Here is a 288,358-nt window from a genome sequence, read left to right as displayed (position 1 = left end):
ATCCCATCTTCTTGGCTGCAACACCTAATTAAACCTTTCTGTGTTGGCAATACTCGTTGTCTCAGTGATTGGCTTTCTATGCAGTGAGCAGCAGGACCTAGACTGAACCCCTAGTGTTTCAGTAACAATACTCTATTGTGTATCCTCTGGGCTGGGTAGCTAGAATATACTGAGGACTGAGACACTGCCTGTGGTCCAGGGAGCTCACAGCCTAGTGGGGAAACACTCTTGAAGACAGATCATTAAGTGCTAAAGTAGAGAAAGAAATCAAGTGCCAAGAGAGCACACGGGGAGCAAACAATTCAGTTGCGGGTAGCATGGGAAGACTCCACACGGGAGGTGATTTTTTTTTTTTTTTTTGAGATGGAGTCTCGCTCTGTCACCCGGGCTGGAATGCAGTGGTGCGATCTCGGCTCACTGCAACCTCCACTTCCCGGGTTCAAACAATTCTCCTGCCTCAGCCTCCTGAGTAGCTGGGATTACAGGCACACACCACCACGGCCGACTAATTTTTATATTTTTAGTAGAAATGAGGTTTCACCATGTTGGTCAGGCTGGTCTCAAACTCCTGACCTCATAATCCACCTGCCTCAACCTCCCAATGTGCTGGGGTTACAGGCGTGAGCCACTGCGCGCAGCCGTGGCGGAGACTTTTAAAGTGGTCTTGGCATAAGGAGTGAAATAATAGACATTATAGACTTGGAAGTGTGGGTATGTGGGAGGGTGGTGATGGATGAGAAATTACCTAATGGGTACAATGTACATTTCGGTCATGGTTACACAAAAAGCCCAGACTTCACCACTACACCATACATCTGTGTAACAAAACTGTACTTATACTTCGTACATCTACAAAACTAGAAAATAAAAACAAAATAAAAGTGATCTTGAAATATAGGTAATAGTTGCCAGGTTTAGGAGGGCAAAAGACATTCTGAGAAAAAGGAACAACTGCCAGGCACGGTGGCTCATGCCTGTAATCCCAGCACTTTGGGAGACCAAGGCAGATGGATCATTGAGCCCAGGAGTTCAAGACCAGCCTGGGCAACAAGTGAGACCCTGTCTCTACAAAAAAATAAACAAAATTAGCTGGGTGTGGTGGTGTGTGTCTGTAGTCCCAGGTACTCAGGAGGCTGAGGCAGGAGGATCACTCGAGCCTGGAAGACAGAGACTGCAGTGAGCCATGGTCGTGCCACTGCACTCTAGCCTGGATGACAGAGTGAGACTCTGTCTCGAAAAAAACAGAGAGAGAAAGAAAAAGAGTGGAACTTTATTTTCAGAAGTTGTTCCTAGCAGGACGGAGAAGAATGCACATTCAGGCTGTGCTCCTGCTCTCCTCACTTGGCCTGTACGCTCGTTCCTCAGCCTCAGCACAAGGGATGGACTTTCAAATTAAATCTCCTCACAACTATTTCACAGTCTCATTTGTCTTTCCTGTCCTGGATTTGGGAATTGTGGTTGCAGTAAGCAGAGGTAGGAAATCTCTGGATGGTCAGTTGACTTAAGGCATCATTCTCAAAAGGAAAGAAAAAGCCTCCTTCTATCATGAGATCCTGAGTGACTCCAGTTTTTCCTTGCTTATTTCTAAAGTAAGAGGTTCTTCTCACTAGAGAAGGCATCAGAGGCCACCATCTGCCTCCATAGGACCTTGCTAATCCAGCCACTCCACACTCCTCCCCTCTGTTGTGTTAGCTGAAGCTCTGAGCTTCAAAGACCCCTGGAAAAAAGTTCTGTGGCATAGCTAGGGAACTCGCTAGAGGGAATCTCACATGAACCTGAGAATGCAGCGTAAGTTTCCACCAGTGGAAACAGAGGAGGTATCTTTTGTCCTATTTTTCTTCCTCACTGCCATTTTATCATCCACTCTTATATCTGCAATGACCTCCTACAAAGCCCTGAGGATAAGACTAACTACCAGAATGAATGTGTAGTAGCACCATATATTTAATAATTCTGGTTAGGTTATTCTTTTAAATCAAGGCCAACATTATATATGCTTCTAAATTGCTCCTTTGAACTGCAGTCATCCTGGTTTAAGTGGCCTGGAGGGAATACATTAAGCTGACTTGCATCGTCAACAAAAATACAACACTTAGATATACATCAAATTTAAGAGACTCTGACCTATGAGAGTATTGATTCATCTCCTATATTTTGTATCTCTCTTTGCCCTTGGGGTTCCCTCGTGTCAGTCTTGAGAGTTTTTCAGCACTTTCAACAGACCCGTTAATGCTCCACAGCTTCTGTGGGTCACCTCGCCTAGGCTTCTTTCCTCTCTAGGCCAGAGGTTTATCAAGCTGGATGTACAATAAAATCACCTGTTTTTGTTTTGTTTGTTTTGTTTTTATTTCAATGCCCAGGCTCCACTCCAGGCCAAATGAATCAGAATCTTTAGAACTGGGGGCAGAGTGTTGATACTTTTTAAAAGCTCCCAGAAAATTCTATTGTGTAGCCAGGATTGACAATCACAGCTCTTGATAGTTTAAAAAAAAAAAATTGCAGAAACTGTAGAACCCTTTGTTCAAGTGCACTCTTACATAGAAACCCAAAGTGCAAAAGAAATTAGACCAGAGTTTCTTTGGTTGGTGAAGTGTGAGTGTGGAAGGAATTGTACATCCATGGTGGACTCCATAGGACCTACAGGGCTTGGGGGAGCACTGTCTAAAAACAAATGTTCCATCTCCGTTCCATCAACATGTTCCTTGTCCGAAAGCCACTCCTTTAAGCTAGAGATTGACAATTTTTTCTTGTAAAGGGACATTAAGAAAATATTTTAGGCTTTGCATCTCTGTTGCAACTGCTCAACATCACTACTGTTGAGCATGAAAGCATCTACAGATAATTCAACGATGAATGTGCATGGCTGTGTTCCAATAAAACTTTATTCACATAAAACAGCCTGTGGGCTAGATTTGACCTGCCAGCAATCATTGCTTACCAACTCCTGCTTGAAAACACTACATTCTTCTAAATAAATTATAGTTAATCTTACAAACTAAATATATTCATGTTTTATTCCCACCCAAGTTACATCTGTGCATTTTAACTGGAGCTCTCTGATGACAGCCCATAACACCAAGAATTTGTTTTCTTGGATTGCTTTTAGGCAGGACCAATTCAGGGGAGTAATTATTTGGTGGGAAGGGGAGACCTATGAAATGGGCTGACCTGGAATGGTAGTAACTCAATCTATAGTGTCTTCTGAATTGGAATTTAAAGAGAGTAGAACAGAAAACCCTCCAACCATCTGGAAGTCCCCAGCAGAAGGGCGATGATGTTGGGAAATGGCAGCTATACTCATGTTGACCCCTTTGTCAGGTAATCATTTTATCATGCTGGGGCAAAAAATGTGTTGGTCAGGCACAGTGGCTCATGCCTGTAATCCCAGCACTTTGGGAGGCCAAAGTGGGCAGATCACATGAGGCCAGGAGTTCGAGACCAGCCTGGCCAACATGACAAAACCCCATCTCTACAAAAAATACAAAAATTAGCCGGGTGTGGTGGCACACGTCTGTAATCCCAGCTACTCGGGAGACTGAAGCAGGAGAACCGCTTGAACCTGGGAGGTGGAGGTTGCAGTGAGCCAAGATAGCAGTGAGCTGAGATGATGCCACTGCACTCCAGCCTGGGTGACAGAGCAAGAAAAAAAAATGCCTTGCCAAAGTCTGTCCTGTTAGCTTGTGAGAGCTCAGGATTTGTGTTCAGACTTCTTCTAGCTGAAGATCACTTCTGGTTCAGCTAAGAACAAAAGCTGAGCAGCGGCGCTCCTGGCTGGCTGCAGGTGCTTCCATTGTAGAATCCATGTAAATGGGCTTTTCAAAATTGGAGATTTGTTTTTGCCTCTCCACAGTTTCAAAGGTGCATTTACCTTTGTGCCGCCCAGCTCAGGCTTGGGTTTCTCCTGGGCCACATTCAGGATTGATTGTGTTCCTCCGCTGAAGGAATAGCTCTCTCTCCCCTGGACATGTTGCTTCCCAGATGCCATAGCTCATTTATTGGAGAGCATTTTTAAAACCACATTCTTTTTACTGCTTCCAGTTTCAAATCCACTTGACACTCAATTTTCTTTCTCACTCAAGAAATGCTTTGTTTTTTTTTTTTTTTTACCTATGGCCCCCTCTAAGTCAGGAATGAAGATAAATGTTGAATCTTGTTAAAGATATGAATGCTGAAGTACTTGGGGAGAAATGTACTGACATTTGCAATTTACTTTGAAATGCAACCAAGAAACTAAGATCAATTGATGGATGAATAGAAGGATAGATGGATCTGTGATAAAATAAGTAGGGTAAAATGTTGATACAATCTATGTGGTAGGTATATGGATGTTTGTTGTAAAATTCGTTCACCTTTGCTATATATTTGGTATATTCATTACAAAATGTTGAAAAAAAGTTGGAATATGAAGAAAAAAATAGTTTTTTCATCCAAATTATATCAGTGCTTGATTCAAGACCTGTGAGCATGGACCAGCAGGTAAGAACCACTCTGCCTGGAGTACTAATTATGAGTGACATTACTACCAGGAAGCCTGTTTAGATTCAATTTTTTTTTTTTTTTTTTTTTTTTTTTTGAGACAGAGTCTCGCTCGTCACCCAGGCTGGAGTGCAATGGCATGATCTCGGCTCACTGCAACCTCTACTCCTAGGATCAAGCAATTTTCCTGTCTCAGCCTCCCAAGTAGCTGAGACTTCAGGATTCAAATTTTTATTCTGTCATTATGGCCATGAAATCCTGTTAAACATCAAGTATTAAATGAAGTGTTCTAAAGCCAACATGATTTATTCTTTTTTTTCTTTTTTCCCCCACTTTAGATCTCAAGTGTCCAAAACTAGACTTATCGTAATAATCCTCGGATACCCTCTCATCAATGGCCCATGCATGGATCACTTCTTTTTATTTACTATTTGGTCATTTATATTAATCATCTGCAAACCCACACCTAAAACAAAAGCCACCACCTTGACAGCCTACATCCAACCACGTGGTCTCCTTGGCATCTTCCTCCCTCATCCTGACATCTCTGGTCATTATTCCCATGTTTTATATATAAGTGTGTGTAGGAATATAGATGTTCTTTCCATATGTATGTAGTCCTTTAAAAGTATATATTCTTAGTTGTTTTTTAAAAAATGTATATTTAGCTGGGTGCAGTGGTTCATGTCTATAATACCAACACTTTGGGAGGCTGAGATGGGCAGGTTGCTTGAGCTCAGGAGTTCTAGACTAGCCTAGGCAACATGGTGAAACCCTATCTCTACAAAAAAACAAGAAGATTAGACAGGCGTAGTGGTGCACGCCCGTAGTCCCAGCTACTCAGGGGCTTAGGTGGGAGGACCACTTGAGCCCCACAGGTCAAGGCTGCAGTGAGCTGAGATTGTGCCTCTGCACTCCAATCTGGGTAAAAGAGTAAGACCCTGTCTCAAAAAAGAAAAAAAAGATATTTTATTCTGATGTGTATTTTTTTCACTTAATAGTATATTGAAGAAATTTATCCATACCGTTGCAAAATTGCTGTGGTTCATTTGTCTACTATATAATATTCAATTAGGTGAATTCACCATTTATTTATCATCCTCAGTGACAGGCATTTGTATCCAGGTTTTAGTATTATGGATGCTCTCATACCTATACCCTAAGTATATGGGCAAGAATTTATCTTAGATCTATATCTAGGAGTGGAATTGCTAGGTATTAGGGTATATCAAGGTTCAATATTAGAAGAAAATGCCAAACTGTTTTCCAACATGGTTGCACCACTTCTACTTCGTCCAGTAATTGTCCCTATTGTTGGGCAGCATCCAATCCAGTGGAACATAAGATAAGCTAATGAAATGATTTAATATTACCGATACATAAATAGGGTGAATAATGAAGTGGAAGCTTCAAGATATGCCTCTTAGGGATGAGAGGACTGTCTACCCCTCAGTTGATATTCATTGGTATTCTGTCTACATAGATGTTTCTATTTCTCTCCTATATGTGCTTCTCTTGGGTTCCTCTCCATCTTAGAGGCTGTGGGAATGTTTTACCCTTTTATTCATTGGCAAAACTAAAAGCTCCTCCCAAAACAATTATTTTCTTCCGGGAAAAAAAAAAAAAAAAAAAAAAAGCGTTAGCCTTTTCCACACCTCTTCCAAAGAGTTGTTTGTCCTCCTCTCTCTCTGTCAATTTTCTTCCATCCAATGAGTAGCCTTGTGGGTGGAGGTCAGACGTGCCAAATTAATTTACTTTGTTATTTTGCATCCAGATATCTCACCTGGGCCTCTGGGTCTGCTAAAAAACACTACCTTCAGGAAGCAAACTGGTGTGATTCATTTTCTAGTTCATCCAAGTACAGCCAGGCTGTTGCTTTCCCATTCATGTCCTGTCTGTCTCATATCTGCATGGTCTGTTTTCATATCTGAAAACAGATGGTCTCAAGCAGCACTGCTGATAGGCCTGTGACCCTTCTTCACCCCCCAGGAACTTTTGCACATTTTTTCTGTGTATCTGTTCACCAAGGCAGGGGAGAAACCTGCCACCTCTGCTGCAGGTGTGAGGGTCACCTTAGGTTTCCTGACAGCCCTGTATTCAGTAAGCTGCTCCCGGCTGCCAGCCCATCTCCTCACCCAGGCAGCCTCATCAGATAGCAAGTTTCATTATGTGCGGTCCACTGGGGACTCTCCTAAAAGCAATACATTCTTTTCACTGTGCTAGCCTCTGACTATTAAAGCATTTTAGTCCTGTTTCTCCTTTAACCTCCCATGAACCAAATATTCACTCTGACAAAATGCTATTCATTACAAAGTTAAGATGACTTTGACTCTGTTTCCCTTGCATATAATGCAATGAAGATGCTTTGTCCTGGATTCATCTATAGCCTGATGGTATTATGGATAAAAACATGCCAAGGCGGCAGTCTTTTTTCCCAAAATGGATTGAAATTACTTATACCTAGCTATGCCTTGCTTAGATAAAGAGCAGCTGGGAAAATAAAATGGCTTTCTGCTTATTTTTAATATCCTAACCAATATATATTGCTTAAGAGACAATGATCGGGGGAAAAAAATAAGATAGAAAAATGAAACATCACTGGAATGTAAAAAAAAAAAAATCAGTCTTTTTTACTCTGCTTTTATCCACAGATATTTTTCCATACCCTTTTTTTTCCATGCTGAGAGTTAGGAAATAGGGGAGCTTGGGGGAGTTATGGAACATCTCCAGGGCGGGGCACTTAGAAAGATCTTGCTGGTTGATTCATTTAAACATAAATTATAGCTATATTTGATTTACTCTCTAAGTCAGTTGCCAGTCCAAATCCAGCCTCTGACACATACCAGTACTGGGGAAATAGATCAACCTCTTGAGGACTCATTCCTCATCTACAAAATGGGAAAAATAGCACCTCCCTCATAGGTTTATGAGTAATAAGTGAAATAACACATGAAAATCCAGCCCAGCTCTTAACCTACAGTGAGAAAAAAATAAGTATGTATTTCCTTTTCCTGGTCCTCCTTCCCATGTAGGGAGTTAAAGAGATAAGCAGGAGAGAAGAATAAGAAGCTAGATTGTCATGAGTCTCAGAAAGAAGCCTTCATCATACCTATTTGACTCTAGAGATGTGATCTCTCTTCTGCCTAAGCTGAAAGAATCATCTGGAATAACCACAGAAAATTGGAGCACTGTCTTAGATGTAGATATGCTGTTGCAGATGTTCCAGATAAAAAAATGGAAGAGGGGGCTGGGCAAGGTGGCTCATGCCTGTAATCCAAGCTCTTTGGGAGGCTGAGGCGGCCGGATAACGAGGTCAAGAGATCAAGACTATCCTGGCCAACATGGTGAAACCCCGTCTCTACTAAAAATATAAAAATTAGCTGGGCGTGGTGGTGCATGCCTGTAGTCCCAGCTACTCGGGGGGCTGAGGCAGGAGAATCACTTGAACCCAGGAGGCAGAGGTTGCAGTGAGCCGAGATTGCACCACTGCACTCCAGCCTGGGCGACAGAGTGAGACTCTACCTCAAAAAAAAAAAAAAGGAAGAGGAATTTCTTTCTGGTCAGAAGATGGGGGATAGCCACATGTCCGACTTGTTCTGGTCTTCAGTGTAACTGATCACTCTGCCCTCTTTGGGTGTCCTGGATTTTGTAGCTGTGTTTTCATATCAACTTTACTTCTGGTTTTATCTTAACCCTTCCCTTCACTTCTCTTCTACTTTACCCACCATTCTTCTTCTTCTTACATATTTTCTACATTGCTTTATGCTATGTACCTCACAAGCCAACTTGAACCCTACTCTAATTACTTTTTTGATTAATTAAAACCTGCCTCTCCTGATTTTCTTCTCGTGGCTCTGCATGAGGCCTTCCCCTTGCATGTTTAACGGGTTCCCCTGAAGTTTGTCAGTTGATGCAGCTAAAGCCCTGCCACGGGGAACAAAGGGAGGATCTGTTGTTTCCCCAGCCATGGCCAGCCCCATCCCAGAACAGGGAGAAACCTGGGCTGAACATTCCAGAATAACACTAGGAAAAGCCCCATATATGGTACGAAAATAAAAGCAAAGTCATCTTCTTGCTTGTTTGTCCCATAAGAGACTTTATAAGTAATTGTTTTTCTAGAAATATTCCCATTCACTCTTTTTTAAGTAGAGTAATTTTAAAATATCTGATATTGTTAACCCTAGGGAGTTCCTTGAAGAGTGTGTGGAATCCATCAAGATCCTAAAACTATCTCTTTTTTTTTTTGAGACAGATCTCGCTCTGTCGTGCCCAGGCTGGAGTGCAGTGGCGCCATCTCGGCTCATTGCAACCTCTGCCTCCCGGGTTCAAGCGATTCTCCTGCCTCCGTCTCTCAGGTAGCAGGGATTACAGGTCACCACGCCCAGCTATTTTTTTGTATATTTAGTAGAGACAGGGTTTCACCATATTGGTCAGGCTGTTCTCGACGTCCCGATCTCAGGTGAACCATTCATCTCAGCCTCCCAAAGTGCTGGGATAACAGGTGTGAGCCACGGCGCTCCACCTAAAACCATCTTTTAATACCTTCCTAGGCTCTGGGATTACTTTTGAAGGACACCATTAGAATACTATGACTCAAGGCTAAAAACAGGTGAATAAGGACAACAGAAAATTTTCCACTTAAAGTTGTATATTTGTGCCTCAATATGTTCAGATAGCTCATCAATTATTAACCAACTAGGAAAACTTCCAAGTACTGCATCAAAACATACAACACCAGAAGGCATTCACCCAAACAGGTTCTATTTATTGAATGCTGTTTACTATCTCTTGGCAGCTTTGTCTTTTTAGATGATGTTTAGAAGCCTCCCTAATGTATACACTGTCAACTGAGGAGATCTTTGTTTGAATTTTTCAAATAAAAAGCTGGCAGAAACCCAAAGGCAAGTACGCTAACTTCAGATTCTTAGAGAGATAAAAGTAGGCCATTCATCTGCAAATCCACCTTGGTTGAGTGCCTTCAATTTGCTGAATTGGTTTAGGAATACAGTTTAGTGGTAATGATTAGACCTGTCATGCCATGGTACAATACCATAAAAGTCGGAGCCTAAAATGTGAGTGTGAACAGAAAAACGGGTATTCCTAGAGAAGACAACTCACGGTATTTCAGATGTGAGTTGGTGGTATTCATTCTTGGCAGCATTGGAAATTTTGTTTTATCTTAAAATCTTTTAACTGTTTTGTTATTCTAAAAGGTAAAAGGAGTTGAAATAGGGGAGTTTTTTTTTTTTTTGGTTGTTTGTTTTTTGTAATGGAGTCTCCGTCTGTTGCCCAGGCTGGAGTGCAGTGGCATGATCTCTGCTCACTGCAAGCTCTGCCTGCCAGGTTCATGCCATTCTCCTGCCTCAGGCTCCTGAGTAGCTGGGACTACAGGTGCCCGACACCACTCCCGGCTAATATTTTTGTGTTTTTAGTAGAGACGGGGTTTCACCATGTTAGCCAGGATGGTCTCGATCTCCTGACCTCGTGATCTGCCCGCCTCGGCCTCCCAAAGTGCTGGGGTTACAGGCGTGAGCCACCGTGCCCAGCCAAAATAGGGGAGATTTTATTCGGTGTGTCTTTTTTTCCCACCATATGCAAATATAAAGTCCTGGCTTTCAAAAACGTACACAGCTGAGTAACATTTTGGGTGTAAAATTGTGAACTTATTAGGTCTGCTCGTTGATTTCCTTTTGAGATGAGCATTTTTTTGAAGGCTTACTTTCAAAGGAATAAAGAATGAGACGAGAGAATGAAGAAAAGAGGTACTTGGTGGAAAAACAGATCCATCACAGTCTCATGAGTGATTGGCCGTGGCTCTGAATTTGCAATCATCTTAGAAATGGCCACAAAGTTTGGTGTGTGAAAGATGTTAAAGCAAAGCAACCACCCCAGTGAATTATGTGGGCCCCTGCATAGGACACAGGAATCAACGGGCGTGTGCATTTACAACGAGGCTGCTGCGGTGGCTGTTTCCACCAAAGCCACTGAGAAGGCCAAATCTCTACTCCTATCTCAGGCCAGAGGCAGGTAGACAAGGCTGGGCATCCTATGCGCAGGTAGGGAAGGGAAGGATAGCAGATTCTCACTGAGGGTATCCACCAGCAGCTTTTGCGTTCTCTCACCATCAACTCCCCTCCCAACCACAGAGGAGGCTCATGTGGTACTCCTGGGTCACTGGATGCCACATTGCACAGGTTAACAGTGCTAGCCAAGCAATTAAATGGCTTTTCTATGTTTATCCTCATTTCCTAGAGAGATAAATGAAAGCGCAGAGAGATTAAAGAACTTGCCTAAATCCACCTGAAGCAACACAATGGCCAGGAATTTACTAAAACCCATCTATTTCAGATTCCAGTTCCATAGTTAATCATTCAACAGGGCTGTTGCTAAAGGGAGCAGGACATGTGTACCTTAGAATGTATAATCGCATAATTCAGGAATCAATAAAGCCCACACAATTTTTATCCTAACATAGAGGCATATAGGGAAAATATTTCTAGTTAACTTTTTGTGTGTGTGTGATACGAGGTCTCACTCTGTTGCCCAGGCTGGAGTGCAGGAGTGCAGTCACGGTTCACTGCAGCCTCAAACTCCTCAGGCTTAGATGGTCCTCCCACCTCAGCTCCATGAGTAGTTGGGGCTACAGGCGTGTGCCAACATGCCTGGCTAAATATTTTTTTTTTTAACTTCTTGTAGAGACAAGGTCTCACTATGTTACCCAGGCTAGTCTCGAACTCTTAGGCTCAAGTGATCCTCCTGCCTCAGCCTCCCAAAGTGCTGGGATTATAGGAGTGAGCCCCCGTGCCCGGTTTCCAGTTTTCTTTCTCTTTCTTTCTTTTTTTTTTTTTGAGACAGAATCTCACTCTGTTGCCCAGGCTGGAGTGCGGTAGCATGATCTCGGCTCACTGCAACATCTGCCTCCCGGGTTCAAGCGATTCTGCTGCCTCAGCCTCCCAAGTAGCTGAGACTACTGGCGCCTGCCACCATGCCTGGCTTATTTTTGGTTTTTGAGTAGAGATGGGGTTTTGCCAAGTTGGCCAGGCTGGTCTCGAACTCCTGACCTCAGGTGATCCACCTGCCTTGGCCTCCCAAAGTGTTGGGATTACAGATGTGAGCCACTGTGCCCAGCTTCCAGTTTTCTTAAGGGAAAAAAAAATACATGAAAGCCTCTTAAACTATTTAAAAGAAAGATATTGGCCGGGTGCGGTAGCTCATGCCTGTAATCCCAGCACTTTGGGAGGCCAAGGTGGGCGAAACACGAGGTCAGATATTTGAGACCAGCCTGGCCAACATAGTGAAGCCCTGTCTCTACTAAAAATACAAAAAATTAGCCGGGAGTGGTGGCGCACTCCTGTAATCCCAGCTACTCAGGAGGCTGAGGCAGGAGAATCACTTGAATCCAGGAGGCGGAGCTTGCAGTGAGCCGAGATCTCACGACTGCACTCCAGCCCAGACGACAGTGTGAGATTCTGTCTCAAAAAAAAAAAAAAAAAAGGTATTTCACAAATTCAGAGTATTATTGTTGTTTGATTACAATATTTTGTTACCTGCATTTCTAAGAAATATCATACTACTTAACCTCTAAGTACATAAAAGAAGCACAGAATCTTGGCTCTGTTTAGAACAATTGAGGAATTAGGGCTATATCTTCCTTTGGTGACGATTCATAAGGAACTCACCATATCTCTGCTACATCACCTAGCCATTGTAATGTCCTTGATTAATAGCAACGCTATCTCTAATACAAATGGAAAAATAGATGTAAATAATTGTGACAGGGTCATCCCCCTTTCCTACCTTATTTCTCATTCTATGAGAGCAATGCCATTTTTCCCTGAACAGCAGACCTAAGAAAGAGTTTCATTTTTCTTTTATGCTTCCCCAGAGGAGCAAATATCACAAGAAACAGAGTTACATCAACCAAAAGCAATTTATATACCTAAACTATTCAGAAGTGCTCAGACTGCAGAACCATTATTAGTATTCGATTGTACATTTTGTTCCTAACAAGCACTCCTCGGTCCTACAAAAGATAATAATTGTTGTTCTTCTTCACCTACTTTAAATTAATCTGTCCTTGGGGAGGTCACAGGACTGCCGGGTTAGCAGCTCTGGAATCTAGCCTCATAATTGTACTAAAGTATGGCCTTACAAGCTTCCCTTAGCAGTCACTTTTTAAAAAATAAAAACAAAAAGTAAAAACCCTGATTCTCTTCAAATCCTGTTAGAAATTAGGCAGTGAGGCCAGGTGCAGTGGCTCACGTCTGTAATCCCAGCACTTTGGGAGGTTGAGGTGGGTGGATCACGAGGTCAAGAGATCGAGACCATCCTGGCCAACATGGTGAAACTCCATCTCTACTAAAAATACAAAAATTAGCCTGGCGTGGTGGCAGGGTGCCTGTATTCACAGCTACATGGGAGGCTGAGGCAGGAGAATTGCTTGAACTCAGGAGGTGGAGGTTGCAGTGAGTCGAGATCATGCCACTGCACTCCAGCCTGGCGACTGAGACTCCGTCTCCAAAAAAAAAAGAAAAGAAAAAAGAAATTGGGCACTAGAAGTTGATTTCTGAATTACACATGTAAGGAGACAGAGCCTTCTGTTCTTTGGTTGGGATTAACAGATATTTACAGAGCCTTATGATGTGCCATTATTCTGAGTATCTGGGACTACAGGCATGCGCCACCACAGCCAGCTAATTTTTGTATTTTTAGTAGAGACAGGGGTTCACCATGTTGGCCAGGCTGGTCTCGAACTCCTGACCTCAGGTGATCCACCCGCCTTGGCCTCCCAAAGTGCTGGGATTACAGGCATGAGCCACTGTACCCAGCCTGCTTACTATATTTTTTAATATTTACAACAAACTACTGATATGGATTATATCTTGCTCAATTAACAGAGTAGAATTTGAAGTTCACCTGGTAACGAGTGGAGCCAGATTTCACAGTGATAGCTCAATAGCTCAGAACACATCCTTTCCATGATTTCATGCAACTCTTAGGGGAGTGATCACTGTGTCCTCTCCTCTCTGCTAAAACCTTGCTCTGGTGGGAGCACGCGGATGGGTCTAGGTGGTAAAGCTGCTTTGGGGTCCAGGCAGTAAGAACTATATTTATGCATGGGTGCAGGGATCCACATATGTGATTAAGCTCTTCAAGCTTTGACCCAACAGGTCAAATCCAAGAAATTACAGAATAAAGTACTTCCCTCTGGGACCTTGTGCAAACTAAACCCTGGAAAAATATTCATGGTTACAACCAAAGCCTATTACAGAGTCCAGAAACAATTACAGGATGTGCTGAACAGAAAGAATAGCCATTCATTGAGTCAGTCTGTGCTCATAGCATAGAGACAAGAGCTGAGTGAAGCTGAGAGGAAGCTGAATTAGTCAAAATTCAGAACAGAGAGACCCAAGCTGGTTGGAGCCAGTGGGCAGCTGCTGTGGTCAGTGGCCAGGAAGCAGTCACTTTTTGAAGCGATAGCTTTAAATCCTGGCCTTATTCGACCTTATTTTAAATGCATTTCATCCTAGGAGGCTGAGAAGCTGCATGGGTCCTTCCAAGGATCCGACCAATATCTGGTGATTCTGGAGAAAGCTGTGAAGGAAGTCTGACTGTTAGTTTAAACCTTTGTGTTGCCACAGTCAAGCACAGTGCTGAGATCAGAGGGGCTTGATAAATATTTGTTGAAGACAGGAAGGAAAGCAAGGAGAAAATGGGCCAGATTTAAACATCTGAAACATGTCTAGAATCCAGAATTATGTGTCAGGAAGAGACAGAAAAAGCCACAGCCGAGCGCCCAGCTGTGGAATGGAAGTTGTCAGAAAAGGGCTTATGACTAGGGACCCATTCACCAGAAGATCTGGATTGACGGACTCTTCCGTCATGAAGAAAGGCTGAGATGCAAGATGAAAAATCCAGTTCTTGGAAGCACAGGAGGAACAAGGAATACATCCTGCCTCCGTGGAACTGGAGAAGTAATTAGGACCTTAATCACCCAGACACAGGAAGATGGAGAGACCAGCGTCCTGGGATGCAGAAGCATTGAGGTCAGCAGGATGAATAATCCAAAATTCTGACTAGGATGTTCCCCTAATTAGGGTCATTATTCATCATAAAATCAAGTGGCACCTGCAGGAGGGCTTCTATGCTCTTCATAGAGAATGCCAAGGTCTGGCAAAACCAGAAACCCAAAAGCTTATTGCACATCTTCCTAGTGGCTGGTTACCAGTTTATTAATCCTAACCCCCGGATAGCTGAGCAGATACGGCAAGTTCTTTTTGGTCTGGTAAAAGACCTACCTCTCCCTTTCAGTTTGTTTTTGTTTTTTGAGACGGAGTTTCACTCTTGTTGCCCAGGCTGGAGTGCAATGGTGTGATCTCGGCTCACCGCAACCTCTGCTTCCCAGGTTCAAGCAATTCTCCTGCCTCAGCCTTCCCGAGTAGCTGGGATTACAGGCTACCATGCCTGGCTAATTTTGTATTTTTAGTAGAGATAGGGTTTCTCCATGTTGTTCAGGCTGGTCTCGAACTCCGGACCTCAGGTGATCCGCCCACCTTGGCCTCCCAGTGTGCTGGGATTACAGGCGTGAGCCACTGCGCCCGGCCCCTTTAAGTTTTTTAAAGAGAGAAAGCAAAAAGCACCTTAGGCGAGCCATCGCCTGGCAAAGTAAGATGGGGGAGTAGATTTTCTCTAAGCACAGTTCTTTAGGACAGTGTGATGGACGGGAGCAGAATGCCCTTGAAGGGAGAGGCATGGTGTTTCACCTCAGCTCCCAATCAACCCAGTCCCTGGCACACACTCCTGATCCCAGGGTGGGGTTGTTTGTCCCTTCCTCGTTTCTTCTGCATTTCCCATCTCAGCATATTTAGTACATTATTTTTACAATCACCTGATTATTTTATCTTTATGTCTGATTAGCTTCTTTTTGTGTTTTTTTGAGACAGAGTCTCCCTCTGTTGCCCAGGCTGGAGTGCCGTGTCATGATCTCGGCTCACTGCAACCTCCGCCTCCCGGGTTCAAGCCATTCTCCTGCCTCAGCCTCCCGAGTAGCTGGGATTATAGGCACCCGCCACCATGCCCGGCTAATTTATGTATTTTTAGTAGAGACAGGATTTCACCATGTTGGCCAGCCTGGTCACGAACTCCCGACCTCTGGTGATCCACCTGACTTAGCCTCCCAAAGTGCTTGGTATTACAGGCAAAAGCCACTGTGCCCGACTCTGATTAGACTATTAACTCCAAGAGAATAGGTACCACATCTACTTTTCTTTATCATCTTTGTGTCACCAGAACCCAGGCCTGTGCCTGGCATGCTCAGTAAATAACAGTTGGATGAATGAATATCAGGAACTGGGCAACATGGCAAGACCCCTATCTCTACAAAAAAAATAAAAATAAAAATAAATTAGCCGGGCGTGGTAGTGTGCACGTGAGGGCCCAGCCACTTGGAAGGCTGAGGCGGGAGGATTGCTTGAGCTCAGGAGTTCGAGGCTGCAGTGAGCTATGATTGAGCCATTGCACTCCAGCCTGGGCAACAGAGCAAGACCCTGTGTCAAAAATAAGTAGATAAAAGAATTATCTCCAATCTCAACTATAGGGAAGAAAAAGAAAATTTTACAGGCAAGAGACACAGGATAGTGTTGCTTTCACTTTTCTCTTGAGAAGGCTTTTGGGAGCTGCAGTGTAGCAGCATAAAATCTCTCTCCACAGAGCTTGGAGCTGGAAGTCCAAAATTACAAGAAAATAATGGATTACAAGATGTGTGCTAAAACTTAACAGTAATTTCTAGGTCAGTTGCAAATGATTACCGTTAATAATTACAAGCTTTTATTGAGGCTTTTCTATTTTCAGAGTGCTTTACAATCATTAATTTGTTATTCCTTACAACATCCCTATGAGGTAGACCATCATCGTTACTGCATTACAGATGCACTAGGGATGTCAATTTGGATTTAATTGACCCAGGAATGTGGCTATACTTAGTAGTTCATTTGCCCCTCTGCTTTCTGGTCTTAAAAATCTATTGATGCTGCCTAGAGGGTGAGAATGCTAAAGTGCGATTTAGAAAGAAACATTGCAGACAACCGAGAGCATTACAGAGGCAGAGTAGGTACTAAATTTCTAAAACGTAAGAGGTACCAGAGAGAAGCCTCAGTGTATTCTAGAAGCACATGCATTAGCGTCTGACCATTTTCTAAAACATGTGCCTCCCGTCCCCTCCCCTCCTCTCCCCTTCCCTTCCCTTCCTTTCCTTTTTTTGAGATGGGGTCTTGCTCTGTCACCCACGTTGGAGTGCAGTGGTGCAATCTAGGATCACTGCAACCTCCATCTCCCAGGTTCAAGTGATTCTCCTGCCTCAGCCTCCCGAGTATCTGGGACTACAGGCATGTGCCACCACAGCCAGCTAATTTTTGTATTTTTAGTAGAGATGGGGTTTCACCATGTCGGCCAGGCTGGTCTCAAACTCCTGACCTCAAATGATCCTCCTGCCTTGGCCTCCCAAAGTGCTGAGATTACAGGCATGAATTGACATGCCCGGTCCGGTGGAGCCTTATTAACAGGCATTGAAATTGTCCTTGTTATAAATTTAATTGTAGGCCAGGCGCGGTGGCTCATGCCTGTAATCCCAGCACTTTGGGAGGCTGAGGCGGGCTAATCACGAGGTCAGGAGATCGAGACCACCCTGGCTAACATTGTGGAACCCTGTCTCTACTAAAAATACAAAAAAAAATTAGCCGGGTATAGTGGTGGGCACCTGTAGTCCTAGCTACTCAGGAGGCTGAGGCAGGGGAATGGCATGAACCCGGGAGGCGGAGGTTGCAGTGAGCCGAGATCACACCACTGCACTCCAGCCTGGGTGACAGAGCAAGACTCGGTCTCAAAAAAAAAAAAAAAAAAAAAAAAGAAGAAGCTGAATTGTATCTCCCCAAAAAGATGTGTTGGAATCCTAACCCCCAGTACCTCAGAATGTGACCTAATATGGAAATAGGGTATTTGCTGATATAATCAAGTTAAAATGAAATCATTAGGGTAGGCCCTAATCCAATATGCTAATGTCCTTATAAAAAGAGGAATTTTGGCCAGGTGCAGTGGGTCACTCCTGTCATTCCAGCACTTTGGGAGGCCGAGGCGGGCTAATCACTGGAGGCCAGGAGTTCGAGACCTGCCTGGCCAACATAGTGAAACCCTGTCTCTACTAAAAATACAAAAACAAAAACAAAATAGCTGAGCGTGGTGTCATGCACCTGTAATCCCAGCTACTCCGGAGGCTGAGGTGAGAGAGTCACTTGAACTCAGGAGGCAGAGGCTGTAGTGAGCCAAGATCATGCGACTGCACTCCAGCCTGGACAACCAAGCAAGACTCTGCCTCAACAACAACAACAACAACAACAACAACAACAAAAAAAAAAAAAAAAAGGAGAAAATTTGAACACCAAGACAGACATGCAAAGAAGAAACATGGATGTATGAAGACAGAAGATTCAGGTGATGCATGTTCTAGCCAGCGGACTCCACATATTCACAGCCAACTATGAGAAGCTACAAAAAGGGAAGGAAGGAACATTCCCTTATAGGATTCAGGGAGAGTATGGCTCTGCTGCTGCCTTAACTTCGGACTTCTAGCCTCCAGAACTGTGATGCAATACATTTTTGTTTTTCTTTTTTTTGGGGGGGTGGGGTAGAGGAGGGGGACAGAGCATCGCTCTGTGGCCAAGGCTGGAGTGCAGTGACGCGATCTCAGCTCACTGCAACCTCCGTCTGGTGGATTCAAGCAATTCTCCTGCCTCAGCCTCCCAAGTAGCTGGGATTACAGTTGTGTGCCGCCATGCCCAGCTAATTTTTGTATTTTTAGTAGAGGTGGGGTTTTGCCATGTTGGCCAGGCTGGTCACAATCTCCTGACCTCAAGTGATCCCCCTCCTCGGCCTCCCAAAGTGCTGGGATTACAGATGTGAGCCACCACACCCAGCCACATTTCTGTTTTTCTAAGCCACCTAGTTTATGGTACTTTGTTATAGCAGCCCTGGGAAACTAATACAGTACTCCTAATAGATTAATCTCAAAAGGAGATCAAAAGTGGCATTGTCCAAGGCCACTACCACGGTGCTCAGTTATCCTTGGTGCTAAGTCACTTCCTACCATATAATAACTCGTGTGTGTAAAAGTTGATCCTCAGCAATCAGACCCTTGGGCAATGTTTTGAATTGTTACATGCTTAATTACAATTATGGCCACAGCTCTACACTATAGGGGCTTCCCCCTAAAAAAATGAGATTTTCATATTAACAGTCTATATCCCTAGTTTATTAAGGGGACCTCATTTGAAAATACTTGCTTTTGGTCACACAAAGACCAATGGGAAAAAAAAGGTGAATGGAATGATACAACCTATCACCACTATAAAGAAAGTATTTTCATTGCAGGTCTTACTGGTATCCATGTCAAGTGGTTTTTAAAACCACAACAAATTAAATTCAAATAACAGAAGAAAAGAAAATATAAAGAGGAAAGATTAATAAAATAGAAAATATACAATAAAGATAATCAGCAAAGTCAAAGATTGTTTGAAGACATTCCGAAGTGATTTTAGCACAACTGGTAAGAAAAAGACAGAGAAGACCGAAATTGCAAATATTGGAAAAGATACATGACTGTAGATTAGATAGATATTAAAAAGTTATTAGGAAGACGTTATGAACAACTTTAGGTCAACAAATTTGACAACTTAGACAAAATGTACACATTCACAGAAAAATACAAGTCAGAGTCAGGCACAGTGGCTCACGCCTGTAATCTCAGCACTTTGGGAGGCTGAGCAGGGGCGGATCACCTGAGGTCAGGAGTTCAAGACCAGCCTGATCAACATGGTGAAACCCCATCTCTACTAAAAATGCAAAAATTAGCCGGGCATGATAGTGGGCACCTGTAATCCCAGCTACTCTGGATGCTGAGGCAGGAGGATCACTTGAACCCGGGAGACGGAGGTTGCAGTGAGCCAAGATCATGCCACTGCGCTCCTGCCTAGGCAACAGAACAGAGCAAGACTCCATCTCAAAAAAAAAAAAAGAAAGAAAAGAAAAATACAATTTGATAAACTGTCAGAAAAACAAGTTAAAAATTTTCAATCATATATATGTTAAATAAATGGAATGTGTAATTTAAAGTTCTCTCAGAAAGAAACTACCAGAGCTAGATGGCTTCACACCAGTGAATTCATTGAAACTACACTCTTAACAAACTCTTCATAGGATATAAAAGCAGAAATGCTTCCCAGCTTGTTTTATGAGGCCAGCATAGCCTTACAGCCCAAACCCAGAAATGATATTACAATAAAGGAAAATTTTAGTACAATATCTCTCAGGAGCACAGATGCTAAAATCCTAAACAATATGTTATCCAACGCCAATAAAACAATGAAGCATGTTTACAAAGATTAAAAAGGTCTAAATAAAAGAATAGGCCAGGTGCGGTGGCTCACGCCTGTAATCCCAGCACTTTGGAAGGCCGAGGTAGATGGATCACGAGGTCAGGAGATCGAGACCATCCTGGCTAACACAGTGAAACCCCATCTCTACTAAAGATACAAAAAATTAGCCGGGCATGGTAGTGGGTGCCTGTGATCCCAGCTACTCGGGAGGCTAAGACAGGAGAATGGCGTGAACCTGGGAGGTGGAGCTTGCAGTGGGCAGGGACCGCGCACCACTGCACTCCAGCCTGGGCTACAGAGCGAGACTCTGTCTAAAAAAAAAAAAAAGGAATAAACTATGTGTACCAATTTCAAAAATTTGACATTATAAAAATGTAAATTCTCCTACAAATAGATGTGTAGTTTAAATGAAATGCCAATCAAAATCTCAGACAGTTTATTTTTGTGAAAATTTGACAAACTGATTCTAAAGTTTATATTAAATGCAAAGAATATGGAATAGTCAAGCTAACCTTGAAGAACAAAGCTGGAGGACTTAACACTACTCAATATCAAGACTTGCTATAAAACTATAATAATTAAGGTATTGTGGCATTGGCACAAGGATGAATAGATTGATGGTACAAAATACAGAATCCAGAAATAGACCCACAACAAATGGAGATACTTGATTTATGACAACAGTAACACTGCAGTGAATGGGGGAAATAATGGATTTTTAAAATTAATTGGGACATTTGGATATTCATATGGGAAAACCATATTATGAGTTCTATGTCACATCATGTAAAAATGTTAGTTCTATATGACTTCAGACTAAATGTAAAAGGTAAAACAGTAATTTTTCTAAGATGGGAGAATATTTTCCTAATCGTGGGGCAAGGACTTTTCTCAACAGGACACAAAAGGCTTCAGAAAAACTAGACATACTGAATTTCATTAAAATTAGGCCAGGCGTGGTGGCTCACGCCTGTAATCCCAGCACTTTGGGAGGCTGAAGCGGGCGGATCACAAGGTCAGGAGATCGAGACCATCCTGGCTAACACAGTGAAACCCTGTGTCTACTAAAAATACAAAAAATTAGCCGGGCGTGGTGGCAGGCGCCTCTGGTCTCAGCTACTCGGGAGGCTGAGGCAGGAGAATGGTGTGAACCTGGAGGCAGAGTTTGCAGTGAGCCGAGATCGCACCACTGCACTCCAGCCTGGGCGACAGAGTGAGACTCCATCTCAAAAAAAAAAAAAAAAAAAAATTAAGAACTTGTGCCCATCAATAAACATTGAGAGAGAAAAGGCAAGACACAGGATGGAAGAAATATACATGTGCGCGTGTGTGTATATATGAAATGTCTTATATATAGGACATGTACATAACTCCTGGGGGAAAAATTGGCTAAGGACATGAATAAGCCCTTCACAAAAGAAAAACATCAAAATGAACAATAAATATGTTAAAAAGGTGTTGTAAATCAATAGTCACCAAGGAACAGAAATTAAAACCATATTGAACTGTCACTCCACATCCACCAAAATGGCTAATATGAAATACTCCTACACTACCAAGTGTTAGTGAGGATTGTTTGTTTTGTTTTGTTTTCAGACAGTCTCATCATCACGCAGGTGGCTGGAGTGCAGTGACACGATCTTGGCTCACTACAACCACTGCCCTCCGGGTTCAAGTGATTCTCCTGCCTCAGCCTTCCAATCAGGTGGGATTACAGGAGTGCTCCACCACGCCCAGCTAATTTTTTTGTATTTTTTAGTAGTGACGGGGTTTTGCCATGTTGGTCAGGCTGGTCTTGAACCCCTAACGTCAGATGATCCGCCCCCATCGGCCTCCCAAAGTGCTGGGATTACAGGCATGAGCCACCGCACCCGGCCAAGTGTTGGTGAGGATGTGAAGGAAATGGAATAGTCATTAATTTTGCTGCTGGGAATGTAATGGGCATAACCACTTAGAAACTGTTCTGCAGCATCTGCCGAAGTGAAAAAGATGCACACGCTGTGACCCAGCAGTTTTACTCCTCGGTATATATCCAACAGTAACGCATACATTCATTTACCAAAACACATAGAAGAATATTTATAGCAGCATTACGCAAAACCACGGAAACAATTCAAAGCCCAACAAAATAAAACAGATTAAAAAAGGAATACAATACAGCAATAAGAATAAACCAACTATTGTTACACACACTAACACAGATAAACATCACAAACATAATGTTTAGCAAAAGAGGCCAGATGCAAGAGTATATGCTGTGCGACAGATTCCATCCATCCATCTATTCATTCATTCATTCAGAGACAGGGTCTCACTATGTGGCCCAGGTTGGTCTTGAACTTCCTTGGCTCAAGCGATCCTCCTATCTCAGCCTCCAGGAGTAGCTGGGACTATAGGCAGGGGCCACTGCATTCAGCTGATTTAATTTATGCAAAGTTCAAAAACAGGAAAACACATCATTAGTGGTGGAAGTCAGGGGAGCAAGGAGTAGGTGGAAGGGAGTATGAAGATATTTATGGGGTGCTGGTAATTGTTCATTCTTTTCTTTTTTTTTTTTTGAGGCAGAGTCTTGCTCTGTCGCCCAGGCTGGAGTGCAGTGGCGCGATCTCGGTTCACTGCAAGCTCCACCTCCCGGGTTCGTGCCATTCTCCTGCCTCAGCCTTCCAAGTAGCTGGGACTACAGGCGCCCGCCAGCACGCCTGGCTAATTTTTTTTTGTATTTTTGGTAGAGATGGGGTTTCACCGTGTTAGCCAGGATGGTCTCAATCTCCTGACCTTGTGATCCGCCTGCCTCGGCCTCCCAAAGTGTTGGGATTACAGGTGGTAATTGTTCATTCTTAATCAGGGTATGATTTACCCAGGTATGTTCATTTCGAAAATTCAGCTATATATCTATGGTTTGTGTGCTTTTTTGTGTGTATATTTCAATAAAAATTTACTTGAAAAGAATGTGTTACATCCGGATATGCATTTATAAAGCCCACATAACTTTAGAATCTGATGGATTCTTAGATTTGGGACAAAAAGGGAATGACGGACTTTCCCTTGATTGGGAAGTGGCTAGAAATGTGGCTGGGAGGAAAAATGGAGGCCACGCTGTGAAGTTCTTTCAATACAGTGCCAAGGCCTTGAGAATGAGTTCAGCAGACCACAGAGAGTTGGTGGGGATGAAGTGAGGCAATATGACTAGACCCATGTTTATGGAAAAATTCTTACAGTGATATGTGAAATAAACTGAAAAAAGGTGGAAGGGAAGATGCAGGGATGCTAGGTTAGACACTGTCAAATAATGAGAAAAGAAATGAAGGTCATGTGTTTTCCCCAAGCCCATCCAAGCCTGCCCCTTTATCTAGACCTGTGGAATAAACAAGTACAGATTCTGCAAACACTGGCAATTCCTGGAAACTTTCCCTCTTTCCATCCCAGGAGCATCTTCCTTGCTGATGACTTGCAGAAGTGGAGCAAGCCCTGGAGGGACTGCTGTCAAAGAATCTTCATCCTGACAAGTACTTGGGTGCCAGTTCTTACCGGACTTCGTGTCTCAGGACACATTCACGCATGGAATTTCTGGTGAAATTCAAAGTTATGCTATCTAATAAAATATCACAGGACAGAAACTGCATAGCAGCACAGATCTAAGGACTCCAAAGTTGGATCAACATTTTTTGACACTAACTTCTTTACTTGAGTAATGCAGTCTGATGTTAAGATGGACTAGAGGCTGGGCACAGTGGCTCACACCTGTAATCCCAACACTTTGGGAGGCTGAGGCAGGAGGATCACTTGAGGCCATGAGTTGAAGACCAGCTTGGGCAACGCAGCAAGACCTTCTCTAAACAAACAATAAAAACAATTAGCCAGGCGTGGTGGCATGCATCTGTAATCCCAGCTACTTGGGAGGCTGAGGTGGGAGGATCACTGGAGTCCAAAAGTTTGAGGCTACAGTGAGTTATGATGGCGCTACTGCACTCCAGTCTGGGTGATAGAACCAGACCCTGTCTCAAAAAAATCCAAAAACACAAAAAAGCAAAAGATAAACTGGAAATACTCGTGGTAACAAGGAAAACAGTATAGGGAATAACTTCAGCTTGTTTGTGAATTTGTTACTGGGGCAGCCCTGATGAATTAACTGGAAAAGTTATTTTCCTTACTGTTTTTCTTTAGTCACTTTATTTGTAGGCATAGTTACTTAAAGAAACTAGATGCCCCGGCATGGCACCAGAACTTCTTGACCCCGATGAGATACCAGAGGGAGATAAGACCCTGCAAACCGGAGCAACAGGAAAAGGTGCCCCAAGTTGCCTTCAATGCTAAAATTCTCTCCCCCAAAAGAAAATCTCCACTCTTTTGTGTATATGTGTTGTATGAAGACATATGTCTGAATACAGCCTGTATGTCTGCAGTCCTGCCCGGCACTTGCAAACATTCCTCTCTCACCCTGCTCCTAGTCCTTAAAAAAAACCCATGCCTTCTATAGTTCAGCGAAAAGGAGCACTGAGAGCCAGCGCCTCCCTCCTTTGTTCCCTGGCCAGTGAATAAAACCTGATTGACTTTTCTGCTAGGAAGTTCTTCCTTTGCCACCAATACAAAGTGGGAAAAGAACTTGGTTTACGGGCAACAGTTTTATATGTAATAATAATGCTCCTCCAGCCCTCTGGACACAAGAAATTCACTCTGGTTTATAGACAAGGCATACATGCACAAGAATCCAGCAAAGAGATAAGAAAATCTCCTCCCTCCTTTTCTTTCCCTCTTTCTGAGGTTTATAGAAAGTATATGAGATGGGAGTGAGGGCTAAACTCTGACTTTTTTATCTTGCCTAAATTCCTGTCTAAGGGGTCTGGGGAGTCCTGCCCTACAAATCATAAATTCTCATCAGATGGGTTTTCTTTAACCCTATATATCATGACTTACTTTCCAACCTGACTCTGGCATAATGTTATGAGACAAGGAAGAAAATCAAAATATTTTACCCCAAAACATATTTCGTTGCCATATTTTGAAATGTCCCTGCAAAGCTGTTCTTTGCGAGGAGGTGGGGAGGAGGGGACAGAATTTGCATCTGTAAATTATTTATTTATTTATTTATTATTTTATTTTATTTTATTTTGAGACAGAGTCTCGCTCTGTCGCCAAGCTGGAGTGCAGTGGTGCGATCTTGGCTCACTGCAACCCCCACCTCCTGGGTTCAAGAAATTCTTCTGCCTCAGCCTCCCGAGTAGCTGGGACTACAGGCATGCACCACCAGGCCCAGCTAATTTTTGTATTTTTAGTAGAGATGGGGTTTCACCATGTTGGCCAGGATGGTCTCGATCTCTTGACCTCATGATCCACCAGCCTTGGCCTCCCAAAGTGCTGGGATTACAGGTGTGAGCCACGGTACCCGGCCAATAATTTATTAACATAGCTAGATCTTTTTCTTCCAGACCCTCCCAATCCTAAAGAGATAACTAAGATATGAATAGGAAACATTTGTCATGTATTGTCTCTGAGGGCAGCCACTATAAGACTTCAAAAGAACTTTGGTCTCCACAATCTTTATCTTAAACTGAACATCCCCTTTCTATCAATCCCAGGTCTTTAGACAAACTCAACCAATTGTCAACCAGAAAATGTTTAAATTCACCTATAGCCTGAAAGCCCCACCACCCTCCACCCCCGCTTTGAGTTGTCCTGCCTTTCTGGACCAAACCACAAACCAATGTATTTCTTACATGTATTTGATGGATGTCTCGTACCTCTTCAAAACATATAAAACCAAGCTGCGCCCTGACCACCTTGGGCACATGTTCTCAGGATCTCCCTAAGGGCTGGGTCACGGGCCATGGACACTCATATTTGGCTCAGAATAAATCTCTTAAAATATTTTCCAGAGTTTGGCTCTTCATCGACAGGAATATACAGAGAAAGGAGTTAATGCAGCAGGCCTATACTGTTGTCCTGGGAAAGACTTGCTTGCAAGGGTGGCCCTTGACGGACATCTGGGAATTTAGATTTCAGGAGTGTTCCTGAAACCGCCGTTGAAAAATTATAACAGTGAGAAAACTATGACTGTGAAAGAGATCTGATCTAACCAAACCCTATCTTGCCTTTAACCTCCAAACTGCCCTTAGTCATTTTTGGGCTTGGGCCAAACTAACTTTGGGAGAAATTTAATTTGTTGTTTAAATGATTATAGCCCTTCCCCAGAAAGAAACCACTTTTGTAAAGCTAATGGAAGACCACCAGTTTAGGAGGATGAGAGGAGCCTGAATTCTGCTAAGGTGTAGACACACAGCAATGGTCACCCATTATTCCAGGGGTCACAAGATTTGCAACTTCCCCAATTACTCCTGCAGATATCACAATTTTAGAACCTGAGATTGGCCTTTTGAGATGGGCTTTCAGATTTGTAAATTTCTGACAACCGATGACTCTACCGCGACCACCAATCTGTCCTGTGGGCCCCGTGCAGAAGCGGACTTAGTGTGCAAAGGACCCTTTTCCACACCCCTATGATTGTATCCCACCAAGCAGCTGCACCCATCCCCTTGCTTGCCAAACAGTCCTTGAGAAAACCTATCCTCTGAATTTTCCAGGAGGCTGATTTGAGTAATAATAAAACTCCAGTCTCTCACTCAGCTGGCTCTGCATGAATTAAACTCTTTCTTTACTGCAATTCCCCCGTCTTGATAAATTAGCTCCGTCTGGGCAGTGGGGAAAATGAACCCACTGGGCATTTACGTTCCCACTCTTAACTGGTTAGAGTGACTTACTGTGTCGAGACTGTTTGTACAAATAATATGGTTTATATTTCAGGGTCCTCCAGAGAAGCAGAATCACTAGGGGGTGTGTGTGTGTGTATTTTAAGGAACTGGCTCACGTGATTATAGAGCTGGCAAGTCCAAAACCTACAGGCGGGTCACCAGGGTGGAGACCCAGGCAGAGTCAATGCTGCAGTTCAAGTCCATAGGCTGTCTACTGGCCAAATTCCTTCTTGCTCAAGGAAGGTCAGTCTTTTTTTTTTTTTTTTTTGAGACAGAGTTTCACTCTGTCGCCCAGGCTGGAGTGCAGTGGCACGATCTCGGCTCACTGCAAGCTCTCCTCCCGGGTTCACACCATTCTCCTGCCTCAGCCTCCCGAGTAGCTGGGACTATGGGTGCCCGCCACCACACCTGGTTAATTTTTTGTATTTTTAGTAGAGACGGGGTTTCACCGTGTTAGCCAAGATAGTCTCGATCTCCTGACCTCGTGATCCGCCCACCTCGGCCTCCCAAAGTGCTGGGATTACAGGCGTGAGCCACTGCGCCTGGCCTGCTGAAGGTCAGTTTTTGTTCTAGCTGAGCCGTCAACTGATCTTGGAATCTTGGAAGCTTGCACGTAGTTTCCCCTAGACTTCATCACATGTGTCTTTTCTCTTTGCTGATTTGGTTTGTATCCCTTTGCTGTAATAAATCACAGTTGTATGACTAGATATGGAGTCCTGCAAGCCCCACTAGTGATTCTTCAAACCTGGGGGTAGTCCTGGGGACCCCAACACACGATATTACAAGGGCCCATCTTATTCCCTTCATCCACTGAAACATATTGAAAGGTGTAACATAAGCAAATCACATACTGTATCAAAAGCATGTTATAATGAATAACATAAGAGTAGCGCAGAGGAGCTACTGATTATATAGTACTTTGGCAACATGAAGGGTCACCTAAAGACTAAGTAATAATCATAAGGCAAATTATACTTTTCAATTAATTTCAAAGGACTTTTCAGCAGATTTTCACAAAAATGAACTTAATTTTGTATGTCCAGCAAGAACTTTTGTAAACCTTTTAAATATACCTAGAATATTTTTAGTGATAAAGATAAGTGCAGAGATCCATTAACTGAAGGGAAAAATGTTTGGGAACTATTGAATAAAATTTCAAACCTAATAGGTTTTGAAATCAGTATTAGAATTATAAGGAAATATTTCATATATAATGCTCTCTGGGTTTTGTTTAATAGTCATACCAATTAACTTCTCAATTTCAATAAAAATGTAGGAAATTCACCTCTGTTCAGTACTTGACAAATAAATCATGGTAATTACATATTCACATGGCCTATAATAACTCTTCTAACTCAGCCTAGTAAGCCAGTGTTTTTTTTTTGTTTGTTTTTTGTTTTTGAGACGGAGTCTCACTCTGTTGGCCAGGCTGGGGTGCAATGGCACGATCTTGGCTCGCTGCAAACTCTACCTCCCAGGTTCAAGTGATTCTCCTGCCTCTGCCTCCTGAGTAGCTGGGATTACAGGCACGTGCCACCACGCCTGGCTAATTTTTGTATTTTTAGTAGAGACAGGGTGTCACCATGTTGGTCAGGCTGGTCTCAAACTCCTGACCTCGTGATCCACCCACCTCGGCCTCCCAAAGTGCTGGGATTACAGGCGTGAGCCACCACACCCGACACAAGTGTTCTTTAAGATAATTATTCTATTCTAAAAATCACGTGTATAAAATGACTACTGCAGGTCAGGAGTTCTGAAGCTCTACGATGACATGGAAACAGGAGTTTCCTAAACCTTCAGTTCAGTGTTAGCATCCTGCCAGGTCCAGCTTTGGTGAGATGTGTGTTCCCAGGGCACTAACACATATTTATCTGTTTCCCTTTGTATTAGTCTCTTTTCACGCTGCTAATAAAGACATGTTTGAGACTGGTTAATTCATCAAGGAAAGGGGTTTAAGTGACTGAGAGTTCCACATAGCTGGGGAGGCCTCACAATCATGGTGGAAGGCAAATGAGGAGCAAAGTCACGTCTTACATGGTGGCAGGTAAGAGAGCACGTGCAGGGGAATTCTCATTTATAAAGCCAACAGATCTCATAAGACTTATTCACTACCATGAGAACAGTATGGGGGAACCGCCGCCATGATTCAATTAGCTCCACCTGGTCCCAACCCTTGATATGTGGGGATTATTACAATTATTACAATGTGAGATTTAGGTAGGGACACAGCAAACCATATCACCCATGATACTTGGTCATAAATAATCATAGTAGGAAAAGAGTCTTTGAAGCTGATTCAGTAATATCTGAATAGCCCTGGCAATCTAGAAGCCAAATGTCCTTAGGAAAGTAAAATAGGAAATAAGTAGGAAGAACCCAGACTTTCAAGTTGGACAAACTGAAGACGGTGGGCTGTAAAGGAGATTTATGGGGAAATCATAAGCTACCTTTGTGTGGGGCACTTTGAGAAGCATTGTAGTATGTTCTTGATAAATTGATGCTATTAATATCATTCTTTTTGTTTTAGATGTAGTGTCGCTCTGTCACCCAGGCTGGAGTGCAGTGGTGTGATCTCAGCTCACTGCAAGCTCCACCTCCCGGGTTCACGCCATTCTCCTGCCTCAGCCTCCTGAGTAGCTGGGACTACAGGCGCCTGCCACCACGCCCAGCTAATTTTTTTTGTATTTTTAGTAGAGACAAGGTTTCACCATTTTAGCCAGGATGGTCTCGATCTGCTGACTTTGTGATCTGCCCACCCTGGCCTTCCAAAGTGCTGGGATTACAGGCATGAGCCACGGCGCCCAACAAATATTGTTCTTATTATATTATTGCAGTGTACCTCTGAAAGGTGTTCTTTTAGTAAACTCTTACTTTCTGATTATTTATACCTGCTTTGAATTCATATGAACAATAAGCACCTGACTATTCTCAAAATCTATCAAGAACCACTAGGCTCCTATCTTAATCTGTGTCTCTGTCACTTTAGAGCTCCCCCTTCCTCTAATAATGGTCCCCCTTGGTAGGTGTTTTCTTCAGGTCTCCTCTAACTCTTGAAGTCTGAATAGTGATGATTATAAGCTCTCCAGTGTTAATCAAGGCTTACAATATTAAGCCAGCCAAATCTATAAAATCTTGGTGTAATTAAAGTTAAGCACCTCTTTTTGTGCTTCAAAAAAGCCATAATGATGCTCTTGCTCTTTAGAAAGTGTTGGCTGAAGTCTATAGATTTTCAATGAGTTAAAATTTCCCAAGATTTGTTTCTCAGAGGGCCAAAAGAAAGACGATAAAAAGGATTTGAGAGTACTGCATTGGCAAGAATTGTAAAGATAATTACTCACATTAGTCACCTTTTATCCATTTTCTTTCCCTGTGTTTTTCTTAAAAAAAAAAAAAAAAAGTGAAAGGGAATCCAATACAACACTCTGTGATAACGGAACAGATCCCTTCATGAACTAAGTACACTTGAGATACAAATCCAAATGGCACTCTCTAGCTGCCAGCTGATGTTCAAATATTCAGTTCAAGTTAGGAACTGAGATGACCCTATATATAGATACCTATCAGGAGTATTCGTTAGACCTTCATCTTCAGTGTCCTTGGGTTGGTTTGGAGCTCTCTCAAGGGAGTTTATGGTATGATTTTGAGCACTCTGCTTACAGACCGCAATGAGCTATGCTGCATCCTGTCTGCTTCCAGTAGCACACGGGCTTGGGCAAGCAGACAGCAACTCCACCAGTATTTGCAATGCCATGAATACCATTCACCATTTAGAATGAGGTCTGGGTAATCAATGACAGTACTTCATGAATACACACTGCATCTTACTGGCTGATTAGTTTTTATGAGATGTCTCTGATGTTTTCAGTGTTGTACAAAATAACAGAACTACTGTTGCTGAAGATGTGATTCCACGAAGCCTTCAGTATAGTAGACTTGGTGTGTATTTGCAAACCTCGACATGTGAGGACCCCTAGCAAGGGGTTATATTCAAAATATGTAATAACCTGTGTGGCCTGGCCACAAATCAGTCAAGAAGTCAGCCGCCAACTGACAGGTATCCTCTCTTCTACTTTTTAGCTGGACATCAAGCTCTGCTTGTGTTGGATTCAGTGTTATATGACCTCTACCATAGACTGATTACAAGCCCCAGCACCCAAATGAGGAGACTAAGTCATCTTGAGGTCTTACATACAGAGGTAGAGACAGAATAGTACCTACAGGTGCAAGGAGTGTAAAAAATTATCTTTGGCCGGGCACAGTGGCTCACGCCTGTAATCCCAGCACCTTGGGAGGCGGAGGCAGGCGGATCATGAAGTCAGGAGGTCAAGACCAGCCTGGCCAACATGGTGAAACCCCACCTCTACTAAAAATACAAAAATTAGCCGGGCATGGTGGCGGGTGCCTGTAATGCCAGCTACTTGGGAAGCTGAGGCAGGAGAATTGCTTGAACCCAGAAGGCAGAGATTGCAGTGAGCTGAGATCGTGCCACTGCACTCCAGCCTGGGCAACAGAGCATGACTCCGTCTCAAAAAAAAAAAAAAAATTATCTTTATGGTCCCTTATTGAACTCTGAATTTTTGAAAGGATAGAATCTCTTGCCAGAGGAAAAAAGTTCCACTGTAGCAACTCTCTACAATTGTGATCACATGTACTTTAACTTAGCATATATTTTGGCAAAACACTTTGAAGAAAGGGATCAAATTCTGCCGCTAGAAAGAGAACCCATTTTGGCCGGGTGTGGTGGCTCACACCTGTATTCCCAGCACTTTGGGAGGCTGAGGTGGGCGGATCACGAGGTCAGGAGATCAAGATCGTCCTGGCTAACACAGTGAAACTCTGTCTCTACTAAAAATACAAAATAGCCAGGCATGGTGGTGGGTGCCTGTAGTCCCAGCTACTTGGGAGGATGAGGCAGAAAAATGGTGTGAACCCGGGAGGCAGAGCTTGCAGTGAGCTGAGATCACACCACTGCACTCCAGCCTGGGTGACAGTGCGAGACTCCATCTCAAAAAAAAAAGAAAGAGAACCCATTTTTCATAATGCAGTAGTTTAGGCCAGTCTGATAAGTTCCGGTATACCAGAAGACACAGCCATGCTGGTGTCACATGAAATTAGGTTACATATGTACATATTTTCTTTTCTTTTCTTTGTTTTTTTTTTTGGTTTTTTTTTGAGGTGGAGTCTCGCTCTGTTGCCCAGGCTGGAGTGCAGTGGTGTGATCTCAGCTTTCTGCAAACTCTGCCTCCCGGGTTCACACCATTCTCCTGCCTCAGCCTTCTAAGTAGCTGGGACTACAGGTGCCTGCCACCCACGCACGGCTAATTTTTTGTATTTTTAGCAGAGACGAGGTTACACCGTGTTAGCCAGGATGGTCTGGATCTCCTGACCTCGTGATCTGCCTGCCTTGGCCTCCCAAAGTGCTGGGATTACAGGTGTGAGCCACCGTGCCCGGCCACACATGTACATATTTTCTTCCTGAGCACTGAGCCAGACACAGGAACTCTGAGGGATGGAGAGCACAGCAGGAAAGTGGAGATGGAACCAATTCTTTCCTGTCTTTATGCAGCAATAGCTAACCTCTCCTTTGTGATACCTGTAATTATTCCTACTCAAAGTTACCTTTGCATATATAGCATGTAAAGTTTGAGTTTTAGGGAGGCGCAGTGGGAAACATAGGATGGGAGAAGTCAGCCTCTGGAAATAATGAGTAGTGACATATACTGGAACATTATTCAGTACCACACTTACCTAGAAAATGTGAAAGAGCCTAGAGTATAAGCAAGGTGGTGGAGGTTGTGGTAATAGAGAAATCCATTGTGTAAAAGATCCAGCTCCTACCATCTCAGGAATAAAAGGATGATAAGATTAAATATCCCTTCCCCAATTGTAGGGATTCAAATATATAATAGAAATAATATTTGAGGACCTTTTCTTATTTATTAAAAAGATAAACAGGTCGGGTGCAGTAGCTCACACCTGTAATCCCAGCACTTTAGGAAGACGAGGCAGAAGGATCACTTGAGGTCAGGAGTTTGAGACCAGCCTTGGAAATATAGTGAGCCTTTATATCTTAAAAAAAAAAAAAAAAAAAAAAGAAGAAGAAAAAAAGAAAAAGAAAAAAATGGTGGTGTGCAGCTGAGCGACTTGGGAGGCAGAGGCAGGAGGATCACTTGAGCCTAGGAGTTCAAGGCTGCACAGTGAGCAATGATTATGCCACTGCTCTCCATGGTGATACCATGTCTCTAAAAAATAAAATAAATAAACAATGTTATCTTCTGGAGTATAATATTTTAAGAATAGTCTTGTTTTATAGTATACATGAACAGGATAATAAAATCATAGAGAAATGGAACTTGTTGGAAAGTTAAAACTGCCCTCTCACCAGCTTGAGCCTGCTTTAGAAACTGGTAGTAGAAGAAGGAGCATATGGTCACTAATTCCTGCCCTGAGTTCTTCCTCTTCCTCACCTAGCCTGGGGAATGTGAGGGTTAATTTTATATGTCAGCTTGACTGGACTAAGGGAGCCCCAGATAGCTGATACAAGATTATTTCTGGATGTGTCTGTGAGAGTGTTTCCAGAAGAGATTAGCATTTAAATCCATGGACTCAGTAAAGATCACCCTCGCCATTGCAGGCAGGCATCATGCAATTAGTTGAGGGCTGGAATAGAACAAAAAGAGGAAGGGCAAATTCACTCTCTCTGCTTGTGTTGGGACATCCATCTTCTGCCCAAAACCATTGGCACTCCTGGTTCTCAGACTTTCAGTCTCAGACTAGGAACACCATTGCCAACCCTCTCCACATCCCCCCACCCCTCCCCAATTCTCAGGCCTTTGGACTTGGACTGAATTACACCACCAGCTTTCTTTGTTCTCCAGTATGCAGATGGCAGATCTAGGAGCTTATTGGTCTCCATAACCATGTAAGCCAATTCCTATAATAAATTGCTATCTATCTATCTATCTATCTATCTATCTATCTATCTATCTATCTATCTATCCATCCATCCATCTATGTGTGTATCTATGTATCTGTGTATCTATCTATGTATCTATCTGTCCATCTATCTATCCATCCATCCATGTATCTATCTATCTATCTATCTATCTATCTATCTATCTATCTGTCTATCCATCCATCCATCCCTGTATCTCTTCTTCTATCCATCTATGTATGTATGTATGGATGAATGTATCTATGTATCTATCTATCTATCTATCTATCTATATCTATCTATCCATCCATATATCTACCCATCTATCCATTCATCCATCTGTGTATCTATCCATCTACGCATCCATCTATTCATCCATCCATCCATTCATCCATCTATGTATCTATCCATCTACCCATCCGTCTATCCATCCATCCATCCATCCATCCATCCATCCATCCATCCATCCATCCATCCATGTATCTATCCATCTGTCCATGTATGTATGTATGTATCTATCTATCTGTCTCCTGTTGGATCTGTTAACTCTAGAGAACCTAGACTAATACCACAGTCATAGATTCTGATGTCCCCAAAATTAATGCAGGGAAGGGAGGAGTTGTGAAGGACAGAAAAATATTACTTTTTTGTGCCCTCTTAGCACGATAGATGTTTTAAAAACTCTAGGTAGGATGGATGATCGAAACTGACTTCATTTGGGGGTGCCTTGTGGTCTCTTCAGAGACCCAGCTTACTATACTGACCTCCATTCCCTGTGATTTTCTTCTGACTGCTTGCTTGCATGGTCTCCCACAGTCTCTAGTAATCTGTTGGTCCACCCTCTGAGGCAATGCTTTTGAGCAGATTGCAAAATAGCTCCAGATTAACTCTCTTCATCCCTCAGGCCAGCTTCTGCCTCATGAAAACTGTTTGCACAACCTTAACCCACACCCAGCTCCCCATCCCAGTGCAGCCCAGTGTGTATTTTTCTGTTCTGCTACCTCAAGTGAACAATCAAAGTGTCTCACCCTAAATGTCTCAGGTGCACGTCAGAAATCAGTCCACTTGTTTGCAGCAAACTCCAGGGTTCACACATAAGGCCCTCTGAATGGCCTATTTGAAGAGAGAAGTGGGGACCACTATTCCCCACTCTCATGAGGGTCCGTATTCCCAACCCACTGATAACACTCTCCAAAGAAATTTCTTCTTGACTCTACATCTTAAATTATTTTATATCTCTGAAGTGGGTGGTGGGCTAGTTTATAGCCCTTTCTTTCTTTCTTTCTTTTTTTTTTAAAGAGACAGGGTCTCGTTGTGTTACCTAGAGTGCAGTGGTGCTATCATAGCTCACTGCAGCCTTGGCCTCGTGGGGTCAAGTGATCCTCCAACCTCAGCCTTCCAAGTATCTGGAACTATAGACATGAGCCATCAGGCCCGGCTAATTTTTTATAGTCCCTTCCTTTGCAAATTGTGGATGGATGGTATAGTAATTTGATTTGTGTGGCACACTTGTTATCTGTTGTCTTGTTTACTCAGTCAAAACCAAGACTGAAAGTCACATGTTAACATCCTGTTGTTCTTAGCATTTACCTGAATAGAAACAAGACACCAAAAACAGATTATTAAAATCTAACAAGATGGACTCTTCAAATGCAAGTTTAATGCTCATTTGTACCACTTCCCACCCTCCCTCCCTCTCCCACTGTCTAAGTCAGTTTGGGCTGCTACAACAAAAATATAGACTGGGTGGCTGCAATAACAAACATTTATTTTTTCACAGTCTGGAAGCTAGGAGGTCCAAGATCAAGGCACTGGCAGATTCAGTGTCTGGTAAGAATCTGCTTTCTGGCTTTCTTGTTATATACTCACACTGGCAAGGGCTGTGAGGTGGAGGATAGAGAGAGAGAGAAGGAAGAAAGGAGGGAGAGCTCTAATTTTTCTTCTTATAAGGACATTAATTTCAACATAAGGGCTCCATTCTTTTGACCTAATTACCCTCTGACAAAGACCCCATCTTTAAATATCGTCACTTTGGGATTAGAATTTTTTTTTTTTTAGGTAGTGTCTCACTCTGACACCCAGACTGGAGTGCAGTGGTGTGATCTCAGCCTACTCTAACCCCTGCCTCCCGGGCTCAAGCTATCCTCCCACATCAGCCTCCTGAGTAGCTGGGACGACAGGCACGCACCTCTGCACCCAGCTAATTTTTCTTTTTTCTTTTTCTTTTTCCTTTTTTTTTTTTTTTTTTTTTTGAGATAGAATCTCGCTGTGTCACCCAGGCTGGAGTGCAGTGGTGTGATCTCGGCTCACTGCAAACTCCGCCTCCCGGGTTCACGCCATTCTCCTGCCTCAGCCTCCCAAGTAGCTGGGACTACAGGCGCCCACCACCACGCCCAGCTAAGTTTTTTGTATTTTCAGTAGAGACAGGGTTTCACCATGTTAGCCAGAATGGTCTTGATCTCCTGCCCTTGTGATCCGCCCGCCTCGGCCTCCCAAAGTGCTGGGATTTCAGGCATGAGCCACCACATGCGGCCCCAGCTAATTTTTCTATTTTTTGTAGGGAAGGGGTTTCGCTATGCTGCCTAGGTTGGTCTTGAACTCATGGGCTTAAGCAATCTACCTGCAGGCCTAGGATTTCCACATATAAATTTTGAGGAGAGACAAACGTTCAGTCCGTAGTACCCACTCTTTTATATAATATACTAAAAAAAAAGACTTAAAAATTAAGCTTATCTTTTGAATTACTATAAAAAAATAAGGTTCTGAAGTTCATCCAGAAACACAAAATAAACTAAAATGCTTACACAGGTACACTTAGGTGACAAAGATATAATGAAAAACGAGGAAATAATTGTCATATAAAAGTCAGGGTAGTGGTTACCATAGGAGAAGAAGAAAAAGAAGCCACAGCAGGGATTCTGGGGTGATGAGAATGCTTTCTTTATTTAGATGATGCTTAGGTGTTTAATAATAATCTGTTAAAATGTACACTGGTGTTTTGTGCAATTTCTCTGTGTATGCTGTATTTCATAATTTAAAATGTATTAATTGTTCAATTATTACCAAAAATTGCAATGGACTGGGCTGGAGGAGGGGATAACAGAGTGAAAGCACAGAGATGAGGTTGAAAATTATTTCACTAGTCCACATACATGAGGTTGGTGACTTGAACTAGATCAGTGGTGGAAGAAATGGTAAAACAGGCTAAGATTCATGCTATATTTACAGGATTGAGTTTCTAGGACTTTCTGGTGGCTTAGCTGTGGATGTGGTGGAATGGAAGATGTTAATAAATAAAATAGAGATATTAGGGGAGACACTCAGGGTCCTGGACTTACCAAATGCATGAAGGAATGGCTCCATTTACTAAGATGGAGGAGACTAGGATGAAAGCAGATTTTGAGAGAAAGAATAATTTGGTTATAGGTATGTTAGATGTAACATGCTTCTAGACACTGAAGTAGAGAAGTTGAGCAGGTAGTTGGAGACATATTCCATGGATTAAGGAATAAGTCCAGGTTGAAATAATCTTTTGGACCAAAGACAATTTCTTTAATTTTCTAGAATATGAATTCAATATATCTTTTACCTTTTGTTTCTATTACCAATCCTATGGTTTACAGTTGGAATTCCTCTTACTGGCCTTCAGGAATATCATTTTCTCTTGCACTATCTCATCTCTATAAATAATGTAAATGTGACTGGAAATCCCATGTCAATTTACCCTTAGCACATGGATTGGTCTGCTTGAGCTACAAAATGCCAGACTGAGTGGCTTAAACAACAAATTTATTTTTTCACAATTCTGAAGGCTCAGAGTCTAAGGATGCCCGTATGGTTAGGTTCTGATGAGGGTGTTTGGCTTCCAGAAGGATGCCTTTCTGTTGGGTGCTCACATGGCAAAGAGAGAGGAAAACTCTCTGGTGTCTCATCCTATAAGGGCACTGCTATAGTATAGATATTTGTCCCCTCCTAACCTCATGTTAAAATCTGAGCCTCAGTATTGGAGGTGGGACCCAGTGTGAGAGGTGTGGATCGTGGAGGCAGATCTCTTATGAATGGTTTTGTGCTGTCCTAGTGGTAATGAGTGAGTTCCCACTCTGTTAGTCCCCACCAAAACTGAGTTTTTGTTTTTGTTTTGAGAATGAGTTTCACTCTTGTTACCCAGGCTGGAGTGCAGTGGCATGATCTCAGGTCACTGCAACCTCCGCCTCCCGGGTTCAAGAGATTCTCCTGCCTCAGCTTCCCAAGTAGCTGGGATTGCAGGCACCTGCCACCATAACCAGCTAATTTTTGTATTTTTAGTAGAGACGGGGTTTCACCATGTTGGCCAGGCTGGTCTCGAACTTCTGATCTCAGGTGATCTGCCCGCCTTGGCCTCCCAAAGTGCTGGGATTACAGGCGTGAGCCACCGTGCCCAGCCTAAAAAGCTGGTTGTTAAAAAAAAACCCGGCACCTTCTCCCTCTCTCTTGCTTCCAGTCTGGTCACGTAGTCTCTGACATACGAGCTCCCCTTCACCTTCCACCATAAATGGAAGCAGCCTGAAACCCTGACCAGAAACAAATGCTGGTGCCATGCTTCTTGTACAGCCTGCAGAATCATGAGCCAAATAAACCTCTTTTCTTCATAAATACCCCAGCTCCAGGTATTCCTTTATAGCAATGCAAATGGACTAAGACAGACCCTAATCCTGTAATGAGAGCCCCATCCTGTAATGAGAGCCCCACCCTTGTGACCTGATCTATACCTAATTACCTCCCAAAGGCCCCATCTCCAAATACCATCACATTGAGGGGTAGGGCTTCAACACAGGAATTTTAGGAGACACAATTCGGTTTACAGCGGCACAGTTCATTGTCTCTTCTGCTATATCAATTCTCCCTATTAGGTTTTATTGAGGTTTGGGCTTTCAGATTTAATATGGTTTTTCTGCATGGCTGAATTTCCTTTTTACAATCATTGTTTCTTCCTTTTTTCCTTTTTAAGACCAAGGGCATGAATACAGGGGATCACTACACAGGCAATCAACTACAATCTTCTAGGTAGTTGTACTAACAGTATAGTTGTCATTTTGTAATGTGTAATTTTTTTCTTTTTTTTTTTTGAGACAGAGTCTCGCTCTGTCGCCCAGGCTGGAGTGCAGTGGCGCAATCTCGGCTCACTGTAAGCTCCACCTCTCAGGTGCATGCCATTCTCCTGCCTCAGCCTCCCGAGTAGCTGGGACTACAGGCACCCTCCCCCATGCCTGGCTAATTTTTTGTATTTTTAGTAGAGACGGGGTTTCACCATATTAGCCAGGATGGTCTCGATCTCCTGACCTCGTGATCTGCCTGCCTTGGCCTCCCAAAGTGCTGGGATTGTTACAGGCGTGAGCCACCGTGCCTGGCCGTAATGTGTATTTTTTTTTTTTTTATTATTAGTGGAGGCATAAAAAAGGAAGCTAACATTAATTGAAGGCTTATCATGTACCAATCTCTGTGCTTTGCATTTTATATCCATTAATTTATCGATTCTTTAACAGAAACCTAGCAATTATTGTACACATTGGCAGTTGGGGAAACTGAGCCTCAGATAATTTGCCAAAGTCACACAGTACATGGTTAGAAGAATCAAGATGCAAACAAAAACATGACAGCAAAGCCTGTTCTTTCTACTATCCCTTGTCACCATATGGTAAAAGAGGAAGGACAATATGTTAGATTTACGTTCTTTTATTTTTATTTTTATTTTTTTTGAGACAGAGTCTCACTCAATCACCCAGACTGGAGCGCAATGGCACAATCTCGGCTCACTGCAAACTCCACCTCCTGGGTTCAAATGATTCTTCTGCCTCAGCCTTCCAAGTAGCTGGGACTACAGGCGTGTGTCACCATGCCCAGCTAATTTTTGTATTTTTAGTAGAGACAGAGTTTTGCCATGTTGGCCAGGCTGGTCTCGAACTTCTGACCTCAAGTGATGTGCCCACCTTGGCCTCCCAAAGTGCTGGGATTACAGGCATTAGCCACTGTGCCCAGCCCGCTTTTGTAAGTGTTTTTCCATGTGTTGACATAATCTTCATATTTGTTGTTTTAATAGAACTGCATGATTCTATCAAATTAATGTCTTAATTTGAATAATCAATCTCTAATTGCTTATGTTTGATTTCTTTTTATTTGTTTATTCACAGGCAGAGTCTCACTCTGCTACCCAGGCAGGAGTGCAGTGGTGTGATCATAGCTCACTACAGCCTTAAACTCCTGGGCTCAAGCGATCCTCCCACCCTAGCCTCCTGAGTAGCTGGAACTACAGGTGCGTATCACCATGTACAGCTAATTTTTAAATTTTGCTTTGTACAGTGGGATCTCACTATGTGCCCAGGCTGGTCTTGAACTCCTGGATTCAAGCGATCCTCCCACCTCAGCCTTCCAAAGTGCTGGGATGACAAGCGTGAGCCACCACATTCTGTCCGTGTTATATATTGCTTCCAGTTTTTCACTCTTATAAATAATTCTAATATAAAAATACCTGGTTTTTATTCTCACAAATTATTTCTTCAGGGTAGATTCTCTGTGGTTTTCTGCCATAGAGGAATATGATTTAATAATCTTTTTCCTTGTGAGAGCTTATGCTCTGAAAAACAAAAGGAGATAACTCCTACTTTTAAGGATTCTCTAAGTTAATTTTTTCCTCACCCTTCTTTGTCAAGCATTCTAAGGAACTTGCTAGATGTGTAAGCATTACAATAAGTTAGTATATATGTATTATTTATTTACAAAACTATATGGTGCTCTTCTAATATGAACTAAACTGATACAAATAACCTTTACATTTTACCACAAAAAATTAACAACCATTTAAAAATGTCTTTGTTTTTTGTAATAGCTTTTTCGGGATATACCATATTGACTTAAAGTGTTCAAGTCAATGATTTTGAGTATATTCACAGAGTTGTGTAAGCCACCACCATCAATTTTAGAACATATGCTTATTTCAGAGAACTGGCTTATGTGATCATGGAGAATGGCAAGTCTGAAATCTATGAGTAGGCTGCAGCCAATAACTGGAAAACTCGTGGGCAGGAGCTGAAAATGCAGTTTTCAGTCAACATTTCTTTTTCTTGAGGGAAACCTCAGTTTTACTCTTAAGCCTCTTCTACTGATTGGATGAGGTCCACCCACATTATTGGAAAAATCTCCTTTACTTAAAGTTAGCTGATTGTAGATGTTTAAAATAGCTACAAAATACCTTCACAGCAACACTAAATTATTATTTGATTGAATAACTGAGTGCTATAGCCTAGCCAAGTTGACACATAAAACCAAGCACTACAGTCCACCCCCATCAGCGTGGCACCCAAACACATCTCCTTAAACCATATTTAATTTCCAGATAAAGACAATAAGAAAGTTATATTTCTGCCCAACATGATGCAATTATACTATGTACAACCATAAATGTGCAACCTTTTCTGCAGAATAGAATGCAACATCCCTGGATCACTCAGTTCATTCTTCTCCTTGACATCCTGCAACTTAAATACTATGACATAAGGTTCATTATTATGAATACATCTTATGTTAGCTGATAAGGTGATAAGAGAGGGAAGAAAGCAAAGAAGAATATATATATATATAATATGCATTCCTAACAAAGTAGGAAGAAGTACTCATAACATTTACAGTCCTAATTTCTGCGACTGGTCAAGAGTTGGAGCTGGTATTTACAACTACTTCTTTTCATTCCCCATTCCCTATTTCCATTGGCCACAGCAGACACCTCAGCTGATCATAGTTTTTTGCTTGGTGTGGTGACCAAATTTTCACTTCTGAAAGGCCTGAATTGGGCTGTTGTAGTTTTATTTTTTTTTCATTGACTTTAATAACAGGGCAGAATAATACTAAAAGAATCCCTAAGGGATCTACAGGGGTCCCCTGCATTCCAGATTTTCTCTTCCTTACCTCCATTTTGTAGTAGCAGCCCAAATTCTCCTTGGTAATTAGGATCAATGATCCCTGCCAGTATACTAACTCCCTTCTTTACCTGTTAATTCAGATGCATGAGGAGCCCAAAGTGGCTGGGTGGCAGTCTTAACTCCCAGCTTAGTGGAATAATTAATGTGTCTCCTGGTGGAAGCATTCCTTACTTTGGAACTACAACCTCTTAAACTAGCAGAATCTAAGATCACAGGGACAGGAGGCAAAAATTTTGTTAGTGAATCAGTAGGGTTAATAGTGAGTTGTGCCATTCCCACTTCCACCCTTTGATTCCTGAACCTGTGAATCCTGGCTATGGGAGAAAAAACACCATATGCTAAATGCTGAATTAGAGCATATACATCCTCTTGGAGAATCTTGCCTCTGCCCTGCAAAGTATTACCACTGACTCAGTTAGAGACTCAGTGATCTGAATCTCTTCAAAAGGCCATTCCACTGTTCCATCAAGACACCTGTTTCAGGATAATGGGGACATGGTAAGATCAGTGAATCCTATGGCAGTTGGCCTGTTTTCATACTTAATTTGCTGTGAAATGAGTTACTTAATCAGAAGCAATGCTTCTTACAACGCTTATACCATGACAGTAGCTAAGGCAGTCTATAAGTCTACAGATGGCAGTTTTGGCAGAAGCACTGTATACAGAAAAGGCAAACACATATCCAGAATAAGTGTCTACTGCAATAAGAATAAAACACCATCTATTACATGATGCAAATTGTCAATATAATCAGCCTGTTTCCAGGTAACTGGCTGATCACCCCAGAAAGTGGTGCCATACTGGGGACTTAGTTTTTATATCTGATGCTGGCAGATTGAGCACTCAGCAGTGATTATAGCCAGGTCGGTTTGGTGAGTGGAAGTCCATACATAACCTTCATCCTTGCCATTATGGCCATTTTATGCGTGAGTCCATTAGGTAATAACAGGAGTAGCTGGGGGAAAAGGCTGGCTGGCATTCACAGAACGGGTCATCCTGTCCACTTGGTTATTAAAATCCTCCTCTGCTGAGCCCATCTTTTGGTGAGCATTCACGTGGCGCACGAATGTCTTCTGGTTTTTTTGCCTATCCAGAGAAGCCTATTGTATTAGTTTGTTTTCATACTGCTGTAAAGAACTGCTGGAGACTGGGTAATTTATATAGGAAAGAGGTTTAATTGACTCACAGTTCAGCATGGCTGGGCAACTTTAGGAAATTTACCATCATGGCAGAAGGTGAAGAGGAAGCAAGGCACCTTCTTCACAAGGTGGCAGGAAGGAGAAGTGCCAAGTGAAGAGGGGAAGAGCTCCTTATAAAACCAGCAGCTCTCATGATAACTCACTATAATGAGAACAGCATAGGGGAAACCATCCCCATGATTCAATTACCTCCATTTAGTCTCTCCCTGGACATGTGGGGATTATGGGGATTATAATTCAACATGAGATTTGGGTGGGGACATGAAACCTTACCATATCACTGTCTACATGCCAGAGTTCTGGCTGGGCATGGTGGTTCCAACCTTCAATCACAGTACTTTGGGAGGCTGAGGCAGGCAGATTGTTTGAGGTCGGGAGTTTGAGACCAGCCTGACCAACATGGTGAAACCACCCCTCGACTACAAATACAAAATTTAGCCAGGCATGGTGGAGCATGCCTGTAGTCCCAGCTACTCCAGAGGCTGAGGTGGGAGAATTACTTGAACTTGGGAGGCAGAGGTGGCAGTGAGCCGAGATTGTGCAACTGCACTCCAACCTGGGTGACAGAGGGAGACTCCATCTCAAAAAAAAAAAAAAGAATATAGCAGGCTTCATTGTCATTAATTTTTCAATTAGTTCCTTCTAAGGCTCTAACTATTCAGCCAAACCATTGGTCTCAGCTCATGAATTGGTATGTAACTACACAATTGCCCATTTCTCCTTGCAAGTTAAATGAACAACCAGCTTTACTGTCTGAAGGTCAGCCCTCTGGGAGGATATCCCTTCACCATTGGCCTTCAGGGCTGTCCCAGAGAGAGGCTGGCGGCGGTCCATTTTCAGATAGTGCCTGCATATCCTGAAGAAACATCTATAAACCGGACTCAAATGTTCTCCTCCTCAACTGATTTTAGGGAGCACCCCATGATGCCAAAAATTTGGGCTGGGAGAGACAAAATAATGTAGGAAAAGTGAGAGCTATGGGCACTTGGGCCATTTCCTCATTTAACTTACTTGTGCCCTCAGGGCCTGTTGAGCCTGATCTCGTAACTGTCACTTCCATTTGATGATGGAGTATTGCTGTGGATGCACAAGTTCATGGCTTGGTGGGTCAGACAATACTCAGCTCATGATGGGCAGTGCAGGTCTCATGGTAACTTGGTGATCATGGGTAGGTGTTCAGTCTCTAGTACTGAAAGCCTAATAGCAAGCAAATTTCTCAAAAGGAGAGTAGTTATCCACAGAGGATGGCAGGGCTTTGCTCCAAAATCCCAAGCAGCTGCGCTGTGATTCACCCAGAGGGGCCTGCCAAAGATGCAAACAGCATCCCGCTCTGCCACTGACACCTCAAGCAACATTATATCTGCTGGATCACACAGCCCATGTGGCAGAGCACCTTGCAGGACAGCCTGCATCTGTTACAGAGCCGTCTCTTGCTCTGGACTGAAAACTAGCAGCTTTTGGGGGTTACTCAGTAAATAGGCTGGAGTCACACATTCTATTGAGGAATATGTTGCCCCCCAAATCCTCAGAGTTTCACTAAGAGGGTCCGACTTTTTTTGAGTTGAAGAAAGGGACATATGCAACTTTTCCTTCATGTTATAAGAGATATCTTGACATGCTCCACACCCCTGGACCCCTAGAAACTTCACTGGGGTAGAAGTCTCCACACTTTTGTTGGATTCACTTCTCACCCTCTATCATTATGTAAATGTTTTACCAATGACTCTAGCATAGTTGCTACTTCTTGCTCACTAGATCTAATCGGCATAATGTCATCATCAATGTAATGGACCAGTGTGATGTCTTGTGGAAGAAAAAGGTGGTCAGAGTCCTAGCGGATTAAATTATCCACAGGGACAGCATTGACCCTATTACAGCTCTCTGACTGGATATGGTATTTTATCATCTGCTTTGTCTTTCCATGTGCTAAACCAACCCAAATTTCCCTCTAGGACAGGCATCTCTCTCCTCTTCATATAAGGCAAGCCATGGCAACTCATTGTAGTAGTCTGAATAGTGGGCCCTTGAATATGTCCACATCCTCACCCCTGAAACCCACAAATGCTACCTTATATGGCAAAAGGGACTTTGTAGATGTGATTAAGGATTTTGAGATGGGACATTATCCTGGATTATCTGGGTGGGTCCAATGTCACCATCATTTTTGGAGACAGGGTCTCACTCTGTCGCCCAGGCTGGAGTGCAGCTGTGTGATCTTGGCTCACTGCAGCATCTACTTCCCCAGGCTCAGGTGATCCTCCCACCTCAGCCTCCCAAGTAGCTGGAACTGCAGGGGTGCACCACCATGCCTGGCTAATTTTTGTATTTTTCAGGACACGGGGTTTTGCCATGTTGCCCAGGCTGGTCTCAAACTCCTGGGCTCAAGTGATGCTCTCACCTTGGCCTCTCACAGTGCTGGGATTACAGGCATGAGCCCACTGTGCCTGACCACAGTGGTCCTTTTAAGAGTGCAGTAGGGGTAGTCAGGGTCAAACAGAAGATGATGGGATGGAAGCAGAGTTGAGCGATGTGCTTTTAGGACGTAGGAAAAGGTCACAAGCCAAAGACTACAGGCAGCCACTGGAAGCTGAAAAAGTCAAGGAAACAGATTCTCCTCTCAAAGCTCCCAGAAGAAAATTCTGCCCAAAGTCCTCATAAGATGCCAACATTGTCGATGCCTTGACTTTAGCCCAGTGAAACTGATTCCAAACTTCTGCCCCAGAACTGTAGGAGAATACATTTGTATTATACTGTTTCAAGGCACTAAGTCTGTGGTCATTTGTTATAGCAGCTATAGGGAACTAGTATACCCAGCCTCTTAACTGAGTAAAGCCAGAAAGATGTACATGAACAAAAGGAATGATGGAGAATAATTGCCCTCTGGTAATACCAAGTGGCAGAAACTATGCCACTTCAGTCTATTGTCCTGTATAATAGGCTGGTGGCTTCATATCACCTGATTTTCCAAAGAAGCCATGTATTAGTTTTCTTTTGCTGCTGTAACAAATTATCACAAACATAGTAACTTAACACAAATATATTTTACAGCTCCACAGTCATAAATCTGGCGTGGGTACCACTGGGCTGAAATCAAGGTGTTAGCAGGATTGAGTTATTTTCTGGAGGCTCTAGGGAAGAATCTGTTTCCTTTTTTTTGCAACTTCCAGAGACTGCTCACATTCCTTGGCTTGTGGCTTCTTCCATCACCTTCAAAGCCAGCACTGGCTGGTTGAGTCTTCACATGGTATTACTCTCAACCTCCTTTTCTGTCTCCTTTTTGTACCTATAAGGATGCTGATGAATGCATTAGGCCCACCCACATAATCCAGGAAAGTCTCCCTGTTCTAAAGTCAGTTGATTAGCAACCTTAAATTCATCTTCAATGTTCATCCCACTTAGCCACATAAAGTAATATATCTGCAGCTTCCAGAGATTAGGACTTGAGTATCTTTGAGGTGCCATTATTCTGCCCACCTTAAATGTGGATTTAAAAATAAATTGTGGATTGCTGTATTATCTGTAGTCTTTGATATTTTTAGGTTTTCTGCTTTTTCTCTCATGTTGTTGGCCCTCTCGCATGCGTGATGATTCAAGGTTGTAAATTCATCTTCTGTGGGATGTTCCTTCTGCAAACATCCTGGACCACACGGACTTCAGGAATTATGGCTGTGTTGGTTTCTCTTGAGGCGGTCTTGGCAGCTGTGGTGGTTTTCCACACAACAGAGATGGTTTCTCAGCACTGTAGGGCAGGATCTGTTTGAGAGAAACCTGCCTACCTCAGGCTGAGGTGCCTTCCTTTGTAGTTTCTACCTCTCCTAAATCCTGATCACAGCCAGAAGGGACTATTTGCATTTCCCTTAATATAGGAGGCTCTTTTCATTTCTAAGCTTATCAGACCTTCCTTTAAGACACTGTAAAGCAAAAGCAGCAGCATGCATGGGAAGCCAAATAACAACAGTACTGAGTAAAAGGAGACCTGCTTGTTGTTGGGCAGACAAGACTAGTGTCTCTTAGGCAACCTTTATACAAAGTATATCCCATCCCTGTTCTTGATAACAATAAAAGCTCACACTTAACATTCCATGTATCACATGCCAGAAACTGTTTAATACACTTGGCATATATTAACTTACTCATTTCTCAGAACAACTATTAATGTCTCTAGTTCGTGTCTCTATTTGCAGGTGAGTTTACAAAGAGGTTGTATTAGTTCATTCTCACACTGCTATAAGGACATACCAGAGACTGGGTAATGTATAAAGGAAAGAGGTTTAATTGACTCACCGTTCCACAGGGCTGGGGAGGCCTCAGGAAACTCACAATCATGGCAGAAGGGGAAGCAAACATGTCCTTCTTCACATGGTGGCAGGAAGGAGAAATGCAGAGCAAAATGGGGAAAAGCCCCTTATAAAACCATCAGATCTCATGAGAACGCACTCATTATCATGAGAACAGCATGAGGGTAACCACCACCTTGACTAAATTACCTTCTACCAGGTCCCTCCCATGACATGTGGGGACTAGGGAACTGTAATTCAAGATGAGATTTGAGTGGAGACACAGCCAAACCATACCAGAGGTTAAATGACTTATCCTGGATTGTACAGTGTTTTATTCTGAGCAACTCGGCATCAAAAGACCTAGGTTCACGATATGGAGGAATAGGTAATACCAAGAGAAATCACACACATACACCACTTAAACAGCTTTCACTCATTTCCTTCTTTCAACAAGCCAAGTAACAACAGCAAGCAAGTAAAAGGAGATAGTGGGTGGAAGGCACATACCACGTGTTTGGTGATTGATTAATGCCTCTCACTGCCTTGGCTGCCACTCATTCTCAGCTAGTAGTTCTGATGGTCTCTGCTGGCAGAGGTCTTTGCCCCAGTCTTTGCTGTTGGTTGGAGTCACCTCACGGTCAGTATGTGGTAGTCACGTCCCCTCAAGCAGTGGCAGGAATCCACATTCATCATGGCTTGGTGGGTGTTCCCATGTTCTAATTGGGGAGGGTGAGCCCTCTGGGTGCCTTGCAGTCTCTTGGTTTGCAGTTGGAGCAGCTCTATTCTGGTTAGCTATATCCATCTGCATAAGCCATTACATCATTATATATGCATTGCTGGCTAGTTATACCCTTCCATATCCATGCATTTCAGGACTTTCTGAGCCTTTTCTAAACATGTTTATGACTTTGGGGGAGGGCAGGTGTTTATCTCTTTTGAGTGATATAGTCATATGCAAATCTATAATGGGGTATACATGTATGATGTTAATTACTTTTGGAAAAAAAAGCTTACAAGGAAAGGAACATTTTTGGTGGGAAAACTTGTTTATCTTCTTTTTTTAAAGCACGGCAAATAGATTTTTATTTATTCCTGTTAAAATGTATGATGTAATATCCTTTAATCATACGAAGCATATGAAGCTAGTTAGTGACAAAGCTAGGATTCATATCCAAGCAGTCTGTATGGGGAATCCACACCCTTAACCACCTCTCTGCCCGGAACTAACTCTCTGCCTGGAACTAACACTTCACATTAAACCGACTACCCATAAGTGTACAGACCATAGCCAGAAAAAATCCAAGTTATCTCAGTACAGGCTACAGATGTCTTTGGAGCAGCAGCCAGAAGACCCTGGTATGTAAGAACTATCTTATAAAGCTACTAAAACGTTAATGGGAGAGTTGCTAAGAAACTGATACAGAGGATATCTTTAAATTACTGTAATTTTGCTGTCTTGTAATAAGTTGTTTTGCCTTTTTTTGTGTGTGTGAAGCTTTTTCTGATACAATGTTGTTAGTACGATTGCAGCTGTTGGCATCGGTGCCCATCTGTGGTTTTGTAAAAAAATAATCACCTGGGTTTCTGGATGGAACTTCAACTAAGAGAACGCAACACTTTTATAGAGAAATCTGGGCCCTTGGCACCATAGACATTTCTGACATAAAAATAACTTATTATGTTTCGGTAAGACCAAAGTGAGGAAATGACACTGCCTCAGCCAAACCACAGCTCTGGCTTGTGCTCGTGGATTTGCGGAGGAGGCATTGCAGAGGGGATCGAAGAATAACTAGACTTAGTAGAAATACTACCAGAATACCAAATATGGTGGGAGATCAATGGGAAGTATATGGATGGAATGACACACCAATTCTAGTTGAAATATGGAACTTGTGCAAGTTCATGATTGTGTAATTTTCAGAGTGTCCATGCGACCCCCATAGGGTAAGAAAGCAAACATCAGAACACAGCCCAAAAGATTGGTGTCCTTTGAGTCGGTGGCTTTCCTTTGTGTCAACAGTATAGCCTAAGAGAGTGCTATGTGCTCCCATTTTTGTAGTACTTGGGTATACTCTGTGTGTGTGTGTGTGTGTGTGTAGACAGGGTCTCACTTTGTTGCCCAGGCTGATCTTTGATCTTGATTTTCTGGGATCAAGCAATCTCCTACCTCAGCTTCCCAAAATGCTGGGATTATAAGTGTGAGCCACTGTACTCAGCCAGGATATTGTTTTTGTGAAAACACTTATGAAAATAAGATACTACACAACTGTGATCAACAATAGTTTAGAGATAGAGTTTATAAAGAATCTCGAATTATCAGATAAGGAAATAATTAAACCTAATGTTTCTTTGCTTTAGATTCCCATTGTGTGCAAAATGATGGATATTTATTCCCAGCCCTTATCTTTGTCACAAAGGAAGTTGTGAGGGGAAAGCTATCAATAGCGGCTGTGAGTTCATGTTAACACTTTATGCGTGCCATGTAAGAGAACGGATCTAACATTCAAAGAGTGCTCATAAAACACCTAGGCTTTTAATCCTCATGACAGTGCTAAACGAAGGTCAAAATTTTAGGCTGAGAGAGCTCAAGCATACCTATCAAGATTAGCCAAATAGTAATCATCAGAGATGTGACTTTCAAGCCCAGGTTTGTTTGACCCCGACCTTTGCTCTTTCCACTATGATATAGTGCATTCCTCCTGGAATTGTGTTTAGCCACAGAAGATTAGGTAATAGCATGTGTCCTTTCAGGTTTGGAGCTCAACATTAGTTAGTATAAACCCAAACTTCATAAATACTTAATGTTAAGTACTTTTCCTACTTTCTGCTGGAGGGGAAGAAAGCAATTTCCAGTTGATTGAATGCATTTCCAGACATCGTTTTGCAGTACAGTTTCAGGCAATTTAGTTTTTTGTTTTTTGTTTTTTTCTGAGACAGAGTGTTGCTCTGCCACCCAGGCTGGAGTGCAGTGGCACAATCTCGGCTCACTGCAACCTCTGCCTCCTGGGTTCAAGCCGTTCTCCTGCCTCGGCCTCCGTAGTAGCTGGGATTACTGGCGCGCACCACCACGCCCAACTAATTTTTGTATTTTTAGTAGAGATGGGGTTTCATCATGTTGGCCAGGCTGCTCTGGAACTCCTGACCTCGTGATCCGCCCACCTCGGCCTCCCAAAGTGCTGGGATTACAGGCGTGAGCTGGGCCTGGCCGGCAATTTAGTTTTTAAAAATCTCTGTCCAGCAGAGACTTCCTTATTTTATTGTTATTATTATTTTTTGTACTGATAGACACAACAGATGCATTTTGAATAACTCTGAACATCACTACTTTCTATGAGTAACTGGCCATTGGGAGACCAGATGAGATATTTCTTATGCCTCCCATTCCAGGAGGCCATTATTTAGGAGACACATGGTGTGTTCTGGACATCTAACACATCATGTTGGACCACCCCCACTTCTCAATGGTTCTCTGCTCTACATGAAGAAGTTAAGATTAAAAAACAGAAGCATGAAGAAGAATGTTGTGGACTGATTTTAGTTGCACTGATGTGAGTTTTCCTATCCAGCTACACTTTTTGTCAGGTGTCTACTGTGAACAATGGCACATTTCATCATACAGCTGGATAATGTTAAGAATTATAATCTGTAACCCCAGATTAGATGAAAATAAATGCCACTCATAATACTAATTATGTTCCTGACCTTATTGTATTTACTTACTAACTCCAACTAAACTCACTTATTTACTTAAATGGGAATATTAACATCACATAAATCATATTTAACAATGAACACATGAAACAATTTATCACCTGGTTTAATATTCTGCTTGACTCATCTAAATCTTGTTTCTCTTAGGTTATAGAATTTCCATCTGTGTCCACTCTGTTGGAATAATGCTGTTTGTGTATACTTCTACAATGTCTCCTTTACTATTGAACAGTAGGTATGAAATGGAGTCCTCAATGGGATTATCTCATTCATGGATACATCTTTTGATAGCAGAAAAACAAAACTATACATAGGGTAGTGGAAAGACAGAAAAAGCAGTTGCTGAAAAATAGCACCTGATGGTGAGTAATGAACAGCAATCAGGTTTTTGTTTTGTTTTGTTGCTGTTTTTGTGACAGGGTCTCCGCCCTCTGTCACTCAGGCTGGAGTGCAGTGGTGTGACCTCGGCTCACTGCAACCTCTGCCTCCCGGGCTCAAGTGATCCTCCCAACACAGACTCCTGAGTAGCTGGGACTACAGGCGTGTGCCACTTTGCCCAGCTAATCTGGGTATTTTTTGTAGAGATGGAGTTTCGCCGTGATGGCCAGGCTGGTCTTGAACTCCTGGGCTCAAGTGGTCCGTCGGCCTCGGCCTCCCAAAATGCTAGGATTACAGGCATGAGCCACCGTGACCAGCCTAGCAATCAGGTTTTTATCTGGGGTGTGAGAGAGGCTAAGCTAAACCAGAATTCAAAAGAAAGGAATATATTCATAATTAGTTAAACTTAGGGTGAAAAATAAAATTTCAGAGATAGCAGAATAGGAAAAAAAAATCATAATTTTAATAATTCACACTTATTGCACTATTGTTATTTCAATTTTACAGAGAAAAACAAGCATAGAGTGATGAAATAGCTAGTTCATATATACACAACAAATGGCAGAGCTGGAATGCCAATCCTAGCAATCTGAACCAGCATTTAAAAACGAGGAATTAAAGCACATAGGGTGAGAAAAATTATAGGGAAGGGACAAGAGCTAAGGGGACACCTGGAAAAGAAATACTATAATTTAAAAAATTACCAACGGGCTAATTATAGTTGTGTTTTACTGGCAGAGCGCTTTGTCTGTTAGCTCTTTTAATCCCGCTAATAATTCTGTGAGGTTGGTACTCTTAAATTCCATTTTTCAGACAAGGACGCTTAATAGATGATAATGGACACATTCCCTGCTTGCTCTGAGCTGCATCTCAACAGCTGGCTCTGGAGCAAGCAAAGGGAGACTAAGGGAAACAGACCGGAGCAGGGCAAGGAAAACCGACTGAAAGTGAGAAATGCAGGAAATGTTTCCCATCTAGGCAGAAGCTGGTTCCAGCATTCAAATCTCTCCAGCCGGCCCGCCACCACGTCACAAAGCCCGCCTCTCAGTGACAAAGCCCCGCCCCGTTCCTTTGGCTGTTCTCTGAGCTCCCAATACTTCCCTCCTTCTCTTTGGCCCCTCCTACCCCGCCTAGCATCATTTCCTGTGCGCTGGATGCTGATTGGTCCGACGGTCGGAAGTGAGGGCGGGCGGTGGGGGCCGTTGCCGCAGTGACAGTGCTAGGGGAGTCCGAAGATGGCGGCGTCGCGTCGCTCTCAGCATCATCACCACCATCATCAACAACAGCTCCAGCCCGCCCCAGGGGCTTCAGCGCCGCCGCCGCCACCTCCTCCCCCACTCAGCCCTGGCCTGGCCCCGGGGACCACCCCAGCCTCTCCCACGGCCAGCGGCCTGGCCCCCTTCGCCTCCCCGCGGCACGGCCTAGCGCTGCCGGAGGGGGATGGCAGTCGGGATCCGCCCGACAGGCCCCGATCCCCGGACCCAGTTGACGGTACTAGCTGTTGCAGTACCACCAGCACAATCTGTACCGTCACCGCCGCTCCCGTGGTCCCAGCGGTTTCTACTTCATCTGCCGTTGGGGTCGCTCCCAACCCAGCCGGCAGTGGCAGTAACAATTCACCGTCGTCCTCTTCTTCCCCGACTTCTTCCTCATCTTCCTCTCCATCCTCCCCTGGATCGAGCTTGGCGGAGAGCCCCGAGGCGGCCGGAGTTAGCAGCACAGCACCACTGGGGCCTGGGGCAGCAGGACCTGGGACAGGGGTCCCAGCAGTGAGCGGGGCCCTTCGGGAACTGCTGGAGGCCTGTCGCAATGGGGACGTGTCCCGGGTAAAGAGGCTGGTGGACGCGGCAAACGTAAATGCAAAGGACATGGCCGGCCGGAAGTCTTCTCCCCTGCACTTCGCTGCAGGTCAGAGACTTTTGAATTGTTTATTAAGGGTTTTGGGTTTGGGTGCAGGGTCCGGTTAGGATAAGAAAACAGGTTATTGTGATGGGACAAAGTAGGGGCGTGGTTGTGGTTCTTCAGCACCTCACCAGAAGACTAGAGGTTCCTTTCTTTTGGTGGTACCTGGGTGATGGGGGCGTGGTTGGGGGGGATAAGTGAATCCAAGGAATTCTTCAGTGGTTGCACAGTACTCATTACAAAACTCACTGTAGTTGGTAGTCTCTGCATATGGATATATTTACACTTTAGTTTTTGGTGTGCAGGAATAAAGTTAGATTTGGACAGCTTTAGAGTAGTTTTGTCGTTTGTGTGCTAGTTTATTTTGTTTTTACAAAGGTATGTCCCTTGAGGACAGTCCAGACCAAAAGAGGTTTAATACAACCCAACACATGTGTGAGGATCTGTCGTAGCCTTAGTAACCCAATGAAAGACATAAATGAAGTTTTTGAAAGTTTCCCTTCTTCCAAAGGAGTTTGCAGTCTAGACGGGAAGACCAAAATATACCAGTGTGAAACAACTGGAGAAGAATATTTGGATGCATTATATGATGATGGAAGAAATATAGGCTTTGATGTTGTGGCCACTATTATTTGTTGTCTAGCAGACCGTTTACCTTGTGTCAGTTGCCTCAGTTTTCTCATGGGCAGAAATCATAAAATGAGGTTGTGCGAGCATTTGGTGAGAAGTATCTGGCACAAAGTTCTCCCTCAAAAAGTGTGAATTTCTTAAGCTCTGGACCCCACACTTGTCTTTTTTTTTTTTTTTTTGCAAGTAGTTGATGATTTTCTCTCAAAGACACCTAATAATATGTTTATAAAATAAAGAGAACTGTAAAATAAAAACAAAGGACCATAATCTCACTGCCTGGATACCTATTGTTGATATTTTAAAAATATAGGTAATAATGTTTTATACATTAGAAACATTATATTGGAAATACATATATTGTACATTATACAATTCAAATAGGACAGAAAAATACAAAATGAAAGGCATCACACACAAACATCAAAGATAACACACCAAAGATAACTTCTGTTTTCTCCTATATTTCTAATATATATATATCACTTCTTCAGTTTGTTCTGTTAATAGTAAAACATGTGTTGACCCACTGTAGTATTTATTTTTACCACACTTGGGAGTTCCCAATTTTTGGGAGAAGTAGTAATGGGGAGGGGCTTATATGCAAGAGAGTAGCTTTCACATGTTTTTTATTGTAGCCCATACTTAGAAATACATTTTACATTGTCACATATGCAACTAAATCAAAAGTTTCTGGAAACAATACTTTCCCTTAATACATGTGTTGTCTTCTGATATTTTATATTTTATTCTGTTTCATTTTGAGCAAATGCTGCTTGTGATCCATTAATGGGTCATGACCAGTGGTATGAGAAACACTTAAAGGAAATCATTATTAGGTCACTGGATTCATTCTTGATTTACAGACACTACTTACTAAGAATGCAGTGAATTGAATCAGAAACAGACTTTTGTCTATTTGTTTGCTCAAGGGTCTTGCTTGTTTTAGATGAAATAGCATTTCTTTTTCCTTAGGCTAAATGAAAGGCCTAAGTCTGATTTTATAAATCAACAGAGGTGTCTACTTTTGCATACTTTATTCCAAGTTTGACTATTTTAACAAATTGTTTCACAAATCATGTCATTTCTCACCATCCCACTTTATGAGTAATCGCCAATAAATGATAGTTATATTTATGTGTATTGATGTATTTAGGATAAGTCACACAAAATAGTGCTAGTTTCTCAAATCACGTGTCTTCTATTTGCCACAATAGTTACTTGTTATTCTGTTTCAGAGTTTTATGTATATCCAGATAAGCTAGAAGATAAACAAACAGTACTGTAATTATGTTGTAGTTATGAGAACCTAACCTTGAATTGGCTTTTTAAGAAAGTTTTTAGCTCAGTTGTGGAAAACACAGTAATAAAATTCTCGATGATATGAAAACATAATATCCTGTAGTCAGTTTGCCACACTTCCATGATTGAATTCATAACATTAAAGTTTTATTAAACTTTAGTCTTCTTTATCATGTATAGGCTGAGAAATGAAAAAAATCAGTTGACTGGTTATTATGATAGTAATTGAATTGTCATGGAATAGCTGTTTTAAAGATGAGAAATTGGTACAATCCCTTGAATGAAAAAATTTAAAAATTACAGTTTATTTGTTCCAGAAATATTTTAGTGTGCTTAGATGATTGGGTGTTAAATACTGACACAATTGTGTAATGGCAAGCAGCCCTTAACCCTAATGGAGCTTACAGTCTAGTGGGGAAGCATAAACAACAACAACAACAAAAACCTATAAAGTATCTAGTGTCTAATCTAGAGTGATAGGAAACGTATATTATACTGTCTGTCCCAGTACGTAATAAGCTCTTATCCTTGTTTTAGAGCAGTTAAGGAAGTCTTTGTAGGTAGATTTTTTTAAAGCAGGAATTAAAAGGGTGAGCCCAAGCTAGCCAAGCAAAGGTTGGAAGGAATGATGTTAACTAATGCTTTTATTTCTATTTAAAAATGAGTTTACAGTTCTATAGAATGAAATGAAACAATTTTTTTTTCTTTCCAACTTTTAGGTTCAGGGATTACATGTGCAGGTTTGTTACATGGGTAAATTGCGAGTCTTGGGGGCTTTAGTGTACAGATTATTTCATCACCTAGGCAATGAGCATAGTACCAGATAGGTAGTTTTTTGATTTTCAGCCTCCCCCCATCCCTACCCTCCACCCTCAAGTAAGCCCCAGTGTGTATTCTTCCCTTGTCTGTGTCCATGTGTACTCAAGGTTTAGCTCCCACTTACTTAAGTGAGAACGTGTGGTATTTGGAAATCATTTTTAAAGATCTCAGATGTGGTATGAAACCATATTTAAATCCTTATCACTTTATTTATATTACCTTAAGAATAATCATATCCTTTCCAGCAGTAAAATTAGGAATCCTTTGTATCCTATCTTGGATTGTGATAATTTGTTTAGAATATGGTTTAGAGACTGTGTTAATAATGGAATCATGCTATCTGCAGTTAAGACAAAATCTTGTTTCCATTGTTGATACAGGTTCTCAAAATACTATTTTTGATGCTTTCATAAGATGGCTTTGTAAAGATGAGCCATTCTTTTATTGTTGACTAGAATTTATATGAGACTTTTTCTTCTACAGATGTGGTCCTTGACCCTGGTTTTCTATTGTTTAAAGTATAGCAGTCAAAAGAGTTTTATAAATAGTACCAATTTAGAGTGATACCTCCTTAGTGTGGTTTCTAGTAGTGACATATTTTTGTTAAAGGACCCATATATTCTGAAGAGGTCTCTTTTTATAGAAAAGTTTAAATGAAGTCTTTTTTTTTTTTTTTTTTTTTGTAAGGCCTTAGTAAAACATTAAATTCTGAGATTTTATAGTATTTACATGAAATTGAAGAAATCTTGAAATGGGCTTCCTGTTAGTTAACATATACGACTTGGATTATGATAGGTAATGTGAGGTATTTTAAAATAAAAACCAGTTTTCTTTTTTTTTTTTTTTTTTAATGGTATCTACTACAATACATATTTAACAGTACAGAGATTTTTCAACTCATTCCTGACTCTTCTCTGGATTTTTCAGCATGGCCTTACTTGTCTTTTTTTTTTTTTTTTTTTTTTTCATTTCTCGCCTTTGTACAAATGTCGTTCCTGTTAATAATAGAAGTCACCATGTACTCTAAATTGTTGCCTATCAGTGGGTAATAAAATGAGTCAGAATGCTTCAGTCTTGGAGTGGGAATTATCTTACACTTTTCGTTGCCTGACAAGATCCTTGATATTACTTGTGAGCAAATGCCCTGTCTGAGGATTTCAGAAGGGTCTAATTTGGTAATAGAAGAAAGGGACCTAGTTTCATAAATATCTTCCCAGACTTAAAATTATTGATTATAAACTGGATTACCTTTTACTTAGTGTTTTCTTAAAACCTTACACTTTTCTGAAGGTACCTCTTTAAAAAAAAAAGTTTACAGAGAACTTTTAGTTAGAAAGATGTGCAAAGTGTCTCTTTCTTTTACCTCAATGATACTACTCTTTGGAAGCAAATGATTTAAAGAACAAATTAGCTATTTATAAGATGATATGTAAATTTATTGCTAATAGCAAAAAGTTTGTAACAAGCCAACTGTTCAACAATAGAGAAATGCTTACATAAATTATACTGTACAATTTCTATTACATGTGTATTCCTACATATATGTTCTTTTATCTGTCAATCATCTTTTTATTAAAGCATGTCAGTGTAAATGGTAGGCATCTGTGCAGCTTCTCCAAATGTGCTAATATGCATATCATTATCTAAGTTCAGTATTTGTGTAAAGATTTATCTTTTAGTATGAAATCTGTGCAAATCTTATGTGTACATTCACTGAGTTTTGACAAATGCAGATACCTGTGTAACTCAAATTATGACTTTCCTTATAGAAACTTCAGAAAGTTCCCTCATACCCCTTATCTCAATCTTGTCACTACCCCTTTTCCCTCAGGCAACCACCGTTCTGATGTTTTTTCCACTATTAGAATAAGAGTTGCCTGTTTTAGAATTTCATATAAATGCAGTCATACAATATGTACTCTTTAAGACTTATTTTGGTCAGCATGTTTTTGATTTTGTAACATGTATCAGTAGTTCCTTTTTACTGCTGAGTAGATTTCATTATATGAATATGCTGCAGTTTGTGTATCCCTTCAATTGATAGACCCTTAAGCTGATTCCTGTTTTGTCTATTATGAATAAAGCTGCAATGAACATTCTTATAAAATCCTTTTTGTGGACACGGAATTTCTTTCTTTTGGGCAAATACCTAGTATTAGAATCTCTGGGTCTTAGGGTAGGTAAATGTCTGGTTTTATAAGAAACTGCCAATACCTTTCCCCAAAGTATATGTACCATTTTACATTCCCATCAACAGTTTTTGGTGGTTGCTGTTTGATTTTGCTCTTGTTACCCAGGCTGGCATATAATGGTGCGATCTTGGCTCACTGCAACAACCTCTGCCTCCTCGGTTCAAGCGATTCTCCTGCCTCAGCCTCCTGAGTAGCTGGGATTACAGGCGCCCACCACCACGCCCAGCTAATTTTTGTATTTTTAGTAGAGATGGGGTTTTTCACCATGTTGACCAGGCTGGTCACGAACTCCTGACCTCAGGTGTTCCATCCACCTCAGTCTCCCAAAGTGCTGGGATTACAGGCGTGAGCCACCACGCCTGGCCTTATATATCTTTTATGAAGTTTTGTCCTTTTTTTTTTTTTTCTACTGGCCATACTTCAGTTTTATTGGGTTATCTTTCATTATTAAGTTTAAGAGTACTTTATATATTCTGCATACTAGTGCTTTGTAGGATAAATGTGCTAATATTTTCTCCCAGGCTATGAATTACTGATTAATTTTCTTAATGAGAGTCATTTGAATAGAAGTTTTAAATTTAATTTATATATTTATTTTATGGTTATTGCTTTCTCTGACTTATCACCTGGATAAGAACTTTTATCTGGCCCCAAGTCATAGAAGTTCTCATACATATCCTATGAAAATCTTTATGATTTTAGCTACATTTTATCAGATGTGATTATATCCACTTCAGTATTCTTATGCTGTGTGTGGTATTTTTCTATTCATTTACTTTCAATCAATCTGCCTTTATATTTAAAGCGTGTCTATTGTAGACAGTATATATCTGAGTGTTGCTTTTTAAGACATTCTGACAATCTGTGTCTTTTAATCTACCTCATTAACTAATATTGATACTTCCAATTCAAACTCAGAACTATAGGGTTTTTACTTACCTCTTCTATGTTGCATCTGGCCATCATTTCTTCCATACCTAAACTTTTGGTTCTCAAAGATCTGCTAAGAGCTGTTAGTGTTGAAGGTCTGATGAGAATGGGAGTTTCCTTCCCTTAGCCTGTTTTTTTTTTTTTTTTCCTAGATGGGCAAAGGATTTTTTTTTCTCTTCCATTAAAGACCAGATATTCTACTACAGTATGTCTTGGTGTTCGTTTCTCTAGATAGATTTTCTCAGGTATGTGGTATGGCTTTTCTTTACATAGTTTCAGATCTTTTATTTCAGAAAAGTTTCTCGAATTATGCTTTTTATTATTTGTTCTTTTCTTTTTATGTATATCGAAACTTTGCCTCTTCTAAATTTGTCACTTGCTCCATTTCTTTAATAAGATATATGTAAAATTTACCATTTTAACCATTTTAAGTGTACAATTTCGTGGCATTAAGTTCATTCGCCATGTTATGCAGCCATCACCATTGTCCATTTCCAGAACATTTTTTGTCATCTTAAATAAGCTCTTGTACCCATTAAACTATAACTGTCTATCTGCCCCCCAACCCCTGATAACTGTCACTTTCTTTTGAATCCTATTAAAAAATATATATCTTCATTTTTTTATTAACTTTTTTTCTCCTTTCGTCTTCTATTTTTCTTAAGGCAGGAGTTGGAAACTTTCTGTAAATGGCAGATAGTAAATATTTTAGGCTTTGTAGCTATATGGTCCCTCTCATAGCTACTCAGTTTTGCTTTTATACTGTGAAAGTATCCATACACTATATGTAAATGAATGAGTGTGATTGTGTTCCAGTAAAATTTTATTTATGAGAATAGGTGATGGGCCCGATTTGGTGTATGGGTTGTAGTTTGCTGACCTCTGTTATAAGGCATTATCTGTGGCATTTTTTCCATTTTGTGTTCTTTCTTGTGTAGTCTTTTCTTCTTGAAATTATTTTTTCTTTTATTTTGAATTATTTTCTGAACTCTTTCCTTTTATTTCTAACTCAGGCATATGCTATACTTTCATATCTTCTATCATTCTCGTATTCTCTTTTAGCTAGTGTTAAAATAATTGATTATAATTTTGTCTGTTTTGTGGGCATTTTTTTCTGTTAGGTATTAATTGTCTGCGGGGATGTTATTCTCCAAATTCTTCTTGTAAGAATTTTGTACATATTTGACCTCAGTTTCTTTCATTGCTCATTTTTACAGAAATTAATTACTAAATAATTTCAAGGATAAAAATAAAGGTCTGAGATAGTTAAGGTAATCCCCCTTGTCCCTTTTTCTTGTGCTGGACATGCAGCTCTGGCCTAGAATAGATCAAGTCTCAGTAAGGTCTGCAGGATCATCTTTTACAGTAGTAGCATTTAAATTATGAAACATCATCATTTTATACCGCCGTTTATATAACCTATGAGACATTTTCTCAGGAACCTTAACCAGAGACATTGTGCTAAGGGCATTTTATAGATAAAGTCTCTTCCTGATAATCTATTTAGTCTTTTTGGTAAGTGTAGTCCAGTCACCTGTAAAGCATTCCCTAGCCCATCAATGAATTGAATAGGTCACAGGCCAGGTGTTGTTTCCTGACATGAAGTGATTCTTTGACAGGTAAGAGGCCAGAGAAATACATTGGGAGGATAGGAGGCATATCATCAAAGGTCGAGTTGTGAGCATAAATATGTTAAAAAAAAATCTCAAGCTTAGAATCCAGAAGAAAAGTAATCAAGGAATGTGAATAATTCTGAGAAAATAAATTTTATTGTAATGTTAGGTTTGGTTTTGGAAAGGAATAAACATGAGCTGTGTGATGACATGAGGGAGAAAATACTATAGTAGTTTAGTCTTTAATATTTTTAACAGCCTCCTTTTGTGTCATAGACAAAGAATCTTTGGGTAGCTTACTATAAAATATTGCAGTAGATAAAATTGAAGGGGCAGTTGCTTCTTACATTTTTATTTTTCCCCATGTCATTGTCCTTGAAGCTACTTTGGCTTATGTTTATTCTTCTGATAGCTAAGTTTTGGTGTAGCCCTGCTCTTGAGGCACCTAATACCATGCATCATTAATAGATACTTATCGTAAGAATTGAGTAGGATTAGTTAAGATAAGATGGGTTGGAGTCTGAGGGCTAGGTGAAGCCTCCCCTTACGGGGCTTAATAAAACCAATGAAACATACACGAGAAAGAAACATTCAGAAATGGACTTTCAGTTTCTTGGTGAATAAAAAGCATTATATCTTCAAGAAAAAATGAGTAGGGTGGGTTTCCTAGGGATTTCTACTAAAGCCTAGGAGCTCAGGATAACTCCGGGGCTCATTAAAAAAAAAAAAAATCACTTTGCTTTCGAGTAATTGAAGAAAGTTTTAGGTGTTTTGTTTTTGTGTGCCCGTTGCTTTTCTTTTAAGGCTTCATCAGATGTCTGAGTTTGCTTTCCCCAGAGTGAGTTACTGAGTTCTTTTCTCGAAACTTGTTTTGCCAGTTTGTTCAGGTATCTATTTATAGAATTAAAGCAGCGTGAGCGTAAACTTTTTTTTTTAAGCTGTTTTTTGGAGTATGTCAGCTCCCCATTCAATTTAGCCAAGTTATTTATTTTTTTATTGATTTTGGTTTTGGAAAAGGGAAAATAACGTGATGTAAAATTTTTTCTCTATCCTTTTTGCCTTTTCAGTATAACAAACTAAACTGCTGGTAGGTGGCAGATGTTTGGACTTGTATATTTTTTCTTCTGTGGTAGATTTTCTTCTAAAGTGAAGAAGCATTTGGTAGTTAGCAGATGATTTCCGTGAACTACAAGTCCAAACTGAACAAAATTTGTTTTGAATTTACTGATTGACTCAAAAAACCTTAAAGCTATAGTCTCTGTGTCATTAGTTCAAAAATAAACTAAGCCAGCCGGGCGCGGTGACTCATGCCTGTAATCCCAGCACTTTGGGAGGCCAAGGAGGGCGGATCGTTAAGGTCAGGAGTTCGAGGCCATCCTGGCTAGCACGGTGAAACCCCATCTCTACTAAAAATACACACACAAAAAATTAGCCCAGCGTGGTGGCAGGCACCTGTTGTCCCAGCTACTCGGGAGGCTGAGGCAGGAGAATGGTGTGAACCCAAGGAGGCAGAGCTTGCAGTGAGCCGAGATCATGCCACTGCACTCCAGCCTGGGTGACAGAGCAAGACTCCGTCTCAAAAAAAATAAATAAAAATAAAAATAAAGTAAACTCCCTGATGCCTTGTTAAAGTGTGTGTATACACACTTTTTTTGTGTCTACATGTATATAACATTATATATGTCAAATTATATGTTGACATATATATTATATACATAATAAGTAGACATTGAAAAGTTCTGATGCCCTCATTCTGATAATATTCATCAACCATAGAAACCATTTTGACATTCTCATCAGTCCTGTTAATAAGATGTGCAGGTCTCCTCTTCCAAATGCTTGGGTTATTCTCATGTTGACTGTGGAAATTTGGTATTTTCAAAAGAAATGACATAGAATTACATTTAGTTAATACATCTTAGCTATTTTTTTCTAATGTCTTGAGGTGCCAACTTATGTTTTTCTGCTTTGCGGGAAACTGTTCTTTTTTGGAAAAAGAAAACTTTTTGGATAAATTTTTGAAACTTTGAACAAGCTATCAAAAGTTGTCTGCCTCCTCCTTCTCCCCAGCCCCAAAATACACAAACTTAACAACAGAAAAATATAACTGTTATCCTATGTTAATTTATGAAAGCAGATAAATATGGGGTATATAATAAGAGAATTTCATTATTTAATTCAATGAATTGCTTGTTTTAGTGCTCTGTAAGTATTTGAACAAGTAAACTTTTTGAGTTAACACTTCTGATTTCTGATCTTCTGACATTCTTAAGTACATAAATAATAATCCTCGTATATTAGCCCAGTCTTTTGTCATCAGAGTCCAAGGTCACATAGCTAGCTTTTAAGTAATGGTGCCAGATTTAAACCCAATCTGGTTGTCCTAAAATCCTTTGGTCTGTGCTACTCAAAGCGAAAGTTGGTAGCAATGAGAAATAAAATCTGTATTTTGTGTCATTTTGTAATTTGACGATTCTTATTGCTTTCTCAAGTTGGTTTTCTGGTAATAAAAGTAACTTTACAAATTTTGGAAAGTACAGTAAAAAGTCATGCATCATCTTCCTACCCCAAGGCAGCTACTAGTGATTTTGACATATTCCCTCCAGTCCTTCTCTTAGGCATTTAAAGTAAAACTTTTTTGTAAGTATGGTATTGGAACATTTGCAGTTACTAGAATGTTGGGACTGTCTGGTCTTTTGTTTAATTGATTGTTTTTATAAACATAAAAAGTGTGATTGGAAGTAATCTTTGAAGAACCTCATAACTAAATGGAAGAAGGAAGGATATTTTAGCAACTACTTTCTTTTTTTTTTTTTGAGACGGAGTCTCGCTCTGTCGCCCAGGCTGGAGTGCAGTGGCGCGATCTTGGCTCACTGCAAGCTCTGCCTCCTGGGTTCACACCATTCTCCTGCCTGAGCCTCCCGAGTAGCTGGGACTACAGGCGCCCGCCACCACGCCTGGCTAATTTTTTTTTGTATTTTTAGTAGAGATGGGGTTTCACCATGTTAGCCAGAATGGTCTCGTTCTCCTGATCTTGTGATCTGCCCGCCTTGGCCTCCCAAAGTGCTGGGATTACAGGTGTGAGCCACTGCACCCGGCCAGCAACGACTTTCTTTAAAAGACTACTTAGAGTTGTTAGAAAATCTTGTAGATAAATTTTGCTGTATGTTTTGACTCATGGAAGAAGAAGTTAAAAATTTTTTGAACAGTAGATGAAACATATTGGAGTCACAACAGTTTGAAAGTATGTAATGCCACTGAACTCTACATTTAAAAATGGTTATGATGGTAAATTTTATATTAAGTATATTTTACCACATTTAAGTGAAAAAAAATGGGGGTATCATAGTGGACATTTTAGTCTTTCTATTGTCCTGGAGAGTTTCTTAATATTACCAACATGAAATATGGAAAATAGTATATTTAATAGACTGAATCTCAGCAATTATGTTGAGGACACTCTTTTCATCTTATCTGTTGATTCACATTTTTTGAGAGTGACTGTAGACCTTCTCTGTCAGTATGAAACTCAGCAGTAATGAAGTGTTTATGGAAATTCAAGCAAGCTGCGTGCAACTTGTTTAATTAACAGTCACTGGGGCAATTCCATGGTGTATTTTCTCCCCCTGGTTTGTTTCTCAGCGATCTGGCTTGAGCGCTAAGGTTTTTGAGTGGTTCAGTAACAGCTCGAGAAATATGAGCAAGATTATGAGAATGGAATATTTCCTGCCCTTAAGAAAGCTTATAGTAAAAATGCAGTGTTTCTCAAACTTTTTGGTCTCAGTGCTCTTTTACACTCTTAAAAATAATTGAAATAATTTTTGTTTATGTGAGTTATGTCTGTGGAGACTTACCATATTAAAAATTTAAAACGAATATAATACTAGAAATTTTAAAAATAAAATGATAAACTCCATTATATGTAAATATGTGTAAACAACATTCTTAATGAAAAGAAGCTATTTTCTAAAGCAAATAATGAGAAGAGGCATTATTTTACACTTTGCAAGTCACTTTAATGTCTGACTTAATAGGAAATAGCTAATTCTCATCTGCTTCTACCTGCCAATTGTGGTATATTGTTTGGGTTAAAGTATGTGAAGAAAATCCTGCTTCAAACAGAAAATGTTGTTGGAAAAGGAAGAAATATTTTAATAGCGTTGTCAGATAATTTTGCCTTTTTTCTCTTTGATTCTACACCCACACTTGATAAGTAGTAGTTTCCTAAGGGTTAGTTGCAATGTAGAATCTGAAGCCAAATCAGTGAATTTTTTTTACACCTCTGCTATGTTAGAATCCATTGTTAGAATCCAGAAATGGGTATACCTGTACTTGTTTTGATCATTTAGAAAATATTGGTTCTTGAAGCTATGCAGGTATTCCAAATGTTGACACATTTTACTTTGTAATAAAAATAATAAGCATAATTGTTAATATTGCCACTAATCTCATCAGAAAAGTATTTTAGAATTGGGAAACTGTTAAGCTTATAGCAACAGTTGCAAGTGTTACAGAATTCTAATATTTCTTTGAAAGCTCAGATTTTATCATTGGGAGCAAATACCATTTGGTTTCCTAAAAGATTCTAATAATTCCTGTCATCACACCCTGGACAACATCAGCTATTACCATAGTTTCTTAGTGTGGACATAGCTCCATAGCACACACAGATCATGAGTGTACTGGGAGTTGAATTTTTACAAAGTGAATACACCTGGGTAACTAGCGCTCTGCTCAAGAATCAGAACATCATCTGCAATCCATAAGCTCCTGTCCTATGTCTTTTGAGTCATTACCCCTCTAACACTCATAGATTTTGTTGAACTTCTGATAAATGATACTATATAGTCAGTACTATTTTGTGGGAGATTCATCTGTCTTATATAGTTGTAGTTTGTTCATTTTCATTGTTTATATAATTCTATTGTGGGAATATACCACTACTTACCCATTCTACTGTTGAGTATTTGGGTGGTTTTTATGTGTGTTCTATTATGAATAGTGCTGCTATGAACATTTTTGTACATGTCTCTAAACGTCAACATTGAAAACATTTTAGTTGTTTGATAAAACCAATGCTTAGTTAATTTGCATTTCTTAGGTCACTGTTTTACTTTTAAAAGACAATTGGCATTTATCGTTTGGCATTATATCTCTTCCTATTCTTTTTTTCTTTTGCCTTTTGGTGTCTTTGTTATCTGTGCTTTGTTAAAGTAATTGCGAATATTTTCCTGGCTTGTTTTAAAATTTTATCTGTAAGCTTTTGAAATCTATTGCCTTAAAAAGTGTTTTTTTAAATCTATAAACTTTTCAAATCTATTGCCTTAAATTTTTTTTGTTTGTTTTGTTCTATTGCTTCTCCTATCCTGAGATCATTGCAACTGTCCACTTAATTTTGTTATGGTTTCATTTTGACATTTTACACCTTAATCTATTTTAAATTAATTTTGCTATATATTAAGAGGTAAATATTTTAAAAATTGTTCTTTTCTAAGCAGATGCCAGGTTTTTTTTGAACCATTTATTGAATAATAAATACAGGCCAGGTGTGATGGCTCACTTGTAATCCCAGCACTTTGGGAGTCCAAGGTGGGAGGATTACTTGAGCCCAGGAGTTTGAGACCAGCCTGGGCAATAAAGTGAGATCCCCGTCTCTACAAAAAAATTTAAAAAGCTAGCCGGATGTTGTGCTGTACCCCTACTGACGGTAATGGGGATAGCACCAGGTTTAAGAGGCCAAAAAAGAGACCCTGAGCCAATGAATGAAACATAATGTCCTGGGGGCTAAAATACAGGGGAGAGATTCCAGTGGCAGTGGGCTGGGCAGAACCACCAGTCCCTTGCTGGCGTGGTGGACAGAATTACCACATGGCCCAGTGGCATTAGGATGGGTAGAATAACCAACTGCTTGCAAAAAGCATGCAGTTAATACAGCATTTTCACTTGACAGCCACCCCCAACAACCTCCACCTGGCAGCCTTTAACCCAAAACAAAGGGCCTCAATCCTCTGTATGGCCCATGTTCCATTTCACAGGATGGGCTTGGGGCTCAGATGTCCCTCGTAGATAAGGAATGGATCTCCAGGTTGGCCACTCTTGTATTCCCTAGCTCGGAACTGTGACCACACATTCAGGTGCATCTGCCATACAGGGTCATTCTCAGGGTATGCTCAGGCTAAGTCGTTGCTGTCAGATGTGTCTACCATATACCCAGTGTGGTGGCACGCCTGTAGCCCCAGCTACTAGGGAGGCTGAGGTGGGAGGATCACTTGAGCACCGGAAGTCAAGGTTGCAGTGAGCTCTGATCATGCCACTGCCCTCCAGCCTGGGCAACAGAGCAAGACCCTGTCTCTTAAATAAAAAAATAAATAAAAATCAACCATTAAAAATGGAGGTAGATTTTCTTTTTTAAAAATTATATTCGGGGCATTTTGCTGCGTTTTCATTTGATGTCTAGTTACTGTGATTCATTCATTGTACTATGTTTAACATTTTCCTCCCTACTGTGGCCTTAAGAGTAATTTCTACAACAAATTCTATGTTGAATTTAAGGAAGCTAGACCAAAAACTATCAGCAGAATTTCGAGAATCCTTGTAGCCTTTTTTCCCTTTTGGCTGCCAAGATTGATGTATATATAGGTACCTATCTACATTTAGCAGTTTTCTTAAGCTGTATCTAAGTTCACATAGCAGAAATTTTAATTCTGTCACTTTGGTAATCGTCTTAGTCTTCACACTGACATACTTAAAATAAAGGAATTGTAGTTTGGACATACTGTGTTTGTTTTGAGGGATGATCTGCTTATCTTCATGATTTCTGTGGCAGAAAGTTGATTCCATGTTTTTTTCTTTTTTTGAGATGGAGTCTCACTCTGTCGCACAGGCTGGAGTGCAGTGGTGCAATCTTGGCTCACTGCAAGCTCTGCCTCCCGGGTTCACGCCATTCTCCTGCCTCAACCTCCTGAGTAGCTGAGACTACAGGCGCCCACCACCACGCCTGGCTATTTTTTTATATTTGTAGTAGAGACGGGGTTTCACCATGTTAGCTGGGATGGCCTCGATCTCCTGACCTTGTGATCCAAAAGTGCTGGGCCTCGGCCTCCCAAAGTGCTGGGATCACAGACGTGAGCCACCGTGCCCGGCGATTCCATGTTGTTGCCACTTTTAGTTTCTATTTCTTTCTCTCTGTTTGAACCATTCTGAACTTTTTTAGGCACTTGAATATAAAGAGTTTCTCACCTCTTGATTTACTGTGCCTTACTCTCTTTGGAACATTTATCCCTATCCTTTTGTCTGGTAAATTGCTTATTCCTTAGATCTTAGCTCAAAATATCACTTTATTAGGGAAGGTCTCTATCCCAAACTTGGTTAAGTTTTCTTTGTAACCCTATATTGTAATTATTTGTTAGGGTGATTATTAGTCAGTGTTAAGTCTTGAGAGAGGACAGATTTGTACTGAGTTAATTCGTGATGTATAGACACATGCTCACACACATACTACTGAATTCGTTTTTTGTCATGAGTATTTTCAACCAGGATCTTTCTGTGTTCACCTTAGAGATTTTGCATATCTGAGATTAATTTCATTTTTACATGGAAATAAAGTTAGCTATATATGAAATTAAGTATCAAAGTGTCTTTTCTCATAGTTAAGGTTGACTTCAGTCAACTGATTGTTTGTTTTTTTGTATTTAGCTGATTTGTTTTCTTTCTGAGAGACTATGGCCTTTGTTGTTGTTAGACTTTGCTACAAAGTGTCCATGCTGTTTGGCACTCCATGAATATATTAATCTGAACTTTTACTTCTTCCTTTAATTATTTAGAAGTCTTGTCATTATTTCTACAATATGTCCTCTCTTCCCATCCTCTATCTTTCTTATGTTTTCTCTCATTCTTTTCTGTTTCATGTCACAAGTCTTTCCCTAATTCCTAGTTTCGGGACTATCACTATAGCAGATACATTTTCTCCATGAAATATAGTAAAACAGAAAACTTTAAAGAACTTTAGAAGATAGACCTGTACGAGAAAGTGAGTAGAATCAGAAAGTCATGTTGAGATGGGGCTGCTGTGCTATATACCCCTCTATAATTTTGAGGCTGCCTCCTGCACATCAGCCAAGATACAGATGTCATTCAGATTTTTAATAGCAACATTGTGAATTCCTGTGTTTAGTGGACCTTTAGAGATACTCAAAAGTGTCTGGAACCACTAGTGTTAAACTAGTGAATGGCAAGTCTGTTGGCCGGGAAAAACCTTTTTTTTTAAACTCGTAGGTATTGCATAAATGTGTCATAGCTGAATTTTGTTTCATTGAAAGCAATATTTTCATTGTTAAGAATTTTTGTTTTGCTTTTTATTTTGGATGAAAGTGGATTGATAATACTTAAGATAGGGAAAGTAATATTTATGTTATATATGTATATATATAGCAAGCCATTCTCATATTTTAGATTCCAGTTTTTCCTAATGTTTCTAAAGATAATGATGAACAAGTCACATTTGTCACCAAGTGCCTTTTTATCTTTCCCAACTCAGCTTCTCTGATTTCCTTTATGTCACATATTAAAAGAAAAACCTTAGTCAAATTAATTTTAACAGTTTAATTGAGCAAAGAATGCTTCGTGAATCAAGCAGCCTCCGAGCCAGAATAGGTTCAGAGTAATTCCAGGGCTGCCACATGGTCAGATAACAATTATGGGTAGAAAAAGGAAGTGATGTACAGAAGACAAAAGTAAGGTATAGAAAGAGTTTGATTGGTTACAGCTTGTTGTTTGCCTTACTTGAACACAGTTTGAACATTTGGCTGCCTTTAGCTGAATCTTTGTGATTGGTACAAGAGTAGGTTACATTCAGTTTACATATCCAGTTAGATGTATGTATGAAGAAACCTTTAGGCCTAACCTTAAATATGTAAGGAGGCAACTTGAGGCTAAATTAAATTTAACACATAGATATATATGAGAGAGTTCCATGAGTTATTTTCCTAGACAACCCCAAACTTAGTATACAGTTACTTTATCTTTTGGGTGTAATGGGATCTTTTTACACTTAAAAAGCGTGGGAGATGTAATATAAATGTTCTCATTTGGTATATAAGTGTAGGTTAAAAAATTAATAGTTCAAGTGATGTACAGTGGTTGTAGTTTTGCTGACAGTCTAATTAGGGGGAAAATGACTTTAAGATGTGATTTTGCTGCCATAGATAAAAACATCAGTTTAAAATACTCCAAACACCTTAGATTTTTCTCTTTTATTAAATTTCAGAAGTCATAGTTGTCAGTTATATGATTTAATATTGGCCATCGTTGTTGCATGGAAGCTTTAATTTTAGGTGGGTTTACAATGCTGAACATAAGTGAATGGGGAATAGATACCGGTGACCTTAAATTTGATATTGAAATATTTTTGAAAGGCCTTAAACCACTCTTTGCTATTAGAATAAGGAAAATTGTTAAGTATATTGGGGTTAGGCTATGTGTTAGGAATTTGGGTTTCTTCACTGCCAGCACACCACATAGTACATTTTTAAATTGCTTTGAATATGTAATATAATGTCATTGTTTCTCATGAACTGTTTGGGGAAAGAATGTGCTGAAATTTACACATTATATTACTTGATATAGTCGTTGCGGAAAAGCAGTTCATTGGGGTACACTTCTTGTACCTGCTTTGCCTGACCCTTCCTCAACTGGCGCCTCTAAAAATAGAGTTGCTTAAGCTAGATACCTGAGAGCCAGTCATCTTTGCTTTAAAACCTATCCATTTTTCTCTTCTTTGACCCAGCTTTACTTTCACTGTTTTTTTCCAACCCACTATCAGTTCTTGCCCAGACTACTGCAGAATGTTTCGACTAGTCCCTCTGATTTTGCTCTTCACTTGTCTATTTTTCACATAGCTAACACATGATCCTTTTAAGATTTAGATAGAATCAAGTAATTTCCCTAATAAATGGCTTCCTACATACTTACAATGAAATCCAATCTTCTTACCCTTGACTTACAAAGTTGTGACAAATACTGTTGGTTATGTACCCCAAATTTATTTTCTTCGAATTCTTCACTGACAGATCTTAGATTTCATTCAAGGCAGTAGTGTGTCTGGCTATGAAAGACTTGATTTTTTAGCCTTTTTTGTTTTTTTGGTAGCTGGACAGATGACACATTTTTGGCCAATGAACTATGTATGAAAGTATCTGGAGATGCCATTTCTTCCTTAATAATAAAAAAGTCCAGAGAGAAAACTCCCCTGCGCCCCCCTCCACCCTTTACTCACTCTCCCTTCTTGTCTGAGAACCTAGATATGAGGCTTAGAGATACAGCAGTCTTGTGACTGTGAGGTAAGAAGCAAGTGGAGATGCTAAGAATGTCAGAGTGGAAAGATTCTAAGGAGCTCCTAATACCGTTGATAAACTGCTATGTGTGCCTAGATTGCCTTTGTCTTGACAAATTGTGTGAGACAAGTGAATCTCTCCATTTTCTTTTTATTTTCTTTTGAGACAGAGTCTCGCTCTGTTGCCCAGGCTGGAGTGTAGTGGCGTGATCTCGGCTCACTGCAAGCTCCGCCTCCCGGGTTCAGACCATTCTCCTGCCTCAGCCTCCCGAGTAGCTGTGACTACAGGCACCCGCCACCATGCCTGGCTAATTTTTTGTATTTTTAGTAGAGACGGGTTTCACCATGTTAGCCAGGATGGTCTCGATTTCCTGACCTCGTGATCCGCCCGCTTCGGCCTCCCAAAGTGCTGGAATTACAGGTGTGAGCCACCACGCCCGGCCGATAATTTTTTAAGAGGAACAAGGTGGGTCAACTCTACCCTAGTAGATATCTAGACTTATTTTAAAGTTATACTAACAAATAGACAAACTGACCAACCAAAAAGAAAAGATAAGGAAAAATAAAAATAAAAATCTTAACTCACACCATAGTTACAAGTTAATTAAATATCTAAATGTGAAAGAATTATAATCTAGAAGAAAATGTAGGAACAGTACAGAAATAGGAAAGGTTTCCTTAAATTTTATATATAAAGCACAATCCATGTAGGAAAAGATAATGTTCAGAATATGTAAAGAACGCCTGCAGAATCATAAGAAAAAGACAAATAGCCCGAAAGAAAATGGCCAAGACAATGAACTGACAAGAGTTGAAATGTGAATGCTTAGTAAACATAGGAACAGATGCTTATATCAATTTGCATGGATTTAACTATGAGTATTTTAAAACTTTAACTGACTTAAAGCCTAAGGACATTTATTTTCCTGCTTGATAAGAAGTGTAGAGGTAGGACATTCAAGAGTTGTTTTCAGTTTTGTGAACGTAGTAAGGGTTCTATGCCAGCATTTAAAAAAATAATTCTCTTGAATTTTCTAACTATTGGGAGGAAGGGGGAGAGGAGAAAGGGCACTCTTCCTCCCACACCTTCTGTAGAAGGTGTAGAAGAGAGAAAAATATTTCCAGAAGCTTCTAGATTTTCCCATCTGTCCTCATTGCCAGTCACTGGCAGAGCAGAATGAAATTACCTGATTGGCTTAATTAGGATTACTTCTCTGGACTGGGGAAGGGATGGCTTTCTCTTAGTATATTATTTCCTGCCAATTCCCGAGCAAAACTGAGTCTGAGCAAAATTGAGTCTTTCTGTTGGCCAGTGTATTAGTCCATTCTCACACTGCTATAAAGAACTACCTAAGATGGTAATTTATGAATAAAAGAGTTTTAATTGACTCATAGTTCTGCAGGCTGTACAGGAAACATGGGTGGGAGGAGGCCTCAGGATATTTACAATCATGGCAGAAGGCAAAGGGGAAGCAACCATGGTGGGGCAGGAGAGAAACAGCAGAAAGAGGGAGTTGCCACCACCCCCCTCTTTTTTTTTTTTTTTTTTTGAGATGGAGTCTCGCTCTGTTGCCCAGGCTGGAGTGCAGTGGGGCGATCTCGGCTCACTGCAAGCTCCACCTCCCGATTACCACGTACTTTTAAACCTCCAGATGTCATGAGAGTTCACTCATGTGACAGCACTAGGGGGATGGTGCTAAACTATTAGAAACCACCCCCATGACCCAATCACTTCCCACCAGGCCCCTCCTTCAACACATGGGGATTCCAGTTCAACATGAGATTTGGGGGGGGACACAGAGCCAAACCATATCAGCCAGAAGAATGGATTATGGTTATCAACCTTCCACTAATATAGATTGAACCATATGATGTTGACAATAATAATGTGAATATATGAAATATATTCTAATCACATAAAATATGAAATACATAATATATAAATAATAACATGAAATGTATAAAATATAAATATAGAAACACAAGTGTTTAAAAACACACATTGAAAAGTATATAATATGCATGATATAACAAACATTGAATTTATGTAATAGTACCTCTGGGGAAGCAAAGAGGGGACTAGGATTGAGGGTAAGAGTTCAACTGTATTCATATGTTTAGTTTTCAACAGTAAAAAAGCAAATATCTGAACTGAAAAAAGTAAATAACAATGCATTTTTTTTTTTTTTTTTTACCTCTTTGTTTGTAAAGCTTACAAATGTGCACGGAATGGCCACAAGGATTTTGGTTGAAAATGAAAATTGATAGAGGGCAATTGGCAACATGCGAAGTTTTAAATGTATACCCTTTGATTTAGTACTACTACTTTGAGGCATTTATCTTAAAGGAATAGGACAAATGTACAAGGAAATTTATTTTGACTTTTTTTTTAGTAATGGTAAAAATGTTTTTATAATGGCTGTGTTAGTCCATTCTTGCATTGCTATAAAGAACTACCTGAGCCTGGGTAATTTATAAAGAAAAGAGGTTTAATTGACTCACGGTTTTGTAGGCTGTACAGGAAGCATGGCTGGGGAGGCCCCAGGAAATTCACAGTCGTGGCGGGAGGTGAAGGGGAAGCAGGCATGTCTTATATGGCCAGGGAAGGAGGAAGAGGAGAGCAGGAGGAGGTGCTACACACTTTTAAACAACCAGCTCTTGTGAGAACTCACTATTACGAGAACAGCAAGAGGGAAATCTGCCTCCATGATCCAGTCACCTACCACCAGGCCCCTCTTCTAACACTGGGGATCATAATTTGACGTGAGATTTGGGTGGGGCCACAAATCCAAACCAAATTTTTCGGTCCCTGGCTCCTCCCAAATCTCATGTCCTTCTCACTTTTCAAAATACAATCATGCCTTCCCAATAGTCCCCAGTAGTCTCAACTCATTCTAGCATTAACTCAAAAGTCCACAGTTCAAAGCAAAGCAAGTCCCTTCTGCCTGTAAAATCAAAGCCAGTTAGTTAGTTCCAAGATACAATGGGCGTACAGGCATTGGCTAAATACTCACATTCCAAAAGGGAGAAATCAACCAAAACAAAGGGCCTGCAGGCTCCATGGACTTCGGAAACCCGGCAGGGCAGTTGTTCAATCTTAAAGTTCCAAAATAATCTCCCTTGACTCCATGTCTCACATCCAGGCCACACCAATGCAAGGGGTGGGCTCCGAAGGCCTTGGGCAGCTCCACCCCTGTGGCTTTGCAGGACTCAGCTCCCAAGGCTGCTCTCAAGGGCTGGTGCTGATTAGGGAAATGGAAGTTTGCACTCAGGCTTTATTCAGATCCGTAGAGAAGGAGAATAATTCAACCTTCCTGGGTCAGGACAGCACGTATGGCCCAGTGGAAGAGTAGGGCAGTGATGGTAGGGGGAAGGAAGTTGAAGTTAGAGAATTAAAGAAAACATAACATCCGTAAAGTTCTGCAGGTATTTAAAAAACAAAACCAAGAACCCTGGTAAGATGCTGACAATTTACTTGAGCATGTACCCTATGCTTTTACTGATTTAGTTACTAATACAAAATTGATCTTTTCACCTAAAATTATCAGCTTAATTTTTAAGGATATTTTCTATGGAAACCTCATTCTGACTTTATGATACATATCTGTGGAAATGTATGCTTTACTTTGGAGACTTTTTCTTAGAGCCTGCTTTTCTGGAATGAATGAATTTCTATAGATAGCATGGAAGACATATCTTGAGATAAATTTCTTTTTTCCCCTTACTCTTTTCCACATGGTTTTTATTTGTTTAACATATGCCCAAAATGGAGGAAGATGTGACTCTTTTACTGTCTTTTATTTTTATTTAAGATGCCATTTTCTAACAATATTACCCAGTAATAGTAGAGGTAGTGATACCTAGTTAATAAAACCTAATACAATTTAAAGTGGGAAAGAATCATTAGTTAAGATTCTAGCTTGTGAATATAAAAATGCAAATATTTGCGGTTTCCTTTTATAACCCATTGCAATTTAGTATGTAATTTTACCACTATACTAAAATTAGTTTAAAATTACCAATGGCCATTTTTTTCTTCTCCGTTGATCTCATTAAATCCTCATGGTACTGGACTTTGCATAATGTTGTTGTTCCTTGACTTCCACGATGTTGTACTTTCTTAGTATTTCTTACCTTTCTAAGTGTTTGCCTCATCCTTAGACTGCTTGAGACTCTTTCTGACTCCCCCTAGACCCCCATTTTTGTCTGAAAACTGTGATACTTCTTATAAAATTCTGGTTTTATATTCCCAAGTGCTTGTATTCCCACTCATTTGCCATATTGTTTCCTCAAACTCAGTGAATCCAAGCTTGAATTGTTCCAGTTCACCACCCATCTCATATAGTTTGGCCACTAGCCCCAAGAATAGATATTTTGGCATCATCTTTAGTTCTTCCTTTTCAAAATTCCCTTTGACCAAGCATTCACCACGTATTTCTCATACCCATACATTCATCCCCAATTTCCCTAATACAATGCTGTGTGTTGTGATTTGTCTTAAATTCGGTTATCAGCAGTATTTATTTATTTATTTTTATTTTATTTTATTTTATTTTATTGAGGAGTCTCACACTATTGCCCAGGCTGGAGTGCAGTGGCGTGGTCTCGGCTCACTGCCACCTCTGCTTCCCAGGTTCAAGCGATTCTCGTGCCTCAGCCTCCGAAGTAGCTGGGATTACAGGCGCCTGCCACCACGCCTGGCTAATTTTTGTATTTTTATTAGAGACGGGGTGTCACCATGTTGGCCCAGCTGGTCTTGAACTCCTGATCTCAGGTGACCCGCCCACCTCGGCCTCACACAGTGCTGTGAGGGTGTGAGCCACTGCGCCCAGCCTATCAGCAGTATTTAAATAACCTTTGTTACTATGAATGTACAGATGAGTTTCTATATACAGTTTTGTGTTGTGAAGCATGAGGGGAAAGTGAGTTCCTGGACAAGTCTTATCATATTTATTTTGTGTTTCTAGCACTGTTGCACAGCACATCTTAAGTGTTTAGAAAATGTTTTTTTGAATGAACAGCCCAAAGACTAAAGGAAGAGCTTCCTTAGTTCTAAATTCTGTGAAATGAGTCAGTTTGAATGAAGCTAATGTTTCTTTTGTTTTACACCATTTACTATAGAGTGCAGTACTTCAGTTGTTCATACTTGTTGATATTGTTACAGAAATTCTAATGGTTCTTTTTACAAAATCGAATATATATACAAGACTTTTTTTGTTTCTTTTTAGGTTTTGGAAGGAAGGATGTTGTAGAACATTTACTACAGATGGGTGCTAATGTCCACGCTCGTGATGATGGAGGTCTCATCCCGCTTCATAATGCCTGTTCTTTTGGCCATGCTGAGGTTGTGAGTCTGTTATTGTGCCAAGGAGCTGATCCAAATGCCAGGGATAACTGGAACTATACGCCTCTGCATGAAGCTGCTATTAAAGGGAAAATCGATGTGTGCATTGGTAAGTAGCATTTGATGATATCTAAATTTTAAATAAAGGTTTATTCTTACTTTTTTTGTGGTACAAATAGTGTTTCCTCAGAATAGGTAAGGAAGGGTTTATTGCTTCTTCTAGAAGCAGTTCTTTTCCATCAAAAGGTAAACAGAGAAATGGTAATCTAAAGTTACTTAGGGGAAGATTCACAATATTAACTTTCCAAATGCAGTCAAATGCCTACTGATGTGGAACTCAATTTTAATGGATTACTATTGTCAAATTTAGTTAATTTACAGTCTCTTTTAAAGACTGGACATTTTCTGTCCTACCATCAACAAGAGCCATTATAAAGTACAAATTCTACTGAGTTGGATGACATTTGAACCCTTGAGGTTGATTCAAGGAAACTCATTTAGTTCAGTAGTACCCCCCTTATATAGGGTTTTGAGTGTTTTGAATACAGTAGTTCAGAACTTAATCGTTTCAACATGTGCCATAGTCTAGAGAGAAAGCAATTTCAAACAAATTGGACTTTTCAATCATTTTAGATATCTAGATGAAACGAGGCTGTATTCAATCAGCATTTTGTTCTCTCATATATATTCACATTTTGCTTTGCTGTATACAGTTTTTTATTTTGAAATCTAAAAAGCTCCTAGAGGGCAAGCATAATTTCTTTTGAGTGTATCATCTGTTTCTTGATACTTGAGATGGTGGATGTTTGTTTAGCCATGGCAGGTTGATTTACATAATTGTCTTCCCAGATGTCATCCACTTCGGCATAATCAGTTTTTTAATGATGCAACTAAAATATACATGTCATTTCAAAAGATATAGTGGTGGTGCTTAATAATGATTAAGATTCCTCCTCATAGCCATCTATTGCAGCTTCTAATATATTTTTCAATATTCCTCAAATTATTGCAATGCCTGACATAAAACTACTTTTTAAAAAATCCCGTTTTCCGTCATTATCCTTTGCTACTTGAGCATCCACTAACATGACCTTTGGATATCCTGTCCTTTCAGGTTTTTGACATCTTCCAGTTTCAATTGACTCTCCCATTTCCTCCTAAGTCTCTCACTAACATAGCCACATCCTGGACCAAGTCATTACATAAAACTACCTTGAGAAGCTTCAACTTATAACATCCTCTCTCTGACTACAAAGCCTCTTATGTTACTTGCTTTTGTAAATGATAGCTATTATTGAGCTTGGAATGTATTTCCTACGTGGTCTTCTAGACTTTCATCTTCTCTGCTGTCACTGCTTCTTGCTTCACCTTGTTGTCACAGCCACTGGATTTTTCTCAGTCATTAGTCAGAATTTTATACTGTTCTCACTTTCTTAAAATATTATCCTTTCCAGGCTTCAGTCTTCTGTTTTCCTGCCTCTACCTCTGAAGTTTTCATTTTATCAGTCCTTTGAATATCTTATTGAAATTAGTATTTCTCTCCTCCTCCTCTTAATACCTCTTTCAAAAATCCATAATGTAAATGCTCTTTTTATCTAGCTTCTATTGAAATAAAGGACTAGATATGGGGCTTGAATTTTTAATGAGTGGATCCCTGCAGCACTCTACTTCCTCAATTCGCCGTAGGCTTTGGCACATATTGTCTTCATTCTGTTTAAGTTCTTGTGCCTTATAAAAGTTGAGGGAAGGGGAAGGGCACCTTTGAAACTATACTCAAAATATAAATGAGGATGTAGTTGCTATTAAAGTATGTATCATAGTTATTATGGGAGTCAAAATTGGTTGTAAACCCCGGTATACTTAATTAGCTTTCAGAAACCTCTTAGGAGGTTTATTCTGAGGTTCATTGAAACCTGTAATAGCTTATATATCTTACTTTCTGGATTTGAATATGGTTAAGGAATTCTGAAGTTTTTCTCTGTAAGGCAGAGTTCTACTTTGGGATAGCTGGATAAAAAAAATTGGAAATCTTGTTTTTGTGTTTTTTTTTTTGTTTTTTTTCCTTTTGCTGGAGTCTAGTAGTTTTTGAGAGATTAGTATACAAAATTGATTTTTAAAAGGTTTTTGCCTAGATGATGAAATACTGTCCTGATTTTTATAAAGATTAATCATATCTCTATATGTGGGGTAGAATAGCAAATACATTTGATATTTTTAAAAAGCTAGAGCCCAGCCAAGCCACATTACCACCAGCTTACGGGAGACATCAGGGCAGGTTGCTGTAGAGCACATGCTCCGGGCTTATGCCCTGACCCCACCAGCTTCCAGCTGTGTGAGGCCATGGGCCACTTTCTTGGCCTCTGTCTTTCCTTACATGTAAAATGGGAATACTGTTCTTCACAGTGTTCCTGAGAGGATAAGCTAGTACATATAAAATATTTAGAAGAGTACCAGGTACAGTGCACATTCAGTGAATATTAATTGCCATTATTACTTACTATTATTATTGTTGGTGCTAAAATCTCAGCCTGAATTATGCTGCTGTGTGGTACAGAATTCCCATTTCCTCTGTTTGTCCTTTATTGACATTTCTTAAAAATGTCCATTTAGGGCCAGGTGCAGTGGCTCACGTCTGTAATCCCAGCACTTTGGGAGGCTGAGATGGGCAGAGCACGAGGTCAGGAGATCGAGACCATCCTGGCTAACACGGTGAAACCCCGTCTCTACTAAAAATACAAAAAAATTAGCTGGGTGTGGTGGTGGGTGCCTGTTGTCCCAGCTACTCAGGAGGCTGAGGCAGGAGAATGGCGTGAACCCGGCAGGTGGAGCTTGAAGTGAGCTGAGATGGCGCCACTGCACTCCAGCCTGGGCGACAGAGCGAGACTCTGTCTCACAAAAAAAAAAAAAAAAAAAAGTCCACTTAGAAATCTTGAACCCATGTGTTTCTTTCATAGATGCTATTTACCATCAAAAAGAAGAAAATTCAAACTGAGATTATTTTAAAAATCAACTTGAAATGCTTGTATAATTAAACAAACTACTTAAGACTGTGGTCTTGGGAATGTTGATGACAGTTTTTATACTGTAATGTTGAATTGAATTTACTTCAGAAATCAACACATTTTCTGCCTTTAGAACTTACTCATTTATCTTTGCTTCTCTCTACCCCTCAAATATAGTCTCCAAAACCACTAAATAGCTTTTCTGAATATATGCTATATGATTTTTTTTTTCCTTTTTTGAGACTGAGTCTTGCTCTGTCACCAGGCTGGAGTGTAGTGGTGTGACCTCTGCTCACTGCAAACTCTGCCTCCTGGGTTCAAGTGATTCTCCTGCCTCAGCCTCCCAAGTAGCTGGGACTACAGGCGCATGCCACCACGCCCAGCTAATTTTTGTATTTTTATTAGAGACAGGGTTTGACCATGTTGGCCAGGATGCTCTTGATCTCTTGACCTTGTGATCTGCTTGTCTCAGCCTCCCAAAGTGCTGGGATTACAGGCGTGAGCCACTGCACCCAGCCTGTATGGTTTTTCGAGACTGTTAGTGCTTGAGAATTTCATTTTAAAAGCAAATTATAAGCATACCTTTCATGGAGTCTGATATAAGATCTGGGAGTTGGCCGGTGTGGTGGCTCACGCCTGTAATCCCAGCACTTTGGGAGGCTGAGATGGGTGGATCACGAGGTCAGGAGATTGAGACCATCCTGGCTAACACAGTGAAACACTGTCTCTACTAAAAATACAAAAAATTTGCCGGGCATGGTGGTGGGCGCCTGTAGTTCCAGCTACTGGGGAGGCTGAGGCAGGAGAATGGCGTGAACCCGGGAGGTGGAGCTTGCAGTGAGCCGAGATTGCACCACTGCACTCCAGCCTGGGCGACAGAGCAAGACTCCGTCTTTAAAAAAAAAAAAAAAAGAAAAAAAAAAATCTGGAAGTCGCAATGGACATTTGTGATTTTTTTCATTTTGACTAATTAGTATCCAATTCTTTTTCTGATTTTGGAGATTTTAAACTGTGGGCACTCCTTGCTGAGAGGAATGTGGAAACTGGTAGTGTCAAATCTTCCTTCTGCTTCTTGGCAGTCAGGGATAGTCTTGGTTTGTCCAGTCATGCACTTCATTCTGTAAATGTAGAATTTTGAATGCAAAATCTTAGCTGTAGTAAGGAATCATTTATAGCAGCAGATTTTTGCTTCAGTGTGGGCAGTGGCCTGGTCATAATGTTTCCTACTAAAAGACAGTTGTGCTTCCTGCTCTTAGCTCTACAGCTTCTTATGTGTTTCTAAGGTTGGTCCTCTACTCTCCTGTCATTTCAGTCTAAGGTAGACAATGGTTTCTGTTACTTGCAAATTAGTATAATTGAAAACAGAGATCTTGAGAAGGTTACTAAATGGAAGTTGCAGAATGGGGCTTCTAAACTGATAAATCTCTTGAATCTTTATTTAAGTCTCACTGCCCTCACACAGTTTACATGTATACCACACCTCCATCTCTCCTTATTCTCTACAATTCTCAAGAGTGAAGGAGACAGAGTATGTTCCCTCTGGAGGCCTCTTCCAGGTGCCTCTCATTAGGGAAGAGACAGCTTGCTGGCGTCCACAGCAAATCATTCTAAAGATAACAGAGGTGTATGGTGTTCTAACGCATGTGGGATTCTCACTGTGGAATACCCCAACATCTAGACATGAAGCCCAGCAAACCAAGTGAAAAATAACAGTCCATCTCAGCCAGAAGGAATGATTAAGACAACAATCAGAATACATATCCAGGACTCCTAAAGGAGTCAGGTAAATATCTGAAAAAAAAAAAAAAAAATCTCCCAGAGAAATTAAAGTATAAAGTGGGGAAGAAATTTCCTGGGGTCGAAATTTCCTGGGGCCAAAACTCAAAACCGAAATAAAAAAAAATCCACCACCTAATTTTTTTTTCAGAGGAAACTATTTAGTGGATGAATTAAAGACCATGTTAGTAGCCTGGAAGCTTACGTGTGAGATGTACAGAGAAAAATGTTAAAACATGGAAATCATGAAGAAAAAGGTAAATAAATCTAGGAACGTCAATGTCATTTTAAACCTTACACGTGGTATGAGTTTCAGAGGCAGGGGAAAAAAGAAAAAAAAGTCTGATGGAAGAGATCAGTAATAATTAAACAAATGATAAGCAAGGAAAACCTATCTTGAGATTGAAAAGGCTCAAGGAGCTCCATATGAGATTGATGAGAAAAGATAAACTGAGTAAGATGTGTATTGCACTTTTCCAGAAAGAAGGAATAAGTTGCCTACAGAGGGAAAAAAATTAGGCAAAGGACTTTTCATTTACAACATTGACAGCTTGAAGACGATGGAATACCTTCTAAAGACTGCTGGAAGAAAAGGATTAAGTTGTAATTTCCTTGATAAAGAACAGTTCTGCAGGCTTTTGGGAGTAAGAAAGGCTGAATCAAGCAAGTGACATTATATTAGAGAAGCAAAGCTCCTGCAACTTTCTTTCTCTATACTTTCAAACAATTCTTGGTTTAATTTGTCTTGTATGCAGAGACTGAGGGGCTCCTCACTGAATATCTTTCTTGGGAGCCCAAAATTCGAACTGCTATTTAAAATCTAACAATTAGGACTTAAAAAAAATAACTGTTTTCTGGGTGAATGGCATTACATAATAGTGGTTGGAGTCAAAGAGACCTGGTCCTTGAGTGAGTTGTTTACTTCTTTCAGCATTAAAATGGGAATGAGGGTAATAGCTGTATGTCATACAGTTGTTTAGAGGATTAAATGAGATAATATACATGAAGAACCCTTGTACAATATCTGTATATTATATATATAATAAAGTATATGCTCAGTAGTTGGCAACTGCTTTTATTATTGTGAAATAACATGATTAGAAATAGTTTTCTTCTTGTATTACATTATATTGTTCCAGATACTTTTATATTTACTGAAAATGCAAGAAAAAATAGAGATCTGATGGTATTTTTCTAAAAAGTCTCTAAGCAAATTGGCTTCTTAGGGGAAATTAAGCTGACTATATAAAGATAGTATTATTTAATACCATAATTAAAGTTGGTTATCTAAATGAACTAATAAAAGCAATTTGCTGTAATTCCCATTTTTCCCATCCCAATTCAGAACTTCAGTTAATTATTTAATATGTAATAGGATTTCTGCTAGTTTTTTTTCCCATTATTTGTACTTTAGGGACTCCTTGTTATAAAATTATATTTTATGATTCTGCTGAGAGAGAGCAAAAATAAAATTATGCTTTATCTCTTCTTCCCCCTCCTTTGCCTTAGAAAAGTAGGGGACATACCTTAGCTTGTGATTATTCAACTGGGTAAAACTCAGATTCATTCAATCAAATGTAATATATCAACCCAGATAAGATCTTGGTTCAGAAAAAATGTTAAAACAGCCAGTATTATAGAATTTATATTTAAATTATAATATAGTCTATATAATTTATATCTAAAACGTGTGTGTGTGTGTGTGTGTGTTTGTGTGTGTGTGAAGTTAGGTGGTAAATAATCCAGTTGACTTGTTAAGTTTTGGGCTGATAAGATATGGAGTTATCAGCAATAGGGAAGACTGAAGACTTTGCTCCTCTTAGAGTAATTGAGGGCCACTGTGGTCTGCTGCAAAGAACAATGAAATAGGAGTTGGCGTACCTGGAGAGTACTGTTGGATCTCCCATTAGAAAGAACCATATAAATATAATGTTATACTTTAAAAACTTTTTATAAGAAGTGACATGCTGTATGTGGTAGGCAAATAATGGTTGAAAGATGTTCATATCTTAACTCCTGGAACCTGGGAATGTTAACTTTACATTGCAAACAGAAATTAAGGTTACAGATGGAATTATGGTTGCTAATCAGTTAATTTGAGATGGGAAGATTATCATGGATTGTCTTGGTGGACCCAAAGTAATCACCAGATTCCTTAGAAGTAGAAGAGGGAGGCAGAGAGAAAGTCAGATGATATAATTTCAGATGGATTCAAGCCACCATTGCTGGCTTTGAAAAGAGAGAAAGAGTTCCGTGAGCTAAGGAATGGGGGTGGCCCCAAGAAGATGGAAAAGGCAAGGAAGTAGGTTTTCATGAAAGTCACCAGTAAGGAATTCAGCCTTGCTGACACCTTGATTTTTTTTTTTATTTTTATTTTTCTTGAAACAGAGTCTCGCTGTGTCGCCCAGGCTGGGGTGCAGTGGCACAATCTCGGCTCACTGCAAGCTCGGCCTCCTGGGTTCACGCCATTCTCCTGCCTCAGCCTCCTGAGTAGCTGGGACTACAGGTGCCGCCACCACGCTCGGCTAATTTTGTTTTTGTATTTTTAGTAGAAACAGGGTTTCACCATGTTAGCCAGGATGGTCTCGATCTCCTGACCTCGTGATCCGCCCGCCTTGGCCTCCCAAAGTGCTGGGATTACAGGCGTGAGCCACTGCGCCTGGCCAACACCTTGATTTTAGCCCAATGAGACTTATGTCAGATTTAGGATCTCCAGAACTGTAGGAGAGTAAGTTTGTTGTTGTTATTGTTTTAAACCACTGGATTTGTGATAATTTGTTAGGGCAGCAATAGCAAACATATATTATAAAAACATCTTACAACAGTTTTGCAAAATTTATCTAGGTTGAGCATCTCCTGAAAAGAGTAGTAGAATGTTTTCAATACAATTAAAACTGCTTTCTTGGAAATGCTTAAAGATTTGGTCACTTAGGATAAGTAGCAGTTTTTTATGTTGGCAAATATACAAGAATAATACTTATAAGCATTCTTAAAATAATTATAAAAAAGCAGATAATGTAGTGGACTCCTATTTCTGCTTAAATGATTGTTTTTGAAGTATTTTGAGATTTGGGGTAAATTATCTTACTAAGAAACTTAAAGAAAATAAATTTTGTATCAAATTAGGTGTGGAGAGTCCTTGTCCTTATACATTTGTTTAAACTGAACATTTTCTTTGTAATCTTTGTCATCAGGTGCCACATAAAAAATGTTTGAAAAGCATGTAACTTGACAACCAAATTGCTTCTTTTTTTTTTTTTGAGGCAGAGTTCTTGCTTTGAGACAGAGTTCTTGCATTGTACTCCCAGGCTGGAGTACAATGGTGGGGTCTTGGCTCACTGCAAGCTCTGCCTCCCGGGTTCACGCCATTCTCTTGCCTCAGCCTCCCGAGTAGCTGGGACTACAGGCGCCCGCCACCACGCCCAGCTAATTTTTTTTGTATTTTTAGTAGAGACAGGGTTTCACCATGTTAGGCAGGATGGTCTCTATCTCCTGACCTCGTGATCCGCCCACCGCGGCCTTCCAAAGTGCTGGGATTATAGGCGTGAGCCACCACGCCTGGCCCCAAATTGTTTCTTTTATCTAAAAAGGGGAATTTTATTGTCTGCAGTATGAGGCATGATTAAACATTTTACTTTGAACTGAAGACTAGGGCCCCAAGATTTCTTTCTTTTCTACCTTTTAATTCCTATGACTTTGGGCAGATTATAAGGTCTATGCTTCTGGTGAATCTGTTTCTGAAACAAGTGGCCATTTATAAAGGTTTACTGTATGAAGTGCTTTGAGACTATTCGATCTCTAATGAGCTGTTTGGCCTATGGTTTTTTTTTAGTGACCAAGAAAAGAAAGGAAAAGGATATTGAAACCCCATAGCCTTATTTCAAATTAGACTAGGAAGAAGAAACTTATCCATGTTGAGAGGGATAGGTTAATGGGTTAATCGGAGTGGGGAAAGATGACAACATTCAGCACATCATGGATATTATTGTCATAGATAATTGAATGTATGACAAACTCGATCAGTATGGGAATTTGTCCTCATTAGTATTTGTGACTGAAAACAGGATTATTTCCCTGCTCCCACTGAACCTATTGACATGAGAAAAATTCTATAGCTAGAGATTTTGCTCAGTGAGAAGCCTTGAAACCTGTATTAATGAAACAATAATCTACTTTCAGTTGAATAAATTTAATCAGAAAGTAGGATACTAGAAGCAGGACATACATTCTCGGCCAAGGGTAGCAGCAGGATCAGCTAGACTAGGAGGGTCTAGAACCTAGTAGTGGAGTTAGCTAGTGAAAGATATCGTTTATAAACTAGAGGTCTCTTGTAAAGGATCAGATAAATATTTGAAGTTATAGTAAATACTGCATGTAAAGTTGGAGGCAGAAACACACCATTCAGGAAAACCAAGAATTTTGAAGTAAACAACCAAGCCAGCTCCAAGAACTTTAGCAGCAGAGGTATGTCAACTTTCTCTTTAGAATCCTCCCTTAAAGTTGCTGTAAGGTCTTGGCTTCAAGTCCACTCTTGTTGCTAAACCTGAGATGCAAAGAATCTGATGCCCCACTTTGAGTTAGATGTTGACCCTTAATCAGTTAGCTTTAGTCTCAGAGATGTTTCCTAGTATGGACTTGGCCCCTCGGGCCTCACCACTATACATAGGAATCTACAACTGAGAGTAAATTGATATAGCGGGGCTGGGAGCCATGTGGGTGAGGAAGAGAAGAAAGTAAAAATGAGCTTGATTTTGATTCTGGATCCCTTCGAAAATTGATTACTGTTAATATTCTTTGAACCATCCCATGCCTTCAACGGAGACCTTAATACTCTTTCTGAGAGAAGTCTTCTGATAATATGTTTCTATAGCTGTCCACAAACTCTTCTGAATTAATTCTGTGTGCATATACTGCTACCCAACACGTCTCCTCTGTTCATGTGTATGCTCCATTCATTGTCCCATTGAATGTTACGTACAAAATACAAGTTAAGAGATAAGATTGCTAAGAATTTAAGATGGTGACAGCAGAGCATTGGGGCCGTGTGCAACTGCACAGCTTGTGTGTTCGTGAAGCTACCCATGATTAGATCACACTATGTGCTTGTTTAAAAATGCTCCACATAATTCCAGGTATACTTAAATAACACCCGGACTCATCATCAGGGCCCTCCTTGGTCTGGCTTCCGTCTACATCATGGACTTCATCCTCGTGTCCCTATAATTCTCTCCTTTCTCTCCACCTTCCAGCCACAGTGGCCTTTTTGTCTCTGTAATGCACCAAACTTGTTCTGCCTGGGGTACTCTTTCCCCAGATTTTTCACTAATAATGTGAATTCATCTGAGTTGTGCCCTGACAAAGCTGTCATAATTTCTTGCCCTGCCCTGTTTGTTTGATTACTCTTTTATCATGTTTTATTTTACACCATAGCACTTATTACCTGGAATTATATCCTTATTTAATCATACATTTACTTGTTTGTTTGCCATCTGTGTACTCTTCCCAACTTTGTGCCTGAATATAAACACAGGAACCTTCTCTGCCTTACTTTGCACCGTATCCCTGGCATAATAAACCTCTGTGCTTGCTCCGAGTAAAATGCCTACTCTGTACCAGAACCTCAGTGTGGTTTTAATTGCATTTGCCTGATGAGTAATGATGTTGAGCATCTTTTCATGTGCATGTTTGCCGTTTGTATGTATTCTTTGGGGAAACGTCTATTCCTATCTTTGTCCATTATTAAATTGGCTATCTTTTCATTATTGAGTTATAATAGATAAAAGTTTCTTACTAGAAAAATGATTTGCAAATACTTTCTCCCATTCTATGTGTTGTCTTTTCACTTTCTTGATATTGTCCTTTGAAGCACAGAAGTTTTACATTTTGGTGATTTGATTAATGGTTAACATTAAAAAGTCTGTTTCTGCTTTCGTTGCCTGTGCTTTGGTATCTTATCTGAGAATCCATTGTCGAACCCTAGATCATGATTTAACTCTGTTGTCATCTAGGAGTTGTAACTCAAACGTATTTAGGTCTGATGCATTTGAAATTGATGTTTGGATATGATGTGAGGTGAAGGGTCCAACGTCATGCCTTTGCATGTGGCTATCCAGTTTTCTCATTTAGTTGTTCATAATATTCCTTTATAATCTTTTATTTCTGTAAGCTTAGTAGTAATTTACTCCCTTTCATGTATGATTCTAGTTAATAGAGTTGTCTTTTATTTTTTCCCAAGGTCCATTTGGCTAAACGTTTGTGAGTTTATATTGTGTGTGCATATCGGTAGTTCCTTTTTGTTGTTGTATGGTGTTTCATTGTATGGATGTAGCACAGTTGGTGGTTGTTTCGCTTGTTTGCAGTTTGTAGCTGTTATAACGCTGGATGTATGTCTCGGTGTGGACATGTTTTTTCACTTCTCTTGGATGGATCCCTGAGAGTGGGATTGCTGGGTGGAATGCTAAGTGCACATTAGACTGTAAAAGAAGCTGCATTGCCCTAATGGCTGAGCATGTTGAGAATATTTTTATGTACAGTGGTCATTCATGTATATTTTTTGTGAAGTGTCCATATCTTTTGGCCATCTTTGGTTTTATTTTTATTTTTTGCTGTTACTGATTTGTGAGAATTCTTTTTGTGCTGTAACAATGGGTCTTTGTTGGGTGTGTGTATTGTGAATGCTATTTCCCAATCTTTGCTTTGCCTTTCATTTTCTTAATGGTATCTTTATACAGGCAAAGGTTTTTAAGTTTGGTGAAGTCTAATTTATCAGTTAAAATAGCAAAGTATTTGGTGTTTCATCAGCTTTGGAATAATAAGATTTCTGCTTGACAATTATTCTTAGGTTAAAAGCAGTATATAGAGAAATAACATCGTTTTAATTACACTGTGGAAATTCAGGAAAGCAGTTTCTGGTGTGAGGGCTGCTGCTTCAAGTGCTTTCTAATTTGCTTAGGATATATTTTTAAGGATTAAAATGAAAGAATCAGCTATTCCATGTGAAAAATTGAATATATTATATGACTCATTTTTAAGATTTAACAGTAAAAGCCAGGTGGACTTTAACTAATTAGAAAATAATTATCTAAAATATGCACAGTTATTTCTGAGATGACGTTGTTTGCCCCTGCTATTGGCAAGTATATTTCCAAAATTTAGGGAAATAGGCTGTTTTTAATAGCTTGTTGCCTGAAATCTTTCCACAAACGAAGACTTATTAATTCCCAATACTTAAATTTTTTTTGGTTTGTGTTTTCCTTTAATGTGTTCTGTTAGCATTGTGAATATTATCTGCTTTTTAAGGATCAAAAGACTCACAGATGTTCTTTTAGCTATTTCTTCATCTTACTGGCTTTAGTAGAATTCTCATACTTTTCATATTCCCAGTATTAGGAGACAGGAAATACAAACAGATTAAAGACTCAAAGACTGGTCTTTATAGTTCTAGTATATTGTAAACTTCCTGTTCTTCTTGGCGTCTAGAAGTAGAGTAGTTCTCTGTCCACTGAGTATGTTTACTTTCTAACACAACCACAGGATGAGGTGCCAGTTTCTTAAACTGAATCAGGTAAGGTGTGAACTTAAGCATGTACCACGTTCTCTGTGATAGGAACTAACAATAATCTTGTCCACTTTCATATGTATTCTTATTGTCTATCACTGATGTCTAATTATATTCAAGAAACATGTGTGAAGTGACAAAGCAGTTCACAGGAAGAAGGCTTGATTCTGTCTGACTTTATATTAGTCTGTGTTACATGGATAAGGAAGCTGATTAATTTTCTACTTCTTGATTAGGTGATATCTTGAGATTCCTTTATTTTAAAGTAATGTGAACTTGCAGTATGTCAGACACTTCAATATTCATATACAAATATAAAACACATTTTATAGTCATATGCAAATTATGTTTAGATTATCTTCCATTTGTCAAGTAACTGCGTATTCTTCATTACGATGGGCAGTTGAATATTGATTCTGATCATGCATTAACTTTTGGTTATAATGGGTTTTCTGTAGAGGATAGTAAAACATTTTTTCTTGTTAACTTACAGATTAAACCCATGAATTGCCCCTCTCAGGAGCTGAGGAGTTGAGGTAGGGAGGGATAAGAAAAAATAAGGTGATGGTGGTAAATTTATAAAAATTGCTATGGATAGTTGATATGTAATATTGTAAAGGGTTTTCCCTCGAGGCCTCTCAAAGGACTTAGCCAAGCAATGTCACTAATATTTGTGTCCCATGTGTGAGGCAGATGATTCAGATTATCTACCACTTTACCAGTGAAGAAGGAGAAAGTTGTTACTTTGCCACAGTCTGTAGAGCTGATAGAAAGTTGTTATAGTGGAAATGTTTTCTTGATTGAGAAATGAAGGTTCTCTTCACATAGTGGGCTTCATTTAAGAATACATAATACGTATAAAAGGTTAATTTCATTCTGTAAGTCTGCCAAATTAATTCTTTTAAATTATTTTTAGCTTAGCTTTTAAAACCGTATCATATTTAGCAAACTTAAGGTGGAAAATAATCTTCACCAAACCCCTTTCCCCCCAAACCAAAAAACTAACCTGTCTACAAAAATTTAAACCAAGTGTAACTTACTCCTAAAGTAATATCTCTCTGCTAATTTCCTTATAACTTCCTTTTGTATGTCTGCTGTTTAGAAAGATGTGTTTCCTTTCCTTTTACAAAGTCTTTTAGTTTAAAAAATTATCTGACCACTTCCATGGTTACTTGTCCTTTGATGAAGTTAACATCCTGGAACTTGGAATGGCACGGGATTGGGGATGGGGGAAAGAAATGTGGAATGAGTGTTGAACTGCCTTTGGTACATTCTTATCCCCTGATATTTATTTATTTATTATTATTTTTCGAGACGGAGTCGCACTCTGTCACCCAGGCTGGAGTGCAATGGCACGATCTCAGCTCACTGGAACGTTTGCCTCCTGGGTTCAAGCAATTCTGCTGCCTCAGCCTCCCGAATAGCTGGGACTGTAGGCACCCACCACCACTCATGGCTATGTTTTGTATTTTTAGTAGAGATGCGGTTTCGCCATTTTGGCCAGGCTGGTGTCAAACTCCTGACCTCAGGCGATCCACCCGCCTCGGCCTCCCAAAGTGCTAGGATTACAGGCATGAGCCACTGCGCCCGGCTATCCCCTGTTATTTTAAATATAGTATTTTGAAGGTTAACAACTTTCTGGGCTTTTCCTTAACAGTATTATTAGAAGTGATAGTTGCCCATTAAAGAAAAATGAGAAAATACACTGATGATAACTGTCACACCTTGTTTTCTGTCTATTTAGACGTACATGGTCCAGTGTGATAGCCATTAAATTAAAATTAATTACAATTTTAAAAATTAAAAATGTAGTTTCTCAGTTGCACTAGCCATGTTTTAAATGCTTAATGACTGTATCTGGCTATTGGTTATAATAATGGAGAGTGTGGACATAGAAATTTTTGTTATCACAGAAAGTTCTGTTGGACAGTGCTGTTAGACCCAGTGAACCTGTGTACGCAATCCATTTTACATAAAATGAGATCATTCCATCATATTATTTGTTTATTTTTCTACTTTATGTAGTAACATATTTTATTGTCAGTGAATATTTTTATATAATCTCATTTTAAAGGCTTCTAAGAATTATTTATATAGAAATCATTTTTTAAAATCAGTCACCTGTTGTAGGCCATTTAGGCTATTTTTGTACCATTTTATAAACAGTAGTATAAAGAATATCCTTTTCATTACATATATGTATAAATCTTAATTGCTTTAGGATAAATTCCTGGAAAGCCATAGCTTCTTAATAAGGACCAAAGAAGTTTTAGCTACTGGAGAACTTCATTGGACCTCTTGATTTAGTTTGTCACATTGTCTATTTATATATCATCTATAAATGAGCTAGGTTAAGAAAAGTCGTTTCTCACACCTTCCTTACTGTTTGCAAAAATTAGTTGAAAATTCAATGAAGCCTTGAAAATCTGATTCACTTGGTTTTGTTTCATTAATGTCTTTCCTTTTCCTGCCAGAATACTTCCCTTCTGCATTTTTACCATTAGTTGTCCATATAAAAACTGAATTGGTATTTATTTATTTTTTTTGAGACGGAGTCTTGCTGTGTTGTCCAGGCTGGAGTGCAATGCGTGATCTCGGCTCACTGCAACCTCTGCCTCCCAGGTTCAAGCAATTCTCCTGGCTCAGCCTCCTGAGTAGCTAGGATTACAGGCACCCTTGAATTGGGATCTTTTAACCAAGTCTCAGTGTAGCATTTTCATAAAAAACAAAGATGACAAAATTCCATACTTGTATCCTTAAAACAGAGAAGAGAGGCCCAGAATGAGAGTGATTGTGCCTTTGGAAATAATCTCCGCTGACACTGAGTACTCTTACGTTGATCACTTGTCTGCTTATGTTCCAACTGCTTTCAGGAAGGTTAGAGTAGTGTGCATTTACCTGATAAAATTGGGACTGTTTTAACAGTTATTCTGTACAATAGTGGTAGATATACACATAACATATATATATGTTATGTACTTATTAATTGTGTTTTATTAGAATTCCAGGAAAAGCACCTGTATGGAAGCTTTCACTCTTCCAAGGCCTTAAGAAATACATTGAAGATGCTTAAATTAGGTGGAAAAAGCAAAAAACTAGAACAAAAAAATTTCATATACTTTTTTACAATGATGCAAGGCTTTACGTAATGCCCAGGTCTGCCTGTCTAATAAAAGCATTACACATTTGCGTTTACTTTTAGACTCACTTCAATTGTTCAAAACAATCTATGGGTTAGGTTAGGTGCAGTGACTCATATCTCTAATCTTAGCACTTTGGGAGGCCAAAGTGGGAGGATTGCTTGAGTTCAGAGTTTGAGACCAGCCTGGGCAATAAAGTGAGATCCTGTCTCTACAAAAAATTAAAAAATTAGCTGGGGGTGGTGGCACACACCTGTGGTCCTAGCTACTTAGAAGGCTGAGGCAGAAGGATCACTTGAGTGGGGAGGTACAGGTTGCAGTGAGCCATAATCGCTTCATGGGACTCCAGTCTGGGTGACAGAGGGGACCCTGTCTCAAAATACATACATACATACTGTAGTTTTCAGTGAGATACATGGCTTAAGTTTGGGGTTGTATGAAAATGGTATTTGAGACAAATGGGTTGTGTAACCAGGCAGATTTTGCTTTGAATCTTTATCATGTTATCTGAAACTCATATATTATTAGAACTATGGCTTCCCTTTGTACAGTTTTAATACTGAAATGTGGAGGTAGGTCCATATTTGAGATAAAGATTTAGGGAGTCCTTCTTACTCCTCATTCTCAACTGACCAAGCTAGAAAACTGTTAAGTATAATAATTGTATTTATAGGCTTTACATTTGTACTTTACTTTTAAAAAATGTACTCTCTTGTATTATTTAAATCTGCTAATTATCTTTTTAAAAATACGGTGAGGTATTAGATTCTTAATACGTAAACAGAATCCAAGATTAAGAATGTTAACCTTACTGTGAGTTATTTCATATTCTAGTCCCTGATATGACCATATAAATAAGACTTACTAAGCAATCCCACTGTGTATCCAAAGATACATTTATTTTGGATCAATAAATCTGAAATCTGAATAACTCTTTCAGACATTTGTGTCAAGCCTGAAAATTTCTAAATTTACTGTGGTACACATAATCATGGTTAGAGGCAGAGGGCACATCTTCTGTTTTGCCTGTTTGTGACACAGTTTTGAGTGCTGGTCTTTTGAAAGAATAAACTCGAGTTCTGAGGATTGAGGGAACCAGGCCAGGAAATGCTCTAGTGGGTCCCCTAAAATGGAACTCTCACTGTCATAGGTATTTTTCACGTGTTCCCACAGGGCAATTGTGATGGGATTATTAGGAAGAGGACATTGAATATAGGAGTAGTAGACAAGGTATTAAGGACAAATATGTAGATATGCCTTTTAGAATTTACTTCTGGGGAAGAAAGCTTGAGTATTGTTCTGGGGTAATCTTAGCTTGCATTTATATGGAATTGTAAGATAGCAAATAAGTGCTTGGCTTTACAATTATGTATGAATTGCAGTTTATCACATACAGACTGATTTTACACATTTGCTTTGAGCTTCAGTTTCTTAATTATAAAACGGACATTGGCTCTACTGCATAAAATTTTTATGGGAAGTTAAATGAAAGAATATAGAGAAAGCAAGTAGAGTCTCAGTAAATACTTGTTTCTTTCCACTTGCTTTCTTCTTGTATGCAACAGTAACGTTGCCACACAAGACTATTTTTGTATTCTGACACAAAGCGGACACTCAGTCAAAGCTAAGTGAAGGGCTGACATTGCCATAAGCTGCTCTTTGTTACCATCAGCGTGAATTTGTGTTACATTCTTTGTTTAGTATCCTTTGTAATTTTGTAAACTTGTATTGTGATTTGATAAGACATGAAGCTCTTTTTTCCTCATTGTAATTTACATTCTTTTAACCTAGTGAGTGGAGATATTGCATATAGGATTATGGAGAATCGTTAATGTAACTTAAACATTTTCCCCACAAATATTTCAATAGCAGGGGTATTGTGGTTTGCTGTAACCAAATATGAAGTGTATGAAATAATTGGTTAATATTTTTTAAAGCAGATTACTCATGGGTAAACAGCTCTTTTTCAAGCCAAGGGACATCACAGTTGCTGTTTCTGAAAATTGTAACCCACTAGGAATGAGACAACGAAAAGGACAGATGAGGAATTATGTTAAAAGAAAAAGGTGGTCTTTTCCTCAATGTGGGGGAAAAGTTGAGGTGGGAAGTGAAATATGTGATTCAATACTGTCATTCAGAACAATTGATAATAGGATAATGTGTCAAATCCCATGGAAACACAAAACTCAGTTTATTTTTTTAATTATTTGCTTTTAGCTGAATAACTTTCCTAAGGAATGAGAATTCTTTAAGTTATATGCTTTATGTCCTTTAGATTGAAAGTACAGCAGAATATTGGCATTTCAGTCTGTTGAATCAGTTGTCAGAGGCATAGGAAAATAATAGTAATGATATATTTATGATATACTTTCTCCTCCAGGGTTCACAGCATTCTCCTGCCTCAGCCTCCTGAGTAGCTGGGACTACAGGCGCCTGCCACCATGCCCGGCTAATTTTTTATATTTTTTTAGTAGAGACAGGGTTTCACCGTGTTAGCCAGGATGGTCTCAATCTCCTGACCTCGTGATCCGCCTGCCTCGGCCTCCCAAAGTGCTGGGATTACAGGTGTGAGCCACCGCGCCCGGCCAGTAATGATATACTTTCTTAGGAGACTGAAGTTGAAAGCAGAATCAGATTATTACTATTATGGTACAGGTTTAATCCTGTTTTCCTTGGGAGGGAGGATGTTTTTAAATATGTAACTTTAAACCTTGTAACTAGTGATAAAAATATTAATTGTCAGTCTGGGCAACATGGAGAAACTCCATCTTTACTAAAACCAGAAAAATTAGCTGGGCATGGTGGTGCATGCCTGTAGTCCTAGCTACTCAGGAGGCTGAGGTGGGAGGATCAACTGAGCTGGTGATGCGGAGGTTGCAGTGAGCTGAGATTGCACTACGCCACTGCACTCTAGCCTGGGCCACAGAGCAAGACCTTGTCTAAAATGTGTGTGTGTGTGTGTGTGTGTGTGTGTGTGTGTGTGTGTGTGTATTATATGAATGAATTGGTCTTCATGTTTTACACACATAAGAAATTTATCTGGAATGCTAGTAAGTCCGTGAGGCCTTGAGAGAGAGGAGGTAGAGTTAGCAGTTTAGGGAAGGATTCACAAAGACCGGTGAAGTGTTTCTCGTGTTTGTCCCTTCTTCTCTCTCATAAACAGATGGGGAAGCATCTTTTACATGTGGTCATTGTCCCTTAGAGTTGTGCAAGCTTTATGATCCTATTATAAATTTCCCTGGTCAGATTGTAGAGATACTTGCTTTATTCCTTATGGACATTTCATTTAGTTGAATCTAGTCAAGTTTAGAAAAAGTAATCTACGCCTAAATAAAAAGAAGCATAATATAGCAGTTTGGTGTGGCACAAATGAATTCGTTGTTCCTAGGGCTATTATCAGTTTACCTTTATTTCAATCCAGCAGATCTTCTGTTAGCACTGTATATCTATTTTTGAAAGACAGATGAAAAGATTCTGATTGGGATACGAGAGAGTGTATGTTGAGTTCTTATTATGTGCAAAGAGCCAAGCCGGGTTTGTATACATTGTCACATTTAATTGTAACAGCAATTCACTGTGTTAGGTAGTGTTTTATGAAAGAGGAAATTAAGATTGGCAGTGGTGAAGTAACTTGCCCAAGGTCAGACAGTTACTAAGGATTGAGCAGTATTCTAAAACTGAGGTATCTGATTCCTAGGACAGAACTTTTAGTCATTATTCTCTATTGAGTTTCCAGGTAGAAAGAGAGATACTTTGTTACGCTCAATCTTATATTTATTCCAGTGTCTGCCTTATCTTGTAATAAATTGTTATGTGAGCAGATAATTCTGATTTTACAAATGTATTGTGTCCTGGATTAACTTTGTTCATTGCAAAAAGGATAAAATTGATCTGGGATATAAAAATCTGCTATGTTTACGTACAGAATAATCCATACCTAAGTTACTGCAGATGTGATGTGCCTTTTTTTTTAAAAAAAAAAAAGTCTTGGTTTTCTGTATTTATAAGAAAACTTGACAACAGGAGCAAAATTGAATTGGAAGATTCTTTTATTATTGTAAAATTTCATGCCAGAGTTTGTCCATAAAGACTGAAGGAGATGCATTTAACTCATTAAGTCACATATAGAAGACCTCTCCCATGTAAAACTCAGTAATTTTATTCACATGGATGAATTTTTGAGTGGGTAATTAAATATTTTTTAATATCTCTAAAAATTATGTGCATAGGCTTGTTTTGTCCTAACAGCCCTATGAGATAGGTACTCTAATATTATCTCCTGATTTACAGGCAACGAAATGGAAGCTCAGAGAGGTAAAGGAATTGCTAGGGTCCCAGAAGTGATGACAGCAGAACTGGTATTCTAGCCTGTGCAGTGTGGCCCCAGAATCCAGCCTCTGAAGTACAGCTGTGTTCTTAACTCTAACTATGGCATTTTGCCATGGCAGACCTCATAGAGAACTTTTATTTTTTTGAACTATTAAAAATTTTAATTAAAAATTGTGGGGTTTTTTGAGATGGGGTCTCACTCTGTCAGTCAGGCTAGAGTCCAGTGGTGTGATCATGGCTCACTGCAGCCTCGACTTCCTTGACTCAGGTGATCCTCCCACTTCAGCCTCCCGAGTAGCTGGGAGTACAGGTGCACACCACCATGCTCAGCTAATTTTTGTATTTTTTATAGAGACAGGTCTCGCCATGTTGCCCAGGATGGTCTTGAACTCCTGGGCTCAAGCGATCTGTTGCTCTCGGCCTCCCAAAGAGGTAGGATTTCAGAGGCATGAGCCACTGCGCCTGGCTGAACTTTTTTTAAAAAAAGAAATGCAGTTTTTATTTTTTCCCACTGAGGTATGTGGAAAAAAAGTTACATGTAATGAGGCACATAGTTCACTGGGGTGAAATTAATTTGTTCCAAGTATGCTAGTCCCAGATGTTGACAGAATTCTGAATTTTGGGTCACTTTTATATGAAAGACAAAGACTTTCATATATGAAAGTATGACTAAAACTCTGGAATTTTTTGAAATAATCACGTCACTGTTTTACTCAATTTGTTTCTACAGTCAGCATTATTACAGAATCTAAATTAATAGATTTCACATTTGTCTTATCCATTGCTGTTACCATATTTAATGTTAGTCATTTGATAGGAAGAATGATCCAATTTTTCTTTATTAGTTACAAAGTAATTTCTGTAAGCAAGAGCTTTTAAAAAGCATTGTTTTGCAGACATATTAAACAGCATGCATAAAGATCATTTTTGTCTGAGGATCAATATCCCATTATAAAAATAACACATATATGTAATAAATACTAAAACAGTGTAGAAATGTATAAAATAGAAAGTGGAAATCCTGTTTATTTCACTCTCAGATATAACACTAAATTTTCCTGTTGTTAAGGTAGCTGAAGTAGTTTTTTTATCTCTTTTATGAACCCATTTGCACATATAAATCTATTTACATATTTTTGAAACATGAACTTTAAATTTAACGTGTGTTAAAACTTTGAATTTCATATGTATTATTGCAGTAGCTACTCATTGAGATATCTGCACAAGTACTCTTTGCTCAGAACCAATGCCTCTTTCCCCATCACCATTGTTTGTATTGCCTCTTGTAGTTCCTTGGCCAAACTTTTTAAGTCCGGAACCAGATGCTGAGCCAAGCTGGACCAAATTCTCTTTCATGATAATTTGGAACTAAGATTGAGATAATACAGGCGTATGTGTTTGTATCTGAGGGGAATGTCTGGGAGACAGGGAAAGACAGCAACACCTAAATTTTGAGACACATTTTTGCCTTTGCGTTCAATGGAATACCTCTATTCTTTCGTAAATTTTCCTGTTATTAAGGTAGCTGAAGTAGTTTTTTATCCTTTGTAATAAAAAAGCTCTATTTGATAAAGTCAGTACTCCAAGATATATTTATAGACCACAGCACCTTAAATTTAGAAGGATACTTAGAGATCATCTTTACTATTTACTACTACTGTTATCTTTTCTACTTATTTACAGTTTTACTTTACTGCTTTACTTATTTCTTATGTTTAGAAGCCACATAAATCTTTCTTCAAATGAAATATAATGCAGTAGCCCAATATATAAAAGTGTTCAGAGGGCCGGGAGAAGCCTTGCATGTGTATGAGGAGGTGGGGATGGGTCCATAGGAACCTAAAGAGTAGACGTTCTCAAGCAGGGACAGTTTTACCCCTTAGAGGGCGTATTTAGCTATATCTAGGGACATGTTTGGTTATCACAGTTGGGAGTGTTAATGGCATCCAGTGGGTAGAGGTAAGGGGTGCTGTTAAACATAACACACAGACAGCTCCCCGCCGTTAAGTGCATTCAACAGACAAGCCATGGCAAAAGCCGGAGCCTGACTGCTTAGGCTGTTAAAGATGCAACAAGCCACTTGTAGGTTTAGCTAGTTGATTACTTACGTAGACAGCGAAAAGAAGGGGAAGCTAAAAGTACCAGCTCCCCATGGTCTACGTATCTCAGGATGACACTGAAAGGAAAAGGGCCAAAGGACTGCATTGAGAGTTGTGGAATACCCTGTTTTGGAAGAGCCAGTAGAAGAGAGAGAGGCAGAAAGCCCCACGCCTCCTCACAAATGGGAAGTGATGAGACACTGCCTCATGACAGCTTCCCATCCTCTCTTGTTCCCAGGGTATCGCAAGGCATTGAGCCAACACTCAGATTAACTGAGGTTCATGTCTTTATCATTGTAGCCTGTGAGGATACTAGCAGAGTCTCCAGAGCACCTGGTGGAGCCAGTAGCCTACACCTACATGCACAGCAAAGAATTAGCTGGTCAAGAATGTCAGTAGTTCAAATGGAGACTCTATATTCTAGAGTAACACTGTTCAATAGCAATGTAATGCCACACATATATGTAATTTAACATTTTCTATTAGCCACATTGAAAAGAAATGTGATATCAACTTAATAATGTTTCATTTAACTCAATGTATCTCAAGTATTATTTCAACGTGTAATGTGTCTAAAACAATAGTGAGATTTTTAACATTATTTCCAACTAAGTCTCTGATATCTGATGTATATTTTATACTTAAAGCGTATCTCAATTCAAACGTTTTCATGATCAATACTTGATCTGTATTTGGGTTTCATAAAATTTGCAGTTGAAAAACTAGATTTACATACCCAAGGTGTCCTAAATATATTAAACATTTACCAATAACTGAATCAACTATCAATTTTTAAATTTAACTATGACTTTTTTTTTTTTTTGAGATGGAGTCTCGCTTTATCGCCCAGGCTGGAGTACAGTGGCGCGATCTTGGCTCACTGCAACCTCCGTCTCCCAGTTTGAAGCCATTCTTCTGCCTCAGGCTCCCAAGTAGCTGGGATTACAGGTGCACGCCACCACACCCAGCTACTTTTTTAATTTTGGGTAGACACAGGTTTTCACCATGTTGACCAGGCTGGGCTTGAGGACTCCTGACCTCAAGTGATCCGCCCGCCTCGGCCTCCCAGAGTGCTGGGATTACAGGCATGAGCCACCATGCCTGACCTTAACTGTGATTTTTAAAATGCAACTAAAAATTCAGATCATCAGTTTCTCTAGTCACATTTCAAGGGTGCAATACTCACATGTGGCTAGTAGCTACCATATTGGGCAGCATAACTCTAGAACACTGGGAAATTACTAACCATTTTATTGCTAAGGAGAACAGGCTAAGACCACACAACCATTACTTCTGAACTTTTCTCCTGACACCCAGTTCAGTTCCCTGTTCATTATACTAGAATACCTGTTCTTAAATCTCTATTTTAGAAGAGCTTTATGAGTAAGGCACAGTAGGCTGTACATGATATGATGAGGTTCTCATAGGTTCCTCCAAAGGATATTAATTAAGTTGAAAGAAGAACCCTACTTCATTAAGTGAATGTCACTGCTCATTCAGTGCTGAAGACACCATTGTGCATCAAAGAAATGTTTATCTTATGTTCTCAAGAGAAACTTAATAGCACGAGGATATTAAGAGAGAACAGAACTCATCACTCTTTTTGTGTCCCAAATTTAATCTGGTATACACAGTTAGTGATCATTTCCTATGAATGCTAGAATTCAAAGAACTTCAATGAGTAGTTTATTCAGAGGTGAAACTCTTCTGTTAAAAAAACAAAGATGTTAATAATTGAAGAGGATTCTAAAAAGAAATAAAAAGAGGAAGTAAAATACTTTAAAAATGTGAAATTTTGCAAATGAAAATAAGTACTACATTTATATCAAAGAGTTTTGATTTGTTTTTGTTTCTCTGATTTGGCTAATCAGACATAGATTATGCCTCAGTTGCAGGATAGTATATATGCATTATAGGCACATTACCTCAGTGTACATATAGTATTTCACTGTACATTGAGCTCATCATGTTTTGAAGTTTTAGAGATTTCATCCCTGTTTTATTACCTTTTGTACATATACTACTGTATGTACAAAACCTTTGAGTGTATCTACTTCACTCTTGCCATTTATTTAAAATATTTTAAACAGTATAACATAATTTAATTGATATCACCAAACTTAAATCTATTCCAAGAATAGGAATATGGGGTTTTTACAGCTGCAAAATAATTGCTTTTTGCAAGTTGGAAGTAGAATTAAATATAATTCAAAGGAAATGGAATTGTAATTAAGTATCTGCATAACATATATAACGTATGTTAAGCTAGGCTCACTAAAATTATCTTTCTTCAGTGTAGTTTATATAGCATTAATTTCTTAACTTGCGTGCTTTCTCTTGAGTCAGCTACCCTCTTATAGTTGTTGTTCCTAATTTATATGTGAAAAACTGTTTTTCTAAATGATTAATGAATTTATCCTGTTGGTGCTTCTTGAACCTGTAGATTGAGGTCTTCTATTAGTTCTAGGAAAATCTGTGTCATTAGCTCTGTAAATACATACATATATGTGTGTATGTATATATATTTTTTATTTTTATTTTTATTTTTTCTTTTCTTCTAAGACTAATTGCAGCATGTTAGGCCTTTTAGTTTCCGTCTTTTATCCATCCTACTCTCTTTTTCCTCTGTATACTTCAGTACTTCAGTCTTGGAAATACTGGTTGTCATATTTTCCAGTTCAGCAATTTTCTCTTTAGCTGTTTCTAATCATAGACAGACCCTCTATAAAGCTTTTAAAATATTAGTTTCATATAACATAAAAATCAACTTTATTAAGTTTGAAGTAATGAAATAAAATGAATATATTTTGTGTATACATTTTAATGAGGTTTGACAAATGTGTATACGCATACAACTACGACTCTAATCAAAATAATAGAACAGTTTTGTTTACTCCAAAAAGTTGTCTGGTGCCCATCTGCAGTCAGTTTTTCTTCTTGTCAGCCATCCCCAGTCAACGATGATCTATTTTCTGACATTATAGATTAATTTTCTATTCTAGAAATATGTTCTTGTGTGTCTGGCTTCTTTTGCTCATCATGTTTTGAAGTTTTGGAGATTTCATCCCTGTTGTATGAAACGAAAGTTTGTTTCTTTTTATTGCTGAGTAGTATTCTGTTGTATGACTGAGCTACAGTTTGCTTCAGATTTTTTTCAATGTTTGACTATTACAAATAAACATATGATCATTCACATGCACGTCTTTTGTGTGGACACATGGGTTTTTGGTTTATTTGTTTCCTTTTGAGTAAATACTTAAGACTAAGTATGTATGCTAGGACATACAGTAGTGTATATTTAGCTATATAAGGAACTGCTAAACTGATTTCCAAAATGGTTAAACCATTCATTTGTAATGCCCACAAGTAATGTATTAGAGTTCCAGTTTAGAATCTCCTCATTAACACTTGGTATTGCCAGTCTTTTTAGTTTGTATTTTTCTGTTGACTAATAATGTTGAGCATCTTTTCATGGACTTACTAGTAATCTATATATCTTCTTTTGTGAAATGCCCTAGTCTCTTGCTCATTTTTCAAGTTGTATTGTTTGCCTTTTAATGATTGATTTGTAGAAGTTCTTTCTCTAATCTAGAAGAGTTCTTTATCTTACATATGTGTTGCAAATATTTTCTTCTAGATTGTGTTTTGCCCTTTCATGTTCTTAATGGTAACTTTTGAAGAACAGAAGTTCTTAATTTTGATAAAACACAGTTTATTGGTATTTTCTTTTAAGGCTTAGTTTCTTTTTCTCCTAAGAAATCTTTACATCCCGAGGTCATGAAGATTTTTCTTTCGTGTTTTGTTTAACAGATTTTATTGTTTTAGCTTTTATGTTAAGTCTGTAGTCCACTTCGTGTTAATGTGTTTGTGTGGCGTACAGTAAGAGTTATTTTGTGTTTTTTTTTCTTTTCTATATAGAGAATCCGTTGTTTCAGCATGATTTGTTGAATAGGCTCTTTTTCCACCATTGAATTACTGTGCTTCCTTTGTTGAAAAGTCAGTTGACTCCCTATATGTTGGTTTATTTATGAGCTGTCTTCTGTTCTGTTGGTTTAAATACCCAAGTCTGAATAACATAGTTTTTCAATTGGAAGTTATGCTTCATAACACAAAGTAGCTAGTTTAACTTGCAACTCCAATAATTGCAGAAGTCCTATTATATCTATTATCTATTCTTATTCTAGTACTGCACTGTCTTGATTACTAGAGCTTTATGATAAATGTTGAAATTAGGTAGTGTGAGTCCTTCAACTTTTTAGTTCCACAATTTGCCACTTGATTATCAGAGTGTCTATGTTTCACTTCTTAAGACCATACTTTCCTTTAATTCTTGGAATTTATTTTCTTTAAGTCTTTGAAATTTTTTATAATTGATGCTTTGAGGTCTTTGCTAACTGACCCTAACACATCTGGGCTATCCTGGTATGATTTTTAGTGTTTTTTCTTGACCAGATCACATTTTTCTTTCTCTTTATATGTTTAATAACTTTTTATTCAATAGTGGACATGGTAGTCACTCTGTGATATTTATTATCTTCCTCTGAATAATTTTTATTCTTGTTTTAGCAGATCACCTCATTGCTGGTTTAAAATCACCCTTAACTTATGGAGGTTTGGTTTTTAAGCTTTGTTAATGCAGATCTGTGGAAAGCCCAAGGTGTTTCCCATGTTTCTTTAAGATTGTCTCTTCTGCAGACCTTGTTTTGCCTCGGTTTTGGGCTTTATTAGTATTATGTGTCTAGACTAGGGCTTATTCTAGGGGACAAGGTCTCAAATGTTTAGTCTCTTTTTGCATTCTTAAAAATTATTGAGTTTCCACAGAGCTTTAATGGGGGTGATGCATATTGTATTAGATATTAATTAAAAAAGAAGTTTAAAAAATTATTTCATTTAGCAAATAACAAACTTACTGCATGTTAGCGTGAGTAACATTTTTTGAAAAATTGTTTTCCAAAACAAAAAATAGTCCTAAGAGTGGAATCATTATACATTTATGCAAATGTTGTTAATATTTGACTTAATTGAAGACAGCAGGATTCTCTTAGCTGCTTGTGTGTGCAGTCTTTTCTGATAGGCTTTTTGGGGTTGAAATATCTGAAGAAGATCTACATTTATAGTTAGAAAAGGGAAGAGTATATCAATAACCTTTCCAGTAATTGTGGATATTCTTCTTTGATTCCACATGCAAACTGGACAAATGGTAGTTTCTTAGTGGTTAGCTGCAATGTGGAATCTGAAACCATGTCAGAAAACCTTTTGCACTCTGTAACATCACAATCCATTGGTCATCTTACACTTGGAAAGCATCTTTGCCTATGTACCTATGTATGATTTTGTAATGATTTCCATTTGTCGTATCAAAAATACTCGTTTCCTAAGTGAGGCCTAACTTGTTAACATGTTGTATTATACTATATAAAATAATTAAATTTGTTATTTTATATCCATGTCAGCAGAAAAGTCTATGAATTTGGGAGCCCTTTATAAATACTTTCTAATTCTTCACAGAGAATATTTTAAAGAAATCTAATGGTCAATATTTAATAAAATGCAGTAATTTTACTGCTTTGTCAGGGGCATTCTAATGTGAAACCCTCCTTTTTTTTTGACTGCATATATGTTTTATAGTGAAGAATGTAATAATCACTAATAGATGTTGATGACACTGCCTTGATTTGTGTTATTTTAGTTTTAAGACAGGGTTTCACATTGTCATCCAAGTTGGAGTGCAGTGGTGTGATCATGGCTCACTGCAGCCTTCACCTCCTGAGGCTCAAGCGATCCTCCCACTTGAGCCCCACGAATAGCCGGGACCACAGGTGTGTGCCATCACGCCTGGCTCATTTTTTTACTTTTTGAAAAGACCAGGTCTCCCTGTGTTGCCCAGGCTGGTCTTAAACTCCTAGGCTTAAGCAATTCTTCCACCTCAGCCTCCCAAAGTGCTGGGACTATAGGCATGAGACACCATGCTCAGCTTGTGTTATCAGTAGTTTTATCCTCTGTTGCACCATCAGTGCAAATGTTAATACAACGAAACAAGGGAATAATATCTTAATGTTATTATAAAAGTAGTTTTGACTTTGTAGATCCCAGCTCTCTGTTCTAGGTCATGGTGCTTATTCATAACTAACGCTGATGCTAAGGTGCGTCAGGTGTGTTAACGACGATTTTAGGTTCTCTTTACTTTCTCAAGGCCAGAATTCCAATTTCTTTCAGCACCGCTCTTTCTGTAGCACCTTGTGACCTCTACTCACTTTGTTGTGCTCTCAGTCCCTAGCAGCTATTGCCAAATAAGCCTCAGGGGTTTTGTCCTGCACAGGTACAGCCCAGTCCAGCCATGTGATCCCTGGGGACTCCTGCACAGACATCTGGGGCCTGCTCTCTGCACAGATCCCTCTTCTCTAGTTTCCCATCCTGCAGACTCCAGCCAATTCTTCTGCCCTGAGTTTGGATTTCTGTCTTCTCAGTTCAGTGTAACCACCATGTTGTGCTTTGACTCTTGTTGTGTTTAGGTGGTTGGCAAATTGTGTTAGGCAGAGAGTTGGGTGATTATGGTACCCATCTTGTGAGTTTCTCTTCTTTCAGGGATCACAGTTTACAACTGCAGCTGGCTACTGCCTGCAGTTAGTTGCTTCATCTGTTTTCTCCAATTTCATAATTGGTTATGTCAGAGAGGGAAAGCTAGTCTGATACCAGTTATTCCATTATGGCTGGAAACTAAAGTTTCATTTAAAATTTTTATTGTTATATTTTTATTTCTAAAAGTTCTGTTTAATTCTTTTATAAATTTGCCGTATTATTTTTTATAGTTTCATCTTTTTTAGATCTTTCAGCTTGTCTTTTATTTTATTAAACACAATAAGCATTGTTCTTTTTGTAATATGTGTCTTGTACCTCTGATATCTGAAGTTTCTATGGGTCTGTTCTTGAGTTGTCTATTTCTGCTAGTTGTAGGTTTTGCATTTTAGATTATTTATGTGCCTCATTATCTTGGCTGTGCACTGGACATTTTACTAACTGTTTCTTTATAGGAGTTACTGCCAATCTGGGGCCACCTTAAATAAAATTCAAGGCTTTAGATATCACAAACACCCAAAGTTTCCAACCAGAGCTATAATTCTGTACTAGGACCAGTTCACATCTACTTTATCCTCATCCTGAGGTATCACCCTTTTGTGGGGAACAGTCTCGTAATAGTCCTTACTTTTGGGGAGCTCTGGGCTTCTATTGCTCTTCCCCTGATTCCATGAGACATTGAAATGACAGATTTTATTTTTCTTGATCAATAATTGCCTTCAGAACAATGACAGCTTCCATACATGTTTACCCTCTAGATTTCCTTTGCTTCAGTTTTCAGCTGGTAATTCTTTGTCTTGTTAGCTCATAGATGATTTTAGAAGTTGTGTTTTTGTTTTTGTTTTAAATCTAGTTCTGTTCATTGTTTACAGCTAAGGGTAGATTTAAATAAGCTACTCTGCCATTACTGAAAACAGAAAATTGTGCCATTTAAATTCTAACTTAAATTCAGTAAGCCATCCTATATAGGGATAGCACTGGTTACTTGAATTTTCTTTTTTTCTTTTTTTTCTTTTTGAAATGGAGTCTCGCTCTGTCGCCCAGGCTGGAGTGCGGTGGCATGATCTCGGCTCACTGCAAGCTCCACCTCCCGGGTTCACGCCATTCTCCTGCCTCAGCCTCCCGAGTAGCTGGAACTACAGGTGCCCGCCACCACGCCTGGCTAATTTTTTATATTTTTAGTAGAGATGGGGTTTCACCTTGTTAGCCAGGGTGGTCTCGATCTCCTGACCTCGTGATCCGCTCACCTCAGCCTCCCAAAGTGCTGGGATTACAGGCATGAGCCACTGCGCCCCGCCTTGAATTTTCGTAGTTACTGTTAGTGGTAAATCAACTTCAGATAATTTGAAAAATAAAATACATTAGCTTGACTACTTTTATGCTATAATAAGTAACGTGTATTTTGGATGAAAAGATAAAAGAGTTTTTAAAAAATCTATAATATATAAATATATACTGTATTATTACTGTATAAGATATACTGTAGCATACTATATATGATATAATGTATACTGTATAATATAATGGCATAACTTATGCCATTATATAATATTATACCATTTTAACATACATGTTTGTGTAGAAGAAATTGTGTATAAACACAAGGATCTATCATGTTTCAGTTTATAAAAATAGTTTGTCTCTTAAAGCTCATGTGTATTGGTAAAGAGTCTTATACATTGAAGGCTGTACTATAGTGAAAATTTAGTCCTTTGATATTCTATAAAATTAAACATTTTCTTTGCTTAAAAAATTCAAGGAACTTGGTCCTTTATGTAATCCTGTTTTTGAAACTCAGTCTAATAAATGTATATCTCTTTACTCTTAAAGCGTTAGATGCTTATAATTTTAAAGTAAAAACTTCCTAAATCATCTTCTGATAATTTACTCTAAAAAGCTTGCTACATTTTTAGCTTGGAAAATTCACATTGTTTCTATGTCTTCTGTCTTTTAAAATCAGTTAATAATGCCCGCAGTTAAACACAATTTATTATAATAGCACTTTGTAATTTTCTAGGAATTTAACAGAATGAGTCTTTGTATAAATGTAGAAATATTTTGTTTTTATTTGCAATAATTATGCAAATGCTTAACTTTAATAGTTTTAAACCATGAAATGAAACAACATAGCTAGAGTAATACGTGCTAAATTTGGCTCCCCGTGGCTGAATGCCTGTACCAGAAATGGGAAAATCGTGTGTCCTTCTTGCCATAGCTCATATGAAAATGATGTTTGAATTTTGTGACCCTAATTTAGTTTTAACTGTCTTGTTATGCCAGCTGCTACATTTTCTCCGCCCCTCTTACCTCGGAAGGAGATGAATAGAGCTGAGATGCATTAGTAAAACGATTAGAAATCACCTACTCTCTGGAATTTGAGGTTTGATAATGTCCCAGTGGTTAAAGATAGTATAGGGGGCTTTGTGAATGGCCATAGTACCCTTGAATTTATGTACTGAATGTTACTCAGATTTTAGTTTCCTTCTTTTTCTTTCAAACCTTACTTTGTACATTGTTGATGTATTTCGGGAACTTTGCTTCAGGTATTTGTGCTACTTTTTAAAAATAATATGACACTGTATCATCAAGCAATGTGCTACTTTTTAAGAAAAATCTGTTTTATATTAGTGTGCTATCAATGCATATTGATTTTACAAGATGAATTTCTAATTTTATTTTGTGTTAATAGTCACATTTTATTATTCTCTTTAATGGCTCAGAATGTTGAAAACAAATTTTGAAGCATCCAGAATTGAGTCTTAGATGACACCACTTTGAGTACAGTGTGGCATTCTTGGAAACTGTTGTTACCTTTGCCTCACGTATGTGCCATTCTTCTGGTATTAGAAAATAGTCCCACATAAATCCCCATAGAGAACAGTGTGAAGGATCAGATTTGAAGGCACTTTAGGATGAAATTCTATTTGAGAAATTGCTTGGGGAATATTACAGTTTGGGACATTTAAGAATGTATCTGACAACCTTCAGCGCTCCTGGTCTCAACTTTTAGTTTTGTTTGTTCTTTTTAAAGAGTTAAGATAAATGAAAACCTTTCTATTATTATTTTTTTCATTTTGATTCAGAGGGTGGGAGAAGAGATTCTATTTGAAGCAGCTGTTTTTTATTTTTATTTTTTGAATATTTTAGATCTTAATGCTTCAAGTCTTTGGCTATAACTTTAAAAGCATTATCAGAGATTTGAGACCGCTCCTAAAATATGTAGAGATCACCTTATCAAGTTTAGCCCCTTTATTTTAAAAGTCGTGAGAACTGAGGCCCAGAGAATTTCTTGTGTGCCCTGGCTCAGTGCTTCTCAAATTGTCTATGGTAGAGAACTGGGTTTTCTTTTTTCCCCAATGCGTGACAGACCAATAATTTTGTAAAATATAAATAAAAAGAAGTACTGGAGAAGGTAATTTTGAAACAACAGACATAGTTCTAAATACCTTCAGTTTCGGTTCTTATCTCAATGTAGATGGATTATAAACAGTTCTGGGAATGGAATTTAGTATAATATGCTTTGTATAGCATAGACCTGGGAATGGAACTTTGTATAATATGCTTTGTATAGCACAGACCACATTTATATAGCACTGCCCAGGGTCAGGGGTCAGCAAAATGGTCCGTAGGCCAAGCCCAGCCTATCTCTTGTTTTTGTATGGCTTGCAAGCTAAGAATTGTTTATATATTTTTTAATGGTTTTTTAAAAAATCAAAAGAATATTTTATAAATTTTATAAAATTTAAGTTTAAAAGTCCTTAAGTAAGATTTTATTGGAATGCAGCCATGCTCATTCATTTAAATATTATCTGTGGCTGCTTTCGCACTGTAATGGTAGAGTCAAGGGGAGGAATGAGTACCCTTGAACAATGCAGGGGTTAGGACCGTTGAACAACGTGCAGTTTAAAATTCGAATGTAACTTTCTCCCACAAAATTAATAGCCTACTATTGACCAGAAGCCTTATTGATAACATAAACAGTCAATTAACACATATTTTGTGTGTTATATGTATTATATATTGTATTCTTACAGTAAAGCAAGCTAGAGAAAAGAAAACATTTTTAAGAAAATCACAAGGAAGATAAAATGTATTTACTATTCATTGAGTGGAAGTGGATCTCCATAAAGATCTTCATCCTCATCATCTTCACATTGAGTGGGCTGAGAAGGAGGATGAGGAGTGGTTGTTCTTGCTGTCTCAGGGGTGGCAGAGACAGGCACACTCAGTGTAACTTTTACTGAAAAAAATCTGCATATATGTGGACTGATGCAGTTCAAACTTGTGTTATTCTCAGCTACAGTTGAGACAGAGACCAAATAGTCTGTAAAGACTAAAATATTTACTATCAGGCCTATTACAGAAAAAGTTAGCTGACCCCTGCCTTAGAGCAAAGCATGGAATTAGTCGTCACTGGTAGAGTTGAGAGTACACATTTTAATATGTGCTTTAAATATTATGGTGAGCTGATGGGGATTGTTATGCTCCCTGCCCAGCACCTTTGCATGCCACTTTATGTTCTAATTCAGTCCTCCTGGCAATCTTGTAACCTTGTATGAAAGCTGGATAAGTTTAGACCCCTGCTGATCTAATGAGGGGTTAGATACCTTCTCCTAAAAGTCTTAACTTTACTGAGTTTTTAATTTTTAATTCATATGTGATGAATGAAATATGGTTAAATATTTTCTAATGTGAATTTTGTTATCAGCATCTGGTTTAGAAAATTCAGCTGCTTCTTTACTGTTGCTGCATTACTTTGCTGTAGATGTGTCTGTGTTCAGGTCTAATGAAAGAGATAGGCATGGCCCAAACATATTTAGAAAACATCTAATTCAAGTAAATGTTTACTTCTTTTAATGTCACCTAAAGTACAGCAAAACTACAACTAAACTGTAATGGCAGATTTCTGTTGTAAAATGGGCAAGGTATAATAGTTAAAATACTGGTCAAAACAAGAAGGATTGAAGTTTTAGGTGACTTTGGAGAAACAGTCAGACTTTTTCAGTGTTTTACTTCTAGCACTCATTAAAAACTACAAAATGAAAGCTCCCATCATATAATTGTCAAACTCAGATGAAAATATTCCTTTACTTCTTGTTTAAAGCAGATTCTGAAGTTCCTGAAGTATGCAGTTAAACTCTGCTTTTCATGGTAGCTATTATTTCTTCTGTTTTCTTCCCCTTTGCATGTGATCACTCAGCAACTAAATAAAGTTAGAGATAGTTATCAGCTTGCATTTGATACTTGAGTCTGCTTTATGATAAAGACCTTTTATAAGCCAAATCTTCACGTTAGAATTTCTTCCTGGAATTAAAAAACATGTTGCTACAATAGCTGTACCCATTATGATGAAAGAGTAACTACACTTTGATATTGTGGCACTCACTGTTTTATTCTACTGACTCTTGAATCAGTTTATAAACATCTGGAAAACAATTATGTTCATTGTTTGCATTCACATAGGAAATAATACAGAAAGGCTTTGTAAGATCTCACTGCATCTTCTCAAGCCATAGCTGGTTTTTATTGTCCCAAGTCTGAAACTCCCCAAAATGTAATGTGTGAGATGTACAGGCTCACCTTCCTGGCAGCTGTGTCCTAGTTCTGGATAAGGCTGTTGTTTGTCCATTATAACAAAGCCACTGATTTTATGGTTAATGCATTAAAGGAAAAGGAAGAGCTTTGTAAACAGAAGGACTTACTGCTTGGTAATGTGTGAGTATTACCTTCCAAATATTGCTAAAGAATGTATGTGCTTTAGCATGGAACTGTCATGAATGAATGAAAATTTGGGACTCATCAACGGTAGTGCCTCATAACTTACAATTGAATTTTACTTACTGGAACAACTTTTTATACATTCATTTATTTAATCATTGTTTGGGTAGTATTACAGCAACAGTCTCCTCCTCTCCTGCCCTCTCCACGCTCCCTACGTATACACACCACATACCAGATGTGGCTGATAAATGTTTTGGATTAATATATCTGGATTTTACTTGCACAGTGATTTTCTCTTTTGTAGGAACCTCCATATTTAAGAATTCTCAGTAGCTACTTTTTACCCATTATGGCAGGCATTACATTCATGCCTTAGGATATATTATAGTGACTGAGTTTCTGTTTCTAAACATTTTTGATGGAAAGAATGAGTATAGGAGGCAGTTCCTTTTTGCAGCTCCACTCCAGGGGACCAGGGTTACACGCATTACTATGTCTGTTAAACTTCTTGGAAGCAAGCCAGTATGTTATGGTGAGTTTCATGTGCAAGTGGTGAGCCACTAAAAGGCTTGCACAGTATTATAACTCTTCTGAGGAGAGGAAGCGTTTGGAAATTCAGCAGTAAAGCAGCGACAGCAACAAACAGCTACAGTGGTAGTAAAGAGAGGGCAGGTTCACAGTTAGCATATTTCACAGTGTGAGCCAGCGAGCACATAGCTTCCCGTACTGCTGCTTGAAGGAGGCAAACCAAAACTCTACATTGCAAGATTTTTCTAGTTTCATGTTTATGATGTTAAGTCATGTGATAATACTGTACCATAAGTTGCCAACTTCATTTCACTCTAGAGAGGCTCCTTTGCTGCAGTGCTTTTTTTCTTTTTTTTTTTTTTCTTGAAAGAGAAAAAATTTGTGCAATGTATGTTTATGCCTACACCATGCCGAGACGACACTTAACAGTAAATAATCTCTGTATCCCCGAGGTAAGATATTGTTTCTGCTTTCCCTGCACAGTGCTGCTGCAGCACGGAGCTGATCCAAACATTCGGAACACTGATGGGAAATCAGCCCTGGACCTGGCAGATCCTTCAGCAAAAGCTGTCCTTACAGGTAAGAGCACAGAGAGCTACCGAATGATTATATCTGTGTAACTCCTTACTTGATTTTATAAAATCTTGTTATGCTGAATTTTTCTTTTCACTGATGAAGCTAAGCAAATATATCTGCCATTATCTACTATATTATTGATTTGATAGCTGTCTCATTAATTGCTATGCTGTCATTAGCATAAGCAGTAAGATTGTTGGTCTACCTAGAATGATAGCATTAAATCATAACATCTTTTACTCATATTTTAGTCATTTTTATGGTTTATATCATAATTTTTCTGTATCTCATCCTCTCAGTTGTTTAAGACCTTTACTGTTGAGCAAGCAAGGGCATTTATATTACTATAAAAGTAGTTTTGATAGGAAAGACAACCTGCTGCCTGCTGCCTTATTTCTTGGATCGATAGTTAAATAAAATATGCCGCTGCCTCTCCCTTGCCACCCCGTTTATACTTTAATCATATGTTTTCACTTTTACCATGATAGCTAAGTTATTTTTAACTGAGGCATTTATTATTTTCAAATATTGCAAATTTGTGGCTTAAGTTTTAGTTTTATTAAAGCAAATGCCAAGAACCAGCAAAGAGGAAATGCTAGAATGGGAAAGGTCTCTCATAACAATATAGAAAATAGTGCTCTAAGTGTTTTCATTGATCTTCATTCTCAAAATGCCGCATTGGATCTATTTTTGTTTTTATTCTTAGCATCTGAGGCCTGCTGCCTTTGCCCTCTTTTACTTAACTGACCTTCGTAATGAGCCTCTGTCACTGCAGTGCTAACAGTTTTGTTTTAGGTTATGTGAAAGTAAATGACTTTTAACTACCTTTTAAATTTGCCCATGGTCGAAGAAAATAAATCTTTTGTTCTTGTTTAAGTTTAGAGTCCATGGTGTGAAAATTTAGCAAAAATACTGAGGTGAAGGGAAAACGTTTATGTACAGAAAGCTTTGAAAATCTATGGAATTTTGCTTAATTACTCTGCATAGAAAAACAACTTTGCACTGTGCTAAAATTAATATAATTATTGCTCAGAGTAATATGATTTTTCTCAATCAAAGATTAGTGTATTTAGTTGCTGAATAACAGTAACATACACTAGAGTAATAAACCTACTTAAATTAGTGTAGATAAGAAATTTAAGTATAAATATATAATTTTAAGTAGTGAAATTAAAATACATAGCCTCGGGCCTGCTCAGATTCTACAGCCTTTCAGTCTCTTAACAAAGCCCTGGGCAACAATAGCAGCTTTAGAGTGGTCTCTGACCAAAGGAGAAATACAGTGCATAGTAACAGGGGTAGGTTATGAGTGCTGAGCAAGACTCTTTCTATATCTAAATGTCCTCCCTCTGACCTTTCCTTCTCTCCAACTCTCAACACCCGCTTTGTCCATTTGTCAGATACATTTAATGCAACAATGCTTTTAGATCTACTTTCACTTTTTTAAAAAGTAAAATTTAATATAAGTTATTAACAAGAAACTATATCCTAATTTGTAATGAATTTCAGGGGAGATTATATTGGATGTTGTTAGTTTGGGAAAGAGCTTTGGAACAATCACTTGTGGAGACACAAGATTCCTGGAGGACAGATATCACATCTACTAAAATTGACTTGAAAGCCATCTAACACTGTACTTTGCTTAGATAGGAAGATATGAAATTCTTGGTCATAATACTGATTTTATTAATTGTTCTTTTCAAGAATATCTACTTTTTTGGAAATGATTTACAGCTTTTCAGATGTGATTTAAAAGGAAAAGTCTAGTAATATGGTTAATTTTGTTGAAATATAAACCAGTTCTATTTCTACATTCATGCTATATAATGCAGTGAAATAACACTTAGGTGAAATGTATTCCAAAATGTTTTTCTGCCCATACAGGTTCTCTAATAAGTAATTCTTTCCAGTGGAATTATGGTGAAATAATTATTTCCAGAGCTAAATTTAAAAGATTAAACATTAATTTTTTTTAAAAGGGTTTCTTTTGAAAGGAATGCCTTAGAGTTATTAGAGATCATTCTGAGTAACATGTCATTCTTTATTTTTATGCCAGATGCAATTGTAGTACCGTTACTTACCTTGAGAGTGAAATTTTCCTTCTTAAATATTTTTTCTTTGGGAATTTACTTGCTGCAAATCTCTTTCCAGTATCTCATTGTTTCATGTTATTACTTTTGTGCATTAGCCTAAACTGTGTACAAGTATTTATGTGTTTTCCTTAAAGGCAATTAACAAAGTGACACTCTCTCTCTTTTTTTTTTTTTTTTTTAAATGGAGTTTTGCTCTGTTGCCCAGGCTAGAGTTCAGTGGCACGATCTCAGCTCACTGCAACCTCCGCCTCTTGGGTTCAAGCGATTCTTCTGCCTCAGCCTCCCAAGTAGCTGGGACTACAGGCATGTGCCACCACGTCTGGCTAATTTTTGTATTTTTAGTAGAGACGAGGTTTCACCATGTTGGCCAGGCTGATCTCGAACTCCTGACCTCAGGTGACCTGTCTGCCTGACAGTCTCTTTTTATAGAACATTTACAAATATGTGACTAATACCATCTTACACATAAGAATGCATGTTTTTTAATAAAGCTGTACAAAGCAACAGTGTACCCTTAATTTTGTAATTAAGGGACCCTAGCATGTAGCCATTGGTTTTGGATAGTACACTTGGGTATTTAAATGAGAAGACTTACTCAGAGAGACTCATCATCCTCTTTGCTGAATTACTGTGTAAGTGAATGATAGGCTTAGAAGAAATCTTGAGGGCTTTCTTTTGTTTTTCTGCTAATGACTGAAGTTCTGGTCGATAAACTGAAGGACTTGGAGGTATTTAGGTTTTTTGTTTGTTCATTTTTTATTTTAAACAAGGGTATGAAAAGTCAAAAACAGCCTATGTAAATGTTATTGAAGAGCAGTTTTTGTGTGTTTTGATTATAAATTTTTTAAAGTAACATAAATTTGGCCTTTTCTTTCTGATTGTAAAAGAAATACATTCATTTGGAAATTGAGAGAAACAGGAAAAGGATGAAAAAGAAAAATCATTTGTAATTTTGCTACTAAGAGATAACATTTTGGTGTACTTTATTTATAACCTTTTCTTCTGTGAGTATCCCACACTCTTATTTCTCTTTAATCAAATCAGCCTAATACGTTATAAACTGCTTAATAATATATATTTTTCAAATTTATTTTATATATTCAATAATATATATTTATATTATATTATATATTAAATAATATATAATTATATTATTTAATTATATATAATTATAAAATATATAATAATATATATAATATATAAACATATATATAATTAAATAATATATATTAAATAATATATAATATAATATAAATATATATTATTAAATATATAAATATATTAAATATATATAAATTTAATATATTAAAATATATATATTTAATAATATATATTTTTCAAATTTAGTTACATAAATGTTCCCAAAGGCATTAAGTGCTTTTCATAGTACCCTCCTATGAGTATATTTTAGTTTTTTGACTGAATTCCCTAGTGTTTCACATTTAGGTAGGTTGTTTTCCGTCTTTATTCTTCCTTGTGAATTTAGAGTCATTTAATCAATTCTGTTGGAAGTGTGCTTCATCAGATTCAGTCTTAGCATCCATGGACATGGTAGATACCTCTGTTCTTGACTTTGAAGTAAGGAAGCTTTGGAAAATGAGGAGCTTTCCTTTTTAAAAAGGCTGCACTGCATGTGGTATTATGGGAGATCCACATTTAAGTTAAAGGTGGTTGACAAAGGGAATGTTTGTTGAAGAGGGCTAGAAAGTAGGGTCTTTGTTAATTATGTGAAGGAGATTCTCTGGGCAGAGTGGAAAGGATAGAGGGAGCAGTGGAAAATTCAATAAAAATAGAGGTAAGAGCAGATTGAGACTGAGATTTTGGAAAAGGATAGATAACCAAAGGAATGTTTGTCGTTGTCAGGACCAAGGATGATGGGGATGTAAAGTGAGTGAATTTAGATGGTCACAGCATTGCTAAGATGGTTGATCCTAGTATTTTCCTAGTGTATTTAGGGTTAAGGGGATGGGGAAGGAGGATATATTTGCATTCAGGTGTCTCAAGAATAAATTAGCTTTAACCTGGATTCATTGCACTTCTGTGGAAATCCAAATCTATGATTGATGGGTAGCCTCCAGTCTCTCTATAAGGAATCAGCTGTGGCTCAGGCCACCAGCAATATTGAGGTGTCTGGTGTGTTCTTGCTGAGACTGGCTTAGTAAGTCAGCAAAATGTATCTGAAATCCTTTGCTTTTTTTTTTTTCTACTGACTGCCTCCTGCTGCCTTTCAGATAAGACCAACATCTTTAGCATAACCAGTGAGGACTTAAAAATGATCTGTACCCTGACCACCTAGCTTTGACTACTAGATTTTGCTGAAGCGAAAATTTGGAACTCTTTCCTTTTTTTTTGAGACGGAGTCTCGCTCTGTCGGCAGGTTGGAGTGCAGTGGCGCTATCTTGGCTCACTTCAACCTCTGCCTCCCGGGTTCAAACGATTCTCCTGCCTCAGCCTCCCAAGTAGCTGGGACTATAGGCAGGCACCACCATGCCCGGCTAATTTTTGTATTTTTAGTATAGATGGAGTTTCACCACGTTGGCCAGGATGGTCTCGATCTCCTGACCTCGTGATCCGCCCTCCTTGGCCTCCCAAAGTGCAGGTGTGAGCCACCGTGCCCGGCCAGGACTCCTTTCTTTGCCTCACACTTTGTATCCAACCTATCAGTAATTTAGGTCTACCATACTTTCAAATCCTCAATCTGACCGTTTCTCACCATCTTCACTGCTTTAGCCCTGGGCCACACCTTCATCCTCTGTTTCACAACAGCGGTAGCCTCATAATGGATCTCTCTGCCAATACTTAAACTTCGCTCAGTTCTCCTCACGGCAGCTAGAATGGTCTTACTAAAGCATAAATCAGCTCTATAATCAGAAAATTCTTTAGTATATTCCCATAGCCTCTGAATAAAATTCAGATTCTTTAACAGTGGCCTGTCCTGATCTGGCTCCTGCCTTGCATTTCTCTGATCTTGTCTTCTACTGTATTCTCTCTTGGTCTGTTTGCTTCAGCTACAGCTGGCTGCTTGCTGCCCCTCAAACAGATGACACCTTATTCTGTGTCTGGGCTAACATAAGCTATTTACTGAAACTGGAACACTTCCCCAGTTCATCAGTTAAATCTCTAGTTCAAACGTCTACTCCTCAAAGAAGGCTTCTTGTCCCTGGTGCCATTAGCCTACTTGATTTCCTTCATGGATTTATTGGTATCTGGCATTGCATTGTGTTGTTTTGTTTATCCCAGTAGAATGAAAGCATCACAAGGGTTTGGACTTCTGTCTGTCTCGTTTACTTCTTTATCCCCAGGACTCAAAAGAATACGTAAAATGATCAATCAAATAAATATGTCTAAGGTCTGATTACTGATAATTGGGGGCAGCATATTTTCCAGGTCATATAAATACTCATTAACCATTAATTATTTGACATTTTATGCCAATAGTTTTAATACATTTTTAGCTTCCTAAAAATAGTTTTGAATTGCATATAGTCATATACATTTCTTAAAACATAAGTGCATTTTAAAAATGTTTTAATTGGTAAGATGGATGAGGTTTACTGAGTTTTTATCAACAGATTTCTCAGATGGCTCTTATGATTGAGAACATTCAAATTCTGGAAAGATGAAGCTGCCTGCAGCTGTCACATCAGACATGCAGAGGCCTTATTTTTGCTTTTTTTTTTTTTTTTTGAGACGGAGTTTCACTCCTGTTGCCCAGGCTGGAGTACAATGGTGCAATCTCGGCTCACCGCAACCTCCATCTCCTGGGTTCAAGCGATTCTCCTGCCTCTCAGTCTCCCAAGTAGCTGGGATTACAGGCATGTGCCACCACGCTCAGCTAATTTTGTATTTTTAGTAGAGACGGGGTTTCACCATGTTGGTCAGGCTGGTCTCGAACTCCTGACCTCAGGTGATCCACCCACCTCAGCCTCCCTAAGTGCTGGGATTACAGGCTTATTTTTGTTTTTTTCTTTTGGCCATTGTTCTGTTACTTTGCTGTTTTGCACATTAGCTATACTATAGCCTGGCATATTGAATACCATGTGTATTACATGTTTTCCTGTCAGACTATATGATTATTTTTCTCATGCTGTTAATCTGAACTTAAAGAATTACTTATCAGTTATTAGAAAGTCTAATTATATAGACTGCATCCTAGAAAATAAACTACAAGCAGAAATAAACCTTACCTTACTTATTAAGAAAAGTTGCATATTTATCTATCTGAATTTTATTAGGGGAAATTATTTTTATATTAAGATGAATTTCTGATTTTAAAAGATTGCCTTTAGTATTACAGCAAAGGAAGTTAAAAGGCGTTACTGCTGAAACAAAACAATATGAATACTCATTTTAAGTATATGTTAAAATGTTAATTTCTTGACTAAGAAAATTATATGAATAGTTTAATCTTGTATAATTTTGGACATGAGTAGGAAAATTTAAAGTTTGCTATTAAAAGTGGTTGAAAGACTTTTTTGAAATTTTTAAAATATGAAGACAATTTAGGAGAAGAATGTAAAACTCATACCTTTTAGAAAAGATTATATCTGACATAAGGGATTAATTTCAATTTTCAAGTGTTGTTTGTACCGTGAAGAAACAGCTAAGCTAGTTTCTTTTTTTTTTAATTAGCAGCAGGTATTTGTTTCATAGTTCATATTGAATGTTTAGATTCTTGCAGCAAGCAAACAAGTTAGCGTTACGTAAAATACAGTGACAATAATAATAGCTGACACCTCCTGAATCCTCCTTTGATCCAGGTGCTGTTTCAAGGGCGTTAAATCCTCACAATGAAGCTATGAAGTAGATACTCATAGAAATAGATACTCGTTTTTACAGATGGAGAGGTTGTTACTTCTAAGTTCACAGAACCATCAAGGGAAATTATAGGAATTTGAATTCAAGCAGTTTGGCTCTAGGATCAATGAGTGCTCTTATATGTGCAGAATCAGACTTTTTACCTGTTTGTTCATTTGGAAGGACATGGCATGGCCTAAAATAAAGATAAAATTAGAGTGGCCCCTAAATATAAACTCCAGGGCTTAAATCTAGTCTGTTAATATAATGTTCTTTTTTTAGATTAAAGATTATTCCTTTTGAAAGACAAGTTACCTAATATTGCCAGTAAGATTCATCATCATATTATTATAATAAAATGGATTAATTTGGTAATAAATTGATTTTTTGAACTTTGCATAGTAACCTTCCCTTATCTGTGGGGATACGTTCCAAGACCCCCAGTGGATATCTGAAACCACAGATAGTACTGAACCCTGTACAGACTATGGTTTTTCCTATATGTACATACCTGTAATAAAGTTTAATTCATAAATTAGGCACAGTAAGAGATTAACAACAATACCAATAATAAAATAGAACAGTTATATTGATAAACTATAATGAGAGTTATGTCAATGTGGTCTCTCTCTGTCTCACAATATCTAATTGTACTGTATTCACCTATTTTCAGACTGTGGTTGACTGGGGGTAACTGAAACCATGGAAAGGGAAAATGCAGATAATGGGGAATATCATAAATGATCTTCAGTCTTTGCTCTCTAGTCACTAGGGTTGATGAACATTCATTTGAAACTTAAAACAACTAGACTCTGGAAGGAAAGATGTAGTATTTAAAGTGTTTGAGCTATTCATAGGTAAAAGGCAGATCAAATAATGTAAATAGACCTTAAGTTAGTTACAGATAGTAACCTGTGTACAGGCATACCTCAGAGATAATGCAGATTTGGTTTCAGACCACTATAAAGAAGCAAATATTGCCATAAAGTGAAACACACTTTTTTTTTTTTGGTTTCCTAGTGCATTTGAAAGTTGTGTTCAGACTATGTAGTGTGCAGTAGCATTATGTCTAAAAAAAGTACTACCTTAATTAAAAATTCTTTATTGCTAAGAAATGCTAACGAAGTGAGCACATGCTGTTAGAAAAATGGTGCCAATAGACTTGCTGGATGCAAGGTTGCCACAAACCTTCAATTTGTAAAAAATGTTTATCTGCAAAGTGCAATAAAATGAGGTATGTTGTTTATGGAGTGGGAGGGAATAGAAGCTAACTTTCTGGGCTGGGTGCTGTGGCTCATGCCTGTAATCCCAGCACTTTGGGAGGCCAAGGCAGGCAGATCACTTGAGGCCAGGAGTTCAAGACCAGCCTGGCCAACATGGTGAAACCCCGTCTCTACCAAAAACACAAAATTTAGCTGGGTGTGGTGGCGGGCACCTGTAATCCCAGCCACTCCGGAGGATGAGGCTGGAGAATTGCTTGAACCCGGGAGGCGGAAGTTGCAGTGAACCAAGATCGTGCCACTGTACTCCAGTCTGGGTGACAGAACAAGAGACATCGTCTCAAGAAAAAAGGAAAAAAAAAAACAAAAAACAACTAACTTTCTGTTTGGATAATCTCGGCACTCTAGTACTTCAAGTCCTTCCAATGAATCTTTTTGTGTAATTAAAGCCACCAGGCTTACATCATTAAAATCAGCATGATCTTTTAACTCATCAAAAGTGACATATTTGTGAAGCATGATAACTTGTTAGTGTATACTCTGAGCGCAGCTGTCATTTTCCCTAGTAAATTATAGCAACTCTATAGCATTTGTATTGCAATTTGGATTAGAACTTCAACTACAACCAAATTGGTATTTTAAATGGTTCTTTAAAATATAATAAATTACTGTTAATATTTGCTTTCTTAAAGTAGCACATGTGACATTAGAATTCATTAATGCTTTGCTATCGTAATGGTTACTAGCTCTATTCTTTAAGATTTTTATTAAACTTCTATTTTGACATAATTGTAAGTTCCCACGCAATTGTAAGAAATAATAAAAAGAAGTCCCTTGTACCCTTTTCCTAGTTTCCCCTAGTGGTAACACCTTGCAGAACTGTAGTATAACATCACAGCCAGGATGTTGACATTGATGCAGTCAAGATATGGGACATTTCTATCATAGAAATACATAGATATTGTTTTGTACTTTACTTATAATATCTTTATCTAGTTTTTTTTAATTAGGATAAACCTGGCCTTATAGAATGAGTTAGTTTTCCTTTTATTTTCTGGAAGAGACTGTAATGTGTTAGTAATACATTTGGCCCTAGGTGTCCTCAGGGGTACTGGTTCCAGGATCCCCTGAAGATGCAGATGTTCAAATCCCTTATAAAAAGTTACATAGTATAACCTGTGGAGGCATAGCCTCCCATATACTTTAAATCATCTTTAGTTATAATAACTAATACAAAGTCAGGGCTGTATAAGTAGTTTTGTTATACTATATTTTTATTTGTATTATTACTATTTAAATCTGTAGTTGCTTGAATCCATAAACGCAGAACCCACAGATACATAGGGCCAACTGTATTTCTCCTTAAATGTTTGGTAGAATTCACTAGTGAAACCATTTGGGCCTAATAATTTTATTATTATTATTTGATTCAATTTTAAGTAGGTCTAAAACTAATTGGGTTATTTATTTCTTCTTGTGTGAGTCTGTTATTTATGTCTTTCAAGGAATTGGTCAGTTTCATCTAAGTTGTTAAATTTGTGCATAGAGTTGTTTTTAGTTTGTTTTTATCAGATGTTTGGTGCCTGCAGGGTCTGTAGTAATAATCCCGTTTCATTCCTGATATTGGTAATTTGTGTTTTCTCCTTTTCTTTGTCAATTTTATTGATCTTTTCAAATAACCGATTCTTTATTTCATTGTTTTTTTAAATTCTTTTTCTGTTTTCAATATTGTTGATTTTTCTTTTTTATTATTTCCTTTTTCTGCTTATTTTGGCCTCATTTTGCTCTTTTTCTGGGTTTTTGAGGTAGGAGCTTAGAAAATTGACCTTTTTTCCCCTTTTTCCTAATGTATGTATTTAATGTTATAACTTTTCTTTTAAGTACTGCTTTTGCTGTGATTCACACATTTTGATTTGTTCCATTTTCATGTTCATTCAGTTAAATTTTGTATGTTTTTAAATTTCTCTTGAGATTTCCTCTTTAACCCACAGACTATTTAGAGTATGGTTGTTTAGATTCTGTTTGTAGATTTTTCTGCTACCTTTCTCATGTTACTTTCTAGTTTGATTCCATTGTGCTTGAACAATACTCTGTATGATTTCAATTTTTTTGATTTTTAAATCTTTATTTGGACAAAGGTAGGACAAAGTTCATGGCTCAGGACATGGACTATTTTTGTAAATGTTCCATGGGCATGTGAAGAGAATGTATTTTCTGATGTTTTTGGATGGAGTGTTCTATAAATGCCTGTTATTAATAGATTCTGTTGGTTGATGGTATCATTGAGTTCTATATCCTTGGTGATTTTCTGTCTGGTTGTTCTATCAGTTGTTGAGTAGTGAAGTTTCTAACTATAATTGTAGATTTAATTATTTCTCCTTTAACTTCTATCAGTTTTTGTTTCTTATATTTTGTAGCTTTGTTGTTTGTAGCTTTGTTGCATACACATTTAGGATTGTTATAAATGTGATTGACCCTTTCTTCATTTTATAAAAACTCTTTCATAATTTTCTTTGCTCTAAATTCCACTTTATATGATGTTAACATAGCCACTCCTGCCTTTTTAAAATTGAGATTTGTGTGACACAGATTTTTCGATTCTTTTACTTTCAACCTGCCAATATCATTATATTTGAACTGAATTCCTTTTAGATGGCATATTAGTTGAGTTATGTTTTCTCATCCACACTGACAATTTGTTTTTGAATTGGTACACTTAGGCCCTGTGAGATTTGTGGCAAATTCCTCACCTCCAGAACTGTAAGATAATAAATGTGTGTTGTTTTAAGCTACTAAGTTTATGATAATTTATTGCAGTAGCAATAGAAAACTAGTACAGTATCTATTGGTTGTCTTTTTTATTCAGTTTGAGATCTTCATAGTTCTTGGTATGACAAGTGATTTTCTGTTGAAACCTGGGCATGTTGAGTATTATACTGTAAGACCCTGGATCTTACGTAAATTTGTTTTAGCAGGCTTAATTTGATGCACTCTGGCAGGAGGATTGTGGGGGTTGGGGAAGGACACTGCCACCTTACAGTCAGTTGTGGGTAGAAGTCTAGGTTCCCTATCTGGTCACTTTTGACACCCATGAGGGAGTTTTTAATTATTGCTGCCTCTCCTGTCAGTGTACTTGCTTGGGAATACTATAGTATTTATTAATCGCAATGGCTATACTCTAAAATGTGTATTTGGTCTTCAACCAGTTTCCTGGCATACAATTCCTAAAAATATTTAGAATCTTCGAAGTCATGTCTTTTTATATGCGAATGAGTTTACTGATGCGTGGCAGTCTCCAGGTAGCTTCAGGATGGAGGCTGGTCATTGGATAGACCAGAGCATAATTAGAGGGTTGGACTTTCAGCCCAACCACTGAGGAAGGGAGAGAGGCTGAAGGTTAAGTTGATCACCAATGGCCAGTAGTTTAATCAGTTGTGCCTATGTAATGAAGCCTCCATGAAGACTCACAGAGTTTGGAGAGCTTCCAGAGAGCGAACATGTGGAGGTTCCTGGCAGCCGGCGCTCCAGGAATGGCATGGAAGCTCCTCTCCCCCTTCCCATCCCTTGCCATATGCATCTCTTTATCTGTATTCTTTATAAATGCTTTATAATAAACCAGTAAATGTAAGTAAGTAAGTGTTTTTCTGATTTCTGTGAGCCACTCTAGCAAATAAATTAAACCCAAAGAGGAGGTCATGGGAACCCCAATTTATAGCTGGTCTGTCAGAAGCACAGGTAAAACAACTTGGGATGTGTAATTGGCATCAGAAAGGGCAGGTAGTCTTTGGGGGACTGAGCCCTCAACTTGCGGGATCTAATGCTGTCTCCGGGTAGTGTCAGGACTGATTTGGAGGCCATCCTGCTGGTGCCTGTGGCAAAATTGCTTGCTTGCTTCCTTGCTTGCTTGCTTGGTGTTTAGGGAAAACTCCCCACACATTCATTCAGTCACAGAAATCTTCTGTGTTGATTGTGGTGGTGCCAGAGCAGAGGAAAAAGTGTTTGTTTGTGTTTTTCCACTCACTGTTTGGCCTGTTTTGTTGCCATAATCAAGAAATGAATGTAGCTGGAAAAAAGAAAAATACATGTGTAATTGTCAGATTTCACTTTATAATCATTACCATAAATCTCAAGTGGGTTTTTATCCTTGCCTCAGCCATTTCTTTTTACACATTTTTAGCACTCCTTCAATTTCTTCCTCTCAGCTTATTAGTTTTTTCACATTTCATTGAAAAAATAGATGCCATCAAAAAGAACTTATTGCTATCACCAATTCCACCAACTTAGCTGCAGCTGCACTCATATACTCTGCTTTCCTTCTTCCTTCAATGGAGAAACATCCTGCTTCTTTCTAAGGCCACCTCTCGTCTACTTTTTGCTCTGGATTTCATTCCATCTCACCTTCTCAGGAATTTGTTTCCTGCAGCTATGCTCTGCTTATTGGTTTATATCCATCTGCTTATATGTATTGAATTCTGGTAGCTCACATCTTTTACAACAATAAAATAAAAAACCATTCTTTTGTGTCAATTCTTACACCACTCTTTAGTCACCTGTTTTTCTGCTTCCCTTTAGAGTATAAGGAACTGCCCATGGTTGCTCACTACTTTCTTACTTTTTAGTCGGAACTAAACTCACCTGGTACTGTTTTCATCCCTAACGACTGTACTAAAATGCCTTTTTGCTGTTGTTATTGTTTGTTTTTTCTCCCTGAGTTTTTCAACAAACTCTGTCTTGCATATCCGTTGACCACTTTCTCGTGGAGCCTCTCAGCAGCATTCAACAAAATTTATTACAACTTCATTTTTTAAATGGTCTTCTAATGACTTGCAAGGTACAAATTCCTCCTGCTTTTTTTTTTCTCTCATTTCATCGATAGAGCTTTCTCATGATGATTCTTTCTCTTCTGCTCCACATCCAGCTATTAGAAAGGCCCAGGTTAAGTCCTAGGACTTTCACTCCTCCCCATCTAACTTTGGGATGATTTCATCGAGTCCCTTTTAAATGACATCTATGTGCTAAAGACCCCTCTTGTTCAAACCTCCTACCTTCCAGTTTATAGCTCTAGTGTTGCTCTGTCCTCTCCAGAAGTACGTATCCTACTACCTACTTGACATTTCCAAATGAGTTGTCTGGATGTGTCAACCTTAACGTGGCCAACACAGAATTCTTTATCTCCCTATCCAACCCTATTGCCATGCCCACCAAACTTGAACCCCGTTCTTTCCCTCTCGGGACATATTACCGCAAGCTACCCAGTTGCTCCAGCCAAAAACCTACAAGTCGGACTTTATTCTTCTCTTGTTCTCTTACCTTGTGTTCAGTTCATCATCCAGTTTTGTTGGTTTTACCTCCAAAATCGATTCCAAATCCATTTTTCTTAGTTGTTGTGACTGCCAGCAAACATTCTGATTTATACTAGGTCTCACCAAAGTGTGGTCTGCAGGCTGGTTTCAATGACCTGTTTGTTTCTGGCCTGCAATGAGATAAGGGGCTGGCACTAGAATATAAATCAACGGTATCACTAAGCACACCTTTAGTTTACTTAACTTCTTTTTTTAATAGCAAGACTTCCTTGTTGAAAAAGCAGTACATTCTGATTCAGACTCCTAATCTTGCTGAGCGGTGACACTGCAGCCCAGCTGTAGACTAATGGCTGATAGCCCCCGACTGCTGTACATCAGGCTTCCTTAAGTCTGTTCTCCACATAGCAGACAGAAACTTTTTTAAAATGTTAACTAGTTTATTTCATTCACCCCCTTAAAAATCTTTTCACTTGGAAAAACATTCAGACTTTTAATATGGCCCCTATCTACCTGTCTGACTGCAGTGGTTAGTACTTTTCCTGTTGCTCCTGTATTCCAGCCATAGTTGCCTCCTTGCTGTTACTCAAGTTGGTTTTTCTCTTGGGTTCTTTTTCTACCTTTCTTCTCTTCCCAGGCTGCTAGTTGCTTTGTTTGAAATGTTCTTTTCCTCAAATTTTTGTTTAACTACTTTCTCTTTTTGGTTTTGTTTGTTTGCTTGTTTGTTTTTTTGAGACGGAGTCTCGCTCTGTCGCCCAAGCTGGAGGGCAGTGGTGTGATCTAGGCTCACTGCAAGCTCCGCCTCCTGGGTTCACACCATTCTCCTGCCTCAGCCTCCTGTGTAGCTGGGACTACAGGCGCCCGCCACCACACCCGGCTAATTTTTTGTATTTTTAGTAGAGACAGGGTTTCACCGTGTTAGCCAGGATGCTCTCGATCTCCTGACCTTGTGATCCGCCCGCCTCGGCCTCCCAAAGTGCTGGTATTACAGGCATGAGCCACCGTGTCTGGCCAACTACTTTCTCTTGATATTTAGGTCTCAGCCCAAAAATCACCACCGCTAATAAGCTCTTCCTGACCTCTCATATAGGCTAGTATCTAGTCCAGCTACCAGTCACCCTGTATATCCCGTGTCTCTCACTGTCTGCAGTGATTTCATTTACTTACTGTTTTGTTTATTCATGGCCTGATTCCCACCCCTGACTTTCAGTACTGGCTTCGTAAGAAGTCGATTTTTTTCTCCTTTGTTCATTGTTATGGTTCTAGCACTCAATAAATATTTGTTAAATGAATGATCATTCTGCCAGTGGGTGCTTCATAGACTAGCACTGTTTTATTATAGCAGCACAACATGGTAAAATCAAAACAGCTTACCAGCAGTATAAAATGTACAAGAAATATTAGGGAGGCAAGCTGGAATTGACAATGAGAAGATTTGAAAAGGGACCTTTGATAAGTTGTCTTATCTGGTGGGTTGGTTGGTTTGTTAAATCTGTGTTGGTCTGTGGGTCTCAGAATCTGCAAGTTCTACTTTCAGCTGCTCTTAAATAAACTAACAGACTTACTCTTCAAATAATTAGATAGTTACAAAAAAACCCCAGCAAATCCCCATTACATTAATGGGGGGAAAACACCTCTTATTTATAAATTCATGCTATATAAAATTTGCTATAATAGAGTATGCAATGTCTGGCCCATACTAGTACTCCAATAATAGCCTTTGTTATTGAAGAAAAATGACAGCGAATCAGTTGTTTGCAGACTGCATTCAGAATTGTCATTAGGTTTCTGTAGTCTAGGCAGAATCATCGTAAATGAATGAAATAACATATCAAGAAAGAGATTCTAAAACTTTTCTATTCAACTGACATTTATTGATTGCCTTCTGCTTTAGAAACATCCTCAGATCTTTAAAAAATTAAATAATTTTATCCAGAAATTCTTTACTATATCTAATGTAAAGCCTCCTTTTTACTATATTTTCTCTTTGACGAAGCAGTACATACATTATCATGAGCTTTTCTAAAATATTTATTCATTTATAGAAGACCTTTATTAATTTGCTTATTTTTAAACAAAACAAGTCTCAATTCTCTCACAAGGCTGCTTTTTTAAACTAGATATTCTTGGCTAAGTATTAGAAGCCTCCTATCTACAAATGTACTGATTTCAAATATCTCATTTAACTGTTAACTAGTTCATAAGGTAGTTTTTATAACATCATTATTATAATACCCCAAATCTTTACATAGCTAGGATCCTCCTGTGCTTCTGAAGGACATCAAAAGGGATGTGATCTTCTCATGTCCCCAGCCTTGTCAATCATGAGCCATTTTAGAGTGTGTAGGCTAGACAACAGATTAAGAACTATCTAAGTCTTAGAACAATCCTGCTCTATTGAGATATGATTTTTGTGAGTCTACTTTCACGTAATGCTTATAAGTCATAAAATGTACTGATGAAAAAGAAGCCATTGGTAATTATTCTATAAAATAAGTTATCTAGTGTAGTAGAAGAAAATTTACTAAAAACTAATTTGGCATTCTATCATTTTGATAAACACTCTTGTCTCTATTTGGTAGACTTAGTTATCACAATCAAATTTGTCTTCTGCTTTAGAATATAGGGAGATCATCTCATTCATTCTAGTGTACACAATTTTAAGTTTTATATTTGTGAGCCTATTTGTGTTTAATTTTTCCAACTCTTTTTTTGACTTTCCATCTTAGTTCTTCAGTCATAAGTCTTTTCCAAAAAAGCGCTACAACAAAATCTGACGTGGTTGGTTGATTTTTTTTTCAAGAAAAAGTGTCAAATTTTTAAGAATTTCAACATGAATCCAGCAACAGAATGCAGATATAGCTAAGAAATGGCAGCCGAAGTGGCAGTGATACATGCTTCAATGGTTTACTCATTTACAAACCATATGAGGAAAGAGGAGATTAACATTGGCTTGTATCTTCAAAAGTAATCAAATTCTTCATTAAAATCAAATTCATTAAAACCTTTGACAAAGCTTTCAGCAGAGTACCAATGGCAGTTTTATTTGTTATTGTTGTTTGTATTCCCTGAAAGCTTAATGATATTAAAAGCTGAAACTTGTAATTAGACCTTTGATAAGTAGAAAGATGCCAGACTTCAGGTATTGAAATACAAAGAAGTTTTTACTTCTGTTTAATTCAAATTCAACTGCAGTTTTTGCCTCAAAGTTGTACTTTAAACCACTAAGTCAGTTGAGCTATTTGAATTTTATGAGTCATATGTCATTGCTAATGTCAAGCTTCCCTACGACTGTTTCTGCAAATTTTTATTATTTTTATTTTGAAAAATTTCCAACTTACAGGAAAGTTTTAAAAAATACTAAGATGAATACCTATATACTCTTCACATAGATTCACCAATTATTAACATATTTCAGGGTGTTTCATATTCTTTTCCATCTCTTTATATATTTTTTCTTCTCAGCAATTAAGCATTGATACAATACTACTATTTATTAGACAATACATCTTCTTACTGTTTCATGAAAAATTTCTTCACTTTTGACCTTTCCCATCAATACTAGGTAACTCTTTCTTTCATCTGCTTTTGAGCTGCTTGAACCCTATCAGAGACACTTAGAAATTGGTATAGCATTTCACCTCTACTTAGCTGTCACCTCTTTTCTACAGATGCATTTCAATATCTACTGAAACATTTGCTTGTTTTCTTTTACTTCTTTTACTTTTGGTTTAATGATGTTACTACTCTATGTTGTTCTTTCCTTTTTTGAGATGGAGTCTCACTCTGTCGCCCAGGCTGGAGTGCAGTGGCCTGATCTCAGCTCACTGCAAGCTCCGCCTCCCGGGTTCATACCATTCTCCTGCCTCAGCCTCCTGAGTAGCTGGGACTACAGGCGCCCGCCACCACGCCCGGCTAATTTTTTGTATTTTTAGTAGAAACGGGGTTTCACCATGTTAGCCAGGATGGTCTCGATCTTCTGACCTCGTGATCCGCCCGCCTCGGCCTCGCAAAGTGCTGGAATTACAGGCGTGAGCCACCGTGCCCGGCCCTCTATGTTGTTCTTTACAGAGATAGTTGAATACAGGTTTTGGAATTATGGAAAATGGTACATTACTACTTACATTAGGCACTGAAGAAATGCATGGTGAAAGTGTTTTAAAAGTTAAATTAAGATTTTTTAATCTTCCTTCCAAAAATGTACTACTAACCTTCTCAAAGGAGTTTAATGCATAGGTGATCCAGAACTGGATTTTCTAAGTTTACAATTTTCAACAATAAAAATATATAAGCAATAGGTTATTCATTATTTGTAATTGCAAAATATTGGAGCCTGCCTAAGTGCCCAAATATAGGAGACTGGTTGAATAATCTGTACAAATACACAATAGAGTATTTTACATCTGTAAAATAGTGAAGTTCTCTAGAGCTACTGATGGGTTACTTTCTAAGATACATTGTTTAGTGAAACAAAGTACAAAAGAGTGTTTACAATATGCCATCCTTTTTGTCAGAAACAATATGTGATAACCAGCCTCCAAGAAGGTGCCCAATCAACCTGTCTCCTAGTATTCACATGTTTGTATTGTCCCCTCCCACACTGTAGCAGAGTTTTTCTGTGTGACCACTAGCATATGGCAGAGCTGATGATAAGCCATTTTCAAGATGCTCATAAAAACTATGGCTTTTATGTTGGGCTGTTTTTCTCATTCACTTGGATCACTTGCTCTGGAAGCAGCAAACTGCCATATTGTAAACTGCCTTATAGACAAGCCCATTTTGGGAGGTACTGAAGTCTCTGGCCAGTAGCCAGTGAGAAACTGAGGCTTGTCAATAACCACATGAAGATTCTTGGAAGCAGATTTTCCAGCCGCATTTAAGCCTTGAGATGAGATATGATAGTCCCCATGTATAGCTTGGCAGCAACCTTGTTGGAAATGTGAGTCAGAATCATCCAGCTAACCATTCCCAGATTCCTGACCCTCAGAAACTACGTGAAATAACATTCATTCTTTTAAGTTGTCATTTCCAGATGTAATTTGCTAGGCATAAATAGATTACTAATACACTATAGGAATTAAGGAAAAAAACTCATTTAACTGCATATATATATATGTTTTTTTTTTTTTCCAAAAATAAGCACAAGAAGGATAAACCAGAAAACATTGAAATTGATTACCTATAAGAAGGTGAGAACAGAGGGTCGATAAGACATTAGCTAGACCATGCCATTTTGGTATAATTTTAATTTCTGGAAGCATGTTAATGTGCTACGTATTAAAAAATAAAATTAAATTGAAGATGGGGGAAAAACACCTGAAATTTGAATGTAAACAGAAACAAATGAGCCACCTATATTTCAAACAACCACACTGAAGAAAGTAAAGAACTAATCTAAGTAACTTTTGAACATAATTCTTTGACTTTGTATTCTTAGTGTAGGAGGAAAGAAAAGGGAATTTCAAACCAACTTTGACTTCTTACTAAGTTTGTTGTTCTTTGTTTTTTGCAGTGTGTGGTGTAGTAATTCTGCAACTATTTTATGTATGTTGTAGGATTAAGCAAATAAGTAAATGTGTTGGGAGCAAGGGCTCTTACTGTAGAAGAAGAATATACAAATGTGGAAGGGGGAAGACAAAGGAGAAACTTGTGGATTTGGATTGAAGTTGTAGGCATCAGAATCATGGCGGGAAACAGACCTCTAGTTCTGCTGCAGAAAAGATCTAGAAGCAGTGAGACCCCAATAGCAGTGGAGCACACCTGCTTCCAAGAGCTTGGTTTCTACATGCCGCTTATTAAAAGACACCAAGACTTTGAAAAAAAAAATGACTGATTTCAAAGCTAGGTCAGGGAACATAGAAAATGAGCCTGGAACATCTTGTGTGCTAGAAAGTAATGAACTGCTCGGCCGGGCGCGGTGGCTCACGCCTGTAGTCCCAGCACTTTGGGAGGCCGAGGTGGGTGGATCACGAGGTCAGGAGATCGAGACCACGGTGAAACCCCGTCTCTACTAAAAATACAAAAAAAAATTAGCCGGGCGCGGTGGCAGGCGCCTGTAGGCCCGGCCACTCGGGAGGCTGAGGCCGGAGAATGGCGTAAACCCGGGAGGTGGAGCTTGCAGCGAGCCGAGACCGCACCACTGCACTCCAGCCTGGACGACAGAGCGAGACCCCGTCTCAGGAAAAAAAAAAAAAAAAAAAGTAATGAACTGCTCAAAGAAATAATGGAGACACATGAAAAGAACATAGGAACCATCCTGAAGGGGCTCCCAATGAGCATATCTGGGATAGTTTGACTATCAAAGTATATCATAATAGTGATGGATTGTATAGCCCATTGTATGAAATAGGAATTCTTCAGTGGTAATACGTGAACGAATGGCGAGGGACACTTTCTTACTGTAGAATGCCTACTAATCAATGTGGAGGGACTGTTGGAGTTGGAAAATCACCATTTGCAACCATGATAGTAAAGACTGGTTAGGACAACAATCATTAGTGCATGCCGAATCTCAGGGGCAAACTTTGATGAGCGGCTGTATAATTACGTGATTCTCAGCATGATTGCTTATAGATTGATAATTACTTGGGAAAAACTATACATTGGCAAAATCTGACAATACTTTTTGTGGATATCAAAATTAACATCACTAATGAGAATGAAATAAGCCTGTGTGCTGGCAGATGTAATACCTGAGAAGGTCACAACATTTCTTATGTTGTATTCTGGCTAGGGAGGCATGACTAAATCTCATGAGAAAACATTAAACAAATTCCAATTTAGGTTCATTCTACGAAATAATTAGCCTGTATTTTTAAAAAATGTCAGTGTCTTGAAAGACAAGGGCTGAGGAATTACTGCAAATTAAAGGAAACTAAAGAGACATGACAACTAAATGCAAAATATATGATCCTGGACTAGAGGAGAAAAATGCTATAAAGGCTATAATAGGAATGACTGACAAAATTGGAGCACATACTGTATATTAGATGAAAAGTATTGTACCAGTGTTACTTGAATTTAATTACTGTACTGTGGTTACGTGAAAAAAGTATTGTTTTTAAAAAATAGGCACTGAAGTACTAAACACAAGGAGAAATGATGTATCGATGTATTGCAACCTTCTCAAATGGTTAAAAAATTGATTGTTACATATACCTATGTGCATAAACATAAGCGAGAGAGGATATAAAGTACATGGGCAGATGATTATAAGTAGGTGAGATGGAGGATATGCAGGAGCCCCTTGTACTAATTTTGCAAATTTTCTGTTTGAAGTTATTTCAAGTAAAATGTTATTCAAAGTGATCATGCTGGGCATAAGAAAGAAAAAGGAAAACAGTTTGATTGATGTTAATAAGTTATGTGGTCATGCCATCTATGCTAGCACTTCTAGTTTTTGGCCTTAGCCTCTTTTTTGAATTATTAGTGTTTATAAAGAGCTCAAGACTTTTTTTTTTTCTGTTTCTTTACATTTTACTTCTAACTGCATTGATGGTCTTTTCTATTGATTATTGTTTCAAAATTAAATGTCTTTTTTTCTATGAATAAAGTTAAAAGTTCCCAGGCCTCATTTTAGATCAGAGCATTTTATGGGCATTGTTATAATTGTTAACTCTCCTTGCTTTCTATCTTGTTCTGAAGAAAACTCTTGGGCATTACATCCGTTGAGGTTGTTTTGAAGCAAATGATATCTGTATCATTTTGTCTTGCCTTTTCCATAAGACGACAATAGATTCAGTGTTCCTAATTGGTCAAGAGTGCATTCACTTCATTCTTTGAGGATACATTACCTTAGTTGGACACCAGATGAGTACTAACTAGTTCCCAGAAAACTTACTAGCCAAATTAGCCTTCTTAGCTTTGTATATATGACTGCAATATGTAAGTAATCACTACTTTCTCTTCTTAGGGAAAACATCAGGCCTACTTAGAATGTCAGTAATTTAGAGTACCTTAATATTGTATGTTTGATCGTTAGCCTCTTGACAGTTTTAAAATTGCTAGACCTTTATTGATGTGGATGTTGGAAATCATCTGAACTGACAGCTTGAGTGGACATGCAGAAGAATACAGTGAAGAATATGCTCAAATCTTTTTGAATGAAAGTGGAAACTGCATAATTATCTCAAATGACTATGAGTTATCATTTTAGACATGGGAATTTCTCTTAAAAGAAGTAATATTTGGGAAATTAATTAGACAGCAAATCAGTCCTAGAAAAGGAATGCTTTTCAAGTGTAGCCTGTCCATTGATTTGTGGATTATCAGAATTTTGTTATTTCCTGTATCATGTTGTTTTTCTTTTTGATGATACAGACTGGTTCTGTGTACCAGTTTTGGTTTCCGTTCCTTCCTTCAGGTTCTTTCTTTGTGGGGAAACATTGCTTTTTATAATTCTAGTTATATATCTTTGGCTCCAGTATTTGAAAATGGGCCCCAGGTGAATAAAAAATAATCTTTTTTCTCTATTGATGTTGTAATCTTTACACATGTTGTTGTTTTTTATTATTGTATTACCCTTCAATGCACTGAGAGTGAATGATAAATTGCTCATGATGGGACATAAAAATGACTCTTGTTTTGAAGAAGTTATTACAATGCCAGTGGCAATAACAGACAGCCATGGGACAGGATCCTTTTCTCCAGGGGAGCAACAAATTTTGTGAGCTTGTTTACAAAATAAGTCTTCTTATTTTAAAAACGTAATAAGGGAAAGTAAAAATGCTCATTTGCTTATACTCTTTGTAAAAGAAAAACAAAAACATATGAAGTAGAAATATTAATGGTGATTTATAGGAGAGAAATCTAGCCAGGAATCAAGAAGGGGAAAGAAACTCAATTAAGAATGCAAGCAATGTTTAAATAACCACTTCATATGTACTACCATCACCAAAAGTTTGTGATTTTATTTACTCCTTTTTCTTAAGGTTATACTTTAATGTGTGACCTTCTGAATATATATATATTTTAAATTATTATACTTTAAGTTTTAGGGTACATGTGCACAATGTGCAGGTTAGTTACATATGTATACATGTGCCATGCTGGTGTGCTGCACCCATTAACTTGTCATTTAGCATTAGGTATATCTCATAAAGCTATCCCTCCCCCCTACCCCCACCCCAAAACAGTCCCCAGAGTGTGATGTTCCCCTTCCTGTGTCCATGTGTTCTCATTGTTCAATTCCCACCTATGAGTGAGAGTATGCGGTGTTTGGTTTTTTGTTCTTGCGATAGTTTACTGAGAATGATGATTTCCAATTTCATCCATGTCCCTACAAAGGACATGAACTCATCATTTTTTATGGCTGCATAGTATTCCGTGGTGTATATGTGCCACATTTTCTTAATCCAGTCTATCATTGTTGGACATCTGGGTTGGTTCCAAGTCTTTGCTATTGTGAATAGTGCCACAATAAACATACGTGTGCATGTGTCTTTATAGCAGCATGATTTATAGTCCTTTGGGTATATACCCAGTAATGGGATGGCTGGGTCAAATGGTATTTCTAGTTCTAGAAACCTGAGGAATCGCCACACTGACTTCCACAAGGGTTGAACTAGTTTACAGTCCCACCAACAGTGTAAAAGTGTTCTATTTCTCCACATCCTCTCCAGCACCTGTTGTTTCCTGACTTTTTAATGATCGCCATTCTAACTGGTGTGAGATGGTATCTCATTGTGGTTTTGATTTGCATTTCTCTGATGGCCAGTGATGGTGAGCATTTTTTCATGTGTTTTTTGGCTGCATAAATGTCTTCTTTTGAGAAGTGTCTGTTCATATCCTTCGCCCACTTTGTGATGGGGTTGTTTGTTTTTTTCTGATAAATTTGTTGGAGTTCATTGTAGATTCTGGATATTAGCCCTTTGTCAGATGAGTAGGTTGCGAAAATTTTCTCCCATTTTGTAGGTTGCCTGTTCACTCTGATGGTAGTTTCTTTTGCTGTGCAGAAGCTCTTTAGTTTAATTAGATCCCATTTGTCAATTTTGGCTTTTGTTACCATTGCTTTTGGTGTTTTAGACATGAAGTCCTTCCCCATGCCTATGTCCTGAATGGTAATGCCTAGGCTTTCTTCTAGGGTTTTTATGGTTTTAGGACTAACATTTAAGTCTTTAATCCATCTTGAATTAATTTTTGTATAAGGTGTAAGGAAGGGATCCAGGTTCAGCTTTCTACATATGGCTAGCCAGTTTTCCCAGCACCATTTATTAAATAGGGAATCCTTTCCCCATTGCTTGTTTTTGCCAGGTTTGTCAAAGATCAGATAGTTGTAGATATGCGGCGTTATTTCTGAGGGCTCTGTTCTGTTCCATTGGTCTATATCTCTGTTTTGGTAGCAGTACCATGCTGTTTTGGTTACTGTAGCCTTGTAGTATAGTTTGAAGTCAGGTAGCGTGATGCCTCCAGCTTTGTTCTTTTGGCTTAGGATTGACTTGGCGATGCGGGCTCTTTTTTCGTTCCATATGAACTTGAAAGTAGTTTTTTCCAATTCTGTGAAGAAAGTCATTGGTAGCTTGATGGGGATGGCATTGAATCTATAAATTACCTTGGGCAGTATGGCCATTTTCACAATATTGATTCTTCCTACCCATGAGCATGGAATGTTCTTCCATTTGTTTGTATCCTCTTTTATTTCATTGAGCAGTGGTTTGTAGTTCTCCTTGAAGAGGTCCTTCACGTCCCTTGTAAGTTGGATTCCTAGGTATTTTATTCTCTTTGAAGCAATTGTGAATGGGAGTTCACTCATGATTTGGCTCTCTGTTTGTCTGTTATTGGTGTATAAGAATGCTTGTGATTTTTGTACATTGATTTTGTATCCTGAGACTTTGCTGCAGTTGCTTATCAGCTTAAGGAGATTTTGGGCTGAGACAATGGGGTTTTCTAGATATACAATCATGTCATCTGCTAACAGGGACAATTTGACTTCCTCTTTTCCTAATTGAATACCCTTTATTTCCTTCTCCTGCCTGATTGCCCTGGCCAGAACTTCCAACACTGTGTTGAATAGGAGAGGTGAGAGAGTACATCCCTGTCTTGTGCCAGTTCTCAAAGGGAATGCTTCCAGTTTTTGCTCATTGAGTATGATATTGGCTGTGGGTTTGTCATAGATAGCTCTTATTATTTTGAGATACGTCCCATCAATACCTAATTTATTGAGAGTTTTTAGCATGAAGGGTTGCTGAATTTTGTCAAAGGCCTTTTCTGCAACTATTGAGATAATCATGTGGTTTTTGTCTTTGGTTCTGTTTATATGCTGGATTACATTTATTGATTTGCGGATATTGAACCAGCCTTGCATCCCAGGGATGAAGCCCACTTGATCATGGTGGATAAGCTTTTTGATGTGCTGCTGGATTCGGTTTGCCAGTATTTTATTGAGGATTTTTGCATCAATCTTCATCAAGGATATTGGTCTAAAACTCTCTTTTTTGGTTGTGTCTCTGCCCGGCTTTGGTGTCAGGATGATGCTGGCCTCATAAAATGAGTTAGGGAGGATTCCCTCTTTTTCTATTGATTGGAATAGTGTCAGAAGGAATGGTACCAGTTCCTCCTTGTACCTCTGGTAGAATTCGGCTGTGAAAATCCCTCTGGTCCTGGACTCTTTTTGGTTGGTAAGATATTGATTATTGCCACAATTTCAGAGCCTGTTATTGGTCTATTCAGAGAGTCAACTTCTTCCTGGTTTAGTCTTGGGAGTGTGTATGTGTTGAGGAATTTATCCATTTCTTCTAGATTTTCTAGTTTATTTGCGTAGAGGTGTTTGTAATATTCTCTGATGGTAGTTTGTATTTCTGTGGGATCACTGGTGATATCCCCTTTATCATTTTTTATTGCATCTATTTGATTCTTCTCTCTTTTCTTCTTTATTAGTCTTGCTAGCAGTCTATCAATTTTGTTGATCCTTTCGAAAAACCAGCTCCTGGATTCATTAATTTTTCGAAGGTTTTTTTGTGTCTCTATTTCCTTCAGTTCTGCTCTGATCTTAGTTATTTCTTGCCTTCTGCTAGCTTTTGAATGTGTTTGCTCTTGCTTTTCTAGTTCTTTTAATTGTGATGTTAGGGTGTCAATTTTGGATCTTTCCTGCTTTGTCTTGTGGGCATTTAGTGCTATAAATTTCCCTCTACACACTGCTTTGAATGTGTCCCAGAGATTCTGGTGTGTTGTGTCTTTGTTCTCATTGGTTTCAAAGAACATCTTTATTTCTGCCTTCGTTTCATTATGTACCCAGTAGTCATTCAGGAGCAGGTTGTTCACTTTCCATGTAGTTGAGCGGTTTTGAGTGAGTTTCTTAATCCTGAGTTCTAGTTTGATTGCACTGTGGTCTGAGAGACAGTTTGTTATAATTTCTGATCTTTTACATTTGCTGAGGAGAGCTTTACTTCCAACTATGTGGTCAATTTTGGAATAGGTGTGGTGTGGTGCTGAAAAGAATGTATATTCTGTTGATTTGGGGTGGAGAGTTCTGTAGATGTCTATTAGGTCCGCTTGGTCCACAGCTGAGTTCAATTCCTGGATATCTTCATTAACTTTCTGTCTCGTTGATCTGTCTAATGTTGACAGTGGGGTGTTAAAGTCTCCCATTATTATTGTGTGGGAGTCTAAGTCTCTTTGTAGGTCACTAAGGACTTGCTTTATGAATCTGGGTGCTCCTATATTGGGTGCATATATATTTAGGATAGTTAGCTCTTCTTGTTGAATTGATCCCTTTACCATTATGTAACGGCCTTCTTTGTCTCTTTTGATTTTTGTTGGTTTAAATTCTGTTTTATCAGAGACTAGGATTGCAACCCCTGCCTTTTTTTTTTGTTTTCCATATGCTTGGTAGATCTTCCTCCATCCTTTTATTTTGAGCCTATGTGTTTCTCTGCACGTGAGATGGATTTCCTGAATACAGCACACTGATGGGTCTTGACTCTTTATCCAATTTGCCAGTCTGTGTCTTTTAATTGGAGCATTTAGTCCGTTTACATTTAAAGTTAATATTGTTATGTGTGAATTTGATCCTGTCCTTATGATGTTAGCTGGTTATTTTGCTCGTTAGTTGATGCAGTTTCTTTCTAGCCTCGATGATCTTTACAATTTGGCATGATTTTGCAGTGACTGGTACCGGTTGTGCCTTTCCATCTTTAGTGGTTCCTTCAGGAGCTCTTGTAGGGCAGGCCTGGTGGTGACAAAATCTCTCAGCATTTGCTTGTCTGTAAAGTATTTTATTTCTCCTTCACTTATGAAGCTTAGTTTAGCTGGATATGAAATTCTGGGCTGAAAATTCTTTTCTTTAAGAATGTTGAATATTGGCCCCCACTCTCTTCTGGCTTGTAGAGTTCCTGCCGAGAGATCAGCTGTTAGTCTGATGGGCTTTGCTTTGTGGGTAACCCAACCTTTCGCTCTGGCTGCCCTTAACATTTTTTCCTTCATTTCAACTTTGGTGAATCTGACAATTATGTGTCTTGGAGTTGCTCTTCTCGAGGAGTATCTTTGTGGCGTTCTGTGTATTTCCTGAATCTGAATGTTGGCCTGCCTTGCTAGATTGGGGAAGTTCTCCTGGATAATATCCTGCAGAGTGTTTTCCAACTTGGTTCCATTCTCCCTGTCACTTTCAGGTACACCAATCAGACGCAGATTTGGTCTTTTCACATAGTCCCATATTTCTTGGAGGCTTTGTTCGTTTCTTTTTATTCTTTTTTCTCTAAACTTCCCTTCTTGCTTCATTTCATTCATTTCGTCTTCCATCACTGATACCCTTTCTTCCATTTGATCGCATCGGCTCCTGAGGCTTCTGCATTCTTCACGTAGTTTTCGAGCCTTGGCTTTCAGCTCCATCAGCTCCTTTAAGCACTTCTCTGTATTGGTTATTCTAGTTATACATTCTTCTAAATTTTTTTCAAGGTTTTCAACTTCTTTGCCTTTGGTTTGAATTTCCTCCTGTAGCTCGTAGTAGTTTGATCGTCTGAAGCCTTCTTCTCTCAACTCGTCCAAGTCATTCTCCGTCCAGCTTTGTTCCGTTGCTGGTGAGGAGCTGCGTTCCTTTGGAGGAGGAGAGGTGCTCTGCTTTTTAGAGTTTCCAGTTTTTCTGCTCTGTTTTTTCCCCATCTTTGTGGTTTTATCTACTTTTGGTCTTTGATGATGGTGATGTACAGATGGGTTTTTGGTGTGGATGTCCTTTCTGTTTGTTAGTGTTCCTTCTGCAGGACCCTCAGCTGCAGGTCTGTTGGGGTTTGCTAGAGGTCCACTCCAGACCCTGTTTGCCTGGGTACCAGCAGCGGTGGCTGCAGAACAGCGGATTTTTGTGAACCGTGAATGCTGCTGTCTGATCGTCCATCTGGAAGTTTTGTCTCAGAGGAGTGCCCGGCCATGTGAGATGTCAGTCTGCCCCTACTGGGGGGTGCCTCCCAGTTAGGCTGCTTGGGGATCAGGGGTCAGGGACCCATTTGAGGAGGCAGTCTGCCTGTTCTCAGATCTCAAGCTGCGTGCTGGGAGAAACAATGCCCTCTTCAAAGCTGTCAGACAGGAACATTTAAGTCTGCAGAGGTTACTGCTGTCTTTTTGTTTGTCTGTGCCCTGCCCCCAGAGGTGGAGCCTACAGAGGCAGGCAGGCCTCCTTGAGCTGTGGTGGGCTCCACCCAGTTCGAGCTTCCGGGCTGCCTTGTTTACCTAGGCAAGCCTGGGCAATGGCAGGCGCCCCTCCCCCAGCCTTGCTGCCGCTTTGCAGTTTAATCTCAGACTGCCGTGCTGGCAATCAGCGAGACTCTGTGGGCATAGGTCCCTCCGAGCCAGGTGCAGGATATAATCTCCTGGTGCGCCGTTTTTTAAGCCCATTGGAAAAGCGCAGTATTAGGGTGGGAGTGACCCGATTTTCCAGGTGCCGTCTGTTACCCCTTTCTTTGACTAGGAAAGGGAACTCCCTGACCCCTTGCACTTCTCGAGTGAGGCAATGCCTCGCCCTGCTTCGGCTCGCGCACGGTGCGCTGCACCCACTGTCCTGCGCCCACTGTCTGGCACTCCCTAGTGAGATGAACCCAGTACCTCAGATGGAAATGCAGAAATCACCCGTCTTCTGCGTCGCTCACGCTGGGAGCTGTAGACCGGAGCTGTTCCTATTCCTGAATATTTGAACTCTTTTTATTATTATTATTTACTTATACATTTTCTAGAGATGGGATCTCACTTTGTTGCCCAGGCTGGAGTGTAGCAGCATGATCATAGCTCACTGCAGCCTCAAACTCCTGGGCTCAAGGTATCCTCCCACCTCAGCCTCCCAAGCCCAAGTAGCTAAGACTATGGGCGTGTGCCGCTATAACTAGCTAGTTTTTTTATTATTTGTAGAGCTAGAGTCTTGCTATGTTGCTTAAGCTAGTCTCAAACTCCTGGCTTTAAGAGAGCCTATCACCGCAGCCTCCTAAAGCGTTGGGATTACAGATATAAGGTGCTGCCTCCAGCCTGAATTCTTATATTTCCCTGTTTGCCTTAATCATGGCTTCCATATCAATGTTACTTACTTTCTCGTTAGTTAAAGTATACATTGGGCCAAATGTTATGGTGAAACGTTGTGAATGCTACTTTGAATTATGGCCGGTTTTGGAACTAAAAATCTTCTGTTTTCTGGAGAAGAAAACAGCTATGCCCATGCAGCTGCATCCATATATACCTACATGTGTATACATACATTTTACCTACTTTTTTTCTAGATCCAAGGAGATAATGTTGAATGACAGTTTATATATTTTGTTTCTGAAAGAAAAGAGAATAGGGGAAATTCTTCTAAATTTTTTTTTGCTTTAAATATTTATGTCATACTTTTCAGACAAAAATGATTAGGAAAAAGTTGAAATGATATTTTAAAACATAATTTAACCAAAGAGTAGAAGTAAAGATAGTTTCCCTTAAAAAATTTTTGAGAAATACGAGGTGGAAAATTATTTTAAATGTGTGAAAAGCCATAAGATCCAAAAGGAGACTGGTATCTTATTTATAATGGAAAAAAATAGGATGAGGATGAATACAAAGCTCTACAGGAGACCTGAGTGTACATCTATTGTTCAAATTGGTGCCCAAATCACAGGGCAAAAGAACATAAAAGGTGAATGATTCCAAGAACTTTCTATAAACTTAATTAAAAAGAGATGGAAGTGAGGATGGGGGTGTCTTGAAAATTGTATTAACAGTTTTCCCTCAAAACAAATTATTGTCTAACCTACCTCTGTTATTAAATTAACTTTCTTCCTGTGAACCTTGACTTGAAAAGTATTTAGACTTTTATCATCATACTCTGCCAATAGGTTTGCTATTGTCCAGTAATGTGATGTAATTGAATCTGAGTATTTTCTGTGTTATTCAGAGCAAATAACAGTGCCACCTTATAAATTCTTGAAGCTTAAGAATTCAGGAAAACTAATTTATTTTTTTAAAGTAGGCCTATCTTTAATTGGAATGAAAACCAATTAAGCTTTGAAGGAACGCACATTTACAAACTGTCAGTTGTTTAAACATAAGGAGAGTAGCTTATGAACAGTTTATTGCCAGGATGTAAGAGTAGCTTTCTTTTGATTTTGACCACTCATTTCTCTGTGGGCTGAAAAATGAAACATTTATTTTTTATTGAAATGAAAAAATAAATATGGTCACTTTAAAATGTATTACATAGATAATTTTGTTTTCACTGTGTAATCTTGTTTATCTAAGACTTTTTTTTTTTTGGCTTTCTGGTTTTTCCTGAGTAGTTTTCAATCTTGTATCTTTTCATTATGTAAGAGACTATAAAATATATTTACTATGTTTTAGGTATTTATTGTAGTTCAATAACTTTTGTATTTATCCCTGACTTAATTAAATAAACTTAATTTTAACTACTGAAGCTATTCCTCAGAAACTGTGATGAGTTCTTGTTATCTTAGGGGATTCTGGTTTGTGCTATAAGTGTATTAGGGTGAAGGGGTTAGTTGAAAAGTGTGGGGAATCAAAAGGGCTTCTTTGAGTATTTGCAGCTCTATTAGACTCTTTCATTCACTTTCCTTTAAAACACATATATTTCTACATATATCTTCCAGTAAATTGTGTGAAGCTTATGTTCCCAAAAGACTAATCAGGACAGTTCAAGAACAGTGCGAATTGCGCTTTTACTTACTCGACAAAGGATAATTGTAGAAAAGCATTGTGGACTGCTATAAGTATTTTCCACTATGTATGAACTCTTTAGCTAAAAAGTGCCTATACAGGGAATATGTCAAGAGGTCTTTCTGGCAATTTTGATAGTCTCATATCTTGATTATACCAAAGTTAGGGTTTCCTTAAATAAGGAAATCCATTTTGTGTTGCTGTAGCAGTATACCATAGACTGGGTGATTTATAAAGAAAAGAATTTTTATTTCTCACAATTTCTCACAAATTTGGAGGCTGGGAAGTCCAATATCAAGGAGCCAGCATCTGGCCAGGGCCTTCTTGCTGTGTCATTCCATGGCAGAGGGCAAGACAGAAAAACAGCATTAATCCATTCATGAGAGCGGAGCCCTCATGACCTAATCACCTCTTAAAGTTCCTCCCTCTCAATACTGTTGCATTGGGGATTTTTAACATATGAACTTTGGGGGATACATTCAAACCATAGCATAAAGCTATACTGTTTGAGTTACTTAATGGGTAATTGTTTACCCAGAGCATTTTTAGTCAGACTATAATGTGTCTACTGAATAGGGAAGTAAATAACTATCTGACTGGATCCATTATATTCAAGAACCTGTCTTAAGTTATATGGATGGTAATGATTAAGAATTAAATTTGACATAGCAAGAGTACTCTGAAGACAGGTTCATCATTTTTATCAATTAAATTCCTTTTGAGAAAGAAAATAGCACCTAATATAGGAGCTGGCCTGACATAGCTAGGCCATGTTGTTCTCCTGTTGGATCTGAACGATTTCATGGAATATAAATAATCAGATCAGGTCACCTGAGACCATGATTAAGTGATATGAAACAAGATCACTTCACAATTTTGTCTAAGCACAGACCTAAACAAGGTCACTGTATAACTCACAACATACCCAACATCCTTCTCACCTGGCTAATGTGAATGACAGCTACTTTTTTACCCAGTCATACAATTGCCCTCCATTTTCTAATAGCATCCAATCCAGAACAAACATCTGCCTCCTTAGCCTGTCTCCCTAAATCTCCCAACCAAAGCCCAAATGCTTTAATAGATTATTTCTAACACTCTTTTAATAAGATGCCCCACTATTCTCCATGGTGTGTGTTCTCCCTCACTGCATTAAGTAATGCACCCAATTTGTTCAGTTACAAGTGTGTTCCTGTTCAGTTACAAGTATGGCCTTTGGCTGGAGAACATTGACAGTTTCCTTAAAGGTATTTCTTAAGGTGCAAATTTCATCCCCAGCATTTAGGAGTTGAATGTGTTGTTAACTTTTTATATATACATATGTTCAATTCAGAATTTTTTTTTTTTTTTTTAACCACTTGACTATCAGGCACTTTGATAGTTGTTCAGTATATAAGGATAAAAAAGGCCCTCCAGGAACTTTCAAACTGGGTAATTGAGATATTTCCATGTGATAATAAAAATGAGTCTGATTTATTTATAAATATCTCTCCTTCATACACTGGACTCATTTTAGTGTATTTTAATAAGAGTCATAAAAATACTTGAGAATTTCTTAATTTTGTATAGGCTATGGAATTCTAGTTACCATTGCCTAATACATTGACAGAACTTGTGTTTTTGGAATTTATTCACAAAAACTCTAGTGCCATTGAGTATTTCTAACATTATTTTTCAGAAAAACATTTTTCTGAGAATATGTGTTTTTTTTTTTTTAATGTGTGTGTGTTAGAGGAATAGAGACACACAGAGACATTTAATTTGCAACTCAATAATAATGATTTACACAGAACCACCTGATGGCCAGTTATGATGATATATTATGTGCCTTTTGTAAAAGAATTTCTGGAATTACTATTAGTTTCATCATCTGCCCTACAATATATCTATCTACACAAGTCGTTTTCTGTAAGATATGAAACTGTAGATCTCACACAATGCAAAGAATGAATTACTTCTGAGAGAATGAAGTGTTTCTTAGTTTCGCTTTTCAGAAAGTAACCTCACAAAGCCTTGTATTCCAAGGCAGATCATTGGACTCCTCGGATTTCAATTTTTTGCACTTCTGAACTACAACAGTTACTTCTTTACAAGCTTGATGTAGAAGTGTTTGGCTTAAATCTTTTAAGTTTACCAAGATGAGAAAACATTAGCCTGTAAAGAATCTGAAAATAGCCTGGTGAAATTTTGTACCAACTGCAAACCGCTTAGGTAGTCTTTGCTACCATTCCTAGGTAATTATTTGCAGAAGCCATTATACAAATGGCTGATTCTATCAATTAAACCACATTTACTCAAAATGAATGTGTTGTTTCTTTTGCTAGCACAGAATGAGAAATTATGTAAAGAGAGAATACTGTTTAGTATTTGAACGGTGCTAGTTTTCCTTAATTATAGTATTCTCTTAAATATATGACTGTTTTTACATAGTCACAAATTAGAAATGTCAATTTATTTGAAACAGTTTTCTACTTTTGTCACACTAGGATTTCCACATATTTAAATTTTATTTCTGTCCAAATACTATGTGGGCTGAGGGCAAATAATTTGCAATGGTACAAGATAAAGCAGAATGATGTCATCCTTCATAAACATGGTCAGTCATGAACCATTTAGTTACATAATTTGTTAGACTTTTTAATAATATTTTAAAGTAAATATTTCAGTGTTCTTGAAATAAGATTTTAGTTCAGTATACTGTGGTTTAGAATATTGAACATCATTTTTCTTTTTTTAGCCCTGAATTCTCATCAGATCTTTGCTGTAGATATTTTAATTCTCTTAAAATGAGTAATTGTACGTTTAGTAAAAACATGATACCTCTTTTAGTAAATGTACATACTTCAGAATCTCATAAAAGTTCATGTAAACTCAAAATGTAGAAAATTATTTTACCTCTGTTGGAGAACTAACGTCATAATAACGGCTTGACTAAAAGTTTGTAAGTACTGTATTTCTTTATGTACTATTGTTATAAAGTAACTGATTATACTCTACCCCCATAATAGTAAGGAGAGATTAATATTTTACCTAATTTTTATATACTTTTTTAAGTCAGTGGAAGGAAAACCCTAATCTACTTTATTGAATATAATTTAATACAAGAAATTACTCAGATGGGGTTGCGCATGTTTTTCACTCGTTTATAAAAGCTTGAGAAGTCCATTTTTATTAAAAATTTACTCATTAGACATAATCTTGGAAAGAAATACATAAGAACTTTGGCAGTGCCACCTTGCACCCATTAGGATGGCTATTGCCTTAGTCCATTTTGTGCTGCTATTTCTTAATAGGATAACACAGACTGGGTAATTTATAAAGAAAAGAAGTTTATTTTTTTCGGTTCTAGAAGCTGAGAAGTCCAAGGTTGAGGGACCGTTGTCTGGTTAGGGCCTGTTTGCTGTGTCATCCCATGGTGGAAGGCAGAAGGGCAGGAGAGCAAAAAGGGACTAATTTGCTTTTTATAAGAAGCTCACTATCGTGATAACTAAATGGCTTCTGCGATAATAGCATTAATCCATTCATGAGGGTGGAGCCCTCAGGACCTAATCATCTCTTAAAGGTCCCGCCTCTCAAAACTGTTGCATTGGGGATTAAGTTTCCAACTTACAAACTTCGAGGGACACATTCAATCCATAGCAGCTACTATTAAAAACAACAACAACCACAATAGAAAATAAGTATTGGCAAGGATGAGGTGAAATTGGGCCCCTTGAGCACTGTTGGTGGGATTGTAAAATGGTGTAAGCACTATGAAAAACAGTATGGAGACTCCTCAAAAAATTAAAAATAGAATTCCCATATGACCCAGCAATTCTGCTTCTGGGTATATGCTCAAAAGAACTGGAAGCAGGGACTTGAAGAGATATTTGTACACTCATGTTGATAGCAGCATTATTTGCAGTAACCAGTAGGTAAAAGCAACCCAGGTGTCCATCAAGAGATAAATCGATAAATAAAATGTGGTATGGAATACAATGGAGTATTAATCAGCCTTAAACAGAGGAAGGGAATCTGACACATGCTATAGCATAGATGAACCTTGAACACATTATGCTAAATGAAATAAGGAAATAAGACAGTCACAAAAGGACAGATAATGTGGATTCCACTTATGTGAGTTACTTAGAATAGCCAAACTCAGAGACAGAAAGTAAACTAGTGGTTGCCAGGGCCCGAAGAGACGGGAGAATGGGGAATTAGTGTTTAATAGGTACAGTTTCAGCCTTGTAAGTTGAAGAGTGCTGTGAATGGATTTTGGTGATGGTAGCACAACAATGTGAATATGCTTAATGCCACTGTGTACTTAAAAGTGGTTAAGATGATGAATTTCATGTTATGTGTACTACAGTTAAAATTTTTTAAAAAATTTGGGTGAGGCTCTGGTAGTGGCTGAGGTGATGCCATAAATAAATGAAATGAACATTTTTTCATCCTCTGGTTAGATTTTTTATTCCATTGGGTAAAGTGGCAATTGGCTTTCTCCAATATATAATTTGAGAAGACTCTGTTATCAATATAGTTTAGTTATATTCATTTGATATTTGCATGCTGCTGCTTGCTTGAACCTATATTTTCAGTACTTGATTGGTCAAATATCTGAAAGAGAAATTTTAACGTTTCCCAGTAGAACTTTTTCATATCAAGTGCTTCCATTTCTTGGACTTTTTACTGAAGGCTTGTCTCCCATGTTGTTTGGAACTTGTTTTAGTTTCTAGTGGCTGGCATAATTTAAACAAATTGGGTGGCATTTCTTTTGGGGTACCACCATTCAACCCACAACAGCACCTTAAGGAGCTAATTTGCTTTGTGCATTGTTCCTTTAGCAATTAAATATGAAATTATATACAGACAGTCCTCGACTTATGTTGGTTTGACCTTGGGTTTTTTTACTTTATGATGGTGCAAAAGTGATACACATTCAGTGGAAACCATTCTTCAGGTGCCCATACAACCATTCTGTTTTTCATTTTTAGTACAGTATTCAATAAATTACATAAGAGATTCAGCAGTTTGTTATAAAATAGGCTTTGTGTGAGATGATTTTGCCCCACTGTAGGCTAATGTAAGTCTTCTGAGCTAGGCTAAGCTATGATGTATCATGGGTTTGGTGTATTAAATGTATGTTTTTTCTTCACCATTTTATTACACAAAGTTAAACCAGATGGGACTGGTTCTGTGGTTGCAGAAAGTTGGATGTCACAAGACAGGCCTAAGTCACCTACCCCAACTTAAGATCGGGAGAAGTGGTGAATGCAAAGGGGAGGATGGGTAAACAGAAGGATCTGGTCTAAGGAGGACAAGGGTGGGGGATGGGTTGGGAGCGGGGTGGGTTTTGTAGAATCCCAAGATCAGGGAGAGGACATGGTCTCTCCAGGATTGAGGCTACCTATGAAGAGAAGCCCATTCATACTGGAATGGTGTGAATTCACCACAGTGGTCAGAGTTTTCAAAGACCATGCTGGACAGAGATGTTAGTAAACCGTTTTATGCAAGGAAAAGGCAGGAAAGGAGTTGGCTGCATAGTCTGAAGGGATAAAGACCCATGGACAGGACCAACCTCAGAACAATTTTAACAGAAAGAGACGCGACCCCCATACTCTCACTCTGACATCTAAATTTACCTGGGTGGAGAGAGTGGGGTGAGGATTTTAAAAGATTTGCAGGGACCTCAGATTCCAGGTATATTAGTGCTGGGGGACTATGAAGCACATACTTAATCTAGGTAGAGGGGAAACTCAGGCATCATGGTCTAAATGTATTTTCAACTTAAAATATTTTCAGTTTACAATGAGATTATTAGGACATAGCCCCATCGTAAGTTGAGGATCCTCTGTGTTTGATCTTACTCCTGTCATCTTATTTTAACTTTTTCTTTAGTATTTTTTGAAACTACTTTGATGATTTAAACAAGTTTCTTTCTTGTCTTTTCCCTTCCTGAAAGTTCTGTTTTTGAAAATACAGCTTTGACTCATAGTTATCTTTTCTTTAACAGCCATATTTAAATTCACATTGTTTCTCTGATTTGGCAAAATAAAATAACTGTGTTCCCAAGACATTTACTTGCTATTTCTCCATTGCCCTACCCTCAACCCTTCTCAGTTCTTCAATTTCTCATAGTTTAGGATTTTAGTTCTAGACTAGTAGTATATTATGTCTCTTCATTTTAGAAATTTCTGCTTAACACATAATTTCCTTCTGCATTATCATCCATTTAGGCTTATTTGTATATTGCAAAAATTTATTGCTTGCTTGCTTACTTACATTGCTTGCATTCTTGGTCTTCTCTTGCTCTTGAGATTTTATTTTTTTATAGTATTTTTAAAAGATTTTCTTGTTTTTTTCAGATAGAATATATGAATGTTATTTTTTCCCCTTAGTTCTTACATGTCTTTCTTTGGCCTCCAAACGAATAATGCCTTACCTGCAATATATTAAATATAACTTTTTTATTCAACTTTTTAAATTCTACCTTCAGTGATCTGTAGTTATTATTCTTCATTTTCTAGTTTGTATTATTGCAAATAGAAATCTGTTTCATGTCTGATTTCATTCTCTTTTTTTGGTTTCTAAATTTTTGAGATTTTCTCATTTTTATACAGAAGTTTCTAATTTTTGTGAAGTCACATTGTGTCATTGGTGACTTCCCTAACCTCATAACATGTTCCCTTTTAAGTGGAATCAATATTAAATGACATGTATTAAGGTTTATTATCAGAAACTCATGGAATCTCAAGGTTAAATGGGACCTTGAAGGCCATTTAGTCCAAATAATCACCCAGTGCGTGGATATTTCAGTACCATTATCAAATAATTCTCTCATTCATGCTTACATAAATTTTTTCTTTTCCAAGTCAGTCTAGTCCAGCTTCTAGGTTTGGGTGCTTTGTTAGGTCTCTTTCCCCATTAGTTCTAATTTTATCCTTTGGGGTCCTATGAGTAAACCTAATCCTTTTGTACTCTGGCAGTTCATCAAGTATTTGAAGAGCACTATTACGCAACTTTAAAACTCTTTTATAACTGTCTTTAAAAAAAGAAAAATTTGTGAAATTTTATATCCCTTAGTAGATGATGGCAGAGAGGTAGCAGAGCAAAGATGGCTAAACTAAAACGTGGATCAGATTTGCAAAACTCCATTTTCTAGCCAATATCTTAGGAAAATTAAAGAAAAGAGCACTTGCTATCTAGTAGTGTCTCCAGAAAAAATCTCCAGCTTTGTTAAAGGTATAACTTTAAAAAGCAACAACCCGCAAACACACATGGAAACAGACACACACACGCAAGCACACCTCTACCCTTAGTCTAGACAGTACTTACCTTTGTTCACTTTTTGCGTAATGATTCTGATCATTCAGTGCCTCTATTTGGTATCTGTTTGATCAAATGATACTGTTGTTGCTGAGTACAAGGGATAGAAGAGTGGGATTTTCCCCTTTTTGCTTAGTTTTTTCATTGCATTTATTTTGCACCAAGCTCTTATATGACCCAGCAGTAACTAGAGAGTGAAATTGAATAAGATCATTTGATTTTAGTCTAGGCCATATGCTTTTGCCACTGTTGAGCAAAAATATGGAAAAGTAAAATACTCTAAATGGAAAAATACACAAATGTTAGAAAATATCAAGCCTTTTAAGAGGCTAGAGAACAACCCAGAGGCAGTAACTGCTGAGTTCATAGCTTTAGTAATTTCTGCAGAGAACCAATTGTTTTTTCCTGTGTGCTCCATAACATTTCAGCCATTATATTAAGAAAATCATTTGTGGGTCTGTCTTCTTGTGTGACTTGTGCCCCTTGAAGTCAGGGGCCATATCTTATATTCATTATATTTCCGGGAATGCTCTGCGTTTTATTGAATAAAGCAGAATATAGTCATGCATCACTTAAAGGACATAAGTTCTATGAAATGCATCATTAGGTAGTTGTCATTGTGTGAACATAGAATATACTTACACAAACCTAGATGGTATAGCCTACTACATACATAAGCTATATGGTATGGCCTGTTGCTCCTAGAGTACAACCTGTACAGCATGTTACTGTACTGAATACTGCAGGCAGTTATAACACAGTGGTAAGCATTTGTTTATCTAAACATAGAAAAGGTACAGTAAAAATATGGTATAAAATATAAAAACTGGTATGTCTTCTGTAGGGCACTTACCATAAATGGAGCTTGCAGGCCTGGAAGTTGACTCACTGGGTGAGTCCGTGAGTGAGTGGTGAGAGAATGTGAAGGCCTAGAGCATTATTGTACACTACTGTAGACTTCATAAACACTGTATGCTTAGGCTACATTAGATTTGTTTTTAAAATTTTTCTTTCTTCAACGATGAATTAACCTTAGCTTCCTGTAACTTTTTTCACTTTGTAAATGTTTCATTTTTTTTAACTTTTTGACTCTTATGATAACACTTAGCATAAAACACATTGTACAGCTATACAAAAATATTCTTTACATATGCTTATTCTATAAACTTTTTTCTGATTTTAAAACTTTTAAACTTTTTTTGTTAAACATTAAGACACAAAAGCACATGTTAGTCTAGGCCTGTGGAGGGTTAGGATCGTCATTATCACTGGCTTTCCCCTCCACATGCCTTCCCACTGAAAGGTCGTCATGGACAATAAACCACTAACATATTCATTTGTTATCATTTTCAAGTATTATGTATTTCATGTAATTATATGTGCAATACTTTTATACAACTGGCTGTGCAGGTTTGTTTACACCAGCATCACTACAAACGTGAGTAATGCTTCCACTGTGACATTACTAGGTGATAGAAGTTTTTCAGCTTCATGTTATTAATGTTATGGGACTACTGTTGTATATGTGGTCTCCCATTGACCAAAACGTCATTATGTGGCACATGACTGTACCTGTTCCCCTCACTTTCCCATTCTTAGAGTCACATACCTTAAAAAGAATGTCTCATCTAGGGGAAAACACCATTGCAATGACAGAGAGGTCTGTTATATCTAGGCTTAGAACTAAGAATGAAAGTCATTACAGGATTGTATAGGAAATTCCTGGGAGAAAAAAAAGACAGTGGGGTAGGTTTAGGATATAGACTTAGAAAGTAGTGTCATACATAAACAGGATTAGTAAACACAGTTTTGGTGTGGCTATTTGAAATTGCTGAATGAAATTGTTATTCAGTGAAGAAATTATTACAATCATTTACATATAAACGTACTTTTCTTTACAAAGTTTGGTGTGCTATACTTGTTAGATTTTAAAAACATGTTTCTTATCCCTGAAAGCAAGGCAGATAGTTTTGAGCAGAGAGCTACTTGAACTAACTTGGGAAGAAGAAAAAGTTTTGACAGCAATCAATCAATCAATCAAATATGTAGCCATTTGTGCTAAGCAAATAACTTATTTTCTTGTTTCTCCAGAGAATACTGGACAAATTATACATGGTGAATAAGATGAGGCAAGGAGTTTTCATGTTTTTAAAGATCATATACAGGCTATTTAATACACTTCACTAGTAGAATATAAAGTAAGTTATACTGAAGAAGAAATGAATAATAACTAATGGTCTTTAATTTTTTAATTTTTATTTCAATTGTTTTTGGGGGACAGGTGGTGTTTGGTTACACGGAAAAGTTCTTTAGTGGTAATTTCTGAGATTTTGGTGCACCTGTTACCCTAGCAGTATACAGTGTACCCAGTGTGTAGTCTTTTATCCCTCATCCCCCTTTCACCCTTCCCCCCAAGTCCCCAAAGTCCATTATGTCATTCTTATGCCTTTGCATCCTTATAGCTTAGCTCCCACTTATTAGTGAGAATAGGCGATATTTGGTTTTCCATTCCTGAATTACTTCACTTAGAATAATGGTCTCCAGTTCCATCCAAGTTGCTGCAAATGCCATTATTTCATTCCTTTTTATGGCTGAGTACTAGTATTCCATGGTGTATATATATATACCACAGTTCTTTCTTTCTTTTCTTTTTTTTTTTTTTTTTTTTTTGAGATGGAGCCTCACTCTGTTGTCCAGGCTGGAGTGCAGTGGCCAGTGGCATGATCTCGGCTTACCGCTGCAGCCTCCACCTCCTGGGTTCAAGCAGTTCTCCTTCCTCAGCCTCCCAAGTAGCTGGGATTACAGGCATGTGCCACCATGCCTGGCTAATTTTGTATTTTTGGTAGAGACGGGGTTTCACCATGTTGCCCCCCAGGCTGGTTTCGAATTCCTGACCTCAGGTGATCCACCCGCCTCGTCCTCCCAAAGTGCTGGGATTACAGGCGTGAGCTACTGTGCCCAGCCTATACCACAGTTTCTTTATCGGCTTGTCGATTGATGGGCATTTGGGCTGGTTCCATATTTTTGCAGTTGCAAATTGTGCTGCTGTAAACATGGGTGCAAGTATCTTTTTCGTATAATGACTTATTTTCCTCTGGGTAGATACCCAGTAGTGGGATTGCTGGATCAAATGGTAGTTGTGTTTTTAGTTCTTTAAGAAATCTCCACACTGTTTTCTATAGTGGTTTTACTAGTTTGCATTCCCACCAGCAGTGTAAAATTGTTCCCTTTTCACCATATCCACACCAACATCTGTTATTTTTTTATTTCTTAATTATGGCCATACTTGCAGAAGTAAGGTGGTATCTCATTGTGGCTTTAATTTGCATTTCCCTGATAGTAATGTTGAGCATTTTTTCATATGTTTGTTGGCCATTTGTATATCTTCTTTTGAGAATTATCTATTCATGTCCTTTGCCCACTTTTTGATGGGGTTGGTTTTTTTTCTTGCTTTGTTTGAGTTCCTTGTAGATTCTGGATGTTAGTTAGTCATCTTTGTGAGATGCATAGTTTTAAAGATCTTCTCCTGCTCTGTGGTTTGTCTGTTTAGTCAGCTGATTATTTCTTTTGCTGTGCAGAAGGTTCTTAGTTTAATTAGGTCTCATTTATTTATTTTTGTTTTAGTTGCATTTGCTTTTGGGTTGTTGGTTGTGAATTCTTTGCCTAAGCTAATGTCTAGAAGAGTTTTTCTGATGTTATTTTCTAGAATTTCTATGGTTTCAGGTCTTCAAGTCTTTGATCCGTCTGGAATTGAATTTTATATAAAGTGAGAGATGAGGATCCAGTTTCATTCTTTACATGTGGCTTGCCAATTATCCCAACACCATTTGTTAACTAGGGTGTCCTTTCTTCACCTTATGTTTTTGTTTGCTTTGTTGAAGATCAGTTGGCTGTGAGTACTTGGGTTTCTTTCTGAGTCCTCTATTCTGTTCCAACTAATAGTCTTTTATTTGGAGTAGTACAAAATTTTAAATAAAAATAAATGAAGCGGGGCTCACTTCCGTTGGTTTTTTTAATCTTTAATTATGTAATATATATAAAAATAGCAGCTAAAGTTTATGTTCATGTATTCAACCAGCATAAGAACTTTTACTTTAATATAAGGATAGAAAATATAGGAAAGCGATTGTCATATGCATATGTCTTTTGTTGAATGCCATCAGTCAAAGACCACCAGAAACATACCTGTAATTAACAAAGTTAAATTTATTTTGCTTGTTGCCTCAAGGGAGGACACACCCAGAAGAGCTTTAAGAGAATTTAGAGGAGGAGTTAGAAGGGGCTTCTTGTAGGGTCTAGGCTTGTACTAAATATTTCTAAAAGGGATTTGGGAAGCTGGGATCAGTTCTAGATTGGATACTCTCAAGAAACAGTGCAATTCAGTAGTTCAGAAATACCTGTTCAGGAGGCAGGAGGAATGAAACCAGGCTGGTGATGTCATTAGTCAGAAAGCAAGTCACTAGGAAGAAAAGATTGTTGGCCACTTTTCTAGCTGTGGTATGGGCTTGCATAAGAACATTCTTTTATGTGGCCTTGTTCCATATCCTGTTGGAAACAGTCATTATCAGCCAGGCAAATTTGTACTTCCTCAATATTTAACATACTGCTGATCCTAGGTTAATTTTTTAATTTATCCCAAACTTCATACTTCAAAATACTAATATACATATTATCCTTCAGTCGAGTTTCATAAGGATTATTACACTGCAGGGTTGGTACACTTCTATGGCATAAAAATATGCCACAATCAATATGCATTTCATGCAGTCATTGTATGCATAATTTAAAGTAAATATGAAGTTTAAAATTAATGAAAAATGACATGTATTAAATATAGAAACAAATCTTTACTTTCATTATAGCTTTTTATAATTACTGACATATGGATATACTTGAAGCTGTTAGAAGTCAATAGGTCACTAGCTAGAATATTAAGAACTATCAGATATTTGTATGATAGGAACTTATTACCAATATTCTTTCTTTTGGAGTGAGGTTCTTCTCTGTAATGAGGAAGTGGATATTTACTCCTGGTAAGGTTTTGTCAATCTCAATAAGGTTCTATCTTTTTTGGTATAGAGGAGAAAGGAAAGTTGATCTGCATGATTTTTCTAATTATCTTTGTTTGAATACATTTCAGTTTTTCTTGGAAATTATTTAAGGCTCTGTCTTTTTTTACCCACTGTTTTATTAATGTGGTAAATCAGTTTCTATAGCTTCTCACATTGGGATTATAACTTTCTAGGGATGCAGGAAAATATTTAGGATAGTAAGATAAAAAATATCTCTCCTTCTTTTTGTTTAAATAAAATATATTTTCTTGTTAGTGGAGTGTGGAGAAATCTGTTTTCTCAGCTTATTTAAATATTAGTTCTTTTCGTCAAAGTTTTTTTCCCTGACATTAATGAAAAGGAGGTCCTGTCTTCCTGGTGATTCACAGAGAGAAATAAGAAACAATTGTTAGTAAATCAAATACTTTAAAATGTGAATCACATTGTTATCATCATCGTCACTGTCATCTTGTGTTAGAGTTTTTCTGTGAGTCAAGCACTGAGTGTTTTATTTCCATTATCCCTGACCGTCAGAGCGACCACAGAAGATAAATATTATCTTCTCTTTTTAAAAATGAGAAACAGGAAACTCAGAAGAAGGTTACATGATTTGGTCGAACTTACGTGGTTAGATAATGGAAGAGCCAGGATTCATTTAAAATGTCTAGCCCTAGAGGTTATCCTCCTCGTTAGAACTCACCAGTGATTCCCTAGCCAGGCACAGGCCACACCTCCAAAGACATTGCTAGAGAGTTTCATGCAGTTTCCATGGACATGTTCACCTGCCCATGTTTAGGATGAAAGTCATAAAATTAGGGGAAGGGAAAAAAGATTAAAGACTGCTATAATGAAGCAATGAGGGAGAAAGAAATTAAAAGGAAGGACACAAAGCACATTTTAAACATGCATGAATCAAATTACTGTTGTTTATACTGACAGTGTTTGTTGCTTAACGAACTAACCACATCAAGCAAAGATAGGTTTGACTTCAGGGTCTGCTGGATCTGAGGACTCAAACTGTATCATGCATCTGACTGTCCCTGTTTCTGTAAAACATTGTCTTATTCTGCCTTCTATTGCTATAAGTGAATAATCAAGACTGGGTAATTTATAAGGGAGAGAGGTTTATTTAGCCCACCGTTCTGGAGGCCAGGAAGTCCAAGATTGGGCAGCTGCATTTGATCAGCTTCTGGTGAGGGCCTCGTGCTGGGTCTTAACCCCGCAGAGAAGAAGGGGAAGTGGGCACAAGCAAAGATGCCAAGCATGAGAGGCAACCACACCTTATAACAACTCACTCTCGTGGTAGCAAATCCAGTCCCATGAGGGAGAACTCACTTCTTCTCGAATGAGAAAGGCACTAATCACTCTCACAACATCATCACCTCTTAAAGGCCCCACTTCTCAACATCATTATATTGCCAACTAAATTTCAGCATAAATTTTGGTGGAGACAAACCACATCCAGCCCATAACAACTACCCACCTTCTTTCTGCTTCATTCTCTGCCCTTTCTTTCTGCTGGCTCCCCTCACTCCTGTTCCTTTCCCTTTCTGCTCTTTCTCTCCTATTCTTTCTCCTTCCCTTCTGTGCTCCCTCTATTCCTTTCCCTGCTGCCAGGTGACTTCAGCCTCTGTGTCTCCATTTCCTGTCTGCATCTGCATGGTTTTTGTTTCTTTAGGCTCTTCATGGTTTGAGGAATATGGCCATTAGCAGCTCTGGGACCACAGCCCTTTAGCTCCAGAGCTCTTTCCCAGTTGTGCAGTAAAAAATTTCAAGGAAGAACTCTGAGCTGTTTCAGCCAAATATCTATACCTGCACCAGTCACTGTTCTGCAGATAGAGTGTGATGATTAGCCGGAAGTGGAGCAAGGTGCTGTGATTGGAAACTGCACCAGAATCACAAGATCTGAAGAGAGGAGAGCAATTCCCCAAATCATACTTGAGAGATTACTGGAAGATTATAACAGGCATTTGGCAGATAAAAATAACATGCCTACTGTGCTTTTCTATTTAGATTTATATTTTTCTATAGTTTATTCTTAACCTAGTACTGCTAACTAAAAATCGAGTATTTCTTGTGTTAAAAAAACATGCTTTTACAAAAAAATTAAATTTTAATACCTTTGCAACTGAAAGGAGATACAAATGAGGATATTCAGAATTTCAGCGTTAATGTTTAAGTTTCAGAATACACAAACGTGTTTTTATTGGTTAAAGAATGTTTTTCACTTCATTGCAAACATAACCAAAAAGTAGAGTAGCTGTTTTACTTTAGATGTTCATCATATATTTTTCAAACGCTTATTTTTCAAAAGAAAGTCTATGTCAGGTAAAATTTTTTGTTGCTTTGCAGGCTGTACCTCTAGATGATGGATTTCATGTATCGTAGAATTAGATTTCTGTGTTCGTAGATTCCTGTGTTCCTAGCAACTTATAGGGAATACCTTAAAAAGTATCTACTTGGGGGTGGAGCCAAGATGGCCGAATAGGAACCGCTCCAGTCTGCAGCTCCCAGCATGAGCGACGCAAAGATGGGCGATTTCTGCATTTCCAACTGAGGTACCGGGTTCATCTCACTGGGGAGTGCCAGACAGTGGGTGCAGTACAGTGGGTGCAATGCACCGTGCGTGAGCTGAAGCAGGGCGAGGCATCGCCTCACCCAGGAAGCGCAGGGGGTCAGGGAATTCCCTTTCCTAGTCAAAGAAAGGGGTGACAGACGGCACCTGGAAAATTGGGTCACTCCCACCTTAATACTGCGCTTTTCCAATGGGCTTAACAAATGGCACACCAGGAGATTATATCCCGCACCTGGCTTGGAGGGTCCTACGCCCACGAGGCCTCACTGATTGCTAGTATAGCAGTCTGAGATCAAACTGTAAGGTGTCAGCGAGGCTGGGGGAGGGGCGCCCGCCATTGCCCAGGCTTGAGTAGGTAAACAAAGCAGCCTGGAAGCTCGAACTGGGTGGAGCCCACCACAGCTCAAGGAGGCCTGCCTGCCTCTGTAGGCTCCACCTCTGGGGGCAGAGCACAGACAAACAAAAGGCAGCAATAACCTCTGTAGATTTAATTGTCCCTGTCTGACAGCTTTGAAGAGAGCAGTGGTTCTCCCAGCACGCAGCTTGAGATCTGAGAACGGGCAGACTGTCTCCTCAAGTGGGTCCCTGACCCCCGAGTAGCCTAACTGGAAGGCACCCCCCAGTAGGGGCGGACTGACACCTCACACGGCCAGGTACTCCTCTGAGACAAAACTTCCAGAGGAAAGATCAGGCAGCAGCATTTGCAGTTCACCAATATCTGCTGTTCTGCAGCCACCGCTGCTGATACCCAGGCAAACAGGGTCTGGAGTGGACCTCCAGCAAACTCCAACAGACCTGCAGCTGAGGGTCCTGACTGTTAGAAGGAAAACTAACAAACAGAAAGGACATCCACACCAAAAACCCATCTGTACGTCACCATCATCAAATACCAAAGGTAGATAAAACCACAAAGATGGGGAAAAAACAGAGTAGAAAAACCGGAAACTCTAAAAATCAAAGTGCCTCTCCTCCTCCAAAGGAACGCAGCTCCTCACAAGCAACGGAACAAAGCTTGTTCCGGAGAATGACCTTGACGAGTTGAGAGAAGAAGGCTTCAGAAGATCAAACTACTCCGAGCTAAAGGAGGAAGTTCGAACCCATGGCAAAGAAGTTAAAAACCTTGAAAAAAAATTAGACGAATGGCTAACTAGAATAACCAATGCAGAGAAGTCCTTAAAGGACCTGATGGAGCTGAAAACCATGGCACAAGAACTACGTGATGAATCCACAAGCCTCAGTAGCCGATGCGATCAACTGGAAGAAAGAGTATCACCGAAGGAAGACGAAATGAATGAAATGAAGTGAGAAGAGAAGTTTAGAGAAAAAAGAATAAAAAGAAACAAACAAAGCCTCCAAGAAATGTGGGACTATGTGAAAAGACCAAATCTACGTCTGATTGGTGTACCTGAAAGTGACAGGGAGAATGGAGCCAAGCTGGAAAACACTCTACAGGATATTATCCAGGAGAACTTCCCCAATCTAGCAAGGCAGGCCAACATTCAAATGCAGGAAATACAGAGAATGCCACAAAGATACTCCTCGAGAAGAGCAACTCCAAGACACATAATTGTCAGATTCACCAAAGTTGAAATGAAGGAAAAAATGTTAAGGGCAGCCAGAGAGAAAGGTCGGGTTACCCACAAAGGGAAGCCCATCAGACTAACAGCTGATCTCTTGGCAGAAACTCTACAAGCCAGAAGAGAGTGGGGGCCAATATTCAACGTTCTTAAAGAAAAGAATTTTCAGCCCAGAATTTCATATCCAGCTAAACTAAGCTTCATAAGTGAAGGAGAAATAAAATACTTTACAGACAAGCAAATGCTGAGAGATTTTGTCACCACCAGGCCTGCCCTACAAGAGCTCCTGAAGGAAGCACTAAACATGGAAAGGAACAACCAGTACCAGCCACTGCAAAAACATGCCAAACTGTAACGACCGTCAAGGCTAGGAAGAAACTGCATCAACTAACGAGCAAAATAACCAGCTAACATCATAATGACAGGATCAAATTCACACATAACAATACTAACCTTAAATGTAAATGGACTAAATGCTCCAATTAAAAGACACAGACTGGCAAATTGGTTAAAGAGTCAAGACCCATCAGTGTACTGTATTCAGGAAACTCACGTGCAGAGACACACATAGGCTCAAAATAAAGGGATGGAGGAAGATCTACCAAGCAAATGGAAAACGAAAAAAGGCAGGGGTTGCAATCCTAGTCTCTGATGAAACAGAATTTAAACCAACAAAAATCAAAAGAGACAAAGAAGGCCGTTACATAATGGTAAAGGGATCAATTCAACAAGAAGAGCTAACTATCCTAAATATATATGCACCCAATGCAGGAGCACCCAGATTCATAAAGCAAGTCCTTAGTGACCTACAAAGAGACTTAGACTCCCACACAATAATAATGGGAGACTTTAACACCCCACTGTCAACATTAGACAGATCAACGAGACAGAAAGTTAACAAAGATATCCAGGAATTGAACTCAGCTGTGGACCAAGCAGACCTAATAGACATCTACAGAACTCTCCACCCCAAATCAACAGAATATACATTCTTTTCAGCACCACACCACACCTATTCCAAAATTGACCACATAGTTGGAAGTAAAGCACTCACACTCCTCAGCAAATGTAAAAGAACAGAAATTATAACAAACTGTCTCTCAGACCACAGTGCAATCAAACTAGAACTCAGGATTAAGAAACTCACTCAAAACCACTCAACTACATGGAAACTGAGCAACCGGCTCCTGAATGACTACTGGGTACATAACGAAATGAAGGCAGACATAAAGATGTTCTTTGAAACCAACGAGAACAAAGACACAACACACCAGAATCTCTGGGGCACATTCAAAGCAGTGTGTAGAGGGAAATTTATAGCACTAAATGCCCACAAGAGAAAGCAGGAAAGATCTAAAATTGACACCCTAACATCACAATTAAAAGAACTAGAGAAGCAAGAGCAAACACATTCAAAAGCTAGCAGAAGGCAAGAAATAACTAAGATCAGAGCAGAACTGAAGGAAATAGACATACAAAAAACCCTTCAAAAAATCAATGAATCCAGGAGCTGGTTTTTTGAAAAGATCAAGAAAATTGATAGACTGCTAGCAAGACTAATAAAGAAGAAAAGAGAGAAGAATCAAATAGATGCAATAAAAAATGGCAAAGGGGATATCACCACCAATCCCACAGAAATACAAACTACCATCAGAGAATACTATAAACACCTTTACGCAAATAAACTAGAAAATCTACAAGAAATGGATAAATTCCTCGACACATACACCCTTCCAAGACTAAACCAGCAAGAAGTTGAATCTCTGAATAGACCAATAACAGGCTCTGAAATTGAGGCAATAATGAATTACTTACCAACCGAAAAAAGTCCAGGACCAGATGGATTCACAGCCGAATTCTACCAGAGGTACAAGGAGGAGCTGGTACCATTCCTTCTGAAAGTATTCCAATCAATAGAAAAAGAAGGAAACCTCCCTAACTCATTTTATGAGGCCAGCATCATCCTGATACCAAAGCCTGAAAGAGACACAACAGAAAAAGAGAATTTTAGACCAATATCCCTGATGAACATCGATGCAAAAATCCTCAATAAAATACTGGCAAACTGAATCCAGCAACACATCAAAAAGCTTATCCACCATGATCCAGTGGGCTTCATCCCTGGGATGCAAGGCTGGTTCAACATACGAAAATCAATAAATGTAATCCAGCATATAAATAGAACCAAAGACAAAAACCACATGATTATCTCAATAGCTGCAGAAAAGGCCTTTGACAAAATTCAACAACGCTTCATGCTAAAAACTCTCAATAAATTAGGTATTGATGGGACGTATCTCAAAATAATAAGAGCTATCTATGACAAACCCACAGCCAATATCATACTGAATGGACAAAAACTGGAAGCATTCCCTTTGAAAACTGGCACAAGACAGGGATGCCCTCTCTCACCACTCCCATTCAACACAGTGTTGGAAGTTCTGGCCAGGGCAATCAGGCAGGAGAAGGAAATAAAGGGTATTCAATTAGGAAAAGAGGAAGTCAAATTGTCCCTGTTTGCAGATGACATGAGTGTATGTCTGAAAAACCCCATTATCTGAGCCTAAAATCTCCTTAAGCAGATAAGCAACTGCAGCAAAGTCTCAGGATACAAAATTGGTGTGCAAAAATCACAAGCATTCTTATACACCAATAACAGACAAACAGAGAGCCAAATCATGAGTGAACTCCCATTCACAATTGCTTCAAAGAGAATAAAGTACCTAGGAATCCAACTTACAAGGGACGTGAAGGACCTCTTCAAGGAGAACTACAAACCACTGCTCAATGAAATAAAAGAGGATACAAACAAATGGAAGAACATTCCATGCTCATGGGTAGGAAGAATCAATATTGTGAAAATGGCCATACTGCCCAAGGTAATTTATAGATTCAATGCCATCCCCATCAAGCTACCAATGACTTTCTTCACAGAATTGGAAAAAACTACTTTCAAGTTCATATGGAACGAAAAAAGAGCCCGCATCGCCAAGTCAATCCTAAGCCAAAAGAACAAAGCTGGAGGCATCACACTACCTGACTTCAAACTATACTACAAGGCTACAGTAACCAAAACAGCATGATACTGGTACCAAAACAGAGATATAGACCAATGGAACAGAACAGAGCCCTCAGAAATAACGCCGCATATCTACAACTATCTGATCTTTGACAAACCTGGCAAAAACAAGCAATGGGGAAAGGATTCCCTATTTAATAAATGGTGCTGGGAAAACTGGCTAGCCATATGTAGAAAGCTGAACCTGGATCCCTTCCTTACACCTTATACAAAAATTAATTCAAGATGGATTAAAGACTTAAATGTTAGTCCTAAAACCATAAAAACCCTAGAAGAAAACCTAGGCATTACCATTCAGGACATAGGCATGGGGAAGGACTTCATGTCTAAAACACCAAAAGCAATGGCAACAAAAGCCAAAATTGACAAATGGGATCTAATTAAACTCAAGAGCTTCTGCACAGCAAAAGAAACTACCATCAGAGTGAACAGGCAACCCACAGAATGGGAGAAAATTTTTTGCAACCTACTCATCTGACAAAGGGCTAATATCCAGAATCTGCAAAGAACTCAAACAAATTTCCAAGAAGAAAACAAACAACCCCATCACAATGTGGGTGAAGGTTATGAACAGACACTTCTCAAAAGAAGACATTTATGCAGCCAGAAAACACATGAAAAATGCTCATCATCACTGGCCATCAGAGAAACGCAAATCAAAACCACAAGGAGATACCATCTCACACTAGTTAGAATGGCGATCATTAAAAAGTCAGGAAACAACAGGTGCTGGAGAGGATGTGGAGAAATAGAACACTTTTACACTGTTGGTGGGACTGTAAACTAGTTCAACCATTGTGGAAGTCATTGTGGCAATTCCTCAGGGATCTAGAACTAGAAATACCGTTGGACCCAGCCATCCCATTACTGGGTATGTACCCAAAGGATTATAAATCATGCTGCTATAAAGACACATGCACACGTATGTTTATTGCGGCACTATTCACAATAGCAAAGACTTGGAACCAACCCAGATGTCCAACAATGATAGACTGGATTAGGAAAATGTGGCACATATACACCATGGAATACTATGCAGCCATAAAAAATGATGAGTTCATGTCCTTTGTAGGGACATGGATGAAGCTGGAAACCATCATTCTCAGCAATCTATCGTAAGCACAAAAAACCGAACACCATATGTTCTCACTCATAGGTGGGAGCTGAACAGTGAGAACACATGGACACAGGAAGGGGAACATCGCACTCTGGGGACTGTTGTGGGGTGGAGGGAGGGGGAGGGATAGCATTAGGAGATATACCTAATGCTAAATGAGGAGTTAATGGGTGCAGCACACCAGCATGGCACATGTATACATATGTAACTAACCTGCACGTTGTGCACATGTACCCTAAAACTTAAAGTATAATAATAAGAAAATTTTAAAAAAGTGTCTACTTTTCATTTAATGAAAGAGCAGTATTTGAGAGGCATCATTCTCTGTTGTTAAAAATCCTCAATCTGCCATTTACTAGTTGTGGTAGGCAGAATACTGGCCCCCATAGATATCAACATGCTAATCCCCAGAACCAATAACTATGTTACCTTATGGGATAAAGAGACTGTGGATGTGATTAAGTTAATCTTGAGATGGAGAGATTATCTTGGGTTATCTGGGTACGCCCAGTATAATCACAAGGATTCTTTAAAGGAGGCTCAGAATCAGAGACGATCTGATGAGAGAATCAGAGGTCATAGTGATGCATGGCCACAAGCCAAGGAATGTGAGCAGGCTTTGGAAGCTGAAAAAGACAAGGAAATGTGTTTTCCCCTAGAGCCTCTGAAGGAACACAGCCCTGCTTATCCATTTTGGACTTACGACCTCCAGAACTGTGTGGGAATAAATGTGTTTTAAGTTACTTAGTTTTTGGTATTGTGTTACAATAACAATAGGAAACTAATACATGAAGTGTGTGACCTTTTGTTGCCCAGTTACCTCAGAGCATTATTTGAGGATTAAGTGAGTTTATTCAAGGAAAGTGCCTGTCGAATACAAAGACGTGTGTATATGTATGTGTAAAGGAAAAGAAACCTCTTTTTTCTTTAATGCTTATTTCACTTCTGGTCACCAAAATTTGCACGTTTTTCCTACCATGAGCACTCCTCCAACACCAGTTAGGTGTCCTATAATTCGATTCAGTTCTAACACTGTCTGCTTGGAATTAAAGTCAGATCCAGTGAGTTAAAGGCTCAGTCCCAGATGACTGCACCCCACTTTAGAGGCTACTCGCTAGTCGTGGGTTGTCATCTATACTTCTTATCTGCTGGCTGTCAATGGGGGTTCCCATGACCTCTTCATCAAGTTTAATTATTTGCTAGTGGTGCCCACAAAACTCAGGAAAATATGTTTACCAGTTTATTATAGAGGAATTACAAAGGCTGCAGATGAATGGCCAGATGAGGAGGTACATAGGGCAAAGTCAGTGGGCAGGGGCAAGGAGCTTCCATACTCTCTCCCAGTGCTCCACCTTCCTAGCACCTCCACACGTTCAGTAACCCAGAAACACTCTCAACCGTGTCCCTTGGGGTTTTTCTGGAGGCTTCATTGTGGCCAATTGATTAAATCATTCCCTCCCTGGAGGTCAGGGATGGGGCTGAAAGTTCCACCCATCCAGTCACATGATTCTTTCCTCTGGTACCAGCCCCTGTCTGGAGACTATCCAGGAGCCCCCAGCCGTCAGTCATCTCATTATATCTTAGTCCATTTAATGCGTTGCTGTAAGGAGTACCTTGAGGCTGGGTAATTTATAAAGAAAAGAGGTTTATTTGGCTCACAGTTTTGCAGGCTGTACAAGAAGCATGGTGCCAGCATCTATGTCTGGTGAGGGCTTCAGATTGCTTCCACTCCTGGCAGAAGGTGAGGGGGAGTCAGCATGTGCAAAGACCACATGGCAAGGGAGGAAGCAAAGTGATGGAGAGGGAGGTGCCAGGCTCTTTTTCACAACCATTGAAGGAACTAATAGAGTGAGAACTCACTCACACTTTTCCTCCCTGTGCACCTTCCAACCCAAATTAAATTATTCATGAGGGATCCACCTCCATGACCCAGACACCTCTTATTAGGTCCCACCTCCAACATTGGGCATCAAATTTCAGCATACATTTGGAGAGCACAGACATTCAAACTGTAGCACATTAACATATAAAAATGTACTTAACACTTATCTGAGACACTCATCTGAAATTCCAAGAGATTTAGGGGCTATGTGCCAGGAAAGGAAGACCAAATACGTATTTCTTATTATAAATCACTCACAGTACATATACATGTAATGTACATAAAATTGTGAACTGCATTAGAGAACTGAAGATGGTTCTAATGAAGATCAGACAATAAAAAATGGATGCACGTGTAATTTAAGTTCAATTATATATAATTAACAAGTATACAACGGTTAATAAAAGTCACACATAAATTCATGACTCTAGAAGAGACCTTAAATTTAGAGGTTAGCTAATCTAACCTTTTACCCCATAAGGATTCCATACTATACTCCTACATGGCATTTCTATACCATATCCCTATGTGCTCTCTGCCATTAGTCCATTGTTGGGTTACTTAAATGGTTAGAAATACTTCTGTGTGTTAAGCCAAATATAGTAACTTCTTTTTGGAACTGCATTGTATAAGGCTGTTTTTCCTTTTGAGAGCCCTCTCTGAAATACTGACAATACTAATCAAGACCTTTCCTATAATCACCACCTACTGTCACCTCAACCTTTTGTACTCTAGACTAAGTTATCCTCCCCTCCTTTTTAAAATTCTGTTGACATAAGTTTCCATTTGCTGTTTTGAAATTTGTTACATTGGTTTCCTTGAGCTTCCTGTCAAACTAGCTTCAAAATATTTTTATGGGGGCTAGTCTGGAGTCAGTTTTTAGTCTTTCTTCACTTACATATTTCAACAGTTGACTGTTTTTGAGGGGAGAAGGGCTCTAATAGCAGAACATTGCCTTTATCCTGATTAAATGTTCTTGTCAATCATGTGATGCTCTTCAGCAGTTGCCAGGGAGTCATCATTCTGAAAACCAGATTTACTTTTTCTGTTTTTTATTCGTATTTCCATTTCTTTTAAGTTAGCAGGAAGAAATGCTGAATTCACCAATGCCTTTGGTCCCTTGTCCAGGACTTCAGAGTCACTAGAAATGGTCTGTATTTCTTACGGTAAAGTTGTGCATCTCTACAAGATTCCGTAAAAGTGATTAGTAGTGTGTTTGACCTGTTGTCTTAAGCATACTCTCAGTCATCTCTTGGCATATACATTTGAATGAGGTAGCCTCATAATAAGCTTGTGCTGCCTTTTCAGGAGTCACTATTAACCACTACTGGTCTCTTTCTCTGGAGACTGGAGCATAGTGGAAGGATTCTTCAACTCTCAATACCCGTGAATTCCCATTATTACTGCATGCACCTTTACAAGCCCTAGAGTAACTACTAAGAAAGGCCTCACTTTTGCCTTATGAGTCTCTAAGCCTCCTCAGAGTCTACCCACCTCAAGAACATTTTTATTGGATCCTTTTCCCCTCCCTAACCTCATTCCCACCTCTCTTTTTACTACTCTTCTCTCTTCTTCCTCCCCTCCTCTTTTTTTCTCTCTGTCCTCCAAATAAATGTGCAAAGTCATGCTCTGAAACTGAAGTTCCTTGTACCTAGGAGAGTCCTCATCTTAGTGCAAATTTGTTGCTACTGTAGTAACAGCTTTTGCTGCTGACTGATTACAACCGTTTTACTGTTGTAAGCTTCCAGCTCATGATGGTTTTAGATTTGCACTGTCCAGCACAAGCCCACTCGTCACAGCTGGCTGCTGAACACACTGCCACACGTTGAAATGGTAATATTGTGGATATAGTCGGGTAAATAAAATGTACTATTAAAACTCATGTCTTTTTTAAACATTGCTACTGGAAGTTTAAAATTACATATGAAGCTTATGTTTCTACTGGACAGCACTTTTCAAAGATTGTAAACTAAAAGGAGATATATAAAGAGATTAATTTATGCAAAGGAAAAGAGAGAAATAAATTACGTATTTAAAAGTAAAATATGGCTGGGTGTGGTAGCTCACGCCTGTAATCCCAGCAGTTTGGGAGGCCAAGGCTGGCAGATCACTTGAGGCCAGGAGTTCGAGACCAGCCTGGCCAACATGGTAAAACCCAGTCTCTACTAAAAATACAAAAATTAGCCGGCTGTGGTGGCTCATGCCTGTAGTCCCAGCTACTCGAGAGGATGAGGCACAAGAATTGCTTGAAACCCAGGAGGCAGAGTTTGCAGTGAGCCAAGATGGTGGCACTGCGCTCCAGCCTGGGCGACAGAGTGAGGCTCTATCTAAAAAAAAAAAAAAAAAAAAAAAAAAAGTAAAATACATAGCAATCTTGAACCATTTTGAGTAAGTACAAATGTCCCTGCACATCTCAGTAGTCCAGAGAGCATTGCTATATTATTCCAAAGTCTGGTGGAGGTTCATAATAATTGGCCGTGAATTGCCAAGAAGAGTCAAATTATGTTTGGAATGATCTACTTTTCAGTGTATAGAGGTATGTAATATATTTCATAAAGAAATTCTATCAAGAAAAGAGAAATTAAAATGCTAAATTAGCAGTTATGTTGAAAACTTGGCTATCTGGAATGATTTAGTTCTTGAGTGTTCCAATTTTTAGCAGTATTCTAGTAAGGCAAAGTGATAATTTTTATATGAGGGTAGTCGATAAATTTATGGGAGGAACATAAGTCATTCAACAAATAGAAATGCCAAAATACTCAAAAACACTTTTTCTTCAGAGATTCTTAATATTCGTGTTATTTTTATGTGAAGTATTTATATTGAAATAATTATTTCAAAAAGAACTCATTTTTGTTTAAACCAGTATGCAAATATGATCTCTTCATTTAAGGAACTGTTGTATATGTAGTAGCTGCAATCTCAGAACTCTCAGGATATATGAACAAAGCATGTTGTGATTTATAGGAACCAGGCCATTGTCTGTGAAAAGAAAATTACTTTCCCACAGCCCTTGCTCTTATCGGGGTGGTTGGCCCCTGGATGCGTAAGCCTACTGAGGGCTGAAGTTGTGGGAGTCACCTATTCAGGGATTGCCTGACCTCTGCATCTTATAACCATATCATCCTGAGGAATTGCAGGCTGATGTGGAGGCATGTGACTGCTTTTTGAATGATGTCAGAACTGTCTTGTCTTTGTTGTGATTATTGTGTATGACTGCATTTTTTTCTTCATAGTCTGTCATTGATTTACAAAACGTCTCAGAAAGATGTAGTGAGTGCAATTATGGTTTCCTCAAGAAGCACCAATTGTGATTTACTTCTTCAGCTACATACACTTCAGTTATTTTTTTCTTATATTTTCCCAAAAGTATCACTAAATCTCTTATTAGGTTAGATTTCATTGACTTTAGTGAAGTCTGATTAATATTCTTTTTCATTTAAGCCCTTCTGGGTTTTTTTTTTTTTTTAAGTCTCATTCATTTACTAGTTCTCTTTGAATTACGTCATTTATTTTTTCATTTAATAAATACGCAGGCACTGTTTACAATATGCCAAGCATAATACAGCACTGATACAGATGCCATAAATCTTGAATTGTAGGAGAAAGTGATGGAATTTAGAGCTAGCATGCTAGCAATGGCACCAAACCCACAAGCATCTTGTTCATTTAGTAGACTGCAGTGCCCAGCTGTTGCTGATGAAGGTATATCACCCGTGTGAACATTATCTGTCAGGTGTGTTGAGGAAAAATTGTTCAGAATCATTTTTAAGAAATAACAGCGCTAAGCACTATATTCTTAAAGCTTTCGGAGATTTACCATTGGTATGTAAGGGCTGTTTGTATCAGTTTGTGTCTGTGTAAATAAAAGATTTAGATCAGAGAAGTGATGGTTCCTAACCTTTTTTGAGTCATGGACCACTTTAAGGAGCTAATAAAAGCACCTTTAGATCCACTCCTTAGGGAGAAAATACATTGCACATTTGAACATACACTCAAATTTTGCCTCTAGTTGTCAAGTATTTACAGAATTTTTGAATTCCATGAAATTACCAGAGATTAAGAACTTCTGAAGTACACATAATGGTTATAAATATAATCTTAGAACAGGCTTGACAAGATAAACTAGTTTGATATCCGTATGATTAAGACTCAGAATAAGCAAATAACTTGCCTAAAATTTTAAAACTGTAGTGTCAAAGCTAGGACTGGAATCTGTGCCCTTTGATAGTGTTTTTAACTGAAATGGTGTGGAGTGATTTCATGAAGGAAGTTATGTGTAAGTTTGGCCATATGTTTTCGGCAAGATTTTAACAAGTGCAGATGATTGGAGCTTAGATCATTGTCAACATGAGCAGAGACATTCAGGAAAATGCAAGGTGTATTCGGGTAAAAGTGAGTGATGTGGAGTTGATAGTGTGTGTTGAGAAGGTGAGGTGGAATTGGGAACATTGAATAATAAATTTAATAAATTTAGTCTATATTTTTAAAGGATTTTGAATATTCAGCTGTAGGGTTGAACACCATTTTGTAAGACAGGTATGGGGACTCATACACTTATACTGTTTTGATTATTATTATTATTGAATAGGAGAATAAACTAATTGAAGCAGGAATTAATGTAACTGAATTAAGGGCTAGAGACTAGGGATTAAGGACTAATTTAGGGATTAGCTACAGGACTGTTATAGGAGGTGGGTGAAAGAAAAAGTACTTAAATAAATTGTAGCAATAAGAATGGAAAAAAGAAAGTAGGGACAAGGCATTATATGGATTATAATGTAGCAGAATCTGTAATTTAATGTGTTAGGTTAATGTGTAACTAGGGATATCATGTTTCATATCTGTAAATGAGTGGTAAAAGTAAAAATATTTACATTTATATTTAGATTAATACTTTGTCCAATAATCTTTCTGAACATAGTTATAGCAGAAGTCACAATTGATTCAGCTTGGACTTAATGGATGTATTACCGTGGATTCAGACTTCACATATAGAGAAATGCTCATTAATTTAGAATAACCTAATTAAATAATATAGTTCATTTAGTAATCTAGTGGCTAAAATTTAGCAGTCTTTACTTCTTATATAGCCAGTTTCAAGACAGACATTGAGGGTTCACAATTTGGTCAGGAAGAGTTTCAGACATTTTAAAGAAAATATTATCCAAGGAAAGCAATTTTGCTAAATATTATATCTAAAAGACTATAAAAAGAGCTATTGAGATATAATGTCTAGAAAACCAGTTTGCTTTTCTCTTAAGTGTAATATTAGCTTCAAAAAAAGAGACTCAGTGCAGTTGAACATTCACTTACTAAATATAATTGTCTCTTATTATAAAGTTAATACTATGGGCTATTGTGATATCATGATTGCTTTTGGTTTTAACTTGCTTCATTTTACCTTGATCTCCTTTCCACATTTTGTTCAGTTAAAAAGGAGATGTATGAAAATGTTTATTATGATTTCAGAAAAATATGGAGGACACTTTATAAGTTGAGGAAATGAAGAAGGCATGTTAGTGATTTTTTCAAAAGTTAGTTTGTGGTATTTTGCATTAGAAAGTTGTTTCAAGTCTGTCTAAATATAAGTCAGGAGAACATTTTTATTCGAAGTAGCAGGAGAAATGGAAGGTGGAGATGTTCAAGTTTAGATCATCTTAAATTTATCTTATTGGGAAACATTTGCCTGTGTATAGAGGGCATGAAGCCACATATCAACTGTTTATATTAATTTTCTTATCTGAATATATTTAATCCCATCCCTAATGTCAGCTTTATTGTGTAGTTCCTTCTTATTTTAAATACCTAGTAAAATAGAGTATCAACATTTCTACCTAAAACAATGTTATATTAATGAATTTTGAGTCATTCCTCCTCCTTTGGGTGTGCTGGTATAAACTTGTCTGCCTAGTTACCACTTCTTAGAGGGTAGATTTTAGATATATATAATTTTCAGTTGGTGGTGTTAGCTTTTGGTAGGTGAGAACTCAGAACTAACTTGTTCCTCTTGCTTTTTAGAAAGCTGCTTAGATTAACTTGTGGTAAACATCAGATTTCATGCATACATAGCCTTGCTGTGATGTAAGACACTGATGGTAATAGTTTTTCCATGGTTAGGTTTTAGTTTATGTGTTATCCAGAACTTTATTGTAGAATTTGTCCATAATAAATGTTTACCATCATTTCTAAATACATATGGAATGCCTATTACTCTGAACCTAAGATAGAAAATACTGTTTTTTTGTTTTGTTTTGTTTTGTTTTTAATGCAGATAACAAGTGAGAAGCAAAGAGTTAAAAGATGTGCAAATTAGTTCAGGCCAGATGAATTGCCCCTATAAGGCAAGGTTGGTATCTGCAGTGGTGAAATTGTGGCAGTGCCATCATAGTTCTCAGTAGTTAACTTTTTCTCTTTTTTTCTTACTCTTTTCTATAGGTGACATGAGAATTTTCCAGATTACAAAAAAGACATGGTTTGGCTATTTCTTAACAAAGTTAAACAGATACTTATGATATAACCCAGCAACCCCACTGCTAGATATTTACCCAAGAAAAATGAAGTTATTTGTCCATACAAAAATACTCTCTGTAAATGTTTCCAGTAGCTTTATTCATAATCACCCAAAGACATTTGGAAACAACCCAAATGTCTGGCAGCTGGTGATTGGATAAACAAATTGAGATACATCCATATAATGGAATATAACTTAGCAATAAGAAGGATCAAAGTACTGATATGTCCAACAACGTGGATGAACCTTAAAAGCATTTATACTAAGTAGAAGATGCTAGAATCAAAAGTTATATATTCTATGATTCCATTTACATGACATTCCGTAAAATAAAACTATAGGGACAGAAATCATATCCATGGTTATCATGGAGGGAGGGGGATTGGAGTAGGCGATTGATTTCAGAGGGGCCTGACTTTTTGGTGTGATAGAAATGTTTCCTGTCTTGAAGTGTAGTGGTCACACAGCTGTATAAGTTTTTCAAAACCCACAGAACCATCTGAAAAGGTGAATTCAACTATGTGTAAATTATACTTCAAAAAATGAATAAGAAAAGACACAAAAAATGAATAAGAAAAGAAAAGTTTAATAGTAGTCACCCCTTATCTGCAGTTTCACTTTTCAAGGTTTCAGTGACCTGTGGTCAACCGCCTCTCAAAATATTAAGTGGAAAATTCTTGAAATAAACAATTTATAAGTTTTAAATGGCGTGCTGCTCTGAGTATGGTGATGAAATCTCACACAGACCTGCTGTACTCTGCCCAGGGCGTGAACCCTCCCTTTGTCCATGGATCCATGCTGTCTACACTCTCTGCCCGTTAGGCACTTAGTAGCCATCTCAGTGATCAGATCAGCGTCCTGCTATTGCAGCGCTTGTGTGCAAGTAATCCTTATTTTACCTCATAGTGACCCAGAAGCACAAGAGTAGTGATGTTGGCATATTGTTCCAATTGTTCTGTTTTATTAGAGATTATTCTTAATCTCTTACTATGCCTAGTTTATAAATTAAACTTTATAATGGGTATGTATTATCGGAAAAAACATATATAGGGTAGGTACTGTCCACAGTTTTAGGCATCCCACTTACATAACGGGGGACCTTGGAATGTATCCCCTGTGAATAATGGGGGCTACTGTACATCTACCATATATTACAAAACACCGCCTGTGGAGACTGGGGCTGTACTCTGTAACAGTGATATTTTTGTAGTGAAATATATGACAGCTGTGCTGTGTAGCTGTGTACACTAAATGGGTCAAGTTTTGCTGCCATCTGAGTTTTTACAGCTTTTTGGGTTTCAGATTTGCAAACAAGGGAGTGTGAATTGATGGCTATAGAAAAAGGACCACTGATACAGAACAAAATGTAAAAACTATTGCCAAGTTGTTTTGGATCAAATAGGGAATTTACTTTTCCTGATTTAAATCACTTTTTATGCAGCAGACACTGTGATGGTGAAAAAAACACATAACACACACACACACACAAACAAAAAACAAATATCCCACTTCCCCCAGCCCCTAGCTGCCATTAACACAGATAGTTGATGGCTTAAGTAATAATGGTTGTCCTGAGCTCCCAGACTGAACACATAGCATCATAACCTGCCATGCTTAGAGAGTTCCCTCCCTCCTTCCTTCTTCCTTTCCTCCTTTTTTATTTTCTTTTTAATATATCAAAAAGTTCTTTCATGTGTACTGTGGTCACAAAGGTTGTTTTCTTTTAAAGTACCGGCACACTTTGCAGAAGGTCTCACTGGTTAACAGCTTCTAGAGGAACACCTCTTTTACCTTTTAATATCCAATTTAAAGAATGTATGTATTTGATAATACCATCTTTTTTTTGGCCGATGTGTATTTATTGACACACATATTGATGGCTACAATTGACAACACATCAGAAACAAGTACAAATGATTGGAAACCCTGCTAAGTGTCAGGAAATGGGATGTGTATCTTAGATGTTACTCAGACTAAGAGAGGTCATATTACTGCCTCCTGCATAAAGCTTTTACAAAGCTTTTATTATATGAGTGTTATATTGTGTTTTTGAAATGTTTTAGGACATTGGTTGAGGTTTTTGTGTTGACATTTAATATATTACAATTTTTAAGACATGAAAATAATATATAAATTTTATGACATAAAATTATGACATAAAAATTTTAATATAGGATAATAGAGTTGTATTTGGGGCATTTTACCTTTTGGATTTTTTTTTTTTTTTTTTTTGAACAGGAGTCTTGCTCTGTTGCCCAGGCTGGAGTGCAGTGGTGCTATCTCAGCTCACTGCAACCTCTGCCTCCCAGGTTTAAGAAATTCTCTGCCTCAGCCTCCCGAATAGATGGGATTACAGGTGCATGCCACCACACCCAGCTAATTTTTTTGTATTTTTAGTAGAGATGAGGTTTCACCATCTTGACCAGGCTGGTATTGAACTCCTGACCTCGTGATCCACCCTTCTCGGCCTCCAAAGTGCTGGGATTACAGGTGTGAGCCACCGCACCCGGCCTGGAATTTTTTTTCACAGGTGCTATGCAGGGTTCGGGGGGTTCATTTCCATTTTCCTAAAGAATTGGAAAGCTTCTCAAATAATAACTTCTTAGTTTATCTCTAGTTCCATACTTTGATGAGCTTTTTTTCTTTTAAAAAAATGTTGTAACAAGTCTATAAAGATTAGAATTATTGAAAAAGTAACTTTCTTTTGAAAGAGATGGTTTTTATGTTTTACCTTCCAGTTAAAACATTACCAAAAGTTTAGAATTGTTAACCAAGTAGATAGTACAGTTTGGGTAAAATTGTTTAACTGCTTACTCTACAATTTTCAGGTACTACTTTTTATAACAATTTAGTGGAGTGTTTTTTCTCAAATAACTTCGTTTTGTTTTAAGTCTGTTTAAAGCAACCTTAAAACCATCTTAGAAAAACTTCTTACCAATACTAAGAATCAAATACAGGATGGAAGTTTAAGAGTTGAAACTTTAGAAATTGTTTAACCCGTTCATTTTCCAGATGACAATAAAATGAAGGCTCTCTGAAGCATGAAGTGCTTTACCCCAAGTAAACCAGTGGCAGAGCTAGAACTCATTCTAGATCTGTTATTCAGGCCAGCATTTTTTTTTTCACACGTTTCATGGTAATGAAGTAGTTGTTTGGTGTTCAGTAAGAAAAAAAAGCTTATGTTTTGGTAGTGATAATTTTAAGAGTAAAGAATATGGAAAATGGTTATTAGGGTAAAAGGTAACTTCTTATATGCTCATTAAAAACACTGCAAAGTTTCATGGTCCAATAAAAGTTTCAGCTCTTCTGGCGAATGGTCTCTCTGCAATGTTCAGTATAGAGGTACTAGCTAGTTACCTGTGCCTACCAAATACCTGAAATATGGCTGATGTGACTGATGAACAGAATTTGTATTTTTATATAATTTAAATGTAAGTGATGAGGGGAGTGGCTAAAATACTGGACAATGTAGAGATTATGTTGGTACTAAGCAGAGTTGATGTTAGCTAGTTTAAAAGGTCAAGATTCCAGGAGACAAGGAAAGGGTCTCTACCAGGAAAATACTCTGTTGAAACTTAGAATTTAAGGACCACAAACAACTATGTTTAGAATGGATGTTCAGTGTTTAGACTGGCCATGATTCTAGACTTAATTGGTGGTATGGACTTGGAAGCCAGTATCATAATGAGTAGAAATATTTGATAGGATTAAAAAGTACGAAGAAGGCATTGAGAGCTGTGATAACTTTGTAATTTACCCCCAGTTGTTCTGAATATATTTTTGAAAGATCCTGGAGCAAAATAATACAGGTGTGTTTGGGGCCCATGTTTAAATATAGCAGAATATCAGTCTGTCTGAGTATTGCTTTGAGAGGAAGACCTAACTCTAATTCTTGAGATTAGATTACTTCCTGGTGCTTTAGCTCAATTCCCTCCACAGCCACATAGCTGGTTTTTAATTTTCAAATCTACTAGTGAAAACATGATGGAATATATCACCTAAATTAATATTTTATTCTTCATATAGGTTGTCAGTTTAGCTACAAGAATCAATTCATCTCTTAATTTGCTGGTACCTTGATGAGAAAACATCTATATCAGTGTTATCAATTCATGGTACTACTTAGCACTCTGGAATATAAGAGTCCCCACATTAACCTGATAATCGAGATTCTTGACTGAAGTCTTTACATACTTCTTCCCTTGAGATGCCTGATAAGTTCAGAAATTAAGGTATGCTATGGGAAATGCAAAATGGATTGATCATTGGAGTAGACCTACCTCAGTGAATTTTCTTTATTCCTGAAATTCCCTTGGCCTAATAGCCTTTGCTTGCAAGCTCATCTGTAAATTTAAATGCTTTAAAGTAGTTTTGATGGAAATTTTTGGCTTGTTATATTGATGTGATTAACCTATTTAAAGCTAATAATTGTCATTGTTTTTTAAGTTCTTTGATTGTTATTGCTATTTGTTACTCTCTCCTTTTGCTTACATGGCTTTTTCCAGAGCTCAGATTTGTTAGTTTGTGCTCACATTTTAGCCTAGTGCAGGGCCTGACAGATAATGGATAATACTTAGTGAAACCTAAGACAGACAGTCTGTTTAACTACCTTGACACCAGTTTCAGATGATCCCTTAGGAGAGTGGTTCTGAAATTGGGGGTGAGGTGACACGGAGAAAGGGTGACTTTCAAATGACATTCCTCTACTTTTATATAATGCAAAGTGTTACTGATAGGTTTGGATACCATGCATAATGGTTGAAAGAGAAAAGTCAGAATTTTTTTTTGTTTTGAGATAGAGTTTCTGTCTTGTTGCCCAGGCTGGAGTGCAATGGCACGATCTCAGCTCACTGTAACCTCTGCCTCCTGGGTTCAAGAGATTCTCCTGCCTCAGCCTGCTGAGTAGCTGGAATTACAGCGTTCACCACCATGCCCGGCTAATTTTTTGTATTTTTAGTAGAGATGGGGTTTCACCATGTTGGCCAGGCTGGTCTCGAACTCCTGACCTCAGGTGATCCACCCGCCTTGGCCTCCCAGTGTGTTGGGATTACAGGTGTGAGCCATCGTGCCTGGCCCAGAATTCTTTTTTAGCCTCTCATTGCTTTAAGAATTTGTGGTTCCATGGTCATAGTCTTTCCATGCTATTCCATCTCAACAAAACCAAATGACTTATTTTTGCAAAACTAAGACTACCTTCATCCTGTCAGTTTCTGAAGGGGCAAAAGCACTTAAAATGTTAAAATTGAGATAAGTCAGTAATCATGACCTCTCCTTATTGATTTAAGTTTTCTTCATTTTTACTCAAAAAGTAATTTTGCCTTTACACTAAGTGAAAGAGAAGCGATTTCTGACTACTCCAGAGAAATAAAAAGAGTTTTATTTTTCAGCTTCATTTTAATAACATAGCTCTTTAACACATAAGCCTCATATTTCTCTCTCTGTGTGTGTGTGTGTGTGTGTATGTGTGTCTGTGTGTGTGTGTATCTTTGCTTCTTTCATATCATTACTATTTTACCAGTAAAAACAATTTAGACTTTGGAAAGTAAACTTTTGGCTTACTTTTAAAAATTCCATTTACTTTTATTCTAATAGAAAATGTATTAAGCCATCTATTTTCTTCATTCCTGGCTGCTATTATCTTGACTATAATTGCCTAGTTTCCTTTCTGGCTGATCTATTACTAGTCTTTATCTGGATGTTATTAAAGAATATAAATGCTCCATAGAGCACCATAGTCTCAGCCAGAATATTTTCAGATTCTCAGCTAAGATGAAACAGAATTGGTGCTTTGGCTGTTAAGTAAGTAGCTCAGATTTGTTATCAGAGTGTGAGGGGCTCTAAATTCATTATGTTAGCTGTTCCTGCGAGCTAGCATTTGAAAAATCGCTTCAGCTGTTTATGGATTGTGGTCCTTGGGCACCAGATAGTGGATGCTAGAATGTATTGCAGAAAAGCTGATTAAAGTACTAGGATCTCTAGCAGGAAGAGTAGAAAGTCATTTGTAATACCTGTGTCTGACTCTGTTGGATGCACTTATATATTTTCTTTTGAAAGCTTTGGTTTATTATCAGCTTATCCGGGAAGGAATAACATTTTTGCAAAATGTGCCTTTTGGTGAAAACATCAATAGACAATGCTTGATGAGAAGTTCATGTAGGGAGAGACTGATTTGAACTTTGAGGTTCCCAAATACTTTGCAGTTTTATTACCACTCTCATTGGAGTCATGTTTCACTATGACTTAAATTTCAATAGTAGCTACTTTTAAGTTCACAGTTTTAATGTGTTTTTACTATCAGGGAATTTATACTTTAAAATGTAGACTGTCAGAATTTACTTTTTTTTTTTTTTTTGGCCCACCTTCCTCTCCAACAAAAGTTTGCTGAAGTACAGTATGGAAGTATTTTATGTAATCACAAAACTTGCAGCTTTTTAAGTATAATTTGCACTCCCCTTGTTAAAATATTGCAGTATTTTCTCATTACTTTCAAAGTAAAGTTCGAACTTCTTAGCTTAGAGAGACATTCATGATGTTTCCATTTCTTCTCTGTCTCGTCCTTACCCATTCCCCTGTAAGTGTCCTTTGCTTCAGATACACAGAGCTACTTACAAGCATTCCCCTTCTCCTTTCTGTCACTGTGGTAGCTTCCTTCTCCCTGACCCTGCTTCACCTGAGGATTACTCAAGTTTCCCTCTTCAAGGAAGGCTTCCTTGACCCCCAACTACCCTTCCAATCATTAATCCCATTTAGACTGGCTGGTAAGCTCTCTAGCATTTCATACGCTTTCTTTACACTCTACTGTAATCATTTATTTATTTGTCTGTCTGCTTTAATAGAATAATATTCCTTGAGGTCAGAGATGATAGTGTCTTTCGCTTTAAAATCTGGCATACAGGCCTATTGAACAAATGTGACTCTACGAAATGAATAAATTTTATAGATACATTGCGTAGTTTGATTTACTTTGATCCTGGTTCTGTAGACATTTGGGGGCATGGGTTATGCCATTTTCCTCACAAGGAGCTTTTAAAGTTGACTCTCTAACTTCCATATTGCTACCTAAAATGTTTAACAAAGGTAGGTCTTGGGCTTTGGGAAGGCGGGAACTTAAATAGATGGAGGATATAATGAAATGACCTTTACTCTGTCAGTTGGCTAAAAAGTCTGAAATACAATTTATGGGAAATTAGAAAGACCAACTCTGACCATGAAATCGTATATTCTAGCTTATATTCTTAAACTTATAACTTTATTGGTATACAAAGTTCTTTTAAGAGAAAATAGGTATTTAACAACTTTTTACTTTGAAAATACCTGGTTATAGTTTTCAGATTTTAACCTAATTTTAATCCAGGAGGCAAGACAAAATTAAAGCTAAAGAATATTTGCTAATAATGGGTTATAGCATTTAAGTATGTATTTGGTAGCCTTGAGGTGTCTTTGTAATATTTGCGTCAATATTCTGCATTCTTAGCAAAACAAAATGCGAAGTCCATATTTACACATAAGATTTTTTAAAAGTTACTTAATATTATTTCATAATAGAATAATATTTTCATTTAGTCTAACGTTTTATTATATGAGCACTTAGTATTTGCTTTCATATAATTATTTGTTAAGATACTTTGTATAATTATTTCTTTAGTGATGTAGCAAACTAAGTCAGTGCATTATAGCTGAATCATAGTCCTGGCTGTTCTTTTTATTTACTGAAGGAACAAACACTGTATTATTAACATTCCTTGTCCTTCAATTGAGCTTGCAAAAGAAATTTGTTTGTTAGATCTTGAATACCCTAAGAAATTTATTATGGATGGTTTTTAATTATATTTCTATTTTCATCATTTGATATATTTTTAAAATCCATTGTGATAAAATAGAATGGGGAAAAATTACCCATGTCGCAGTAGTTAGATATCTGCTCATTCTCAAAGACCCCAACCCCCTTTTAAAAAATATTTTTAAGATTTATTATATGTTAAAATTGGTATTGAATTAATATGAAGTATTAAGATTACAGCATATTAGAATATTATTGCCATTTAAGAATGTATTCACTGTTTTGGTTTTTGGAGCGCTGCCTCCAAGAGGTTCATGGCATTTGGTACGTAGTTCACGTATTTCTAGTCTACAGACCTTCCCTATCGAGTCAAAGCCTTCGTGGTTCTGATATTTGCATTTTCTACTGCTATAAAGCTCAACAATAGTAATTAATGTTTTTTTTTTTTAACTTTCCATGTCATTACCAATAAAACTTCAGTTTTTAGAAGACTAGTAATTTGTACCTTTAAAGAGCCACATTATTTTGCTTTTGTCTCAGAATGTATTATGCTTCACAAGTATACTGTGACAGCCTGAATAGAAAAGGGGGGAGGGGACATTGTCTTCAGCTGGCATGCTGTTATCAGAGGGAATGTGTTTCTGGACACGAGATTTAGCATTCATTGGTTGTCTGAAGAAAGCTATTTCATCTGAGGATTGGACAAGAAGCTGCGTCAATTTGCTGCCCGTCTCCAAGGCACTGGTGATGCTGCCTTCACAAGCTGGCTAACGTCACGGCTCCATCACCCAGCGGGGTGTGGACTCTCTTTTTCTGTTCTTCTCTATTTAATTCTCTATTTGCTGCCTACTGCATTTCTTAATCTGTCTTCTGCCAAATGCTAACAGCATGATATTTTGCAATCATCTAGGTGAATACAAGAAAGACGAACTCCTAGAAGCTGCTAGGTAAGTGATTCCATTCATTTTAAGTGTGTATAATGCATTAAGGAAGAGAAGGAGGAGGGCAGGTGGAGGACTATAAAAAATATAACGTTATTGTCTTGCTTGGATTTTATGCAATTATGCAGATACTAAATCTTTATATACTTTATATCATTATTGTGTATAATAAAATCTTTTCATGTGGTGATGCTTATAAGGTTAATTTTATTTGGAACATTTCTTAAGGAACCTGCAAACCCTAGTTGCCCAGCTTTTCCAATGATATTCTTGGAGTATTTAAATACCTATATCTTCATTTTCTTCTGAAGATTTTTCTAGCAAAGCTTGAATGAAGAGCAAAAAGTAAATGTTAAAATCCTCATCTATTTTTTTTTTGTTGTTCTTGGTCGTTTATAATTGAATTGATTAGCTCTTTACAGCATTTTGTATGTATTTTTTAACTCAACGTTTTAGTCCATTTATCAGAATAAAGTTTGTAATTAAGAAGATGACTTTGTAGATAAATACAACAAAAATGTAGAAAGCTACATTATTTAAGATATACCACTATAGGGTAATTAACAGGAATTAATTAGAAATATATTAATTGAATATTGCAAAAGAGATTTATTGTGATCCATGTAAAAGAAATCAAAGCAAACCCATATTTTACTCTCGTGTGAAAAAATTATGCATAAATATTCATAAGAAGCTTTGTAATTTTAGAGGAATTGACTTACTACCTTTTTATAGGAGTGGTAATGAAGAAAAACTAATGGCTTTACTGACTCCTCTAAATGTGAATTGCCATGCAAGTGATGGGCGAAAGGTAAGTTATTTTGAATACAATCCTCTTTAATTGCAATGCTTCAAAATTTTGTGAATGTGGCATATATATATATAAGCACGTATACCTACATGGCTTTATTTTAACTGGCATCTTTTCACTGTAAATGAAATGCTGCTATATCTGTTATTGGCAGTTGTGACACATTTCATAGAACTGGTGAAGCATGGATCTTAAGTAAACCTTTTCTCTTAAATGTCAGACACTGCAAGTTATTTGTTACATGAAACTGCAGTTTTGTTGGTGATTAAAATTACAGCATATGCTCTTTTCTGGGTATGATAATGGAAACTGGAAATATGTGTGTCCTATTTACCCATCTTTGTTAAGACATTTGTGTTTTTGATTTCTTATTTGGCAGAAGAAGATTTGTTTGCTAGATACCAACACTTTTTCCATTAAAGCTGAGAAATTGCTGTTAATGATTTTTTTACATCTATGTGACAGCTCTGCTCTTTTATTATTATTTGTACTGGCTAAGTTTTAGTTGTGGAATATTGAAAGAAAATACATTAAAACAGAGAGGAATATTCTATATTAATATGCAGTTGCCATAAATGTAAGGTAATTTATAAAATATACAGCTGGCAGCTTCATTATCTACTTTGTATTCTTGCTGAAGATAGATTGAAATGTAATCCTTTATGGCCTTTGGTAATTGCAGAGTTTTGTAGTGATTTACCTAATAGACATTGAAAACCAATGCACTCTATACCATAAAGTTGGTTTTTTTAAATGAGAGTTAATTTTTTAATGTTAACTAAAAACCTAAAACATTTTTAAAGACACATTACAAAAATTGAGGAAAATTATATGTCTGATATTTAAGAATGAATTCTTTTGAAATTATTTACAGTGAAAATGTTATGGCAAATATCAGGATGGATGGTACCCCTTAGAAATAATAAACTATTTTGCTTTTAAAAAATTACTTTTCTGTGAGTGATAATTTTGCAGATCAGATTTTTGCAAGCTTCCCCACTTTTTATCTATTTTAATGAAATCCAAAAATAGTGGCAAGGAATTGAGTCCCTCGGAATATAATTTACGTTCATTTGTTTTTGTAGATAGCTCATGTATCGTTACATGGCCCAGTGAGTATTTTGTTTCTCTGGGTAATTTGGGGAGAGACTTCTACTTTCATAGAAGGTTAGATTACACATATCAAGCTATAAACTAGCAAAGATTTACTCAGCACTATTATTTACTCTTGGGAAGTGTTTTTAAATGGTAACTGTTCATTTTTCCTTTAGTTTTGAAGTTGCTTTAGGGAATTTCACACTCTTGTGTGCACTTGAAACTCCAGATTTTATTTGGATCCTCCAAGTAGATAAAGTGATTTCTATCACGGTGTAGAAAAGGGCCTTCTTATCTGTGGTTAAATGCAGCTGTTTTTTAAACAGAGCTTGTTTCGCCTGGCCTACGTCAGTTTTCTATAACCGTTTTAATACTACAGAACTTATGTGAGATGACTACAGCCGGAGTCGATTTCTGTCACGGCCTCGTTCTCCCTTCCTTACCCTTCTACTTTGACAGCCACATTCCTAGTGCAATAAATCATCATAATTAAGGAACATGATCCCTGATGTTTAACAAATTCTCTCTTCTCTCTGCTTTATCTCCTACACAAATGTATAGAACTCATTTATTTTTCCTTTTCCTTAAAGGAGAATATACTTCCTTCAACTAGAACCAATGTATTCCTCATCCAAATTCTTGTGGCTCCTTTTCTATATTACTCTGTGGCATTTAGAGTTCCTTAAAGTTCATAAATATCTTTTTCTTTTACTCCTCTATTAGCTCTTCTTGTATTTTGCACCAGGACCAAGGCTGGCACTTTGCATATAGCAGAAGCTTAGAATACAACTCTGTTGTTCCTTGATAAACATAATTTTATCCTTTGAGTGAGAAAATCATCTACCCTTTGCCATTTAGAAAATTAAATCAGAAGTATGTGAATGCGGTATTTTATGTTTTTTGTTATTATTACTAATATTATTCTATTAATTTATTTTGGGGTACTGTTAACATGAGGGAGAACTGTATATTTTATAAGGTATAGAACATTTTTAAGAACATACCTCAAGCATTATTATTGTACCAAAAGATTCCTAAAATATAAATAATGCAATAATGTTCCAAAATGTACTCATACTTTTTTAGATTATCAGGTTTTTTTCAAATTAAATTAGATAGAAAAAGAAAATTAAACTTAAGCATTTTTTAGGTTTTAGTGCTATGCATATAAGAAATAATTAACAATTGCTCATCTGTGTGGTTTGAATTGAATAATTCCTATTTGGACATTATTCTCATTTACGGCACAGAGTAATTCTTATTAAATGTACCAGTTGCAATAAAGCCACAAGGTGTTAAATGTTCTGGGTGCTAATGGAGGTTGGGACAAGATCCATTAGTTATGTCAGTTTGTTTTATTTTCTTCCTGTTGTTATCAAGAAAACAGGTAGGCAAATCTAGCTGCTAAAATTACAAGTATCTGTCTTAGTAGATATGTAGTCCTTTTTTAGAACATTTGCATGTGTTTATTTAGAATTAGAAAGTCAGATTGTATATTAATGAGATGATAAAGGTACTTTTTCATATATAGTAAATCAGGCATATAAAGTTTATTTCCTGAATTTCATTTTAGAACACAGCGTAGAACCAAATACTTTTTTGGAAGTTTCCTAAATTACTGTATTATTGCTTAACTGAGCCCTTTTCTTAGTTTTTACTACAGTTCCTGGTTTGTAAATTTAAAAAGCCCATGAAAATGTTAATTTTGAAATGTTTTTGGAAATGTCTCTTATACAGTGGTTAGTAGGTGGGGAATTTGCCTAGAGATATGTGGGGGTTTGAGACTTTAGGTTTTTTTTTAATGTAATATGTGGGATTATACAATGAGAGTGTAAATTTTAAGTACTCTTAATTCTATACTGTGACTTATGATTATCTAATTAGGTAATATGTGAGAAGTTAATATTTTATTTCCCAAAGACAATTGTTTTCCTAACCTTTAGAATTCTGAAAATTATAAAACATCAATAAGGTTTTATACAGTTTATATTGTTATTATGCTTTTATTTTACACATAAATCAAAATTGGCTCTTGGCTACACTAGAAATTTTATTGGCTTTTTTTTCTCTAAAAGCAGAATTTTTTTTTGTTCTAAAATGCTACCTTTTGTTGTTGCTCTAAAATGATACTTTTATACAATTATATACATGTTATAATGATGACCACTTTTAGAAACATAGGGACATAGATATTATTTAGTCATCTACCTTCTGCCCAGTATGATTAGTCATAACAGTCCACAATTCATTATTGCCATTAGGTGAACCAGAACCTTAAAATAGGTTGTTCCCTTTCTAGAATTCTTTATTCCTATATTTTCAAACTTGGATTTTTTGACCTTTAATCTCCCTTTACAGTGTTTTATATCAGTATCAGATGTTTTATTAGCTGTTATCCACATGTTCTGGCCTTGTTTGATGTCTAAATTTAAGGGGATAATATTCTCTTGTTTTCCAGTGTTAATTTTTGTAAGGATACCTTTTATAATAAATGAAAATAAATATTTGAATAAAATTAGTCCAACAGTCAACTCTTTGGAGAGTTCTTTGTGATTCCTCTCTGTGTTATTCTCCTTTTCTAGCTGTCTTTATCCCCTTCCAAAATAAATGTCCAAAATTATCCATTCCTCATCTTAACAGGCAAGAGGTAGGGGTTAGGGACTACTGCACATATTCCCAAATAGAAATAATATGTATCTTTGAATATATCTACTCTGCATACTGTTGCTATTATTATATGTCACCAAACAATTGAAAGTAACTAATATTTGATAGGTGCTTTTAAAATAACATCTCCTATGTAATTTTGAGTATTTCAGGTTTCCCTCTGCTCCTTTCATTCATTCATTCCACCACACTTAATACCTACCATGTGTATGTAGGTCACTGTGCTTAGTGTCATGGGAGATAACCATATGGTTGATGGTACTGGTTAACAGGGAGCTCAAACATTGGTAGAATGATTAAGACATTATGGGGAGGGATAGCTTTAGGAGATATACCTAATGCTAAATGACGAGTTAATGGGTGCAGCACACCAGCATGCCACATGTATACATATGTAACTAACCTGCACATTGTGCACATGTACCCTAAAACATATACCCTATAAAAGTATAATAATAATAAAATAAAATTTAAAAAAAGACATTATGGAAGACGTTGAAGCTAATGCATTAAAATGATACAATATTCCTTTTGCTGTGATACAGTTACAAAGTGCTGATTTAAGGTGACAATGTTTTTTCCTGGCCCTTTTAGTTTTAAGGCTTTAGTATTTAGTCTACCCTTCTGTAAGAAACCACAAATTTAGATGAACAGGTAATTGGAGGAACATGATTTTAATTCAGAAAACTTAAGGATTTAAGTGTCAACTTTCTGTAAATATTTGCTTCCAAATAGTTAATAATGAAGATGACTGGAAACAGAGAAAAGTAAAGTGTTTGAAAACTACTTTCAAAAGGAAATCAATCAGAAATAAAGTAGAATTTAGTGAATTTAGTGCTGTACCTTGAAGACACCATAGAAAAACTGTGATAGGGCAAATAGACTGTAAGGTCAGAGGGATTGGGTTCTATTCTGCTTTCCAAGTGTGTGTCTATGGCTCTAGAGTTTTTAGTTTACTCACTCTCAAATGGAAATAACCATACACATTCCACGAGGCATTTGAGAGGATTAAGTGAAATAATGTGGTCAGTATACCTAGTACAGTTTGTAGCACACAGTAACCTTTAGAAAATTAGATTCCTACTCCTTTGATAATTTTTTTTTGAAACTTTCAAATGTATCTAGAATGGACACTTACATACTTTTAAGTACTCCAGTGTTCCCTTCTCTCCCCTTAAATGTCCTTATTATCCAAGCTCTGTCCCACCTGGCTTTGGATAAAATAACCTATAGATTGCCTGGTAATCTATAGAGCATATAATTGAATTAATTCAGTTGGAGCTTGGCCTTCCCCTCTCTTCACCCAGTGTCACATTTAATAAATAAATTTGTCTAAATTAGCGGCTTATAAATTCAGAAATACATTCTTGAGATATATGCCCATTTTTAAACACATGTTGATTAAAAATTAATATCTGGCTGAAAATAATGCCATATATGGAATTCCATAAACCCCATCCAGTGAAGAACAAGAAAGATGTAGGATTAGTGTAATTCTTTGTATCTACATTTAAGTTTTAGGGTTGTAGAGTTTCTCATTATTCTTGATCAGTACCCCTGTCTCTCAGTATAACTTTTTTCCAAATACTGTGTTTGGCCAGGATTTTAACAATCTTTATGTGGTAGGTTGTTATTTGGAGATGCCTCAATAAACCGTCCCTTTTATTATTCATGCCCTTGTCTAGCCCCCTGCCACACTGACTCTGGGCTTAGCCTGGGACTGCTTTGAATAAAATAAGGTGCAAGTGACACTCTGTCCTTTTCAGGACAAGCCCCTGAGTTGGCCTGGCAGCTGCTAGTTTCTTTTTTTGTAATTCTTCTTGGAACCCAGCTGCCATGTCATGAGGCAGCCCAAGCAGCCATGTGACGAGGTCCACATGAAGAACTGAGGCCCCTAGCCAACAGACCCACCTGAGTTCGTACGGAAGCTTCTTAATGATTCTAACTATCCACACGTCCCAGACAATTTAACCCCATCTGAGTTCCCGATCCATCCTTAGGGTGACATCAGCCATCCTAGCACCGTAGCTCATACCACATAGAGCTGAAGACCTGCCCAGGTAATTCACTGCTGTTGGGGTGGTTTGTTATGTAGTAATAGATAACTGAAATACCTGACTAAAGGAAAATATACCTGACTAAAAGGAAAATAACTCAATGCTTATTATCTATTGGGCAACAAAGATTCCATCTTTTTTTCAGCTTTATTACTGAAAATGATTCTTTCATAGTTACTTGGAAGAATAAGTGAGGATTTTAAAATATCTTCCCAAATATATTTATGTCTTTAGATATGTTCAGTTCTTTTGAATTTATGTCTTACAATTTAAGTATTTTCCCCCTTGGAATGCAAAAACGTAATTTTATGTGCATCTTTTGGGGTCGTGGTATTGTGGGAAAAAGCAGGAACTTGAAGCTAGAAGACCAGATTTTAAGTTTCAGCTGTTATTAGCCATGTGTTCATGGCAAGTTTTATCATATCTCTGAGTTCTCAATTTTTTTAGCCTAAGAAAATGAAGAATTTGGGCCATGTGAGCTCTAAAGTACCTTTCAACTCTAACATTTCACGATTATAATATATTTTGTTACTTATTTTTCAGCCGAGTTAGTAGCAATTACCCATAATGCAGAATTGAATTTCATAAGTGACTGTATCCTCACACTGGATAGAACACTCATGGTATCTGCAATGAAGTTTATGTAGAGCCCTTTTCCCCTTTAAGAAAGAAAGTGTTAGCATTACCTGGGGGTACATATCTGGCTCTCTATGGCCTATAGTGACCTTTATCATCCTCCATTCTTGCCAAATCTTGGTAGATAAAAGGTCATACCAGTTTTAAATTTCCAACTTTTATGGATCCTAGCTGAGATGCTACTTGGGATTACAAGAAGGTCAAAATGCAGTAAGTTTGCATTGGGGAACTCTTCAAATACTTTAGGTTTAATTATATATCTAATCAAATCACTTCTTCGGAGTACGTCTTGCTGAGCAATGCATATCTTACTGTAGTGCCAAAATCCCTTAGAGCAAGTTTTCTTGCCTACTTATGTTGGGATATATTGTATAAAATCTTTATGCTTATGTATATTCATTTTTTACCAATAAGGACTTGAAAATGTCTTTTTTATTTTTCATTAGGGAATTGCTTCTACTAAAACGATCTCTATTTTGTCAAGCATGACATTTCTACTGGTGAGGGTAATTAGTACCAATGCCAACTGCGCTGTTTTCTCTGTTGGAGAAATGAATTTTTAGTAGAAGGGGACCGACCACAGTGCTAAAAAGCAGCAAAATGATAAAACTTAGTTGTCCATTTACCTCCATTTAGCCACTCTCCTAGCTTTGAATTGTCCTGCCTTCATATCCAGAAGCGCAAGTTTCCTGCTGTTTTCCACTTTAGACTGCTCAAGGGACCGGAAGGGAGTTGGTACTAAATCCTTTGGCCGTGAGTGTGAGTCATTATTAAAAATTTAGAAGCCAAATTACAAATATGACACTTCAGCATCTGTTTTTAAAATTGTTAGAATCGAAGTTTAAAGTGTTCTTTCTGCCTTTACAAGTAAACTGAACTTTATGTTAGTAGAGTGGATTACAACTACAGCAGTAGCTGGAAAAACACCCATGTCACAGAGTGGCAAAGGAAAAAGCAGGAAGAAACACACAAGATAGCTTTTGTGGTATTGCCAGTGTCCCAGTTCTCCAACTGAGTGGGTGCTGGATGGTGTTTTAATATATGCTTTATAACTTACATGTTTCTATGGATTAAATATTACATGATAAAGATATTTTAAAATATCTCTGTAATGATTATGATTTGAGTACCCTTTGGATTGAACAGACTGTTCAGTTAACATCATTTGATAGTAGAGTATTCTACAAAAAGTTATTTAAGTAAAAGACTATATTGTGTAAAAAAAGGCTTGTTTAGGTGCAAACAGAAGTCTGATTTCAGGAAATTCTTCCAGCCTGATGAGAAATGGCAAAAAGAAAGTGATGAGTTAATTATGGATTTAAGAATTCTGAAATTATCTGTAACTTTGAATTGGCATTATTAAAACAATTGTTTGGCCACAATATAAAACCAATGTAAACTATTACTTAATTCATTGTATACCATTTCTAGTGTCTTAGTCAGCTAGGATTGCCATACCATTGACAGGGTAGCTTAAACAACAGAAATTTATTTCTCACAGTTCTAGAGGCTGAAAAGTCCAAGGTTTAGGTTCCAGCATGGTCAGATGATCAGTTTCTGGTGAGCAAGTTTTTTTTTCTTTTCTTTTCTTTTTTTCTTTTGAGACAGAGTCTTGCACTGTTGCCCAGGCTGGAGTGCAGTGGCGCAATCTCAGCTCACTGCAAGCTCCGCCTCCCAGGTTCTAGCGATTCTCCTGCCTCAGCCTCCTGAGTAGCTGAGATTACAGGTGCCCGCCACCACACCCAGCTAATTTTTTGTATTTTTAGTAGAGTTGGGGTTTCACTATGTTGGTCAAGGTGGTCTGGAAGTCCTGACCTCAGGTTATCCACCCACCTCGGCCTCCCAAAGTACTGGGATTACAGGCGTGAGCCACTGCTCCCAGCCCAGCAAGTTTTTTCATGTCTGTACTTAGAAGAGCACTAATCTCATCATGAGGTTCCCACCCTTATGACCTCATCCAAACCATATTACCTGACAAAGACCCTGTCTCCAAATGCTATCATATTGGGGGTTGGGGCTTCATCATAAATTTTAGGGGAATACTAAGCATTCAGTCAATAAACCTGGTTATTTTTTCTTTATCACTGCCTTTTTTTCCTTTTATTAAAGAGATTATCACTCAAGCTTGCTTCTCTGTCTCATGCATATGCATATTAATACATTCACTCGTCTCATTCAGTTAAATTAGGATTATATTATGAAAACAAATTTCTAGAAGTATCAAAAATCTTCATATTATTCTGCCTTTTAAAAGAATGTTTTCAGTGACTAATTTAGAGAAATGTTTTTCTCTACTAAGAATGCCATCAAGAGTAAAACTTTAAGAAAGCACTGTAAATACTATGCATAATCACTTGAAATGCATATTTGGATAACTAAACTAGTAAATTTGGAAATAGACCAATTCTAAATATTAAATGTTCTATGTTTTGATTTTATAAATAAAAATGCTTTAATTTGTTAATAGCAACATGATAATACCCTACTTTTGAATATTATAAAAATGCTCCATAAAATAATCTACTTTCAGACAGTGTTCAATACCCATTAGAATTGGGAGAGAAGGCTGTGGCCAGGGAACAGAACTAGAGGTCTCTGCTCCTGGCTGTTTTTGGCTGCCACATTCATTATTCAAATGCAGAAACAACAAAGACTTTATCACTTAAGGAACTTTGAGGTGACAGCATATCTGCAGAATCCTAGAGCCCTTAGCCACATTAAAATCAGCTGAAGGAATTTGTCACTTTCCCAGTTTGCAGTTAAAATGGCTATCTAATGATCTAAGGTGGACCGATTCCCTCCTATGTAATTATTAAATGCCGATCAGTGCAAGTGGTTTCTTCTTTAAAGAAGACCTCTATCTGTTGTCCATTACTTAGAATCTTTGATGCTTAGATATGAAAACCTAAGATTGAAAATATTAGTTACAAAAAGGAATTTATGTGCAGTTTGGGTAGTGTGAAAATTTTTCTCCTTTCATGAAGTATATAACATCAAGTTACTATCAGACCAAGAAACCTTGGATTTTTTTCTTTTCATAAAATCTAACAGCTATTTCTCATTAGATGATGAAAACCTAATGTTGCACCTTGAGAGTACTAACCATTTTTGTTCACACAAACCTTGTGAGAGCATGCTACAAACTCATTTTCACCACATGTTTTAATTCTTCTGCTGATTCTGAGGCTGGAAAAGAGAAATACAAATTGCTGGCCACTGAAAAATCCCCTTGAAGATTCCACTATGATAATGTTACGTTAAAATTGAATTAAGTTGGCATTCAGAGCTTTATTCTCACAAAGATTACCTTATGGATTTCTTGTTCAATCTTACCTGCTCTTCTCCCTTCCCTTCTCTTTCTCTTCTTAATACATACATTTAAAATAAAGATAGTCCTTTATATTCTCACTTTAAAAATAAATTTTTGGCCAAGTATGGTGGCTCACACCTGTAATCCCAGCACTTTGGGAGGCCGAGGCGGGTGGATCATTTGAGTTCAGGAGTTTGAGACCAGCCTGGCCAATATGGTGAAACCCCGTTTCTACTAAAAATGTAAAAATTAGCTGGGTGTGGTGGCAGGCACCTGTAATCCTAGCTACATGGGAGGCTGAGGCAGGAGAATCATTTGAACCTGGGAATAAATGTAAGTAAGTAAATAAATAAATAATGTTTACTATTTGTGGCAACTTGAATTACAGAAACCTTGTTTTATATTTCATAAATTCTGTAACTTTTAAAATGCCTTCCTAAAGATGAGTACATCCGTTACTTTGGAAGAACATCCTTTCTGAGGCTATGAAATATCAATTGTCATTTTATCTCTGTTCATGTAATCTATCTAGGATTCACAGAATCTTATTTGGATGAGGACTTAATGGCAACTAGTTCAACCTCCCAATGCAGTGTTAGAACCTTCACTATGATAGCTCTGACAGGTTCTGCTTAAGAGAGAGAGAGCTCGCTTGTTTAGATCAGACCATATTTGGATTTAGTGCTCAATTTAGGGTGTCACATTTTAAGAAGGGATATTGACCAACCAGAGTGTAACCAAGAAGGTAGTCAGAAAATTCTTCTCTAATAAGCAGTTGAAGTGACTGCAGGGGACTTTAGTTCAAGAAGAGACCAAGTGACTGTCTGTTAGAGATATCTAGAAAAATCCTGCACTAGGAAGGAGGCAGAATCAATTATTCTCTCCAATTTCAATATTGTTATTCTTTTTCGTCCTGCTATATTAAACTATTTTTAGGCAGCTTCTGTTATGAAGGAGTTCCACATTCTGGGGTGCTCATCCAATGGAACAGTCACACTGTCATTATTGATAGAGTTTAATGTCTAATGACCTATGGATCAGAATGGTAAAGTTGTCAGAACCAAGGAGATCCCTGCCTGCCAAAAGTAATTCTTGCCCCTCAGCTATATTAGTCCATTTCTGAACATCCTATCTAGAACCTGAGCCCCCACACAAAGGAAAATTAGAAATGCAGAATGAGAGTTTCTAAGTCAGACTGCCTGGATTTGACTCCTGACTCTGCTTTTAACTTGCCATGTTAATCCCCCGTTCCTTAGTTCCCTCATTTGTTGTATGGAAGTAATAGTGTTTCTAGCTAAGGTAGTTGCTGTATAAACCAGTTAATACATATAATGCACTTAGAAAAGTGCTTAGTACATAGAAAATGCCCAAATTTTAGCTGTTATTTTTAATAAAATATTTGTATTTAAAATTTTTTGTATCTTCTATGTCATTTTATTTTAATTAGTCATTGCTTATGTTTTCTATTTTCTACGTCTTGCGCTGGACACTGGCTTAGACTCAGTACAGATTGAAGATCTTTTATCAAAGTCAAAATAATTTATTTGATATATAGAGAGCCACACTCCAACTAATGAATTATTGTTGTTCATTTTACAGCATCTCAGATATAAAAAATTTGGTTGCATCCTACATGTCTTTTTTTTCTATCTTGTTCCTCCTGTCCCTTCCTCTGATTCTTGTTGTCCCCCCTACTTTTATTTTAGGTTCAGGAGTGGGTACATTTACAGTTTCTTACTTGAGTAAATTGTGTGTTACTGAGGCTTGGTTTACGAATGATCCCATCACCAAGGTAGTGAGCATAATACCCAACGGGTAGCCATCCAGCCAACTCCCCTCTCAAGCAGTCCCCAGTGCCTGTTTTCCCATCGTTGTGTCCAGGTGTATTCACTGTTTAGCTCCCTCTTATAAGTGAGAACCTGTGGTGTTTGGTTTGTTGTTCCTGCATTAGTTCACTTAGGATAATGGCCTCCAGCTCCATCCATGTCGCTGTAAAGGTTCTGTGTCATTTTAACCGGAAGACAACTTTGTGAGGAAGTCAGCACTGTTGTCACCCATCTCCCCCATTACAAAAACTGTGAATTAAAGACATATTAATATGTTAAACAGCCTTAGGTTTTAGGAGTAGTATCATGCCATGGTCCACTGTGATGAGACTATATCTGTGGTAGATGCGTTTAGCTCTAAGAACCATGCTTGAAAGAACCGCTGACCAAGAGGTCCAGGACCAGAGAGAAAGACTCATAATGGGAGAGAAAACATACGACTATTAGAGAATCTAGTCATGTCATCTGCAGAAGAGACAAATTAGAGGAGTCATACTTTTTGATAAAGAAGTGAATAAAATAGCTTTTTTCCTTTCATCTCACCTCATTAATCAATATTTATTTTCCACAAGGTTTCTCTTTTAAATTATCATTCTAGTGTTCCAAAAGTTAAGTAACTTCAATGAGACTGCCTGATCTTCATTATGGTACTACTTAAAAATCCCTTTGAAAGACAGCATCAGCAATGAAATATATTTATTTCCATGGACTCATGCCTATATCGATTCTCTAGCTGTTAATTTGTTTAGGGTTCTCATCTAAATATCACTCTCTCAAAGAGCTACTAAGCTGTTTGCTTCTTAGTTTCTTAGCAGATTAATCATGTCTCTGTGCCTGATAGAAATTTAATAAAGCTAATTATGTGTTTATTGTATTTTCCTAAGAATTTCATTTTAATGGCTAATGTAATATTTTATTTTTAGAAGGGAAACTGATTGATCTTAACCAAATGATAGATTCAAATAAAATATGTTTTGATAAGACAGAGCAAAACTAGAACATTACTAAATAATTATGGTACAGCCACACAATGGAAATACTGTACAGCTCTTACAAAGAATAAGACAGACAGATACGTACTAATGTTAAGAGGAAAGAAGCTAATCATAGAAGAATATAATAACAATCTTATTTGTGTGGGAAAAAACAGCAACAAAAAGAACTCAGAGGAAAAACAAATACATGTTCATATACATGGAAAAATATCTGAAATGATCATTGTGCAACTGTAAATAGTGATTACATTTGGGAAGGGGGCTTGTTTGGCTGGAGGGAAAAAATAGAAGCGTTTATATTACAGTATTTTCTCTACTGTTTGAATTTTTAGAGGGAATGTAGTAATTTTATAATTTAAAAAGGAGCTATTGGGGAGAGGATGGTGAATAAATGTAAAGTAACTGATATTGAGACTGGTTTAACTGAGAAAATACATATACAATACTTTAGTTGTGAAGCCTGACCTGGACACAGAGAGATGCAGGAAGTTAAAAAAAATTATAAAGATGATATGTAGAACACATGAGTTCAGAGAGGTAGTACTTAACAAAACTGCTTACAAAACCGATGGTACATTGAGCAATCTTACTACTAAAAGTAGAGTACAATATGTCACCTGATAGCATATGCACACGCACACACAATTTTCTCATTCAGGACAGATCCAGAAACAAAGAAACTGATTTACATTGCCTGGCTAAGGTAGAGTGACCAACCGTCTTAGTTTGCTGAGAGATCAGTGGGTTTCCTAGGATCAGGAAAGTACTGGGCAAATCAGGACAAGTCAGTCATGGTAATCTAGAAAGTCCCAAAGGAGTTGGTCTAGGCCAAACTGGTTCTTCATCTTACAGAAAAACAAAATACACTATTTGTCACAGTTTAGAGAGCTCTCTGAGGACTTACAGCTTCACAGTTGTGATTTTATTCTTTCTTAGGAAATGCATCGAACATCACACATGCTTGCATTGAAGTGTCAGTGTAAATTTGTCACACAAATTTAAATTCACCATGTTGGATTATCCTTGTTCTCTCTTGACCTTTAGCAATATAAATCAAAAGCTGACAGTAACTCTCATTCATTCTTTTTTTTAAAAAAATACCCTACTATATGTAAGGTGCTTTGTTAAGCCTTTAAAACATAAAATTAAGGAATGTTCTCTTTTCTCAGTGAACTCACAGTGAATTAGGAGACAGATACATAAGTAAATAACTATTATTTTGGAACATGTGTAAGAGTAAAAGATCGTGGCAAGTGTTTTCAGGACCAGTCTTTTTTCTTTCAAAAAGTATTGTCCAGGCCCGGCATGGTGGCTCACGCCTGTAATCCCAGCACTTTGGGAGGCCAAGGCAGGTGGATCACTTGAGGTCAGGAGTTCACGACCAGCCTGACCAACATGGTGAAACTCCGCCTCTACTAAAAATACAAAAATTAGCCAGGTGTGGTGGTGGGCGCCTGTAGTCCCAGCTGCTTGGGAGGCTGAGGCAGGAGAATTGCTTGAACTTAGGAGGTGGAGGCTGCAGTGAGCTGAGATCACCCCACTGCGCTCCAGCCTGGGCAACAGAGCGAGACTCCATCTCAAAAAAAAAAAAAAAAAAAGGTATCATCCAAAGACAGAACAAGAAGAAAAGAGATAATTATTTGGAATATTGCTATTTTGGAATCTCATTTAAAAATTTTGTTCAATAATAATAATAGTTGTAAGAAATTAAAAATATATTTTATGCTGTTAGATGAAAGGTGAGCTAGATGCTAGGCTATTCTGTCTAGGTGGCAGTTATAACTTGAAAAGCTTCCCCAGCATTATCAGAGCAAGGAAACCTTTTCTTCTGTACCCAGCAGTCATTTGTGAGATAACAACATGTATTTTATATTAAAATGTAAACGCTAAAATTCCATTTGGATTAAATATGTAATAATACATCTAGACATACTGATAGTTGTCATGATTTTATTGCTCAGTGGGGAAATCAAAAGATGTAGTCATTAAATTTTTGTATTCCAGGCACATAACAGTATATAGGTCTTCCAAAGCAGATAGCTACATTATGAATCCATAAGAACTTTTAATTCTAATATTAATCCTTAGGAAGATTTTACCTTCCATCGTTTGGATTTATTAAGAAGTTATGTGTGAAATTAAATATTCATATTTTGTTACTAACTTAATTTTTTCAGAAGTTACTTTAATTCTCAGTGGTTCTAGCTAACTGATAATTGTGGCATTTGAGTTGCATGAAGTGGAGTGGAGTGAAGAAAGGGGAGAGGAAAAGGTGAAGTCGGAAAGTTGTGGGGTGGGATGTAGTCAGGGAGATTGCTTACGGCCTTCTAGAACATTATAAAGACTTCAGTTGCATCTTAGAGTGAGATGAAGACCCATTGGAAGATTTTGAGCATAAGATTTGTATACCTAACTTAGGTTTTAAGAGGATTACTCTGCTGTCATGTTGTGTTACTCTAAGGGGATTATACTGGAAGCAAGGAGACCTAGTAGAAGGCCGTTGCCACCAGCCAGCTGAGAGAGGATACTGTCCTCAAGTGGGTGACAGTAGATGTGGTGAGAAGTGATTGGATTCTGGATATATTTTGGAGGCATTGTCTGCAAGAGAAATAGTCTGACGGGGTGAGCATAGTGTGTGGGAAAAAGATGGGAATGAAGAAAGACTCCCAAAGTTTTTGGCCTGAGTAACTAAAAGGATGGAGTTGTCATTAACAGGAAATTCTGCAGCATATGTTTCAAGGGAAGCACTAGGGGGAGCTCCATTTTAGACATGAGAAAAACATGAGAAGTCTTACATATATCATGTAGTGATGTCACATAGGCAGTTGGATTATAGCATATGACTATATGTCATTTACTCCATATAGTAACCAGTAACCTCCACAGTGTGGAAGTTAGCAAAGAGAACTAGGCTGGAGATATAATTGGGGAGTTGTCAGTTCATGGGTGCTATTTAAAGCTACAGGACTGCATGAGCTCACCAAAGGAATGAGTTAGACAATGTAGAAAAGAGGTTTAAGGACAGACTTCTGGAGTACTCCAATGTCAAGAGAATGAAAAGCAACCAGCAAGGACCGAGAAGGGGTAACCAGCTAGGGAGGAGGAAAACGAGGGTTAACTAGATGCCAAGGAGGAAAACATTTTAAGGAGGAAGAAGTGATCAGTGATACCAAATAATGCTAATAAGGTCAGATAAGATAAGGACTGATAAATGACCACTAAGAAATAACATGAGGAAGTTTTAGCTAGAGCAATCAGGCAAGAAAAAGAAATAAAAGGCATCTGGATAGGAAAAAAAAAAAAAAAAGTCAAACTACCTCTCTTCACTGACACTATGATTTTATTTTAAGTATAAAAAACGCTAAAGACGCCACCAAAAGGCTGCTAGAACTGATAAACGATTTTAGCAAGGTTTCAGTATACAAAATCCATGTACAAAAATCAGTAGCATTTCTGTACACCATTAGCATCCAGGCTGAGGGTCAAATCAAGAGCTCAATCCCATCTACAGTAGCCACAAATAAAAGGAAATAGCTGGGGATATAGCTATCCCAGAGAGATGAAAGATCTCTACAAGGAAAACTATAAAACACTGCTGAAAGAAATCAGAGATGATACAAACAAATGGAAAAATATTCCATGCTCATGGATTGGAAGAATCAGTATCATTAAAGTGGCCATACTGCCCAAAGCAGTTTACAGGTTCAGTGTTATTCCTATCCAACAATCAACATCATTCTTCAAAGAATTAGAAAAAACTATTCTAAAAATCATATGGAACCAAAGAAGAGCCCAAGTAGCCAAAGCAATCCTAAGCAAAAAACAAAGCCAGAGGCATCACACTACCCAAATTCAAATTATACTGTCAGGCTAAAATAAAGAAAACAGCATGGCACTGATACAAAAAACAGACACATAGACTGATGGAATGGAATAGAAAGCTCAGAAATTAAGCCACATACCTATAATCGTCTGATCTTCGACAAGTCCAACGAAAACAATTAATGGGGAAAGGATTCCCTATGCAATAAATAGTGCTGGAATAGTTGGCTAGCCATATGCAGAAGAATGAAACGGGACCCTTACCTTTCATCATATACAAAAGTTAAGAATTTAATATACAAAAGATTAAGAATTTAATTATAAAACCTAAAACTATGAAAATTCTAGAGAAAAACCTAGGAAATACCATCCTCAGCATCAGCCTTAGCAGAGAATTTTTGGCTAAGTCTCCAAAAGCAGTTGTAATAAAAATAAAAACTGACAAGTGGGACCTAATTAAAGAGCTTCTGCACAGCAAAAGAAACTACCAGCAGAGTAAATAGACAGTCTACAGAATGGGAGAAAATACTCATAAACTATGCATCTGACAAAGGTCTAATGTCCAGGATCTATAAGGAACTTAATTCAAAGCAAAAATCAATCCCATCAAAAAGTAGACAAAGGACATGAACAGACATTTTTCAAAATAAGACATAGAAGCAGCCAACAAACATGAAAAAATGCTTATCATTACTAATGATCAGAGAAATGCAAATCAAAACCACAGTGAGATACTGTCTCACACCACTCAGAATGGCTGTTATTAAAAGCCAAAAGACAATAGATACTGGCAAATTTGCAGAGAAAAAGCAATGCTTATACACTGTGGAATGCAGTTTGGAAATTTCTCAACTTAAAACAGAGCTACCATTAGGCCCAGCAATCCCATTACTAGATATATACACTAAGGAAAATAGATTATCATACCAAAAAGATATATGAATTTGTATGTTCATTGCCATGCCATTCACAATAGCAAAGACATGGAATCAACCTAGGTGCCTATCAGTGGTGGATTGGATAAAGAAAATGTGGTACATACATACCATGGAATACCACACAGCCCTGAAAAAGAATGAAGTCATGCCCTTTGCAGCAATATGAATGGAGCCAGAGGCCATTAACCTAAACGAATTAATGTAGGAACAGAAAACTACATATCACATGTTGTCACTTATAAGTGGGATCTAAACATTGAGCACACGTGGACATAAACATGGGAACAGTAGACATTGCAGACTACTAGAGGGGGGCGGCGCAGGTTCAAGAACAAACTACCTATTGGGTACCATGCTCACTACCTGACTGCAGTATACTCATGTAACAAACCTGCACATGGCCCCCTGTATCTAAAAGTTAAATTTTAAAATGAAAAAGAAAAAAGAAGCTTAAGTATATAAGCAACTTAATAAGACGATGATAAATAATAACTATCATTTGTTGGGTTTTTCCAATGTGATAAATACTGTATTATGTGCTTTGTACAGTTATCTTTAATCTATAAAACATTCCTGTGTGATAGGGATTACACTTCCCACTTCACAGATATTGGAAGCCCAGACCCAGAGATGTTAATAAATTAACTCAAATACCTAGTAAAATTTCCAAAGCTGGAATGCAAAACCAGGATTTAAAAGCCTTTATTCATTTTCTCATGTCGTGCTTCCTGGACTTATGTTGAAGCAAAAGGCTTATCAGTTGTCACTATTTTAGCTATGCCTTACATGCATGGTTGTATAGGAAAAGTTAAAACTACCTTAAATGCTTTATACTGCACCACAAATCTATATGATAAAAGGTAAAGATAGACAAATTCAAGTTTGTTTTTTCTTATAGCCTGAATCCAAGAAGAGATCTTTGATTTATAGGACTTCCTTAAGACCTTTTTTTCTGTTAACATTTTATGATATGAAGGTATCAGTGATAACATTTATTTTACAGCAGAATAATATTTAAATAGTTTTTGTATTTGCATCTGTTCCATAATTTACCACTTTACATGTTCGTCTTTTAAAATGTTCGTAACAGAAATGTCTGTTTTTAGAATAAATCAGAGGTGTACAAACTGGCAGTGATTGCTGTGCTGTGTATGTGGACGTCCTAAATGTTTGATACTTGTGTTTACTAGTTTACAACCATCATCAAGTTACCTAGCAACATGTGCATTTTAGAAATGGGGCTGCCTTATTTATCTAAAACAAATGATACTCTGTTAATTATCCTAGCAATTAGAAAATTACTTTTACCATTGCTTTGCCATTTGGCAGTTGAGATACAAATTTGGCGCTATGTGGTAACCATTCACTAGGCTTAGTACTAGGGTATGTGATTTTTTTACTTTGGATCAGGAGACAGCATTTGGTAAATAGCAGTTGTAAATTTCTTTTTTCCCAAAGTTTGAAAAACCTCAGGGCTTTTAGTGGCATGAGTTTGCGCAAATCATCCTTTTTTTTTCTCAATTTGTCTGTTCTTTTTCTCTTTGCGGTCTGCTATTTTCTCAGATTTATTGCATGCATTTTATTTATTTTTATGTGCCTTCTAGTGATGCTATATTAGTTGCAGGATTAGCATTCACATGGGAATGATGACTTGGAAAGTCTCACCCAGCTTGTTCTGCACTCACTCTTCCTGTGAATTCACCACTCTCATAGCTCAGCTACTCCTACGTAGATGCTGCTGCCACTTTGCTGACAGCGTCATTATTTCTCTCTTGGATTAGTCCTGTGCCCTTTGTTCAGGCCTTCCTGCCATAGAGTTTGCTCTCTCTCTTCAACTTTATTCTCCACGTAGTAACTAAAGTGATCTTTCCAAGACTCTAATCTTAAGTAATTTTCTGCTTCAAGTCTTTCGGTGATTTCTCATTATTCTTAGGCTCTCCCCAATCTCATACACTACACTTAGCCACTGAATTTTTCTTAAGTTTCTCAAATGTACCTTGTCCACTGAATATTAACATGGATTCTTCACACAACCTGGAATAAAGTTTCTTATTCTTTTGCCTCAGTGATTCTGTTTATCCAAAGTCTCAGCTCGGAAAGCGTTTCTTCTGAGAATCTTCCCTGACCCCATTTCCCTCTGCTTGCCTCTGGAGTGGTTTAGACCAGCATCCTCCAGCCTTCCCGGGTATCCTGAACTCCCCTTCTATGGGATTTGTCCACATCCACAGCATTTATATTGCATTGCCTGCTTTCTCTAGTGACTTGACTCCTCAAAATGTAGATTTCTGTTTCCTCATCTTTTGTCCTTCTGAATAAAGAATTCATTTATATGCATTTCCTTTAGAGAATCACACTTGGTGTGATTTTGAGGAAGAAGATCCATAAGCACAAAATACTGATTTCGCTTTCCTTGTTTTCATTGCTATCCCTAGCACTTAATGTGGTGTCAGATACGTGGTAGAAATTCACATATTTTAGGTGAATGCTAGTGATGACCAGATTTTTGTTTTAGCCTTAACCTCTTCTGAATTCTAGTGCCATACGTGTAAGTCTCTCTCTCTGACATTACCACTGGGGTATCATCTAGGCACTTTAAATTCAGTAAACCCGGACCTCACATTATTTCCCTCTGGGCTCTCCTTTCCCCTCCACTCCCTTCTTTTTTTTTTTCTGTTCTTCTTCTGTCATTGGCATTTCCAAACTGGAAACTACTGTATCTCTCACTGGCTAGATCAGTCATTTCTCAGAGGCTATCAATTCTGCTTCCTAATAGATTTTGAAAACTCACCCTTTAACTCCATTTTTTCACAGACTTCCTGTCACTTTCTACCTTAACTACAGAGCCTGCTAATTTATTTGAGTTATATAAATTTTAGTAGTTTAAAAACTAAATATATTACTGTTTTCAAAGCATTGTAAATCTTACAATTAAATGATTTTTTTAAATCTGAAAACTAGTTAAATTTTTCTTATGTTTTGCCCCTTTTTTTTTTGAGATGGAGTCTCGCTTTGTCACCCAGGCTAGAGTGCAGTGGCCCGATCGCTGCTCACTGCAAGCTCCGCCTCCTGTGTTCATGCCATTCTCCTGCCTCAGCCTCCCAAGTAGCTGAGACTACAGGCGCCCGCCACCACACCCGGCTAATTTTTTGTATTTTTAGTAGAGACACACAGGGTTTCATCGTGTTAGCCAGGATCTCCTGACTTCGTGATCCTGACTTCTCAATCTCCTGACTTCGTGATCCACCCGCCTCGGCCTCCCAAAGTGCTGGGATTACAGGCGTGAGCCACCGCGCCCAGCCTGCCCTTTTAAATAAACTGTAGGTTTTCATATGTATTCATTCATTTGAGAACTTTTGTTCATTTTCAAGAATAAGAAATAAAAGTTACTGAATGAACTTTATACAAAGAAAGTTGTGTAAAAGATAATACGAAAATGGAGCATCTTTTTGTTCAGAAGCAAGAAAGATGTGACCCTTTTTATGTAATATTAAATATTAGCTATGTGCTATACCAGCTTGCTGACTTACTGACCAGTCCTCCAAAGCAGTCCTTGTCTGTGGAGGAAGTTTTCGAACTGCAATGTAAAGCCCAATTCAGTCATGAAAGTAATCCAAGATAGAGTAAGAGGGACTAGATTTACCTTGCTTCCTGAAACTCTGAGAAAAATAGACAAAATATATGAAACAGTGGTTTTCAGACATTGAGCATCAGGCAGTACATGGTAATTATCCCTGAGAGAGGGTAACAACTCCAGCTTACCGCCTCCAAAGAATTTCCAGGCCTTAACACAAGGAGGGGAAAACCAGGAGGAACCTGATGGTCTCCCTGAGTTGAGGAGATGAAACTGGGAGTTTGGGGAGACTAAGGTGGAAGGAGTTAGCAAGGCAGTGGGTCAGGAAAGGGAGATCCACACAGGGGCCCCTTACAGTGTTAAGATAAGTACTGAGTAACACATGGGTGAGGAAACTGCTTGAGGCTAGTAAAAGAACCACATAGAAAGATTAGAGGTAACAAGCCTAGGAACTCACACAGAGTCTGTAATAGTTTCTGTTGCCACCAGCCAGAGTAAAAAGCCCTCATAATTCACTGGGTGTCATCAAAGGACAATGCCTCAGTAGTAGGAGAAAATCTGTCCAATACTAAAGGCTGCTCTGGCCCTGCCTACCAAAGCCTAGAAGCAAGCTTTGAAATTAACCTAATATTTGTGTAATTGAAGTCCCTAGTGGGAATAATTCCCTAGTGAGAGTAATAGCAGAGGGAGCAGAAAAAATATTTGATGAAGTCATAGCTAAAAATTTTCCAAATTTAATGAAAACTATATAGGTCTAAGAAGCACTGCAAGCTCCAATTGTGGGCATGCATGCCTGTGTGCACACACACACACACACACACACACACGAAGAAAACTATACCAAGGCACATCATAATCAAATTGCTTTAAGTCAGTGAAATATTAATGTAGAGAAAATATTAGCGTAACCAGAGGGGAAAAAACAAAAACACATGTGCAAAGGAACAAAGATAAGGATAACAGATTTCTAGTCTTGAAACAAAGCAAGACAGAGGACAGTGGTATAACATCCTTAAAATATTAAAGGAAGGAAAAAAGTTAACTAAACTTCATTATCCAGCAGAAGTATTTTTCTAAAATGAGAGTGAAATAAGAGTCCTGAAAGTAAGTTGATACTCCCTGACGGTATCATTTGCAGTAGCATTTGACACGGATCTCAAAGCAGAAACTTAGCTGGATTATGTTTGATGATAAAAAATTTTAATTGCTTATTTTTACATGGCATTTTATATTTTAAAAAAGCACAGTGGCTCACTCCTGTAATCCCTGCACTTTGGGAGGTGGAGGCAGGTGGATCATTTGAGGTCAGGAGTTCCAGACCAGTCTGGCCAACACGGTGAAATCCCAGCTCAACTAAAAATACAAAAATTAGCTGGGTATGGTGGTGCGTGCCTGTAATCCCAAATACTCGGGAGGCTGAGACAGGAGAATCACTTGAACCCGGGAGGCAGAGGTTGCAGTGAGCCGAGACCAAGCCACTGCACTCCAGCCTGGGCAACAGAGCGAGATTCCATCTAAAAAACAAACAAGAAAGACACAAAAATGTGTTTCTATGTGGGAGAAAACTTTACAGTAGTTTTCCCTTATCCTCGGGAGATACGTTCCAAGAGCCCAGTAGATGCCTGAAGCTTCGGATAGTACCAAACCCTATATATGGTTTTTTGATCCCATAACTGAGATGGCTACTAAGTGACTAATATGTAGCATCTTCAGTGTGGATATGCTGGAGGAAGGGATGATTCCCATCCAAGGTGGGACAAAGTGGGCAGATTTCATCAGGCTACTTAGAATAGTGCTCAGCTTAAAACTTATGAATTGTTTCTGCAATTCCACACGTAATATTTTCAGACTAAAATTAACCACAGGTAAGTGAAATTGTACTGTATTTTCACAGGTTTCTCAGATAGCGAGGATGAGTGATTTTATCTCCATTTTATACGTGAAGAAGCTGAGACACACGAGTAGCATGACTTCCACTGGGTTGCATAAGATCCAGGAATGTAATCAGGTTTCCTGACTTCCTGTTCAGGACTCTTCTAATCTGAATGGTCTCCTCGTTGATAGCTGTGCATTGCTCAAAATATTTTCTAAACTTAGAGACTGACAGAATATGTAAAATGTATGAAATATTTCAAAAGCAATAATAGTACAATGTTTAGTAATTCTTTTGTATCTTCACATCTGGAATAGGTGAAGAAAATAAATTAAAAATCTTATTAAATCCCAAGACCCCAAATAGAAGACAGGAAAAATGAAAGGGAATGCATTAAAGTATATTAAAGCCTGTATGAAAAACCCATTTTGGTATTTAAACTTTAAATTAGCAAAGGTGGAAAATTGCTATGGTTGCAGAGAAGTTTTTAATTAAAATGAAGTTATTTCTGATTCTTAAAAGGTGAGGAGAAGTTTGATTATTTTAATTACCATACTAAATTTTAGCAGAGAACCTTCTAATAACTTGACTCAAATTACAATGTGGCAGAACTTAGCTGGGAAGAAACTGTATTCCTCTCTTGTATTTATACTGTGTATGTGGTACATAGAATGGAAGAATTCAATGCTACCTTGATATATATCATTGCACCCAGTGTAGCAAATTAGTTTTGACCATTACTAGCAGCTGTACAGAATGAGTAAGGCCCATTGTCCTTTTTGTTTCCATTAAAGTTTGTTCAAATTGTTCTTTAGGGATGTTTTTCAATCTTTCCTATTAAAGAAATTTTGAGAGCTAGATCTTTAGATAAAGTTTTATGGTAGAATTGGGATTTAAAGGTTAGAACTTGAAAGGAGGACAGGATTTAAGTAGGATAAGGAAGAATGTTTCCAATTATAGGAAACATGAGCCCTGGTGTGTCTTCTCAGAACAGTGAGAATGTTTCCTGTTGGAAAGAAATAGGAAATCATGTAGAATAGGTAGGGTAAGGTTTGATTATTGATGGCCTTAAAAAAACAAGTAAGGGAAATAGGTGGATGGCACTAACGTTAGTATTGACTCCTGAGGGCACTTAGAGATAAAGTTATGAAATGTGAATTTTTGACATTTCAGCACAGTATTTTTGTGTCAACTTTCATTGTGTTTAAATCTGAAACGGCAAAACAAGGATTTTGTTTGTTTGTTTTTACCTGAAAAGGGGATGCGTTTTTCTTTTCTAGTCGACTCCTTTACATCTAGCAGCGGGCTACAACAGAGTTCGAATAGTTCAGCTTCTTCTTCAGCATGGTGCTGATGTTCATGCAAAAGACAAAGGGTAGGTCTATCAGTTTACTTCCTTTCAGTGCTTTGTTTTTGTCTTATACTCTAAACTTTTAAAACACTGGACAAAGTCATATGTCCCATTTGTTACGGCTTATATAACGTTTTAAGAATGTTCACAACTCTAATTTATCAGATTCAACAGATAGTAAAGGATCATCCTTTATTGAGAAACCAAAATCATAAATACACAGTACCAAATTTTTTTTCTGATGAAATCTTGGACATCTAAACTGAGAAAACCTAGAAGGTTGATGTGAGGGGATACGGGTGGTAACCAAAAAAGCAGTTATGTCATTTATTTTACCAATAGGTGAATTTTTGAAAACTTTGTATCAGTTTCCTGTAAAGTCTCCAGGGATATATGAACATTGGGTTTGCTATCCTATGTGGTGGACTAACATTTCTCATTGCCCCACTTTAAGATCTAAAAGATAATTAACCCTACTACCCAAGTAAGGTAGATTATGTTACAGTCTTGTGATTGACAGCATAAAGAAGAGATGCCCTAGAGGAGAGTTTCTTTCACTTTGCCCCTCCCCAAGTCAAGAAAATAAAAATGAACTCAATACTTGAGACACTTATCAGAAGAATTCTTGCATTTCCAATCTGCTTTTTCTGGTGCTGTTCTCTTGCCTGCACCAGGTTTTGTGCCATATGTGAATGGTGTCCCAGTAGTATAGGGGCATAAATGCCTGATGCTCTTGTACATCTCTATTTCCTTGTGCATGTCTGAAAGCAGATGGGTATACAATAGGTGAGTCATCAAGAGACGTACACCACAAAAAAAGGGGTTTTTTGGCTTATTTAGAATATTTTGATGTGCAAGTTTTAATAGTTTGGATATTTGATTATTTTGCTAGAAATTACCATAAAAGTGAATTAAAATGGTGGAATATTTCAGTTCACTACCAATTAACATTTATTTCTTGTAAATACTTAATATATAATGCATGCATTTGTCAATTAGCATATGATCTTCCTTTTGCCAAAATGTTCTTCTATTTGGTATTTTTTTCATTATCTTCAAGGATTATATACAAAAAACAAGATAAATACAAAAGGTGTGAACATAAGCTATGCTTTGAATTCTTTTATTATTTTATTAAATATTTTTAAATATTTTAAAATATAATTATATTGGGATTTATTGGATTTTATTTCTTAGTACTTCATGGATAAATAAGTTGTTTGAAATTTAAGTATTTTAATTTGCCTTTTTTCATTTAGTGGACTTGTGCCTCTTCATAATGCATGTTCATATGGACATTATGAAGTCACAGAACTGCTACTAAAGGTAAGAGAAATTCAGAATATTGAGCATCATTTACTTTTTTTTTTTCTTTAACTTGTCATGACTTTCCATACTTTTGGCCTCATGAAAATTTGTTTAGTTTTTTGGGGTTTTTTGTTTGTTTGTTTTGAGACAGGGTCTTGCCCTGTCACCCAGACTGGAGTGCAGTGGCACATTCACAGCTCGCTGCAGCCTCAACCTCCCAAGTTCAAGTGATCCTCCCACCTCAGCCTCCCCAGTAGCTGGGATTACAGGGGTGTGCCACCATGCACAGCTAATTTTTAGGTTTTTTGTAGAGACGAGGTTTTGCCATGTTGCCCAGTCTTGTTTTTTTAGATTTTAAGAGAATAAAATCAGTTTTTAAACATATTACCATTGCCTTAAAATTTTTAAAACAACGAATTTAATTTCAGCTGTTTTTGAAAAGTGATATTAAAGGAATTAAAACACTTATTTGAAAAAGTTATAATTGAAACTTACAAAGAAATAAATGTCTTTTGAGTTTTATTTGATCCAGCGAAATGATTACTGACCTAAAATGTTTTCTTCTCAATTCAGCATGGAGCTTGTGTTAATGCCATGGATCTCTGGCAGTTTACTCCACTGCATGAGGCTGCTTCCAAGAACCGTGTAGAAGTCTGCTCTTTGTTACTTAGCCATGGCGCTGATCCTACATTAGTCAACTGCCATGGCAAAAGTGCTGTGGATATGGCTCCAACTCCGGAGCTCAGGGAGAGATTGACTTGTACGTATTTATATCCCGAAATCATTATCGCATAAATTGGAATCTTTAATTTCTATTGAGTTTTATCTACCTTAAATAATAACCTTCCATTCTTACAAGCGCACTAATTCATAATCCTCATTTCTAACTGTATACTTTTCTTCATGAATTCCATGGGAATATTATATACAGACACTTTTTGTATATATTGTATTTATTCGAGCCTAGTTTTAATTCATATGTTGAAGCTCCTTTTTTGGTTTTTTGAAGGCTAATGAGGATGAGTCAATCAGTATCCATTTCTTGGATACTTGCAATGTGGCAGGCACTAGAAATACAGCAGTGTACAAACCATTAAAAAGCTCTGAGCTTCTGGGGCTTACATTCTTGTGCTATTGATAGTGATAGGTATCTACCATTATTGAACCCTCTTCTGGGGCTTACATTCTTGTGCCATTGATAGTAATAGGTATCTAGCATTATTGAACCCTCACTATTTCCCGAGCCCTGCAAGGTTGCATAATCATATTTTTATTTGTCATGTGTGTTATGACCCAAGTATAATCACTTTCCCATATTTAAGTGAGATTTTAAAAATAATTTGGTTGAGGTCATCTTCTGAATATATTACCAATATATACATGCAAATGTTTTTTAAATAAACTTTTTGTTTTAGCATAGTTTAAGATGTAAGAATATTGGATTCTCATTCATGCAATTAATTTAGATACAGCTTTTCAAAAAGCGTCTCACCTGGTTATGAAAATAAAAAGCTATTAATTGTTCTTTGAAAAATGTTCAAGCTCTGCATTTCTCCCATATTTTAGTCCTTTCCTTTTCTGTGTCAAGACCTAATCACCATTAATATTTTGGTAAATATTTCTGTAAATGTTTTCTACACCATTACTTATGGTGGCAATAGTAGTAGCAAGAGTAGTGACAATATTAAAAAAAATGCATCAGCCTGTCTTTTCTTTTTTGAATTTTCATGTACCACTGTATACTTTCATGTCAGTGTATGTAGACCTATCTCTTGTTTAAGAGCTAGAAAGTGTTACAGCATATGTGTGCACAAATTATTTAACTAGTTTCCTTTTGGTGGACGTTTAGGTTTCCTGTTTCAAAATTTTGCTGCAATAAGTATCTTTATAGGTATATCTTTATGACTCTGAGAGTGTGAAACAGTCTTATTTCAGAGCATACATACTTCACAATTTTTCATTAATCTACATCCTCATCTTTTGCATTTTTATCATCATATTGTCACATTGCTGCTGTTGCTAAAATAGAGAAATTAATAAAATAATAATATGCCTACTTATTTATAATCATGCTGAAGATTTTTATACATTTTAAATCTTTTTTTATGTCAACCATTGTTTCATTGACAGATGAATTTAAAGGTCATTCTTTACTACAAGCAGCCAGAGAAGCAGACTTAGCTAAAGTTAAAAAAACACTTGCTCTGGAAATCATTAATTTCAAACAACCACAGTCTCATGAAACAGCACTGGTAAGATTTTATTGTTAATCTATTCCCTGGGTCTATAATAATAATGTAAGTACAAAATATGATTTTCATTTCAGAAACGTTAAAGTAACTTTAGTATCTGAAATGCCAGGAATTTGCATTTTAATTTTGGTTGCATTGATTTTTAAACTTAGTTTGAGGGATGATTCTTTTCATGGGTGAGAGAATTGACATTTGCTCAACCTTGATTTGGAAATTATTTTACCTTTGTCTTCCCCACCTCATTATAACAAATCCACTTTTGTGGCCAGTGCTTACATAAAATACAAGATATGATTTTTCAATAGAATTTTTTTCTTGTGTTTGCTAGATAAATACTAGATTTCCTTCTGTAGAAGATTAAAGTATATTTTCAGATACTTGCATCATCTTTTTGAGCAATTGTATTCAAAGAACTGATTATATTCATGGTAGAAAAATGGCAAGATCATGAATTTTTTGTTTGATACTATAAAAATTATTCTTAAAACTATCCATGTTTTTTTCTTCAAATGCACTTTCAGAAATATTTATTTTCTTTGTCATTGACACATTAAGGCTCAGCTAGAGAGTGGTTAGTGATTGCCCCTAAATTCAGAATTTAAGCATATGTGATGCCTGCATCACAGACCTTAAGTATACCTAATTAATAGTCTTACATATATTTGACACAAAAGATCAAACCTTTGTCAGTATCTGCATAAAACAACACTAAAGGGTTGACCAAACTGAAATAGGCTAACTATATATACACTTAAATACATGTCTCTCAAACTAGGGTTGAGATAGATTCAAGCTACACAGTGTTATGCTAGGAGATATTCAGAGCCGCAGAATAAACCTGACCCACTTTTTTGGAGTATTCATTTTATTTGGTTGTAAGTAGTTTTTTATTTTTAAATTTTAATACAAATATTAAAATGAAGCAGAATAAAAAAGTTGTATAAATATTATGTTAAAACATAAAATTTCTGAGAATATTTTTCTCTAAACTGCTTCAGTTATATCATTTTCTTGCTTATCCTTGGGCATATAAACTTCTCCTGTAGTGCTGGGAGTACCTCTGTAGAAGACCTTAGAAATACTGACTTGTGTGGCTGATAGCCTAATGAAAGATTGAGTAACTTAGTTATAGATTTCTGTAGCTTTGTAGAGGCATACATATAATGATGCTTTCCATGGAATATGTAGTGAATATTTATTGACTGGCTAAGCCAAAAGAAATAAGATCTCTCTTAATGTTTAAGAGCATAATTTCACCTTGGTTTAAACGCTTATGTTTTGTATTTCCACCATACGTAGAAAGAACATGGATCTTCTCTGTGATATAAAACATACACATATGTTCTGATACTCTGAGATAACAATGTTTTAAATGATCAGCAGATACTGTTCAATTCCAAGAGCTACTGTACATATAGAAGTGTATTTTATTAACTTGGTTTTGTTTACTTTATAGCACTGTGCTGTGGCCTCTCTGCATCCCAAACGAAAACAAGTGACAGAATTGTTACTTAGAAAAGGAGCAAATGTTAATGAAAAAAATAAAGAGTAAGTATAATTGCAGAAAGAGTTGTTCAGTTCCTAAAGAGGAAATGAAATAAAAGAGAGACAATTACCTTTTCTTTTTTCCTCTTTTCTGTAGTTTCATGACTCCCCTGCATGTTGCAGCAGAAAGAGCCCATAATGATGTCATGGAAGTTCTGCATAAGCATGGCGCCAAGGTGAGGCACACACCTGAGCAGAGTGCCAGACTCAGCACTGAGCAGCCAGCTGCTCTTAACACTGCTTCTCTCTCTCCGATTTTTCTGAAGAAACTAATTTTATAAAGGACTATTAGTTTGTACTTAAATTCATAGATTCTCCTATAAAGCTGATTTAGATCTTGTTTCTAATAAAAATAATTACTCGTGTTTCTTGATGCTTTAATGTCACCCTTCTATAAAGCAACAAAATATAGCTACAGTCATTTGTAATAGATTTCAACTTTACATTATTTTCAGTTAATACTATATGGATATACTTTGATAGTCTCTATTTGAATAATAGTTTATCAGAAAATAAATTATGTAAATGATAGCATCAGAATAGCTCTACTTATTCTAAAAAACATTTGTGGCCAGGCACAATGGCTCACACCTGTAATCCCAGCACTTTGGGAGGCCGAGGCGGGTGGATCACGAGGTCAGGAGATGGAGACCATCCTGGCTAACACGGTGAAACCCCGTCTCTACTAAAAATACAAAAAATTAGCCAGGCGTGGTGGCGGGTGCCTGTAGCCTCAGCTACCCAGGAGGCTGAGGCAGGAGAATGGCATGAACCTGGGAGGCGAAGCTTGCAGTGAGCTGAGATTGTGCCACTGCACTCCAGCCTGGGTGACAGAGTGAGACTCCGTCTCAAAAAAAAAAAAAAAAAAAAATTGTATGCCTTCAAATTTGTAATAATTTTCTCAACCTCTACACTAAAGAAATATGACATATTTAATAATTTTTATTGGCATTTTCTGAATGGTATAGTCTGAAACTTTGTCAAGCACTTAAGAGAGGAAAGAAGCAAACTGGTTATTTTTTAGAGGTGACTTGAAATTGTAGATTTTTTCATTCTCAAGAATGTATATTTCAAAGCAGTAGTCTCCAAAGTAGGGTACAGACTCCCTATGGAGCATACAAGATGCCCTATTGGAAAAATCCTAGCATTTCAATTTATAATACTTTTATTTAAGAATAAGGAAATTCAGATTTACCAATATTGAATACAAAGATGATGCCAGCACTCTCACTAGGTCCATGTGTCAGCCAGTCTGACTCGTGATGTCAAGGTTTCCTGAGGTGAGAGTGGGACTTGTTAGTTTCGAGGGATTGACAGTGGCAAACTCACTCATTTGTTCCCTTTCAGCATATTTTGGCATAGTGGACTTTACATGTGTCCAAATGAGTTGAATTTATGGATATTATCCTAAATGGTAGAACTTTTATAAATACCATACTTGATCAGAGGAGTGACCCTGACAAGGGACACAGGGAGTGACCCTGACATGCTTTTATAGCATAAAAAGGTTGTCTGGTTATTTTGTGAAGTAGTATTTTAAGGTGTTGTCATAGTTGTGCTCTTTTTAATGAAAATAAAAGGGTTCAAAATTTGCTAATAGTTCTCTGAGGACAAATGACCATGACTTGCGTGTAGATACCCTTTAAAAAGGAAACATAATCAGATCCTTAAAGGTAAAAGTTACACACTTTAGGTAAATGATAAAGTAACTGCTTTTTTATTTTATTTTATTTTATTTATTTATTTTATTTATTATTGTTATACTTTAAGTTTTAGGGTACATGTGCACAATGTGCAGGTTAGTTACATATGTATACATGTGCCATGCTGGTGCGCTGCACCCACTAACTCGTCATCTAGCATTAGGTATATCTCCCAGTGCTATCCCTCCCCCCTCCCCCCACCCCACAACAGTCCCCAGAGTGTGATGTTCCCCTTCCTGTGTCCATGTGTTCTCATTGAGTGACTGCTTTTTTAAAAGAAACTTTAAAAAATGAAGAGAACGTTTTGAAAATAGATTTTTAGAAAATGTTCACTTTTCTGTGATTTTGCTGAAAAATGATATAAATGAATCACCCAGCTGTCATATCTACATAATTTAAAAACGTAAAAACAGAATTTTCTAACCTGTTCAAAAGTCTTCCTTAATTTGGTTTTAGGGTAGATTTTGAATCTATTCAAAACATTGTAATGCAACATTTCCTAATAACTTTGCAAGAACATCAGTAAAGTTGGAATTTTACTACAGAATTTCAATGAAAACCTTAGCATAATTAGTAAATTACATTAAAAATAGGCATTGTGATTGAGTAGGCATAGTTAACAATGCATTTATTTCATTGGCTCCATATATCTGTATGAAATCTTTTCAACTAATATAGCCATTCAAACTAATTATCAAAAATGAACTTAGAGCCATGTGTAGTGGCCCGTAATCACTCCTGTAACCCCAGAGCTTTAGGAGGCAAAGGCAGAAGGATCGCTTGAGGCCAGGAGTTCGACACCAGCCTGGGCAACATAGCAAGACACTATCTCTACAACAAATTTAAAAATTAGCCAGTCGTGGTGGTGTGCACCTATTGTCCTAGCCACTCGGGAGGCTGAGGCAGGAGGATCACTTGATCCCAGGAGTTTGAGGCTGCAGTGAGGTATGATCATAGCACTGTACTGCAGCCTGTGCAACAGAGCAAGAGTCTGTCTCTAAAGAAAAGAAAAATAAAATGAACCTAAAATTAAACCCTCAAATTCTTAATATCACAGTTTTTATGAGATTTTTTTAAATGTTTAAACTACAGTCAATGGATATTTTCTAGCATAAGTAATTAAAATATGTTTTGGACAGGCACCATAGCCTATACCTTAATCCCAGCACTTTGGGAGACTGAGGCGGGAGGATAGCTTGAGCCCAGGATTTTGAGATCAGCTGGGCAACATAGGCCGACCCTGTCTCTACAAATAATAAAAAAAATTAGCCAAATGTGGTGGTGCATTCCTGTAGTCCCAGCTACTCAGGAGGCTGAGGTGGGAAAATCACTTGAGCCCAAGAGGTCGAGGCTGCAGTGAGCTGTGATCATGCCACTACACTGTAGCCTGGGTGACAGAGCAATACTCTATCTCAAAAAATAATAATCATGAAATCTTTTTAAATGTTTAATTATTTCATCTCTTATCCTTCATAAATTCTCTTTGTGTAAGTTTTATAATAGTATAGCACTTGGTTATAATTTACAAAGAAATTCATATACATATATTAAGTGTTCTCAAAACTTTTCTACCTGGAGGGTGTGTGATTTAAAAATTTGGATATCACTGCTTTAAAATGGCATGTTTTTAATTTATGAAATGAAGACATAGTGGAATAAAAGGGAACAGAGTTCTACAGATGTATTACCTATTTTGTAGGTACAACTACTGCATTATTATATAAGTAGCATCTTGTTGCTCTTTCAAGCAGAAAATACTAAGCTAAGTGAAATTTCTGCTACACTTACGAGCTTTGTACATTTATCATTGACCTGTTTTTGCAAATATCTAATGACATTTATAATGCTCTTGAAAAATTAGGAATAATGCCCTTCATTTTGGGAACATAGTATCTATTTATTGTCTCCCATCAGGCATTTTAGTTTATAAAGTTTCAGTGAAAAGTTTCATTATGACTTGTTCTAGTCAGCCTTTCTCTAGGTCTGTGGTTCTCACTCTTCATTTGCCCTTCATGTGCACAATACATTTTCATCAGTAACATCTTAGTTCATCAGTAGGGCATGAATAATTGTGAACAGCCCTGTCAGTGACATAGAAGAACTTCTAGACTTGTGTGTTCACCCTAGTCTTTCCACTATAGTTCAGCTACATTGATAACACTTGCTAATGGGCACTTAAAAAAGAGGAAAGTTATATTTAATCAGAGTTATGAACCCATAGATATCAATTGCTATCAGTAGATATCAAATGCCATAGCAACTCCTATTTACTTTTTCCCATCCCAAGGCAGGATGCTGTTCCTCACGGTTGGTGTATCTGGTGATTAATATGTTGTAAAAAAACTCCCTGTAAGAAACTCACTTAGCTATTGTTGGGCTCCCATTTTTGCTTGCATAGTATTTCTTTCTGAGGAACTCATGGTTTCTGTATGATTTTCAGGCAACTCATGGTTTCCATTTGATTTTGAACACAGCTTCTGAACAAGTAGCACCAGTTTTTAATCAGGATTCAGCCCTCTTCCACTGCTTCTAGCACCCTGCTGCCTTCCACTACTCTTGATGAGTCAATTTCTCAGGCAAAGGCAGAAGAATTTGGGATGAAGACCTAATTTTCATTAAGTAATTTGTCTTACTTTGACAGAACTTAGTGATATTTTTAAAAGTCAAAACATTCTTTTGCCCAAAGCTTGGTAATACATACAAACTTGAGGTTTGCCGTTAATGTTAAACTAAATGTACGCCATATATAACCTAGACAGGCATGCTTTTGAGTTTAGAACCCTCCACTTTCTAGTTCTGTGACCTTAGATTAAATTTCCCTGAGTCTCAATTCACTAATCAGTGATACGCGAAGCAACCTCCCTACAGGCTTTTTTTTTTTTTTAAATCAAATGAGCATATGTATATAAATATGTAGTATAGTGCTTAACACACAGATAATGTTTTGGTTATTTGTGAATATGAGCATTTTTTTCCATATTTGTCTTTTCAAATGTGTATGTACTATGTATTTCCCTTTAATTATCTAAATTTTATAAGACACATATCTAATCCCTTTATAATTGGGTTTGATCCACTAACTCAATAAATATTAGCATGCAAAATAATCAAGACTGTACTAGATACTGTGGGAAATACCACTTTGAAAGTTAATGCAGTTACCAAACTTGACCTCAGTCCTGAATCAATTTAGCAGCATTAGTAATGAAGAAGGAAGAGGAAGATAAAAGCCACTTATGAAGGAGTAATTATATTACCTGGAAATGAATTGGGTGTTAGAGTGGACTTGGAAAATGGTGGTGCAATTAATGGAAGTAAGAAAGCTACAGAGAAACACTGGTTTCCTATGCCTTGATAATGATTTTCTACTTGAAGTTGATATTACAGAAAGACATTTAATAAAACCAGCAGTTGGAAAGACAGCATCAGAGTATAAAAGAGTTTAAGATTAGAAAGATCTACTGAGAATTGACATAGTGATTCTACATTTTAGGAGTGAGTACGGTCCCTGGTAGAGAAAGCATGGAAAGAAGAGAGTTAAGGAAAGATCCTTTGAGGATTGCCCATGTTTATAGAGCGGTGGTGGGAAGAGAAAGCTGAAAGTGTCTACGGAGTACAGGAGGAGTATGAAGAAGGAGCAGGTGACCAGTGCCACTGAGAGAAATCAAGGCAGACTGGGGCATTTACTTAGACCGTTTTTATATGAGGGCTTTGGTAGCTTTTGAAGGAGAAATTCTAAGGAGATAGGAGCAGAGATATATATCAGTTAGGGTCTTGGCAATAAATGGCACACTTAAAGTGGGTAATTTGATGAAAGTTTAATAAAGGAATTGTATAGAAACGTGGGCAAGGTTCAAGGAAAGCAGCAAAGAATGAGGTTGTACTAGCAGCAAAGTGGGAGGTATGATCATCTCTGGTCTGAAGGGACAACGGAAAGGAGAGGTTCTTGGCGCTGGAAGATGGTAGCTATATGGAAAAGGCCACCTGGCACCACCTGTAGCCTTTGATCAAAGGATGTATCTAATCTTACTCTTCATTGTCCTGCTGTCCTCTGTCTCCTCCCAGTACCTCCCATCTCCTCCCAGTGCCCGTGACCAAATTCAACAAAACGGTGAAGACCAAAAGAGTCTGTTGATGTGGTTCATACAAGTGGTTTTCTCAGGACCCAGAGCAAGGTGGAGGATGGCTGTGGCTCTAGAGGGGAAAAGGGGCAATATTCAGCAAAAGATTAGAAAACAAATTGCTAGTAAGGAGAGTTACAAGAACATTGGAGCATTACCCAATTCATTTGAAAAATCTTCATTTACTAGGAGTAAACTTTTGCACCTTAAAAAAAATCAATAATTTATTATCCCCTGCTTTTTGGGAGTACTATAAAGTCTAAATAGGAAAGACATGAAGATTTTATCCTTCATGCAGCAATTTTTTCTTTATTATGCTTAGTCTGCCCTGGCATTCTGCATTCTATCACTAATGAATTGTCTGCTCTCATTATTAAGAAATCTTACACCCCAACTGCATATGGTATTCAAGAAGTTTAATTCATAAATGCATTTCTTCGTATATAAAGCATAGCTATTTTGTCATTATGTGCCTCTGTTAAATACATGAAACATGAAGGAATTTTTTTGACAGTTCATATTCATATGTCTTAATTTGACAGATTTATTTACATTGTGTTTAAGAAGATATTGTGACATAATAATTGACATTTAATAGGCTTATTTCTCACATTTAGAAGCGATCACGAGTCTTTGCTCACTTGGGGAAATGTGTCAGCCCATTATAAGAGTTTTATTAATGCTTTTCTAGAGGTAGATTGATAAGTAGATTGTTAGCGCAAAGATGTTAAAGTACTTTTAAAGATACTATAGCTCTAAAGTATCTTTTACAGTGCAAATAATATCTGAGGTTTGATCATACCAAAATAAAGTCCAAAGAGGCAAGTGTCCGAGAGACATTTTAGTTCTCAGTAACAAACCAACTCAATCTAGATTAAACACAAGTGGAAATCTATTTTATACTAATATAAATGTATATTAATACAAATGTGTTTATTACTTCTTGAGAAACCCATATCGTTATCTCCCAGAAATAATGTGTAAGAATTGTAGCTGAGATTCACAAAAGACCAGAACATGGAATTTAGAAACTGTCAGGTACTTTGGCTGCCATTCTCTATATCTCTCCCTCCCTGCTTCCCTCTTTCCTCCCTTCTGTGTCTCTGTCGCTCCCTGTCTCTCTCTCTTTCTCTGAGGTTGCATGGTTTTTTTTCTCTGCCAGTGTTTGTTCATCTGCTTCATTCTTCTTTCTGCAGACTGGATTTTTCTGTATTATTTCTCTATGGCCTAAATGTGGTCTTTTTCAACCCATACTTTATGTGTCCTTGGCTTAGAAGGACACCACCTGCAGCTGATGGGGTCTGTCCCATCTCAGGGATGAAAAAGGGAGAATTATGAATGAGTCACTTGTTGAGTGCGAGCATTCATTGGATTGGCACCCTCTAGTCTAATCAGTTTTGCTCAGTTTGTTATTTCTTAAGGCACGTGAGCAAGATTAGTACCCCTTGAAACCAGCAAAGATAATCTGTGGTATTATAATATATATATATATATAAATCTTTTCAGGGAATTTGATTGTTTCTTTTAAATTTCCACACGAATGTTTACAGATAGCACACTCAAGTTCAGCTAGCAAATAGAAATCCAGTTCCATACTCTGTAGTGAGTTCACAACACATTAAAGGATTAAAAAACATTTCAAGTAAAATATTGATTACTATGTCAGTATTCTGTTTAAAAATTGTGTTCATTTGTCTCTTTCATTCCTCATAGGAAGTGCTTTAACTATGCATACCACCAAGGATAATGATGAATACTTGTAAAACACCTGGAAAAACATTAGAATCAATTTAAATTATATTTTCATTACAGATAAAGCAAATTCATGTTCAATATTAAGCAATTCTGTAAACACTGGCATTTACCCTTCTCCCTCAGTTTCCAGGGAAAGAGGAATGCATTTTGGTTAGATAGAGAACATTTTAGTAGTTCCTAATGTTTGCTCAATATACAGAACAGTATGTCAAAAGTAGTATTTTTTATCACCAGAATTTATTAATTTGTTGCTCTTGTGAGTCATTCACTTACCAACAATTTTCAAATATCTATTTATACAAGGCATGGTACTTACTGCTAGGAGGATGTATAAAGTTTGAATTTGATCAAGATCCTTCTCTTAAGGAACTTAAAATCTAATAATTGTCTAACACAGTCTACTTGACTACTATATGAACTGGAAAGTAGTATATATAATAAGAGAAGTATAGATCGATTTATATTCAGAGGAATAAACAGTTATTTCTATTGGTGGTGGCAGCCTGGGGAAGTGATTGGAGAAATTTCATGAAGAAAATAGAATTTCAGCTAGGAATGTTCAGGAATTAAATATATAGATATATATAGGCAAAATACAAACAATACATTTTCAGTAAGGACTGAAAATCAAGGAAATAAAGGGGTTTGTTTATTAAACAGTCAGAAGTTATGATTAGTTAGTCCAAAAGGTACAGAAAATGGAAACAATGAAAAGCAAGATCTTTGTATTCTCAATTGGAGAGTTTAGACTTTGTTCTCATAATACTTGGAGAACCTGTCATTTGTTCTTCTGTCATAGATATATTAATGCCTGTTAATTTTTTTAATTGTTGACTTTCACTTTCAATGTGTTATGGTTTGAGAAAAAAATGCAGTGTCACTCTAGCTAAAGAATACAGACTGTTTTCAACTCTCAGCTTACTTGAAATCAGCTTTTAGGTTGAGGCAAACACCTGTTCACTGTTAAAGGTGTTAAGTACAGATGTCACAGAACAGTTCGTGATTAATTACCAAATGAGTGATGTAGACAGTGATAGCTTTAAGTTTAGGAGAAGTGGCCTTAGGATTAGCTGTTTGAGACTAGGCTGTTCACACTGAGTAGAATATTGAAGGATTCCCCTCAGCCATTTCCTTGTGGTCTGCTTGCTGGTTTCCAGAACTGTTTTGGCATTTTTTGAATCATAATTTCATGTCCTAAACATTTCAGGCCAAATGTCATTGTGATTTTATATAGTTTTACTCAGTTATTCATCTTCTGGAAAGTCATTTTTGCTACTCAGTTAGAATAAAAATACATACACTAAGGTTGCAATCTGTAGATACAAGGAAAAGTGGGAATATGTTTTACCTCTAAAACTGCCAGACATCTATTATTCTGACTCCTGAATGGATAGGTCAAGCCAGTCTTAAGCATTTAATTACCACAGTTAAGGTATAACATTAAATGTAGCAGTCTCTTTATTTGAGACAGTTTCTGTAACCTGGTGAAAATAATCACTTTAGTGCTGAATGTTAAGTATTTTTTAGTGACATCAAATCATGTTCCCGTGCTTCAACAAGCTGGATTGGGAGTTCCCATTACTATAATAGAATAAGTTAGTATGTTTCTTACCCAGTTTCCAGAAAAATGTTAATGATTAGAATGTTCACAATTTTAGATTTTTCTTCTGTGCTGAAGAAGTAACAAAGAAATCAAAACTCAAGTTAGTTTGGTAGCTTGTGTTTTCCGTTGATAAATGCTAATGGCTGTGCTTTTTTGTTGCTATGTATCAGCAGTCACTTTTCTTCTGGCAAATGTGGTAGAGTTAAATATGTTAGTATTTCATGGGAGTTTTGTGAAAGACCATCAAGAATTTGTATGAACCCTTTCCTGAGTAAGTACAATAGCCTTACTGGTAATGATAAAAGACTGGCGACAGGGAGACCAGTTGTCTTATATCCTTTCCTTTCTTAATCTTGTATTTAGTGGGTGTACACGAATGTTTTAAATAATCAACCAGCATATAATTGAGAATTTACTGTGTACCTTTAGCAGGAGCTTTCTAGAGGACCCAGAAAGTCTATCTGTAACATGCACTCATATTCTCAATAACCTTAGTTTAACTCAATAAACAAAAATTACCCCAGTATTATATAAGACAGTTAAGTGCTAAATTGACATAGATGTTCAGAAAAGGAGTAATCAAAGTCTTCAAGAAATCAAGGAAGATTTCTTAGAGATGAGGAGACTTACACTGGATCTCAGAAGCCAGAAAGGCAAAAGAAGGGTTTCTCTGAAAAGAGCAGCAAGCACAATGAACATGGACTTTGGTCTGACTGGAGTAGAGGGTGCTGATTGGGATCTGCTGGAAGGTAATATGAGTCAGGTTTGACCAGATTAAGAACATGATCCCAGTGTTTCACATTGTCTTAAGCAGTCTCACAACTAGCTAAATGATTCTTCTTCCTGTGTATAACTCTTCAAAGCTTTAAAAAGGAATGTTTGAATCCTCAAATCTTTTTTTTGGTTAAATGTGCTTGTAATTCAATTAAGATATTATAATTAGCTATATTACCTAAATTAGAAAAGAAATATAATCAACTACTTTGACAGTCTTTGCTTACATATACTGTTGTCTTTTATATTCTGGGGAAAAGTTTGGTAAAAATCCATTCATTCAGAAGAATTTGGTGAGCATCTTCATTGTGGCAAGCAGTAAATACCAGACCAGAGTTGCTGCCTCCATAGACCAGTCTAGTCGTTGAAAGGAGTAGCAGAAATGGGAAATGGTCAGGAAAATGGTCATTCCAGGAAGAGAGGGTATGTTGTAATTTTCAGTAAGGTGATCAGAGAAGGGTAACTAAAAAGAAGATAGTTCTTCTGAATCAGTGAGCAAAAGTTAATAATGAATATCTATGAGACTTTTTAAAAGCTTTGAAAGTTGATTTTTTTCATAAGAATATATTTTCTAAGGTATAACAGGAAACTAAACTAGATGCTCAATTCCATGTGCCCACCCAATGATTTTTCAGATGAATGCACTGGACACCCTTGGTCAGACTGCTTTGCATAGAGCCGCCCTAGCAGGCCACCTGCAGACCTGCCGCCTCCTGCTGAGTTACGGCTCTGACCCCTCCATCATCTCCTTACAAGGCTTCACAGCGGCACAGATGGGCAATGAAGCAGTGCAGCAGATTCTGAGTGGTGAGTTAAAATAGAACAACAGGGCATTTTATGTTTTCTCTTCCATTCCTGCTGAAATACACAGACAAACTTTGCAGTGTTTACTTTGCCTGAAGTTTTTCTCATGCCTTTTTTTGCAATTTAGCCTGCGGCCTTCCCCATCTCCCTTTTTTGGTAGGGTAAGGTAGGTGTCATGGGAAGGAAGCAAATACAGCTTTTAATTTTTTTAGGTTTAAATTGAAAACCTGACTCATGAGTGTTCTGATCAAAGGTGACTTAAAACTCATATAAACGGTGTGGAATTTTGGTAGCTATAAAATCTATCAAATAGAGAAAATTGTAAATCATTCATATGGTAATGACATTTAGTTAATTGTTCTTACCTGTGTAATATTCTGACATACTTTTAAAATTCTTAACTTCATTGCATTATTATAAAATTATCTTGTCTTTTTCTGGCTTAAATATAATTATAGGCCAGGCACAGTGGCTCACGCCTGTAATCCCAGCACTTTGGGAGGCCGAAGCAGGCAGATCACGAGGTCAGGAGATCGAGAGCATCCTGGCCAACATGGTGAAACCCTGTCTCTATTAAAAATACAAAAATTAGCTGGGCGTGGTGGCACATGCCTGTAGCCCCAGCTACTTGGGAGGCTGAGGCAAGGAGAATCGCTTGAACGTGGGAGGTGAAGGTTGCAGTGAGCCGAGATCACGCCACTGCACTCCAGCCTGGAGACAGAGTGAGACTCTGTCTCAAAAATAAATAAATAAATAAATAAATAAATAAATAAATAAATAATATATATATATAAAATTATAAAATCTTGCTGAATGTTTCATTGCCTGCCTGGTATAGTGTTAGATATTTTAAATATAAACTGATAAGAAAATAGATACTGGCTTCCTAAGTCCCAAAACTGGAGGAAGTAATGCAGTCTACCTACTGACAAAATGAACTAGAATCAAAAGTTTAGTATAATTAACCTCTTTCCTAACCTTTTAATTTTGTCTGTGGATTATATCTGCTATGGAATGAAATGACAAACCAGAAGAGTAAAATGTAGAAGGCTATAGACTAGGAGTCAGAAGTCCTGGTTACTTTTTTCTACCTGCAGTCTGGTAGTTCTTAACTCTATCAGGTACAGTGCCCGCTTTTTATAAAGAATGTCTTATGACATCTCCTTATGACATTTCAGAAGTGAAATTCATAGATAATATGACCTAACTATACAGGTATCTTCCCAAAAATCTATAAAATGCCCTAACTAGGTCGGGCGTGGTGGCTGACGCCTGTAATCCCAGCACTTTGGGAGGCCGAGGTGAGCGGATCATGAGGTCAGGAGTTCGAGACCACCTTGGCCAACATGGTGAAACCCCCCATCTCTACTAAATGTTAAAAAATTATCCGGGTGTGGTGGTGCGTGCCTGTAATTCCAGCTACTCGGCAGCCTGAGGCAGAAGAATCACTGGAACCTGGGAGACGGAGGTTGCAGTGAGCCAAGATCGCGCCACTGTACTCCATCCAGCCTGGGTGACAAAGCGAGACTCCATCTCAAAAAAAAAAAAAAGAAAAGAAAAAAAATGCCCCAACTATAATATAAAGGGAAAATAGCAATAAGTTACAATAAAATAATTTAGAATTCTTATGTAAATAGATTGGACACGACTATATTAGAAGACAAAACATGACCCCACAGATTTCTAAAGGGACCCCAAGAAATACAACCCAGTTGAGAATAACTGCTATATGATGCAACAGGGACCCTTCTAGGGCTTGTAGAGATTATGATATGTGTATGTTGTTATAGGAAGATCAGAGCTAAATAGCATAATAAAACTAATTGTGCAACATTGTGAAAACTATTGATGAGGATTTATTTTCCTCATGCTAGGTCATTCGTAGATAGTGATCATTCTACTTCAGCCTTAATGGTGATCTTGAGACAGGAAGATTTAGAAGGAAATCTATCTAGCACGTCTTCACTATCAAAATAAGTAAGATCCAGCTGAACAAATGAAATTTCCTATATAAATTTCAAGCTTGAACTCAAAAAAAAAAAAAGACTTTGACTTCCTGTTTTTATAGAGTGATAGAACATTTGCTTAAAGGACATATTACTCCTTGCCTAGGAAATATTTCTTCCCTCTCAGTAAATTCTAATAATTTCTAAAAGTTGTGATCTTTGTTAAAATTTCTAAATTTTCTCATTTTACTGAGAATCATTTAGTACCGAATTTTAAGTTAGTTTCTGTATGTTTTAACCAGAAGTCAGGCAAACACATAGCTTTGCCTCAAATTATGTGCATAGTTTTTAGAGACAATTAACAAAATGGAGAAGAAAGTATTGAATAAATCAAGCGCATCAGATCCATATAATACTTTTAAAATGTCTTCTTACTGAATGCAGTTAGAATATATGAGTTCTGGCAAAAGATAAAACTAAATACTGAATACAAATGAAATATTTTTCTTTGATTATTTTGATAAATCTGCTTTAAAATTGATTTTTGAAATAAGACATTATATAGGTAATTAAATGCTTAATTTAGAACATGCAGAACTTTTTAGTTTAATTCTTTATTGATCTGGAAAGCTAATACAAATAAAAAATATATATAGGAAAATTTTGCCCTCCAAAAGTTTTTTTTTTTTGGAATGGGAATTGTTTCTTATTTGAAATAGGATATAAGTTTTTAAACTACTATTTTTACCAGGAATTTGTATGTCTCTGTAGACTATGGACCATGCATTAGCTGAACTTTTTAGTTATTTATTAATCCAATATCAGGTTACATCTATAATGACTTCTGAAATAATATATTAATATCAGTCAAATAAGATGTATAGTAATTTGTTTTGTTCTGGATAACATTTTATAAGATTTATTTAAATACACTTGTTAATACTGGGTTTGAGATCTACTTTAGAAACCTGCATTTTCAACTCCCAAGTCTGTAGTTGCCAGAAGTTTACATTAATAAAGTTTTCATTATAAACTGCTGGCAATATTTATGTCAAAACTAACATCAATGTAAAGAAAACAAGATAAGCAGCTTTTTATGAATTAGCACTTTAAAACCTTATTTTAAAAGATTTGATTTCTTTCTCTAGACTTGCTCTTTCCAATATGGTAGCCACTAGCTACATCTGGCTACATTTAAACTAATTAAAATTAAATAAAATGGAAAATCTTTCCATTAGTTACACTAGCCACATTTCAGGTATTCAGTAGTCACACATGGCTAACGGCTACCATAATAGCACAGATAACACTATTTCTAGCACCACAGACTGTTCTTTTGGTCATTTCTTTTAAGTTCGATCTTGACCTGAATTCTTGTGATTGTATAACCCAGTGTGGGATAAGCATTACTTTCATCTACACAGGTAAAGATTAGGCTTATGATAGCTAAATTAAACATTGAAACCCCATTTACAGTGGCACATTGAAATAAGCCACTAAGACCTGTTGCCAGTCCAATAGTCTAATACTGATCAAACTACCAGTCTATAAAAGATGTTTTTAAAAACAGGCTGCTTCCTAGCATATCCAACTTTTTAAGAACTCTAATAAGCCAGAATAAGATTGGAGACAAAATAAGAAGCGCATCTTTAATCTTTGATTCTAAGTGACTATAATTTCATGTTCTACAGGCTGAGCATGGTTGCTCACGCCTATAATCCCTGCATTTTGGGAGGCAAAGGTGGGAGGATTGCTTGAGCTCAGGAGTTCAAGACCAGCCTGGGCAACATGGCGAAACTCTGTCTCTACAAAAAAATTTTTAAAAATTAGCTGGGTATGGTGGTGCATGCCTGTGGTCCCAACTACTCAGGAGGCTAAGACAAGAGGATTGCTTGAGCCCAGGATATCAAGACCAGCCAGGGCAACATAGTGAGACTCCATCTCTAAAAAGAGAAAGAACTAAACAAATAAATAAATGAATTTCATGTTATACAAACCTAGCATACTTACAAAGAATTTTACTAATATAGTACTTTGCATACAAGCTACTCTTTCACTCATGTTCCTTTTTTAATTTCATTTTTTATGTCTCTTTTAATTGTGCATCACTTTATACAAAGTTCCTGGGCTGTATGTAAGTCATTTCAGCTAATACATTTTTCGCATTATTTCTAAAAACAAGTCTATCCTAGGCCTTATTCAAGATTTGTAATAGGTGCAGGTCTCTACAATCTATATAGTAATTAACCAATATTTTAAACATCTTTACTTTCTCCTCTTTAACCAGGACTAATAATTCTTTTCTCATAGTTCCAGAAGCATTCTTATATTTACTTAAGACTTTTTGCTTGAATGGAAAATTATACTCTTTAGTAGACAGTCTGCATCAAGATATGTGTTCCAATTTCAAATAGTTCTTAGATTTCAAAAATTTTGCCATATTAAATGTATCCTTAAAGTGCTGTCATCGAAAAATATTCAATTATAACTCTATATACATAAACAATTGTCTCTTTATTTTGTTGAAGTGAAAAACTAAAAATATTACCTGTAGATATTGAAAGGATATATCAGTTAATTTTGTCAAATCCAGAATCACTGTCATAGAGACATAATATACACACAGCATCTTACCTATAAATGCAGTAGTTTATGTGCACACTTATAATGGAGACTAATGAGACAATGAAAGAACAGAATAAGAGCAGCCAAAAAAAGAGCTAAGATTTGACAGACACATTGACCCCAACACATAGTGGCAATCAATCCAGCAAATGCTTTTGGAATGTTCTCTGTGTGAAAAGGAATGTAAAGATGAGCAAGATCTGGTTCCTTTCCTCAACAGTTCAACAAACTAAAATGTAATATAACTCTTAAGAATAATAATTCAAAGATTTACTTTGTTATATGAAACACTCTCTTTTTTTCCTCCCTTAATCTCAGCATTTTACCTGCTATTATGATCAAATAAGTAGTTTATCTTTTACTGAAGAATTGTCATAACTTATTCTGTAAAAGCCACTCTCCTGAAATCTACAACCTCTTCATAGCATCACTTGATCTTCCCACTTGGACACTGGGCTCAAAAAAGATGTCTCTGATCATAAGATAATGCAATCTTAGATCTGAAAGATTTTCAGCACTCACTTTATAAGGGCAAAAACTAAACTGTTACATGAGTTGTCCAAAGTTGTAGATTATAGAGACCAGTCTAAAATGTAGGCCTCCTAGAGATCCATCCTTTTGTGTTACATATGTGTGCTCATTCCAAAAGCCACACTTCATGTACATAAACATACTTTTGGTTGACATATTATAAATTGTTTTCTTTAAAAACTTATTTGGGTCAATGTGAAATGAATTTTCAGTTTATTTACATTGGATCAATCAAAATAATAACTCATTTGTTAGCCTCTAGACCTAACAGCCCAATTTAATTACATTCTGTTTAGCATTGCTATCATACCTCCAATTATACAAACATTGAAAGTTGCATTTTCCTAAAGCCATTCAATAAATGTGAATTAAACAAATGTCTGTATTTAGTAGCGCTTTTCTGTTCACTGGTTATACTTCCCAAGATGATTCTGATTTCAAAAGTAGTACATTGAGACTAAAAGAAAAATCAAGGCTGGGCGCACTGGCTCACATCTGTAATCCCAGCACTTTGGGAGGCTAAAGCAGGAGGATCGCTTGAGCCCAGGAGTTTGTGACCAGCTTGGGCAACATGGTGAAACCCCATCTCTACAAAAAATACAAAAATTAGCTGGGCGTGGTGGTGTACACCTGTGGTCTCAGCTACTCAGGGGCTGAGGTGGGGAGGATTGGTTGATCCTGGAAGGTTGAGGCTACAGTGAACTGTGATCACGCCACTGCACTGCAGCCTTGGTGACAGAGCAACTGTCTCAAAAAATAAATACATACATGTATACATACATAGAAAAATTAAACATTAAGTACTGAAAGTTGTGTGGCTTCCCTAGGTTTATATAACAAATCTATGGCAAAGTTTTGCTACAACATTTAGTAAAACCAAACTAAATAATTTTTCCTCCTGAACTACTTTGCAGTCCCTCAAGAACCATTTTTGTTTCCAAAATGAATGTAGTTGGAATATGTGAGTTTGGATACATATATGAGTTCTTTCCTTCCTTTTATGCAGAGAGTACACCTATACGTACTTCTGATGTTGATTATCGACTCTTAGAAGCATCTAAAGCTGGAGACTTGGAAACTGTGAAGGTAAGTCAGTGCCCTTAATATCTGGAATAGCACTGTTGAACTTTGCTAACCAATTCATTTGTAAGCTTCTAAGTGTATCTACTCAAATACAAACAGTAAAAAGGATGAACAGAGTCATGGGCAGGAAAAATCTGTACTACTGTTAAGGAATTCCCAGTATGTGCCTTGTATTTATGAAACCATTTATATATATATATATGTGTGTGTGTATATAGATAGAGAGATAGATAGATAGATACATACATACATACATACATACATACGTACATACGTACATACACACATATACATGGTTTTTAGTAATTTTTCTTCAGGTTACATGAAAGCTCTTTTAATTTCACTTACATTAATTAAAGTGTTACTATTTTTGGCTGCATTCACAAAATATATAAACTAGATCGAGCCCAGACATTAGCAGGATGACATTTGAAACAATATTTCTTTATCTTTTCTCAGAGATTCACACATTTATTCTAGGAAAGCATTCCTGTGATCCCTCAACAGTGGAATTATTCATATGCAGAAGATAGATTTTTTCCTTGTGTAGCTCTACTTGATTCGAAAATTTTATCAGTCTGTATTTGTGGTATAGCAACAATGGTTGTAGTTTTATTTTTTTTCAAATATAGTCATAATTCTAATACTGAGTATGCTTTTTTAAAACACACATTTCCCATCTATAATCATTCACTTAGGGATGAAGTTAGCGAAAGTTTTTTGTTTGGAGGTTGCTCTTTTGGGGTTTGTTTTTTGTTGTTTTTTAAGAGACAAGGTCTCGCTGTATTGCCCAGGCAGGCCTCAAACTCCTGGGGCTCAAGCCCTCTTGCCTTACCCTGCCTACTATCAAAGTAGCTGAGACTACAGGCATGCACCACTGCACCCAACTTTGCCTTTATTTATTTTTATAGAAAAGTTAATAGCAGATTTGCTATTGACACTCATAGTACTTTTTATGACATACTGTCAACTTTGTCACCTCTTCTTAAGCAAACTTTGTTTTTGCGATTTTTAGCAAACTAATTTTAGCATTCTTGATAACATATACTGGTTGAAAGTGATGGTAAACACATTTTAAGCTCTGTTGCCTAGAAATTTTATGTTTGTTTTAATATGTGGGCGCTTCCAGGATCACTTCCAACTTACGATAGCATCTAAGTTACTTAAAGAATAATAGTAAATTTTAGTTGTGATAGCCACTAGGGAGAAATTTTTATGTTGTCTTAAATCTAAAACTGTACATTTTTTCTTAAAAATGCTTCATCACTTGAAATGTATTCTAATAAAAGAAAATTCTTAAATATAAAACGATTAGGCTTCCTTTCAGAGCATGATCATCTCAGTGCTAGAACTGCTATGTGTGCTTATTATAATTAATACATACTTTATTTTTAAAGCATACAGTTTTAAATTCCATGTGTTTTGTATATGATAAGCAGATGTATACTACAGCTTTTAGGTTTCTTAAACAATCCATTCACAGTGAAGGCCTAATTTATTTTGATTTGTGGAATGGAAGTAGCAAAAGAAAACAAAGCAGCACAAATTGAGGGAGAATTAGGCCTGGTAAATTTCCCCAAGAGACTTTAGAAAGTAGTAGAATTGAGGTTTTAGAAGAAAAGGCTGCCTGCTGAATAAAGCATTTGAAATTATGAAAAGTAGGTAGGAAGGATGTAAAATTGCTTTGGCATTCGAAAGAAAACTGAAACAGCATAAAGAATTTCTAAATCTTAAAAATCAAATATTTAATAAGCAGGATGGGCTTCTATTTCTGTAGCCTCACAAAATGAGTTGTGTTTCATTCCCTACCTATTCCTATTTTGTCAGTATTCTCTGCTAGAATAATAATAGAGTTAATTTAGAATGTAAGAACCAGTGGGGGAAAGCAGCATTAGGAAGAAGCTTCAATCATGTCAGACTCGTTAGAGGGTGTTTACTATCAATTTTTGCATCTTTTCTTTTTGATTTATGTATTTATTCATTTTTTATTTAATTTGATTTATCAATTATGCTATTTATATATTAATATAGCCACAGACTCATTTGTCATGAAAAGATATTTGACCTGGTCAGATTACAATGGCTCTTCAGATTTTAGAGGCTGGTGCATTTCCGTATAGAGTTGATGAGACTGTGAACTCGCCTTTACTGCCCAGACTCCTTCCTGTCATGTGAAAATTATACCACTTTAAAAGCGCTTGTTTTTATCCTACCTGTGTGAAAGCTTCTTGTCTTAGTCTATTTGTGCTGCTATAAAAAAATACCATAGACTGAGCAATTTCTAAGCAATAGAAATTTATTTCTCTCAGTTCTGGAGGCTAGGAAGTCCAAGATCCAGGTACCGGTAGGCTTAGTGTCTGGTGGGGACCCCGTCTCTCTGCCTTCAAGGTGGTGTCTTGTTGCTGCCTCTTCTGGAGAGGACAAATGCTGTATCCTCACTTGGCAGAAGGCGGAAGGGCAAAACGGCCAAATGCTATGTGAAGGCTCTTTTAGAAAGGCCTTAAGCTACCACATTCAGGAGGGAAGAGTCTGCATGGCCCAGTCACCTCCTTAACACTATTGCATTGGAGATTAAGTTTCAACATGAATTCCAGAAGGACACAAACATTCAACCCGTAGCGCTCCTACTTCCTCTATCAGTAGAGATCTTTCAGGTTCTTAATTTTTATGTAATAATAGCTTAGTACTGTGGCGGAAGTGGCAGCAAAATTAGTGAATACCTGAAAATCCCCAGGGACCGTGCAGTCATCCTTTATAGCCTAGAGCATGCTATTGTCTGCTCTGCTTCGTTTGCTTTTTCTATTTTTCATTGCCTTTCTTCTGATCACTTCCCTCAAGTTGGATAATTAGGAAAGTAAGCAATGATACATGATGTAGCACAAAGACCAAGAGGTTAAAAATCAGTAAAGCAGGGTTTGAGTCTTTATTCTACCCCTTACCAACTGTTTGAAAAGGATAAGTCATTTAACCTTCATCCCTGATTTATTTATCTGTAAAGTTAATTTATAAATTAACCTCCATCCCTGGTTTGTTATCTATCAACTTCATAGACATATAATAATTTCCTCACTGAAAGAATATGATATTCTTTTTTTTTTTTTTTTTTTTTTTGAGATGGGGTCTCACTCTGTCACCAGGCTAAAGTGCCGTAGCGCAATTTCAGCTCACTGCAACCTCTGCCTCCTGGGTTCAAGCAATTCTCCTGCCTCAGCCTCCTGAGTAGCTGGGACTACAGGCACATGCCACCATGCCCAGCTAATTTTTGTATTTTTAGTAGAGATGAGGTTTCACTATGTTGGCCAGGATGGTCTCGATCTCTTGACCTCGTGATCTGCCTGCCTTGGCCTCCCAAAGTGCTGGGATTGCAGGCGTGAACCAACGCACCTGGCTGATATTCTTTATAAACTGTGAATTATTATTCAGATATTATCATTACTCACTTATTACCACCAGTGATACAGTCTTTCATTCCTTCCATGGCATCCTGCTGCTTTGTAAACAAACTGAGCTTACAATTTAGATTGTGCTGAAATTGAAGCATTCAGAGAGAGAGAAGCAGATATAGAAGAGATTTGGAGGACATCTCTGAAAGAGATGGAAGTAAAGCCCAAAAACTAGGGTATGATTAAAAAACCAGTTTAACTTGTAAAGGTAAGCAAACATTGCCCCAAAAGTCAAGTAAAGCACTGTTGACTACATAGCTTTGCTACAGTCAATCAAAAGACGCAGGGAGTGGCCCAGGCAGAAAAATTTTCCAGAGCCTTTTTGCTTGCTTGACTCACATTAGAGACGGCAAGAGCTCTCTAGTTACATAGTCAACTGAGGTTGGTGTTAGCACAAGCAGATACGCTATGACAAACAGTAGAGCATATCTCAGGGAGGAAAGACTTACAAAGATAAAACAGCAAGGCATTATTTGCATTGGAAATGCTTGCTTTATTGTGAGTTTTTCTATTTGATTCCAATTTTGGTTGGGAAATGTTGAAAAACATTAATTTGCTCTGTACATAATAAAAAATACTTGTAGTCACTGTAAAGCATAGTGCTGATTTCCAAACAATTGTATTGTCTAATCTTTGGAAATAAATATTCATTAGAAAATTATAATTTATTTATCCAAGATGTTGAACTATTTTGGGGCAAAACCTGTGAATAAATAGTAATGTTCGTTTTGTGTTTGTCTTTGTGTGTGCACCATGAAAGCAACTTTGCAGCCCTCAAAATGTGAATTGTAGAGACTTAGAGGGCCGGCATTCCACGCCCTTACACTTCGCGGCAGGCTACAACCGCGTGTCTGTTGTAGAGTACCTGCTACACCACGGTGCCGATGTCCATGCCAAAGACAAGGGGTACGTGTTAGAAGTTAGCTGTTTGGGAGTCATTCTCTTCATGCTTAAAAAAATTTTTAATGTTTTTGAAGTCTTAGATTTTTTCTGTATTAAAAAAGTAATCCTTATTTTTTGTTTAAAACGTAAATTAAAACATAGAAATGTGCCAGGCGTGGTGGCTCACGCGTGTAATCCCAGCACTTTGGGAGGCCAAGGTGGGCGGATCACCTGAGATCAGGAGTTTGAGACCAGCCTGACCAACATGGGTGAAACTCTGTCTCTATTAAAAATGCAAAATTAGCCAGGCGTAGTGGCACATGCCTGTAATCCCAGCTACTTGGGAGGCTGAGGCAGAAGAATCACTTGAACTCGGGAGATGGAGGTTGCAGTGAGCTGAGCTCTCACCATTGCACTCCAGCTTGGGCAACAAGAGCGAAATTCCGTCTCAAAAAAAGAAAAAAAAACAAACAAACATAGAAATGTACAGTATAGAAAGTGAAAATTTCCTGTCAGCCCACCTCCTGCTCAGAGATACAGCATTAAAAGGTTGACTGTTTTCCTCCAGATATTGTAAATTCATAAACTTGTGTGTGTGCTGTGGTGGTGGTGGTGGTGGTGATTTTTAACACAAATGGTGGTGCCATCCTATACGGTCTGCTTTGCAGTTTACTTTTTTCCACCCAGTAGTGTATCTTGAATAGTCTTCCTATATCAGTACTTAATAGGCTCGTTCTTTTAATGCTTGTATATAGTATTTTATTACACTATATGAATTTTGTTTTGTTTTGTTTTGTTTTTGAGACAGAGTCTCGCTCTGTCACCCAGGCTGGAGTGCGGTGGGACAATCTCGGCTCACTGCAAGCTGGGTTCATGCCATTCTACTGCCTCAGCCTCCCGAATAGCCGCGACTACAGGCGCACGTCACCATGCCCAGCTAATTTTTTGTATTTTTAGTAGAGACAGGGTTTCACTGTGTTAGCCAGGATGATCTCAATCTCCTGACATCGTGATCCACCCGCCTCGGCCTCTCAAAGTGCTGGGATTACAGGCATGAGCCACTGCGCCCGGCCCTATATTAATGTTTTTATATAGTCTGTAAGTTATTGTTTATTCTTCTTTTTTGCTATTAAAAATGTACAGTCTCTTCTAAAAAGAAGTCAGCCATCCCAAAGACAGCAGTATTCCTAGAAGCATAGTTTTGTTTTTACTAATTCAGATACTCTATATTTTATATTAGTTTGCTAAATTATTTTGCCTAGGAAAAGCTTAAGGCAGCTACTTAGAAATGTGAGAAAAGTATTTTAACTGATATGAATTCCCGTGTTCTGAGTTAATTTCACATCATCTCAAAATTAGCCAGTAGCTTTCTGTGTAATTACATAGAAGTGCACAGCAGAATTAAACTGTACGATTTAGGCCTCATTGAACCGTTATGTATTTATTTATCTTTTAAAAGGGACACATCAGACATGAGCATTCACTAACAATAACACTAGTGCTTTCAAAGTGTTATAGTGCATTGGAGAGTAATCAGCCTTTGCTTCTATTGCTCATTTTAACACTTAGCATATTTCATCCCAAAACTAAAAAAAAAAAAAAATGCACTTGATACTTTGCTTCTGCCATGTGTTAACTTCAACATTTTATTCTTTTGATGCACTCTTTTGTGGGAGCATCTTTTTGTCCTTTTAGAATGTCAGCTGCTTGCTAATCACAGCTTAGACTCCTCTCAGAATAGTTTGCCCATTTCTTATCTGAGTAGAACTTGTAGTTGACATCGTCATTTTTCTTACTGAATACTTCTCTGAATTACCTGGATTGTGAGTTTTCATTATTTGGCACCTCAATATTTAAACCTGTGCATGGAAATCACCACTGAATCACCACTATGATTAAACCACTATGATTAAATCACCACTATGATTTACACAGCTTTTTACCAAGATAGAACTTGCCTAGACAAGCTAATTGCATTATATTTTTTATAAGTAAGCATACAATTTTCATTAGCAGAACTCATAAAGATAAGGATTGCTGTGAGTATATATCCATCCCCAAGAAACTTAGGAAAAGTGTTTACATTGCAAGAGCGTTTTTGAAATGACCCTCCTGATTTGGAAATGGGTAACTGTGTCTTAAAGAACAGAGGTGGGGTGGATGTGTCTTTTTGAGCAGCGCTCAGTGTAGTCAGTGCCGCAGAAGAACGTGGGATTTTCATTGTAAGAATCTTCTTAACTCAAAGGTTTGTTTTGTGACTGGAAAATAATTTTCTTTTTAGTGGCTTGGTGCCCCTTCATAATGCCTGTTCATATGGACACTATGAGGTGGCTGAGCTTTTAGTAAGGCATGGGGCTTCTGTCAATGTGGCGGACTTATGGAAATTTACCCCTCTCCACGAAGCAGCAGCTAAAGGAAAGTATGAAATCTGCAAGCTCCTTTTAAAAGTATGTAGTTTAAAAAGTTATGAAATGTAAACTAATTTTATTTATGTTTTGGTTATTATTTGAAAGTAAGTTGGGGTATGTTATTCTATTAAGAACAATACTGCTGTAGAGACTGCTCTCATTTTCTGTTTCCCAGAAGACTGTTTATGTGATATGATACATAGCTTTGTGTAGTGCCTAAAGTGAATATCTGAAATGGCTTAAGTCCATGTCATAAAAATTCATCAAAGTAGGTTTTAGAAACAGCTGAAATAGTTTGCATTGCTTATCTAGTACTTATAGTATTAATATCAGAAAAAACTGTACAGGAGAAACAAGCTTTTCAATCAAGTTGGGTTTTCTTTCCTTGTTGGCTATTTTATTATTGTTAACTAACTCATTCTTCATTAGTAAACATTAAACATTATATCTTTTAAGAATGTATTGTAATATCAGATTTTTATTAAAATATAAGATAATCTCTAAAGTTGTTCATATGGATTTGAGATACATATAAAAGAGTGAAAACTAGTAGTTATATGAAACTAACTATAATTTATGCTCACTTTAAGTATATTTTTAAAAAACGACCAGATGTGTATTTATGAGATTTTCTTTTGCTTTTTTTTTAACTACAGAAAAAAAAAAATTGATGTTTAAATAAAATTCTTCTCCCTTCACTTTTATGATATCAAATACATTCTTATGAATCTTGAGAAAAACACAATATCTGATACTCATTTTTATTATCACTGGTTGGTAAGAAATAACTTCCAAGTCATTGTGAGTCCATTGTCCAACTTGACTTACAACTGATTTCCGCAGTGAGCCCATAACAGTCTGTGGCCGACCCATAATAAAAATTATTGACTTCTATTTACTTTATTTAATAGGTATTGTTAATTAAACTTTTAAAATCTATAATTTTTAATACATTTATATCTAATTTCATGATAGATGTTAAGACTTAGGATAAAAATATTAAAAATATTACCAAACTTTATTCTTACTGATGGCCTTTAGAATTAAGTCCTTTTTTACCAGTGTGTCCTACTCTACTGTCTTCTTTTTCATACCTACTGAGTATCTTTATGTAATTGAATCTGGTCAAAATTAACATCCATGCTATTCTTCAAAGTAAAATAGGTTTCCAAAGACAACTTGGAGTCGGAGAAAAAGTGTATTATACAAGTTGTCTCAAAGATACTTAACACTCTCCCTACTTTATCATCACCATTGATCCTGAAGCTTTGACTGTGTAGTATTAATAGTTAGAAAGCTGATCCATTATATTGCTAAGTAGGAATTTTGCAAAGTGTTTTTCAAAATGCATACAGAGTAGATACCTTCCCCAGGGAACTTAATTAGAGTAAATTAAGTACCTACCTACCTACCTACTTACTACAGAAAATACAAACCCCATTTGATTTTTCTTCTTTGTAGCATGGAGCAGATCCAACTAAAAAGAACAGAGATGGAAATACACCTTTGGATTTGGTAAAGGAAGGAGATACAGATATTCAGGACTTACTGAGAGGGGATGCTGCCTTGTTGGATGCTGCCAAGAAGGGCTGCCTGGCAAGAGTGCAGAAGCTCTGTACCCCAGAGAATATCAACTGCAGAGACACCCAGGGCAGAAATTCAACCCCTCTGCACCTGGCAGGTAAGCACCCCCAGTGCCTTCAAGCCTCCTTTTCCTTTCTCGGACACCTAATACAGTTTACTAAAAGATGAAGACCATGCTGAACATAAATGGGACTACTTAGTAAAATGCTCTTGATTGACGTAGTTTTGTATAATTTCTTATTGTGAAGTCCCTCCATTATGTGATAATAGTATTAGCTTTTGAAGCAAAAAGTATTAAAACCTTAACATTTTCTGGTCCTTATTACATATGTATGTATTTTTTTTCTGTTAAGCTGACATGTTTCCTGTACTTTTTTTACTCTAAATAGCAGGCTACAATAACCTGGAAGTAGCTGAATATCTTCTAGAGCATGGAGCTGATGTTAATGCCCAGGACAAGGGTGGTTTAATTCCTCTTCATAATGCAGCATCTTATGGGGTAAGCATACCAACATTAAAATCTAGAAAACTGACCGGGCGCGGTGTCTCACGCCTGTAATCCCAGCACTTTGGGAGGCTGAGGCAGGTAGATCACAAGGTCAGGAGATCGAGACAATCCTGGCTAACACGGTGAAACCCTGTCTCTACTAAAAGTACAAAAAATTAGCCAGGCATAGTGGCAGGCACCTGTAGTCCCAGCTACTCAGGGGGCTGAGGCAGGAGAATGGCGTGAACCCAGGAGGCGGAGCTTGCAGTGAGCCGAGATCGCGCCACTGCACTCCAGCCTGCGTGACAGAGCGAGACTGTCTCAAAATAAATAAATAAATAAATAAAATAAAATAAAATAAAATCTAGAAAACTTCCCTGGCATTTACAACTCTATTAAATGCATACTATGCATTAGGTAAGTAGATATCTAACTAATAGCATGATTTAGCATAATTTTAATCTTTTGTTCAGAGTTTTGGCTATCTTCCCAGCTAAGCTTAACTACCTTTTGGCCAACAGTCATGCTTTTTATTGCTTTTTGGTCTCAGCACATTATCAAGCACAATAATAGGCATGTAATGGGTGCTCAGTTTATATTTATCAATAATATAATAAATATATATAATATAAAATAATATAATAAATATCAATTTCTTAATTCTACCTCAAGTAGATTTTAAAAACTATAAAAGCTGTGCGGCTGTTATACAGGCATGGAAAGTATGGTGGCTTACATTTATCATCAGCACCTTAAAAATATTCAAGTAGCCAGGCACAGTGGCACCTGTAATCCCAGCCATTCAGGAGGCTGTAATGGCGCCTGTAATCCCAGCCATTCAGGAGGCTGAGGTGGGAAGATCGCCTGAGCCCAGGAGTTCAAGGCCACCCTGGTCAACATAGTGAGACCTCATCTAAAAAAAAAATTTAAATGGTTGAGCAGTTGATATATATGGTTTCATAGAGTAGGAATTACTAGCTAAAACCTCCAGGTGAAAGTCCAGAGTTATCCTTTCAAACACCATCATTGGTTGTAAGAGGAAGAGAAATGGATTGCAGTGCCTTGATGCCGTATGTCAGAACTGACTGACTGGAAGTAACTAAGGCCCACTCAAGCCTGATGGCTCACGGCAGAAATAGGATGAATGCTCATGTGCTTGACAGTTCATCCACTTAATCCCTTCTTGACTGCAAAAACCCACAGATGCCAGTTCATACGTACCAGGTGTTCTCACAGTTGGAATCACTATTGATAGAAGGTGGTTTCCAGATTTGCAAAAGCCTGACAAACTATAAATAAAAACCAAACCAAACCAGCCACCTTGATTACCATATTCTTCCTCCTACCGCCTTCTCCCCGGCCCTTCGTACTGAAACTGTCATTTCTCAGGCCCGTTCTCCAAAGACCTGTATTTCAGAGAGAGGACAAATCTGAGTGAGGATACTTTGAAGGAAAGCAACAATCCAGTTTTTTGAAAGAAAATTATGCTTCCAAGTATGATATAAATTAATTGAAAGTATCATATTTAATGAGTATTAGTACTGAAATCCTCTTGAAACTACAGTATTTAAAGTTACCTTTCTAAAGATGAGTAGTCTTTTATTAAAATTCGTAGAAATTTTAACCTTCCTTCACATAAGGTTCTCAATTTCTCTGAACAACAAATACTTCTAGCAAAGACTTAGCATACTAAATATTTGCTGCTAACATACTACATATACATTTACATGTAAGTCTTGTTTTTTTTTTTTTTGTTTTTTTTTTTGAGAACAGGCCAGACTGCAGTGGCGCTATCTCGGCTGACTGCAAGCTCCGCCTCCCGGGTTCACGCCATTCTCCTGCCTCAGCCTCCCGAGTAGCTGGGACTACAGGCGCCTGCCACCATGCCTGGCTAATTTTTTTTGTATTTTTAGTAGAGACGGGGTTTCACCGTGTCAGCCAGGATGATCTCTATCTCCTGACCTCGTGATCCGCCCGCCTCGGCCTCCCAAAGTGCTGGGATTACAGGCGTGAGCCCATGTAATTCTTTACCCTTAAGTTATAACTTATACGTGTATATCATTTGGAGACTAATTTTCAGCACTTCTTAGCATAATTGCTCTCTTCATATGGTATTCTGCTAATCCTTTTGCTAAGCTTCAGTTAACAGTTTATAAAACCAATGGGATCAGTAGAACTGAAATGAGATCTTTTATCGTCTCTGTAAACCTACTATGAGTAAGGACAGATGGTGGCCATAGAATTAGAATAATGAACTGATCTAGTAAAGCTTATGTTACACTGTCAACTGTGTAGACTACAGTAGATCCCATACATTGTGGATGCAGGGAAGTTCTACTCCATTAGCCTTCACCTTTCACAGTGTTTATAGCAGTCACAGAGGATAAGGAAAAGAAAAATTAATTTATAAAGTATTTTACCTTTTGATCCTCATTCTTCTCATGGGATAGCATTAAGATGTGTTCTACTCCATTAGTCTTCACCTTGCACAGTCTTTATAGCTGTCACAGAGGATAAAGAAAAGAAAAGTTAATTTATAAACTAAGTATTTTACCTTTTGATCCCCATCAGTTAAGATGTTACTTACTCTACATGTGTGTCACTCGATGACCACTGTGAAGTCAGTAAAGTGTACAGTGGTTCTCTTGTGGCTCAAGCGTAATGTAGAGTGCTGGTCAACTTTGTCTAACTTCACGTTCCCTTGAGGCTGACTTGCTGTCCGCTGAAAAGAGGTGTAATGCAATCGGTCTCCCGACCGGAAGTCCACTCTTTCATTTTCATAAACTTTATTCACCATCACCCATAACTCCCCTTCTCCTTTTCTAACTCCAAGCAAGAAAAAATAATGAACGCTTTTTTTTCACTATCTCTTTTTATGTTATCCTCTTTTTATGTTTGTTAAATCCCTACTGCTTAGCTCTTTGTAAATGAAGATAACTTACTTAGGTGAGAATGATCAAAAAATTCTCCAGGCCTTGTAAAGGGCATTTGATAGAGGTTTTGATCAACCTGGTTCATCTCATCCTTGTATGGAAGAATGCAAATGGGCTACATAATGTGTTCATAGCAGGTATTTTTACCTCATTGTGAGGGTGGATTGAGTCACTCAAAAAAGTTTTTCATGTATTAAACTTGTAAATTTAAAAATCAGGCATCCGTGAGTTGATGACTGTTACTTTTTTTTGACAAACTTTCACTTTGGTGGTTTCTAGACCTTTTTTTAATTACCTTTTTTTTTTGGTCAGATACATGAGTGTGATAATACCTTTTTTTTTGTTTTTTAACATGGGCAACCCACTTCCCTCAGCAATCTCGCATGACACACAGTGACTCTCAGTTGGCATTTCCCCATTCACAATCTCTGCCCTGCAAAATAATTTTATTTAATGCCACTTGTAAAACCTATAATCTATTATTAGTAACCATGTTAAGTAGTATTTCTCTTAATCTCAATTAATAGACTTAAAGTAAGGCTAGGCATGGTGGCTCACATCTGTAATCTCAGCACGTTGGGAGGCTGAGACAGCAATGTGGTTTAAGGCCAGGATTTTGAGACCAGCCTGGGCAACACAGTGAGACCCTATCTCTATATAATTATTTTAAATAAATATTTATTTAATAAATATTTATAAATATTTAAAATATGAATTAAATTAAGAAGTATTTATTAGTACTTCTTAAATATATATACTTATATATTTAAGGATATACATGTATATCCTTATATATATACTTATATATTTAAGGATATACATGTATAGCCTTATATATATATTTAAGGAGTACTAATAAATACATATATTTATATATTTAAGGAGTACTAATATTAACACAATATAAAAAGTTTAAAAAGCTACTTTGTCTCCCCTTAAGAGTAGATACAACTATGTTTCTATTATTTGTAGATTGATAAATCTGTGTATCTTTCAAAAGTTCCTTTTTATTCATTCTATCCTGCCTTGGCTGGACATTTTAATGAAATCGTAGGGCTCCAGTCTACATTTCTATTAGGATGGCAAAACACTGATGATTTTGTATTCATCCCATGAATTTGATGATGCTTGAACTAGCCTGGACACATATAATCATTTTGTGGAGTAGATTTTCTGTGGCATATCATGTGGAATACAGCTTCTATTCTGAAAATTAAGCCATTTATAGAGCAATTGTAGGTATAGTATTACCCAGTGATCTCTACTTAAATCATTTCTTCTTCCTAATATTATTCTCTTTCCCATTTCAGCTTGGAAGGAAAATGGCTCTTGTGTTTTAGTCTAGCAAACTCTGCAGTCATCTGTGGTTTAGTGGAAAAATCTGAACTTAGGGTCTGAATATCTGGGATCTAGTCTTTCCTCTTCTGTTTTATAACCCAGTAGTCTTCAACAAGTGCCTAAACTTTTCTCATCTTCAGTTTTCTCAGCAGTAAAAGTTGGATTCCAAGACCTCCTTTCCAGGTTGTTGTAATGATTAAATGAGACCGTGCATGTGGAAATTGCATTATCTAATGTAAGGCTTTATAAAAATGCAAGATAATACTGTTATAAAATAACTTCATGGCCAGGTGCAATGGCTTATGCCTATAATCCCAGCACTTTGGGAGGCTGAGGCGGGAGGATTGTTCAAGCCCAAGAGTTCAAGACCAGCCTAGGCAACATAGCGAGACCCCATTTCTACCAAAAAATACATATCTGTATCTATATCTATATCTATATCTATATCTATAGATATTAAAAATTAGTAAATTCCTCGCTTCCCACAGCTCCTGTACTGAGCCAGTCAGAATAAGGGCTACATGTCACTCCTATATCTCACAGCCTTAGGAATAATCTGTATATTTGACTGGCTCAGTACTGTATTAAATAAACACAGATTAATTGACTAGCCTGAGGATGAAATAATAATCTGAGGTAGCTGTGAAATTACATAGTTATTTACTTATGCAGTTATTTATTGATCATTATTCCTTGACACATACTTACCTTTTTTCCCCTAGAGAGCTCAATCTGCTCTCTGTGTGTCTTTGAGCCTTTTTTGTATAAAAAGAACCTTAGTTTTTCCAAATGGAGAAAAAAATACATATTTATTTAAGAAGCATCAATAAAAATTACAAGTTGCATGAGAGCTGATATTAGTGGTAGTGTGCCTTACCGTGTTGGTGTTCTTTATATTATAATGCCTTGTATTATATTTGAATGCATGTTTACACAAGACAGTTAACTTTTCTGCTAGTCAGTAAATGGCATTGATACTTATTACCACAAAGCATGTAAATTTATATCTTATAAGAGTAAATCAATTGGCTGATTCATTTTCTTTCAACTGTTTTTATTTTCCAGTGCTTTCTCTAAAATGGATAACATTTGGGGAATTTCATGACATAATTGTAATAAAGCCTCTGTACAATTAAATGGCTTTAACTGAAGCCAAGCACATTTCTCTTTCCCATACTTCCCCCCTTTTTTAAAATTAAAGGCTTCCCAGTCTTTTTAGGTTGTATTTGTCATTTAAAGCATTTTGTATTGCAGCTGGATTCTGAAACTAGGTTAAATTGTCTGTTTCTCCTAGAAACATTCCAACAGAGATCAGTTTCTTTTCTGGACCTTCTAGTTCAATACTTTGCTCTTATATACTGTGTTGAATAGAACTGAACTGCTATTTATTGGATATGTCAGCCTTAAATTCCAGTTACTATTTTTGCCTCAGTGGTATAGCTATTTAAAAGAATTAAACAGCTTAAGAACTGTATTTTTAGTCTACTTGGGTAGTAATATACTCCTTTCTGTTCACTGTTCTTTCAGACATTTGTCAGAAAATTTCACAAGCATGTAATTGGTTTGTCCAAGCATAAACTATAACTTCAATATAAAGAAAGCTTAATAATACATACCAGATATACAATTCATTTTATACACACATACACAAACATGTAGTTTTCCTTGGACTTTTTGTAATTTTGGAAGCCTGTGTAAATTAGTCTACCAAATTATATTATTGTGCCTATAAACATGGGAATGCAATAAAATTAATCATCAGAAACACAGTTTAAATAGCTTGTAACCCCACTGGGGAGAAGCTTGAAATTATTCCATGCTTTTGGGTTAACTTAACAAAAAATTGCTGTCTTTTTTCAACATATAGCCTTTGAATAAGGGAGATAAATTACTAGGTTTGGTTTTGTTTTAGGTGATTTTGATAATACCACGAGTGGTACCTCTGTTTTCATCTTTTGTGTTAGAAAATTTAACCCAATCTTGACTCACTGCAATCTCCGTCTCCCGGATTCAAGCGATTCTCCTGCCTCAGCCTCCCAAGTAGCTGGGATTACAGGTGTGTGGCGCCACACCCAGCTAATTTTTGTATATTTAGCAGAGATGGGGTTTCGCCATGTTGGCCAGGCTGGTCTCAAACTCCTGACCTCAAATGATCTGCTGGCCTCGGCCTCCCAAAGTGGTGGGATTACAGTCATGAACCACCACACCTGGCCTTTTTTTTGTTTTGGGGGGTGTTTTTTGCTTTATATTATTAGAGCAAATGTGGAAGCTTTCCTTAGTAGTTGGCTGATCTGTACTTTTCTTTTTAGATAAATGTTCTTCACTTTGTTTTCAGAAACTACAATTTCTAAAATTAGGAAATACAGATATTTATATTACATAAAGTTAAATACTACCTCAGAAAAAGTGCCTGTTATTTTTGAAGTGAGTGTCTTCAAGAGTGCAGGGAAGACGATATCTTAAGGAAGATAGAAAGTGACATGCAGTAAGTTGCACCTTGGGATCTTTCTTGGCCTTCCCTGTCTTTTCCCATTCTCATAAATGTCTTCCTTAAAAACCTCAGTGTATGGTAGTTGAGCAGCAGCATGAGTTAGAAATTTATTCTCAACAGATAATGTGCTTTTGAGTTAATTATCCAAACTGACCAAGTTATGCCCAGAAATGTGTCTGTAAGGGACACAAATGTGCCAATTGCACCAAATTATAGTATATTGGAGTTGAAATGGATCTCAGAAATACTTAAGTGCTAACCAGCCTAACATCCTAAATGTATTTATAAAAATATGCAAGTTATTTTTAATATTCTTAAAAAGCCTATTTGTTGAATCAGTAGTGCCTATTGTGTGATCGACTGTCTTAGCTTATTTTATAAGGATTTTTGGGAAGAAGCTGAAGCCTTTTGCTATGTGGAGGTCTTACTTGAGTGAACCTGGTCTCCATGGAACTTGCTCCTGTATTGGCTTTTATAGTCCTCCTCCTTTATAGTTCTTCTCCAGCTTCCATTTTTTGTTTTGTCTCCTCTGAGGGTTTTTCTTCCACTCTCCAGGTTTTATCCACCTTGTAATTATCTTTCTGTATTCCTTTCCTTAATGAGCTCATTTATCAAGTAGCTACATCTATTAATCCCCTATTCCATTTCATAATCTCCCTGGAGCACCCAGCCCCAGTCCTCAGCCCTCCGTAGGTATTGAGCAAATGCTGGTTGGTGGGTGAGTGGTGGGAGAGTGAGTAAGTGAATGATGCCCCCTCGACTGTGCTCCAACCTTTTCTGACAAACCATCTACACAATGTCTTTACTTTGATGTTTTACCTCAGAAGGTGCCTACTTCAGTGAGCCTTATCTGAGAGTTTCATACCTACTTAAACTTTTTTTTTTTTTTGAGACAGAGCCTTGCTGTGGTACCCAGGCTGGGGTGCAGTGGTGCAATCTCAGCTCACTGCAACCTCCGCCTTTTGGGTTCAAGTGATTCTCTTGCCTCAGCCTCCCGAGTAGCTGGGATTACAGGCATGCACCACCATGCCCAGCTAATTTTTGTATTTTCGGTAGGGACGGGGTTTCACTATGTTGGCCAGGCTGGTCTCGAACTCCTGACCTCAGGTGATCCGCCCACTCAGCCTCCCAAAGTGCTGGGATTACAGGCGTGAGCCACCGCACCCAGCCCCTACTTAAACTTCTACAACTCAATTTCTGTTAAAATAGTTCTACCTTATTTTCTAATCTTCTAGATTCCCCCCTCCTTTCCTCCCCAAAAAAAACGTAGTCATCTTTGACTTTTCTCTCTCTTCTGTTGTGAATTTGGCTTTCTAAACCGAGTTTTTTTTTTTTTCTTTCAAAATTTCTCAGTTAGCCCTTCTTTTCCATTTTTCTGTAACTGTCAACGGTTCAGGGTCTCATCACCTCATGCCCAGGTTATTAGCATGTCTGCTGCTAACATTTCCTCCACCCCGCAATCATTTAGACATAACAGACCAATTTTCATAAAATGTTATGTTGCTTTTTCAAAGGCTGAAGAGAAAACATTGAGAATCTTTGAGATGAGTATTTCAGTAAATCTGATTGCAGTAGGTTAGAAAAGAAATGGAAAGATAAGAGAATCAATGTGAATAGAATGCATATTTGAAAAGTTTGGCAGATAGATTAGACCATTAACAGAAGATTTGAATTAGGTACTAGTTTCACTTTACAAAACGAAACACCTTACATAGTATTTGTTTTCAAAATAAAGTTGAATATATTAGAAGGATGCATTTTTTGAAAAAAAAGCCCATGAACAGTTACAGGGTAATAGTATAATTGTGTAATTGAGATTTTGAAGGAGGCAAGAAAAGATGGAGTCCAAAGTGTAAGTAGAAGACTGAAATACTCTTTTTTTTAGAAGAAACTTCTGTTAAGGATTAAAATGGAGATACAGAGGAGTGAATTGTTAAATAAAAACAAGTATACACAGTGATGCTTTACCAGATGATCTCATTCTTAACTCTTTGTATCCTTTTCTTTTTTTTCAGCATGTTGACATAGCGGCTTTATTGATAAAATACAACACGTGTGTAAATGCAACAGATAAGTGGGCGTTTACTCCTCTCCATGAAGCAGCCCAGAAAGGAAGGACGCAGCTGTGCGCCCTCCTCCTAGCGCATGGTGCAGACCCCACCATGAAGAACCAGGAAGGCCAGACGCCTCTGGATCTGGCAACAGTAAGTCCTCATTTCAGATACTGATTATTGTTCCTTATACTTTCAGAGATGACATTAGATTCTCGGGTTCACCAGCTTTTAGTCGTGTTTATTTCACTTAGAACAGAGATCTTCTTCTGAAAATTTTTGAAGTTCACACTTTTTCTATGAAAATATAATTTAAAACTCTTAAGACAAACTAAACAGTAAGTTAATTTAATTTTTTGCCATTCTTAGCCTGCCGGGAAAACATGAATCTTAAGAAAACACATTTTTAGAGTGTACCCTCAAAGAATTACATTTAGTAAAATATCTTGTACCTTCTATATTTGGCATATTATTGTAGAGCAACTAATGTTCATGATAATTTACCTAAGTCTGTGAGATAGTCAAAGAAAAATTAACTCTGGGCAGTATTATTTAACTGCAAAGTTAAGCACTGCATCATCTTCCGTGAAGTTTCTGAAAACCAGGGAGTTACTGTATAGTCACAATAATTTCTAATTTTTAAGCCAGAAATGTTTTTTTCAAGTTATGTTCTGTTTCATTGATTGCTGTGTAACAAACTGTTTGAAAACACTCAGTGGCTTAAAATAATAATGACTTATTATTTCTTATGATTCTGTATGTTGGCTAGGAGATTCTTCTGGTCTTACCTGGGGTCACTTGTGCAACTGCATATAGCTGGTGGCTGGGGCAGAAACATAAAGACGGCTTCATTCATATGCCTGGGGCCTTGACAAATACAACTAGAAGGCAGGGGCCTCTTTAGTCCCATGTGGCATCTCATCATTAAGTGGTCTTGTTAGAATTTCTTCACAGAATAATTGTATCTCAAGAGGGAGAAAGCAGAGGCTGTCATTGTTCTTTAAGGCTAAGCCTGGAACTGACCTGCTGTCACTTCCGCCACATTCTGTTGTGCAAAGCAAGTCATGAAGTCAGCTCAGGTTCAAGGGATAGGAAAACAGATTCCACCTTCTTTGAAAGGAGAAGCAAAAATTTCGTGGCCATCTTTAATCAGCCACAGTCTTCCCTGTGAATACAAATTAAATCTATTTTTCCCACATTCAAATTACACTCACCTGCCACGTGCTCCCCCCACCAACAGGGGGCAGATAGTCATCACTGGGTCCTTAGGAATTCTAAAATTCAGCCAGACACATGTTATCAGGGCCATCTACTCTGGAGTTAGGGAATGATCCCTGATTGGGGGCCAGTTCTGCTCGCAGGGAGTGGTTCACTGTGGCTGTCTTTTTTTTTTCCTTCTTTTTTTTTCTTTTCTTTTTTTTTCCCCCCCTCTTGAGACACAGTCTGGCTGTGTCACCCAGGCCGGAGTGCAGTGGCGTGATCGTGGCTGACCGCAACCCCAACTTCCCAGATTCAAGCCATCCTCCCATCTCAATCTCCTGAGTAGCTGGGACTACAGGCACATGCCACTATGCCTGGCTGTTTTTTTTTGTTTTTACTTTTTGTAGAGACAGGGTCTTGCTGTGTTGCCCAGGTTAGTCTTGAACTTCCGGGCTCCTCCCTCAGCCTCCTTCCTCAGCCTCCCAAAGTGCTGGGATTACAGGTGTGAACCACTGTACATAGCCTCTGTAGCTCTTGGCCATGCCCTCTGAATTATCCTTCTCTTCCTAAGAAATGGATCATATTTACAGCCAATTGGCTTTCTCAACCTGTTCCCTGCTCCTAGAAATTTTGGGGACCCTGAGCCTTTTATCATTTTAATCTACCTGTCCCTTTTAGTCCAAACTAGTACAACTCTTCCTTTATAAACTTTTGGATTTCCCATCAAATTACACACCACTCCATCAGCCAAAAGCCCCACCCACAAATCTTTTCAAGACACGTCCCTCTCTAACATGGAATCCAAGTCAAGGTGCAGTGGGACAATGCCCATAAGATCCTTTGAAGCTCTTTCATCTAGCCAAGGGAATTCACAAGTTACCACCTTAGAGGTTTTTTAAAGATTTTGAGGTAATATATCTATACCTCTAGTTGATTTTTATTCTGAGGCCATGTTTTCCTGTCAGCACCCTGGATTTGACCTTTGGCCTGAGGCTATGCCTTACTTGAAGAAACTTTTGCTGATGGAGAGGCTGGGAATGGTGAATAATTTCATTTTCTAATCTAGCAAATGTTAGGTGAATACATTTCCTTAAAGAGAACTGAACAGTTCCTTTCTCTCTTCCTGTACCTTATCGTGGGCAGATAAACACACCAGTCCAGTTGATGAGGCAGAATTTGTTCTAGAAATTTCCTTAGCCAAATTTACAAATTTATTTAGGTTTACGTTCTACCTTCCGTAAGACCTCCTGTGCCAGCATTGCCAAACTTTCTGCTACATAGAATTAGTCCCCTTTCTCTCGCCTTCAGTAGCACCTTCCTATCTTCCATTCACAGCCTCCCTCAGCAATAACCAGACCACCCTTCACGCCTCCAACCAAAGCCACATGTCCACCAGCACCCCACTTCCAGGTACTGGTGTGCATTTCATTTCTCTATTGCTGCCCACTAAGCCACCCCCAAACCCACTGAGGGTTTAACGTGACAATTTATTATTTCTCACACGTCTGGGAGTTGACTGGGCTCAGCTGGGCAGTTCTGCTGGTTTTGTAGTTACCTGCACCTGGGAACTCAGCAGAGGCTGGAGCTTCCAAGATGGCCTTTCATCCTGCAGGGCTCTCCCTGCATAGGATCTCACCACTCAGTAGTCTAGCCCAAACTTCTGTACAACATGGCAGATGGCTTCTAAGAGAGTAAAAGTAGACACTGCCAATCCACTTAAAGCCTGGCTCAAAAGCCTCAGAATGTCACTTCTTGTCCATTCTATTGGTCAAGGTAACTCACAGGGCAAACTACATTCGGGGGGTGGGGGGCAGAAATTCAAGGGGAGGCATACATGACGGGAGGAAGGAATTGATGGGTGGCTGTCTTTGGAGACTATCTCCCACATACTTAAAAAGCAGTTGCATCTAATACTTAAAAACTGAAAAGTTTATGAATAAATGAGTTAAATTAAAGTGTCATCCCTTTGAAATTTCACCAGATGTTAATTGTACATGAAATTATTAAGTGTGAAGTAAATAACCAGATTATAGCTGTTTAAACATAAACAAAATATAGTAAATACGGAAATTTTTTCTAAAGAAGGGTGACAGTTAACACTGAAAGTGCTTTTTTTTAAATGAAAGAAGAAATATCTTTAAAAATTACATAGTTTCTCCAATTCTGTCTACTGAAACTATTGAAACTCTTTGGAGCTGTGGATAGGAGAAGGAATGATCAAAAACCAGTAGGTGATAATGAGGCATTCATTAAGGAAAAAATCCACAAAGCATTTGGTTGTTAGTGAAAAACTTACCATTTTAATATATAGTATTTTCATGGTTTTTGTTTTTAATCTTTTTTTTAGGCTGACGATATCAGAGCTTTGCTGATAGATGCCATGCCCCCAGAGGCCTTACCTACCTGTTTTAAACCTCAGGCTACTGTAGTGAGTGCCTCTCTGATCTCACCAGCATCCACCCCCTCCTGCCTCTCTGCTGCCAGCAGCATAGACAACCTCACTGGCCCTTTAGCAGAGCTGGCTGTAGGAGGAGCCTCCAATGCAGGGGATGGCGCCGCAGGAACAGAAAGGAAGGAAGGAGAAGGTGAGTAGACCCCGTGAATGCTTATTTATTTATACCTTTTGTTAGTGAAGCGGAATGACTTTTTTCTATTGATAATTATTGAATGCCTCAATTAGAGATGTCCTGTCTGTAAATTTTCTTATACACAACATCTTATAAGAAATATTTCTTCATAGAAGGCTGCCACGTTTCTTGGCATTGTCATTGTTCTTATTTCTGTATATTCTAGAGCATCTGTTTACAACCGTAGCATCTTATTGAACCACTTATACTGAAATTGTGTCAGAACACAACTGAGAGGTCATTTCAGGAATGAAAACTAAAATGATAGCTGATACATTAAGATTTTTTAATTCATTAAAAGCTTTAGATTTTTCTATATAAGTAGCATTATATAGTATAAGAATTATACTGTAATGTTAAAATTAGTATTATAATATTCTATATATTTGTATAAATTACAATAAGTTATAATTCTATATTCTAACCATAATATTAGACTACAAATACTAATTTGATAAAGATAAAACACTCTGCTTTTACTTCTCAATCAACTTCAGAAATAAAGTGTCTGAATTAAATCTATGTATTCTGTATTATTTTATGCCATGTAAAATCATCTGACAGCCAAGGTTGTCAGAGTCATGTCTAAATGGATACTGAAATTTTCTTTATATTTAGAGAATTCTTTCTGAGAATCTTTAATATGTTTCTGTTTTAGTTGCTGGTCTTGACATGAATATCAGCCAATTTCTGAAAAGCCTTGGCCTTGAACACCTTCGGGATATCTTTGAAACAGAACAGGTAAATACTCTTGTATATATTTGAGTCATTTAAATTAAATACTAAGATTAGACTGGATGCAGTGGCTCACACCTTAATCCCAACACTTTGGAATGCTTAGGCAGGATTGCTTGAGCCCAGGAGTTTGAGACCAGCCTGGGCAACAAAGCGAGACCCCCATTTCTACCAAAAAAAAAAAGTTTTTAAGTTAGCTGAGCATGGTGACTTACTGGGCCCCTGTAGTCCTAGCTGCTGGGAGGCTGAAGCAGGAAGATCACGTGAGCCCAGGAGTTTGAAACTGCAGTGAGCTGTGATTGTGCCACTGCATTCTAGCTTTGGCGACAAAGCAAAACCCTATCTCGAAAAAAAAAAAAGAAAGAATTATTAATTGCCACCCACCTCTTCCTCTTTTGCTTCTTACGAGCTATTCTTAAACCCACAGCACATTTCTATAAGAAGCCAGAGGAGCCCAGTATTTTATACTTCTCCCCAAAATTGTCTAACAAATGAGTCTTTATTTTATCTTTATAAGCAGTCTAGCACTATGCATTTTATTACATGTCAAAACTTACACCATGCAACTACCTCAAAAGAATGTTTTCATAATTGTCCTTGGTTGTTTGTTTCCTAAAAATGTCAGTCTTTATTCATCTCATTTCATTATTCATGTGACTAGGCTCCTGAAGCAGTTGCCCATTAACTTGGAAAGCACAGTAGTACTTAGACAAGTGCACTTTTAAAAAATTGCCCCTTTATGAAGTTTCTGTTGTCCACTTGGAGTCTTAAACAATCTTAAACCAAAAGTTGGCCATACATTCCAATAGACCCACCCTATTTTGGGATCCATCTTAAATGTCTGTGAAGGTCTAAGAATGGAGTCATCATTAGGGCATTTATGAATTAGGATTCTTCTGTTTGTTTTACTGTTTTCATACAGGATAAGGAGGTGTAATATTGTATGCTTTCATTATTATGATCAGCTTTAAATATTGAATGATGGTAAGTCCTGAATTTAAATGGACTATTGATATACATGAAATTTAAGAATGGGAAAGGTGTTTAGAGAAAAATTATTCTCCCAGGTGTAGGGATCACCCTTGTATAATAACACCCATGTTAGTCCTCCAGCCAAGGAAGATATCTTGTTACAATTTGGGACAGGTGTAATAGAATGCTTGTAACTTAAAGTGTGCCAAAATCTGCCCGTAGGTATAATTCGTTTGTTTTGGGCTTACGCTTACGCTTACCCTGTTTTGCACAGAGATCTAATGTCCAGTCTACATATGTATTCAGTTTCAGAGGACTATGCTCCCTACAGAGGCTGTAGGGGAGAATCTATTCCATGCCTCTTCTTGCTTCTGATGGTTGGCAGCTTCCTTGGCTTGCGGCCATGCTGCTCCAGTCTCTGCTTCCATCTTCACATTGCCTTCCTGTCCTCTGTATCTCTTCTAAGGACATTTGCATTGAATTTGAGGCCACCAGTATAATCCTGGGTGATCTCCTCATCTCTAGACCCTTAACATAATTTTGTCTGCAGACACTTTTCTTCCAAAGAAGGTGACATTCACAGGTTCTGGGGATTAGAACATAGACGTATCATTTTGAGGGCCACCCATTCAGCCCACTACAACATAATATGGCCCTATATATCTTTTCAAGACCTAGTCAACTTATCAGAGGTGTCACCCTTTCAATCACCCACCTCTACACATCTTCCCCTATTTTAGAATAAATCTGTTTTTTCAATTATTCTTTATATGACATAATTTTCCAGTATTTCACTGGCACCTTTGGCCCATTATGGCTCCCTTCTAGGCTTATAGTCAGTTTGGAGTTAACTTAAAAACCAGGTCTTTTTTCTTTTTTATATCAATGATACTGTTAAGATTTTTCTTCTGCTTTCTCTCTTTTTTTTTAGCCACATTTTCTCATTATAGTTCATCTTTAATGCTCTTAATGATAAGAACAGCTGAGTAGGGATAGCACTGGACTAAAAGAAGACCTTAATTCTAATTATTTTTACCCTCTTACTAGCTGTGTAAAATTGGGCTGAAAGACATTTATCCTATCACTTCCTTTACCTGTAAAACCTAATGCTTACAAATGTTCAGAGAGTTAAAATTCTCAGTAATATTGTGCTGCTGTGTGAGCTTTTAATACAACGATGCATCACAGGTGCCTTTGGTCTAATGGTTAGGACTTTATAGACTGCTGTCTATAAAATCATTTTCTTTTCCAACCATTTATTCATCCTCTGGTTTGGAGCTTTCTTAGGACAATATCCTAAACAGTAAGACTGCTTTATCCTTATTCCCTAACTGAAGGTGTGAAAGCTGTTTTAAAACCATTATACTCTGCTGTTCCCATATTACAGCTATAGCTGTTCTTCCCAAATCATTTCCACAATAATTGTAAAATTTCAAACACACCTTTGCTAAATAAACCAAAGACCTTAACTCAAACAAATAATTCCAATTTACTGATGAAAGTTTTCTAAAGAATGCTCATTTTTCTTTTAGTCAGTTTGCATTATAATTTTATGTGTTATTTCTTTTTTACTTTATATTGTATATTCTCATTGTCAGTAACTGACTTCCTGTGGCATAATTATCACATTTTATTGATTTGAATAGTTTAATAGTTTAGTCTCCTAGTCACTCCTTCTGACAGCTTGTCCTGGTTTCATCAGTTTCATTGTTCTTTTTTTCCTGCAGTTTCATTCTGAGTAAATGGTTCCATTGATTTTTTTAGCCAGAATAATCTCTATAGCCTTTTCTTGATCAATACATAAACGATTGCATTTAATTTATATTACCAAGCACAGTTCTTTCCCTCCAGACAAGTGATACTACCTTTCTTTGCATTGAACTGTGTCCGGCCCAATCATCAAGCAATCAAATTTATTTTTATTTTAATTGCAAATGTTATTTATCTAGCCTTCCATTATAAATAAATTTGATAACCTTTTCCATAACTTTAACCCTTAGCATTTTCTCCCATTAACATTGTATATCAGTAATATGTGATGATGGTCAACATATTTGTATAGTCGGGGAGGAGTGAGGGTGCATGCATTGAACTCATTTAATTCATATCTGTTTGGCTTAAGCCAGGGGAGCCATTGTTTTCTGATGCGCTTTGACATGCTTATATGTCTCATTGCCTGTGTTCCTACTCATGGATGCCAGTGGGGTGTGGAATGTAGTTATTTCCGGTCCCAGAAAAAAACCTTCTACACATCATAGCCTCACCTCCTATCTTCACAGTTACTCTCTTGGAAGTCTCTAAACTAAATTGTCCTGTTTCCCATAGATACTTTGCCAAGTTCTGTGTTAAATAATATAGTATCCTTTCTAGTTAATGAAATATAGTACCCATGTGACTTTGGCCCTTCCTTTATAACATAGCTTTCTACCTATGAACATGGGTAGGAACACTTTTTCTATGGGAAAGACAGATTTTATTTACACTGCAATTCCTAGAACATAAATGCTATCACTTGGAAGACTGCTTGTGGACGTTTTTGTGGTTAACCTATGTATTTTCATGGAAAGTGACCAGATAAATTTTGATTTCAAATTCTTGAAGACAAAAGCATGGCCTCCAGTAGTAATTCATTGTGAACTTGATTATAAAATTAGTTCTTATTACTACTGCTGTACCATACAACCTTTTAAGCCCAAGCAAGAGAGCGTCTTTTTCATTAAAACTAGTTTTCTCTCCCCACCCAAAGTAAAATGACTCTCAGAAGCTAGAGGTAGCTCTTTTTGCAGTGACCTTTGCTTTATGTGCAAGATGACTTTAACTGACACGTGGATAATCTTTATTCTTAATAATTTTATTTTAATGTATACTAGATAGAAATAACTAGCCCAACAAGCTTGTGATTTCTCAGTATAATAACTAAGTCAAGGTTTTAAAAAAGGAGCAAGTTAATTTAAATATGATTTTCAGAAAAAAAAAGTCTAACAGCTGATAGGGGTATATATAAAATTCCTGAATCTTGAAGCAACATGTCTAAAATCCAACTAACCTGCTTTCCATCCAGATATTTCTATTTCTTTTGTTCATACAAGTCTCATAGTTACCCAGCTGCAGAATTTTGGAATAATCTTACTTTCATTCCTTTTATTTTAACCATTTCTATTTACCAGGCCCTGTAAGTACGGTTCTCCAGTTGCTTTCAGATTCATCCCTTCCATGCCATTTTATCTTCATCTTGTTCCCAGTTGCCTTCCCTTCCAAATCTGCCCTTCATAATGCCAACAGTCTCATCCTCCTAAAATACAACTTTGATCATATTACTCTGCTGAAAAGACTTCCCAGGGCCTTTGGTATATATATATATTTTTTGAGATGGAGTCTAGCTCTGTTGCCCAGGCTGGAGTGCAGTGGCGTGATCTCGGCTCACTACAACCTCCGCTTCCCAGGTTCATGCGATTCTCCTGCCTCAGCCTCCTGAGTAGCTGAGATTACAGGCATAGGCCACCATGCCCGGCTAATTTTTGTATTTTTAGTAGAGATGGGGTTTCACCATGTTGGTCAGGCTGGTCTCAAACTCCTGACCCCATGATCTGCCCGCCTTGGCCTCCCAAAGTGCTGGGATTACAGGCATGAGCCACCACACCTGGCCAGCCTTTGGTATACTTCTAAGCCTCTTAGTTTGATAGATAAGGCCCTTTAAGATCCTCTCTGTGCCTGCTGCTCTGCTCTGCTCCTTTTAATCCTTGATATATACTCTCCCGTAACCATTTTGAAGTACAGTACTTAAGGTCCCTCAAATACTCTGTATTCTTTTAACTGATTTTCCCTTTGCACATGCTATTCCCTCTGTCTTAAGCACACTTCCCTCCTTCCCCTGACTGATTAGCTCCTGCTGCTTAGCTGAATTATGACCTTCTTCTGAGAACCTTTCCTCGTCTCCTTCCTGCTCCTTCCTTCCCAGCCCTCCTTGCAACCCTGACCAAGCAGGTCACCTTCACGAGAGTTCTCTTAGGGATTCTCCAAGACATTGACCCACTTTGTGTTTCTTGGTTACCTCAAGTAAATAGCATGAACTTTGGTTAGCACTCTGTTTCATGGCCCCACTCTTTTACTATGCTATTTGCACCAACTATGTAACTTTCCAACTATAAGGGATGGTTTTAGATTTAAATAAAATATTTAGTTACTTTTTAAAGAAATATATAGCATAAAGAAGGTACTCATTGAACATTTTATATGTGAATGAGCTAACATAAAACTAAATTTCTTAGCTTTTCATTTAAGGTTTTTCAGTGGCCACTGCCTGGTAAATATGTGGACAAATTGGACACCATGTAACTCACTGCAACTAAATTTAACGTTTAATCATTTTCACCTTCTAGTCATCCTTTTAAAGAATATAAACAGGGAAAAGACAGACACAGCTATACATCTCAGCTCTTCTGTGTACTATTTTTATGACTTCTTTAAGTACCAGTGACCTCATAAATACATTAATAGTACTTCATTATCCATCATCGTAAGGATTAAATGAGGTAATGTAAATAAAGTGCTTGGAACTGTGCTTGTTACATAGCGAGTACACAACAAATATTGTGTGGATGGTGGTTGGATGATGAATGGTGGGATGGAATTGCAAGAATAATGTATATTTATATTCAGTTGCAAGTATAGAAAGTTGTCCCATTCCCTTTTTGTTTTTTTAGATTCCACAGGTTAATAGCTTTTCATCTCTTCTGTCCTTCAGGATAGCCTAATAAACATTTTCTTTTTTTTCTTTAGTTACTTATTTTCATATGCATTCCTTTTGTGTGACTGTAAGTATCTAATTGGATAAATGCCAAGATAGCATAGGTAGATCACTTATCTACTGCTGTGTAACAAATTACCCAAAACTTAATGGCTTAAAATAACAAACATGTATTATTCCACAGTTTCTGTATGTCAAGAATCTAAGCATGGCTTAGTTGGGTGCCTCTGGCTCAAGGTCTGTCCTGAAGCTGCAGTGAACTGTCCAACAGGTCTGCAGTCTCACCTGGGGACTCACCTGGCAAGGGCGGGAACCTGCTTTCAGCTCGCTCACAGTGTTGGTTGACTGGCCTTGATTCCTCACCTGTGGGCCTCTCCACAGAGTGACCTTATGGAGTATTACTTACCTCTTGCTGCTTGATAAATTACCGCAAACTCAGCAGCTCGAAACAGCACACATTTTGTGAGTCAGGAGTCTATGCACAGCTTAGTTGTGTCCTTTGCTGCATGATCTCTCACAAGGCTACAGAGCATTAGCCAGGGTCAGTATCTCATCTAAAGACTCTACTGGAGAAGGATCCCCTTCCACACCCTCACGTGCTTATTGGCAGGATTCAGTCCCTTGCAGTCTGTTGGACTGGAGCCCTCAGTTCCTTGCCATGTGAGCCTCTATAACATGGTTTCTTGCTCTATCAAAGCCAGCAAGAGAAAGAAGATCTGCTAGTCACTTATCACCATTGCTGTATTTGCTTGGTTAGAAGCAAGTCACTAGGCAAGCCTGCACTCCAGGGGAGGGGAGCACACAGGACGTGATGTAAGGAGGGTGGGAATCATTGAGTCTGTCTGCCATAGCGTGGCAGCCAGTTCTTCTAGGGTGAGCAGTCCAAAGAGTGAGCGCCCAAGATGGAAGCCACAGTCTCTTTATTACCTAATGTAAAAAGTAATTTCCCATCACTTCTGCTGTATTATATTTGTTAGAAGTGAGTTCATAAGTCTGTCTCACACAGGGAAGGGATTACAGTGAAGACACAAATGCCAGGAGGTAGGAGACCACTTTCCACATTAGGTGTGAGAGCTCCTCTCAGCCTTGCCTTGCCTTCTAAACTAAGTGACTTGCTATCAGTCTCTTCAGGTTGTTTTGTTGGTTTGGTTTGGGTTTTTTGTATTCATTTTATGATTAGAGCTATAAAATGAATAAATATATTAAATATTCTCCATTACTCCTCTAGAACGTTGTAGAGAATATTGTGTTTTGCTGGCCTGGTGTCTGCTTCCTCCAGATGTGCACTATATGTATCAATCTAGAAAAGTCTGAGGAGGGCCAGGCGCGGTGGCTCACACCTGTAATCCCAGCACTTTGGGAGGCCAAGACAGGCAGATCACGAGGTCAGGAGATCGAGACCATCCTGGCTAACACGGTGAAACCCCGTCTCTAGTAAAAATACAAAAAAATTAGCCGGGCGTGGTGGCGGGCACCTGTAGTCCCAGCGACTCGGGAGGCTGAGGCAAGAAAATGGTGTGAACCCAGGAGGTGGAGCTTGCAGTGAGCAGAGATCGCGCCACTGCACTCCAGCCTGGGCGACAGAGCAAGACTCTGTCTCAAAAAAAAAAAGAAAAGAAAAGTCAAGTCTGAGGATTCTCTGAGTTGAAGTTACCACATAGATATGAAACCCTTGGTTTTAAACTGAAGTTAGTTTAGAATATTTAGAAGAAAAAAATGAGACATCAATAACATAGTTTCCAAATTATATTAAAATCATGTCTAGCTAAGAATGTAAAGGCTCCTATTATTTTGTGAACTATTCCATCTCAAAGATGTATATTTCAGAACTGGGGTTTTTGTTTTGTTTTGTTTTGTTTTTAAAGCTCTGCTGAAACCTTTCTTTTGGGTGATTGGAAGTGAATTGCCCGCTTTGTGCAATGAAGCAATTATTGCTTAAATGGCCAGTTAGAAGCAATATAGAAAATCATTTCCAAAGAATGAGTGATATAGGCTCATTTCACTGGAAAGATCAAACTCATATTTTATTCTGACAAAAAAATCAGCAGAGGTCCAGGCCTAATTTGTCAGTTTTTTAAATGTTACTTGCAAGTTAAAAGTGGAAAAAAGCGATCTTGTTTGAGTTGGAAACTGAATGTCTATAAAAGGATTTCTTGGTTTTCCAAGGAAGGGGAAAACCAAAGACTAATCTTGTAGACTAGTATTTGGATTGTCACAAAGCCAGCTTCATCAGGGCTGGAAAATTGCATGTTCAGCCTTCAAGAAATGTGGCTATCCGAGTTCATCCTATGTGTTCAGAACATAGCCACTGGGTGGCAGTAGAGTCCCAGCTACTTTAGTCCATAAAGGAATTAGGTTATTTTGAGCCAACTAATCATCTCCATTTTACAAGGATGAATAACCAAAAGTTAAAAACTAACCAAAAATTAAAAACCACTATGTTGTATAAAAACAGAATGTATTTTAAGGAGAAGGGATTAAGTCTGAGAATTTATGAGAGAGCTTAAAAAGAATCTACTCTGTTCTTATCCAAATTGGAATTTTAAAATGTAGCCTCTCTTTAAAACAGTTTGTAATCTAACTAAATACTTGAGATGTCAATCTCACTGCTTTTTAAGGCAGCCTGTCCCAGGCTTGAGTATTTCTTAGCACTGAGAAGTTCTTCCTTATCTTCCTCTAAAAATTGCTTTCTCCTTTTCCTGCGCTGTTTACTTGTGCTGAACGCCTCTCCTTTTCCCCCACCGTTCATTTCTACTCCCTGCTGGATACTGGGATCTGGTGTTTTCCCATTTTCAAGCTACTGATTCCTCCTCTATCTTGAGGCAAACAGTAGATGATAGAACAAAATAATCTAAAGGAAATGTAGTGATGATCATTTTGTATTTCTATAGTAGTTTCTCCCTTTTTAATTCTCATGGACAAAAAGCAAATCAAGGAGTACTTCAAGTAAGCAGAAAAGCTGATGAGACTATCAAGACAACTAAAAAAATTGTAAGCTCATGTTTATAAAGGGAACAAAAGAATTTTCTTAATTTGAATGGTACTCATAGCATTGTAGACAATTGGAAAAGCTTTTGTCCTCTTAAGAACTGTTAAAGATATCACAGCTAATTTTGTTTCATTTTTCAGATTACACTAGATGTGTTGGCTGATATGGGTCATGAAGAGTTGAAAGAAATAGGCATCAATGCATACGGGCACCGCCACAAATTAATCAAAGGAGTAGAAAGACTTTTAGGCGGACAACAAGGTAAGCTATTCAGAAAAAAACAAATTTCAGAAATCAGTGGTACAAGGTAAGTATTGGGGCTGACAATTGAACTCAGGCATCCGATCCCAGAACCATACACTGAACGATTGTACCTCCTGTCCCTTCCCCATCTCAGTTATTGGCCTCATGCTCCCTCTAGCTGGAAAAATCTGAGTCAGTCTTCCCTCTCTCCCAACACTTTGTATCCTCAATTTCTCAGGAATCTCTGTACTTCTGTCCTTTCCCATGTCTGTCACTTGATCAAGCCACCATTCTCTCTCTTGGACTGTCCCAACCACCTGGTTTATCTCCAGCCTTTACATTTGCTTCCTGCTTCCTTCCAAGTACCTTCTCTACAATGTGAACACAATCTTTTCAAAATGATTATATGATCATATCACTCCATTGCTTAAACCCCTGTAATAGAATCCTGTTTCTTTTAGGATAGAATCAAATATTCCTAACATGGCTTTTTACAATCTAACCTTTCTTAACTTGAACGTTCCTGCCTCCCACATGACTGTCAGCTTTGTCTTTTTCCATTGTACTTTGCCGTTTCAAGCCTCTTTCCCCTCTGTTTTTACCCATTTCTCTATTTGTTAGAAGCACCTTCACTATAGGAAAGCAAGGAAGGAGAATCTATAGAGCTAATCAAATTATAAAAGAGTGATGTGAAATTCAAACTGGAAGATTTTGTGCTTGAGTCTTGCTTATTTATCTGTATTTTAGTTCATCCATGAAACTAACAAAGATAATGTATTTTAAAGCAACTGTAAGTGGCTATTTCAAGCCATCTTACAAGAGTTTTTAGAGGCTAATTTTTATATTTTAGATCTGACTGTATTGTGATGTCAGTGCATGTTTTCTGTGTCAGACATGGCTTCATGTGTGTTCATGATAGAGTTTAATTCAGCACATATTTGTTGAACCCTGCAGTGTGTACAAGAAGCTCTATAACAACAGATAAAATTGGGCTGGGCGCGGTGGCTCACGCCCAGCACTTCGGGAGGCCGAGGCAGGCAGATCGTGAGGTCAGGAGATTGAGACCATCCTGACTAACATGGTGAAACCCTGTCTCTACTAAACAAAATACAAAAAATTAGCCGGGTGTGGTGGTGGGCACCTGTAGCCCCAGCTACTAGGGAAGCTGAAGCAGGAGAATGGCGTGAACCCGGGAGGCGGAGCTTGCTTGCAGTGAGCCAAGATCGCGCCACTACACTCCAGCCTGGGCGACAGAGCAAGGCTCCGTCTCAAAAAAAAAAAAAGAACAGATAAAATCGATCCCCAAACATCTTCATTTTTTTCTCCTGTCTTGTATATTTGTTTAAAGTAACTGAATTTATCAGGTTCAAATTGCAGATAGTTTAGGTTTGTTCCAAAATGTCAATTACTTATTATGAACTTTTTTTTTTTTTATAAAATAGAGCCTGAGTAGTGCAGACTTTTGTTTTATATGTTAATTTTTCTCTCTGACAGGCACCAATCCTTATTTGACTTTTCACTGTGTTAATCAGGGAACGATTTTGCTGGATCTTGCTCCAGAAGATAAAGAATATCAGTCAGTGGAAGAAGAGGTAATATACATCAGAAATCTTTCATTTGCTTTTCTTGAAATCTGTGGATAAACCTGTTTTTCTGAAAGTAACCTCGTCTTACATTGCCTTGCGGTCACATGCCTATTAATCAGTCTCTCTTAGCCATTGTGGTAGAATATTGCCAAAATTAAAATATGATGGCGCCACATGGTTTTCACATCATAAGCCTAGGTTTTCTAATGCATGGGGCCCATCTGTCTTTTTATTCTGGAGATTTTCTTGAAATTCATGCGAAATAAGGAGCCTATTAGAACTATTTTCTTATATTGTTACAGTGCCACCTAAGAATGACATAGAATGAAAAACTCTTGCCTCATAGAGAGCAAATATGTTCTCATCCTTGTTTTTATGCAGTTATAAATGTGGCTATAAAATAATATGCCTAATCCTCACATATGCTTCTGGGTCTGCCTCATTATTCTGCATAACATTTCTGCAGTCACAGTTCTTCTGAGCCCCTATGAAGGCTGTTTGTGTGACCCTCCTGGTGGTCAGATGCCAGTGAGACTCCTGCTCCACTGACGGCTTATGCATAAACAAACAGCCTAATGCCATTGTTAGAAGTAAGCTACCCAATTGTGTTATGCAAATACCTAGGCAGAAAAAGGTATGCCGAATTCTTGTTTGTTTAATTAGTGCTCATTTTATTTTCATTCCCAGGCTAGGAACTTGCATAGGGAACTCAGGACCATGACGCCAGGGCTGCATTTCAGCTCGTACTTGGTGCATCAGGAAGGCATCATGGGGTCCGGTGTCTTACTACCTAATTCTTCTCCTAGCAGTTAGTACATTTTGATAATAATGTCAAAAATGTAGTGACTCTTCACAAGTGGAGCAGTAAGGAAGAGAATTCATTCTATTGAGTTAATTCTCTGAGAAACTTAGATCTTTAAAACATTTTTCTTTTCCATAATTATTTTTAATTTAGAGAGTAGTCAGAAGACAGTTATTCCCTTTAGTAGTACATTATAGTCAACGTCCCCTGGTCTGTGTAAATATACTTAGAGATCCCACGCTGAAGACTATTGAGATAATACGGAATATTTCACCTAAAGAACAAATATTTATTTTTTAAAAATTGTTTATTTTTAGCATTTGTCCAACGGGCATTAATTGAATGTAAGGAGTTTTTGTTTGACTTAATCAGAGTGTTAGTTCTTCTTCTGAATAAGATAAGATAGTAATTGTAGATGACTTAATGTGTTTTTTTTTAATATGTTTCCCCATTGTATTTACAGAAAACTCTTTCAGAACTTTTATTTAAAAGTAAATAGAAAATGCATAAATTTAATATTTATGTTTGAAATTATTTTCTTACCAAAAATACTTATCCACTAAACATGTTCATCAATTTATAGTGAACTCCTATTTATTTAATACTGAATTTTAGACTCATCGATGAAATAATAAAATTGAAATATTGAAAACAATGGAGGAAATGTCTAGAATTACACACTGGGATGTTTTTATAAAATTAGTTCTTTTGTTCTATAGATGCAAAGTACAATTCGAGAACACAGAGATGGTGGTAATGCTGGCGGCATCTTCAACAGATACAATGTCATTCGAGTAAGTTTTTAAAGTTTCATGGTGAAAACTGGATTGCAAGGCTTGCCCAAAAATCAAATCTAGACAATGAAAAAAGTTTATTAAGTCATATTTTCAAACTGTGAAAGATAATTCATCACCTATCTGAAGTCAGATAGCACTCTTCTCACTACAATATCTCTAACTCCCCAAGACAATACGTCACTAAAAATAGAGACATTCTGAAAGCGCCAAAGCTACAAACAGGAGGCTAAATCAGCTTGTACTAGTGATACTTACATGGATATTGGTCTCCCTGCTCATCCACAAATACAGGCCATAGCTGACAATAATGTTTTTTATCATTTGAAAGTTGCATCAAAGTCCTGGATCTTCAATCTAATTGAACCAGTAATTACCCCAGAATACATATATTTCTTAATCTCAGTATCTTAATTTATAATATGGAACAGATGACTCAAGCTTTTTACAAAGGGGTATCATAAAGATGAATAAAATCTGTAGAGAACTGGTTTAACCCTTTGAGTTAACAGACATGTAAAAGTTACACTGGTACACATCAGAATAACCCAGGGAACTTTTTTAAAAAAAATACAGATTTACAGATCCCCATCTCCTAAAATTTATTAAGTCTGGGGAGATGCCTAAACATAACCTTTTTACCTATTTTTTTTTTTTTTTAATCCTGAGGTGATTTAGAGGTAACAGCCAGGTCTGGTATAGAATAACAAAAACTGTAACTGAAAATTATGTCACTAACAGCTAGAGTATTTTCTGAATTACACTGACATGGTAGCTTTATCACTTTTAAATTATGTCTTAAGCAAAATAAAAATTGAACCTTCCTAAAAGGAAAACATACTTTTCATTTTAAATCATAAATGTACATTTCACTGATAATGTTTCTTTCTTCTTCATCCTTAAAGATTCAAAAAGTTGTCAACAAGAAGTTGAGGGAGCGGTTCTGCCACCGACAGAAGGAAGTGTCTGAGGAGAATCACAACCATCACAATGAGCGCATGTTGTTTCATGGTAAGCAGCATGGCAGGGACGGTGGACGTCTCTCTGGGCCTTTGCAGGAGTCAGTAAAGTGAAAAACCTATGTTAAATTGACTATAATACAGTTGTGTTAAAAATGGCTTGTTTTGATTATTTTGTTCAAATAATTACTTCTTGGTACCAGCTTTCTAATGTATCACACATTAGTACAGACTTTCCCGTGCATATACAATGAAAATACTTGATCTAAAATTATTTTAGAACTTAAATTGCAAATTGAGCCACCTAGTGAATTATTTTTGTTGTAATTTTGTACTAGTACATTATTATGTATAATAGGCCTTCTTAGAAAATACTTTTCATTTATACACCATTCATTTCTTAATATTAACCTGCCCGGTGCAAATAGTGTGCAGGTAAGTGAGCTTCTAGAAAAGTGTTCAAAAACGAATCTTTCTGTCTTCGTATTTCTAGGTTCTCCTTTCATTAATGCCATTATTCATAAAGGGTTTGATGAGCGACATGCATACATAGGAGGAATGTTTGGGGCCGGGATTTATTTTGCTGAAAATTCCTCAAAAAGCAACCAATATGTTTATGGAATTGGAGGAGGAACAGGCTGCCCTACCCACAAGGACAGGTCATGCTATATATGTCACAGGTAAGCATCTTGCCATTTAGTGTAACGTTTCCCATCCCTAGGTCATGAACCAAATTTTTTTTTTTTTTTTTTTTGAGGTGAAGTCTTGCTCTTGTCACCCAGGCTGGAGTGCAGTGGCACGATCCTGGCTCATTGTAACCTCCATCTCCCGGGTTCAAGCAATTCTCCTGCCTCAGCCTCCTCAGTAGCTGGGATTACAGGCACCCGCCACCACACCCAGCTAATTTTTGTATTTTTAGTAGAGATGGGGTTTTGTCATGTTGGCCAGGCTGGTCTCGAACTCCTGACCTCATGATCCGCCCACCTCGGCCTCCCAAAATGCTGGGATTTCAGGCATGAACCACCGTGCCCAGCCCCAGATTGGTTTATCAGGCTCTGCAGAAGTCACAGATTATCCTCAGTCTTGCATCCCAGTAAATCCCGTTGGTTCTGGGAATGGGTAGGAACAGCTGATCAGCCTCTTCTGACAGGAGCAATAACAACAGAGCAGATAACCAGGGGTAAAAACCAGGTACGTGTCCTCCAGTCATGGGTTATAATAAAACTCCCTGTATCTTGGCTTTCTCCCTGGGCTTCACTTTTCTTGCTTTGTAATCAGAATATGGCAAGGCTAAGGATGATTTCTATAGAACAGAGAACTGCTAGCTCTAGTCGCATTTGAATGAAGACACACTTCTATAAAAAACATAGACTCTTTAATTTACTTCTGATGTTGCTGGTGATGTTGTTGTTTTAAGGCAGGATATATAATTAGCCTTGGCAACTTAAAATATCAACTTTGGAATTAATAGCAAACAAATGAATATTGGCCTTGTTAATAGACTTTTAAAACTCAAAAATTGGAGAGAATAATGGTATAGTCTCTCTGATGTCAGTGGTGAAAAAAGTACTGTCCCTTTCTTTGGCAGTGAAAAAATACAAAAGAATTATACTGTACAAAGATTGGGATTTATTACATTTCTCTGTAAACTTACCAAATGCATTCTTTTTAACAAGCCAGGTTAATAAGATATTTTGTAATTTGGTTAAGAACTTAAAAAGACCCAAATAATTTCAGAACAAGGATCTCTGAGGGAGAAAAGCCCCAATAACCTTGAAATTGTGATTATTGACCTTAAAACTTATCTCTCAGTTGTGTTTTGAACAAAATTATTGCCATCAGCCATTCTGAGTCAGATGTCATATATCCAGAAGAAAACTTCCTTCCATTAAGACCTCTGTGATTAGGAATACAGAGAAATTTTCGGCTGGGCATGGTGGCTCACGCCTGTAATCCCAGCACTTTGGGAGGCCGAGGCAGGCGGATCATGCAGTCAGGAGATTAAGACCATCCTGGCTAACACGGGGAAACCCCGTCTCTACTAAAAATACAAAAAATTAGCCAGGCGTGGTGGCGGGCACTTGTAGTCCAAGCTACTCGGTAGGCTGAGGCAGGAGAATGGTGAGGACCCAGGAGGCGGAGGTTGCAGTGAGCCGAGATCGCGCCACTGCACTCCAGCCTGGGCGACAGAGAGAGACTCCGTCTCAAAAAAAAAAAAAAAAAGAATACAGAGAAATTTTCAAGAATATATAGCATGTAAAAGTATTTTTGGTTTTTTTTGCTTCAAACCTAATTCCTCTGGAGACAAAAATGAACCTAAATAAGCAATAAAAGTGAACCTCAATGAAAATTAACAATCGCTCATTAAAATTAGACACACAAGTTTAAGTCAAGTCTTAACCAGGATTTCTGGAAAACAGAGCCTCAAGCAAAAGTATGTGACTAGTATTTGGCCAGTGCAGCCCCAGGGAAGCAGGAATGAGGGCCCAAAAGGAATTGAGGTGGAGAAGACAGCAGAGCAACCGCAGTGAGGTGCATTAATGAGCTGGCCACAGTCTCATAGTGAGTGCAGTCGATTGCTCAGTCCATGAGGCATCTCCAGAGAGGCTGTATGAACTACGGCAGCTCACAACAGTAGTACATCAGTGAGAGAAAGAGACGAATTTGTCTGCTGGCTCCTGTCTTGCATTTGTCAAAATTTGCCCCCAGGGCTAATTGGTACCCCTACCATTTAGGCTGCTGCATCTGCAGAATGCACCACAATGCACCAGGCAAGCCAGTGAGCAGACTTGAGCCAGCTCTCTACTTGCCCATCTGCAGCTGCAGCTCACCACTGGCTGAGCAGTTCCCACATCATCTCCTGCCTCGGCAGCAACAGGGGAACCCTGGGACAGGAAGCAGAAGGCCAGGGCCTGTCAAGTTCACCTTTATGTGATGTAAGAGACTAGGAGAATCTAACGACAACGTAGCACTGCCACAAATGTAGAGATGGAGCTCAGAAAGCCTCCTTCTGATGGAGAGCAAAGCCCTTTTCTCTGGGACCTGCAGGAGAATATAGTAGACCAAGCCAGCATCCCAGAGGATCATCAATAGCATCCAACTCAAAAAGCCAGTCCAGATAAGACCCAGTTGTCCTGGATCCAGCACAAATTTTAGTTGACTCAAAATAAAATCTCTGGTTACTTATAACACAAAGATTATACTCCATTACTAAAAACGATTTGATTGAATTATAACTGTTTACATTTAACAGTGGGATCAATTGTACTAATTTGTAAAAATGTTTATTGCTTATATTAGAGATTAGCAGACGTTTTCTTTAAGGGATATATAATAATTATTTTAGGTTTTGCAGGTCATACAATCCCTGTCACAGTAACTCAATTCTGCCCTTGTAGTGCAAAAGCAACCACAGAGTATATGTAAATGAATGCATGGTTGTGTGCCAATAAAATTGTATTTACAAAACCAGATTGCAGGCTGGATTGAGCCATGGGCTATAGCTTGCTTAACCCCTAGTGTATATAATAGACTTTCTTCCCAGTCAGTCTTTCTTACTCTGTAATACTTAACATCTGCTCTAATTCATGTTTCACCCAGACTATTATGATTTTCAGCCATACATTTAAGCTAAGTACTTTTGTTTATGATCCACTTTTATTACTACTGTTTACCTCATCCCAGTTTCTACTTTTTTCCCAGTAATGAATAAACCCAATCTTAATTTCAGGTGTTTTGTTTCCATCAGCTTATTTTCATCACTTTCCACCTACCCATCCATGCAAGAGCTCAGTTTTTCTCTGGTTTTTTCCCTTTCTCCACCAGGCAAAACTTACTGGCAGGCATTTTCTTTTTTTTTTTTTTTTTTTTTGAAACGGAGTCTCGCTCTGTCGCCCAGGCTGGAGTGCAGTGGTGCGATCTCGGCTCACTGCAAGCTCCGCCTCTGGGGTTCATGCCATTCTCCTGCCTCAGCCTCCCAAGTAGCTGCTGGAGTGCAGTGGTGCGATCTCGGCTCACTGCAAGCTCCGCCTCCGGGGTTCATGCCACTCTCCTGCCTCAGCCTCCCAAGTAGCTGGGACTACAGGCGCCCACCACCACGCTCGGCTAATTTTTTGTATTTTTAGTAGAGACGGGGTTTTTACTGTGTTAGCCAGGATGGTCTTGATCTCCCTAGCAGGCATTTTCTGTGGCCAGTTCCTAAGCCATACCAAAACTACTTTAAACTTTAAGTGTAACTATTGAGTCTGGTAACTGTTTATAGTAAATCATTATATCAAATTCCATCCCATTCCTACTCATAAATCTGAAAATGACATTTAAATTAGCTTGCCTTATGTTAAATTTTAAAAAATTAATAGACCTAGCAGTTATATTATTGTAAGATTTAAAGCTTCCTTCAAAGCATTGTTTTTTTCTTTTTCCTTAGACAAATGCTCTTCTGTAGAGTGACCCTTGGGAAATCCTTTCTGCAGTTTAGCACCATGAAAATGGCCCACGCGCCTCCAGGGCACCACTCAGTCATTGGTAGACCGAGCGTCAATGGGCTGGCATATGCTGAATATGTCATCTACAGAGGAGAACAGGTATGTTACTCATCAAACAAGCATAACCAAGTTCACAAACATGTCAATAGAGCATAGAGACCATGTAAAACTTGAGAAACTTTTCAATGAAATATCCACCACACAGTATGCTAGTATTAATTACTTCAGATACAAAATAAAGGTATCAAAATAATTCTTTGACATCAACTTTTTACATAAAACCCATTAGTAGCTGTCAGCCACATAACAGTGTGAACAAGAGGGCAGCTGAGAAACAAAGGCTTGGGCCCTCATGCCGTTTTGAGGCCTGCGGCTCTGAACTAATGCCTTGTGCCACTTCATGTGCAGCATGCCAGGGCAGCTGCTATTAGTGGGTCTTCGTGGATGTACATGCCACAGGATTTGTCCAAAAACAAAAACAATTTGTCTGAATGTAACTGAATTTCAAATGAATACCATAACTACACTAAAAGAGAAAAATAAAGAAGGAAATAACTAAATATATATAACCTATGAAGACAGTATTTTACACTATGCCTTCAGTCACGGGCAGGGTAGGGAATGCTGTTGGGGGAAGACTGACAAAGGAATCCTGAACTCCTTTTAGTAAATCTGTTGATGGCGATACTGTGGGCAAAACAGTGAAACTCTTAGGTATATTATAGGATTGCGCACATGAGTGGATGTGTTGATGTATTGATTTGAGGAGCCAAAGTTCTCATGGTAGAAGAAGGGACATACAAATATGGAATGGAGAAGGTAAGAAAGACTCTAAGGGTGGACTGAAATTGGAAGTATTACTATGATCTCATGGTTTCTAAAGTGTGTGTGTGTACACCCATGTAAATTTATGGGTAAGTATTAATATAAGCATGTGTGTGTATATGAGAGAGAGAAACCAAGGAAGGGAGGGAGAGGGAGAGAGAGAGATAGACAGGAAGGAAAGGAGGGAGAGAAAAGAGAGAGGAAAGAAGGAAGTGAGGGAGGAAGAGAGAGTGAAGAAGGAAGGGAGGGAGAGAGCGAGGAAAGGAGGAAGGGAGGGAGGTAGGAGAGAGGAAGGAAGGAAGAGAGAAGAAAGGAGGGAGAGAGAGTGGAAGAAGGGAGAGAGGGAGGAAGGAAGAGAGGGAGAGAGAGCAAGGGAGAAAAAGAGGAAGGAAGGGAGGGAGAGAAGAAGGAAGGGAGGGAGTGAGAGGAAGGAAAGGAGAGAGAGAGGAAGGAGGGAGAGGAAAAAAGGAAATGAAAGCGGGATAGGAAGGGAAGGAAGGAGGGAGAGAGAGGAAGGGAGGGAGGGAAAGGGAGAGACAGAAAGGGAGGGAAAGAAAGGGAGAGAGACTAAGGAAGGGAGGGAGAGAGGAAAGGAAAGGAGGAAGAGAAGAAGGGGGAAGAAAGAGAGATAAAGGGAAGGAAAGAAGGGGAGAGAGAGGGAGAAAGAGTGAGAGAGGATGCAAGGGAGAAAGCGAGAGAGAGGAAGGAAGAGAGAAAGGGAGAGAGGAAAGAAGGAAGGAGGAAGAGAGGAAGGAAAGAGGGAGGGAAAGAGAGAGGGATGAATGGAGGGGAGAGGCAGGAAGGGAGAAAGCGAGAGAGGAAGGGAGGGAGAGAGAGGAAGGGAGGGAGAAAGAGGAAGGGAGGGCAATGGACGAAGGATTGGAGGAAGGAGAGAGAAAAGGAAGGTAGGAAGAGAGAGAGGAGAAGGGAAGTAGAGGGGGGAGGAAAGGAGAAGGGGGAATGAAGGAGGGAGAGAAGAAGGAAGGGAGGGAGAGAGAGTGGAAGGAAGGGAGGGAGAAAAGGGAGGGAAGGACAGAGGGAGGGAAGGAGGGACAGAGAAAGGGAGGAATGGAGGGAGAAAGAGAGGGAGGAATGGAGGGAGGGAGGGAGAGGAAGGAAGGGAGGAACAGAAAGAAGGAGGAATAGAGGGAGAAAAAGGGAGGAAGCAAAGGAGAAAGAAAGGGAGGAAGGGATGGAGAGAGGAAGGGAGGGAGGGGAGGAGAGAGAGGAAGGGAAGGAGATAGGAAGGGAGGGAGGGAGAGAGGAAGTGAGGGAGAACGGAAGGCAGGGAGGGAGGAAGGGATGGAGGGAGAGAGGAAGGAAGCAGGGGAGACAGAGAGATGAAGGTAGTGAGGGAGAGATAGGGAAGGAGACAGAGAGAGAGGGAGGAATGGATGAAGGGAGGGAAAGATAGAAGGGAAGGAGAGAGGGGGGGAGGGAGGGAGAGATAGAAAGGAAGGAGAGAGGGAGGGAGTGAAAGAGAAAAGAGGGAGAGAGGAAGGAAATGAGGGAGGAAGAGAGAGGGAGGATGGGAGAGGGATGAAGGGAGGGAGGGAAGGAATGAGGGAGGGAGGGAAGGAATGAGAGGGAGGGAGGAAAGAGAAGGAGAGGAAAGGGAGGGAAAAGGGGAGAGAAGGGAGATAGAAAGGGAGAGAGAGAGAGGAAGGGAGAAAGAGGAAGGAAGCGGGAGGGAGAGAGAGGAAGGAAGGAAGGGAGAAAGAGCAAAAGGGAGGGAGAGGAATGAAGGGAGGGAGGGAGAGAGAGGAAGGAAGGGAGAAAGAGTGAGAGGAAAGAAGGGAGGGAGAGAGAGGAAGGAAGGGAGGGGGAGAGGAAGGAAGGAAGGGAGAAAGTGAGAGGAAGGAAAGGAGGGAGGGAGAGAGAGAAACGAGAAGGGAAGTGGAGGGGGGAGGAAAGGAGGGAGAGGTAGAGGGAGGAAGGAAGGGAAGGAGAGAAAGAGGAAGGAAGGGAGAATGAAGGAAGGGAGAGAGAGAGGAAGGGAGGGAGGAAGAGAGAAGAAGGGAGGAAGAGGGAGGGAGGAAGAGTGAAGAAGGGAGGGAGAGATGGGGAGGAAGGGAGAGAGAGTGAGGGAGGGGGAGAGAGAGAAGGGAAAGAGAGAGGAAGAGAAGGAAGGGAGGGAGAGCTGGAGAGAGGAAGAAATGGAGAGAGGGAGGAAGGGAGGGAGAGGAAGGAAGGGAAGGAGAGAGACAGAAGAAAGGGAGGGAGATAGCGAGGGAGAGTGGAAGGAAGGGTGGGAGAGAGGAAGATGGAGAGAGAGGGAAAGGAAGTGAGGGAGGGAGAGGAAGGAAGGGAAGGAGAGAGACAGAAGAAAGGGAGGGAGATAGCGAGGGAGAGTGGAAGGAAGGGTGGGAGAGAGGAAGATGGAGAGAGAGGGAAAGGAAGTGAGGGAGGGAGAGAGGGAAGGAGGGAGGAACAGATAAAGAGGAATGAATGGAGGGAGAAAGGAGGAAGGTAGGGAGGGAGGAAGGGATTGAGAGAGGAAAGTAGGGAGGGAGAGAAAGGAAAGGAGTGAGAGAGAGCAGAAGGAAGGGAGGGAAAGAGAAGGGGAGGGAGGGAAGGATGGAGAAGGAGGAATGGAGGGAGAAAGAAGGAATGGAGGAAGGAGAGAGAAAAAGGAAGGTGGGGAGGAAGGGAGGGAGACAGAGAGGAAGGAAGGGAGAAGGGGGAATGAAGGGAGGGAGAGAGGAAGATAGAAAAGAGGGAGGGAAGGAGGGACAGAGAAAGAAGGAGGAATGAAGGGAGAAAGAGGAGGAAGGGATTGAGAGAGGAAGGGAGAGAGATAGGGAGGGAGAGGAAGGAAGGGAGGGAGAGCTAGAGAGAGGAAGGAAGGGAAAGAAAGAAGAAGGAAGGAAAGGAGAGAGTGAGAGAGAGGAAGGAAGGGAGGGGGAGAGAGACACGGAATGGAAGGGGAGAGAGAGAAAGAAGGAAGTGAAGAGGAAGGGAGAGAGGGAGAGAGAGAGCCAAAAGAAGGGAGGGAGAGTGAGGATAGAAGGGAGGCAGAGAGAGAGAGGAAGGAAGGGAGGGAGAGAGAGGAAGGGCAGGAGGAGAGATGGAGGAAGGAAGTGAGATGAGGGAGGGAGGGAGAGGGTGGAAGAGAGGGAGGGAGGGACGAGGGAATGAGTGAGGAGGAGGGAGTGAGGGAAAGAGGTGTAGGGAGGCAGAGGGAGAGAGTGAGAGAGGGAGGCAGAGGGAGGGAGAGAGAGGGAGGAAGTGAGGGAGAGAGGAAGGAAGGGAGGAAGCGAGGGAGAGAGGAAGGACTGGAGGAAGGGAGAAAGAGGAAGGAAGGGAGAGAGGGAGAGAGAGAGCTGAAGGAAGGGAGAGAGAGTGAGGATGGAAGGGAGGGAGAGAGAGAGAGAGGAAGGAAGGGAGACGGACAGAGGGAGAGAGAGGGAGGGAGGGAGGGACAACAGAATGAGTGAGGGAAAGAGAGGTGTAGGGAGGCAGAGGGAGAGAGGGAGGGAGTGGGGAGAGAGTGAGAGGGAGGGAGTGGGGAGAGTGAGAGGGAGGCAGAGGGAGAGAGTGAGAGAGGGAGACAGAGAGGGAGGGAGAGGGAGAGAGAGGGAGAGGAGAGTGTGAGAGGGAGAGGGAGAGAGTGAGAGAGGGAGGTGGGAGAGTGAGGGAGGAGAGAGGGGGAGGGAGGAGGGGGTAGAGGGAGGGAAGGGGGAGAGGGAGAGGGGGAGAGGGGGAGAGTGAGCAAGGGAGGGAATGGGAGAGAGGGAGGGAGAGGGGGAGAGTAAGGGAGAGAGGGAGGCAGAGGGGGAGAGTGAGAGAGGGAGGCAGAGGGGGAGAGGGAGAGAGGGAGAGTGAGAGAGGGAGGGAGAGGGGGAGAGTGAGAGAGGGAGGGAGAGGGAGGAAGAGGGAGTGAGGAGGATGGAGTGAGGGAGAGAGAGGTGTAGGGAGGCAGAGGGAGACAGGGAGAGAAGGGGAGAGGGAGGGAGGCAGTGAGAGAGGGAGTAAGGGAGGGAAGAAGGGATAGGCAGAGGGATGGGGGGTAGGGAGAGAGGGAGGGAGTGAGAGGAGACGGAGGTAGGGAGGGATGGAAGGAGGGAGGGGGAAGAAGGGAGGCAGAGGGGGAGAGAGAGGGAGAGAGAAAGAGGGACGGAGGGAGGGAGAGAGAAAGAGGGACGGAGGGAGGGAGAGAGAAAGAGGGACGGAGGGAGGGAGAGAGAAAGAGGGACGGAGGGAGGGAGAGAGAAAGAGGGAGGGAGGGAGAGAGAAAGGGAGGGAGGGAGAGAGAAAGAGGGAGGGAGGGAGGGAGAGAGAAAGAGGGACGGAGGGAGGGAGGGAGGGACGGAGGAAGAGAGAGAGAGGGACGGAGGGAGAGAGAGAGAGGGACGGAGGGAGAGAGAAAGAGAGAAAGAGGGAGGGAGAGAGAAAGAGGGAGGGAGAGAGAAAGAGGGAGGGAGAGAGAAAGAGGGAAGGAGGGGTGGAGGGAAGGACGGAGGGATGACATGGGACTCATCATGTACCCATTATTAGACCAGGCAAGAATTATTAATGGATGCTAAATATGGGGACTGTTTCACTAAGGAGCAGAATATTTGCGTGGTTTTCTTATTACAAACTTACTTTCAACGGGGGCTGGGGGGAGTAGTAATTACATATTGGAGAAAGGGGACAGTGCCTTGACCAGACAATCAGAATCAACATCACCAATGAGGGACAGATAGGCTTATATTGTCTCTCTAGGTGGATACTCTAAAGGCACGACATCTCTGCAGCATTCCAGCCAAAAATACATGATGTAAGTCTAATCAAAATGAGGAATGTTTTACTTTTTTTAATGTTGAAAGATTGTATTCTTCCAAAATGTTAATATTATAAAAGACAGAAAGGCTGTGCTAACTTTCCAGATTGCATCAGGCCCAAGAGACATGAAAACTAAGTTAACCTTCTGCCCCCAAACTGCATCCAGTATTGGAAGAGAAAGTACATTATTAGATCAACTGACAGAATTGGAATATGGACATTAAATAAAAGGATTATATCAATGTAAAATTTTAAGGTTGATTCTGTACTTACGTAAGGCAATATCTCTATGCTTAGAAAATATGTACTGGCATATTTAGGGATAAAGGACCATGATGATGTATATAACTTGTAAACGTTTTGGGGAAAATGCATATGTGTGTGTGTGTGTGTGTGTGTGTATGTGTGGGTGTATCTGGTATACAGAGACAGGGAAGGGGCAAATGATAAAGCAAGTGTGTGTGTGTGTGTGTGTGTGTGTATGTGTGGGTGTGGGTGTATCTAGTATACAGAGACAGGGAAGGGGCAAATGATAAAGCAAGTGTGTGTGTGTGTGTATGTGTGGGTGTGGGTGTATCTAGTATACAGAGACAGGGAAGGGGCAAATGATAAAGCAAATGAGATAAATAAAACCTTCCCAAAGGTAGATCTGGGTAAGGTTATGTAGCTGTTTTTGGTACCATTTTAATCTTTGCAACTTATTTGTAAGTTGGTAGCTGTTTCCAAATAAAAAGTTTTTAAAAAGGAAGGAATAAATTTATCATATTTTTCTGTTTAAATCATAAACCTTAAACTTCTAGAAAAGAAGCTTTTTTTTACTTTTATTCAGTAATTATACTTCTAGAAATTTGTATTGGAATAATCAGTGATAGTCACACACACACTATATACATGAATATATGAATAGTCATCACTGTCTTGAGTATCATAATAAAAAATTTAAACAACCTAAATATTCAGCAAAAGTAGAATTGTTAAATAAATTTTAATATATTCATATGTCTGGTATTTTTTAACATTTACATAATATATACCAAACATAGATTCACCCACAACATAAGAATATGGTTATCACCAGGTATTAATGAGTGATTTATTCACCCACAACATAAGAATATGGTTATCACTGGGTGATAATGAGTGGTTTCAGTTCTCTTTACCATATATTTTAAATATACTATAAGTTATCTCTGATTTACCCACAACATAAGTGGTTATCACTGGGCATTAATGAGTGGTTTCAGTTCTCTTTACCATATATTTTAAATATAAGTTATCTGTAGTGGTGAATATTTATTTCATAATTGGGTACAAAGAAATAATAATGAATACTTAGAAGATAAGTATAAGTTTACTTTTCTGAAATTTACTAACTAACCATCTCCCAGGTAAAATTTGACTTGATAGTTTAGTCAGTCTCTGATGAAATAATTTTAGAGAGTGATTAGTACAAAACTTATTTGAAAGAAAAAAATGCCTGAATAAAGAAATGCACTCAGCATTTATTTTATTTCAGGGGAGGATAATTGCTCTTCCATATTCAGGTATACTTGTACACATGGATCGTGTTAACTCTAGTGTCTGCTAATTGAGTACTTTCTCATGAGCAGTTTTTGCTGATTTTATAAGGAAGTTTTCCTTTGCTAACTTTTATTTCATTCTCCTTAGTCATGCTCTAAATCATCTTTCACTCTTAATGTTTAACTTTCAAAAACACACACATGTTTTATGTGTTTTTGATTGAGGATGATTTGAGTAGTAGTATTCGTTATTGGTGGGATTGTTTCTTTCTTGAAGATTGAAAAGATATATTGAAGGTTAACTGAACTGTACTCGGAAAGAAAAGTGGCTCTGATTATAACATATGATTGGACTTAAGATGTCAGTGGCATTTGTATATGTTGTACTTTAAACTTCACATTAGACATGAAGGAGAGGTGTTCTCTGCTCATTGGTTGCTCCAGAGATTTCAGCTACTTTACTGAACTGATGTGAACAATGCAGAATTACTTAACCTGGAGAAGAAAAGACTGTAGAATAGAATGATTTCTAAAATGGTTTCCAAATGTACAGAATCATTCAAGAGAGCATGACGGTCCCTTCCTCACCTCTATGAGACATAAACTGAGAGCGTTTGAATTTAAATTTTAGTGTTAGGGATTTGGATTAAGAAGAAAATTAATTCAGAAAATGAGTTAGTGGTTGTGTATTTAAAAAATAAGTAAATAAATACATACATACATCCTATGCTGGTATAACCAGCATGGATTTAAAGTGACTTGACCGAAAATGATGGTTTTTGGTCCATCTGAGGCCCTTCTAGTTCTGCAGTTTAGTAATTCCCTTACCTTTAATCCCTCTGGACTGTGATTGATTAATTAGTAACTTAAAGGATACACAGAAACAATTCAGTAGCCTAATCATTAGGAACCGGGAGCATTTAGATAAGGACCTTTAAGTAACTCATGCCATTAGAATCTTAGAATCCACCTGACTAAGATGGACATGTGTCAGGGATCCCCTTAAATCATGAGCTACCTAAATGCAGACACCGGCACTACTGACTCCTTTGCTTCAACAGCTTTTCCGCAAGTAAAATGTCGTAGAAAGTATTATAGATATTAAACTTCACTCGGACAAAAGGAAGTAGGAGTGGGCGTCCACTCATTTTTGACACTCAGCATATGCCAGCCTGCGTTCTTTTTACATTTCTCCTGTTTTTGTCTGTCTGCATGGTAAGCTCCTTCACAGCAGGTCCACATCTCACACCAGAGTGTTCTTATGTGGTAGATGCTCAATACACGGATGCTGGTGATAAATAGTTTTCTTGACCATTAAGCCACCTGGTTGATTAATTAGTATTTTCAGTTTTTACCAGTATTTGAGCTTTGCTAGATTTTTTATACTCAACTCTAGAATTAGCAAGTAGGTTTTTTACCTAGATTGTTTTAGTAAACCATTTCAAAATTAAGTGTATGTCTTAAGATAAAACTGCAGATACTTTCTTTTGTGAGAAACTGTAATATTCTCACAAAAATAAAAGTACAGACTGGTTACTGAGATTTCAGATTGGAAAGTCAGGAGAGATTTTCAATCTTCGTTTCTTCCCACTAAATGTACTAAAATAGAAACTGTTGTTGTTTTTAACTAAAATCAGAGCAGACTGGAATTATGGAAAAGAATATTATGAATGGTTCCATATATACATACATATATATAGAGAGAGAGAGACAGAACTTAACATATTTATGGTTTTTTGTTATTTTTAAAGTCCTTGCTGAGAGCTTTTAGGAGGGAGTACTCTCTAATGAATACTAATAAAAATAATAACAATAATAGATCCTTACTATGCCAAACCTATTCTAAGACTTTTGCATTTAGTTCTCACAAAAATCCTAATATTACTATTCAGTTTTTACTTATCCTTCTTTCCTTTTACTATCTTATCCTGTATCTATATGCAAGTAATTTGTTGGTCAGCATTGAACAAACTATTTTTGGTCCCCAAAACACTTTGCTCACCCAAGAGTCTTCTTACTGAGTCTAGTTTCATCGTCATGTTATAGTTAGGGCTGAAGAATTCCTATGTAGTCTACTCACTAAGGGGTGTCCTACCTCTCCTTCCAAATTGCTGCCTTCATTGCAATTTCTGGTTAGGTTTTTAGCAGCTTCCTCTGATCAGCCTCCTTTTTCCTGCTCCCACCAAGAAGTACTCTTCCCATTCCAGACACAGCCTTGTGTTTTACTGACTGCAAGAAAAAAGAGAAAGAGAATATGAAGGAGGCCAGTCTAAATCGGAGCCCTTATCTCTCCCGTAAATGATGCCTTTGAGTAGTCAGTTTTTAAAAATTGTTCCCAAACTGTTGTTTCTGGGTTATTGGTGACTCAGTACATCTCACCCTTACTCCTCCTAGCTCAGTGGGTTACATCATCTTCTATGATTAATTTGGACTGGATTCAGCAAAATTTTTCTTTCATTTAGCAAACTTTTATTGAACACACGCTATGTGACAGCACTAATGCTCTGTGAGGTGAAAAAGAAAGATATTAGTGCCACCTCGGGCCTTAGTTTCCCTGCTTATGACACATGGCTCTCTAATAAAGGATGAATGGAGTTTAATTTACAGTATTCAAAGTAGAAATAACATTCAGTTTTCTAGATTGTAGGGTTTATACACATTTATTTACAGTTAAGTAGGTGAACCTCAAATTGTTCAGGCGCCTATTAAGAAACTGAGTCTATATAGAAAATTGGTCACGATTAACAGCCTTTGAGGCTTCCACATTCGGTAAGGCTTTAATATTGTGCCTACTAGAAGGGTGATTTGTTTTTCTTCTTGTCCTTCCCAGGCATACCCAGAGTATCTCATCACTTACCAGATCATGAAGCCAGAAGCCCCTTCCCAGACCGCAACAGCCGCAGAGCAGAAGACCTAGTGAATGCCTGCTGGTGAAGGCCAGATCAGATTTCAACCTGGGACTGGATTACAGAGGATTGTTTCTAACAACAACATCAATATTCTAGAAGTCCCTGACAGCCTAGAAATAAGCTGTTTGTCTTTTATAAAGCATTGCTATAGTGATGAATAGTATGAGTAACTGATACATACTCAACTGCTACTGTTCCCTTTGAGGAAATGTTTACAGGGGCGGCCTTTTAACATATCTCAGGCTCATTTTCATTGCAATTATCCATTTCTAAAACAAGATTGCTTCGATCTAGACTTGGAAATGGAAAATAAGAAAACCAATGCTTTTTCAAATATTCACGATTCACACACTACATTTGTTTTGTTATGCACGACACGTGTATATAACAAATATACACATACAACAGGCGACAGGCTTGTTTTTGATTTGCCAGACATGCATCATTGGCTATTGTTTGTTTGTTTTTTGGTTTTTGTGTTTTTTTGGTTACTTTGAAAATGAGCCAGAGCCTTCTTGAGGATATTTTGCACAAAGTCACGCTGACAAAATCATTAGCAGTGCAACCCAAGCTTCTGGCTGAGCAAGATTCAGTTTCCACTTTTAAAAATTTTTTTATTTTGCTCTGTAGCTGCACTTCTCATTATCATAAATTGAGATGAAAAGGAAAAAACATCAAGTTTTAGTATCCTTTTATGAATCGGCCTATAAGGGAAGGGCACAAACACCAGCCTGACTTAGGAACGCCTAAATTCAGAGAAGTCAAAGCCGGTGAAGGCCACTTGCTCTTTCCAACACAAGCCTGCCACAGAGGTCTTCGGGACAGTACTGGAGATGCAGGTTGATACAGGCTTGAGTTCCAAGGTGAAAAAACTGGGGAGGCTGTGAAGGAAGAGCTGAATTAAGGAGGGTGAGGAGCGTGTGGTTCTGTATCATCTCAGCCCCAGTGGATCCAGGGGATGCCTCCAAAAAATAAATGCTTCCCTTCCCTTAATCTGTACTGTTGGGACTGTTACCTCCCTCCAAATTAGCTGCCTTATTTCAAAAGTCAGTGAAATTACTGTACTTCATTAGGGTCACAAAAATACCACTTTATTGTTTCTTTAGTTGAGAAAGCTGGGATTCAGACCCGCATAGTGGATAGATACACACAAATGCAAGGACTTTTTTGTTTACTCCAGATTTGGGGTTTATTTTGAGTGGCATGCTTCAAATAGTTCATAAAGATCCTTGCATTACATTTTTTAACCATTTCTTCAAACTTCTTAGTGTATTTAGACAAGGAGAACAAAAATGGAAACCAAAGCCCTTTCCGTTATTTTTTTAAATGAAGGTGAGAAAGAAATACCATACAATTTTCTTCGTGAAATTACTGTTTATTTTCATCAACATTTACCAAGTGCCATTGACATTTATAAAAAAATTATCCCTTATAGTTCTTACACTTGCCATTTTCACCTTAACTGAGTATGAATTGAGTGCACTAACTTATTTACTTGATATACTGTGCATCTACTCTGCTTTGAAGTGAAAGAAATATAAACACGACGAGGAATAGGAAAGACAGCGTGACACAAACTTGCCATTGCAATTCAGAGCCTGAAAACGATGGGCTTAATGCAAGGTGATTAAGCTGTGACCTCCTTAAATCTCCTGAAGCAAAATAAAATGGTTACATGCAAAACTTCTAGAAATACACTCTTAAAATACACACATTTTGCTTTGATTTTGGCTTCAACCCAGTGCTGGAACTAGGCATCCAGACTAGTTTGAATGTTTGTAGCTGAATTTTGCATGGGTCCTCAAAATTAAATCAAGAATTAGCCTCAGTTGTTTCTTCTTTTGAAGTTTCAGTGACCCAAGCTGGGTGTTTGTGTCTTGGCTACTTGTTTAACAGCACTAGAATTCCACGTGAGGCTTGAGAGTTGATATTCATTAAGAGGGCTTTTTTTCCCCTTCTTTCCTTCTCTTTTGCTGTAACAAAGGGTTGAAGAAATTGCCATCTGTGTAGTTTTCAGTAGCTGTCAAGTGTGTATTACTTACCTTCCCCCAGACGTAGTTTAAAATGGTAAACACAGCTGTGATTTTTAGTTAAGTAAAAGAGTTAATATGATATAGATATGGAAAGCTTTATAGCTTCATTAAAAAGATAAACCACTACCTAACTGTGGTTGTATGTTGTTTCCATCATAACTAACTAGATTAATGGATGCGCCAGTTTTCATCTTGGTCCTTACACTTGAGAAGTTAAACTGTGGTTCAATATTTAAACTGCCAGTGTTATATGTCTCATGCTCTGTGTGCCAAGTGAAGGTACTGTGTAAGGAAGACATTTGCGGTGCTTCTTGTCTTATAATGATTCAAGTTTATAGTAGTTCTTGAAAGAGTGTGCATATATTACTCATCTGCTTAAGAGAGTGGGTTAATGGATATATCACAGGAGCCAAATACATTTTTTTCAGAACTTGAAAACCAAAGGTCATCATGAGTGCACTCAAAAGTTAGCAAAAGTTTATTACATTTGGGATTTTCATCTGTAGCCATATGAAGAACCCTTTCCAATATAAAAGCATGGCATTAAATTAGGCTGAAGTCTTTTATTTTTTGTATATGTACTATATAGAAATACTAGCAAGTTACGATCATCCAATATGGCCGACCCCGAAATGGCCCCTCTGTTTCCCTAACCACATGGGAGAAAGAATCTGAACGTCTCCACCAGCTTTACCCGAGTTGCAAAACTAAAGGGCTTCTCCAGACCTGATGGTTCCAGTTTACCTGCTGTTGGCCTACTGGATACTTGACTCAGGCATAAATTAAGTGCCCTGGTCCCGCAACTTTCTCCTTGTATTCGACCTCATTCCCTGTATTCGACCTCCTTCCCTCTTTCCTAAATTACTAGTCTGGAATTAAAATTAGCTCCAACAATGACCTTTGACTCCATTCATTTTCTCCTCATCTTGGGTCTTAAAAAAGGAGACCAGATACCTCTTAGCTTTTGTATCACAACCAGGAATGGGTATTAGGCCTCATGCGCTTTGCTCAGAACACTCTGCCGCTTTGTTAACAAATGACAGCATGGAACCCAGAGTTTTGATTCTATGCAAAATAGCAGCAGTGCAACCAGGATTCTTGTTTTCCTTTTCCTTCTTGGAGTTTGGAATTTCTAGCTTTTCAAGCAGCATAAGTAGAATCAAGATTAGGATGTTTTCATGAAATAGCATCCTTATACTTCTTTGAGCTTGATGTTAGTGGCTAGACTGATTTCCCTTTGCTCTCAAAATAGCAAAGTGTATTGAAATTTACAGAGAAATGCCTGACTATGGCAAGCAAATAATGTAGATTAACATTCTATTATTGTATCCATTTTACAAAAAATAAAATTTTGATTTACACTGGAGAACGGCATTAGAATGCAATAAGTTGTCTAGGTTTTTCTGTTTCAGTGTCTCTCCCAATCGCACGAAGGGTTATTGGGCATTGCCCCCACCCCCGCCTTTTTAACACGTGCACTATCTGGATTCCTGTAAATGGCCTTGCAAACAGAAGTGGTGTGTATTTTCAAGCACCTTTCCCCCACTGTATCCGAATCCCACTTGTGTGATATCTGTGACAAATAGCCGACTTCTTGTGTTTTCTGTTGGACTAATTATCTCATGTAAAGCTATAGACCTTACTAATTTGGCAGGTATTCAAAAATGACATTTAGATAGGATTTCATGTCAGAAATGTATTTAAAGAGTAAAGTTAAATTTGTTTAATGTCAGATCAGTGACAAAGAAGTGAAAAGAAAGTAATCGTGAAAGTGATGTTTGAGCTATTGTACACATCTAGCATATGGAAAGGAAATGCACTCAAAAAATACTACACTTGTGCATTCTACTATTAATAAATTAAAATTTTCCCCTCTAGAAAGCCTTAACTATGGCAGAAACTTTTTAACCTTTTATATTTTAATAAATAAAACATTATAGTCCCGTTTCTTAGTGTTTGAAAGGTGTGTCAGTGAGTCGGCCATGTCTCCATGTGTTTCAGACCTGTTCATCTTATTTTATGACGGTATATTTCATAAGTAATATTCCCTTACATGCAATGGAGCTGACTAAAATTAATCCATTTCAATTTCTCCATATCGGAACTTCCTCAGCTACCAGATTTCTGGTTTGGAGAAGTGCTGGAAAGATTTCAAAGCCTATTCAATTGTGTATGTGGGGATACAACAACAACTGTGATACCTTGTAGAATATGACTGATATGCAAGCTGTGTTTTTTAATTGTTTTAAAATGTAAACTATGGTTATACTAAAGTGGAAACCTAGAGGATGCTAAAGATTTTATATACTTTGTACGACCAAATATGGTCGTAGTATGAGCAGTTTTATACATTGCCAGAGAGTTCTGCCTCCTCTGAAATAACATTCGCACTGTAGATTGCATTTCGGCTTTTCTTTCTTTCACATTCTTTTTTGCTTTACACTTCACGTCTTCGCACCTGCCCTACCACCCATCCTTTCAAAGAGGTTTCTCTCACGTTCCAGAATTCAGATTGTTCTGTGATTTCTTTTTCATCAGTCTACCCATTTCTGCAGGCAACCCTGAAAGCCCTTGTGTTGATTCAGTGTTTGCAGAGAAATGCAGTTGAACCCTGGTAGTGGGGTGTCCCTCACACACCCGTGCACCCCTCCCAAAGTTCAGGATGAAAGGCTAGGAAACCCAGTCAAAGTTAGGAAAGAACACAGATCTTTGAGGCCAATAGCCTAGACCTAGAAGATGACCTCGAGTATGTAAACACTGTCTCCATGACACAAAACATTGAAACTCTTCATGTGCATATAACACCTGCTTCTGCTCCCATCGTTTCAAGCTCATCTTATCTTCGTAGTAGTAATATTTGTCTTTGATACCTACAAACTAAAAAGGTACTTTTATCAAGGTTTCTCAAAACATTTACAAAACCAGCTTTGAGAAAATGTTATGTTGCCTGGCAACAGCACTCTGAGTAGTAATTGTGTTTTCTCATTGTGATGTTAGTCTGTGTGAGTAACCAGCGTAGTGACTCTTTGGTTCATTATTGGTGGTGTTTTTATTTTTAGTCTCTGTGTGACCCACCAGTGGCAGGGGTTCCAACCCCCTCTCCTTTCTTTTTTGCATTTATCTATTTGTAGGATTGTCAGATCAAGTACAAGATGCCCAGTTAAGTTTGAATTTCAGAGAAACAATTTCGCTTAAGAATGTTTCATGCAATATTTGGCATATATTTACAGTAAAAGCATTCATTATTTGTCTGAAATTCAAATTTAACTGAGCATGCTGGTTTTTCTCATTGTTTGGTTTTTCTAAATCTGGCAATCCTACAGATTTGGTCATGGGAAATCACCTACGGCATGTTAAAGTCCTCTAGTCGTCATCATCTTGTCACCGAAAATGGAAGTCCTTTTTCCCTCACCCTCCACTTCTTTCCAAAGGAGGGCATCAAGGAACTTAACCTGCCTGCCTGGTGGGTTTCTATTTAAGACATCTTCGTGATTATATTTAACCTGCAATTGTGCTTTGGCTTAACGTCTAGCTCACTGTACTTGTAATTGATTAATATTCAATAAAACCATTTTTAAAGTACACTTGCGTGGGTAGCAGTTAGCTCTTAAGTATTTTAATTTTGCCCTGCTTGTTCATTTCTGCCTGACCAACCTTAACACAACTGACCTGAAAAACTGTCAGAATACAAATACCAGCCCTCCCTCTCCGTCTTCCAATGAGACCTGGGTTTTAAGTGACTTATCCTCACCTCTCAGCCCACATGGGAGTTACTAAATAACTTCTGCAACAGCAAGAGCAAAATGGGCTCCTTTCAGAAATATCTCTTAAACAAACAGGCTGACACTTTAGAGTCAGACCTCCTACCAGGTCCAAAGGCAGCCCAGAGGCCTTGCACAACATGATCGCTCAGAAACTCACCCTCTCAACCTCCTGGGGGAGAGGGAGGGGAAGAGCACCCGCTTCATGCATAAGTATTAAATACTTAGCACAGTGCCTGGCACAGAGGACTAAGAAAATCCTTCCATTCTTCCCCTCTTCTTTCTCCATGCCTAGGGATCCATTACGTAGCAGATTTGAACCTAGAATTTTATCTGTACATTAACTTTTTTGCCAGAGGGATTGTCAGAGCAACAAAGAGACATAAATAAATGGAAGTGTTCTAGTAACCCTGCAAATAACAATAGCCATCACTGAGCCCCTACATGAACCAAGTACTTTGTATACATACATTTTCATTAATAACCCCAAACTTTGCAAAACTGGCCTTTTCATTCTGTTTTACAGATGAGGAAGTGAAATTGGAAGTGGTTAAATTAGTTATGTTATATCCCAGAATGCCTTCCACTATAAGACTAAGTACCAGAAGGTCAGGCGCAGTGGCTCACGCCTATAATCCCAGGACTTTGGGAGGCCAAGGCGGGCAGATCACGAGGTCAGGAGATCGAGACCATCCTGGCTAACACGGTGAAACCCCGTCTCTACTAAAAATACAAAAAAATTAGCCGGGCGTGGTGGCGGGCGCCTGTAGTCCCAGCTACTCGGGAGGCTGAGGCAGAAGAATGGCGTGAACCCGGGAGGCGGAGCTTGCAGTGAGCAGAGACTGCGCGCCACTGTACTTCAGCCTGGGCGACAGAGTGAGACTCCATCTCAAAAAAAATAATAATAAAAAGATTAAGTACCAGTTGCTATGTACCAATCACCAATCATAGATGGAGTTTCAGTGTTTAAGCAGGAATAAAAACAGACTTGACTCTGCCATGTGATTTTATGTCAGTGTCTCACACAACAATCAGATTCTAAATGTCATTAGACTCAGGTGTTCCCTTTTGGTTATAGAAAGGGAAATTATAGAGGGGACAACTTTGAGAATAAGGGGTTATAAAAAGGGTTATAGAAATAGTAATTATCTGAATTGTGCACAAAAATCAAGTGGAATATAAAACAGCAACTTAGAATTTCAACAGCCTGGGTTAGTTTATGACATAGACGTATTCCAAAGGCCTGCTTTTATAGCATCAACCACTGTGAGTAGGGGATTGGGGGAAGTGGGACGGGGCAGCTGTAAATCACTTGCTGGATTGGGTTTATTTTCTGAAGGAAATTACTTGCTAGAAAACTAGATCCTATTAATCAAAGGGATGGGTGCTTCTTGGGTAGCCAGTTTTGAAGAAGTGTTTTTGGATTATGTTGTCTACGTTGAGTGTTTGGATGCTGTGACCTAGTTTCTCACAGAGGCAGTGTGTCCTATTTATAGCACCTGTTAACTTTTATCATTTGGCTAGGTTCACTTTTCTTCATTATCTTATAAGACTTTACAATAGGCCTCCAAGCTGAAAGAGCACCTGACACTATATTGGAAATAATGAAAGATGGGTCATCTATTCCCATTAAGTTGGAACCTAACTGTCAGGTCTTCTGGTTGGCATCAGCTCTGAACACTTGGATATATAAAAAACAGTGGAAAAGGGGGTGGTGTGTACATCTTCATTTCTACCAACTACCATCTACCATACAGTGCTAATAAAACAACTTCGCATTACACAATATGAAAGATGTTAATTTTGTTAATATGATCTTGGCATACTGTTCCTGCCCAAGGACCCATTTGTAAAATAAGTCTATTCACCTGTACTTTCATAACTCTGCCCACAAATCAGTGGTATGTAACACAAAGTATAAAGTATAAGGTAACCGTTGTTACGAGTCATTGGGAGTATGTAGAGGCTGAAGTCAGGAAACCAGTGCTTGCCCTACAGTACAGAATTGCTTCATAACTCCAAGGCAATTCTATGAAGGCCATGTCTCTACCTTTCATCTGTCAAGTAGGAATACCCACCAGATCAGCACATCCAGACAGTGCTGGCTGCCATATAGTTATTTAATTTAGGACTACTTAAAAGATGTACAAGGTGATACAAATCAAATGCTTTTGGGGTCTGAGGAGAAGATGGAAGTAGAACAATGAGAATTTTAGGTGTCTAGTCTGTTAGTGTGACTGTTACCAAAACACCTGGGTTTTGATCTAGGCCCTGCTGCTTGCCACACAGAAAGCCAGTGACTGAGATGATGAGTATTGCCAAGGAAGAAGGCTTTAATAGGGTAGTGCAGCCAAGGAGATGGGAGTTCAGTCTCAAATCCATCTCCCTAACTAAAACTAGGGGTTTATACAGCAGGGAAGAAATGTGTCAGAAAACAGGAACTAGGGAGAGGCAAGGAAGCAACCATGATGATTGAGGGATTGGGCATCTCACTGTCTGGATGTGCTGATCTGGTGAGTTTCAGTTCTTTGATACATTTTGAGAGGCCTGAGGGATCCTTTCCTGAGGAAGGAACTAAGATAAAACAAATATAAGTTTTGAGCTTTAAGAGCAGAAGGGTCCATTTCTATGTTTATCCAAAAACAACTGTGTATGGGACTGTTGGGTCAATTTCATAACTAGTTAGCTGAAAGACTGTAGGATTAAAACCTCCAGCCCTGCAATCAGAAGGCCTAAAAGTTCATAGCTTGGTTTTACCACTTACTAGCCATGTGACCTTGAGAAGTTCCTTATTCTTCTTGGGCCTCACTTTCCTCATCATTAAAAATGAGTATACTACTACTACTACTACTACTATTTCATAGAGCTGCTGTGAGAATTAAATGAGTTAACTTGCATAGTATGTTCTTTTTTTTTTTTTAATCTGAAAACTGGCTTTCCATTCTGTCCCCTAAGAAAAAGTACTTGATTGGCTAGAATGGGAGATTAGAAGAAAGCATATCCATGACTGACTCAGACCCCTTAAAGAATCTACCAGCCGGGCGCCGTGGCTCATGCCTGTAATCCCAGCACTTTGGGAGGCCGAGGCGGGCGGATCACAAGGTCAGGAGATCGAGACCATCCTAGCTAACATGGTGAAACCCCGTCTCTACTAAAAAAAAATACAAAAAATTAGCCGGGCGTGGCGGTGTGCACCTGTAGTCCCAGCTACTCAGGAGGCTGAGGCAGGAGAATGGCGTGAACCCAGGAGGCGGAGCTTGCAGTGATCCAAGATCGCACTACTGCACTCCAGCCTGGGCAACAGAGCGAGACTCTGTCTAAAAAAAAAAAAAAAAAAAAAAGTTTCTGCCTAATTGAAGCCCAGAGTGCTGCAGAGTGGAACCAGATGTCCACTATCAGCCCTAACATTTTTGTCACCAAACTACCGTACTGGGTCAGAGCTCTTGCCAGATCTTCTGGGGTTGCTCCTTACTGAAGCAGTAATGAGAACACATTATTTCACAGCAAGGTATATACAACTACATCTTCATCAGTGTTGATGTTGATGAGCATAGTATAGCAAAGTTCCCCAGAAGTCATCCAAATCCCCAGAAAGAAAAGCCTAAAACTATTACTGTATCAGGGTTAGACTCTAGAAGGCTGCCATAGACTCAAGGCAAATGTTGGTGAGGGGTTGAGGAGGAGTTCAGGGGAAGGCCTCCCATTCAATAAGTGTATCTAGGAGTTCAGGAAGGAAACTATCCAAAGTGTGATCAAAGTAACCACATCTTTGATAATGGAAAGACTTGACCAGTTGGACATTTTCTAAAATTTGAGTAGGAGGCTTAGAGGAAAAGAAGGAACAAAGAGAGGTTTGAGGTTTTCTCATAGCAGGAGAGCAAAAATCCTGGTTGCCACTCAAGTTGACTTAAGCCTGATTTCATCATCACCATCTAGTAGCATTTCTCATGGTCACAGCCATAATTGAGAGAAAGGCAAAGGTTTATCCAATACTTTTTATTCATTTAAATCTCTTCCAAATCCGTTACTCTGATGAATTGCACTTTCATAGTCCCTGATTATAGTTGCTTGGCTATCTATGTGCTTTGGAGTTGCCTCTGATTAGATGGCTCATTTTTTTCATGGCAGGAACCATGGGATCCCCAATACCATCTGCCACAGTGCCCTGAACATAGAGCACTCATTCTATTTCCAAGCAGCATTTGAACAGGCTGTCACACTGGCAGCCTGTCCTTTAATAACCGGAGTGTAGCTAGATCTTGTTAAAACACCTTCAAATACCCTAAGCTGACCACATGCTAAAGGATGAGGATAGGAGTGCAAAATAGCTCTTCGTAGTGCAAATTCTTCATTTTTTAATGAAGAATTTGTAGAAGGCCACGTAGCTACAATGAGGCAGGGCAGACACCAGAACCCAAACTTCTGGCTTCCATTTGGACTTAGAAATAGCATTCCCACCCAATGACACTAATTCTTAAAATGACCATCTTCACTTCTTCATGCTCTTTCCTCTTTCTTCTAACCTTCTACAAATAGCTACTAAGTCCTGTAGAAATACTCCAGCCACCAAATCTCTCATTCATCCCTTGAGATCATGCCTGGACTAGCAATTGCTCACCCCCACTACTAAAACCTTCTGAAAGCACAATTCTGATTAGAGAACTCTGTCACGTGGGAAGTTACCTTGATTCAATGGTAGCCTCCACAGATACTACCAGGCAGACTATCCCAGAGTTCCTACAGCAGAAAAGTCCAAACCAAATGAAAAAGCTCAAATACTTTTTATTACTTATTTTAATAAATCATTTAGTTTATTGAATTAAACCACATAACCCAGAAGAAAAGAGTTAGCATACTCAGAATAGGGTACAAGAGACTAGATTACCTGAATCTTGAGTTACACAATGTTCATGTTTCCTCCCCCTCCATCACTCCTCTTCCTCCTCTGTCACATCAGCCCTCTTGCAGATAGTACAGTTTCAAGGACCAGAGTGTGTGACTTCATGGTACTTAAGCACCTCCCAAGTAATGGGGAAGGAGGCAATGGATGCAAAGTTAATGCAAAATAATTGAGATAAGTCTTCTCACTCACAGAATCCTTCAAGTTCCAGCTCAAATATCTTTCAAGAAAAGCCATTCCTTGCCTACCTGGTGCCATGTGACCACTCAGCCCCTTGAGTCAAATCTGTGCCCAATAGGTACTCCATTAAACTACATCACCATCCATGTAATTGTATGTTTCCTCTACCACCACAGCGAGCCACTTGGACCTGAGCCATGTGTCATTGTCATGGTCTTCCTAGTGCCCAGCCAAGTACTCATCTTTAAATCGAACTGAACTATGAAAGAAATATGAAATATGCGTCTTGTACTTTAGATTATGGAGGCATCTGAACTTGGCTGGCAGAAGAATAGAATCAAGAAAATTTTCTCAAAGGAAGAAGAGAATTGTACTGAAGCTTTGGGAATAAAAAGAAGTTAGCCAGGCAAAGAGAGAGTAGTCCAGGCGAAGGAAAGGCATATACAAAGGAATGGCAGTAAGAGAGAACAAATCACGTTAAAGAAGCTGGAAGCAGTTGGCCATGGCTGAGCGTTGGGTGAGATGACAGTGGAGAGGTGAAGAGGCCGACAGAGGGGGTCAGGGCCAGAAGCAGAGGGTTCCATATGTTCTTCTCAGAGCTTTTAACTCTACCATGTAGGCTGGCACAGTGGCTCACATCTGTAATCCCAACTCTGGGAGGCCAAGGCAAACGGATTACCTGAGGTCAGGAGGTCAGGACCAGCCTGGCCAACATGGTGAAATCATGTCGCTACTAAAAATACAAAAATTAGCCGGGCATGGTGGCGGGCGCCTATAATCCCAGCTACTCAGGAGGCTGAGGCAGGAGAATCACTTGAACCCAGGAGGTAGGGTTGCAGTGAGCCGAGATCACACCACTGCACTCCAGCTTGGATGACAGAATGAGACTCTG

General features: G+C 38.2%; 1 protein-coding gene across 3 annotated transcripts; it reads left to right on the top strand.

Annotated features, from left to right (window-relative positions):
• Nucleotides 1-48,207: 48,207 nt before the first annotated feature.
• On the top strand, nt 48,208-282,207 carry TNKS (tankyrase). 3 transcript variants are annotated; one of them, XM_063668510.1, is made up of 27 exons: nt 48,208-48,368; nt 76,045-76,269; nt 111,373-111,468; nt 179,784-179,820; nt 180,550-180,625; nt 204,696-204,790; nt 206,026-206,092; nt 206,648-206,834; nt 208,205-208,326; nt 209,783-209,874; nt 209,969-210,047; nt 220,463-220,634; nt 226,740-226,819; nt 231,020-231,165; nt 233,423-233,588; nt 235,011-235,230; nt 235,523-235,632; nt 244,398-244,586; nt 247,981-248,218; nt 248,919-249,001; nt 257,844-257,964; nt 259,441-259,538; nt 261,054-261,128; nt 262,034-262,139; nt 262,581-262,767; nt 266,514-266,670; nt 276,514-282,207. In XM_063668510.1, the coding sequence occupies exons 1-27, from the start codon at nt 48,338-48,340 to the stop codon at nt 276,598-276,600; spliced, it is 3,342 nt and encodes a 1,113-aa protein (XP_063524580.1). In that variant the 5' UTR covers nt 48,208-48,337; the 3' UTR covers nt 276,601-282,207. The 3 variants fall into 3 exon arrangements, with proteins under 3 accessions (XP_063524580.1, XP_054353554.2, XP_054353555.2); XM_054497579.2 differs by lacking the exon at nt 48,208-48,368 and adding an exon at nt 52,214-53,009; XM_054497580.2 differs by lacking the exons at nt 48,208-48,368; nt 231,020-231,165; nt 233,423-233,588 and adding an exon at nt 52,226-53,009.
• Nucleotides 282,208-288,358: the final 6,151 nt, after the last annotated feature.

This window comes from Pongo pygmaeus, chromosome 7 (genome assembly GCF_028885625.2).
Source record: "Pongo pygmaeus isolate AG05252 chromosome 7, NHGRI_mPonPyg2-v2.0_pri, whole genome shotgun sequence".
Taxonomy (NCBI): Eukaryota; Metazoa; Chordata; class Mammalia; order Primates; family Hominidae; genus Pongo; species Pongo pygmaeus.
This window is presented reverse-complemented; position numbering and strand designations above follow the sequence as displayed.

What these genes read in the sequence shown, in the direction of transcription:
- TNKS (XM_054497579.2), top strand. Translation starts at nt 52,337, where the DNA reads ATGGCGGCGTCGCGTCGCTCTCAGCATCATCACCACCATCATCAACAA. An exon ending in ATAATGCAGCATCTTATGGG is followed by an intron (nt 235,633 to 244,397) that starts GTAAGCATACCA and finishes CTTTTTTTTCAG; the next exon opens with CATGTTGACATAGCGGCTTT. An exon ending in ACAGATACAATGTCATTCGA is followed by an intron (nt 261,129 to 262,033) that starts GTAAGTTTTTAA and finishes TCATCCTTAAAG; the next exon opens with ATTCAAAAAGTTGTCAACAA.